General features: G+C 44.5%; 6 protein-coding genes across 27 annotated transcripts in view; 3 read left to right on the forward strand and 3 right to left on the reverse strand.

Annotated features, from left to right (window-relative positions):
- Positions 1–8,801: 8,801 nt before the first annotated feature.
- LOC110485531 (hatching enzyme 1.2) lies at positions 8,802–10,192 on the reverse strand. Its single transcript, XM_021556628.3, has one exon. The coding sequence runs from the start codon at positions 10,061–10,063 to the stop codon at positions 9,263–9,265; it is 801 nt and encodes a 266-aa protein (XP_021412303.2). The 5' UTR covers positions 10,064–10,192; the 3' UTR covers positions 8,802–9,262.
- Positions 10,193–24,162: 13,970 nt separating this feature from the next.
- LOC149978760 (uncharacterized) lies at positions 24,163–28,984 on the forward strand. Of its 2 annotated transcripts, none has more exons than XM_090195612.1 (3): positions 24,163–24,465; positions 24,705–24,801; positions 27,475–28,984. In XM_090195612.1, exons 1-3 carry the CDS (start codon positions 24,354–24,356, stop codon positions 27,797–27,799), a joined length of 534 nt encoding a protein of 177 aa, XP_090051738.1. In that variant the 5' UTR covers positions 24,163–24,353; the 3' UTR covers positions 27,800–28,984. The 2 variants fall into 2 exon arrangements, with proteins under 2 accessions (XP_090051738.1, XP_090051739.1); XM_090195613.1 differs by having other exon boundaries at positions 24,317–24,469.
- Positions 27,932–42,542, reverse strand: LOC110487235 (xaa-Pro aminopeptidase 1). 2 transcript variants are annotated; one of them, XM_090195611.1, is made up of 20 exons: positions 42,345–42,542; positions 40,510–40,634; positions 40,079–40,142; positions 38,551–38,655; positions 38,222–38,314; positions 37,933–38,076; positions 37,667–37,762; positions 36,580–36,661; positions 36,227–36,437; positions 34,434–34,523; positions 34,266–34,316; positions 34,066–34,124; positions 33,462–33,539; positions 33,279–33,350; positions 30,198–30,258; positions 30,012–30,081; positions 29,729–29,902; positions 29,439–29,515; positions 29,038–29,136; positions 27,932–28,296 (listed from the first exon to the last, which is right to left on the reverse strand). In XM_090195611.1, the coding sequence occupies exons 2-20, from the start codon at positions 40,624–40,626 to the stop codon at positions 28,177–28,179; spliced, it is 1,863 nt and encodes a 620-aa protein (XP_090051737.1). In that variant the 5' UTR covers positions 40,627–40,634; positions 42,345–42,542; the 3' UTR covers positions 27,932–28,176. The 2 variants fall into 2 exon arrangements, with proteins under 2 accessions (XP_090051737.1, XP_090051736.1); XM_090195610.1 differs by lacking the exon at positions 42,345–42,542 and adding an exon at positions 41,357–41,566.
- On the reverse strand, positions 42,484–65,955 carry LOC110485617 (uncharacterized). The gene is made up of 11 exons (XM_090195609.1): positions 65,678–65,955; positions 60,264–62,117; positions 59,768–60,014; positions 58,550–58,649; positions 56,744–56,821; positions 55,168–55,272; positions 54,495–54,627; positions 53,951–54,065; positions 51,750–51,874; positions 44,463–44,543; positions 42,484–44,036 (listed from the first exon to the last, which is right to left on the reverse strand). Exons 1-11 carry the CDS (start codon positions 65,754–65,756, stop codon positions 43,933–43,935), a joined length of 3,021 nt encoding a protein of 1,006 aa, XP_090051735.1. The 5' UTR covers positions 65,757–65,955; the 3' UTR covers positions 42,484–43,932.
- An 11,418-nt stretch (positions 65,956–77,373) lies between these two features.
- On the forward strand, positions 77,374–235,797 carry LOC118938206 (gamma-adducin). 19 transcript variants are annotated; one of them, XM_090195617.1, is made up of 17 exons: positions 77,399–77,524; positions 113,371–113,425; positions 200,327–200,576; positions 208,349–208,487; positions 210,372–210,523; positions 210,838–210,918; positions 216,426–216,575; positions 217,034–217,177; positions 217,537–217,635; positions 218,874–219,050; positions 222,887–223,129; positions 228,008–228,124; positions 228,341–228,427; positions 228,964–228,984; positions 229,843–229,966; positions 231,435–231,527; positions 232,594–235,797. In XM_090195617.1, the coding sequence occupies exons 3-17, from the start codon at positions 200,367–200,369 to the stop codon at positions 232,842–232,844; spliced, it is 2,088 nt and encodes a 695-aa protein (XP_090051743.1). In that variant the 5' UTR covers positions 77,399–77,524; positions 113,371–113,425; positions 200,327–200,366; the 3' UTR covers positions 232,845–235,797. The 19 variants fall into 19 exon arrangements, with proteins under 19 accessions (XP_090051750.1, XP_090051743.1, XP_090051757.1 ...); XM_090195615.1 differs by lacking the exon at positions 77,399–77,524 and adding an exon at positions 78,022–78,310; XM_090195616.1 differs by lacking the exon at positions 77,399–77,524 and adding an exon at positions 79,552–79,641.
- Positions 235,798–268,381: 32,584 nt separating this feature from the next.
- mxi1 (max interactor 1, dimerization protein) overlaps positions 268,382–288,358 on the forward strand; it is a 51,073-nt gene continuing 31,096 nt past the window's right edge. The window contains exons 1-3 of one of the 2 annotated variants that reach the window (XM_090195632.1): positions 268,382–268,799; positions 271,154–271,259; positions 275,786–275,815. In XM_090195632.1, the coding sequence (XP_090051758.1) occupies positions 268,565–268,799; positions 271,154–271,259; positions 275,786–275,815 (371 nt within the window). In that variant the 5' untranslated portion in view covers positions 268,382–268,564. Of the gene's footprint in view, positions 268,800–270,242; positions 270,784–271,153; positions 271,260–275,785; positions 275,816–288,358 lie in introns of those variants that run through there. The other variant, XM_090195633.1, reaches the window with a different exon arrangement.

Here is a 288,358-nt window from a genome sequence, read left to right on the forward strand (position 1 = left end):
TGTGTGAACACACAAGTCAACAGGGGGGCACATTTTTCCAACAGTCGCCATGCAAGGCTGCTGAGAGATATGGAGATGTCAGTCGGTTCTATCTTTGGGGCGGCTGTGTGCTCCTGTGTCCGTCCCCCACATACATGATTCCCCCTGAGTGTCTGAGACATTGTTTCCCAGCATCCCGCGTTGCATCCCTAATGGCACCCTTTTCCCTATAGTGCACTACCTTCGACCAGGGCCCTGGTCAAAAGTAGTGCACTAAAAATGGAATAGGGTGCATTCATGATGCAGTCCCGGATGCTCGTCTCGACTCCCCGACCGGTTTGCTTTTTACTTTTCATGGGCAAATCCCACATCAAACATATATGCGTTCCCAGAGACAAGCGTATCTATCCATCTAATTTCCAAACCCAGAAACAAATATGTCACGAGAGACTACTATCCATCTCGAACTGAGCAACAGAGGGAGAAAAAGCAAGCCAAGTCTCTGTACTGTACAACTGTACTGTTGTCATTGGAGGTGTCTTTGGGTCTTTGAGAGGATTTATGCAGTCCCGTTTTACAGCAACGATTCAAGATATGTCCAGGAGTTATTGCTGAGACTGTAGTTCAGTAGAGAACTGTAGTTTTATATGGAGGGTGATACCACGATTCAGCTCTTCTGAAAAAAATGAAGAGTTTATAAAGATGTCATAGATGGACTATATACAGTATTATAGTGTTGTCTTGCTTTCAGTTTCTTCTCCAGAAATGCTACATCAACATGTCAAATCTAATCAGGTTGAGTTGACACTTTGGTCACTGCGTGTCCTCTCAGGAGAACGAAGAGAAACGTCTTTGGAAAAACGAATTCTCCCAGACCACAACCGTTCTGGAGCTTCTCCAACGTTACAGCTGTCGGACATCTTGTTTGTATCCCAATACAATAGGGCTCCCAAGTGGAGCAGCGGTCTAAAGCACTGCATCTCAGTGCTAGAGGCTTCACTACAGACCCTGGTTCAATCCCAGGCTGTATCACAACCGGCCGTGATTGGAAGTCCCATAGGGCGGCGCAAAATTGGCCCAGTGTCATCCGGCTTAGGGGAGGGTTTGGCCGGGGTAGGCTGTCATTGTAAATAATATTTTTTTCTTAACTGGCTAGTTAAATAAAATGTTATAGTCATGTTGATTTAGGAGTGTTCCATAGTTCTATTATAGTCATGTTGATTTAGGAGTGGTTCAGAACTCCATTATAGTCATAATGATTTAGGAGTGTTCCAGAACTCCATTATAGTCATATTGATTTAGGAGTGCTCCATAGTTCTATTATAGTCATATTGATTTAGGAGTGTTTCAGAACTCCATTATAGTCATATTGATTTAGGAGTGTTCCAGAACTCCATTATAGTCATATTGATTTAGGAGTGTTCTACAGTTCCATTATAGTCATATTGATTTAGGAGTGTTCCAGAACTCCATTATAGTCATATTGATTTAGGAGTGTTCCAGAACCCCATTATAGTCATATTGATTTAGGAGTGTTCTATAGTTCCATTATAGTCATATTGATTTAGGAGTGTTCTATAGTTCCATTGTAGTCATATTGATTTAGGAGTGTTCTATAGTTCCATTATAGTCATATTGATTTAGGAGTGTTCCAGAACTCCATTATAGTCATATTGATTTAGGAGTGTTCCAGAACTCCATTATAGTCATATTGATTTAGGAGTGTTCCAGAACTCCATTATAGTCATATTGATTTAGGAGTGTTCCAGAACTCCATTATAGTCATATTGATTTAGGAGTGTTCCAGAACTCCATTATAGTCATATTGATTTAGGAGTGTTCCAGAACTCCATTATAGTCATATTGATTTAGGAGTGTTCTATAGTTCCATTGTAGTCATATTGATTTAGGAGTGTTCTATAGTTCCATTGTAATCATATTGATTTAGGAGTGTTCCAGAACTCCATTATAGTCATATTGACTTAGGAGTGTTGCCACGTTCTGACCTTCAGTCCTTTGTTTTGTCTTTATTTAATATGGTCAGGGCGTGAGTTGGGGTGGGCAATCTATGTTAGTTTTTCTATATTTTCTATTTCTGTGTTTGGCCTGATATGGTTCTCAATCAGAGGCAGCTGTCTATCGTTGTCCCTGATTGAGAACCATATTTAGGTAGCCTGTTTTCCTTTGTGTTTTGTGGGTGGTTATTTTCAGTCTTTGTGTGTCTGCACCAGATAGAACTGTTTCGGTTGTCATTTTGTATTTTTGAAGTGTTCAGTTTCTTATTAAAAAGATTAACACTAACCACGCTGCACTTTGGTCCTCCTCGCTTTCTCCCGAAGACGTCCGTTACAGTGCCACTTCCACGCACCAGCCCTCCGGTGGCAGTCCCCACACCAGGCTGTCTCTCCGTCGTCTGCCTACAGGTGCTCCCGCCTGTCCAGCGCTGCCAGAGCCTTCCTCCTGTCCTGAGCTGCTAGAGTCTCCCGTCTGTCCTGAGCCGCCAGAGTCGCCCGTCTGTCCTGAGCCGCCAGAGTCGCCCGTCTGTCCTGAGCCGCCAGAGTCGCCCATCTGTCCTGAGCCGCCAGAGTCGCCCGTCTGTCCTGAGCCGCCAGAGTCGCCCGTCTGTCCTGAGCCGCCAGAGTCGCCCGTCTGTCCTGAGCCGCCAGAGTCGCCCGTCTGTCCTGAGCCGCCAGAGTTGACTGTCACATTCTGACCTTTATTCCTTTGTTTTGTCTTTATTTAGTATGGTCAGGGCGTGAGTTGGGGTGGGCAGTCTATGTTAGTTTTTCTATATTTTCTATTTCTGTGTTTGGCCTGATATGGTTCTCAATCAGAGGCAGCTGTCTATCGTTGTCCCTGATTGAGAACCATATTTAGGTAGCCTGTTTTCCTTTGTGTTTTGTGGGTGGTTATTTTCAGTCTTTGTGTGTCTGCACCAGATAGAACTGTTTCGGTTGTCATTTTGTATTTTTGAAGTGTTCAGTTTCTTATTAAAAAGATGAACACTAACCACGCTGCACTTTGGTCCTCCTCGCTTTCTCCCGAAGACGTCCGTTACACAGTTCCATTGTAATAATATTGATTTAGGAGTGTTCTATAGTTCCATTGTAATCATATTGATTTAGGAGTGTTCTATAGTTCCATTGTAATCATATTGATTTAGGAGTGTTCTATAGTTCCATTATAGTCATATTGATTTAGGAGTGTTCCAGAACTCCATTATAGTCATATTGATTTAGGAGTGTTCTATAGTTCCATTGTAGTTATATTGATTTAGGAGTGTTCTATAGTTCCATTGTAATCATATTGATTTAGGAGTGTTCTATAGTTCCATTATAGTCATATTGATTTAGGAGTGTTCCAGAACTCCATTATAGTCATATTGATTTAGGAGTGTTCTATAGTTCCATTGTAGTCATATTGATTTAGGAGTGTTCTATAGTTCCATTGTAATCATATTGATTTAGGAGTGTTCTATAGTTCCATTATAGTCATATTGATTTAGGAGTGTTCCAGAACTCCATTATAGTCATATTGATTTAGGAGTGTTCTATAGTTCCATTGTAGTCATATTGATTTAGGAGTGTTCTATAGTTCCATTGTAATCATATTGATTTAGGAGTGTTCCAGAACTCCATTATAGTCATATTGACTTAGGAGTGTTGCCACGTTCTGACCTTCAGTCCTTTGTTTTGTCTTTATTTAGTATGGTCAGGGCGTGAGTTGGGGTGGGCAGTCTATGTTAGTTTTTCTATATTTTCTATTTCTGTGTTTGGCCTGATATGGTTCTCAATCAGAGGCAGCTGTCTATCGTTGTCCCTGATTGAGAACCATATTTAGGTAGCCTGTTTTCCTTTGTGTTTTGTGGGTGGTTATTTTCAGTCTTTGTGTGTCTGCACCAGATAGAACTGTTTCGGTTGTCATTTTGTATTTTTGAAGTGTTCAGTTTCTTATTAAAAAGATGAACACTAACCACGCTGCACTTTGGTCCTCCTCGCTTTCTCCCGAAGACGTCCGTTACACAGTTCCATTGTAATAATATTGATTTAGGAGTGTTCTATAGTTCCATTGTAATCATATTGATTTAGGAGTGTTCTATAGTTCCATTGTAATCATATTGATTTAGGAGTGTTCTATAGTTCCATTATAGTCATATTGATTTAGGAGTGTTCCAGAACTCCATTATAGTCATATTGATTTAGGAGTGTTCTATAGTTCCATTGTAGTCATATTGATTTAGGAGTGTTCTATAGTTCCATTGTAATCATATTGATTTAGGAGTGTTCTATAGTTCCATTATAGTCATATTGATTTAGGAGTGTTCCAGAACTCCATTATAGTCATATTGATTTAGGAGTGTTCTATAGTTCCATTGTAGTCATATTGATTTAGGAGTGTTCTATAGTTCCATTGTAATCATATTGATTTAGGAGTGTTCTATAGTTCCATTATAGTCATATTGATTTAGGAGTGTTCCAGAACTCCATTATAGTCATATTGATTTAGGAGTGTTCTATAGTTCCATTGTAGTCATATTGATTTAGGAGTGTTCTATAGTTCCATTGTAATCATATTGATTTAGGAGTGTTCCAGAACTCCATTATAGTCATATTGACTTAGGAGTGTTGCCACGTTCTGACCTTCAGTCCTTTGTTTTGTCTTTATTTAGTATGGTCAGGGCGTGAGTTGGGGTGGGCAGTCTATGTTAGTTTTTCTATATTTTCTATTTCTGTGTTTGGCCTGATATGGTTCTCAATCAGAGGCAGCTGTCTATCGTTGTCCCTGATTGAGAACCATATTTAGGTAGCCTGTTTTCCTTTGTGTTTTGTGGGTGGTTATTTTCAGTCTTTGTGTGTCTGCACCAGATAGAACTGTTTCGGTTGTCATTTTGTATTTTTGAAGTGTTCAGTTTCTTATTAAAAAGATGAACACTAACCACGCTGCACTTTGGTCCTCCTCGCTTTCTCCCGAAGACGTCCGTTACACAGTTCCATTGTAATAATATTGATTTAGGAGTGTTCTATAGTTCCATTGTAATCATATTGATTTAGGAGTGTTCTATAGTTCCATTATAGTCATATTGATTTAGGAGTGTTCTATAGTTCCATTATAGTCATATTGATTTAGGAGTGTTCCAGAACTCCATTATAGTCATATTGATTTAGGAGTGTTCTATAGTTCCATTGTAGTCATATTGATTTAGGAGTGTTCTATAGTTCCATTATAGTCATATTGATTTAGGAGTGTTCTATAGTTCCATTATAGTCATATTGATTTAGGAGTGTTCCATAGCTCCATTATAGTCATATTGATTTAGGAGTGTTCCATAGCTCCATTATAGCTCTACAGATGTAAAGGAAGATAGGAGCAAAATCAACCTCCTTGCTTCCATTTAACATTTTCTTTGGGCTTTGAGTCATTTCTATACTTTAAAATGCATGAGGTGAGTCTTCATAACAGAACCAGTGCTATTAGATGGAAGAGATAGACCTAATGGCAAAGGGAAAGAATCCATATGCTTTTTAAGAAATCTTCCACAATATGTCATCGACTGTATTCCTCTGCCTTTGTACTCTTGCCAAATGCACTCATTCCACTGGACTCAAGAAGTTGCCCAGTTCCATTTTAAGAGCACTTTCACATGGACATGCATTCCTCCTAGTACCAGAGATCCTAAGATCGCTCGCTCTTTCTACATGTAATTCAAAATGTGGCTCATCCTCATCCGCATTAACATATGACACTGAACAGATAGGACGTTGTCCATGGCCAGCGTCTCGAATGAAACCCTGTTCCCTATTTAGTGCACTACTTTTGACCAGGGACCATAGGGCATGGGCCCTGGTCAAAAGTAGGGCACTATGTATGGGAATAGAGAGTGATTTGAGACGCAGGGCATGCTTCCACTATGGCAAAAGATATGATTTCATACAGCATTCAGAGAGAGAATGTGTGTGTCTGTCTGTGGGACCAGGGTCCAGGAGATAAGTGTGTCTAGAACAAGAAGGATGGAGGGAGACTCTGCAAGTGCATGCATGGTCAGTGGGAGTGAACCAGTAGAATCCCCCTATCGGGACAGCCCCCTTCAGATGATTTATAGATGTTCAAACTAACTATCAACAACTGTTCAACTAACCCTAACTCTAGGTTCATGTTCATCCCCTGGCTCAACCCTAACCATAACCACAACCCTAACCATAACCATAACCCTAACCCTAACCCTAGGTTCATGTTCATCCCCTGGCTCAACCCTAACCCTAACCCTAACCCTAACCCTAACTCTAGGTTCATGTTCATCCCCTGGCTCAACCCTAACCATAACCACAACCCTAACCATAACCATAACCCTAACCCTAACCCTAGGTTCATGATCATCCCCTGGCTCAACCCTAACCATAACCAGAACCCTAACCCTAACTCTAGGTTCATGTTCATCCCCTGGCTCAACCCTAACCATAACCATAACCCTAACCCTAACCCTAACTATAGGTTCATGTTCATCCCCTGGCTCAACCCTAACCATAACCATAACCCTAACTCTAGGTTCATGTTCATCCCCTGGCTCAACCCTAACCATAACCCTAACTCTAGGTTCATGTTCATCCCCTGGCTCAACCCTAACCATAACCACAACCCTAACCATAACCCTAACCCTAACTCTAGGTTCATGTTCATCCCCTGGCTCAACCCTAACCATAACCACAACCATAACCCTAACCCTAACCCTAACCCTAACTCTAACCCTAACTCTAGGTTCATGTTCATCCCCTGGCTCAACCCTAACCATAACCACAACCCTAACCATAACCCTAACCCTAACTCTAGGTTCATGTTCATCTCTTGGCTCAACCACAACCATAACCATAACCCTAACCCTAACTCTAGGTGCATGTTCATCCCCTGGCTCAACCCTAACCATAACCACAACCCTAACCATAACCCTAACCCTAACTCTAGGTTCATGTTCATCTCTTGGCTCAACCCTAACCATAACCATAACCCTAACCCTAACTCTAGGTTCATGTTCATCTCTTGGCTCAACCCTAACCCTAACCATAACCCTAACCCTAACTCTAGGTTCATGTTCATCTCTTGGCTCAACCCTAACCATAACCATAACCCTAACCCTAACTCTAGGTTCATGTTCATCTCTTGGCTCAACCACAACCCTAACCATAACCCTAACCCTAACTCTGGGTTCATGTTCATCCCCTGGCTCAACCCTAACCATAACCCTAACCCTAACTCTGGGTTCATGTTCATCCCCTGGCTCAACCCTAACCCTAACCATAACCCTAACTCTAGGTTCATGTTCATCCCCTGGCTCAACCCTAACCATAACCACAACCCTAACCATAACCACAACCCTAACTCTAGGTTCATGTTCATCCCCTGGCTCAACCCTAACCATAACCACAACCCTAACCATAACCCTAACCCTAACTCTAGGTTCATGTTCATCCCCTGGCTCAACCCTAACCATAACCACAACCCTAACCATAACCCTAACCCTAACTCTAGGTTCATGTTCATCCCCTGGCTCAACCCTAACCATAACCATAACCCTAACCCTAACCCTAACTCTGGGTTCATGTTCATCCCCTGGCTCAACCCTAACCATAACCCTAACCCTAACCCTAACTCTAGGTTCATGTTCATCTCCTGGCTTAACCTATAGATTTTAAATCTTCAGTTTAATTCCTAACCCTAACCTTGTGTCCCTACACCCCCATATCTAATCCGAATCCCTCACTCTCTATATCTATTTTAATATTTAGATTCTCATACCGAACTTTTCCTCCTAGACCACCGCTCTGACCTTGGCACTTGGCCTCTATTCTTAGTTTAGAATTTCTGGCTCTTAACCTAAGCCCTATTTTAATGTCTGATTCTGGTCTTCTTTTTAGAGCTTTTTTTTTAGTAATTTAAAGTATCTTATACACAAGTCTTACCATTTATGCTAAAGGGGTTGCCTGTGCCAGTGCACATCAGATTCGTCAGTCATTTATTGAACCTAACCTTAGCTCTAACCCTACCCCTAACCATAACCTTAGCTCTAACCCTACCCCTAGCTCCAACCTTAGCTCTAACCCTACCTCTAGCTCTAACCATAACTATAGCTCTAACCCTAACGCTAGCTCTAACCCTAACGCTAGCTCTAACCATAACCATAGCTCTAACCCTAACGCTAGCTCTAACCCCAACCTAACCCTAGCTCTAACCCTACCCCTAGCTCTAACCCTAACACTAGCTCTAACCATAACCATAGCTCTAACCATAACCCCAGCTCTAACCCTAACGCTAGCTCTAACCATAACCATAGCTCTAACCCTAACGCTAGCTCTAACCCCAACCTAACCCTAGCTCTAACCCTACCCCTAGCCCATAACCCTAGCTCTAACCCTAGCTCTAACCATAACCCTAGCTCTAACCCTACCCCTAGCTCTAACCTTAACCCTAGCTCTAACCCTAACGCTAGCTCTAACCCCAACCTAACCCTAGCTCTAACCCTACCCCTAGCCCATAACCCTAGCTCTAACCCTAGCTCTAACCCTAACCCTAGCTCTAACCCTACCCCTAGCTCTAACCTTAACCCTAGCTCTAACCCTAACCCTAGCTCTAACCCTAACCTTAGCTCTAACCCTAACCTTAGCTCTAACCCCAACCTAACCCTAGCTCTAACCCTACACATAACCATAACCCTATCTCTACCCCTAACTCTAGCTCTACCCCTAACCCTAGCTCTAATCTAACCCTAAATGATGTAGTGTGGACAATTGACTGAAATGACTTGACAAAAGAAAGATAGAGGACTTATGTGCTTCCTCATGAGATGTATTTATTTCCATTACTATCAAGTAATGAACACGACAAAATGAGTTAACCCCACATTGCCTTCAAACAACACAATGCCAGATCATTTTAACATTGACAGTCCGACATCAAATTCAGACATCAGATCCAGACATCAGAATCAGACATCAAATTCAGACATCAGATTCAGACATCAAATTCAGACATCAGATTCAGACATCAGATTCAGACATCAGATTCAGACATCAAATTCAGACATCAGATTCAGACATCAGATTCAGACATCAAATTCAGACATCAGATTCAGACATCAAATTCAGACATCAGATTCAGACATCAGATTCAGACATCAGATTCAGACATCAGATCCAGACATCAGATCCAGACATCAGATTCAGACATCAGATTCAGACATCAAATTCAGACATCAGATTCAGACATCAGATTCAGCTCCAACTTTTCCCTCCCTTTAACACCTGTAGAGCTTGTTAACCCTCTGAACGTCGATCGCAGACATCTCCAAGCTCTGTCCGATGGGCACAGTGGCGTCAGGAATAGGAGTGATCGTCTCCTTCCTATACACAGTGCTGAACGACCATCTATTATAATGCATGACAGAGGAGTAGTCATAGGGAATGTCCAGGTTGTTGGTGTCCTCTTTGTCGAAGTTGGGCTCCTCCCCACGTTCAACATACTCCCAGTTGATCCGGATGTACTTGTCGCGGTCACTCCTGTTCTGTTCGTGGTAGAAACCCAGAGCGTGGAGCAGCTCGTGCTGGATGGTACCGTGGTAAACACACCCTCCTTTTTCGAGGGATACGAGCTGCTTACCTCCGGTTTTTCCAACCCATGAAGAACAGCCGGATCTGCTTTCGATGCTAAGGTAGTCCCTCTGGTTGCTACGTTGGACGAAGCGCACGCAGGTCTTGGTGTGGAAGGTGTTCATGGCGTACTTGATCTTCCCCTGGGAATAAGAGTCAAAATCTGAGCTGAGCGTGTAAGGAACCTTGACGAGGTTCTCTGACTTCTTCCTCTCCCAGAGACATTTGTTGGACCACAAGCACCTGATGGCAGTCCTGGTTCTGGGGACCATGACGTCTCCTTCCATCAGCATCTCTGTGGTGCCATTGTTGGTCTCCAGGATCCTGGTTGTGATGTCCACCAGATCATCTGGGTCTTCTGTGAAGACCATCTCATCAAGCTGGAGAGGGTGGGCCTGTGTGAGTCCTAGGAAGAGGAGGAAGAAGGAGAGAGAAAGAAGGTAGGCCATTTTTCTTAGCAGTCGGAGAGACTGTTTGGGTGTCCTCTTTCGCTGTGGCTGTGGGGGACAGCCCGGCCAGCCGGATGCCTGACGAAGACCCAGATGACACAGGACACAACATTCTCAGAAGCCTCAACTCGTGACCAATCCAGCCTTGAACTGGCTGAACCGGCTGGTCATCACTCTCTGTACCCAAAGTAGACAATGTTTCACTGTTCCCATTGTTCAGTTGAAAGTTGTATCAGTTTCATATCAACCAACGTCTGTACTGATGCATGTATGGGTCATTCAGAATGACTACGTAATCTTCAGACAGAGTAGTTAGCCGTGTCTATTCAAGTTGTTCAGGTAATGTAATGTATCTATACCAGAGCTGTAGGAGTTGTCCAGCTATGCTGCTACAGTCTTTATGATGCGCCACCACCAGACCAGACACACTCTCCCCACACATTCCTAAACCAGAAACTCTGATTGTAATTGCCCTACTCTGAGGCCACTGTAGCCTGGTTGAGGCATTAAGGTCTTAGTGACTAGAAACATGGTAAAGGACAGACAATACTGTTTAGTCCACAAGTGGTAACAATTTCATTTCATTCAATAATCCGGTTTACGTTAATATGGCGTTTTAAAGGCCTTATACCCAATCATTCCAATCCTAGCTGTGCTGAAGACATTGTGCTGGATACACATAGACTGTGTGTCTGGGGCTGGTGTTTGTAGGGTTATGGAAGAGTGGAGGGACAGGAATGCTGTTTTTGATTCTGTTAGACCCCATAGCAGCACTGCAGAGATCCTAAAATGGTTGAGGATTGTGAATGGTGTAAGTGGGTGGTGACGGAGTGGGTGAGTGCACAACAGATAGAGAACAGGCTGAGTATCTCTCTCTGTGTATATCTCCCTCGTTCCCTCTCCCTCCCTCGCTCCCTCGCTCTCTCTCTCTCTCTCCCTCTCCCTCTCCCTCGCTCCCTTGCTCTCTCTCTCCCTCTCCCTCTCTCTCTCTCGCCCTCTCGCCCTCGCCCTTTCTCTCCCTCTCTCCCTCCCCCTCTCCTTCTCCCTCTCTCCCCCTCCCCATATCCCTCTCTCTCTCTCCCTCTCTCCCTCCCCATATCTTTCTCTCTCCCTCTCTCTCTCTCTCTCTCTCCCTCCCCATATCTCTCTCTCCCTCCCCATATCTCTCTCTCTCTCTCTCTCTCTCTCTCTCTCTCTCTCTCTCTCTCTCACATACTGTAATTCATCCTCCAGTATTTATCTACATGTGTGTGCCACACACCGGTACGCTCCCTCCTCCTTCCTACACCACATCATCAGACATAACCACAGTTCCTAGTCTTCATTCATCCCGCCTGAGGTGAGAGGGCGAGGAGAACTGGGTCTGATGTATGTCCATGGGCCTGACATACAGACACTGTCTCCATACGTTCTGCTTCACACTGATTAGGCTACACAGTGTGAGGGACGACCTTGGATCAACTGCACTTCGAGGATAAAGATCTGTATATGGCTGAAAGCTACACACTCCTCTATGGTGAACCATCACTCTACTCTACTCACCCTCCCTAATGGTACGTTCACATATAGAAATGACTAGTAGTCTAAGGATTAAAAGCCACCCGTGTTAAGTTTGTTTAAATTATTCTACCTTATCAACAAGTGCAAAGCTTCTATTTATTTTTCCTTTGATTTTCGTACTCCTTAGTAACCTGATTAATATGTCTTCATTGCACCGCTGTCATGTTCAAGCTTAGTTAAACGACTGTGGGTTGACTCTACTCTTGTGTTACGGCAGATAGCACCCCTCTTATCACATACAGAGATTCATATAACATTCATGGGAGTTAGATGATCAAGACAGACTATGGTCTCTAATGCCACCATATTCCCTAGATACAGATGTAGGATCTTAATGTGAGCCCGTTTGCTACACCAGGAAGAGAATCGTGCGCAACAGGAAAAGTGAATTATTATGTGGATTATAATTCACGGACATGTTTGTAGGGGTTGATACATTTTCAGAAGGGAAAATTAAGTCTGAAATTTTAACGTGGAAATTACCATCCTTGAATACACTGCTAGTTTGCATTTCCTGCCGAGCAGGAAGATTCCTGCAACAACAGGAGGATCGAATTAAGATACAGCATCTGTAGAGCGATACTTTTGACTAGCCCTCCCCCTATGTAGTGCACTACTTTTGTCAAAAGTAATACACTTTGTAGGGAATAGGGTGCCATTTTGGGATGCACAGTATGTTAATATCTAGGGTGTGTAGATGAAACTAGAGATGCCACTGTAATGTAATGGATGAGATTTACACTACAGTGCAATGCTGAGAACACACAAATGGAATGAGGAGGAGAGAGAGGAGGAGAGGGGGAGAGGAGAGGGGAAGAGGAGAGGGGGAGAGGGGGAGAGGGGGAGAAGAGAGGAGGGGGAGAGGAGGAGAGGAGAAGAGTGGAAGAGGAGGGGGAAAGGAGAGGAGAAGAGGAGGAGAGGGGAGATAGGGGCATATTAACCAACTATCTTTCATTCGGGGTGAAAACTGACCTAAGATCAGTGTTTAGTGGCAGTTTTATTGCACTGCACTTCTGTCAGACGTTGACTAAAATACTTGCATGATACCATAACCAGTAAATAAGCACTAACCCTTGTATAGTACAACATGGACAGAAGAAGTCTATTTAGACCTGCTAATTACACCTGGATGTAAACTGAACGGGCAAGTTTTCAGTAGGCATGGTGTTGTGTACTCTGATCAACATGGATTATTACGGGATCATCACCTAGTTGGAACTGTGGGGTTAGACTGTGAGAAACTCCCATTGGGTGTTTGTACAGGACAGGTAGGATGGACACCAAGCCATAATCCTAATCCAGACACATCTATGAAGGTTCTGTATAAAATACATGGTCTCTCTGGACTCCAGCATCCAGACACAGCCAAGAAGTCTGTCAGATGTTGAATAAAATACTAAAACGTAAGTATTCCAGTCTAGGGAGTCTCCACTACTGCATCCAAAGACCCTTCCCTCCAAAGAGTCTCCTCTCCACTGCCAAGAAAGTCGAGCTACTTTAGTTCTCTCGCCTTAGTTCTTCCTAGGCCTCTCCATGGGGATGACGAGGATGGGATGATCCTTAGTTCTTCCTAGGCCTCTCTGTGGGGATGACGAGGATGGGATGATCCTTAGTTCTCCTAGGTCTCTCCGTGGGGATAACGAGGATGGGATGATCCTTAGTTCTTCCTAGGCCTCTCCGTGGGGATGACGAGGATGGGATGATCCTTAGTTCTTCCTAGGCCTCTCCGTGGGGATGACGAGGATGGGATGATCCTTAGTTCTTCCTAGGCCTCTCCGTGGGATGACGAGGATGGGATGATCCTTAGTTTTTCCTAGGCCTCTCTGTGGGGATGACGAGGATGGGATGATCTTCACAGAAGACACAATGATCAAATTAAGACCACAAATCTGTACAAGTGTTAAAGGAATGGGAGGCATGAGTGAAAGGACGTTGGATTTAGAGGTGGTCTTTATTTGAAACCATAAGGTTTTAGTTCCAGGTCCAAAGTGTCTAATTATTTTATCATAATGTCAATTCATTGTAATAGCATGGATGTAAAAACCTCTAGCACCCCAAAGTCAACTCTGAACCTGGAAGTCAGTTCCTCTGAGTTTTCTCATTCTTCCTGTCTGATCAGGGACTGATTCAGATCTGGGACACCAGGTGGGTGCAAGTCATTATCAGGTAGAACAGAGAAGTAGCAGGCTCCGGACCTCGTAGGGTAAGAGTTCAACACCCCTGCTGTAGAGTTTCCCAAGTCATTATCAGGTAGAACAGAGAAGTAGCAGGCTCCGGACCTCGTAGGGTAAGAGTTGAACACCCCTGCTGTAGAGTTTCCCAAATCATTATCAGGTAGAACAGAGAAGTAGCAGGCTCCGGACCTCGTAGGGTAAGAGCTGAACACCCCTGCTGTAGAGTTTCCCAAATCATTATCAGGTAGAACAGAGAAGTAGCAGGCTCCGGACCTCGTAGGGTAAGAGCTGAACACCCCTGCTGTAGAGTTTCCCAAATCATTATCAGGTAGAACAGAGAAGTAGCAGGCTCCGGACCTCGTAGGGGAACAGTTGAACACCCCTGCTGTAGAGTTTCCCAAATCATAATCAATATTGGATCTTGTAGGGACTGTGTATTAGCAAGCCTCCCTCAGCCTGTCAGAGATATGAGTATTAATGCACATCTGATGGGTTTTGTTCAAGTAACAGGGTTGACTAGGGGGTGGTAGTGTGTGTGTGTGTGTGTGTGTGTGGGAGAGTTCATCTTCATGACAGAGTGTGTGTTTGGTACAAAGCACAGACTGTGGTGCTCTGTCTGATGACTGCACACACAGACATAGATCAGGGTATTTGTGTGGGCTGTCCAGGCTCCCACATGCCAGCTCTACACTCTCTGTCTGTATCCCAAATCCCACTACTTTTGACCAGGGTCCATACTGTATGTCTCTGGTCAAACGTAGTGCACTACGTAGGGAATAGGTGGTCATTTGGGATGCAACCTGTCTCTTACACACACACACACTCTTGTCTGGAAGAGAAGATCACCTCAGAGGAGTGAAATCACAGGGAGAGATAAACTGACTTGACTGAGTTTGCCCTGAAATGTTCACCTTGAAAACAGGAGGCAGAGAGAGAGCTGTGTCAGAACAGTTTTTTTTTATAAGACTCCATGAGCAGAAAATGAACGTTTTGTTGAGATATATTATATTGACTTAAATTCAGTTAGATTTATATTTAGATTTTAGTCATTTAGCAACTTTTACCAGAGTAACTTACAATACATCTTAATGTAGTAAGGTTGTTTTAAAGGTGTAGTTGAACTAAAATTACCACATTTTCCCACTAGACTATAAAGTGATTGTTCCCTTGTGACAACCCCCTTAGAGAGTACTGGGTGGTCTATGTTCTCTTGTGGTAGTGAGGGAAGCTTTTTTTTATTGTTAAGTAGCACACTGTGACGAGGGGCAAACCGCTCGCACACACACACACTGTGACGAGGGGCAAACCGCTCACACACACACACTGTGACGAGGGGCAAACCGCTCACACACACACACACACACTGTGACGAGGGGCAAACCGCTCACAAACACACACTGTGACGAGGGGCAAACCGCTCTCACACACACACACTGTGACGAGGGGCAAACCGCTCACACACACACACACACACACACACTGGGACGAGGGGCAAACCGCTGACACACACACCCTGTGACGAGGGCCAAACTGCTCACGCTCACACACACACACACACACACACACACACACACACACACACACACACACACACTGTGACGAGGGACAAACCGCTCACACACACACTGTAACGAGGGGCAAACCGCTCACACACACACACACTGTGACGAGGGGCAAACCGCTGACACACACACACACACTGTGATGAGGGGCAAACCGCTGACACACACACCCTGTGACGAGGGCCAAACTACACACGCACACACACACACACACATACACACACACACACACACACACACACACACACACACACACACACACACACTCATGGATAACATTTGGGCTGTGTCATGGCACATAGGCTATGAAGTGTTTGCTGTCATTATGATGTCCACTAAGAGGACAACTTTGCATCACAACAGATGCCAAGACTGTTGACTTATGCTTTAATGTATCTAGCCTATCTAAATACGTTGATTCAAGAATTATAGAAATGTATTTCTTGTCATGGATCAAGATCCCTACAGTCCTCTGCCAGATAGCCAGCTTGCATCCACCTCAATCCCAAGCAAGCCTAGCAACAAGCAACAAGCCTAGCAACAAGCCCTAACAGCAAAAGGACCCAGTCACACAAGGAACAGTCCTAAACACAGCAACAAGTGTTTTCTTCTTTTAGTTCCCACCGTGTCTCCATGGTCCACTTCCAGACAAACTGTATTTGCTACCACCAGCCAGAATAGCAGGCCTGGCTATCCTCAGAGGGTCAAGGAGGGCTTGGTACCCAGCCAACAGTGCACTGAGCTGGGCCGGGAAGGAAGGAGCATTGGGGGTGCTTGGATGATCTATGATCCATACCCCCGTGGTTGTATTGAGTCATGGCAGACAGACAGGCAGACAGACAGACAAGTTATGGCATTTTAGTATATAGCTTTCTGGTGGGATAGATAGGTAGAGATTGATAGATAGGTAGAGATTGATAGATAGGTAGATATTGATAGAGGGGTAGAGATTGATAGATAGGTAGATATTGATAGATAGGTAGAGATTGATAGATGGGTAGAGATTGATAGATGAGTAGAGATTGATAGATTGGTAGAGATTGATAGATAGGTAGGGATTGATAGATAGGTAGAGATTGATAGAGGGGTAGAGATTGATAGATAGGTAGATATTGATAGAGGGGTAGAGATTGATAGATGGGTAGAGATTGATAGATGAGTAGAGATTGATAGATTGGTAGAGATTGATAGATAGGTAGAGATTGATAGATAGGTAGAGATTGATAGATAGGTAGATATTGATAGATAGGTAGAGATTGATAGATAGGTAGAGATTGATAGATAGGTAGAGATTGCTAGAATAATTTCATCTTTGTTGGGTTTCCTAAAGCGTTATCTATAGGACAAGTATTGGTCCAAATGTATGCTTCTCTCTAGACAGTATAGCTTTGGCAGAAAAGCAGTAATTGTTTTTGGAAGACCGACACACACGCACACTTGATAATTGTTTGGTAGAATGATTCACCACTAAATAAGAAGCATATATTTCTGATTCATGTACGATCTTTGCTCACACTGATTTCTCCTACACATCTGGCACAAATTCCAACCTCTCTGTGGGGTTACGAGGATCTTCACTTGTCCATCAGCGTCTGCTTTAGCTGTGTGGAGGATGAGGTCAGGGATATAGTGAAGCCATGGATTGCAACAGGTATTCTAGGAATCCATTAAATGATGTGTTTCTATACTATGGGATCACAGAGGGCTATATTGTTTATGAAAACAGGGATTTTCGTAAAGAGTAATTATGTTTAATATAACGTTAAAGCTTAGCTGGATATGCAATCCGGTGCATGGCTACAAAGCTCTTGTTGGCATCCGAACGGTATGTATAGGTCAGACAGGATCGTGGAGGCAGTGTATTAACAGAGTTTATGGGTCATGCACCATGTACAATCCCCCTCTGATATATGATACAGTCATACTGGGACGTGTGTGTGTGTGTGTGTGTGTGTGTGTGTGTGTGTGTATGTGTGTGTGTGTGTGTGTGTGTGTGTGTGTGTGTGTGCGTGCGTGTGTGTGTATGTGTGTGTGTGTGTGTGTGTGTGTGTGTGTGTGTGTGTGTGTGTGTGTGTGTGTGTGTGTGTGTGTGTGTGTGTGTGTGTGTGTGTGCGTGCGTGCGTGCGTGCGTGCGTGCGTGCGTGCGTGTGTGTGTGTGTGCGTGCGTGTTACACTGGGACCTGTTATACATGACATATGACCATGTGCCATGTGTATGGATTCAGTAGGATGGAACGGCGATGACAGCAGGCATCATTAAATCATTCACATAAAATGTGTCCTGACTGCCTGGGTTTTCAGTGGTCCTTGGTGGCTCCCGTTCTGCTATGGGTGAGATTAGTGTGATGGGAGGGGTTTAACAGGTCATGTCCGCTGGTCTCATTGGCTTCTATTTGTAAATGGTCATAGAAATAAAAGGAAATGTGTTGGCAACATACAGAAACAGTACAATATGTTTAGAAGATTTGATCTTTAAAATGTTCTGCTGTAGGTCCACTAAGGCTATGCTCACCAGACAGTCAGCGTGCCACATCATAATACATCATGTATATACAGTATAACAGAATATATTGGCACCTATTCATCCAAAGTAGGCAGATGCTGCATGAAGTGTGTGATGATGTGTACCAGGATGAAGAGGGATTCTAGAACCAACAGATGACTGGATAAACAACATTTATCAGTTCTGTACCGACACGAAAAAGAGTAGTGAGTACTCAGGCAGTGCCCTATGGTTAAGAAGTATCCTGGGTATTAGAACTCAGGCAGTGCCCTATGGTTAAGAAGTATCCTGGGTATTAGTACTCAGGCAGTGCCCTATGGTTAAGAAGTATCCTGGGTATTAGTACTCAGGCAGTGCCCTATGGTTAAGAAGTATCCTGGGTATTAGAACTCAGGCAGTGCCCTATGGTTAAGAAGTATCCTGGGTATTAGAACTCAGGCAGTGCCCTATTGTTAAGAAGTATCCTGGGTATTAGAACTCAGGCAGTGCCCTATGGTTAAGAAGTATCCTGGGTATTAGAACTCAGGCAGTGCCCTATGGTAGTATCCTGGGTATTAGTACTCAGGCAGTGCCCTATGGTTAAGAAGTATCCTGGGTATTAGAACTCAGGCAGTGCCCTATTGTTAAGAAGTATCCTGGGTATGAGTACTCAGGCAGTGCCCTATTGTTAAGACGTATCCTGGGTATGAGTACTCAGGCAGTGCCCTATTGTTAAGAAGTATCCTGGGTATTAGAACTCAGGCAGTGCCCTATGGTTAAGAAGTATCCTGGGTATGAGTACTCAGGCAGTGCCCTATTGTTAAGAAGTATCCTGGGTATTAGAATCAGGCAGTGCCCTATGGTAGTATCCTGGGTATTAGTACTCAGGCAGTGCCCTATGGTTAAGAAGTATCCTGGGTATTAGAACTCAGGCAGTGCCCTATGGTTAAGAAGTATCCTGGGTATTAGAACTCAGGCAGTGCCCTATGGTTAAGAAGTATCCTGGGTATTAGAAATGGCACGTGCAATAAATCAATAGTCAGGCCTTGCCATTGAACCGCATCAGAACAAATGTACCGCGTCAGAACACTAATTCCCTACCAGCTTTTCAGTAAACATAGACTGAAGGGTGAGAGGGGGAGGTGAGGTGAGGGCATGGGGTGCGGAGGGGGTAGGAGGAAGGGTGTGCTCAATGGGGAGGGGAGGGTGAGAGGGGGAGGTGGGGCGAGGGCATGGGGTGCGGAGGGGGTAGGAGGAAGGGTGTGCTCAATGGGGAGGGGAGGGTGAGGAGGAGTGAGGCAGACAGGTGAGGGGTAAGGGAGGGGAATTCATTCATTAATGACGACATTAAACAGTCTACCACGCCAACACTGGAACTATCTGGCACTGTCTCTGACAGAAACTCTGCTTATTTACTCTACAAAGTACATCAAGAGGAATAAGGTTTACACAAATAATTACCCCAGACACTTTCCCTCCTCATAAGATATAATTCCTGCACCACTTGCCCAAATAAACTGCATTAAGAGCAACCACATGTAGTCACTTCACTATGGTGTGAGGGGAAAGCTTGACGTAGACCAGGTCACAAAATGGCAGCTCATAGCATATGACTGAGCGATGGTGCATTAAGTGGCGTTCGTGCTTGTAAGACATGTTAGCACATTAAAATATGTTAATATTTGACCCCAATTGTAAATGGAGTTAGAAAAGACTCTCCTTCCCACGGTGGTTCTTGTAAGGAGCATGGTTTATGAATACCGACTGCTTCTCAAATAAACCTTTCCATCCAGTGCCACACACATACCCTCAGATCAAAACAGCTAGACTCCAGTATAGGCTACGCTAGAATACAATATCAAATGGAGAAAGTAGGTAAATAAACACATTTAAGAGGCCAGTGTCATGCTTCATTTCCTTATCAGTCAATCTGCCTCCATATTGCTGTTTTTGCTTATGATATACCCTTAAGAGCTGTAACATATACAGTGTAGTGTGTTGTGTTATTACTGTAATATATACAGTATAGTGCGTTGTGTTATTACTGTAACATATACAGTGTAGTGTGTTGTGTTATTACTGTAACATATACAGTATAGTGTGTTGTGTTATTACTGTAACATATACAGTATAGTGTGTTGTGTTATTACTGTAACATATACAGTATAGTGTGTTGTGTTATTACTGTAATATATACAGTACAATGTGTTGTGTTATTACTGTAACATATACAGTATAGTGTGTTATGTTATTACTGTAATATATACAGTATAGTGTGTTGTGTTATTACTGTAACATATACAGTATAGTGTGTTGTGTTATTACTGTAATATATACAGTACAATGTGTTGTGTTATTACTGTAACATATACAGTATAGTGTGTTATGTTATTACTGTAATATATACAGTATATTGTGTTGTGTTATTACTGTAACATATACAGTATAGTGTGTTATGTTATTACTGTAACATATACAGTATAGTGTGTTGTGTTATTACTGTAACATATACAGTATAGTGTGTTGTGTTATTATTGTAACATATACAGTATAGTGTGTTATGTTATTACTGTAATATATACAGGTTATAACTGTCACTCAACTCAGCAGCATGTCCTCCATGTAGACATAATGTGCTTTACAACTGGCTTGAGGAACAACTTTCCCCAAACAGCAGATCTAGGATAACATGACCTGTTCCTCAACCCTATCCATAACTAAGGTGGAAAAGAAACATCTAATCCTGGACCAGCATTTAGGGTACAACTTCTAACAACTTCTAACTCCTACAGTGGTTTCATGACAGAAACCCATGTCAATACTCACCTCTAGTGGATTATAAAGTCAAATCTATCCCTCTTTCAAATTCCAAATGGTCCTACAATAAGATATCACAGCCAAGGAGGATATAGGAAATTATTATTATTGTTTTGACATCCAGATAATTTAATTTCCGTTATTGAATATTTACCATGTCATTATTCTGTTTGTGTTTCAGGCAAATTCACCAATCACACTCAGCACTTATCTAGTGGGCTATGGTTTACAGTAGCCAGTTTGGTTGCTGTCCAACTGGTCTCGGTCAGGACAGTCAAATAAGCAGCAGTGAGAGTTCACAAGGAAACTATTTCTCCCACGTTCCATTGGCTCATTGCGGAGAGAGGAGCAAGGCACTGATTTCCCATGAGGTGAACAGATCCCCCCTATGTCTAGAGAACTGTCCCTCTACACACCCAAGTCCAGTGGGTTCTTTCTCTCTCTCCTCTTCCATCTCTCTCTCTGTGTATCTCTATCCTTCTCCTCTCTTCTCCCTCCTATTTCTGTCTGTATAACTCTTTCTCTCAACCTTTCTCCCTCTCTCTCCTTCCTTCTATCCAGTGGGGTAAAGTCCTTAAGTAAAACTAATTTAAAGTACTACTTAAGTAGTTTTTTGGGGAATCTGTACTTTACTTTACTATTTATATTTTTGCACACTTTTACATTCCTAAAGAACATAATATACTTTTTACTCCATACATTTTCCCTGACACCCAATTCACACACTTATCAAGAGAACATCCCTACTGTCTCTTCATCCCTACTGTCTCTTCATCCCTACTGTCTCTTACCTGGCGGACTCACTCAACACACACACTTATCAAGAGAACATCCCTGGTCATCCCTACTGTCTCTTATCTGGCGGACTCACTCAACACACACACTTATCAAGAGAACATCCCTGGTCATCCCTACTGTCTCTTACCTGGCGGACTCACTCAACACACACACTTATCAAGAGAACATCCCTGGTCATCCCTACTGTCTCTTATCTGGCGGACTCACTCAACACACACACTTATCAAGAGAACATCCCTGGTCATCCCTACTGTCTCTTATCTGGCGGACTCACTCAACACACACACTTATCAAGAGAACATCCCTGGTCATCCCTACTGTCTCTTACCTGGCGGACTCACTCAACACACACACTTATCAAGAGAACATCTCTGGTCATCCCTACTGTCTCTTACCTGGCGGACTCACTCAACACACACACTTATCAAGAGAACATCCCTGGTCATCCCTACTGTCTCTTATCTGGCGGACTCACTCAACACACACACTTATCAAGAGAACATCCCTGGTCATCCCTACTGTCTCTTACCTGGCGGACTCACTCAACACACACACTTATCAAGAGAACATCTCTGGTCATCCCTACTGTCTCTTACCTGGCGGACTCACTCAACACACACACTTATCAAGAGAACATCCCTGGTCATCCCTACTGTCTCTTATCTGGCGGACTCACTCAACACACACACTTATCAAGAGAACATCCCTGGTCATCCCTACTGTCTCTTACCTGGCTGGCTCACTCAACACAAATGCTTTAATTGTAAATTATGTCTGAGTGTTGGAGTGTGCCCCAGGCTATCCATCAATAAAAACATTACAAAATAAATTGTGCCGTCTGGTTTGCTTAATATAAGGAATTTGAAATGGTTTATACTTTTACTTTTGGTACTTAAGTACATTTTTAGCAATTCCATTCACCTGAGTATATTTAAAACCAAATACTTCTAGACTTTTACTCAAGTTGTATTTTACTGGGTGACTTTCACTTATACTTGAATCATTTTCTATTAAGGTACAGTATGTTTACTTTTTCTCAAGTATGACAATTTAGTACTTTTTCCACCATTGCTTCCACCCCCCCATGGCTTTAACTAGGATCGTAGCCAGATTCACCACAATAAACTTGTTGGTGGGATGATATGACCATGAAGACAGCCTCAGGAGAACAAGACGAAAAAGTGGAAAGATGTTTACTGAACTTCTACTGGGACAATCTATTAATACACGTCTGGCACGGCATTGAGTGGCCGGGGACTGTGACATTGTCAAGAATGTCCAAAACAGTACTGAAGATGAGCATGGAAAATATACGATATCAACAACTAGGATGGGATTATTCTAGAAGTATCAGGGGAGATTGAGATGTTTTCCTATTCACATATATGGATATTGGACAGTAGGCCTTATGTAGATTTGATACATCCACAAGGGCCCAATGATGACCTATGAACTATAGACACACATTTACTGGAAAGTGAGGAACCCCAAATAAAATGGTCCTAGATCGATGGGAGATGGCATGGTTGAAAGACTCGTTTTTTGTTATGAATACCGAGAATCCTAATAATGACCTCTATATCCAGGTTGTAGCCATGGTTTCCCAATATGGGCTACGCACAGAGAGCAGACAGAGACAAAGAGAGCATTGTATTCCTCTACCAACTCGTCATGCTTCATTTCACACTGGAACGCTACTGCAGATAGCCAGGCTATTACGCAATGTGTTCCAATACAATACAGTGTGTGCTCCCCAAATGGGACCCTATTCCCTATAAAGTGCATTACTTTTGACAAGGGCTCTGGTCAAAAGTAGTGCACTAGTTAGGGATAGGGGCCATTTGGGACACAGACAGTATGTTCCTTGTTTGACAGGATGTGATGAAAAGAAGCTGATACGTGATGTATTGAACACGATGGACTTTTTTCTTATAGAGGCCATATTACAACATATTGTTATTATTGGGGTCGTTAGCTGAAGCTCAACTAGCTGTGAAACCAATTATAGTGTCAGAACATGAACACAACATATCTTGTCTGTACTAAAGTGGGTGGCGGTGTTGAGGGAAAAGTTGGTGGTGTTCAACCCAAGAGGCCTAAAGTACTGTAGCTCCCTGTTAATGTAGTGGGGCACCACTCAGAACCTGCCATGAGTATTCAGACTGTTACCCATCCACCCTCCACCACTATCCCCCTCTCCCTCTCTCTCACTGTCCCTCAGAGATGGAGAGAATACTCCCTCTCACTGTCCCTCAGAGATGGAGAGAATACTCCCTCTCACTGTCCCTCAGAGATGGAGAGAATACTCCCTCTCCCTCTCTCTCATTATCCCTCAGAGATGGAGAGAATACTCCCTCTCCCTCTCTCTCACTGTCCCTCAGAGATGGAGAGAATACTCCCTCTCCCTCTCTCTCACTGTCCCTCAGAGATGGAGAGAATACTCCCTCTCCCTCTCTCTCACTGTCCCTCAGAGATGGAGAGAATACTCCCTCTCCCTCTCTCTCACTGTCCTTCAGAGATGGAGAGAATACTCCCTCTCCCTCTCTCTCACTGTCCTTCAGAGATGGAGAGAATACTCCCTCTCCCTCTCTCTCACTGTCCTTCAGAGATGGAGAGAATACTCCCTCTCTCACTGTCCCTCAGGGATGGAGAGAATACTAATAACATGCAAACGAGTGGTGTATGGAGAGATGGGAGGGGGGAAGAGGGGTACAACAACTAAAAAGGGTGCAGAACAAAGGCTGGGGGGCGCTAAAAGAGGGGCGCCAAGTTTCCACGACAACAGAACAGAGCCAAGAATAGTTGGGGGGAGTCACATGGTGTTGAGGGCTTTTAAATCAGCGAGTAGAGCTTGAAGCCTGGGATCAGTCCATGTGGTGGATGCCAATGGCAACAATATGAGTGGGATTGGGACCCACAACCACAGTAGTGTGACGGTGATGGCGTTTGATATGAACAGGACTGCGGCTCTCACCACGGTCGACCAGGATATGAACGCAGCAGTACATGGTAGGTAAGGTCAACTATAGGGCTGCTTTTTGGTACCTATAAACATATTGTAAGAAGGCTCACTGTTGAATCTAGCCTCCTCATTTGTAAGTTGAATTGGGAGTGTTGTTAGTTGAGTGGGTCTTGAATAAGTTTCAGTGTTTGACTTGAAATGAAGGTGAACCTTAGTCTTCACTTGTTTTCCCCTCTTCTTAGAATATGGTCACCGTAGTCACTTGTTCCTATCCTTCTTCTTCCAGAGCTCAACGTGTTCAACATCATCCTAATGTCTCTAGCCTTGTGTGTTCTCACCATCACTGGCCTGTTCTGCAGCATATCCTGTCACAACCGCAGACGGTAAGACTTGATGTACTACAATACCCATAATGCTTTGTACTACATATGAATCTTTGCAAAGATTGTATATTATATTGACAAGATATTGGATATGTCCTCAAATAAGGAAGGCAGGCCGGAGGAGGTGAGATCAGGTGGAACCATTCTAGCCAATGAGAGGGCAGATAATCGCGTAAACAGGCCATAGAGTTAGATAGAGCACTCATCTTTGTATCTGGGGCATAATAGCATCTGTTAGAGAGCATTGGCAGCGCCATTGAGGCTAACTCTATTTAAAAGTCTTCATCATTGATTGATTGTTCCTAACTCATAGGAATCCCCACTCAGTTGACTACTTTAAAATGGTGGAGGCCCTCAATGGCAAGGCCCATTCTAAAACAGGTTATATCCATGATGAGAGTTCTATCTCTATGACAAAAGGCACATCTCCGATATAAAGTCGTTTTTGCAGAAATTGGACAAGTTGCAGAAATTCCACGTGTCCACTTACAGTGGGGCAAAAAATTATTTAGTCAGCCACCAATTGTGCAAGTTCTCCCACTTAAAAAGATGAGAGGCCTGTAATTTTTTATCATAGGTACACTTCAACTATGACAGACAAAATGAGAAAAAAAATCCAGAAAATCACATTGTAGGATTTTTAATGAATTTATTTGCAAATTATGGTGGAAAATAAGTATTTGGTCACCTACAAACAAGCAAGATTTCTGGCTCTCACAGACCGGCTCCCCTGTCCTCCACTCGTTACCTGTATTAATGGCACCTGTTTGAACTTGTTATCAGTATAAAAGACACCTGTCCACAACCTCAAACAGTCACACTCCAAACTCCACTATGGGCAAGACCAAAGAGCTGTCAAAGGACACCAGAAACAAAATTGTAGACCTGCACCAGGCTGGGAAGACTGAATCTGCAATAGGTAAGCGGCTTGGTTTGAAGAAATCAACTGTGGGAGCAATTATTATGAAATGGAAGACATACAAGACCACTGATAATCTCCCTCGATCTGGGGCTCCACGCAAGATCTCACGCCGTGGGGTCAAAATGATCACAAAAACGGTGAGCAAAAATCCCAGAACCACACGGGGGGACCTAGTGAATGACCTGCAGAGAGCTGGGCCCAAAGTATCAAAGCCTACCATCAGCAAGGGCATTGAAGATTAAATGTGGCTGGGTCTTTCAGCATGACAATGATCCCAAACACACCGCCAGGGCAACGAAGGAGTGGCTTCGTAAGAAGCATTTCAAGGTCCTGGAGTGGCCTAGCCAGACTCCAGATCTCAACCCCATGGGAAATCATTGGAGGGAGTTGAAAGTCCGTGTTGCCCAGCAACAGCCCCAAAACATCACTGCTCTAGAGGAGATCTGCATGGAGGAATGGGCCACAATACCAGCAACAGTGTGTGAAAACCTTGTGAAGACTTACAGAAAACGTTTGCCAACAAAGGGTATATAACAAAGTATTGAGATAAACTTTTGTCATTGACCAAATACTTATTTTCCACCATAATTTGCAAATAAATTCATAAAAAATCCTACAATGTGATTTTCTGGATTTTTTTTCTCTCATTTTGTCAGTCATAGTTGAAGTGTACCTATGATGAAAATTACAGGCCTCTCGTCTTTTTAAGTGGGAGAACTTGCATAATTGGTGGCTTACTAAATACTTTTTTCCCCCACTGTATATCAGTGCATTCGTAACAAACATTACGAAACGTCAATTCGATCAAATAAGCCTCAAATAGCAAATTAGCAATTACATTTTTTTATTGACAAATTCAACACTCTCGTTGACCTCCATAAAAAAAATATTCTTGTAAATAAATTATTTTCGTGGACAGATTTTGGGTGGAGTAAAACCTCTCGCTTTGCATCTCCTGTCACAGTCACAGGAGGTAAGTCTTGTTGTACTACAGTACCCATAATTCCCTGTACTTCATATATATCTAAAGAGGCTCTACAGCATCTCCTGTCATGGTCGCAGGAGGTCATCTGTCTCTGGGTCATGTTTATATCTCTGGCTTACAATTACCTCTCTGAGTCATGTTGGCATCCTCAGCTAAAGTCATCTTAGTAATGACTCTCACTCATTAGCCTACATTGGAGCAAACAAAATATTTGGTAATGGAATATGATGTTTAAATTACATTGAACCTTTGTTGAAGGTGGTTTTGGTGACAAACCTAGACGTGTAGCCCAGAGGAGGCTGGTGGAAGGAGCTATAGGAGGCCAGCTCAATGTAGAGGCTGGAATGGAATTAATGGAACGGAGTCAAACATGTCATTTCCATGCTTGATGCGTTTAATACCTTTCCATTTATTCCATTCCAGCCATTACATTACAATGAGCCCGGCTTCCTCTGGCGTAGCCTTTTCCTCACTGTACGACTCCACATTTAACACAGTAGAACAGTGACACTCCATGGACATATGATGAAACTGAATGGTCTTTTTACCATGTTGGTTTACCATGTTGGTTTACCATGTTGGTTTACCATGTTGGTTTACCATGTTGGTTTACCATGTTGGTTTACCATGTTGGTTTACCATGTTGGTGTGCACACAAAATAATGATGGATAATGATTTTAATGCATTGGTTTAAAATGACAAGAAAGAACACATAGAATGTCCCACAGTTCCCTGAAAGCGCATTATATCTTTTCCCGCCTCCAGGCTGTTGAAGAGGGCCCAAATGTATGAGAGTGCTGTGCTCCGTGACGTACCAGTCAACCCGGTGGACATCAGAGCTATCAAGAGATCCGCCAGTTTCAGAAACCCTCTCTCATTCTTCAGAAAGCAGGAAGCATCTAAGGACAACTCCAGAATCTACTACATCTACAGTAACCCTCTACCCATAGGGCTGGAGGAAGAGGACAATATGCAGAATATCACCCCTGGTGGATCGAAGGAGCAAGAAGAGCTAACCTTTCAGGACTACGCCAATGATCCCAATAGTGGTATCATCCTGGACCCGCCCAACTTCTACATGCAGCTCTAGAGCAAGGTGGCATGTTCCACTTCATGGGAGGGGTGTTTGATTTTTTTGTCCTATTCAAGTTTGTATTTTGGGAAAAACATTGTCTAAAGTGGATGAACTTTGATGAAGTTATTTGGAAGTTGTGAACGATCCTTTTTTCCACACTTGGATATTTATTGAATCGCCATAAAACAGTTCAGACATGGATGGTGATGATGCTTTAGAAAAGAAGCATAGCGTGAAATACACAGAGACCAGAACCATAGATAGTAGCTTCTCAGAGAAAATATCAAAAGAAAAGGTTATCATCACTGCTGAGATGAGCAATCAATTGATCGATCAATTGTACTCCTGGGCAATACAATTGAATTAAATAAGAGTCAGTCACAGAATAGCCTTCAGGCGATTGGCTGGGTTTCCCTGATCAGCCAATCCATGGCCTCCTTGCGGCCCTGCCTCTCCAGCTCTGCTCCAATCGTCTCCCGGCACTGCCTGTGGTACTCGTTCACCCAATCACGCTGCAGGAAGAGAAGAGAGAGTGTCACACACAGAGTGATAACATACAAAATGGCAGAACTATTACTAATCGATTTCCCCGGTTTCAAAGGGCACCTGTGGATATTTCCTGAAGACCTTCTCATACATGATCTTTGTCTCCTATGGCAAAGCTGATTTGAAACTGTGGATATTTCCTGAAGACCTCCTCATACATGATCTTTGTCTCCTATGGCAAAGCTGATTTGAAACTGTGGATATTTCCTGAAGACCTCCTTATACATGATCTTTGTCTCCTATGGCAAAGCTGATTTGAAACTGTGGATATTTCCTGAAGACCTCCTTATACATGATCTTTGTCTCCTATGGCAAAGCTGATTTGAAACTGTGGATATTTCCTGAAGACCTCCTTATACATGATCTTTGTCTCCTATGGCAAAGCTGATTTGAAACTGAAAGATTCCACCAAACAATACAGTATTTCTACACAAGTTTCAAGGGCTGTTTAAATTTTAGAGCTGTATAATGATGACTTTTTTAAAATTAGAAATAAATGATTGCTTTATTTTAGTATAAATAAATGAGTGCTTTATTTTAGTATAAATAAATGAGTGCTTTATTTTAGTATAAATACATTTGTGCTTTATTTTAGTATAAATATATTTGTGCTTTATTTTAGTATAAATAAATGAATGACACCTCCTAAAGAAAGTGAAGTGTGTTTGGTAAAATATGAATTCCAAAGAATGGGGACCAAGACTGACCTCTTTCTGGGTGAGAAGATCTGTGTTTACCATCTTGGCTTGGATGGGGACCAGAGTGAGAGGCTCAAACGTCAAACTGCCCTTGTTCCTGTAGTTGTACTGAGGACACAGACACAAAGGTCACATGGTCTTCACTAGCCTTCACACTTCATTTTACATGTAGTCAGTCAATCTGTCTCCATAAACATCAATACTCATTCTTCACTCTATACACACTTTACTTCATTTTATACTTATTCAGTCAATCTGTCTCCATTAACATCAATACTCATTCTTCACTCTATACACACTTTACTTCATTTTATACTTATTCAGTCAATCTGTCTCCATAAACATCCATACTCATTCTTCACTCTACACACACTTTACTTCATTTTATACTTATTCAGTCAATCTCTTACCTTGGGTTTTGCTGGCACCACCAGAACAACGTTTTCAATTCGAATGCCAAACAAGCCGTCCTCATAGTACCCAGGTTCTGAGGAAAGGAAGGAGACAAGTTCAGGTGTGTGTGAGAGAGAAACAGAGACGGAAAGAAACAGAGAGAGAAATAGTTAAATTGTCTGTGTGTTTGTGTATGCATGCATGATAGTTAGTAAGTGCGTGTGTGTATGCGTGCCTGCATGTCTGTGTGTGTTTGCATGCATGTACGTGAGTCTGTGTATGTCCATATATGTGTGAGCGTACCCACCATCGCTGACAATCATGCCTGCCTCCAGGGGCTCGTCGGCGAAGGTCTTGTAGGAGATCCCACAGGGTCCCTCGTGGACATTGAGGAAACATCCCACCCCGTGGCCCGTACCATGAAGGTAGTCCAGCCCAGAGTCCCACAGCGCCTGGCGGGCAAACGAGTCCAGCAGGTGGCCTAAGGGTGGATGGGGAGGAGGGGGGAGTGGAGGTTTACATTTTACATATTAGTCATTTAAAAACAAACACTGGCAACATTGAGTACTCCACAAACAACAAGGTCTCACCTTTGGTTCCGTTGGGGAAAATGGCAGCGCTGACGGCTATATGTCCCTTCAGAACATAGGTGAAGGTTTCCTGAGATACAGAGAGAAAACCTATATGTCACTGAACATACCACTGGCCACTGGGACTTTCCTTCTGTCATATGCTGTAGCAGGTCATGAGAGGAGAGGCATATGGATAATTGTTACCTTCTCATAAGCAGAGGGGGATCCAAAGTGCATGGTGCGGGTGACGTCTGTTGTTCCATCACTAGAAAACACCAGAATTTATTAGAACAATATGTTTTATTTGTAACGTGCTTTTCTTATGTGTCACATTATTATGTATTACATGTAGCATTATCACACGTAGCATTATGTGTAGCATTATTACATGTAGGATTATGTGCAGCATTATTACATGTAGGATTATGTGTAGCATTATTACATGTAGGATTATATGCAGCATTATTACATGTAAGATTATGTGCAGCATTATTACATGTAGGATTATGTGCAGTATTATGTGCAGCATTATTACATGTAGGATTATGTGCAGTATTATGTGCAGCATTATTACATGTAGCATTATGTGCAGTATTATGTGCAGCATTATTACATGTAGCATTATGTGCAGGATTATGTGCAGCATTATTACATGTAGCATTATGTGCAGCATTATGTGCAGCATTATGTGTAGCATTATTACATGTAGGATTATGTGCAGCATTATTACATGAAGATTATGTGTAGCATTATTACATGTAGGATTATATGCAGCATTATTACATGTAAGATTATGTGCAGCATTATTACATGTAGGATTATGTGCAGTATTATGTGCAGCATTATTACATGTAGCATTATGTGCAGTATTATGTGCAGCATTATTACATGTAGCATTATGTGCAGCATTATGTGCAGCATTATGTGTAGCATTATTACATGTAGGATTATGTGTAGCATTATTACATGTAGGATTATGTGCAGCATTATTACATGTAGGATTATGTGTAGCATTATTATATGTTGGATTATGTGCAGCATTATTACATGTAGGATTATGTGCAGCATTATTACATGTAGGATTATGTGTAGCATTATTACATGTAGGATTATGTGCAGCATTATTACATGTAGCATTATGTGTAGCATTATGTGCAGCATTATTACATGTAGGATTATGTGCAGTATTATGTGCAGCATTATTACATGTAGCATTATGTGTAGCATTATGTGCAGCATTATTACATGTAGGATTATGTGCAGTATTATGTGCAGCATTATTACATGTAGCATTATGTGCAGCATTATGTGCAGCATTATGTGTAGCATTATTACATGTAGGATTATGTGTAGCATTATTACATGTAGGATTATGTGCAGCATTATTACATGTAGGATTATGTGTAGCATTATTACATGTAGGATTATGTGCAGCATTATTACATGTAGCATTATGTGCAGCATTATTACATGTAGGATTATGTGCAGTATTATTACATGTAGGATTATGTGCAGCATTATTACATGTAGGATTATGTGCAGCATTATTACATGTAGGATTATGTGTAGCATTATTACATGTAGGATTATGTGCAGCATTATTACATGTAGCATTATGTGTAGCATTATGTGCAGCATTATTACATGTAGGATTATGTGCAGTATTATGTGCAGCATTATTACATGTAGGATTATGTGCAGTATTATGTGCAGCATTATTACATGTAGCATTATGTGCAGCATTATTACATGTAGGATTATGTGCAGTATTATGTGCAGCATTATTACATGTAGCATTATGTGCAGCATTATGTGCAGTATTATGTGTAGCATTATTACATGTAGGATTATGTGCAGCATTATTACATGTAGGATTATGTGTAGCATTATTACATGTAGGATTATGTGCAGCATTATTACATGTAGGATTATGTGTAGCATTATTACATGTAGGATTATGTGCAGCATTATTACATGTAGCATTATGTGTAGCATTATGTGCAGCATTATTACATGTAGGATTATGTGCAGTATTATGTGCAGCATTATTACACGTAGCATTATGTGTAGCATTATGTGCAGCATTATTACATGTAGGATTATGTGAAGCATTATTACATGTAGGATTATGTGTAGCATTATTACATGTAGGATTATGTGCAGCATTATTACATGTAGCATTATGTGTAGCATTATGTGCAGCATTATTACATGTAGGATTATGTGCAGTATTATGTGTACCATTATTACATGTAGCATTATGTGTAGCATTATTACATGTAGCATTATGTGTAGCATTATTACATGTGGCATTATGTGTAGCATTATGTGCAGCATTATTACATGTAGGATTATGTGCAGTATTATGTGCAGCATTATTACATGTAGCATTATGTGCAGCATTATGTGCAGTATTATGTGTAGCATTATTACATGTAGGATTATGTGCAGCATTATTACATGTAGGATTATGTGTAGCATTATTACATGTAGGATTATGTGCAGCATTATTACATGTAGGATTATGTGTAGCATTATTACATGTAGGATTATGTGCAGCATTATTACATGTAGCATTATGTGTAGCATTATGTGCAGCATTATTACATGTAGGATTATGTGCAGTATTATGTGCAGCATTATTACGCGTAGCATTATGTGTAGCATTATGTGCAGCATTATTACATGTAGGATTATGTGCAGCATTATTACATGTAGGATTATGTGTAGCATTATTACATGTAGGATTATGTGCAGCATTATTACATGTAGCATTATGTGTAGCATTATGTGCAGCATTATTACATGTAGGATTATGTGCAGTATTATGTGTACCATTATTACATGTAGCATTATGTGTAGCATTATTACATGTAGCATTATGTGTAGCATTATTACATGTAGCATTATGTGTAGCATTATGTGCAGCATTATTACATGTAGGATTATGTGCAGTATTATGTGCAGCATTATTACATGTAGCATTATGTGTAGCATTATGTGCAGCATTATTACATGTAGGATTATGTGCAGCATTATTACATGTAGCATTATGTGTAGCATTATGTGCAGCACTATTACATGTAGGATTATGTGCAGCACTATTACATGTAGCATTATGTGCAGCATTATTACATGTAGCATTATGTGTAGCATTATGTGCAGCATTATTACATGTAGGATTTGTGCAGTATTATGTGTAGCATTATTACATGTAGGATTATGTGCAGCAGTATTACATGTAGGATTATGTGCAGCATTATCACATGTAGGATTATTGCTTACATATACTGGGCTCCAGAGTCGAGGAGGTAGATTTCGTTTAGAGAGAGAGTTCTGTTGGTTTCAGGGAGGGGTCTATAGGACAACAAAAATAAGTACATAAATAGAAAATAAGTTATCAAAAACATGATTATAGACAACTACATTAATTACAGTGTAATAAAGTTCTACAATAAACAAAGGTACCTGTAATGAATGATTGCTCCGTTTGGTCCAACACTGGAAATGGATGGGAAGCTGAGTCCAACAAAGTCTTTCTGTTGGCTGAAACCACATAAAATACATGAATATTTATGTGTGTATGTAAGCAATAAGGACTGAGGGGGTGTGGTATATGGCTAATATACCACGGCTGTGGGCTGTTCTTAGGCACGCATCGCAGAGTTGAAGGAGGTACATACAGTTCCTAATTGTTTCAATAGAGGGAGTTCAAATGCTAAATATCCCTCTCATGCAAAAGCTTCTGACTCACTAGGAATATCTCAATTACATACTCCTCGTGTCCGCTCTACTCTCTCCTCGTCTCCTTCTCAAAACCCACTGGATGAGAAAGCCAGAGATCCCTCCCCTCTGACCTTCTCCTCCAATGTGTTTTGAGAAAGAGAGCTGTATGCAATTGTCCTATTCTTTGTGCTTCAGAAATGATTTTTCACAGTGTAGTGACTGCACGGAAAATAACATCTCAATCTAAAGATCCAGGATCATCAGTGAAGTTGGAGAGCAAACATCAGAGATGTTGTTATTACATAGCTTTGTTATTTTAGGGTTGAAGTGAAAAGTAGAATCCCACCTGCGTAACTCCTCGGCCTTATCTGCTGCGGATATCTCAGTCACTGTGCCTTTTGGAATCTAGAAAACCACAACCACACAGTACATGACACGCAGGCATTGCAACACTCACAGCCAAAAAGTCTGCAATCATAAAAGTGTAATACTACTTTCAGCTACAAAACTACTGGAAATTACATTTTAAAAGTACATATAAAGTACCTCTTTTTCCAACCAAGCGAAGAGCTCACAAAGGGCGACAGCATCCTTGATCTGTGGTTGAGGAGAAAAAGTCAAACAGGATCAATGGCTGGTTGATGATACAATTATGGTGATTTGATGATGTCTAAAATCCAATTAAATAATTGTAAGGATCAAAAGGTAACTTACATGGGCCATTTTCATCCCTTGAATCTCGGTGGCGTTCTTGACAGCTTTGGCGAGGCAGAGAGGAGTGTAGGGGATAGGAGACCGGTGGGCCTGTGGACAAAACAGAAAAACAAAGCAATGAATTAGTAGGTACCTGATGCTACACATATCATTTTACTAAATAGGCCTACATATAAACTCAGCAAAAAAAGAAACGTCCCTTTTTCAGGACCCTGTCTTTCAAAGATAAATCGTAAAAATCCAAATAACCTCACAGATCTTCATTGTAAAGGGTTTAAACACTGTTTCCCATGCTTGTTCAATGAACCATAAACAATTAATGAACATGAACCTGTGGAATGGTCATTAAGACACTAAGGTCACAGTTTTGAAAACTTAGGACACTAAAAAGGCCTTTCTACTGACTCTGAAAAACACCAAAAGAAAGATCCCAGGGTCCCTGCTCATCTGCGTGCTGCAAGGAGGCATGAAGACTGCAGATGTGGTCAGGGCAATAAATTGCAATGTCCGTACTGTGAGACGCCTAAGACAGCACTACAGGGAGACAGGACGGACAGCTGATCGTGTAACAACAGCTGCACAGGATCGGTACATCCGAACATCACACCTGCGGGACAGGTACAGGATGGCAACAACAACTGCCCGAGTTACAGCAGGAAAACACAATCCCTTCATCAGTGCTCAGACTGTCTGCAATAGGCTAAGAGAGGCTGGACTGAGGGCTTTAGGCCTGTTGTAAGGCAGGTCCTCACCAGACACCACCGGCAACAACGTTGCCTATGGGCACAAACCCACCATCGCTGGACCAGACAGGACTGGCAAAAAGTGCTCTTCACTGACGAGCCGCGGTTTTGTCTCACCAGAGGTGATGGTCGGATTCGCGTTTATCGTCGAAGGAATGAGCGTTACACCGAGGCCTGTACTCTGGAGCAGGATCAATTTGGAGGTGGAGGGTCCCTCATGGTCTGGGGCGGTGTGTCACAGCATCATCAGACTGAGCTTGTTGTCATTGCAGGCAATCTCAACGCTGTGCGTTACAGGGAAGACATCCTCCTCCCTCATGTGTTACCCTTCCTGCAGGCTCATCCTGACATGACCGTCCAGCATGACAAAGCCACCAGCCATAATGCTCGTTCTGTGCATGATTTACTGCAAGACAGGAATGTCAGTGTTCTGCCATGGCCAGCGAAGAGCCCGGATCTCAATCCCATTGAGTACGTCTGGAACCTGTTGGATCGGAGGGCGAGGGCTAGGGCAGTTCCACCCAGAAATGTCCGGGAACTTGCAGGTGCCTTGGTGGAAGAGTAGGGTAACATCTCACAGCAAGAACTGCCAAATCTGGTGCAGTCCATGAGGAGACACTGCAGTACTTAATGCAGCTGGTGGCCACACCAGATACTGACTGTTACTTTTGATTTTGACCCCCCCCCCTTTGTTCATGGACACATTATTCCATTTCTGTTAGTCACATGTCTGTGGAACTTGTTCAGTTTATGTCTCAGTTGTTGAATCTTATGTTCACACAAATATATACACGTTAAGTTTGCTGAAAATAAACGCAGTTGACAGTGAGAGGACGTTTCTATTTTTGCTGAGTTTATTAACAAAAGTACTTTACATTGTTTGGGGGTAACTCATCCCCATCCCACTCATTCTACCAATGTGATACAGCCATGCACAGTGGTCATTTTGTGCCTGACTACACAGTTGTACTCTCTCACCTTGGGAATAACCTGCATGAGCACCCACTACAGCCATTTTGTGTCAGGAATTACACAGTCGCACTCTCTCACCTTGGGGATGACCTGCATGAGGGCGCAGCTGGCTTTGTCGCTGATCCACACCTTCTCCTTGGGCCCCAGGGAGGCACACACAGCCTGCAGCTCTGTGAACACAGACTCATAGGGGGCAGTCTGGATGCTAAGCTCCACCTTGGAGGGCGTGTCCAGCTGAAGGTGCTCCCTCACCGTCGGCACGGCCAGACGCTTGATGTCCACGAAGAGCCTAGGTGGGGTCAGAGGTCAGATTCATGACGTACTTCTCATGGGAGATCAAAGTATGCTGTGCATTCTATACTGTGTCAGAGAAAGGACAGTTGGGAAAGAAAGTAAAGTGTTTTATTTTATATTCATTTAGGTGCTTTTACCTGATTGTGTTCATTCCAACGATGGCGTACGCAAAGAAAACAGGGTTGTACTCGATGTCAGAGCCACGGAGGTTGAACAGCCCTGGGAAGAGTAACACAGTTAAAACACACTGCCACTTTACACCTGTTTGGTGGATACAATTTTTTTTCCTGTTCTCCTTCAACAAATTCAGTAATGTATGTAAGCATTTGATTGTGACAAATCAAATGTGATTTGGATTTTTATGTACAGTGGTTTGAATCTTGTAAACAGCTATTTAAAAATGTGTCTTCTGCTAAAAATAAATTAGCTAGCACTGTGTTTTTATTAATATTATTAATATGATCCTAATCATCATTATTATTATTATTATTAATAATATGATCCTAATCATTATTATTATTATTATTATTAATAATTGTATTGTTATTATGATGATGAGGTTACCCTCCTCACCCTCTAAGGAAGAAGCCCAGACAAACCCCCTCATTTAGACACATTAGTCTAAAAGTGACTGGACGACTGCAATCAACATCAACATTGTCCTCCCTAATTAACACAAACACTCTGGCCAGCCAATCAGCTCTGAGAGCTCTATAGGCCCGTTAGGGCCAGCTAACGAGGTGCTCAGACAGGCATCTACAGGGACACCCGTACAGCCTCAGGGTTCTTGGATCGTGATCAGAGGGTGTCGTGTCTACCTCACAGGGTTATGCAACCTAACTGTTTGGTGAGGTCATTCAATAAAGTGCATCAACCCTGGTCCTGTAGGTCTACTGGTTGGGCAGACGTTTGTTCCAGCCCTGCACTAACACACCTGATTCAACCCATCAACTACTCTTCAATCAAGACATTTGATTAGGCTGTCATTGTAAATAATAATTTGCTCTTAACTGACTTGCCTAGTTAAATAAAAATGTGTTGAATCAGGTGTGCTAGTGCTGGGTTGGAACGAAAGCCTGTGCACCCTGTAACTCGACATGACCAGGGTTAGTGAGTTGGTGATATTTTATATGGTAATTCCAACGACTGTTTAGGGTGAATTATATAGGAAACATTTCTCTGTGCTGTGTTATAGTAACTATATCAGTATAAAGGGAATCATACATGCAATCTCATCCAGCGCCGTGGCAACGAACCAAGAGATCTTCCTCTCGGCCATCTTGGATCTCAGAGCGGTCATCTTGTCCTGCCAGGTCAGACCTGGAACAGAGGAGGACCTGGATTAACTGTGAACCATTGATGAGGAAAATGTATCAAAAACATTGTACACACATGTACAGCTACTACCTTTAAACCAATCACAAGATGGGATACATAACACCTCTAGAATGTTGAATAGGTCAATAATGGCTCCAAGCGGTACTACCGACCCGTGAACCCCAGGCCCAGGGTGAGGAGCTGAGTGGAGGGTCTGGTTGGACGGTCCATCCAGATGGCATCTATCAGGTTGTCCTGAACAGCCACCAGGGAGTGGCCTGCACTGGCCAGGGCCTTAGACATGCTCTTCCACTGGTCTGGATGGAACAACAGACAGGTCATGTAACCATAGTCAGCACCACAATGGTAGATACTTAGCACTGGAAGTATAGTAACAACATGTGCTACACCATTATCACTGTGTTATTGTGTACGACGTAAGAGATGTGGAACTCCACGGACCAGCAGCAATGATCCAGGGGTCCACTCCTACTGTCGAGTTCTCAGGCAGCACACTGATCAGCCAGTCCTCCTGGCTAAGTGTCTCCTTCAGACCTGGTGACAGGAAACACCCGCAATGAGCCAGAAAATACTGACACATCTCACAACAGAGTCGACGGTCCCATGTGTAGGATGTCTTATCAAGAGAAGCATCGGACAATCTATACTAAACTGGTTAAGTTTTAACTTTAGATGCAGAAGAAACCAACTTCCACTTATACTAGCTTCAACTAGGTGTCTTCAGATGCCATATCCATTCAAGAACTAAGAGTGTTGTTGTTGTTGTTTACCCATCTTCATGAGGGTCCAGTTGTTGTCCATCTGCTGGCTGGCCTGGAGGAAGTACCGTCCGTCTGTCCACATGGCCGCATGCTTCTCTGTTACTATGGCCGTGCCTGGAGACATGTCATCAATCAATCAAGGCTACATATCTGTTCTCTGTTACTATGGCCGTGCCTGGAGACACGTCATCAATCAATCAAGGCTAGATATCTGTTCTCTGTTACTATGACCTGGAGACATGTCATCAATTAATCAAGGCTAGATATCTGTTCTCTGTTACTATGGCCGTGCCTGGAGACACGTCATCAATCAATCAAGGCTACATATCTGTTCTCTGTTACTATGACCTGGAGACATGTCATCAATCAATCAAGGCTACATATCTGTTCTCTGTTACTATGACCTGGAGACATGTCATCAATCAAGGCTACATATCTGTTCTCTGTTACTATGACCTGGAGACATGTCATCAATCAAGGCTACATATCTGTTCTCTGTTACTATGGCCGTGCCTGGAGACATGTCATCAATCAATCAAGGCTAGATATCTGTTCTCTGTTACTATGACCTGGAGACATGTCATCAATCAATCAATCAAGGCTACATATCTGTTCTCTGTTACTATGGCCGTGCCTGGAGACATGTCATCAATCAATCAAGGCTAGATATCTGTTCTCTGTTACTATGGCCGTGCCTGGAGACATGTCATCAATCAATCAAGGCTACATATCTGTTCTCTGTTACTATGGCCGTGCCTGGAGACATGTCATCAATCAAGGCTACATATCTGTTCTCTGTTACTATGACCTGGAGACATGTCATCAATCAATCAAGGCTACATATCTGTTCTCTGTTACTATGGCCGTGCCTGGAGACACGTCATCAATCAATCAAGGCTACATATCTGTTCTCTGTTACTATGGCCGTGCCTGGAGACACGTCATCAATCAATCAAGGCTACATATCTGTTCTCTGTTACTATGGCCGTGCCTGGAGACACGTCATCAATCAATCTAGGCTACATATCTGTTCTCTGTTACTATGGCCGTGCCTGGAGACACGTCATCAATCAATCAAGGCTACATATCTGTTCTCTGTTACTATGGCCGTGCCTGGAGACACGTCGTCTTAATAGCTGATTCTTAGTCATGTCTTTAGTTGTCACTATGCTACTGTTCAAAGGTTGTCAAGCGAGGCTACAGAACAGTCCTGTTTCTATGGCCTGATTTCATTTTATTATCAACGTGTCCAATCTCTGACCCTAATTCAATACAAGCAGATGTCTGTCTATATTGTTTACAGATGCCCTGTTCTTTCTTAGGGCGTATAAGTTCACTGTTATAATCAAGGTGTGCATTTATGGGAAATGACAATACAACTTTCCTGGTATTGTATGAAGTGTTGATTTCATCTGTTCTGACATGACCAAAGGCTGAGATAAGTTTGTCTTTGTGTATTCACTGGTGTTCTCGCCATATCAGCCTCCTTTATAACAAGGGAACTAGATCCTGACACAAGTACACACACACACAATACCTGCGGAGCCATTGAAGCCACAGATGAATTCACGTCTGCAGTCACATGGTGCGATGTATTCACTCTGTAACGAGAGAGAGAGAGAGAGAGAGAGAGAGGAGAGAGAGAGATCAGATCCAGCAGTAATCAGGTATAAGTGGTCCCCTAGCAGTTATTATAACATCTTAATTATTCCCCTCTTCACATCACGACTCAAGACCAGAGAGAGAGGGTGTAAGGGAGGGATGAGGTTTAGAGAGAGAGAGAGAGAGAGAAAGAAAGAGTGAAAGATGTGGAGATGGAGAGGACCCTGCTAGAAAGTCACATTGTCCATTACTAGAGGTCAGGCAGACTTATACTCACTATTGTTCATTATTTCTAATTAGTAATTCTGTGTGTGTGTGTGTGTGTGCATATGTGTGTTCTTGCGTACGTGCGACTGTGTTCAGTACCTGGTGTGCGTCTCCAGAGGGGACAATGTAGGCCTGGATGGGCTCAGCGATGTGCTTGGTGTTCCTCATGGCTTGCCGTAGCTGCCGCAGCAGCTCCACTGTGATCTTGGGAGACATGGCAGCGTCTAGGGAGAGATACACAGGCGGTAAAGCCATAACAGACGAACTGAACAGGCAGCCCAAGAATGGGACTCCGGAGGGATCCACAGTTACAGTATGCTCCTGCCTCCCCTCTCGAGTAGGTTAGTTAGTTTCAGTCACAGTATGCTCCTGCCTCCCCTCTCGAGTAGGTTAGTTAGTTTCAGTCACAGTTACAGTATGCTCCTGCCTCCCCTCTCGAGTAGGTTAGTTAGTTTCAGTCACAGTTACAGTATGCTCCTGCCTCCCCTCTCGAGTAGGTTAGTTAGTTTCAGTCACAGTTACAGTATGCTCCTGCCTCCCCTCTCGGGTAGGTTAGTTCATCTGTCTCAGTCACAGTTTTACCTCCACAGATACAGGGGTTTAAACCACGATAGAGTAACTGAACAGGTACACCATGGCTAAAGATGCTCCCTCAGAACTAGGCTACACACAGCAGTGTAATACAACTGGAACGACCCTGGTTTATATCGACTCTACCATTGGAGCATGCTTTTGTGACACAGTTGAATTCCGTGGGGCTACGGGCCAGAAGGTGCCTGTTTCGTTACCTTGGTGTCAGAAGTGGACCATGTATAGCCTAAACTAGAATCGACCTCCTACAAAATGATAAGGAATAATAACATAAACGCTTCGTTTAACATACCGGACAAACTAAACATATATGTTAGTCATTATTGTGAACTCAAACTATTAATAATGCAATTACCTGAGCCCATGTCGTCTTCAGCCGTCTATGAGATATCTGACAAATAGCCTGTTAACGTGGGGCTCAAAGTCTTAGTCTGCACCTGGATCTTTAACCTTGCTGACTCAGACAAACTCAGGGTTAAATATTAACAGATTATGGTTATTATCTTTGCTGCAATTGCAAACTATTCAATTACCCTTAGGCCTGAATGCTGCCTTTAGACAGTATACTTTGATCATGCATCAAGGTCTAAGAAACCCATTTACAAAAAGGCATTTCGTGAGATCGTGATTTTGAAAGATTTGACATACTGTAAGGTGTATAATGGATAATATCAGTGGTTTCATTTCAGGCCGTTAAAGGAATAAAATCATCCCATATTGTCGATGGGGTAGTTTTATTCATCGATGCCAGAATGGGCGTCATCCAATCGCCTCAACAAAGCCACCGCCGAACTCACGGATTGGCTGAAACCTACATGCGATGTTGTTTACCATTTGAGAACAATTATTATGGGAAGTTCGCTGGCAACAAGTGGTTGGAAACTGGTGAACTAATTAAATTGCTAATTGAATGATTCCAACTGGCATAATTGTGTTAATTCAATGCAGTTATTTTGTCGCAGTTGGGATAGGTGTGGCATTTCATCAGTTTGCTGTGGGGGATATTCAATGGAAAAGTTACTTTGAGCAAAATAATACGAATTTCTTAGCCAATATTGTATATATTTCATTAGAGTATGAGTCACACGTTGTTCATAGCTGTAGTAGTTAACACATTAGACATATATTTTCTACAAAAAATATTCGTGGGCTTTGCCTATCTTGCTAGCTAGACAACATTAATGGGGCTACGCGAGTAGCATGTAGCACGCGAGCGTCTTCCACATTACAACCACACGATATTCTCTATTCATTGCTTTCTTGCATCGGGCAACTGAACCCCCGATAGAAAGTTTGTTAACACCATGTCAGTTTAATAAGATAACGTTAAATTGTACATTTACCTTAGAAATGCAATTCTGTCGTTTAAAACACTATTTTATGCAGCTGTCCCTTGTGTTAATTTACAAAACAGTAGGCTGCCATTGAATCCTTGACGTTTCTGGTCACGTGACACGAGCTTCTTCCAATAACCACACGGAGTTGAGACTCGCCTCCCTTTAATTCAAAATACAGCGGCTCAAGTAAACAGCAACATGAATGAAACGGTATGTAGCCTACGTCCCTGCATAGGAGAAAAAGGCCTATAGAAATGTCACGATTTCAATAATTCGTATTTATCCAAATATATGTTTTCATCATCACATATTATTTGTATGGTTACTCAATAAAAACATATATGCAAGACTTCGAAATTCACCTTAAATGGGAATGTGGCAGTTTAATACATTAATGCATGAGAAAACAATGCATACATACAATGGGACACATTTGCAAACATTTACAGCATCTCTTTCCTTCAAATTGCATTTTTGATACAGTAATTGGACAGGGAAGGACAATGAACAATTGTTGCTCTATTACGTTTGCTTTGATGTTCTGGATATTGGATATTACTCAGTCATATTTACCCAAATGTGGAATATTTACAATATAGTACAGGAAGTTGGCATTTAGTTGGCATCTAAAGTATATATATTTTTTATATCTAGGATAAAAAACGAATAAACAAAAAAATGCTTGATCAAGAGCAAATTCAAACCCACACCATTCAGACCAATGACAAAAAGATCATCAAAATATAGACTTCATTGCAGTTTAGAAAATAGGAATATTTGACAGTTCCAGTGTTGATTCAAAGTGAGGGTTAGGGCTATGCCCAAATGGCACCCTATTCCCTATATAGTGCACTACTTTTGACCAAAGCCCAAGTCTTTGCTAGGTAAAGCCCCGTCTTATCTTAGCTCACAGGTCACCATAGCCGCACCCACCTGTAGCATGCGCTCCAGCAGGTACATTTCACTGGTCACCAACAAAGTCAATTCCACCTTTGGCCGTCTTTCCTTCCAGTTCTCTGCTGCCAATGACTGGAATGAATTTAAAAAATCACTGAAGCTGGAGACTCATATCTCCCTTACTAACTTTAAGCATCCATTGTCAGAGCAGCTCACAGATCATTGCACCTGTACATAGCTCATCTGTAAATAGCCCATCCAACTACCTCATCCCCATATTGTTATTTTTTATTTTTTTTGCTCCTTTGCACCCCAGTATCTCTACTTGCACATTCATTTTCTGCACATCTATCACTCCAGTTTACCTGCTAAATTGTAATTACTTCGCCACTACAGCCTATTTATTGCCTTACCTCCCTAATCTTACCTCATTTGCACACAATGTATATCGATTTGTTCTATTGTGTTATTGACTGTACGTTTGTTTATTCCATGTGTAACTCTGTTTAGTTGCTTGTGTCGCACTGCCTTGCTTTAACTTGGCCAGGTCGCAGTTGTAAATGAGAGCTTGTTCTCAACTGGCTTACCTGGTTAAATAAAGGTGAAATATATATATATATTTTTTTTTTAAAGTCCTCTGGTCAGAAGTAGTGCACTATATGGGGAATAGGGTGCCATTTGGGATGCAAACCTAGATCTACAGTATAAACCTCTGCTGGATCAGAGAGTGTAGGAAGTAGGCTGCAGCTATCGTCAACATCACCAGATATCTCCCAGGCTCCAGCAGTTGTCCAGAACTTCCTGTTTAAATGAACATTGAGATGATTGAAGATTGTATTACATTAATACGTCTACACAGTAAGGTTTATTTGTATGTTTCTGTTCAGTTATACACTATCACACCTACTGTATTGGGTGTGTGTGGGTGGGTGGGTGTGTGTGGGTGGGTGGGTGTGTGTGGGTGTGTGTGGGTGGGTGTGTGTGTGTGGGTGGGTGAGTCAGTGGTGTACTTACTTGAGCTGTATTGGGTGTGTGTGTGTGGGTGGGTGTGTGAGTCAGTGGTGTACTTACTTGAGCTGTATTGGGTGTGTGTGGGTGGGTGGATGTGTGTGGGTGGGTGAGTCAGTGGTGTACTTACTTGAGCTGTATTGGGTGTGTGTGGGTGGGTGTGTGTGGGTGGGTAGGTGTGTGTGGGTGGGTGGGTGTGTGAGTCAGTGGTGTACTTACTTGAGCAACCTTCTGTCTGCTTGAAGATGCCCATCTTCTCACTGTCTTTGATAGAGTTCATCTTGTCCGTACTCACCTCCCCTGGAAGTCAACAGGGTTATTGTTTATTAAAAGTCACAGTAGTATGTAGCATTGTGAGTTACCACAGTATTATTACAATGTTATTGCCACTTTATTCTGCCCTGTAATTCTCTTCATCAGGCTTCCCTAAACTAAGAATATTGTGTAAAGATTGTTTTGGAGTATGTGAAAGCTTGGATGGTATATCATGCATTCTTTACCAGAAAGTTGGTTGGCCCTCTTTGATGTCACGTAGGTTGATACATTGCTATGTTTTCATTTATGAAGCCCTTTTACAAAAAGTTCCACTGTTCCTAACATCATTACTAAACTTTAGTCATACTAGCTACCACACCCGGGCTCAGGGATGACTAACTCTGTAAATTCCTGTGGTCTCTCAGAGTTAGGTAAATCAGCTTTAGTTTTCTTGCACATTATTTGTGGAACAATCTTCAAAATGTTAAATGTGATGTTCTGGTGCCTCTAGGTCCATTCAGAAAGATGATTGAGGACCTTATTACTGATGAATGTGATGTTCTGGTGCCTCTAGGTCCATTCAGAAAGATGATTGAGGACCTTATTACTGATGAATGTGATGTTCTGGTGCCTCTAGGTCCATTCAGAAAGATGATTGAGGACCTTATTACTGATGAATGTGATGTTCTGGTGCCTCTAGGTCCATTCAGAAAGATGATTGAGGACCGTATTACTGATGAATGTGATGTTCTGGTGCCTCTAGGTCCATTCAGAAAGCTGATTGAGGACCTTATTACTGATGAATGTGATGTTCTGGTGCCTCTAGGTCCATTCTGAAAGATGATTGAGGACCTTATTACTGATGAATGTGATGTTCTGGTGCCTCTAGGTCCATTCAGAAAGATGATTGAGGACCTTATTATTGATGAATGTGATGTTCTGGTGCCTCTAGGTCCATTCAGAAAGCTGATTGAGGACCTTATTACTGATGAATGTGATGTTCTGGTGCCTCTAGGTCCATTCAGAAAGATGATTGAGGACCTTATTATTGATGAATGTCTTTGTTTTTTATGACCGTGTTTTTCTTTATGCTTGCATTTTGTATTTATATTTTCATGTGTGTATTTTCTGTAATTTATTGTCTCAGTATGACTCAATAAATACATCTACAGCCTAGTCTGAGTACCCAGATCAAGGTAAAACTATGTTTTTTTCACTAAGATAGTTATCATTCACAACTCTGTATGTCTTCATCGGGCAGCCCTAGACTGAGAACGTTCCACTGTGTTCTTCTGATGTCATAAAGGCCATCCTGTCTGTGCTATACTGTGGTACCACTTCTCCATACACTGCTCTCCTCTGTCCTACTGGGACAGACAACTTGGAGGGGGACACAGGCTGCATCCCAAAGGGCACCCTATTCCCTACTTAGTGCACTACTTTTGACCAGGGTGCATAGGACTTTGGTCAAAAGTAGTAGACTATAGAGAATAGCCAGACACTTAACTCCTGCATCAGGTTACCCAGCAGTTTTTCTAGGTTTTGTAAGGCTTTTGAATGGGCAGAATTATTCATTGTCTGGACAGACACAGAGGCCTGAGCAGCTAGCTACTTAGTGCACTACTTTTGATCAGGGACATTAGGGTTCTGTTAAAAGTGGTGCACTATGTAGGGAATAGGGTGCTTTTGGAACGCAACTATATCTGAGTAGCTCTCAGAGTGTGACACAAGGGCTGAGAAAACAACAAAGCTTAATGGGGGGAAGAATCAACACCTAGCATAGCATCTACACAGACTCCCACGATTTGACAGTTCGTTGAAAACGACACACAAAAACCCTGGTAATTGCTCCGCAGCATGAGGAGGAGTTGTTTTTCTCCATTATACTAGGCTTAATCTGTGTCCTTCAAACCATCTGTGAGCAGCCTACTAGAGGTTGACCGATTAATCGGAATGGCCGATTAATTAGGGCCGATTTCAAGTTTTCATAACAATCGGAAATCTGTATTTTTGGACACCGATTTGGCCAATTTTTATTTTTATTTATTTAATTTGATTTAATCTTTATTTAACTAGGCAAGTCAGTTAAGAACACATTCGTATTTTCAATGACGGCCTAGGAACGGTGGGTTAACTGCCTCGTTCAGGGGCAGAACGACAGATTTTCACCTTGTCAGCTCAGGGAATTCAATCTTGCAACCTTACAGTTAACTAGTCCAACTGTAACGATTCTCCTCTTCGTCTGAGGAAGAGTAGTCAAGATCGGACCAAAATACAGCGTGGCACGTGTCCATGTTAATATTTATTTTAACTCTAAGACAAAATAACAAAAATAGACCAACACGAAAGAGTTCTGTCTGGTGCAGACACAGAGACAGAAAACAACTACCCACAAACACAGGTGGGAACAGGCTACCTAAGTATGGTTCTCAATCAGAGACAACGATAGACAGCTGCCTCTGACTGGGAACCATACCAGGCCAAACCCAGAAATACAAAACATAGAATGCCCACCCAAACCTACGCCCTGACCAAACCAAAATAGAAATATAAAAAAGGAACTAAGGTCAGGACGTGACACCAACGCTCTAGCCACCTGCCTCTCATTGCACTCCACGAGGAGACTGCCTGTTACGCGAATGCAGTAAGCCAAGGTAAGTTGCTAGCTAGCATTAAACTTCTCTTATAAAAAACAATCAAACAATCATAATCACTAGTTAACTACACATGGTTGATGATATTACTAGTTTATCTAGCGTGTCCTGTGTTGCATATAATCGATGCAGTGTGTATCGTTGCTCCAATGTGTACCTAACCATGAACATCAATGCCTTTCTTAAAATCAATACACAGAAGTATATATTTTTAAACCTGCATATTTAGCTAAAATAAATCCAGGTTAGCAGGCAATATTAACCAGGTGAAATTGTGTCACTTCTCTTGCGTTCATTGCACGCATAGTCAGTGTATATGCAACAGTTTGGGCCGCCTAATTTGCCAGAATTTTACGTAATTATGACATAACATTGAAAGTTGTGCAATGTAACAGGAATATTTAGACTAATGGTTCCGTATTTCACTGAAATAAATAAACGTCTTGTTTTCGAGATGATAGTTTCCGGATTCGACCATATTAATGACCTAAGGCTCGTATTTCTGTGTAGTATTATGTTATAACTAAGTCTATGATTTGATAGAGCAGTCTGACTGAGCGGTGGTAGGCAGCAGCAGGCTCGTAAGCATTCATTCAAACAGCACTTTTGTGTGTTTTGCCAGCAGCTCTTCGTTGTGCGTCAAGCATTGCGCTGTTTATGACTTCAAGCCTATCAACTCCCGAGATTAGGCTGGTGTAACCGATATGAAATGGCTAGCTAGTTAGCGGGGTGCGCGCTAATAGCGTTTCAAACGTCACTCGCTCTGTGACCTGGAGCAGTTGAGGGTGGCTGTTGTTGTTGTGTTGCTGGTTCGAGCCCAGGGAGGAGCGAGGAGAGGGACGGAAGCTATACTGTTACATTGACAACACTAAAGTGCCTATAAGAACAACCAATAGTCAAAGGTGTATGAAATACAAATGGTATAGAGGGAAATAGTCCTATAATTCCTATAATAACTACAACCTAAAACTTCTTACCTGGGAATATTGAAGACTCATGTTAAGAGGAACCACCGGCTTTCATATGTTCTCATGTTCTGAGCAAGGAACTTAAACGTTAGCTTTTTTTCATGGCACATATTGCACTTTTACTTTCTTGTGTTTTTGCATTATTTAAACCAAATTGAACATGTTTCATTATTTATTTGAGGCTAAATACATTTTATTGATGTGTTATATTAAGTTAAAATAAGTGTTCATTCAGTATTGTTGTAATTGTCATTATTACAAATACATTTAAAAAATCGTCCGATTAATCGGTATTGGCTTTTTTTGGTCCTCCAATAGTCGGTATCTGCGTTGAAAAATCATAATCGGTCGACATCTACAGCCTACCTCCTCATTCTTCAAAAAGGCATTCCTCCACTCACCAACACCCACAGCTCGTGTTTCAGCACCTCCATTCCCTCTCTACCTGACTGTCAGTTGTGACACTTTAATGACAAAGACAACTATATAAGTGGTGTGATGTTCAATTACTCAGACAACATAATTATAACGTTTTGGATGTAAACAATGGGTTTACATTCCAGGTGAATGCTTTTGACTAATGTAGTGTGTCATGGCCTCCAAGAAACTAGATTCCAACATAGATTTCCAAATATGTAAATACACACCCACACACACACACACACACACACACCTAAACACCTTCTTTGCCCGCTTTGAGGATAATACAGTGCCACAGACACGGCACGCTACCAAGGACTGTGGGCTCTCCTTCTCTGTGGCTGACGTGAGTAAGACATTTAAACGTGTTAACCCTCGCAAGGCTGCTGGCCCAGACGGCATCCATAGCAGCGTCCTCAGAGCATGCGCAGACCAGCTGGCTGATGTGTTTACGGACATATTCAATCTCTCCCTATCCCAGTATGCTGTCTCCACATGCTTAAAGAGGGCCACCATTATACTTGTACCCAAGAAGGCAAAGGTAACTGAACTAAATGACTATCGCCCCGTAGTACTCACTTCTGTCATCATGAAGTGCTTTGAGAGACTAGTCAAGGATCATATCACCTCCACCTTACCTGTCACCCTAGACCCACTTCAATTTGTGTATGGCCTCAATAGGTCCACAGACGATGCAATCACCATCACACTGCACACTGCCCTATCCCATCTGGACAAGAGGAATACCTATGTAAGAATGCTGTTCATTGACTACAGCTCAGCATTCAACATCATAGTACCCTCCAAGCTCATCATTAACCCTGGGTCTCAACCCCGCTCTGTGCAATTGGGTCCTGGACTTCCTGACGGGCCGCTCCCAGGTGGTGAAGGCAGAAAACAACATCTCCACTTCGCTGATCCTCAACATTGGGGCCCCACAAGGGTCCGTGCTCAGCCCCCTCCTGTACTCCCTGTTCACCCATGACTGTGTGGCCATGCATGCCTCCAACTCAATCATCAAGTTTGCAGACGGCACAACAGTAGTAGGCTTGATTACCAACAATGACGAGACATCCTATAGGGAGGAGGTGCCGGCACTCGGAGTGTGGTGTCAGGAAAACAACCTCTCACCCAACGTCAACAAAACAAAGGAGATGATCTTGCACTTCAGGAGGCTGAAGAAATTTGGCTTGTCACCAAAAACCCTCACAAACTTTTACAGATGCACAATTGAGAGCATCCTGTCGGGCTGTATCACTGCCTGGTACGGCAACTGCTCCGCCCACAACCACCGCAGGGCTCTCAAGAGGGTGGTGCGGTTTGCACAACGCATCACCAGGGGAAAACTACATGCCCTCCAGGACACCTACAGCACCCTATGTAACAGGAAGGCCAAAAAGATCATCCAAGGACAACAACCACCCGAGCCACTGCCCATTCACCCTGCTACCATCCAGAAGGCGAGGTCAGTACAGGTGCATCAAAGTTGGGACCGAGAGACTGAAAAATAGCTTCTATCTCAAGGCCATCAGACTGTTAAACAGCCATCACTAACCTCAGAAAGGCTGCGAACTACATACAGACATTAAATCATTTGCCACTTAAATAAATGGATCACTAGTCACTTTAATAATGCCACTTTAATAATGTTTACATATCTTGCATTACTCATCTCATATGTATATACTGTATTTTATACCATCAATTGCATCTTGCCTATGCTGCTCGGTCATTGCTCATCCATATGTACATATTCTATTCCATTCCTTTACTTATATTTGTGTGTATTAGGTAGTTGTTGTGGAATGTTAAGATTACTTGTTAGATATTGCCGCACTGTCGGAACTAGAAGCACAAGCATTTCGCTACACTCGCAATAACATCTGCTAACATCTGTATGTGACCAATAACAATTGATTTGATTTGACCTTTCCAATATAACGTTAGACTGGTGATAGACCTACGCTGTATTGTCACTGTTAGTATTTGACTTGAACTGACCTTAAAATGAGGGACAACAATGTGCAGTAGCTGTCATTCTTACTGGAATTGCTGTCATCGCTTCAACACCTCTGCAGTGAACCTGTCCTGAAACCACTTCTGAATATGGGTGACTAGCTTCTCACTACTTTCAATGACTCACTGAGGAAGATACTTTATTGTTTTTCTGAAGACGCTGTAGGCTCTTAGACTATAAGCTCTAGGGGATCTCCCTCACAAGTGCTTAAAGCTCCAATGCAGCCATTTTATCTCAATATCAAATCATTTCTTGGTAACAATTAAGTACTGTGATTTAAAATGGTCAAAAATAGCAAAGAGCAATTTCTAAAACTAGAATTTTGCTAGGACTGTCTGGGAGTGATCTGAATGGGGAACGGAAATCTGAAAATTAGCTGTTTGGCAGAAAGATTTGGAACTCTTTCTTATTGGTCTATTAACTAATTTACCACCTGGTGGTATCACCAGGCAGGCTAAAGCACCATCCCACTAAAACAGGCAAGAATTTCAGGCTGTCTTTTTAAACAGCTCTTACATTAAAAGAGCATTATCATAATTATATTTTAACCTCATGGTGAGGAAAAATGTATTTTGTAGAACACAGGTATATCACTTTTCGACTGCACTGGGACTTTACACTTTATTGTTAAAACAATTCCCCCACATGCACTGTCAGATGTTATAGGCTGATCTGATTCATCAGCACAACCCACCCACTTCCTATTTACACCTTACATGACACCACTCCCTGTTCAGTTTTAGGGTCAGGAGAGGGGACTTGGTATATTATCATGGGCACAGACAATAATTCATTCTGTAATGTTTTGACTTTGCCATAATTATCAGTGTTTGTGCTGGAACATTTGTCTGTGTCTTATTTGGAAAGAATGTAACTTTTGAACAATATAGAAATTCAAAGAGAACACGCTTTCAGTCAGATTTTGATAAAGGAATATTGGGCATCATTGCGCTGAACCATAGACAAACAATATACTTCTGTATGTCATCAGCTATACCAGAGATAAGGAAGCTGATAATTGCATGGGCACAGACAAGAATTACCAATGTCATGTTTTAAATGTGTCTTAAGTGCCACTGCCTCCGTAATTCCGAGACATAATAAGTTTCTTATTGTTTCTTCTTTGATCAGAGAATATTGTGAATCACTGTGCTGTACCCATTCACATACAGCACTCTATTACTGGCTGTACCTGAGACAAGGAAGCTGACTTTCTGGCACGGTCCGTCTACTGTGGCCAGAGGAGACCCTGGCAGGATGGTGATCCTGGACATGTTCACCTCTAGGACCTCTGCCACCCTATTGCGGAAGTCATATCTGGAGAGAAAAATGAACAATATACAATTGATTTCATTGTTTTTAAAATTTGTTGGGAAGATATACAATTTGACAATATACATACACACATACATACATACATACATACATACATACATATACAGACACATACATACATACATACACACACACATACATACATACAAACATACATACATACACACACACATACATACATACATACATACATACATACATACATATACAGAGGCTGCATAATAATGGAACGGAGCAAATGGAATGGCATCAAACACCTGGAAACCATGGAAACCATGTGTGGTACCATTCCACTGATTCCGCTCCAGTCATTATCACGATCCCGTTCTCCCCAATTAAGGTGCAACCAACATCCTGTCATATATACAGAGCATTCAGAAAGTATTCAGACCCTGTACTTTTTTCACATTTTGTTACGTTAGTCTCACTCTAAAATTTATAAAAAAAAAAATTTTTCCTCATCAATCTACACACAATACCCCATAATGACAAAGCGAAAACATGTTTTTAGAAATGTTTGCTAATTTATAAAAAATTAAAAACTGAAATACCTTATTTACATAAGTATTCAGACCATTTGCTAATAGACTCGAAATTGAGCTCAGGTGCATCCTGTTTCCATTGATCATCTTTGAGATGTTTCTACAACTTGATTGGAGTCCACCTGTGGTAAATTCAATTGATTGGACATGATTTGGAAAGGCACACACCTGTCTATATAAGGTCCCACGGTTGACAGTGCATGTCAGAGCAAAAACCAAGCCATGAGGTCGAAGGAATTGTCCATAGAGCTCTGAGACAGGATTGTGTTGAGGCACAAATCTGGGGAAGGGTACCAAAACATTTTCTGTAGCATTAAAGGTCCCCAAGAACACAGTCACCTCCATCATTCTTAAATGGAAGAAGTTTGGAACCACCAAGACTCTTCCTACAGCTGGCCGCCTGACCAAACTGAGCAATCGGGGGAGAATGGCCTTGGTCAGGGAGGTAACCAAGAATCCGATGGTCACTCTGACAGAGCTCCAGAGTTCCTCTGTGGATGGAGATGGGAGAACCTTCCAGAAGGACAACCATCTCTGCAGCACTCTACCAATCAGGCCTTTACTGTAGAGTTGCCAGACGGAAGCCACTCCTCAGTAAAAGGCACATGACAACCCATCTGTGTGATATTGAGTATACAAAACATTAAGAACAGTATGCTGGCCAATGTTGATTCCATTGTTTTCCACAGCTGTGTCAAGTTGGCTGGATGTCCTTTGGGTGGTGGGCCATTCTTGATACACACGAGAAACTGTTGAGTGTGAAAAATCCAGCAGCGTTGCAGTTCTTGACTCAAACCAATATGCCTGGCACCTACAATCATACCCTGTTCAAAGGCACCTGAATATGTTGTCTTGCCCATCCATCCTCTGAATGAAACACACGATCCATGTGTCAAATGTCTCAAGGCATAAAAATCCTTCTTTAACCTGTCTCCTCCCCTTCATCTACACTGATTTGAAGTGGATTTAACAAGTGGCATCATTAAGGGATTCAGCTGCAGCTTTCACCTGGATTCACCTGGTCAGTTTGTCATGGAAAGAGAAGGTGGTCCTAATGTTTTGTACACTCAGCATATATATATATTCATGATGATGTACTGTCATCCCATAATTCAGGATTAGTGATTATTCAGGTGTGGCACATGTGGTGGCTGGCTGAGGAGGTGGTGAGAATACACTCTTTGAAAAAAAGGGTTCTTCGGCTGTCCCCATAGGATAACCCTTTGTAGAACCCTTTTGGGTTCTATGTAGAACCCTTTCCACAGAGCAAGATAATACTGGTGTTTCCTTGATGGTTGAAATATTCCCCATAAATGTAAGTGCCAGGTACTCAAGTATTAAAAACAAGTAGTCTAATTACATGTAACATTCACTTCCTCATTCCCTCTCCAGTTCCATGGTTTAATACCCGCTCAGTCTCACATATTGGCTCCCAACACGAACCCCTGTAGGTCTTAGCTTGATGGGCTAACACAGTCTGGAGTTCACAGGCGGTTTAATACCCAATCACACCCACCTGCTGAAAGACATGACGTTGGGGAAGGTCTGCTCTGCCCAGGGGGATTCTGGAAGAATGACGGCACACGCCAAGACATCGCTGCCTCTCCTCAGGACCAGGGACCTGTGGACCACTACAACAACAACATCAACAACAGCACCAAAGTCAGAAATATACTTTTTATATTATCACCTAAATGACTTTGTTGTTTCACACATGACATATCCCCTAATAGTGAAGGTGGTTGACATTTTTCTCACGAAACTTGATTCTCTTGGGAAACAATGTGATGCAACAATTTTGGATTGCAGTTCGGTGAGCGTGCAATGACAACACATCAATATTATGTTTCATGTGCATCCTAAAGGAGTCTAGATTTCTGAACAGACAATGTGTGTCTGTTACCTGTGTACTCCCCTGACATGTGTATGCTGGTGTCTGAGTACAGCTATCTGTATTCTGTCTCGTCCAGCTTACAGTGCTGAGTGTGTGTGTGTGTGTGTGTGTGTGTGTGTGTGTGTGTGTGTGTGTGTGTGTGTGTGTGTACATGCTTGTGTGTTACCTGTGTAGTCCCCAGCCAGTTGTATGCTGGTGTCGGTGTAAAGCTGTCTGTGTGTCAGGCTGACTGTCCCCTGTCTGGTCGTCAGGTCTCCCACCTCACAACTCAGAGCGTTGTCACGGGAACAACTGGAGTTCTGAGAGAGAACAGAACAGAGCAGAGTAATTATAGTAATTATAGAAATATAATTACTAGAAGGGAAGTCCCCATTCATGTCAATAGGGCTGGGTCAGAGGTTCCATGACTTTTCTACTCATTCTAATGTTATTGAAACCAATTCTAACAAACACTTCCACTTCTGGTTATGAGAACAATGTGAAGTATATGGTTGTGGTTGTGGTGTAGTTTCAAGTTTTAATGTCACACGCATAAGTACAGTGAAATGCCTATCTTGCAAACTCAAAACCCAACAACTGTGACATTGTCAAAGACAAAGATTTGATGGAATATCAAACACAGTTCCGTTGGATTCCATAAGACTTGCTGATCAAGTGGAACTTTAAAGTTGGAATAAAGCAGAGATCAGCGCTCCATAGTGGGGGACATTCTCCTATGATGGCGATGTGCTGGGCCCTAATTCATAAAGTGTCTCAGAGTAGGAATGCTGATCTATCCTAGACACTTCATGAAGAAGGGCCATGATGTATTGTGAGTGAACATGAGAGAATAAACTCACCCCAGCTTCCATGTTGAAGGGGTTAAACGTGTCCCCAACACCGGGACACTGGTTGTCGTTCACCTCAGAGCCTTTACCAGTGATGGTCCAGGAAACCTCTGTTACCTGGTTACAGTGGGGAAAACAGGATTTCTCTGATGTTTTATCATTCTTCTTATACAGCTTCCCTTTTCTAATATAACCTGTGATAGGATTCTACGGTAGATAGACTCTAGTGACAGACATTAAAATGTTACAGGGCAGCTGATTTGTTTCTACGTCTGTATTGTGGTTCTACATCTGTATTGTGTTTCTACATCTGTATTGTGTTTCTACATCTGTATTGTGTTTCTACATCTGTATTGTGTTTCTACATCTGTATTGTGTTTCTACATCTGTATTGTGGTTCTACATCTGTATTGTGTTTCTACATCTGTATTGTGTTTCTACATCTGTATTGTGGTTCTACATCTGTATTGTGTTTCTACATCTGTATTGTGGTTCTACGTCTGTATTGTGGTTCTACATCTGTATTGTGGTTCTACATCTGTATTGTGTTTCTACATCTGTATTGTGGTTCTACATCTGTATTGTGTTTCTACATCTGCATTGTGTTTCTACATCTGTATTGTGTTTCTACGTCTGCATTGTGTTTCTACATCTGTATTGTGGTTCTACATCTGTATTGTGGTTCTACATCTGTATTGTGGTTCTACATCTGTATTGTGGTTCTACATCTGTATTGTGGTTCTACATCTGTATTGTGTTTCTACATCTGTATTGTGGTTCTACATCTGTATTGTGTTTCTACATCTGCATTGTGGTTCTACATCTGTATTGTGGTTCTACGTCTGTATTGTGTTTCTACATCTGTATTGTGTTTCTACATCTGTATTGTGGTTCTACATCTGTATTGTGGTTCTACATCTGTATTGTGTTTCTACGTCTGCATTGTGTTTCTACATCTGTATTGTGGTTCTACATCTGTATTGTGGTTCTACATCTGTATTGTGGTTCTACATCTGTATTGTGGTTCTACATCTGTATTGTGTTTCTACATCTGCATTGTGTTTCTACATCTGTATTGTGGTTCTACATCTGTATTGTGTTTCTACATCTGTATTGTGTTTCTACATCTGCATTGTGGTTCTACATCTGTATTGTGGTTCTACGTCTGTATTGTGTTTCTACATCTGTATTGTGGTTCTACATCTGTATTGTGGTTCTACATCTGTATTGTGGTTCTACATCTGTATTGTGTTTCTACATCTGCATTGCTTGCTCTTTGGGGTTTTAGGCAGGGTTTCTGTAAAAGCACTTTGTGTCAACTGCTGATGTAAAACCGGCTTTATAAATACATTTGATTGATTGACTTTGATTTCTCGATGCCGAGATTGCACAGTAGGCTAGAAAACAGCCACTATGTGACATAAGTTATTTGTTGCCACAAAAATAGGATATTTTTCCAGGTTCCTGTTTTTAATTGAATCTACCTGTGATAAGGTTAGGAATTAGATAACAATGACAATGTGACCATTTTTGTTGTTGTATCTATTAAAAGAGATTGAACAGATGCAAGAGGTCCATGCATGCTTACATCTAGCACCTGTGACGCCCGCACGTCCACCTCCAGAGTGATGTCACTGGAGCTGCCATCCAGAAAAGTCTGCTGGGACTGAAGACAGTAGAGGATACTGTTAGACTAGCTACTGAGTCAATGGGACTGAAGACAGTAGAGGATACTGTTAGACTAGCTACTGAGTCAATGGGACTGAAGACAGCAGAGGATACTGTTCGACTAGCTACTGAGTCAATGGGACTGAAGACAGTAGAGGATACTGTTAGACTAGCTACTGAGTCAATGGGACTGAAGACAGTAGAGGATACAGTTCGACTAGCTACTGAGTCAATGGGACTGAAGACAGTAGAGGATACTGTTAGACTAGCTACTGAGTCAATGGGACTGAAGACAGTAAAGGATACTGTTAGACTAGCTACTGAGTCAATGGGACTGAAGACAGTAGAGGATACAGTTCGACTAGCTACTGAGTCAATCGGACTGTAGACAGTAGAGGATACAGTTTGACTAGCTACTGAGTCAATGGGACTGAAGACAGTAGAGGATACTGTTAGACTAGCTACTGAGTCAATGGGACTGAAGACAGTAGAGGATACTGTTAGACTAGCTACTGAGTCAATGGGACTGAAGACAGCAGAGGATACTGTTCGACTAGCTACTGAGTCAATGGGACTGAAGACAGTAGAGGATACTGTTAGACTAGCTACTGAGTCAATGGGACAGAAGACAGTAGAGGATACTGTTCGACTAGCTACTGAGTCAATGGGACTGAAGACAGTAGAGGATACTGTTAGACTAGCTACTGAGTCAATGGGACAGAAGACAGTAGAGGATACTGTTAGACTAGCTACTGAGTCAATGGCACTGAAGACAGCAGAGGATACTGTTAGACTAGCTACTGAGTCAATGTAATTTAACCAGGTGTTTTAAGGTTATGCAATCTTACGTCACTGGGAACATGAACACCTGCTGTCCTGTCAGCAAAGCTATATTAGCACTTGTTTTATGAGATGCTCATACCAGGTGTTCTGAACTGTCTGTAAAGAGCACGCAAATCCTGCATCTGATAGACCATAATATTTGAAAGGATATTTGATGGGTTCTCTAAGCATCCTAAACAGTGATAGAGATACACTGTGGAGGACACGAGTCTGTATAGGAGCCTGACAAATACAGCTGTTCTCCTGAGTGCTTTAGACTGGGGACTGCCTGGGGTTGCCGGGGGCTGCCGGGAGGCTGGGGGCTGACTCTACAGGCCAATACTACATGGCTGTGTTTACACAGGGAGCCCAATTCTGATATTTTTCCACAAATTTGTCTTTTTACCAATTTGATTGTTCAATTAATGAGAAGAAAAAAAACATCAGAAATGCGCTGCCTGTGTAAACACAGCCATAGACACACATAGACAAACACAAACACTCACAGATATACACACACAGATCCAGACACACACCCTACCGTCACACACAGGACTCTGCCACAGCCCTAATGAATTCAATGTCTGGCGCAGCAGAAAATACAGTGTCATGTTTTTGTGGCAGCTTTGTAATGATTGGCCAGCTCACTCTCCTGGGACGTATCATAACCGGGATAACATCCACCCCTGCAGATGTGTGTTCTTGTATTCCTCATGGTCTGAATTAGTCTAAATCGGTTTCCCCTGTAGGCAATAATGACGTCTTTTTTGTTGTTGTATATATTTGGCAATTATTGCTTTATTGGATTTTTTTTCTGAAATAGCATTAGACCGGATTCAAACCAATGAAGTACTTTTGTGCCATCTGAATATTGTAGAGAGCAAAGGTGAGGTCCAGGTCTTACCAGTGTGACTGTCCCCGTCACCGTGCTTTTGAAGACGGCCTTGGCAAACACCCAGTGTCCATCTGTTGCATTCTCAGCTAAGACGTCAGCACACCGCATCCTGGAGTTCACAAACACAAACAGACCAACTATGAACTCATTAAAGAAAGCAATTGTTGTGAACGACTCAAAAATGAAACATTTAGGGGACGCAAACCTGATTCAGATGTGTTATAAACTGACCACATACCCCCTTTACAAGTCAACACCACAACAAGAGATGAGGATGCAGTATTCCTGACATCCTACCCTATAAAGGCCCTACTTTACCTGTTTGGCTTTTTGTTGTGCCAAAGAAGCTTCGTTCAAGGTAATAATGTGAGCTGTCCCGTGTCCTGTATAGCCAAGTGTAGCTCATTTGGTAGAGCATGGTTCTTACAGCGCCAGGGTTATGGGTTCAATTCCCGTGGGTGACCAGTATGAAAATGAATGCACACACAAATACAGTAAGCTGCTCTGAATAAGAGCATCTGCTAAATGACTCAAATGTCTGTGTGTCCTAGAGTGTTGGGCCAGTAACTGAAAGGTTTTTCTGGTTTCTGGATCGAATCCCTGAGCTGACAAGGTACAAATCTGTTGTTCTACCCCTGAACAAGGCTGTTAACCCACTGTTCCCCGGTAGGCTGTCATTGTAAGTAAGAATTTCTTCTTAACTGACTTGCCTAGTGAAATAAAGGTTACATTTAAAAAAATAAAAGTGAATATAGCGATCTCCCTTTTACATGAGTCCAGTGTTTGATTTGAGTCAGAAATGATTCTGCGTGAACTGACTGAGCTAAAGAGGAATGGTACGATAATGTAAAACATTCTAATTTTGTCAGAAGTTCCGTTCATGAATGTCAAGGTATCACAAATGTGACCCAAAGAGGAACCAAGTCTACAGCCGTCTTAAATGAATCACACACCACCTGTTACAATCTTTCCCCTTGTGTATTTTTGGTTCGGCTGTTTATAGCACTCCTGGAGGGAACTGTGGCTATACAGACCCATGACAAAGGACACATTCTCTCTGTCTCTGTCTCTGTCTCTCTCTCTCTCTCCCTCAATCTCTCTCTCTCTCACACACACACACACACACACACACACACACACACACACACACACACACACACACACACACACACACACACACACACACACACACACACACACACACACACACAAAATCCCCACACTCACCTGGATCCGTTAGTGTAGTGAACCACCAATGACCTCCCCACTATACTGTTCGGCCCTGTCATCGGCATATTCCCGTCCAAATACTGAGTCTGTGTCTGGTTCTGATCCGTCAGCATCCCGAACTTCCCGCTGATGTCCCCGGCCTCATACTCATCCACAGTCCCTGACCCCGGAGCAGGAGAAGCAGACACATTCCAGGAGAAGGGGTTGAAGTGGTCCATGACGTTGCTGTCCGAGCAGGGCTCTCCTGTAATATTAATAATAATATGCTTTGTTTGATAAAAGCCTTTCACAAAATGAGGGGAAAGGATTGATACTTTGCGTTTCAAAAAATTAAGATTTTATCAAGTCATCCGTTCATATTACAAAAGAGTTACAACTTTGAAATGAATTAACAGATATACACACCAAGGCTGAACAAACAGTCAGAACACTAGAGGACTTTCACAACACTCAAGGACATCTGGCTCCCATTATAAAGTACATGAAATAGTACCTGTGGTACTGATAGGCAGCATGTGGACGTGGTAGCCCCCAGCCCTGGAGCGGAGTCCAGCCAGGGAGACGTCCATCATAGTTGGGCCCTGAGGGAAAGCCTGGGAGAACCGGATTTGGCCCCTAGAGACCCCTGGTCCATGCCAGGGGCCCAAGACCGCCGCGGGCATCCGGACCTCTGTGAGGTTAGCACAGGCTATCCTGGGGGCGGCGCCCTCCGCACTGTGGATCACCACCGATCGACCAATCATGGAGCCCGACCTGGCGGGAAGTGACAACCAGGAAGTGGTATCCGTATAGAAGTGTTTGGCCGACGCCCCACTCACTCGGGTCCCCAGGTCGATGGTGCTGTGCTTTTTGGAGAGGTCCCCCACCTCACAGGAAAAGGGGCTGGAGGGGCCACAGTGGAGGGCGTAGCTCAAATCCTTTGTGTCCACGTTGAAGGGGTTCCAGTGGTCCCCCGTGGTCCCACACCTCCCCTTGTCCGCGTCTGTCTCCGAGCTGATAGGATACATGTGGATGTGCCAGTGGTGGTTACGTGTAGCGGTCTCGGAGGGTCTCCCATAGGACAGATCCATGAAGACTGTGACATCAGACAACGGGTTGCTCTTGAGTTGGACGAACTGGACCATACCCACCACAGGGTGACGGAATGTAGCCCTGGCTACATGCACCTCTCCTGGGTAGCTTATGTAGGCGCACAGGAACCTAGTTCCATCCGGACGGTGGATTACCACAGACCGACCCACTATGCTGTTCTGTCCGAACAGAGGGAGGTTGAAGTCTGTGAAAACTGCTTCCATCACAGCTTTACCCTCTAGTGACCCATGCCTGGCGCTGAGGTCCCCTACTTCATACCGGTCATGGGTCGACCCAGGTCCAGAGGGGTAGGTGGGATCTTTAGTGTCCATCCCAAACGGGTTCCAATGGCCTCCAACGTTGTCGTTGGAGCAGGTCGTCTGTGGCGGTGACCTCATAGGAGGTGTGGGGAAGTGGTGGATGTGATAGGGTCCGACCCGGCTCCCCAGATTGGTCAGATTCACTCTCAGTTTTGTGACTTCGAACGGCGAGTCCTGCCTAAAGAGGAAGTAACCCTTGACCCCTCTCATGTTCACCAGGGCGCTCACCTCCTTCCTGTCCATTTGTCTGATCTCAGCGCACATATAACTCAAAGACCCCAGTTTGAGGAGAGCGAAGCGGGTTTTGGAGCTGAAGCTAGCAAGGTCCAAACGAGACTTGACGGGTGTAAGAGGGCTGCCTACTTTCAGTTCCCCAAGCTGGGTGAGAGATGAAGGTTCCAGACTATCCAGAAGAGCCTTACAGTCTCTAGCAGAACTCTGCGACGTCAAGATGGTGATGTTGGTTGCCGTAGCACCGACCTGACCAATCGTTGCCAAGTTTGCGAGGACCCTGGCGTGGGTCTGTCCGACGTTCTGCCTGATGTAAATGTCGCCGGCGACCGAGCTGAAGAACCTGGCCTGCCAAGTCTGAACTGTGGTTTGACCGCTTATGACTGTACAAGCTTTGGTGCCGTTGCACGTCTCCAAGGTCAACGAAAGGTCTTCCAGATTTGACCTCTGCTTAAATAGACTGGACATATTAACAGTGGTGTTGGATGAGAATGGATCAATGGTGAATGTGAAGATGCTCGCTCCTACGTTGGCTTCAAGGCAAGGCTGAGCAAAATGGCCGAACATCACAGGGAACACACTCAGGGAAAAGTTGAGCGTCGAATCACAAGTTCCGGTACCGGTGACGTTTACGGTCGCCGTCTGATTAGTGGAGTCAAACCGCACCCATCCCGTGACTCCCCCCATGTTTAGGTTGGCCTGAAACTGGATGCAGGAACTGAAATCTGAAAAACCCAGCCAAACAGACAGAGAGACATACAGACAGACAAACGTGGAAGTAAATAAGTGCACAAGGAGGGACGTCCCTATTGTGTTACATATGAATTGTTTTGGAGTGTTCACATGCTTTGCCATTATGGACGTAATAACTGACTGGTTTAGTAATTGATATTGATCTTTCTCATTTCTCAAGGAAGTTCTTAAAGGTCCAATGCAGCCGTTTTTATCTAAATATCATTTCTGGGTCACAAATAAGTACCTTACTGTGATCGTTCTCAATTAAAATGGTCGAAAAGAAACCAAAATATCTTCTTGGTAAAGGGCCATTTCTCAAGGAAGAATTTCACTAGGACTGTCTTGGAGTGGTCTGAGTTGGGAGGGGGAAACTGAAAACTAGCTGTTATTGGCAGAGACGTTTGGAACTCTCCTTTTTATTGGTCTATTAACTAATTACCAGGCAAGCCAAAGCTCCATCCCACCAAAACAGGCTGAAATTTATGACGGTCTTTTCAAACAGCACTTACACTAAAAGGTCATTATTATAATCTTCACAATTTCACAGTATTATTTCAACCACTATTGGGGCCACTGTGTGGAAATATATACAGTGCCTTGCGAAAGTATTCGGCCCCCTTGAACTTTGCGACCTTTTGCCACATTTCAGGCTTCAAACATAAAGATATAAAACTGTATTTTTTTGTGAAGAATCAACAACAAGTGGGACACAATCATGAAGTGGAACAACATTTATTGGATATTTCAAACTTTTTAAACAAATCAAAAACTGAAAAATTGGGCGTGCAAAATTATTGGGGCCACTGTATAATTTTGCACGCCCAATTTTTCAGTTTTTGATTTGTTAAAAAAGTTTGAAATAACTAATAAATGTCGTTCCACTTCATGATTGTGTCCCACTTGTTGTTGATTCTTCACAAAAAAATACAGTTTTATATCTTTATGTTTGAAGCCTGAAATGTGGCAAAAGGTTGCAAAGTTCAATGGGGCCGAATACTTTCGCAAGGCACTGTATAAAACACAGGAATTCATGTTTTCGACTGCACTAGGCCTTTTAGGATAATCTTAGTGGTTTATGATATTTCTTCAAGCTTAAGTATTGACGACTATACAGTAGCAGTGATTAAACTGACATATTGTCCAAGGCATGTAGAAAGGGTTTCCCCCACTATTACAGTCACTTCTTCATCACTGTAATGTCAATAGCTAGTATATTTTTTATCATCTCTGTAATGTCAATAGCTAGTATATTTTCATCATTACTGTAATGTCAATAGCTAGTATATTTTCATCATTACTGTAATGTCTATAGCTAGTATATTTTCATCATTACTGTAATGTCAATAGTGGTGGAACAAGTACCCAATTGTCATACTTGAGTAAAAGTAAAGATACCCTAATAGAATTTGACTCAAATAAAAGTCACCCAGTAAAATCCTACTTGAGTAAACGTCTAAAGGTATTTAGTTTTAAATATACTTAAGTATCAAAAGTAAGTGTAATTGCTAAAATATACTTAGGTATCAAAAGTATAAATAATTTCAAATTCCTTATAAACCAGACGGCACCATTTTCTTGTTTTTTTATTTACGGATAGGGGCACAATTCAACGCTCAGAAACAATTTACAAACAAAGCATGTGTCACGACTTCCTCCAAAGTCGGTCCCTATCCTTGTTCGGGCGGCGTTCGGCGGTCGACGTCGCCGGCTTTCTAGCCATCGCCGATCTATTTTTCATTTTCCATTTGTTTTGTCTTTGTTTTACACACCTGGTTCCAATTCCCAAATTACATGTTCATTATTTAACCCTCTGTTTTCCCCATGGTTTTTGTGCGTGACTGTTTTATTGTATGTTCGGTCCGTTGTTTTGTGGGCTTGGTATGTACGACTTGTTATTTGATATTTTGAGTAAAGTTACGAGTGTTACTCATCTCTGCTGTCCTGCGCCTGACTCCTATGCACCAGCTACACACAGAACATTACAGCATGTGTGTTTAGTGAGTCCACCAGATCAGAAGCAGTAGGTATGAGTGTGTGAATTAGACCATTTTTTTGTCCTGCTAAGCATTCAAAATGTAATAGTCTTTAAGAATGTAGTGAAGTAAAAGTAAAGGTTGTCAAAAATATAAATTGTAAAGTGCAGATACCCAAAACAACTACTTAAGTAGTACTTTAAAGTAGTTTTACTTAAGTACTTTACACCACTGAATGTCAATAATTAGTACATTTCATCATCACTGTAATTTCAAAAGCTAGTATATTTAACGTGAGACGATGACAGATAGCTGCAGCGAATTAGTAATATTAAGTAATCAACATGCGTGTAGTAGCCTATAAAACAGATACGCATACCAGTTAATATACCTTCATATTCTAGCCGAATGATAGCCTATGTCTCAGGACTGTTATGAATGTAAGGTATGCAGTAAACATCAATATTAGGATATCTGGAGGAAGTAAACAAAGCACCTATGAATGTGGGCTATTGGACCTCTCACTTAACCGATATGCCCCCTTACCAGGAGTATACTGCTCACCTGATCTAAGCTGAAATTACACTGGTCTCATGTAACACATGAATGGATTTCGTACAAGAGCTCAACTCAGCCATCGAGAATAGGCTACTGGCGCCAAAGACTGCTGCGTGAGACAAGCAATGTATTAAGGATGAATGAAATGGCTATCACCCTTGCTACCGAATGGGCCGATAACATTGTCTGAAACTATAGGGCTTTAGTCAAAAGTAGTGCACTATGTAGGGAATAGGGTGCTATTTGGAAAGCAGACATTGTCTCTCAGCGCATGTAATTCTACCAATTAGCCTGGGTAGCCCTGAGAAATGCTACAGTATCAAATGACATTCATAGCTGCTACGGGTGGAGGGTGAAGGGTGAAAAGGTAATAACAGAGTAATATGTAAATATACACCACAGGTGTGTTCTGAACCTGTGACCATGCAGAAGACAACTCCATTGGGACATCACTGTGATTTTCAACATCAAGTTTGATAGATTAGTTTGATACTTGATAGATTAGTTTGATACTTGAAAGATTAGTTTGATACTTGATAGATTAGTTTGATACTTGATAGATTCGTTTGATACTTGAAAGATTCGTTTGATACTTGATAGATTAGTTTGATACTTGATAGATTAGTTTGATACTTGATAGATTAGTTTGATACTTGATAGATTAGTTTGATACTTGATAGATTAGTTTGATACTTGATAGATTAGTTTGATACTTGAAAGATTAGTTTGATACTTGATAGATTAGTTTGATACTTGATAGATTAGTTTGATGGATTAGTTTGATTGATTGAATAAAACAAAGTATTCAGAAATAAACTGTATTGATCACAATCTCTTTTTAGGGACAGTTAACAATCAATTATTAACTAAGCAAGTGGATTTCAAGGTGTAAATGTTATGTGACCTTTTCCCACACCCTCTACAGTAACCAAGTAAACAGCACTTTGTATACAAAAGAACTGCAAACTAACCAGGCTTAAGTATTGCAAAAGTATTTCAAAACCATTTGACGTACTTACCCAGAAAAGCCAACAGCACGACAACTGGAACAAGGCACATATTGGCAAATGTGTGTATTGTACTAATGTATGAAAACATGCAAAAAATAAAACCAATTCAAAATTTACATGCAAAATCCAAATCAAAAGTGTATAATAAAACATTGAGTGTGTGAAAGAGAGATCATCGTGTGTGTCTGTGTGCGAGCGAGTGTGTGTGTGTGTTTGGTCTCAGAAGGAACGACCGTGTGTGTGTGTGAGAGATGTGTGTGCAGCCTCCCTCTCTGTGCCTCTCTCTCTCTCCCAGCATCAACCCCTGCTGTTTAAGCAGCTGATTGGTCCAGCCAACACCACTGTATCTATTCTATGGAGCATAGGAAAGGAGGGGCTGTTTAGCTGACTGGTTGGCTTAATGACTGATTGGCTGGCTGAATGACTGACTGGCTGGTTAGCTGAATGACTGACTGACTGGATGGTTGGCTGAATGACTGACTGGTTGGTTGGCTGAATGACTGACTGACTGGATGGTTGGCTGAATGACTGGCTGACTGGCTGGTTAGCTGAATGACTGGCTGACTGGCTGGTTAGCTGAATGACTGACTGGCCGGCTGGCTGGTTGGCTGAATGACTGACTGACTGGCTGGCTAAATGACTGACTGCGTGACTTGACAGTTTGTCTGTCGGACTGGATGACTGGTTGGTTGACCGACTGGCTGGGGAGGGACTCCCCCTGATCTAATCTCTATGGTCACACTAGGAGGCTATAGCTTTGTGAACACACACTGTTGCCTGTAAATATGATGAACAATAACGCATGTGGATACATGCACACTCACAAAGTACATAGACACACACAGAATTACCCGTACACATACACACAAACTCAAAGTCACAGCTGACACAACGCCTACACAGGCTGATGACCACACAGCCACACAGTACATAGACACACACATAGAATTACACATTAACATTTACACGCATGTACAAATACACACAATGGTTATGTGGAAAGGAAACCCATATTATGTGGACAGGAAACCCACACACACACACACACTCACACATACACACTCAGACACACACAGAAAAAATACATGAACAAGTTAATGAACAAGTGATTGAGAGATTAAATACATGAATGACCAGAAGAGATATGGAATGAGTAGAAAAGGAGGAGAGAATTTTAGTTGGGGGCTGTTCTTTATTCAGTTTGAAAGATTGTGTTGTTATTTATATATTATTTTTAGTTTATGATAAAAGTGTGATTAGATTTTTTAACCCATAGGATAACCCTTTTTGCTTCTAAGTTAGAACCCTGTTGGGTTCCGTGTAGAACCGTCTGTAGAAAGGGTTCTACATGGAACCCAAAAGGGTTCTACCTGCAACCAAAAATAGTTCTTCAAAAGGGTTCTCCTAAGGTTTTAGAAAGCACCCTGTTTCTAAGAGTGTAGGATCTCTTCATTGATGGTATTTTAAAGTACTTTAAGTTGAAGTTTTACTCTATGAACCATTTCACCTTGAGGGGGAAAGAAATATCCTGTACTGTAGTAAGCCAGACCTGTACTAGACAAAAACTGTGTATTGGTAGTCCTATAGGGATGTGAGTTAAGGGCGCAAAAATATCTTACATATCTACATTTATGGTGCTTGAGTATTTTATGCCGGTCTGGAATCTTGAATGAAACTCAGTTTTGTTGTTCCGGACTCTATGTCATCAGTGCATGTTATTTGACTTAAGGTTCTTAATTGGTTTAATTGATTGGGGATTTTAGCATCTGGTCAGAAAACCAGTGTGTGGATCAGAAAACCAGTCAAGTATCTGGTGAGACTCATGCAGCGTGACACATCTCCTTCGCATAGAGTTGATCGGCAGTTGATTGTGGCCTGTGGAATGTTGTCCCACTCCTCTTCAATCGCTTTTCGAAGTTGTTGGATATTGGCGGGAACTGGAACACGCTTTCGTGCACGTTGATCCAGAGCATTCCAAACATGCTTAATGGGTGACATGTCTGGTGAGTATGCAGACCACGGAAGAACTGGGACATTTTCAGGTTCCAGGAATTGTATACAGATGCTTGCGACATGGGGCTGTGCATTATCATGCTGAAACATGAGGTGAATGGCACGACAATTGATCAAATTGATCAAATGCAATTGTGTTCATTGCCTGTAGCTTATGCCTGCCTATACCATGACCCCACTGCCCACATGGGGCACTCTGTTCACAACATTAGCATCAGCCAACCGTTCACACACACGATGCCATTCATGCTGTCTGCCATCTGCCCGGTACAATTGAAACCGAGATTAATTCGCAAAGAGCACATTATTCCAGCGTGCCAGTGGCCATCGAAGGTGAGCATTTGCCCACTAAAGTCGGTTACAATGCTGAATTGCAGTTAAGTTAAGACCCTGGTGAGGACAACGAGCACATAGATGAGCTTTCCTGAGACGGTTTCTGACAGCTTGTGCAGAAATTCTTTTGGTTGTGCAAACCCACAGTTTCATCAGCTGTGTAGGTGGCTGGTCTCAGATGATTCCGCAGGTGAAAAAGCCAGATGCAGAGGTCCTGGGATGGTGTGGTTAAGGTGGTCTGCGGTTGTGAGGCAGGTTGGACGTACTGCCAAGATCTCTAAAATGGTAGAGAAATGAACATTAAATTCTCTGGCAACAGCTCTGGTGGACGTTCCTGCAGTCAGCACGCCAAACATCTGTGGAATTGTGTTGTGTGACAAAACTGCACATTTTAAAGTGGCCTTTTATTGTTCCTGGCACAATGTGCACCTGTGTAATGATCATGCTGTTTAAACAGGTTCCTGATACGCCACACCTGTCAGGTGGATGGATTATCTTGGCGAAGGAGAAATGCTGACTAACAGGAATGTAAACAAATGTGTACACAACATTTTAGAGAAATAAGCTTTGTGTGCATTTGGAAAATGTCTGGGATTTTTCTTTTTTTCAGCTCATGAAACATGGGACCAACACTTTACATGTTGCGTTTATACTTTTGTTCAGTGTGTGACATTAGTAGGAGTCGGAAAATGATTTAATCTGAGGTTTAGCCAGCCAAGAGAGATTATCTTTATAGCACTCACTGTGGAAGCTCTTGCCTAACATGGACAGTTGGAAAAAGAGTCAGGTGCTAGGCTCTAAGGATGCCCCCTAAAGTGTACATCCTTATCACTTGGGCTTAGATAACATCCCCAAGCTGAGTCCAGCCTACCTTATGAGGTTCATCAACCTTTTTCAGTCCCGCTTGAACTGAGACAAGGAATCATCCACTGTTCTTGGAATAGGCAGATTTGATTGAGTATTAGTTTAAGGGCGGAGTGGGATTGTAGTTTAAACAATCATCACAGTCACTACACTCCAGAATGTTACTATGTTACTGTTGTTCTATAGTTCTATGTCCCCACACACTACACTCCGGAATGTTACTATGTTACTGTAGATCTATAGTTCTATGTCCCCACACACTACACTCCGGAATGTTACTACGTTACTGTAGTTCTATAGTTCTATGTCCCCACACACTACACCCTGGAATGTTACTATGTTACTGTTGTAGTTCTATGTCCCCACACACTACACTCCGGAATGTTACTATGTTACTGTAGATCTATAGTTCTATGTCCCCACACACTACACTCCGGAATGTTACTACGTTACTGTAGTTCTATAGTTCTATGTCCCCACACACTACACCCTGGAATGTTACTATGTTACTGTTGTAGTTCTATGTCCCCACACACTACACTCCGGAATGTTACTATGTTACTGTAGATCTATAGTTCTGTCCCCACACACTACACTCCGGAATGTTACTATGTTACTGTAGTTCTATAGTTCTATGTCCCTACACACTACACTCCGGAATGTTACTATGTTACTGTAGATCTATAGTTCTATGTCCCCACACACTACACTCCGGAATGTTACTATGTTACTGTAGTTCTATAGTTCTATGTCCCCACACACTACACTCCAGAATGTTACTATGTTACTGTTGTTCTATAGTTCTATGTCCCCACACACTACACTCCGGAATGTTACTATGTTACTGTAGTTCTATAGTTCTATGTCCCCACACACTACACTCCGGAATGTTACTATGTTACTGTTGTTCTATAGTTCTATGTCCCCACACACTATGTGGTTGTGGTGATAGCAGAATCAGAGTATACTGTAGATGCATAAATATAGATACTGCATAGATGACAGCAGATACAAGGAGCATTGATGACAATGTTAATAGCTCTACACCCCAGACACAATATGGCTGTTCTGATGATATCATAAAGAGTGTGGATTAATTGCTGCGTAGATATAGATACTGTACATAGAATAGATGACAGCATGGATCTACATCTCTTTTTCTATCCAGAGAGAACCGTAACTTCCACTGATGCCATTAGGAGAAGTGGATTTAGGTGGAAACATTTGACTTAGGTGGAAGCTATGTGGGCCAGCCGCATTGATATTTGGTGTTGATACCAGGCTGCTCGTTAGGGCACACACCTGTCACCAGCGTAACGTGCATAATGACACTTTGCGTTTAATGACGCACAATGACGCACATTTAACCCATGTGTCTCTGTGTGGCCATACCCTTAATCTGACCGGCAAATCATAGATGCATAAAGAATAGATTCATTAGAAATAGATAGCCTAGATGAGAACAATTTTCTATTCGTGAGTGAACGTCTATGGGTGTGGACTGGTATTGGACGGAAGGAGTACCCTTGTGTATCCATTGGGTTGGGTTGGATTCTCAGGAACATGAATCTGACTACCAGGGTAATCTGACTGTAGTTTAATTAAGGTGATGTATCACTACATCATGTGATGTGTCCCAAATTGAGACACAACCATGAGGTCAAGGTTGAGGCGTGCAAGTTCACAAGAAAAAAGGAATAGCACCAGAAACGAAGACGCAAATGAAAGATATTTAAACACATGTTTGATCTGATACACCAACACATTTTTCATTGCTCACTGACACAAACAGTTAACATGGACATATTTAGACTCATCTCTTTGTCCATATACTTCATTCCCCTGTTCACCATCATGGTCAGCTCCCCTCGTGACGGGGTTGAGCAGAATAGGCTATTCCCTCCGAGCTAGAAATAGCTGTCGTAAAGGACCATCAGATCAGAGTGTTGTTTTTGGTAGGTAACTCGCACACACACACACACACACACACACACACACACACTCCAGTGTGAGTTATTTATAGGTCATTTACACATTTCAGAGGGCCCTCAAGGTGGTGAAGGTACTTCACTGGTCCTATTTTGGCCCTTGATTGTAGTGGGAGGTCAACTTGTGATGGGGATGCACACTGTTCCATGGTAAGGGGAGAAACGTATAGGCAGGGTGTGTCCTAATACTATCTCCTTTCTCCTGATGTGTGAGCCTCACCACTTATTTACAGTAGGTCTACTTTGTGTCTGTTTTCAACGCTTTTTGCGTCAACATTTTTATTGAACCAAATCAGGCGCTGACCCACCTAATTGGAAAATGCTGAGGAAAATTATGTGGAAAATGCTGTGGAAAATGCCTGCTCGCCACACATTTGTCGCTGTTATGACGTTGATGATTTGTCACTATGTACGGTTTGTTAACGTTCCTCCCGTTGTAATGAGAGTAGGCATTCAGCGCCATCTAACGGCCGTGTTGGGGATAACAGTTGTTGACAACTGTAGCATTGTAACCCTAACCCTTTTCCTAACCTTTAACCTCATTCTCCTAACCTGCTACGTTAATTCACCTAACCTGCTGCGTTAATTCACCTAACCTGCTGCGTTAATTCACCTAACCTGCTGCGTTAATTCACCTAACCTGCTGCGTTAATTCTCCTAACCTGCTGCGTTAATTCACCTAACCTGCTGCGTTAATTCACCTAACCTGCTGCGTTAATTCACCTAACCTGCTGCGTTAATTCACCTAACCTGCTGCGTTAATTCACCTAACCTGCTGCGTTAATTCACCTAACCTGCTGCGTTAATTCACCTAACCTGCTGCGTTAATTCACCTAACCTGCTGCGTTAATTCACCTAACCTGCTGCGTTAATTCACCTAACCTGCTGCGTTAATTCACCTAACCTGACACATTATTTATCCTGAGCTGCTATGTAAAACAAACCATCTGCGGCAACAAATCAACAGTATCAAACTAATGATGAGGTTTGTGAGAAAGCTCCCACCACACACTGCCTCACCAGAACATGTGTAAACACACTGCATCACCAGAACATGTGTAAACACACTGCCTCACCAGAACATGTGTAAACACACTGCCTCACCAGAACATTTGTAAACACACTGCCTCACCAGAACATGTGTAAACACACTGCCTCACCAGAACATGTGTAAACACACTGCCTCACCAGAACATTTGTAAACACACTGCCTCACCAGAACATGTGTAAACACACTGCCTCACCAGAACATTTGTAAACACACTGACTCACCAGAACATTTGTAAACACACTGCCTCACCAGAACATTTGTAAACACACTGCCTCACCAGAACATTTGTAAACACTCTGCCTCACCAGAACATTTGTAAACACACTGCCTCACCAGAACATTTGTAAACACACTGCCTCACCAGAACATTTGTAAACACACTGCCTCACCAGAACATTTATAAACACACTGCCTCACCAGAACATTTGTAAACACACTGCCTCACCAGAACATTTGTAAACACACTGCCTCACCAGAACATTTGTAAACACACTGCCTCACCAGAACATTTGTAAACACACTGACTCACCAGAACATTTGTAAACACACTGCCTCACCAGAACATTTGTAAACACACTGCCTCACCAGAACATTTGTAAACACACTGCCTCACCAGAACATTTGTAAACACACTGCCTCACCAGAACATTTGTAAACACACTGCCTCACCAGAACATTTGTAAACACACTGCCTCACCAGAACATTTGTAAACACACTGCCTCACCAGAACATTTGTAAACACACTGCCTCACCAGAACATTTGTAAACACACTGCCTCACCAGAACATTTGTAAACACACTGCCTCACCAGAACATTTGTAAACACACTGCCTCACCAGAACATTTGTAAACACACTGCCTCACCAGAACATTTGTAAACACACTGCCTCACCAGAACATTTGTAAACACACTGCCTCACCAGAACATTTGTAAACACACTGCCTCACCAGAACATTTGTAAACACACTGCCTCACCAGAACATTTGTAAACACACTGCCTCACCAGAACATTTGTAAACACACTGCCTCACCAGAACATTTGTAAACACACTGCCTCACCAGAACATTTGTAAACACACTGCCTCACCAGAACATTTGTAAACACACTGCCTCACCAGAACATTTGTAAACACACTGCCTCACCAGAACATTTATAAACACACTGCCTCACCAGAACATTTATAAACACACTGCCTCACCAGAACATTTGTAAACACACTGCCTCACCAGAACATTTGTAAACACACTGCCTCACCAGAACATTTGTAAACACACTGCCTCACCAGAACATTTGTAAACACACTGCCTCACCAGAACATTTGTAAACACACTGCCTCACCAGAACATTTGTAAACACACTGCCTCACCAGAACATTTATAAACACACTGCCTCACCAGAACATTTGTAAACACACTGCCTCACCAGAACATTTGTAAACACACTGCCTCACCAGAACATGTGTAAACACACTGCCTCACCAGAACATTTGTAAACACACTGCCTCACCAGAACATTTGTAAACACACTGCCTCACCAGAACATTTATAAACACACTGCCTCACCAGAACATTTGTAAACACACTGCCTCACCAGAACATTTGTAAACACACTGCCTCACCAGAACATTTATAAACACACTGCCTCACCAGAACATTTGTAAACACACTGCCTCACCAGAACATTTGTAAACACACTGCCTCACCAGAACATTTATAAACACACTGCCTCACCAGAACATTTGTAAACACACTGCCTCACCAGAACATTTATAAACACACTGCCTCACCAGAACATTTATAAACACACTGCCTCACCAGAACATTTGTAAACACACTGCCTCACCAGAACATTTATAAACACACTGCCTCACCAGAACATTTGTAAACACACTGCCTCACCAGAACATTTGTAAACACACTGCCTCACCAGAACATTTGTAAACACACTGCCTCACCAGAACATTTGTAAACACACTGCCTCACCAGAACATTTGTAAACACACTGCCTCACCAGAACATTTGTAAACACACTGCCTCACCAGAACATTTATAAACACACTGCCTCACCAGAACATTTGTAAACACACTGCCTCACCAGAACATTTGTAAACACACTGCCTCACCAGAACATTTGTAAACACACTGCCTCACCAGAACATTTGTAAACACACTGCCTCACCAGAACATTTGTAAACACACTGCCTCACCAGAACATTTGTAAACACACTGCCTCACCAGAACATTTATAAACACACTGCCTCACCAGAACATTTGTAAACACACTGCCTCACCAGAACATTTGTAAACACACTGCCTCACCAGAACATTTGTAAACACACTGCCTCACCAGAACATTTGTAAACACACTGCCTCACCAGAACATTTGTAAACACACTGCCTCACCAGAACATTTGTAAACACACTGCCTCACCAGAACATTTGTAAACACACTGCCTCACCAGAACATTTGTAAACACACTGCCTCACCAGAACATTTATAAACACACTGCCTCACCAGAACATTTGTAAACACACTGCCTCACCAGAACATTTGTAAACACACTGCCTCACCAGAACATTTGTAAACACACTGCCTCACCAGAACATTTGTAAACACACTGCCTCACCAGAACATTTGTAAACACACTGCCTCACCAGAACATTTGTAAACACACTGCCTCACCAGAACATTTGTAAACACACTGCCTCACCAGAACATTTGTAAACACACTGCCTCACCAGAACATTTGTAAACACACTGCCTCACCAGAACATTTGTAAACACACTGCCTCACCAGAACATTTGTAAACACACTGCCTCACCAGAACATTTGTAAACACACTGCCTCACCAGAACATTTGTAAACACACTGCCTCACCAGAACATTTGTAAACACACTGCCTCACCAGAACATTTATAAACACACTGCCTCACCAGAACATTTATAAACACACTGCCTCACCAGAACATTTGTAAACACACTGCCTCACCAGAACATTTGTAAACACACTGCCTCACCAGAACATTTATAAACACACTGCCTCACCAGAACATTTGTAAACACACTGCCTCACCAGAACATTTATAAACACACTGCCTCACCAGAACATTTATAAACACACTGCCTCACCAGAACATTTGTAAACACACTGCCTCACCAGAACATTTATAAACACACTGCCTCACCAGAACATTTATAAACACACTGCCTCACCAGAACATTTGTAAACACACTGCCTCACCAGAACATTTGTAAACACACTGCCTCACCAGAACATTTATAAACACACTGCCTCACCAGAACATTTGTAAACACACTGCCTCACCAGAACATTTATAAACACACTGCCTCACCAGAACATTTATAAACACACTGCCTCACCAGAACATTTGTAAACACACTGCCTCACCAGAACATTTGTAAACACACTTCTCACGCTCCTTTTCTTTTATTGAGTTTTATTATAATAATTTGGGGGGGGGGGGTGGGGGTGCTTATATTTGTCCTTTAACAAGTGTATAATGGAAACGTGTTTCTTGCGTATTCCAACTCCACCTGCGATACCTGCTGCAAGAAGTGGGGTCACGACGAGGGTCACCATTGTCCGTCACCCCTTGAGCAATTGGTTTATTTAATTTATGAGTTATACAAATTAATTTGCTTCTTAATGTAAAAACAAATGTTTATTTTCTCTAACTTTGTTTTTCCACTTCCTGGTTATTAACAGCGTGCTGTGCAAGTGAATGGATTAGTTTCATCTTTGATTAAAGGGGCAATCCACAAATCAAACAATAACAAAGCGGTTACCCCGCCCCTGATTTGGTAAATAGCTGAGGGATGGGGCTGGAGAAATGGAACCACTTTCAAATTCAAAGACAGAGCTCTGGACGCAAGTATTAGATCAAAATCACAATTTTAACTGTGTTTTGAATGTTTAAAAGTCTACAAGCATATGCAGCAATCGCAGATTGCCTCTTTGATTAAGGGTACAAAGGGGGGGGGGGGGGGGGGGGCGAGTTCTGCTCCTTACAATTGTATCTTTAGCTCTGAGTTTAACAGTATTAGCACACCTTCTAGAGATGTTTTCCAGTAACAAAAACATATTTAGTCAAGGCTTCTATTATATTGTGCTGTGTATCTCTCCAGGAGCGCTCGTGGCGGTTGTACAAAAATCAGGTTATGAAAAAGAACAATTCAATTCTTGAAAAATTAATAAGCTGGATAACTTGCATAACTTGGTTTTAAGACAAATGGCCTACGTTCTTGTTTTTGTAATTTGTGAAGAAATCTGGCATATACAAAATCAGGCCTACCATTTTTTGCTACCATTTTATGCTACCATTTTATGCTACCGTTTTATTCTAGTAAACCTACAGTTAAACTCAAAGCTATACATAGCCTACACCAGGGTATCCACAACGTGGTACTGGAGCCCCCCCCCCCCTGGGTGCACGGTTTGGTTCCTGCCCTAGCACTACACAGCTGATTCAAATCACCAACTCATCATAAAACGTTGACGATTTGAATCAGCTGTGTAGCGTTAGGGACCGATGTTTGAGAAACCCTGGCCCACACCACCAGTGGTAAGCGGGCCTACCATACCTGGTCAGTATGTCGTCTACCATAGAAACCCTACCATCATAAACACATCTTGTATGAATTGAGCTGCATACAGAATTGCAATCTTTCTGAGCAGCTGTAGGCGGTGTTATTCCACCAGACATCCTTTTTATCAATTATATAAAAGAGTAAAAACACTGGCACATCTGAGTTTTCTTGTTGCAGGTGCGTGGGAATAACGATCTGATATCTAATATCTTAGAAGAAAAAAAAAGACCCGCACACTGAGCGAGCAGGCCGTCAAGCCCTGACGAAGCCTTTAGGCATACAGGTTGAAAAGTAAACTAAAGTGATATCATTCGAGCAAGAGCAGTGTGCGGGGCTTTCTTTTCTCCTCATTCTATACGCACAAGTACACTCACCTTGGTCATGTTTAGACATCTAGTTTGTATGTACTACCTGCTACAAATCTGATTTATATTCAGACGGTCTGCTTCACTTCTGAGTAGCCTCAGCACTTCTACGGCACAGTGAGAATGGCCACCAGGTGGCCTTAGCGTAACATGGAAACAGCTGGAGAGGCTCCATCACCAGCAGCATCTTCTGGGCAGGTGATACGTCTGTTCAGGACAATTCGTGTAAGGAAATTGTGGGTTTTCTGACTTTTTTGAGGAACATACAGTTGAGAGTGTTACTAAAGATGGAATATGAGAATTTGTCAACTGACCCCACTCGGACAGACTGGACCCGCACTACATTTTGTATAAAGTTGTAATTCATAATATTTTAAAGTAACTGGTGGTGTTGACATTTAGTGTAAAAAAATAATAAAATCTAACAGATGCATCATTTTCTATGGCTGTAGGATGCAAGCTTTGACGTCTATAATGATACATTTTCGGAATGGTCTCGTTTGCAGGAATGCGCTACACTGTAGCAGACAGAGGAGGTGTCAGTTAAATGCCATGTAGGTTGCACGGAGCCGGTAGAGCACAATAGGTAGTAGGGAATTCTGCTGCAGGATCATTCAAAGTGCGGCTGTGGTGAGTAGCCTACATATATCTATGGCATGTCTAGTCGTACGTATAGGACATAGAGTGGAGTTTTGCATGGGATAAACTGGTGAAATAATATAGTCCTATGCAGAACGCATGTGGGCGTTGTTTCTTCGCGTCCACTTGACTAGACTACTTACTGAACGCCATAGCAGGCTCCGATTACAGTCAGGTCAATGGGAAGCAGAGTCCTAGTCCCCTAGTCAGAACAACTGACCTATGTCATAATACTCTGCCATGGTAATTTTTATACATGTTTTATTCACGAAAAAGTGCCTATGTTGTTTTTGTGAATTATATATAGGCCTAGTCGTATGATTCATGGTCCATCTATTCAGATTGTAATAAAGACTGGACAGTTTGCCATTTTGTTTTGCCGTGAGTAAATGTATAGCGTCATTATTTACAGTAGGCCTATAACTTATAATAACACAAGTTATTGGTTTACTAGAGGTGAGGTTTGCCAAATTTATGCACATTCACGTAAAGCAGAGGAGAGTCAGAAACGACTTCCTGCCAAATTGTGACTCTGTGGTTCCGCATTGATATATTTTAAATCTCTACACCATCTGGCTTGGTTTTGAATAAGTGTTAGGATCAGTTTAGGCATATCACTTTAGTTTGTCGTCAGTGAAGGAGGCGTTCTCTTCGTGTGGTCAATTGCTTTAATTCAAAACGCTTGAATCAAAGATCAGAGCACTTTGCGGAGTGGCGTGCCGTGGTCCTGAATGAAATTAATTTATTCTCAATTTATCCAGCTTCCACGAGTTTCAGGTAAATGCACTTTAAAATGTTAACTCGGTTATGTATTTTAATAGTCGTAGCATATTCGTTTACATCTAGTAAGTTAACCTGTGTGTGTGATTTTGATGGACGTTCACCGCGCGTCAGACAGTAACAGCCTATTATCTGGCAAACCGTGGTGGCATGCGGTGGCACGCATTCGAAGTTGCCTCTGCAACGTGGTACAGCAATGTAAATTGTATCCTCCGTCAATGAGTGTGTATGATACTGTAATGTGTTTTGTAAACGTCTTCACGTGGTGGTGGGTACAATATGTAATCATGGCAACCAGACAATCAATGTAGGTTTGCCTACAGTAGTTCGACTAGGGAAAGTAAAATAAGTGCTACTCTTTTAAAAAATGCTAAATATGTTGGCGTGTTATTGCATTAAACTACCCTTTGTTTGCGGAAAGCGTGAAAGTTGTATGGTATGCATGCAAAAACACTCGTGGTGAAGAAAATATTGGTGCTTTCAAGACAACTGGGAAATCGCAAAATAACCAGGTCAGATCATGACGTTAGTGATCTTCGGTTCGGAAAGGCTCTAGAAACATGCCCGAGTTTCCGACTTGGAATTCTGAGTTGGGCGACTGTTAAAAATGTTTTTTTTGAGCTCGTTTGTTTTCCGAGTTCCCAGTTGTCTTGAACGCACTGAAGTCGGAAGTCCAGAATTTCCGAGTTCCCAGTTTTCAACGCGGCATGTGGTGCGAGACAGTGTGATGATCAGCGCTTTGCTCCTTCATTGATTTTGTAGTATTGAAAAGGCTCAATTTAATTATATCATATAGCATTCATTCTTCCATGTCACAGTTGTCTGAGTTCCCTTGATTATCTTCCAGACAGAAAACAATGGTCTAAGGTTTCCCCTCTGTCTTCATATGTCTCTCTATCTCCAACTGAGAGTCTGTCTGGGAGATAAAACCCTTTGATTTCAGCTGACACTATACAGTCCCAGTACTTTATCAAAGTGGTGCAATCACTGTCACTCTCTACGTGGAATGTAAATGTCTTGGTGTAATGGTATGTAATTACACTCTAACTACACTGGTAACTAATTTGAAACATAATCCAGACAGTGAGCTACTACAGTATCAAAAAGGAACCCATATGCAGACCACACACACGGTGGTATGACTAGACAAGATAAATATGTGTTTAATCATAGATTGTTGCAGAGTTGGTTTTAACCTATAGTATGGTGTTCAGTGCTGAATCACTCATATCTTCCAGACCCCTTGAACGCCTTGGGGTTTCACACCGCTCTCCCCTGTAGTCTACCATGTCTGGACTCTGGATAGATCAAAGACACAAGGGATACAGGTACACACACACACACCTCCCCGACTATCCAGATCACCTCAGCACTGATATTTCTCAACTTATAATCACCCTCTAAGGATCTCCATTTCAACACCAGGACCAGAGAGCAGACTGCCTGGAGTTAAAAGGTCCAGCCAAGATAAATACGATAATTGCTTCTGAAAGGGTGTAACTCTGAATCTGAGATGCTTGATTTTTCCCCAGTCGTTTTGGTGTGTGTGTTCTGTTCAGTAGATGGACCTGAAATCCAAATCCAGACTAGGCCTTCACCCTGTCCAAAGGAACAGTATACTGCTAGTGCGTTCTTGCTTTTGGCACGGTGGCGTCACTTCCTCTATCACTCCAACCTAGTGATCTCTCTGCTCTCTCACTCTTTCTCTCGTTCTTTCTCTCCCTCCTCGCTTTCTCTCTCTTTCTCTCTCTCTCCTTGCCTCTGTTTATTTTCTCTTTCCAAATGAATGGCTTTACAGTCACCCCAAGGCGCTAGCTGCCCAGCCAGTACTAAGGTCTGAGTAGGCAGGAAGTACAGTGTCCACCATGGTCCATTTGACCTAGTGAGTACACGTACAGGAATAAGGCCTATTAACTATTTGGACTTTTAAAGGCGGTTCCAACAACACACAACTTCAGTGACGGCTAAGTGGCTACAATCACTGCAGGACACTGTATTTGTTGTGACAGATGTCGGTCCCACGAGTACACTAAGCCTTGTTCAACTGTTAGCAGCGTTGTGTTGTATGAAATCAAACCTGAAATACGTCTGTGTACTGAGGAAGGCTTGAAAGAGTTAGTGTTTGTTTTGGTGAATACGTAGCTTCTCGATAGGCTCAACTCTATATAAAAGAGCAGCTAGGGCTTGTTGTAACATGCACAATCAACTTGGTGTGTGTGTTCCAGCGCGTTAGTGCATGCATGTGTGTGGAACTATGCCTGTAAATGTATGTGTGTTTGGTGGATGGGTGTGTGGGCGTGACACTTTTACTTGTTGTTGGTGTGTTCGTTCATGCTTGCCTCTGTATGTGTGTGTATCTGGTTTGGGAGAGAGAGCGGGAGCATTAAACCATTTAGAAGCATCAACTCCTTTTATTTGAACCTGTCCAAAAGACAAACATGACATCACCGTTACCTCACTTCTTCTCTCAGAGGCTGATCAAAAACATGTGGCTTTCTCTCTCTATATATCTCTATCTCTCTCTATATATCTCTTTCTCTCTCTATATATATACCTCTTTCTCTCTCTATATATACCTCTTTCTCTCTAAATATATCTTTCTCTCTATATAATATCTCTTTCTATATATCTCTTTCTCTCTCCATCTGTAATACATTTGACTGTTTTCTATATATCCGTGTAGTAGTTGGTTCTGGGTCGGGTCTGAATGAAGCTGCTCTTTTGGGCATGTTCAGAACCCTGTCTCAGTGTCTCTAAACTTGTTTGTAATGCCCAGGGAAACCAGATGAACGCCACTTAGAAATGACTTATGTCAAAGTAATGTGAGAACAATTACACATTGTTTACATTTTAATCTCTGTATACGATATTCTCAGCATAGATAAATGGATCTTACTGTCTGTCTGTGTGGGATGAATGTTTGTAGCTTTGTTGGGTAACCAAACTCTGTGTTCCCAGTAATCCTGGTGGGCTGGGTTATAATAACCTCATTATACATATGTGGGTGATGTGATGTGCTGAATGGAGTCGTGGTTCCGGCCCTTGGACTTCAGCTGAGTTTTGTTCTGCCAGGGGAAGTGTGTGTCTGCGTTCCAGACTAGAGTTGAGATTCCTGAGCGGTGAAAAGGCGTTTGCATAGATATTGGAGTTCCTTCGCCATAGTTACGGGGTCAAGCAAGCCACGACCATGGGAAGAGAGAGGAGTGCCAAGTTTGGGCAAAATTAACGGGCTGTGATCTCCATGCCAGACTTCTCTCGTTAAAATGATTCAAGATCTGGTCTTTGAGCTTCACAAATCCTTAGTTGCTTCCCAAATGGCACCCAATTCCCTGTTGGCCCTGGTCAAAAGTAGTGCACTAGTATCTACCCCCTACACTGTCTGCACCCTCGTGCATCTACCCCCTACACTGTCTGTACTAGAGTTCGACCGATTAATCGGAATGACCGATTTAATTAGGGCCGATTTCAAGTTTTCATAACAACCGGTAATTGTTTATTTTTTATTTTTACACCTGTATTTAACTAGGCAAGTCAGTTAAGAACATATTCTTATTTTCAATGACAACCCACCGTTCCTAGGCTAACTGCCTTGTTCAGGGGCAGAACGACAGATTTTTACCTTGTCAGCTCAGGGATTAGTTTTTGCAACCTTCCGGTTACTAGTCCAACGCTCTAACCACCTGCCTTACATTGCACTCCACGAGGAGACCTGTTACGTGTGGGCAGCAAGAAGCCATGGTACGTTGCTAGCTAGCTTTAAACTTGTCTTATAAAAAAACAATCAATCTTAACATAATCACTAGTTAACTACACATGGTTGATGATTATATTACTAGTTTAGCGTGTCCTGCGTTGCATATAATCGATGCGGTGCCTGTTAATTTCTCATTGAATCACAGCCTACTTCAACAAATGGGTGACAAGCGCATTTGCGGAAAAAAAAGCACCGTCATTGCACCAATATACCTAAACATCAATGCCTTTCTTTAAATCAATACACAAGTATATATTTTTAAACCTGCATATTTAGTTAATATTGCCTGCTAACATGAATTTCTTTTCACTAGGGAAATTGTCACTTCACTTGCGTTCTGTAAATTGCAGTCCGGGTATATGCAGCAGTTTGGGCCGCCTGGCTCATTGCTAACTGTGTGAAGTCCATTTATTCCTAACAAAGGCCATAATTAATTTGCCAGAATATTACATAATTATGACATAACATTGAAGGTTGTACAATGTAACAGCAATATTTAGACTTAGGGATGCCACCCGTTAGATAAAATACATAACGGTTCCGTATTTCACTGAAAGAATAAACATTTTGTTTTCGAAATGAAAGTTTCCGGATTCGACCATATTAATGACCCAAGGCTCGTATTTCTGTGTATTATTATGTTATAACTAAGTCTATGATTTGATAGAGCAGTCTGACTGAGCGATGATGGTAGGCACCAGCAGGCTCGTAAGCATTCAATCAAACAGCACTTTTGTGCGTTTGCCAGCAGCTCTTCGCAATGCTTGAAGCATTGAAGCTTGACGCGTTTCAAACGTCACTCGCTCTGAGACTTGGAGTGGTTGTTCTCCTTGCTCTGCATGGGTAACGCTGCTTTGAGGGTGGCTGTTGTCGATGTGTTCCTGGTTCGAGCCCAGGTAGGAGCGAGGAGAGGGACAGAAGCTATACTGTTACACTGGCAATACTAAAGTGCCTATAAGAACATCCAATAGTCAAATGTATATGAAATACAAATGGTATAGAGAAAAATAGTCCTATAATTCCTATAATAACTACAACCTTAAACTTCTTACCTGGGAATATTGAAGACTCATGTTAAAACCACCAGCTTTCATATGTTCTCATGTTCTGAGCAAGGAACTGAAACGTTAGCTTTCTTACATGGCACATATTGCACTTTTACTCTCTTCTCCAACACTTTGTTTTTGCATTATTTAAACCAAATTGAACATGTTTCATTATTTATTTGAGGCTAAATTGATTTTATTGATGTATTATATTAACTTATTTTAACTTTTCATTCAGTATCAAATAAATAAATAAAAATCGGCAGATTAATCGGTATCTGCTTTATTTTGGTCCTCCAATCTGTATCGGCGTTGAAAATCAGAATCGGTCGGCCTTTAGTCTGTACCCTCATGCATCTACCCCCTACACTGTCTGTACCCTCGTGCATCTACCCCCTACGCTGTCTGTACCCTCATGCATCTACCCCCTACACTGTCTGTACCCTCGTGCATCTACCCCCTACGCTGTCTGTACCCTCGTGCATCTACCCCCTACGCTGTCTGTACCCTCTTGCATCTACCCCCTACGCTGTCTGTACCCTCGTGCATCTACCCCCTACGCTGTCTGTACCCTCGTGCATCTACCCCCTACGCTGTCTGTACCCTCGTGCATCTACCCCCTACGCTGTCTGTACCCTCTTGCATCTACCCCCTACGCTGTCTGTACCCTCGTGCATCTACCCCCTACGCTGTCTGTACCCTCGTGCATCTACCCCCTACGCTGTCTGTACCCTCGTGCATCTACCCCCTACGCTGTCTGTACCCTCGTGCGTCTACCCCCTACGCTGTCTGTACCCTCGTGCGTCTACCCCCTACGCTGTCTGTACCCTCGTGCGTCTACCCCCTACGCTGTCTGTACCCTCGTGCGTCTACCCCCTACGCTGTCTGTACCCTCGTGCATCTACCCCCTACGCTGTCTGTACCCTCGTGCATCTACCCCCTACGCTGTCTGTACCCTCGTGCATCTACCCCCTACGCTGTCTGTACCCACAGGGCCTCTATACTTTATATGCCTGTGTTCCAGGTCACCAGACTCATTAAGCCAATCACTGCCAATTAAGCCAATCACTGTCAGCAGTGTCATCCCTGTTTGGGTGTGTTATGTAGCTGTGTCCTCCCTGTTAGGGTGTGGTATGTAGCTATGTCATCCCTAATAGGCCTTAGTTGAACATGCAGGCCTGAACAACATTGATAGCAGTCATAAGAGAACAGCTGTGATAATACAGTATAAAGAGATAGGCATATTAAAGGAGGAGGGATATGTGTTTTGACATGTGGGGAGCTAGGAGATGTGATCTGTCCCCAGCAGAGGCACGATTTATAGGAGTTGATCCTTTTACTATGGAGGGAATCTGCACTGCGCCAACTCTATTTATGCGTGTCTATAACTGTATGTGACCTGCGAGAGAGAGTGGGTGTGTGTGCGCGTGTGGCTTGGCATATAAACTCAGCAAAAAAAGAAACGTCCCTTTTTCAGGACCCTGTCTTTCAAAGATAAATCGTAAAAATCCAAATAACCTCACAGATCTTCATTGTAACAGGTTTAAACACTGTTTCCCATGCTTGTTCAATGAACCATAAACAATTCATGAACATGCACCTGTGGAACGGTCGTTAAGACACTAACAGTTTACAGACGGTAGGCAATTAAGGTCACAGTTATGAAAACGTAGGACACTAAAGAGGCCTTTCTACTGACTGAAAAACACCAGAAGAAAGATGCCCAGGGTCCCTGCTCATCTGCGTGAACGTGCCTTAGGCATGCTGCAAGGAGGCATGAGGATTGCAGATGTGGCCAGGGCAATAAATGGCAATGTCCGTACTGTGAGACGCCTAAGACAGCGCTACAGGGAGACAGGACGGATAGCTGATTGTCCTCGCAGTGGCAGACCACGTGTAACAACACCTGCACAGGATCGGTACATCCAAACATCACACCTGCGGGACAGGTACAGGATGGCAACAACAACTGCCCGAGTTACACCAGGACAACACAATCCCTCCATCAGTGCTCAGACTGTCCGCAAAAGGCTGAGAGAGGCTAGACTGAGGGCTTGTAGGCCCGTTGTAAGGCAGGTCCTCACCAGACATCACCGGCAACAACGTCGCCTATGGGCACAAACCCACCATCGCTGGACCAGACAGGACTGGCAAAAAGTGCTCTTCACTTACGTGTCGTGGTTTTGTCTCACCAGGGATGATGGTCGGATTCGCGTTTATCGTCAAAGGAATGAGCATAACACCGAGGCCTATACTCTGGACCAGGATCGATTTGTAGGTGGAGGGTCCGTCTTGGTCTGGGGTGGTGTGTCACAGCCTCATCGGACTGAGCTTGTTGTCATTGCAGGCAATCTCAACGCTCTGCGTTACAGAGAAGACATCCTCCTCCCCCATGTGGTATCCTTCCTGCAGGCTCATCCTGACCCTCCAGCATGACAATGCCACCAGCCATACTGCTCGTTCTGTGCATGATTTCCTGCAAGACAGGAATGTCAGTGTTCTGCCATGGCAAGCGAAGAGCCCATATCTCAATCCCATTGAGCATGTCTCGGACCTGTTGGATCAGAGGGTGAGGGCTAGGGCCATTCCACCCAGGAATGTCCGGGGAACTTGCAGGTGCCTTGGTGGAAGAGTGGTGTAACATCTCACAGCAAGAACTGGCAAATCTGGTGCATTCCATGAGGAGGAGATGCACTGCAGTACTTAGTATCTGGTGTGGCCACCAGCTGCATTGACTGTTACTTTTGATTTTGACCCCTCCCTTGTTCAGGGACACATTATAAAATGTATGTTAGTCACATGTCTGTGGAACTTGTTCAGTTTGTCTCAGTTGTTGAATCTTATGTTCATACAAATATTTACACATGTTAAGTTTGCTGAAAATTAATGCAGTTGACAATGAGAGGACGTTTCATTTTTTTCTGAGTTTAGTAGCTGTGTGATTGTGTGTGTTCACACACACACACACACACACACACACACACGTATGCATATCCAGTAGCACTCCCAAGGTCAGAGCCCCAGCTCTATGGTGCTGCCTACTGAACTCAATGGTATGTGCTCCTTGCTGTCCCATTCCCTTGTATTAAATACACTAGTCCATTCACTAGGCCTACATAGTGCTCTATGGACCCTGATCCAATGTGCACAGAGCCTTATGGGATGGAATGGTATTCAGATAGGCCCCGGCTTCATTGACCCACATCCCTCTGACGTGTAGGACAGCATGTACCAGTTCCTGCAAAAATCCAGAAACTTCACACAGCCATTGAAGAGGAGTGGGACAACAACCACAGGCCGCAATCAACAGCCTGATCAACTCTATGGAGATGTGTCGCGCTGCATGAGGCAAATGGTGGTCACACCAGATACTGACTGGTTTTCTGATTCCACGTCCCTACCATTTTTTAAAAAGGTATCTGTGATCAACAAATCCATAGATTATGGGTTAATGAATTCCTTTTAATTGACTGATTTTCTTATATGAACTGTAACTCGGAGAGAATGGCTGTCGTTTTAGTCTCCTAACTAGAGGTCGACCGATTCTGATTTTTCAATGCCGATACTGAACGCAAGAGAAGTGAAGTTATATGCAACGAAGGACAAGCTAGATAAACTAGTAATATCATCAACCATTTGATTGTTTTTTAGAAGATAAGTTCAATGCTAGCTAGCAACTTACCATGGCTCCTTGCTGCTTGCACTCGCGTAACAGGTGGTCAGCCTGCCACGCAGCCTCCTCGTGGATTGCAATATAATCGGCGTCCAAAAATTCTGATTACCAATTGTTATGAAAACTTGAAATCGGCCCTAATTAATCGGCCATTCCGATTAATTGGTCAACCTCTACTCCTAACCAATTGTGCTATTGTGTGTTTTTTTTTGCGTTATTTGTAACTTATTTTGTAAATAATGTTTCTGCCGCCGTCTCTTATGACCGAAAAGAGCTTCTAGAAATCAGGACAGCGATTACTCACCTCCTATTTTTCTTTAACGAGTCAGAGGAGAGGGATTTACTCCAGACACCCGACAAGGCCCTCATCCCCGCCATTCACAGGAGAAAGAGACTGAGATATCGAGGACGAAGGTCGGGGTGCCTCATAAGGATCCGGCGGCGAGTGGTAATTTGCCTTTACCATCGATCCTATTAGCCAATGTACAATCATTGGATAATAAAATAGACTAACTACAAGCACGTATATCTGTCCAACGGGACATTAATAACTGTAATATTTATGTTTCACCGAGTTGTGGCTGAACGACGACATGAATAACATACAGCTGGTGGGTTATACACTGTATCGGCAGGATAGAACAGCAGCCTCTGATAAGACAAGGGGTGACTGTCTGTGTATATTTGTAAACAACAGCTGGTGCACAATATCTAAGGAAGTCTTAAGGTTTTACTCTACATCAGCTGAGCATCTCATAAGCTGTAGACCACACTATTTACCAAGATAGTTTTCATCTATATTCTAATAGCTGTATATTTACCACCACAAACAGCCATAAGCAAAAAGGAAACCGCTCATCCAGAGGCCACGCTCCTAGTGGCCGGGGACTTTAATACAGGGAAAAATAAATCTGTTTCACCTCATTTCTACCAGCATGTTAAATAAACCAGAGGGGAAAAAACTGTAGGCCACCTTTACTCCACACAAAGAGACCCATACAACGCTCTCCCTCACCCTCCATTTGGCAAATCTGACAATAATTCTATCCTCCTGATTCCTGCTTACAAGAAAAAACGAAAGCATCCTGCCTGGTTGCATCACTGCCTGGTATGGCAACTGTTTGGCCTCGACCCAAAAGGAAAGGGTAGTGAGTACAGCCCAGTACATCGCCGGGGCCAAGCTTCCTGCCATCCAGGACCTCTACACCAGGCGGTGTCAGAGGAAGGCCTTAAAATTGTCAAAGACCCCAGCCACCCTAGTCATTGACTGTTCTCTCTGCTACCGCATGGCAAGCCATACCTGAGCACCAAGTCTAGGTCCAAAAGGCTTCTCAACAGCTTCTACCCCCAATCCATAAGACTCCTGAACAGCTAATCAAATGGCTACCCAGACTATTTGCATTGCCCCCCCCCCCCCCCTTTACACTGCTGCTATTCTCTGTTTGTCTATGCATAGTCACTTTAACTCTACCTACATGTACATATTACCTCGACTAACCGGTGCCCCCGCACATTGACTCTGTACCGGTACCCCCCTATGTATAGCCCCCACATTGACTCTGTACCGGTACCCCCCTGTATATAGCCTCCACATTGACTCTGTACCGGTACCCCCCTGTATATAGCCTCCACATTGACTCTGTACCGGTACCCCCTGTATATAGCCTCCACATTGACTCTGTACCGGTACCCCCTGTATATAGCCTCCACATAGACTCTGTACCGGTACCCCCTGTATATAGCCTCCACATTGACTCTGTACCGGTACCCCCTGTATATAGCCTCCACATTGACTCTGTACCGGTACCCCCCTGTATTTAGCCTCCACATTGACTCTGTACCGGTACCCCCTGTATATAGCCTCCACATTGACTCTGTACTGGTACCCCCCTGTATATAGCCTCCACATTGACTCTGTACCGGTACCCCCTGTATATAGCCTCCACATTGACTCTGTACCGGTACCCCCTGTATATAGCCTCCACATTGACTCTGTACCGGTACCCCCTGTATATAGCCTCCATATTGACTCTGTACCGGTACCCCCTGTATATAGCCTCCACATTGACTCTGTACCGGTACCCCCTGTATATAGCCTCCACATTGACTCTGTACTGGTACCCCCCTGTATATAGCCTCCACATTGACTCTGTACCGGTACCCCCTGTATATAGCCTCCACATTGACTCTGTACCGGTACCCCCTGTATATAGCCTCCACATTGACTCTGTACCGGTACCCCCTGTATATAGCCTCCACATTGACTCTGTACCGGTACCCCCCTGTATACAGCCTCCACATTGACTCTGTACCGGTACCCCCCTGTATACAGCCTCCACATTGACTCTGTACTGGTACCCCCTGTATATAGCCTCCACATTGACTCTGTACCGGTACCCCCTGTATATAGCCTCCACATTGACTCTGTACCGGTACCCCCTGTATATAACCTCCACATTGACTCTGTACCGGTACCCCCTGTATATAGCCTCCATATTGACTCTGTACCGGTACCCCCTGTATATAGCCTCCACATTGACTCTGTACCGGTACCCCCTGTATATAGCCCCCACATTGACTCTGTACCGGTACCCCCTGTATATAGCCCCCACACATGTACTGGTACCCCCTGTATATAGCCTCCACATTGGCTCTGTACCCCCCTGTATATAGCCTCCACATTGACTCTGTACTGGTACCCCCTGTATATAACCTCCACATTGACTCTGTACCGGTACCCCCTGTATATAGCCTCCACATTGACTCTGTACCGGTACCCCCTGTATATAGCCTCCACATTGACTCTGTACCGGTACCCCCTGTATATAGCCTCCACATTGACTCTGTACCGGTACCCCCTGTATATAGCCTCCACATTGACTCTGTACCGGTACCCCCTGTATATAGCCTCCACATTGACTCTGTACCGGTACCCCCTGTATATAGCCTCCACATTGACTCTGTACCGGTACCCCCTGTATATAGCCTCCACATTGACTCTGTACTGGTACCCCCTGTTTATAGCCCCCACATTGACTCTGTACCGGTACCCCCCTGTATATAGCCCCCACATTGACTCTGTACCGGTACCCCCTGTATATAGCCTCCACATTGACTCTGTACCGGTACCCCCTGTATATAGCCTCCACATTGACTCTGTACCGGTACCCCCTGTATATAGCCTCCACATTGACTCTGTACTGGTACCCCCTGTTTATAGCCCCCACATTGACTCTGTACCGGTACCCCCCTGTATATAGCCTCCACATTGACTCTGTACTGGTACCCCCTGTATATAGCCTCCACATTGACTCTGTACTGGTACCCCCTGTATATAGCCTCCACATTGACTCTGTACTGGTACCCCCTGTATATAGCCCCCACATTGACTCTGTACCGGTACCCCCTGTATATAGCCTCCACATTGACTCTGTACCGGTACCCCCTGTATATAGCCTCCACATTGACTCTGTACCGGTACCCCCTGTATATAGCCTCCACATTGACTCTGTACTGGTACTCCCTGTATATAGCCTCCACATAGACTCTGTACTGGTACCCCCTGTATATAGCCTCCACATAGACTCTGTACTGGTACTCCCTGTATATAGCCTCCACATAGACTCTGTACTGGTACCCCCTGTATATAGCCTCGCTATTATTATTTTCTGCTGCTCTTTAAATATTTGTTACTTTTATTTCTTTTTTTTTTTACTTAACCAACAATGCAGTTAAGAAAAATGTGTTAAGGACTTATAAGTGAGCATTTTACATGTTGTATTCGGTGCATGTGACAAATTTAATTTGAAATTGTTACATGTTGTGTTTTTATATTGTTGTTCATTATTAGATGACTGGAAAGTCAGAACATGTAGTAGTAGGTATGTAAATCAGTGGGATTTGTGGACGTTTTCTTTGTGGTGGGGGTTTGGTTAGGTTGTCTTGGGGTTAGGTAATTGGTATCTGGCTGGCTTTAGGATAGTAGAGAGGGAGTGGGGTTTGGGGTCAGAGAGAGTCGACTTCTTCTGCTGATGGAAAGAGAGTCAGAGATCCACGTTCTATTATCATTAGGCCTTGTTTTCCTTGGCTCGTTGCTGACATCACATTGTCCAACATAATCTAGCAGCTTATTGCTATCGCTTCAATCATAGCTGTCCTGTAGAGATGGATGGCTTCCTTCTGGGGGGGGGGGGGGTGTATATCGTGTCGACAAAATCACAATATTATTTTTGCGCTTGTTCTCCTTCTTTTTGAATAGTGAGACAATTTGTTTTCAGCCCTTATATTTCCACGACTGATCAAAACTAGTTTTCTCAAGTTGTAAACATATAGTGAGCATCCCAACGCAATAAAATCACAGTATCGAATCGCAATACACAGAATCACAATATATTTATTTTCGGCACTTAAGTATCATGACAATATCGTATCGTGAGGTCCCTGGCAAACCCCAGCCCTAGTGTACATATGTACTTGCAATCGGTTGTGTGTGTTCGTACGTGAGTTTGTGTTCATATGTGAGTTTGTGTGTGTCCCTCCACAGGCACAGGAAACATGCATTATCATCTCTGTTACCAAACGTTTATATTTACCACATCAGCTGCTGTTCTACCAGACACACCCAGACTAGTTCCTGTTTGTGGGGTAAACCATCAGCAACATCCTCTGGTCACATCACACACCCAGTGACAAATCACTACTGGCAGGATTCACCGCAAAATCTTGCATTGTGTGTGTGTGTGTGTGTGTGTGTTCTGCTGTCACTTTTCTTCTAGCGTCCAAATTATGCCCGGGATGATTTATTCCATGGCAAAAAGGAAACCACGAAGCAGACGAAACACTTTGTTCCTTCAAAAATAAATACATGTGACTCTGGATGACAACATGGTGATGTTTGTTTTCAACAGTAGGACTGTTTTGTTTCCTTGCTACGATACCGGTATCATCCCGGCCCTAATACGAATGGATGATACCGGTATCGTCCCGGACCTAATACGAATGGATGATACCGGTATCGTCCCGGCCCTAATACGAATGGATGATACCGGTATCGTCCCGGCCCTAATACGAATGGATGATACCGGTATCGTCCCGGCCCTAATACGAATGGATGATACCGGTATCGTCCCGGCCCTAATACGAATGGATGATACCGGTATCGTCCCGGCCCTAATACGAATGGATGATACCGGTATCGTCCCGGCCCTAATACGAATGGATGATACCGGTATCGTCCCGGCCCTAATACGAATGGATGATACCGGTATCGTCCCGGCCCTAATACGAATGGACGATACCGGTATCGTCCCGGCCCTAATACGAATGGACGATACCGGTATCGTCCCGGCCCTAATACGAATGGACGATACCGGTATCGTCCCGGCCCTAATACGAATGGACGATACCGGTATCGTCCCGGCCCTAATACGAATGGACGATACCGGTATCGTCCCGGCCCTAATACGAATGGACGATACCGGTATCGTCCCGGCCCTAATACGAATGGACGATACCGGTATCGTCCCGGCCCTAATACGAGTGGACGATACCGGTATCGTCCCGGCCCTAATACGAATGGACGATACCAGTATCGTCCCGGCCCTAATACGAATGGACGATACGCTTACCAACTGTACTGTTGTTATAGCTAGACATCATGTCATGATTTCAGAAGTCAGGCTCATGAAGTCAGGCTCTGTTCTGGTCAGGTCCATTGTGTGGGTTGCGGGTTCAGAAGGAAGAAGACTGTCGACCCTAGTGATAGATCATATTTAAAGCAACGTGATCATAGGTCAGATGTCTGTATAGAGGGGAGGGTAACAGTGTGGCGTTGACTACGTAAGTACCATACTGTACTCACAGTTCTGTATGGCGACATGAGATCCCTGAACAACATGGGCCCATCAGTGTTAATCCAAGGATTGTCTATTGCTTCCACAGCCTGAATTCTAATAGAATGTGTCTGTGTGTGCGTGTGTCTATGACATGTGTTTGTGTGTGTGCGACATGAGTGAGTGTGCGTCTTTGTGTGTGTGTGTGTGTGTGTGTGTGTGTTTTCACCTCATTGTGTTCTAATAGTAGACCTAGACCCCCACAGTTCAGGTTCTCTCTCTTTCCTGCTAACATGAGGCAGCCTAACTGTTCACTGCTATATTCTAAACACACCTAGACTCACTTCCATTGTCCTTAGACTGTTTATATACATCACCATTGTGTTCTATGGCAGTTTAATGCATGTAGGTCAGTGTTACTGTATTTAAAGCGAGGCTATATTTGGCCTAATATGGAGTCTGCAGGCCCCTAGGGCCTATATCCAGGGCAGATTAGTGAACCCACTAAGTACTGTAGAATCTCCATTGAAGTCCCTAGAGGTCTAGGTGTAGAGGTATCTGCTCTCTGGTACTGTAGAATCTCCATTGAAGTCCCTAGAGGTCTAGGTGTAGAGGTATCTGGTACTGTAGTTCTAGATGGATATCTTTTGACTTTGTTGTTGTTTTGTGGTGTGCTTGTTTTGAACCAAGCCAATGATGCGTTTCATTGGTGACACATCTTGCATTCTGCTCTGTACCCCTGAGGGCATGGCAGCCCTGTGTGTGTCACTGAGTCGTCTCTGTGTGTGTGCCGGCTAGGATGAGTGCATGTCATCTCTTCTGATGTAAAATGGGGACACCGATTGTGACAATCCATCTGTCTCTATCCCTCCATGTCCTGTTCAGTGTCCATGTCCAATCACTGTAATCACCCCTGAACCCTGCCGAGACAAAACATGGGACAGGCCGTTCTAATTAGATAGCAGGAGCACCCTGAGTTGTGGTGTGTTTGTGTCAGTTGATGGTTGCTATGGAGGGTTCTTGCGTAATATCCTGTTGGTAACACATTTGTTGTGTTCCTTTCTTTCCTGTTGGTGATGGACTGATGGGGACACTCCTCCCTTTTTAACTATTTATTTAGTGGTTTGTTTGTCGTCGTGACGGAGCAGTAAACAGGCTCCTGTCTAACAGGAAGTCGGGTGCCAACTTGTCTCCTTTATCTTATCACCATGGGGTCTGGATTGTAATGGACGACCTTTCTCTTTCTCACAGAGAAACAGAGCTTTGACGTGTACGTTCCTAGTGGGGTTGTAACAACACTGTTGGAAGAGGATAGTTCAGTCAATGGTGTGTATGCACAGCATCTCGTCCAGTAGAACCAGGGTATTCACATCTTACCACAGGAGGTTGGGGGCACCTTAATTGAGGAGGACGGGCTCATGGTAACGACTGGAGAGCAATGGGTGGAATGGCATCAAACGCACGTCATTCCATTCGCTCCATTCCAGCCATTATTATGAGCCGTCCTCCCCTCAGCAGCCTCCACTGGATCTTACCCTACGAGGTGCGGAGCCTGCCGGGTTTCTGTTCTACCTGATCATTCATTGACCCACCTGGTGTCCCAGGTCTAAATCAGTCCCTGATTTGGAGGGGAAGAAAGAATACAAGTAGTGGAACTGGCTTCGAGGTCCAGATTTAAATTTGAGGGCTGTAGTGCATGAGGACATTATGGTGTTGGCCCAAGAGTAGTGTTGCGGTTTGTACATCATTCTCAAAATTGAATAAAATACACACAGAGATCAACTGTTGTGTTTTAATCTTCCTTATTAACAATGTCTCAGAAGACTGCAAGGCTAGTGACCATCTATTGTTAACCAATCACAGAATTCATAATTGATACCGTCATAGGGTAGGCATGGAGTTCAGAATACAAACCAAACTTTACCCACAACAGGATGTATTTAAGGATCACATCAAAGGATATGACATGACATCATTTCACCACTCAAAAGTATGGCCAAAGGGAAAATGGAATGGGTCCATTTTGTAAACATCGGCATGATATCACTGTCCATCCTGAATAAAAAGATGAAAAGAACAGAACAAAGAAAGATGAGGGTACTTATTGTGTTATTTCCTTCAGACACATCCTCAGTGGAAGCTCAGAGAGAGAGTGTGTGTGTTACTTCACTGATAAGGGGGGTAAAGTGTTACTGACAGGAGTATCTGTCTCCTAGTCCATACAGAAGGAGCTCTATGGGCCTCGCAGTGCTAGCAGTGCCACTAGAGACTCTGGGTTTGAGCCCAGGCTCTGTCGCAGCCGGCCGCGACCAGGAGGTCCGTGGGGCGACGCACAATTGGCCTAGCGTCGTCCGGGTTAGGGAGGGTTTGGCCGGTAGGGATATCCTTGTCTCATCGCGCACTAGCGACTCCTGTGGCGGGCCGGGCACAGTGCACGCTGACCAGGTCGCCAGGTGTACAGTGTTTCTTCCGACACATTGCCCTTAACAATTAGATACCATGAAATTGGGGAGGAAAAAGGAGCTCTATTGTCCAGCTGGCCCTTAGGACGTGTGTGACACCACACACATACACTCCATCACGTCAAACCGGCTCCATCACGTCAAACCGGCTCCATCACGATAAAAGGTTGATGGTAAAGTACCATACTGCCATGCAGATGATGCCTCATGACTCCTTAGCATGCAATGATGCAATATGATCTTTAACAGAATCTTCCTATCCAGCATCCTTACACACCCCAGTGGTATGACTAGACAGACTAAATACACACATATACACACACCTGTGCCAACAGTTGATTCATAGCCAGAGTTAATCTCATGGATCCAGCCCAGAAACCAGACACCCTAAAGTCATATTGTGCAATGATGCCAATAGGATGTGTTGAGGGGTTTGAGCTTCTTCACCTTTATTTACACATAACACATGATTTTTGCTGCTTCCAAAGCTACAGAGATCCACTGTCTCCTTCTCCTCAGTATACAGCTAAACATATCTACGGTCTCCTTCTCCTCAGTATACAGCTAAACATATCTACTGTCTCCTCCTCAGTATACAGCTAAACATATCTACTGTCTCCTCCTCCTCAGTATACAGCTAAACATATCTACGGTCTCCTCCTCAGTATACAGCTAAACATATCTACTGTCTCCTCCTCAGTATACAGCTAAACATATCTACTGTCTCCTCCTCCTCAGTATACAGCTAAACATATCTACGGTCTCCTCCTCCTCAGTATACAGCTAAACATATCTACGGTCTCCTCCTCCTCAGTATACAGCTAAACATATCTACGGTCTCCTCCTCCTCAGTATGCAGCTAAACATATCTACGGTCTCCTCCTCCTCAGTATACAGCTAAACATATCTACTGTCTCCTCCTCCTCAGTATGCAGTTAAACATATCTACGGTCTCCTCAGTATACAGCTAAACATATCTACAGTCTCCTCCTCAGTATGCAGTTAAACATATCTACGGTCTCCTCCTCAGTATACAACTAAACATATCTACGGTCTCCTCCTCAGTATACAGCTAAACATATCTACTGTCTCCTCCTCCTCAGTATACAGCTAAACATATCTACTGTCTCCTCCTCAGTATACGGCTAAACATATCTACTGTCTCCTCCTCCTCAGTATACAGCTAAACATTTATACTGTCTCCTCCTCAGTATACAGCTAAACATATCTACGGTCTCCTCCTCCTCAGTATACAGTTAAACATATCTACGGTCTCCTCCTCAGTATACAGCTAAACATATCTACTGTCTCCTCCTCAGTATACAGCTAAACATATCTACGGTCTCCTCCTCAGTATACAGCTAAACATTTATACTGTCTCCTCCTCAGTATACAGTTAAACATATCTACGGTCTCCTCCTCAGTATACAGTTAAACATATCTACGGTCTCCTCCTCAGTATACGGCTAAACATATCTACTGACTCCTCTTCAGTATACAGCTAAACATATCTACTGTCTCCTCCTCAGTATACAGCTAAACATATCTACAGTCTCCTCCTCAGTATACAGCTAAACATATCTACAGTCTCCTCCTCAGTATACAGCTAAACATATCTACAGTCTCCTCCTCAGTATACAGCTAAACATATCTACGGTCTCCTCAGTATACAGCTAAACATATCTACTGTCTCCTCCTCCTCAGTATACAGCTACACATATCTACGGTCTCCTCCTCCTCAGTATACAGCTAAACATATCTACTGTCTCCTCCTCAGTATACAGCTAAACATATCTACAGTCTCCTCCTCAGTATACAGCTAAACATATCTACGGTCTCCTCCTCAGTATACAGCTAAACATATCTACTGTCTCCTCCTCCTCAGTATACAGCTAAACATATCTACTGTCTCCTCCTCCTCAGTATACAGTTAAACATATCTACGGTCTCCTCCTCCTCAGTATACAGCTACACATATCTACGGTCTCCTCCTCAGTATACAGCTAAACATATCTACTGTCTCCTCCTCAGTATACAGCTAAACATATCTACTGTCTCCTCCTCAGTATACAGCTAAACATATCTACTGTCTCCTCCTCAGTATACAGCTAAACATATCTACTGTCTCCTCCTCAGTATACAGCTAAACATATCTACTGTCTCCTCCTCAGTATACAGCTAAACATATCTGTCTCCTCCTCAGTATACAGCTAAACATATCTACTGTCTCCTCCTCCTCAGTATACAGCTAAACATATCTACGGTCTCCTCAGTATACAGCTAAACATATCTACTGTCTCCTCCTCCTCAGTATACAGCTAAACATATCTACTGTCTCCTCCTCAGTATACAGCTAAACATATCTACTGTCTCCTCAGTATACAGCTAAACATATCTACGGTCTCCTCCTCAGTATACGGCTAAACATATCTACTGTCTCCTCCTCAGTATACAGCTAAACATATCTACTGTCTCCTCCTCCTCAGTATGCAGCTAAACATATCTACGGTCTCCTCCTCCTCAGTATACAGCTAAACATATCTACTGTCTCCTCCTCCTCAGTATGCAGTTAAACATATCTACGGTCTCCTCAGTATACAGCTAAACATATCTACAGTCTCCTCCTCAGTATGCAGTTAAACATATCTACGGTCTCCTCCTCAGTATACAGCTAAACATATCTACGGTCTCCTCCTCAGTATACAGCTAAACATATCTACTGTCTCCTCCTCCTCAGTATACAGCTAAACATATCTACTGTCTCCTCCTCAGTATACGGCTAAACATATCTACTGTCTCCTCCTCCTCAGTATACAGCTAAACATTTATACTGTCTCCTCCTCAGTATACAGCTAAACATATCTACGGTCTCCTCCTCCTCAGTATACAGTTAAACATATCTACGGTCTCCTCCTCAGTATACAGCTAAACATATCTACTGTCTCCTCCTCAGTATACAGCTAAACATATCTACGGTCTCCTCCTCCTCAGTATACAGCTACACATATCTACGGTCTCCTCCTCAGTATACAGTTAAACATATCTACGGTCTCCTCCTCAGTATACAGCTAAACATATCTACGGTCTCCTCCTCCTCAGTATACAGCTAAACATATCTACTGTCTCCTCCTCCTCAGTATACAGTTAAACATATCTACTGTCTCCTCCTCCTCAGTATACAGCTACACGTATCTACTGTCTCCTCCTCCTCAGTATACAGCTAAACATATCTACGGTCTCCTCCTCAGTATACAGTTAAACATATCTACTGTCTCCTCCTCCTCAGTATACAGCTACACATATCTACTGTCTCCTCCTCCTCAGTATACAGCTAAACATATCTACGGTCTCCTCCTCAGTGTACAGTTAAACATATCTACGGTCTCCTCCTCCTCAGTATACAGCTAAACATATCTACTGTCTCCTCCTCAGTATACAGTTAAACATATCTACGGTCTCCTCCTCAGTATACAGTTAAACATATCTACGGTCTCCTCCTCAGTATACAGCTAAACATATCTACGGTCTCCTCCTCCTCAGTATACAGCTAAACATATCTACTGTCTCCTCCTCCTCAGTATACAGTTAAACATATCTACTGTCTCCTCCTCCTCAGTATACAGCTACACGTATCTACTGTCTCCTCCTCCTCAGTATACAGTTAAACATATCTACTGTCTCCTCCTCAGTATACAGCTAAACATATCTACGGTCTCCTCAGTATACAGCTAAACATATCTACAGTCTCCTCCTCAGTATACAGTTAAACATATCTACGGTCTCCTCAGTATACAGCTAAACATATCTACAGTCTCCTCCTCAGTATACGGCTAAACATATCTACTGTCTCCTCCTCAGTATACAGCTAAACATATCTACGGTCTCCTCAGTATACAGCTAAACATATCTACTGTCTCCTCCTCAGTATACAGCTAAACATATCTACTGTCTCCTCCTCAGTATACGGCTAAACATATCTACGGTCTCCTCCTCAGTTTACAACTAAACATATCTACGGTCTCCTCCTCAGTATACAGCTAAACATATCTACGGTCTCCTCCTCAGTATACGGCTAAACATATCTACGGTCTCCTCCTCAGTATACGGCTAAACATATCTACTGTCTCCTCCTCAGTATACAGCTAAACATATCTACTACTGTCTCCTCCTCAGTATACAGCTAAACATATCTACGGTCTCCTCCTCAGTATACAGCTAAACATATCTACGGTCTCTTCCTCAGTATACGGCTAAACATATCTACGGTCTCCTCCTCAGTATACGGCTAAACATATCTACGGTCTCTTCCTCAGTATACGGCTAAACATATCTACGGTCTCCTCCTCAGTATACGGCTAAACATATCTACGGTCTCCTCCTCAGTATACGGCTAAACATATCTACTGACTCCTCCTCAGTATACGGCTAAACATATCTGTCTCCTCAGTATACAGCTAAACATATCTACTGTCTCCTCCTCAGTATACAGTTAAACATATCTACTGTCTCCTCCTCCTCAGTATACAGCTAAACATATCTACGGTCTCCTCCTCAGTATACAGCTAAACATATCTACTGTCTCCTCCTCAGTATACGGCTAAACATATCTACGGTCTCCTCCTCAGTATACGGCTAAACATATCTACTGTCTCCTCCTCAGTATACAGCTAAACATATCTACTACTGTCTCCTCCTCAGTATACAGCTAAACCAATCTACTGCCTCCTCCTCAGTATACAGCTAAACATATCTGTCACCTCAGTATACAGCTAAACATATCTACGGTCTCCTCCTCAGTATACCGCTAAACATATCTACGGTCTCTTCCTCAGTATACGGCTAAACATATCTACGGTCTCCTCCTCAGTATACGGCTAAACATATCTACGGTCTACTCCTCAGTATACGGCTAAACATATCTACGGTCTCTTCCTCAGTATACGGCTAAACATATCTACGGTCTCCTCCTCAGTATACGGCTAAACATATCTACGGTCTCTTCCTCAGTATACGGCTAAACATATCTACGGTCTCCTCCTCAGTATACGGCTAAACATATCTACGGTCTCCTCCTCAGTATACTGCTAAACATATCTACTGACTCCTCCTCAGTATACGGCTAAACATATCTGTCTCCTCAGTATACAGCTAAACATATCTACTGTCTCCTCCTCAGTATACAGTTAAACATATCTACGGTCTCCTCCTCCTCAGTATACAGTTAAACATATCTACTGTCTCCTCCTCAGTATACAGCTAAACATATCTACTGTCTCCTCCTCCTCAGTATACAGTTAAACATATCTACGGTCTCCTCCTCAGTATACGGCTAAACATATCTGTCTCCTCAGTATACAGCTAAACATATCTACTGTCTCCTCAGTATACAGCTACACAGATCCACATGATGGTTCTATCTCATGGCTTCGCACCAGATAACAAGTCAACAGAGATGATAACAGTTTAACAGGGATGCTGTTTGAGCATCAGAGTTTTGCTTCAAACAAAGTGTCTTGTGCAGTAAGCAGCGTTATTGGATTATCATGTACTTTCTGGATTGAGGAGTGCTTGTTGGGAGGGGTGTGTGTGTTTTAGACTGTCTGGAGGGAAGGGGTTAGGTGAGGAAGCTATGGCTGGGGTGGGACTGCACCCGTATGGTTGCCGTGCATGTGAAGCTCTGTAAAGTGACAGTTTGGCTCAATGAAGTGAACTGTGCTCTGGAATAGATTTAGAGATGAGGGACATCACTTGAGGGTTATGTGATTCATATTTACAGTAAGAGAGGAGAGGGAGGAAGAGAGGAGGAAGGAGCGGTTAGGAGTTAGGGAGGAAGTGTAGGACAGAAGAGTTTAAGGACAAGTGAAGGGTGGAGAGTATTTGCATGTGTGTTTGTGCAGTGGTGTGTCCATATGCAGCTGTGTTTATCCTCCCTCAGTAATGTTGACCTATGTTTGACCCCCACCACTTCCCACTGCTGTTATCTATAGGGGGGGTTCAGCACCATCAACACTATTCTCTATAGAGCCTAATGTACAGGGGGGGGTTCAACACTATTCTCTATAGAGCCTAATGTACAGGAGGGGGGGTTCAACACCATCAACACTATTCTCTATAGAGCCTAATGTACAGGGGGGGGGGTTCAACACCATCAACACTATTCTATATAGAGCCTAATGTACAGGAGGGGGGGTTCAACACCATCAACACTATTCTCTATAGAGCCTAATGTACAGGAGGGGGGGTTCAACACCATCAACACTATTCTCTATAGAGCCTAATGTACAGGGGGGGGGGGGGGGGGTTCAACACTATTCTCTATAGAGCCTAATGTACAGGAGGGGGGGGGGGGGGGTTCAATACCATCAACACTATTCTCTATAGAGCCTAATGTACGGGGGGGGGGGGGGGTTCAACACTATTCTCTATAGAGCCTAATGTACGGGGGGGGGGGGGTTCAACACTATTCTCTATAGAGCCTAATGTACAGGAGGGGGGGTTCAACACCATCAACACTATTCTCTATAGAGCCTAATGTACAGGGGGGGGTTCAACACTATTCTCTATAGAGCCTAATGTACAGGGGGGGGGTTCAACACCATCAACACTATTCTCTATAGAGCCTAATGTACAGGAGGGGGGGTTCAACACCATCAACACTATTCTCTATAGAGCCTAATGTACAGGGGGGGGGGGGGGGGTTCAACACTATTCTCTAGAGCCTAATGTACAGGAGGGGGGGGGGGGGGGGTTCAACACTATTCTCTATAGAGCCTAATGTACAGGAGGGGGGGTTCAACACCATCAACACTATTCTCTATAGAGCCTAATGTACAGGGGGGGGGGGTTCAACACCATCAACACTATTCTCTATAGAGCCTAATGTACAGGGGGGGGGGGTTCAACACCATCAACACTATTCTATATAGAGCCTAATGTACAGGGGGGGGGGGGTTCAACACCATCAACACTATTCTCTATAGAGCCTAATGTACAGGGGGGGGGGGGTTCAACACCATCAACACTATTCTATATAGAGCCTAATGTACAGGGGGGGGGGGGTTTCAACACTATTCTCTATAGAGCCTAATGTACAGGGGGGGGGGGGTTCAACACTATTCTCTAGAGCCTAATGTACAGGGGGGGGGGGTTCAACACTATTCTCTATAGAGCCTAATGTACAGGAGGGGGGGTTCAACACCATCAACACTATTCTCTATAGAGCCTAATGTACAGGAGGAGGGGGGGTTCAACACTATTCTCTATAGAGCCTAATGTACAGGGGGGGGGGGGTTCAACACTATTCTCTAGAGCCTAATGTACAGGGGGGGGGGGGGTTCAACACTATTCTCTATAGAGCCTAATGTACAGGAGGGGGGGTTCAACACCATCAACACTATTCTCTATAGAGCCTAATGTACAGGGGGGGGGGGGGGGTTCAACACTATTCTCTATAGAGCCTAATGTACAGGAGGGGGGGGGGGGGGGGGTTCAATACCATCAACACTATTCTCTATAGAGCCTACTGTACAGGGCGGGGGGGGTTCAACACTATTCTCTAGAGCCTAATGTACAGGGGGGGGGGGGGGGGGTTCAACACCATCAACACTATTCTCTATAGAGCCTAATGTACAGGGGGGTGGGGGGGTTCAGCACCATCAACAGTATAGAGGTTGTGAACTTCCAAGATTACCTGCATGGGTGTCAATTAGACAAATACTGCATTGTCAGTTGTCCTGAAAGAACTACAGCACTGTTCTCAGTGTCAGTCCTGGTCCTCTTACCATCACAGGAAGCTCTAGGAGCTCTTACTGTAAACATGTCGCTACAGGAGAGCTTACTGTAAACATGGAGCTATAGGGGAGCTTACTGTAAACATGGAGCTATAGGGGAGCTTACTGTAAACATGGAGCTATAGGAGCTCTTACTGTAAACATGGCACTATAGGAGATCTTACTGTAAACATGGCGCTATAGGAGAGCTTACTGTAAACATGGCGCTATAGGAGTGCTTACTGTAAACATGGAGCTATAAGAGAGCTTACTGTAAACATGGAGCTATAGGAGAGCTTACTGTAAACATGGAGCTATAGGAGAGCTTACTGTAAGCATGCAGCTATACGAGCTCTTACTGTAAACATGGCGCTATAGGAGAGCTTACTGTAAACATGGAGCTCTAGGAGCTCTTACTGTAAACATGGAGCTCTAGGAGCTCTTACTGTAAACAGAGCTCATATAGGAGCCCTATAGACACTATCATATAATTATCCAAAGCGACTTAGTCATGCATGCATACATTTTACGTAGGGGTAGTCCTGGGAATCTAACCCACTGTCCTGGCATTGCAAGCACCAACTGAGCTTACAGAGGACCTCACACTACCCGTGGAGTCTCTCACCTGTTATCGTGGCTAGATGGAGAGAGGGTCAGTCAGATTGTCTATTTGGGTATAATGGTGATGTGTGATGATGCTGGGAGTCTGACACGCAGGAAAACACACACGTTGTTTCCCCCATAAAGCTGTGTCAACAGTAAGCAGATTAAAGGGCTTTTAGTGAGGACTGCAGCACAGACACAAAGAATCGCACCTCCGCCCAAAACTGCTGCTATCAGGAAAAAACTTTTATTGGCTAGTTGTGGCTCTCGGGCCATGATGCCAAGCCTCTGCAGTCAAGCGAGCTTCCTGCTCTCTCTCGACCTCTGCCATGCATTTGAATTGTGCCAAATACAAGTCAATATCAGCTATTGGTTTGAAATTGAATTTTAGACATTTGAGGCACAGCACAATTTTAGTCATCAATTTTACTTTCAGGGTTGTCTAGGGTTGTTTCCAAATGGCATACGATATAGTGCACTACTTTTGACCACAGCCATGGGAATAGGGTACAATTTGAGACACTCCAGTATAGCATTGTCTTGGGGTGTTCTATAATGAAAGGGCTTGCATGTGATTATTTACTTTGATAAATGGCCTGATTTTACTAGCTGTCAATCATCTTAGTGCCGTCTGTTGCTGTTCCAGTGATGTCTCCTCCCACCATCTGCTCCTGAGACGAGGCATCTCGTGTGATCTTGGACATGCTGTGTTGTAGCACACATCTTCTTGGAAAATATTGTTGATTCCGCTAGTTTGGTTCATTTGCTTTCAGACTAGACCACCTGTTTTAGTTTTTGATTGGGGTCAGGTGTCTACAGATACTGAGCACAGCCTTGGTCGTTGGTTTCTGCTGGTCAAAGGGATTAGACTTGGAGTGCAAAATACATCTAATTCACCTCTACTTTGAAGTTGCATTTGACCTCAAAATAGAGGTAATGACCTTATATCTCTACAGGGCTGGATGGAAGTGAAGGGTTTAGTATCCTACCAGCCATGGGAGGTCAACCTCCTCCTCCCTAGTCTGTCTTTTTCTCTCTGTCTCTCTCTGTCTCGCTCTCTTTCTCTCTCTCTCTCTCTCTCTCTCTCTCTTTCTCTTTTTCTCTTTCTCTTTCTCTTTCTCTTTCTCTTTCTCTTTCTCTCTTTCTCTCTTTCTCTCTTTCTCTCTTTCTCTCTTTCTCTCTTTCTCTCTTTCTCTCTCTCTCTCTCTCTCTCTCTCTCTCTCTCTCTCTCTTTCTCTCTTTCTCTCTTTCTCTCTTTCTCTCTTTCTCTCTTTCTCTCTTTCTCTCTTTCTCTCTTTCTCTCTTTCTCTCTTTCTCTCTTTCTCTCTCTCTTTCTCTCTCTTTCTCTCTCCCGGTGAATGGTCTTCTTTGACAATCTGATCTGATCCATGAATTGTCATCTAATATATTGGATGATGGTGATAATGACATTATGTAATGACAAAGAGAACTGTATTCATTCACAAAGGCAAGTCTCTTCCCTGAACCAATGCTGGTCTTTTACCAGCACCAACGGTGTCATTAGAGAATCCACCACCGACAGGGAGAAAAGCTTGGTGCCAGCACCTCTGAGCCCGGCTGACAAAATCACACTAATGATCGCATGTTATTGCGTAACTGTGACGATGCAAAAAAATGAAGCAGGTCATGTCCTCATTGGGTTTTTTAATTAAAAAGTGTGTGTGTGTTTGAGTGAGTGAGTGCTTGTGTCACAACCTGATGTTCTGTCCTGTGATCTCGAAGCTGCTCATCGGGAAGACCTTTGTTTTGGGTTGTGAAACTGGGCCGTAGGATCATTAAACATTTAGACTGCTCAACACAACTTGATGGGCTTATGTAAGTGTGCTGGTTCCTCATGTTCACTCCCTGGGCAAGGCTGGCACCTAGCACCAAGGAAAGACAGCTAAGCCTACTTCCCAGGACTTTCCAAAGAGTTGTGACCAATTCTCTTATGTTTAGCCATTGTGCAATATTACAATGTGTTTTGATTAGGGGTGAAACGGTTCACAAAACTCACGGTTTGGTACGATACGGTACAGTGGTGTCACGGTTCGGTACGATACGGTACAGTGGTGTCACGGTTCGGTACGATACGGTACAGTGGTGTCACGGCTCGGTACGATACGGTGGTGTCACGGCTCGGTACGATACGGTGGTGTCACGGCTCGGTACGATACGGTGGTGTCACGGCTCGGTACGATACGGTGGTGTCACGGCTCGGTACGATACGGTACGGTGGTGTCACGGCTCGGCTCGATACGGTGCAGTGGTGTCACGGTGCGGTTTCGATACATCAGCAAAATAAATGCCTGAGAAATATGTGATTTGTATTTAGATTTACCATGTATTATAATAGTAACATGGGTAGCTTGAATTCTCAGGAGCAGATGGAAACAAAGGGACAACAAACAGCAGTGCCTGCTTTGTAACATTTAAAACAGAACTTCAAGTGTGTAGTCCAGCAGCATATATCAACATTAAGTCACATGGCAGTGTCTTAAACAAAATAGGACCACTTGAGACTGGTTACTTGACCCAAAATATTAGAAAAATTCAGATTTTCACGTTTTCTTTAAGATTAGTCTATCCACATTATCTGCAGTGAGCACAGATCGGCTTGCTGTGACAATGCCAGCCGCTGTGGAGAATACCCTCTCGCTAGGGACGGAGGTCCCAGGCACAGCCAGCCGCTGTGGAGAATACCCTCTCGCTAGGGACAGAGGTCCCAGGCACAGCCAGCCGCTGTGGAGAATACCCTCTCGCTAGGGACGGAGGTCCCAAGGAAAAGCCAGGTAGCTGTGGAGAATACCCTCTTGCTAGGGACGGAGGTCCCAGGCACAGCCAGGTAGCTGTGGAGAATACCCTCTCGCTAGGGACGGAGGTCCCAGGCACAGCCAGGTAGCTGTGGAGAATACCCTCTCGCTAGGGACGGAGGTCCCAGGCACAGCCAGGTAGCTGTGGAGAATACCCTCTCGCTAGGGACGGAGGTCCCAGGCACAGCCAGGTAGCTGTGGAGAATACCCTCTCGCTAGGGACGGAGATCCCAGGCACAGCCATGTCATGGCTTGAATTCCATCTAGTAGGGACATCTTGGATTAGTTTGTGGTTTGGCAGCTCCAGCATCTCCTGTTTTGTCTTGAAAACATGTGCAGCAGTTGTGCTTTTATGAAAGAAGGATACCACCTTCCTGATCTTTGCTAGGAGGCGAGAGGCTGGATTCACTGACATTGCTCTTTGAAACGCTAGATTAACAACGCGAGCAAAGCATCCTATCTGTGGCCCCAATCCAGCTAGTGCAACTGCATTTACAATATTTCCAGCGTTGTCAGTGGTCCCAGGAATCGTTAAGTTATCCCTCTCCAACTTCCACACTGCAACTACTTCCCTTAGCTCCTTAGAGCCTACATGTAGATGTTATATCCACCACTCTAACAGGCTATCAGTAATGAACAGAGCCTACATGTAGATGTTATATCCACCACTCTAACAGGCTATCAGTAATGAACAGAGCCTACATGTAGAGGTTATATCCACCACTCTAATAGGCTATCAGTAATGAACAGAGCCTACATGTAGATGTTATATCCACCACTCTAACAGGCTATCAGTAATGAACAGAGCCTACATGTAGATGTTATATCCACCACTCTAACAGGCTATCAGTAATGAACAGAGCCTACATGTAGATGTTATATCCACCACTCTAACAGGCTATCAGTAATGAACAGAGCCTACATGTAGATGTTATATCCACCACTCTAACAGGCTATCAGTAATGAACAGAGCCTACATGTAGATGTTTTATCCACCACTCTAACAGGCTATCAGTAATGAACAGAGCCTACATGTAGATGTTTTATCCACCACTCTAACAGGCTATCAGCAATGAACAGAGCCTACATGTAGATGTTATATCCACCACTCTAACAGGCTATCAGTAATGAACAGAGCCTACATGTAGATGTTATATCCACCACTCTAACAGGCTATCAGTAATGAACAGAGCCTACATGTAGATGTTATATCCACCACTCTAACAGGCTATCAGTAATGAACAGAGCCTACATGTAGATGTTATATCCACCACTCTAACAGGCTATCAGCAATGAACAGAGCCTACATGTAGATGTTATATCCACCACTCTAACAGGCTATCAGTAATGAACAGAGCCTACATGTTGTAGAGGTTATATCCACCACTCTAACAGGCTATCAGTAATGAACAGAGCCTACATGTAGATGTTATATCCACCACTCTAACAGGCTATCAGTAATGAACAGAGCCTACATGTTGATGTTATATCCACCACTCTAACAGGCTATCAGCAATGAACAGAGCCTACATGTAGATGTTATATCCACCACTCTAACAGGCTATCAGTAATGAACAGAGCCTACATGTTGTAGAGGTTATATCCACCACTCTAACAGGCTATCAGCAATGAACAGAGCCTACATGTTGATGTTATATCCACCACTCTAATAGGCTATCAGCAATGAACATAACCTACATGTAGATGTTATATCCACCACTCTAATAGGCTATCAGTAATGAACAGAGCCTACATGTAGATGTTATATCCACCACTCTAACAGGCTATCAGTAATGAACAGAGCCTACATGTAGATGTTTTATCCACCACTCTAACAGGCTATCAGTAATGAACAGAGCCTACATGTAGATGTTATATCCACCACTCTAACAGGCTATCAGCAATGAACAGAGCCTACATGTTGAAGTTATATCCACCACTCTAACAGGCTATCAGCAATGAACAGAGCCTACATGTTGAAGTTATATCCACCACTCTAACAGGCTATCAGCAATGAACAGAGCCTACATGTTGTAGAGGTTATATCCACCACTCTAACAGGCTATCAGCAATGAACAGAGCCTACATGTTGATGTTATATCCACCACTCTAACAGGCTATCAGCAATGAACAGAGCCTACATGTTGTAGATGTTATATCCTCCACTCTAACAGGCTATCAGCAATGAACAGAGCCTACATGTTGTAGATGTTATATCCACCACTCTAACAGGCTATCAGTAATGAACAGAGCCTACATGTTGTAGATGTTATATCCACCACTCTAACAGGCTATCAGCAATGAACAGAGCCTACATGTAGATGTTATATCCACCACTCTAACAGGCTATCAGTAATGAACAGAGCCTACATGTTCTAGATGTTATATCCACCACTCTAATAGGCTATCAGTAATGAACAGAGCCTACATGTTGATGTTATATCCACCACTCTAATAGGCTATCAGCAATGAACAGAGCCTACATGTTGTAGATGTTATATCCACCACTCTAACAGGCTATCAGCAATGAACAGAGCCTACATGTTGTAGATGTTATATCCACCACTCTAACAGGCTATCAGTAATGAACAGAGCCTACATGTAGAGGTTATATCCACCACTCTAATAGGCTATCAGTAATGAACAGAGCCTACATGTAGATGTTATATCCACCACTCTAACAGGCTATCAGTAATGAACAGAGCCTACATGTAGATGTTTTATCCACCACTCTAACAGGCTATCAGTAATGAACAGAGCCTACATGTAGAGGTTATATCCACCACTCTAACAGGCTATCAGTAATGAACAGAGCCTACATGTAGATGTTATATCCACCACTCTAACAGGCTATCAGTAATGAACAGAGCCTACATGTAGATGTTATATCCACCACTCTAACAGGCTATCAGTAATGAACATAACCTACATGTAGATGTTATATCCACCACTCTAATAGGCTATCAGTAATGAACAGAGCCTACATGTAGATGTTATATCCACCACTCTAATAGGCTATCAGTAATGAACAGAGCCTACATGTAGAGGTTATATCCACCACTCTAACAGGCTATCAGTAATGAACAGAGCCTACATGTTGTAGATGTTATATCCACCACTCTAACAGGCTATCAGTAATGAACAGAGCCTACATGTAGAGGTTATATCCACCACTCTAATAGGCTATCAGTAATGAACAGAGCCTACATGTAGATGTTATATCCACCACTCTAACAGGCTATCAGTAATGAACAGAGCCTACATGTAGAGGTTATATCCACCACTCTAACAGGCTATCAGCAATGAACAGAGCCTACATGTAGATGTTATATCCACCACTCTAACAGGCTATCAGTAATGAACAGAGCCTACATGTTGTAGATGTTATATCCACCACTCTGACAGGCTATCAGTAATGAACAGAGCCTACATGTAGATGTTATATCCACCACTCTAATAGGCTATCAGCAATGAACAGAGCCTACATGTTGTAGATGTTATATCCACCACTCTGACAGGCTATCAGTAATGAACAGAGCCTACATGTAGATGTTATATCCACCACTCTAATAGGCTATCAGCAATGAACAGAGCCTACATGTTGTAGATGTTATATCCACCACTCTAATAGGCTATCAGTAATGAACAGAGCCTACATGTAGATGTTATATCCACCACTCTAACAGGCTATCAGTAATGAACAGAGCCTACATGTAGATGTTATATCCACCACTCTAATAGGCTATCAGTAATGAACAGAGCCTACATGTAGATGTTATATCCACCACTCTAATAGGCTATCAGTAATGAACAGAGCCTACATGTTGTAGATGTTATATCCACCACTCTAATAGGCTATCAGTAATGAACAGAACCTACATGTTGAAGTTATATCCACCACTCTAACAGGCTATCAGTAATGAACAGAACCTACATGTAGATGTTATATCCACCACTCTAACAGGCTATCAGTAATGAACAGAGCCTACATGTTGAAGTTATATCCACCACTCTAACAGGCTATCAGTAATGAACAGAGCCTACATGTAGATGTTATATCCACCACTCTAACAGGCTATCAGTAATGAACAGAGCCTACATGTAGATGTTATATCCACCACTCTAACAGGCTATCAGTAATGAACAGAGCCTACATGTAGATGTTATATCCACCACTCTAACAGGCTATCAGTAATGAACATAACCTACATGTTGTAGATGTTATATCCACCACTCTAACAGGCTATCAGTAATGAACAGAACCTACATGTTGTAGATGTTATATCCACCACTCTAACAGGCTATCAGTAATGAACATAACCTACATGTAGATGTTATATCCACCACTCTAACAGGCTATCAGTAATGAACAGAGCCTACATGTTGAAGTTATATCCACCACTCGTTGGTAATCCCCGTTATAGTTTCCAGGGAAACCGAAATGTTCCCAGACGTCAGACCTGAATGGTACTGGGGCGTCTTCTAGTTCTGGCTCGCCATGTTGCGCCTTTGCATGTAGCCAACTGCTAATTCCTTCATAAGCGAATTGCCGCTACGACGGTCTCAGCTCTGTTCTCCCTAGAATGAAATAACTAATGAGTGGAGCTGCATACGAGACTAAACGTTTTAAAACATTTTTAAAGACAACTTTATTACTATGTAGATTTTTTTCCACGTTAATTTATACGCCATTGGTTTATGCAATAATATTTTTTTTTTTACAATTACATATCTTCCTAGCTATAATATATGATTAATGTATTGTTCGGTTCGCAGTGCGTACCGAACCGTGCACCGTGGACCGAACGGTTAACGTACCGTTTCACCCCTAGTTTTGATGCTTTCACCATCGAATCTGTAGTTAGAATCGGTAGATGCTCATTGCTCAAGTAGAGCTACGACAACACTCTACGACTAGGCTCTACGACTACTAACGACAACCCTTATGCTAGTATGTGTATGAGTCTCTATTTCCCTTAGCAACAATCCTCTAACCATGACATTGATTCTGTACTAATGATAGGTTGTACTCTACTCTGGTGTTGACACAGCTGGTGTTTGTTCAGAGGACAGAGATGGCTATCACGGGCAGGTCAAGCTACCCCTGCCACCGCCCTGTGTGTGTGTGTGTAGGGGCCACACCTGGGTGTGTTATTTAAATACTTTTTGTTTTCTGTATATTTGAGTATATCCAAATACACAGCCCAAAACATGTAGTTTTACTTCAGTATTTTAATGGTTGTTTGTAAAAACAGAAAATAAATAGTCGGCCAAATTGTATTTGAAAGTATTTCCATATACCTATGATAAATGCATGGGAGTGTATTTGAGTCAGTATATTTGAGTATTTTCAAATACTTTCCAAGTGTATACAAACACATTCCAATATTCAACTATTTTGTTTTTTCCAAAGAAAGTTATCTGTATAGTTATTTTTAAAATGTATTGAAAAATACCTGAAATCCCTGAAATAATATATGAATTGGTCTGGTAGGGGCACCTGGTTCCACACCCTGTACACTGGGCCATTGGCCACCAGCTATAGTGGAAATCACTACCTGCTGAGTGCTATGATGAAGAACATGTTAAAACACAGACACACACATGCGCACACACTCCCCATAGCTTTGAGGCTCTGACATCGTTGACCCAGGGGTGTCCATGGGGTCTAGCTGCACTTGGTTCCCCATCAGAGTTCATAACGTGCAGACAGAGCGCATGAGAAGAGAGGGGACACTCCTGACCCTAAGAACTTGGGAAGTGAAAAGATATTTACACTTTGACAGCATTCCTCTACAACTCCCCTCCCAATCACTGCTGTTTGAGAGGTTACACACCCTGTACACTGGGCCCCTGACCCCCAGCTAAATGAGAGGTTACACACCCTGTACACTGGGCCCCTGACCCCCAGCTAAATGAGAGGTTACACACCCTGTACACTGGGCCCCTGACCACCAGCTAAATGAGAGGTTACACACCCTGTAAACTGGGCCCCTGACCACCAGCTAAATGCGAGGTTACACACCCTGTACACTGGGCCCCTGACCACCAGCTAAATGAGAGGTTACACACCCTGTAAACTGGGCCCCTGACCACCAGCTAAATGCGAGGTTACACACCCTGTACACTGGGCCCCTGACCCCCAGCTAAATGAGAGGTTACACACCCTGTACACTGGGCCCCTGACCCCCAGCTAAATGAGAGGTTACACACCCTGTACACTGGGCCCCTGACCCCCAGCTAAATGAGAGGTTACACACCCTGTACACTGGGCCCCTGACCCCCAGCTAAATGAGAGGTTACACACCCTGTACACTGGGCCCCTGACCACCAGCTAAATGAGAGGTTACACACCCTGTACACTGGGCCCCTGACCACCAGCTAAATGAGAGGTTACACACCCTGTACACTGGGCCCCTGACCACCAGCTAAATGAGAGGTTACACACCCTGTACACTGGGCCCCTGACCCCCAGCTAAATGAGAGGTTACACACCCTGTACACTGGGCCCCTGACCCCCAGCTAAATGAGGTTGTGCTGTGAAATAGAATGGGATTATTTTGTCTGTTTGCTTTATACCCGTCCTTTATGATGATGTAGGACGTTGGTGTTTGAGTCAACGATGTGTATGTGAAGGATGTCGTTACGATGACTTTGATGTGTAATGACTGCATTCCAAGCCTCTTTTAAAAGATCAGAAGTCTGGGTGCTGTATTACAAGAGGCCCACCTTTTCATTTAATCTTTTCATATCTAAACTGGGTTTTTACCTGAGGCATCTGTGTGAGTCCCAAATGCACCCTATGCACTTCTTTTGACCAGGACCTATAGGGGTCTGGTAAGAAATAGTGCACTATAACAGAGAATAGGGTGTCACTTGGGACTCATTCTGTCTATCTATGCAGACCAGGCCTCAGAAGCATGTATTGTAATAGCAGAGTTGTGTTTTAAACCAAATAAATACGTCTCTCTGTGTCTAATTATTAAGAAGTCTGCTGTTTTTAAAGTGCTTTGCTCCAGACACGTTAAAAAGCTTTCTGGTTGATGAGATCGTTAAGTCGGTAAGACAGGAGATGAATAACTCTGTCTGTTTTGTGTTTTCTCCAGGTGAGGAAACGGTGTTAGCGATTTGACCGGACGAGGAAGTCATCTCTCCAGAGAGGTGAGAGATATATTTATTTACATGCATAAACATCACTCTTCCGCTGACTTATTGTGTAGCAGCACCAGTGGGTTGTATCAACAACCCCAGTTCATGTATCACATTCAGTGTAGACTTGTTACGTGTTTTAATGAAAAGATATTGCTATTGTCTCAAGTGCGGCAGGGTAGCCTAGTGGTTAGCGAGTTGGACTAGTAACCGGAAGGTTGCAAGTTCAATTCCCCGAGCTGACAAGGTACAAATCTGTCGTTCTGCCCCTGAACAGGCAGTTAACCCACTGTTCCTAGGCCGTCATTGAAAATAAGAATTTGTTCTTAACTGACTTGCCTAGTTAAATAAAGGTTAAATAAAAAATAAAATAAAAAGTGCGTCATGTGCAGTAGGCTAAGCATTATTCTGCATGGAAATCTTTCTCCACCGTGCCACAGACGTTTTCAAAAATAAACGGACACTCTGGGTTGCCACTTGCTTATTTTGGAAATGCTGAACTAACAAATGATATGGCTTTGATTTGTCTGTTGGTGGTCACTCTGTGCCTGTCTGGCGAGACGTTTTACTGTGGTTGCACACACACACACACACACACACACAATACACACACACACACACACACACACACACACACACACACCACAAGATGTTTTACTGCTTTTGGAAGTTATTCTACATGGGAAATAGTGACTGGTTTTGTCTCCCTAAAATGTTCAGTTTACAGTCTGTCTCTCTCTCCTCTTCCTCCCTTGTTCCTCTCCTCCCCGTCTGTGGTTGAAGAGGGCCTGACCATGCCTCTCCTATGTCATCTGATTTGTTTAACATTTCTTCATCTCCTCATCATTTTTCGCCGGCTCAGTCTGGTCTAGACGTTTTCCTTGACGTACCAACCTGTCGTGTTGTTTACGGTCCTAACAGCACCATCCCTCTTCAGAGGACAACTTCACTACTATTTATGCTACATGGCATGAGCCTCCTCATCAGTTTCTGAACTGTGTATCGAGGTCATGACAATAAGCTTTAGTCATGACGATAATGCCTAGGTTGGCCTGTCAACATTATCCAGGGAACGTGTTTGACACATAATGAGACACGTAAGCAAGCAGTCAGCATTGTTTTCCCCCTGGCCTGGGCTTATAGTGTCGCCCTGGGTCTGGCCTGGGTCTGGTCTGGGCATATAGTGTCTGGCCTGGGTCTGACTTGGGCATATAGTGTCTGCATGGGACTTGGCAACCTGCCAGAGTAGGAACTGAATGAACAAAGATGCTCTAAACTGGGGGGGGGGAGGAGGGGTGTTTTATGAGCTTTGTCAAGGTTGCTATCTGAGCTATCTCCGTTTTCACTGTAGTTTTATCTTTGAATCAACCAGTCTTTAACCTTTCTTTAACTAGGCAAGTCAATTGCTTTCTTATGGAATGTGACGGCTTGCATGTAGAGCTTTCTCCATTTTAATTGTCCGTGGACATAGTCTGTCTGCTTGGTGCGTCGTCTGTCTGCTTGGTGCGTCGTCTGTCTGCTTGGTGCGTCGTCTGTCTGCTTGGTGCGTCGTCTGTCTGCTTGGTGCGTCGTCTGTCTGCTTGGTGCGTCGTCTGTCTGCTTGGTGCGTCGTCTGTCTGCTTGGTGCGTCGTCTGTCTGCTTGGTGCGTCGTCTGTTTGCTTGGTGCGTCGTCTGTCTGCTTGGTGCGTCGTCTGTCTGCTTGGTGCGTCGTCTGTCTGCTTGGTGCGTCGTCTGTCTGCTTGGTGCGTCGTCTGTCTGCTTGGTGCGTCGTCTGTCTGCTTGGTGCGTCGTCTGTCTGCTTGGTGCGTCGTCTGTCTGCTTGGTGCGTCGTCTGTCTGCTTGGTGCGTCGTCCATATTTAGGATTTGCAGTTAAGTGAGGCTGCTAATCTCTCTGGCTAAGCTCCTTATACTGCATTTCTACATTACACCACAATGGAAAGTGGATTTGAGTTTGTCACTTTAAGCTAGTTAATCATTTCATAGTGCTTTTTCTGTCTGTTATCTTGCCTCGATAGCAATATCTGAAGAGACAAAAGTCTGAAAATGACGAATTCTTATTTATCGGCTGGTCCTGTTTTCGTGTTAAAATACTTGTGTGATGATGCAAGTTAACAATGGTGTTGGAGTGAAATAGAGAATTGAGGCCAAATGTCTTTCTCTCCCCCCTTTGTGCGTTTCCATGTGGTTAATTTATTCCATTCCTCCAAGGCAGTCTGATGTGACTAATGTCTAGGCCAGGGGTACACACACACACACACACACACACACACACACACACACACACACACACACACACACACACAGCACAGAGAGACAGAGGACCAGGCATTCCAAGGGGTTGTGAGGGCGTCAGCCCAGAGAGGTACACCCACTACCCCTGAAAGGAGGACCGGAGGAGGGAAAATAGGAGAGACAGAATAGAGAGAAAAAGCTGCATGACTCGTAAACCTTTTACAGGACCGGATGGATGGATGGGTGGATGTGAAGGGTTCAGTACCAACCATGCAAGGTCCAGTTGTTCCTCTCTTTCTCTCCCTCTGTCATTCACCCTGGTAAGACGAGCTATGCTAGCTGTACTAGACCAGTGTGTAGGACAGTAAAGAGACCTTGCTAGCTCCCTGGGCCACCATTTAAACCTACACACACATCACATGTTTGTTTTACTATCCTTGTGGGGACCAAAACATTTATTCCCATTCAAAATCATATTCTCCAGAACCCTAAACTTAGCCTAAAATGGCCTTTTTTCTTGTGGGGACCAACACATTTCCACACTTGTCTGAACTTTCCTTGTTTTATTATCCTTGTGAGAACTTATTGTCCCCACAAAGATAGTAATACCAAAAAAACACACGCACAGAGCTCCCTGGGCTGCCATTTAAACCTCTTCTCCCCCCCAGACCCACGTGAAACACTCAGCTGTAAGTCTAACACGCTCCACACTGACTCCACACTCCACTTCCTGATCGGCAGGACTTCTCGCAGTAATGATGTCATGCACCTTGTTATTATGATATAATCGTTACTACCGCTCCATCTGGTCATGTTTAAAGACCGCTCAGTGGTTACCCATGTGATTCCCCGGAATTTAAAGCAAATCCCAAGTATATCAGTCTCTCACAATGCACAGTAAGATGTACAGTGCCTTCAGAAAGTATTCAACATTTGCCCATTTATTATTTTCAAAATTCTTCAAACTCTGTCACATTGATCATTGCTAGACAACTATTTTCAGGTCTTGCCATAGATTTTCAAGTAGATTTAAGTCAAAACCGTAACATTCACTGTCTTCTTGGTGGACAGCAGAGTGAACCAGATTTTCCTCTAGGTTTTTGCCTGTGCTTAGCTCCATTCGGTTTCTTTTTTATCCTGAAAAACTCCCCAGTCCTTAACGATTACAAGCATACCCATAACATGATACAACCACCACTATGCTTGAAAATATGGTGAGTGGTACTCAGTAATGCATTGGATTTTCCTCCAACGTAACACTTTCGATTCAAGACAAAAAGTGAATTGCTTTGCCACATTTTTTGCAGTATTACTTTAGCGCCTTGTTGCAAACATGATGCATGTTTAGTAATATTCTGTACAGGCTTCCTTCTTTTCACTCTGTCAATTAGGTTAGTATTGTAGAGTAAGTACAATGTGGTTGATCCATCCCCAGTTTTCTCCTATCACAGACATTAAAGTCACCATTGCCCTCATGGTGAAATCCCTGAGCAGTTTTCTTCCTCTCCGGCAACTGAGTTAGAAAGAACGTCTGTATCTATGTAGTGACTCTGCTCTTTTTAAAAAACAAACATTTATTGTCTACCAATAGGTGCCTTTCTTTGGTCTTTGTGGTCAAATCTTTGTTTGAAGTTCATTGCTCCCGACTGAGGGACCTTACAGATAATTGTATGTGTGGGGTACAGGGATGAGGTAGTCATTAAAAATCATGTTCAACACTATTATTGCACACAGAGTGAGTCCATGCAACTTATTCTGCGATTTGTTTTAAAACATTGTACTCCTGAACTTATTTAGGCTTGTCATAACAAAGGGGTTGAATCGAGACATTTCAGCTTTTTCATTTTGTAATTCACTTATAAAAGTTTTGATCAACACAATTCCACTTTGACATTAAGGTTTTTTTTAGGCCAGAGACAAATACATCTTAATTAATTCATTTTAAATGAAGTCAAAGGATGTGAATACTTTGTGAAGGCATGTGGTGTTGGTAGTTGGTAGTGCTGCTGTGGTGTTGGTAGTTGGTAGTGCTGCTGTGGTGTTGGTAGTTGGTAGTGCTGCTGTGGTGTTGGTAGTTGGTAGTGCTGCTGTGGTGTTGGTAGTTGGTAGTGCTGCTGTGGTGTTGGTAGTGCTGCTGTGGTGTTGGTAGTGCTGCTGTAGCTTGGCATCCTCTCCTCTGTTCTCTGGTCTAATCATCTGGCTTTACCCAGTGTCTTATCTCTCTCTGTGGAGTAGAGCAAACAGTCTCTCTCTGGAGCAAACTAATGGACAGATGCAAGCAGCCTGGATCCTCTCTACCGGTGTCGATTCCTCTAAAGGACAGATATGCAGTCTGGCTCTCTGCCCACACAACCTCTCTCCACTGATAGAACGTCTCTCTCACATGTGTCTTGGTTGGAGTTGAATTTAAGAGCCTGGTAAAAATCTGTACGTCCAGGAGGTTTTCATTTGTAGAAAATGTAAAAAGCATGTGGAGGGAGATTCTAGATGTGGCTTGGCCAAAGTGACTGTGTGTCTGTGTGTGAGTGAGACAGAGAGTTGTAGAAACCCAGTGGACGGGTGGTAGTCCATATGGATCTTGAGGCTTGGCCAAAGTGACTGTGTGACTGTGTGTGAGTGAGACAGAGAGTTGTAGAAACCCAGTGGACGGGTGGTAGTCCATATGGATCTTGAGGCTTGGCCAAAGTGACTGTGTGTCTGTGTGTGAGTGAGACAGAGAGCTGTAGAAACCCAGTGGACGGGTGGTAGTCCATATGGATCTTGAGGCTTGGCCAAAGTGACTGTGTGTCTGTGTGTGAGTGAGACAGAGAGCTGTAGAAACCCAGTGGACGGGTGGTAGTCCATATGGATCTTGAGGCTTGGCCAAAGTGACTGTGTGTCTGTGTGTGAGTGAGACAGAGAGCTGTAGAAACCCAGTGGACGGGTGGTAGTCCATATGGATCTTGAGGCTTGGCCAAAGTGACTGTGTGTGAGTGAGACAGAGAGTTGTAGAAACCCAGTGGACGGGTGGTAGTCCATATGGATCTTGAGGCTTGGCCAAAGTGACTGTGTGTCTCTGTGTGAGTGAGACAGAGAGCTGTAGAAACCCAGTGGACGGGTGGTAGTCCATATGGATCTTGAGGCTTGGCCAAAGTGACTGTGTGTCTGTGTGTGAGTGAGACAGAGAGTTGTAGAAACCCAGTGGACGGGTGGTAGTCCATATGGATCTTGAGGCTTGGCCAAAGTGACTGTGTGACTGTGTGAGTGAGACAGAGAGCTGTAGAAACCCAGTGGACGGGTGGTAGTCCATATGGATCTTGAGGCTTGGCCAAAGTGACTGTGTGTGAATGAGACAGAGAGCTGTAGAAACCCAGTGGACGGGTGGTAGTCCATATGGATCTTGAGGCTTGGCCAAAGTGACTGTGTGTCTGTGTGTGAGTGATACAGAGAGTTGTAGAAACCCAGTGGACGGGTGGTAGTCCATATGGATCTTGAGGCTTAGCAGAAGTGACGGGTTGAAATTGTGGTGATTTGAAAGGTATGTAAGTGATATCAGGTTTTTGAAAGTGAGTGTTGGGGGGGGGGGGTTGTTGTATGTTAGGGTGTCTGCAGATGGCCATTCCCTCACTCTCTCTATCTCTATCTCTAGTAGTGACCACAGAGCCATAGAATGCTGAAAACACAGTAGAGTCAGTTTATCTGCTAAACACTGGCCTGAGAGCTGACAGGCTGGGCTTCACACACACACACACACACGGGGCCGGGGGGAAACGGCACTGGGCCGCTCCAGATTAATCAGTAGGGGTGTTTCCCTGACACATACCAGCTGTGCTGGTCTCCATGGGGACACACAGTGACTCATCGCTATTGGACCAGACTCACCGGACCGTGGCTGTGGATTGGCTGTGTGTGGCTGTATTGATTGGCAGTGTGTTTACAGCAGGGTATGATTTGTTTGTAGTGGTTTCAATTAAGGAAAGTTTAAGGACGTTTTTTGTTGCAGTGTATTGATGATGTTGAAGTGGCCATGACGTGGCTGTCAGTGACTTTTCAAGGTTATTTAGTACATCGTGTGTGTGTGTGTGTGTGTGTGTGTGTGTGTGTGCATCATTTTGGGAGGGAGATGGGTGCGGTCAGTGTGTTGTGTTTTCAGTTTTGGCCCGCCAGCTCTGTTCTGTCTCCTATCATGCTTCTATCACACTGTATCTCCTGGGGCCTCTCTACAGCTGGCTGATGTGAGATCTCAGTCAACCAGACTAGTGTTAGCAGTCAACCCTGAGTCTCACACACACGGACGCACACACACATGCAACAATGTATGCATACTCTGTCTCTCTCTTCACACACACATCCCCTCCAGCTCTGGCTGGTAGTCTGTGTGGTCTTTGTAGCGCTGAGCCGAGTGGCCACAAACGACAGCATTGTCCTCAGGGAGGCTGGGAAACTTGGAGCGCAAACTCTCTCCTCAAGCAGTGTCAGGCCAGTCCACTGCTCCATTCAACTCAATGGGCTGTTTCAGCAAGAACTCCTCAAGGAGAGAGAGAAGAGAAATGATTGGAGAAGAGGAGGAAGAGAGTCGAAGAGGAGATCATGTAGGAGGGAGTTGAATAAGAGGAGAGGAGGAAGATGGGAGGAGAGAGAGTTGAAGAAGGGAGAAAGAGTTGAAATATAATGAAAGGTAGAGGAGGTGAGGGAGTCAGGAAAGGTCAACTGCCACAGGCAGAATAGAATGAGAAGGAATGCTAGACTAGGTGATATAAGGTTGTTGTATGGTAGAATATTACTACAGGAATGTTATAGTCAGTGTACAGGACATTGACTAAAGATGGGTATTAACTTTCTATTACACTGTAATGTGTAATATACACTGTAGTAAATTCATGTGTAGGATAGGAGAGGGAGTTTTGGGTGCATTCATGTTTAGTAAGTACATCATCCGTTAGCTGATCATCCCAGGCTAAGATATGATCTACTGTCACTTACTGACGGAGAGGAGTGGAAAAGCTCCTCTGGGTTTTACAACTGGGAGGAGTGGAGAAGCTCCTCTGGGTTTTATATAACTGGGAGGAGTGGAGAAGCTCCTCTGGGTTTTACAACTGGGAGGAGTGGAGAAGCTCCTCTGGGTTTTACAACTGGGAGGAGTGGAGAAGATTTGAGGGGTAAAGATTTTAAAGGGCCACAAGTGACAGGTAAGTAGCGGTTAAGAGCGTTGGGTCAAAAACCGAAAGGTCGCTCGTTTGAATCTCTGAGCCGACTAGGTGAAAAATCTGCCCACGAGCCCTTGAGCAAGGCACTTAACCCTAATTGCTCCTGTAAGTTGTGATAGAAAATTCCGTATTTACCTGGTTTATTTGATATTAATGGTTAACAAGTCTGTATTTTCATGGGCTCCACTCCAGTTCCCTGCAGCTAATCTGGGCGTATGGTCACCAGAGATGGCTTGAGCTGACAAATGAGTTAGACTGCATTACATAGACAAGAATGTGCTTTACTAGAGATAGTTTAGGAGTAGAACAATCCCTCATTGTCTCTAAATCCTCCTTGCATATGAGAAACTAAGCCAGGGTGGGGTTAAGACGACAACCCACGTGCAGATTTTTGTGCTTATTTTTTAACCATTATTTAACTAGGCAAGCCAGTTAAGAACAAATTCTTATTTACAATGACGGCATACCGGGGAACAGTATGGTAACTGCCTTATTCAGGGGCAGAAAGACAAATTTTTACCTTGTCAGCTCAGGGATTCGATCCAGCAACCTTTCGGTTACTGGCCCAACGCTCTAACCACGAGGCTCAGTAGTGTAGATGCGCCGCTATAGCCTTGGGTTCGATCCTGTGCCACAACCGGCCATGACCAGGAGCCCCATAGGACAGTGCACAATTGGCCCAGCGCCGGGGTAGGGGAGGGTTTGGCCAGTGTGGTTTCCTTGGCTCATCGTGCTCTAGCGACTCCCATTGACTGGGCTGGGCGCCTGCAAGCTGACTCCGGTCGTCAGTCGAACTGTGTTTTTTCCGACATATTGGTGCGGCTGACATCCGGGTTAAGAGAGCAGTGTGACAAGAACTATACAGCCAGGCGGGTCATGTTTCAGAGGACGCAGGACTCGACCTTCGCCGCTCAAAAGCCCATTGAGTAGTAGAAGAGATGAGCCAACGGACCAAATTCAGGGAGAAAAGGGTTTAAAAAATAAGGTTGTGGCCATACCACCCTTAACGTGCCTGTTCAGGGTCGGGCCTGGTTAGTACTGGGATGGGAGACCGTCTGGGAATACCAACTGCAGTAAGCAAAAAAGACAAGACTGAAAGTTACGGGATAGTTTCATGTAAAGGCCTTAGTAATTGTATATATTTTTTTTTAAACACAGTAATATATTGAACAATATACTGTGCCAAATACTCAGGTATGTCCCATCTGCAAACTGTACAATGGTTGGTTTAGAGGAAACGTGTTGTTATTAACTGACTAATTCCATTTGCTAACAGGTATCATAGCAATCTATGTACCAGTCACCGATAGGACCACAGCAAACAATCACACATAATTATTATTTTTATTAATAGCAAATCGTAACAAGATAAAAAAAAAATATTCCATCATTGTGTTTTTACATTTAATGTACTCAGATGTGCAAACTAAATAATTCCAAATGTCATGGAAAAAATGAAAAAACACTATCTAATATCCTCAGAAAATCTGGCAGTCTGTGTGGAAATATGTTGCAACAGCGTGTTGTTGAAGTCAGAGAATGTGAGTATATAACTAATGGAGTTTGGGAGTCTGGTGGTCCGTGTGCCTGGATCCCTCAGTGTTTGCATCCTAAACAGCACCCTATTCAATACATAATGCCTATGTGCCCTGGTCAAAAGTGGTGCACTATATAGGGGATATGGTGCCATTTAGGATGCTGTGTCTCCAATGGCGGCTTTGCCGTTAATCCACATGGGCCGTCTCAACGCGATCTCTCACTGCTGGATCATAACTGAGATGTTATTAGCTAGATGCTTTCAATGTGTCAGTGTGAAAATGAAGACGGTATTTTCTATGTCAGCAGCTTGATGTGGTAGTCTATGTTTTCTCTATGATGATGATGGCTAGTGACCTATGTGTTTTTAATAATATAATAATACACTGCTCAAAAAAATCAAGGGTACACTTAAACAACACAATGTAACTCCAAGTCAATCACACTTCTGTGAAATCAGAAGTGGGGGTTGTGCTTACAGCCCAACACCGTGCAGGACGTTTTTCATTTGCCAGAGAACACAAAGATTGGCAAATTCGCCACTGGCGTCCTGTGCTCTTCAGATGAAAGCAGGTTCACACTGAGCACATGTGACAGACGTGACAGTCTGGAGACGCCGTGGAGAACGTTCTGCTGCCTGCAACATCCTCCAGCATGACCGGTTTGGCGGTGGGTCAGTCATGGTGTGGGGTGGCATTTCTTTGGGGGGCCGCACAGCCCTCCATGTGCTCGCCAGAGGTAGCCTGACTGCCATTAGGTACCGAGATGAGATCCCTTGTGAGACCATATGCTGGTGCGGTTGGCCCTGGGTTCCTCCTAATGCAAGACAATGCTAGACCTCATGTGGCTGGAGTGTGTCAGCAGTTCCTGCAAGAGGAAGGCATTGATGCTATGGACTGGCCCGCCCGTTCCCCAGACCTGAATCCAATTGAGCACATCTGGGACATCATGTCTCGCTCCATCCACCAACGCCACGTTGCACCACAGACTGTCCAGGAGTTGGCGGATGCTTTAGTCCAGGTCTGGGAGGAGATCCCTCAGGAGACCATCCGCCACCTCATCAGGAGCATGCCTAGGCGTTGTAGGGAGGTCATACAGGCACGTGGAGGCCACACACACTATTGAGCCTCATTTTGACTTGTTTTAAGGTCATTACATCAAAGTTGGATCAGCCTGTAGTGTGGCTTTCCACTTTAATTTTGAGTGTGACTCCAAATCCAGACCTCCATGGGTTGATAAATTTGATTTCCATTGATACATTTTGTGTGATTTTGTTGTCAGCACATTCAACTATGTAAAGAAAAAAGTATTTAATAAGAATATTTCATTCATTCAGATCTAGGATGTGTTATTTTAGTGTTCCCTTTATTTTTTTTGAGCAGTGTATATAATATATTGTAGTTTGCCTGTGGAGTGGCCGATCGTGTCAATGTTTTTTTATTGTATGTTGTTTAGGTGTATGGAACCAAATATCGACCATAACGAATTTAATTGAATGATCTATTCTGGTATTAATAAATTGAATGATCTCTATCGGATACATCCACATATTATGACCTCCCACACACACCACAGTTGATTTGACTTGATTTGAAGGCAGAGTCCTGTCACTATAGTCACTGAGGATGCTGTATAGGGTTGCTTCTTGACTCGCCACAGACACATTCTCATTAGCAGTAGGATCCCATCCACCTCTGTCACACAGTATTACAGTCAAGGAACGTGCCAACGGTCACAGAAGCCCCCAACATCCATAACTAGGTTCAGGGATAGCCCCTGGACATCCATAACTAGGGTCAGGGATAGCCCCCAACATCCATAACTAGGGTCAGGGATAGCCCCTGGACACCCATAACTAGGGTCAGGGATATCCCCTGGACACCTATAACTAGGGTCAGGGATATCCCCTGGACACCCATAACTAGGGTCAGGGATAGCCCCTGGACATCCATAACTAGGGTCAGGGATAGCCCCTGGACATCCATAACTAGGGTCAGGGATGGCCCCTGGACATCCATAACTGGGGTCAGGGATGGCCCCTGGACATCCATAACTGGGGTCAGGGATGGCCCCTGGACACCCATAACTAGGGTCAGGGATGGCCCCTGGACATCCATAACTGGGGTCAGGGATGGCCCCTGGACATCCATAACTGGGGTCAGGGATAGCCCCTGGACATCCATAACTAGGGTCAGGGATAGCCCCTGGACATCCATAACTAGAGTCAGGGATGGCCCCTGGACACCCATAACTAGGGTCAGGGATAGCCCCTGGACATCCATAACTAGGGTCAGGGATAGCTCCTGGACACCCATAACTGGGGTCAGGGATAGCCCCTGGACACCCATAACTAGGGTCAGGGATGGCCCCTGGACATCCATAACTGGGGTCAGGGATGGCCCCTGGACATCCATAACTGGGGTCAGGGATAGCCCCTGGACATCCATAACTAGGGTCAGGGATAGCCCCTGGACATCCATAACTAGGGTCAGGGATAGCCCCTGGACATCCATAACTAGAGTCAGGGATGGCCCCTGGACACCCATAACTAGGGTCAGGGATAGCCCCTGGACATCCATAACTAGGGTCAGGGATAGCTCCTGGACACCCATAACTAGGGTCAGGGATAGCCCCTGGACACCCATAACTAGGGTCAGGGATAGCCCCTGGACACCCATAACTAGGGTCAGGGATAGCCCCTGGACACCCATAACTAGGGTCAGGGATAGCTCCTGGACACCCATAACTAGGGTCAGGGATAGCCCCTGGACACCCATAACTAGGGTCAGGGATAGCCCCTGGACATGACTGGACCTCTAATGTTACACCAGACGGAAACAAAGAGAAGCATGAATGACTAATCTAGTCTAATGCCGGAAGTCCTTTTTTTTGATCATATTAAGTTCACAGACCCTTTTCACATGACTGAGCCGAGCTGTACTCTGCTAGCCTGGTTACACATCCACCATCGTTTCTTTAGCTGTGCTGGAAAGGATCATATGAAAATAAATGATCAGAGCCAGCAGAGGACAGGTCAGGTCAGCACAGCACAATAGTGTTTAAAGCAGGGCTCTGTTCCTGGAGAGATACCCTCCTGTAGGTTTTCACTCCAACCCTGTTCCTGGAGAGATACCCTCCTGTAGGTTTTCACTCCAACCCTGTTCCTGGAGAGATACCCTCCTGTAGGTTTTCACTCCAACCCTGTTCCTGGAGAGATACCCTCCTGTAGGTTTTCACTCCAACCCTGTTCCTGGAGAGATACCCTCCTGTAGGTTTTCACTCCAACCCTGTTCCTGGAGAGATACCCTCCTGTAGGTTTCCACTCCAACCCTGTTCCTGGAGAGATACCCTCCTGTAGGTTTCCACTCCAACCCTGTTCCTGGAGAGATACCCTCCTGTAGGTTTTCACTCCAACCCTGTTCCTGGAGAGAGACCCTCCTGTAGGTTTTCACAGAAATGACTGTAACCAAACAAACATTGTAGATGACAAATGATGGGAATGAACAGCAAAATATACTACTGGTGATACTGATGTCATCCCCCCCAGCCTCCACAATGGATTAGTCTCCTTACACAGGCGTGAATCAGACAGGTGTCGCGTGTGCCATAGAACATATATATATATATTTGCGACTGCTTGACCCAAAAAATCTTGTTCGACCAACAGCCTGTCGACTAAATGTGGTCAGCCCTAAGATGCTTCAACAATACTCTGTGGTTGTTGGCTTGGAGTCACTTGTTCATCGTTTATAAGCTATGCGAGTACGCTTCCTCACTGAAACGGCTTGGAGTCACTTGTTCATCGTTTATAAGCTATGTGAGTACGCTTCCTCACTGAAACGGCTTGGAGTCACTTGTTCATCGTTTATAAGCTATGTGAGTACGCTTCCTCACTGAAACGGCTTGGAGACACTTGTTCATCGTTTATAAGCTATGTGAGTACGCTTCCTCACTGAAACGGCTTGGAGACACTTGTTCATCGTTTATAAGCTATGTGAGTACGCTTCCTCACTGAAACGGCTTGGAGTCACTTGTTCATCGTTTATAAGCTATGTGAGTACGCTTCCTCACTGAAACGGCTTGGAGTCACTTGTTCATCGTTTATAAGCTATGCGAGTACGCTTCCTCACTGAAACGGCTTGGAGTCACTTGTTCATCGTTTATAAGCTATGCGAGTACGCTTCCTCACTGAAACGGCTTGGAGTCACTTGTTCATCGTTTATAAGCTATGTGAGTACGCTTCCTCACTGTAACGGCTTGGAGTCACTTGTTCATCGTTTATAAGCTATGTGAGTACGCTTCCTCACTGAAACGGCTTGGAGACACTTGTTCATCGTTTATAAGCTATGTGAGTACGCTTCCTCACTGAAACGGCTTGGAGACACTTGTTCATCGTTTATAAGCTATGCGAGTACGCTTCCTCACTGAAACGGCTTGGAGACACTTGTTCATCGTTTATAAGCTATGCGAGTACGCTTCCTCACTGAAACGGCTTGGAGTCACTTGTTCATCGTTTATAAGCTATGCGAGTACGCTTCCTCACTGAAACGGCTTGGAGTCACTTGTTCATCGTTTATAAGCTATGCGAGTACGCTTCCTCACTGAAACGGCTTGGAGTCACTTGTTCATCGTTTATAAGCTATGTGAGTACGCTTCCTCACTGAAACGGCTTGGAGTCACTTGTTCATCGTTTATAAGCTATGCGAGTACGCTTCCTCACTGAAACGGCTTGGAGACACTTGTTCATCGTTTATAAGCTATGCGAGTATGCTTCCTCACTGAAACGGCTTGGAGTCACTTGTTCATCGTTTATAAGCTATGTGAGTACGCTTCCTCACTGAAACGGCTTGGAGTCACTTGTTCATCGTTTATAAGCTATGCGAGTACGCTTCCTCACTGAAACGGCTTGGAGTCACTTGTTCATCGTTTATAAGCTATGCGAGTACGCTTCCTCACTGAAACGGCTTGGAGTCACTTGTTCATCGTTTATAAGCTATGCGAGTACGCTTCCTCACTGAAACGGCTTGGAGTCACTTGTTCATCGTTTATAAGCTATGCGAGTACGCTTCCTCACTGAAACGGCTTGGAGTCACTTGTTCATCGTTTATAAGCTATGCGAGTACGCTTCCTCACTGAAACGGCTTGGAGACACTTGTTCATCGTTTATAAGCTATGCGAGTACGCTTCCTCACTGAAACGGCTTGGAGTCACTTGTTCATCGTTTATAAGCTATGTGAGTACGCTTCCTCACTGTAACGGCTTGGGGTCACTTGTTCATCGTTTATAAGCTATGTGAGTACGCTTCCTCACTGAAACGGCTTGGAGACACTTGTTCATCGTTTATAAGCTATGTGAGTACGCTTCCTCACTGTAACGGCTTGGAGTCACTTGTTCATCGTTTATAAGCTATGTGAGTACGCTTCCTCACTGAAACGGCTTGGAGTCACTTGTTCATCGTTTATAAGCTATGTGAGTACGCTTCCTCACTGTAACGGCTTGGAGACACTTGTTCATCGTTTATAAGCTATGTGAGTACGCTTCCTCACTGTAACGGGAAGCATCCAGAGAGTCAAATGCCGCTCCACATCCCCCTCTTAATCTATGTCTCTTCTATATGGTTGGATCTACACTCTTAGAGAAAAGGATTCCAAAAGGGTTCTTCAGCTGTCCCCATAGGAGAACCCTTTTTGGTTCAATGTAGAACCATTTTGGGTTCCATTTAGTACACTTTGTGGAAAGGGTTCTACATGGAACCCAAAACGGATCTACTTTTTTTTGTTTTGTTTACTGATTGGACATAGGCGGCCCAAAAAAAACACTTAGGCGACCCGCCCAACACTTTTTTATATGCAGAAAAAACCCTGGACCTAGGGGTGAAGCGATACAGCACTGGACAGGGATTGGAAATCTATAATGTTGTTCTGTATAATGATGAAGAAATCATCATGTTGAACCGGGGATCTGATGGAGGGAGTTCTGAACACAGTACTAGATATCCATGGGAACTGTGTACAGTTGTGTGTTGAAGGAAATGGATATGATGCTAGATTTACTGTATGAATGGGTGGCGACTGACAATGTTGTTGCTATTAAAAGCAGTGCATTGTGTACATGTTTGCACTGCTCAAACATTGAGGTTGAAACCCTTTTGTGTGTGTGTGTGTGTGTGTGTGTGTGTGTTAACATAACATCTTTATGTTCCTGACACACTATAATTCCTCAGATGCTTATTACGTACAGTACAACCAGCGGGACAGTCTATACTAGAGAAGAACTGGTTCTCTGTCCTCCTTGATGGTCATACATGAATCACTCCCTCAACATCCTTGTATACAGTCAGAAGGTAGTCACACCCCTTGACTATTTCCACATTTAGTTGTGTTACAACCTGAATTTAAAATGTGATTAAATTGAGATTGTTTTGTCATTGGCCTACACACAGTACCCCATCATGTCAAAGTGGAATTGTGTTTTTTGACATTAAAAAAAAAAAAAAAAAAAAGAGAATCTGAAATGTCTTGAGTCAATAAGTATTCAACCCTTTTGTTATGGCATACCTAAATAAGTTCAAGAGTAAAAATTTGCTTAACAAGTCACATAATAAGTTGCATGGACTCACTGTCTGTGCAATAAAAGTGTTTAACATCTTTTTTTTTTATGACTACCTCATCTCTGTACCCCACAGATAAAATCATATGTATGGTCCCTCAGTCGAGCAGTCAATTTCAAACACCAATTCAAAAACAAAGTCCAGGGAGGATTTCCAATGCCTCGCGAGAAGGGCACCTAATGGTAGATGAGTGAAAATGAAAAAAGGAGACATTGAATGTCATGGAGCATGGTGAAGTTATTAATTCCACTTTGGATGGTGTATCAAAACACCCAGTCACTACAAAGATACAGGCATTCTTTCTAACTCAGTAGCCGGAGAGGAAGGAAACCGTTCAGGGATTTCACCATGAGGCCAATGGTGACTTTAAAACAGTTAGTTTTTTCCTATCAGATTCAACTCTGAGGATGGATCAACAACATTGTTGTTACTCCACAATACTAACCTACTTGACAGAGTGAAAATAAGGAAGCCTGTACAGAAACAAATATTTCAAAACATGCATCCTGTTAACAACAAGGCACTAAAGTAATAGTGCAAAATATTAGGCAAAGCAATTCCCTTTTTGTCCTCAATAAAGTGTTAAGTTTGGGACAAATCCAATGCAACACATTACTGAGTACCACTCCTCATATTTTCAAGCATAGTGGTGGCTGCATCATGTTATGGGTATGCTTGTAAATGTTAAGGACTGGGGAGTTTATCAGGATAAAAATAAATGTAATGGAGCTAAGAACAGGCAAATTCCTAGAGGAAAACCTGGTTCAGTCTGCTTTCCACCAGGCACTGGGAGATAAATTCAGCAGGACAATAACCTAAAACACAAGACCAACTCTAGACTGGAGTTGCTTACCAAAAAGATTGAATGTTCCTGAGTGTCGAAGTTACAGTTTTGACTTAAATCTACATGAAAAACCTGAAAATGGTTGTCTAGCAATGATCAGCAACCAATATGACAGAGCTTTTAGAATTTTGAAAAAAATAATTGGCAAATGTTGCACAATCCAGGTGTGGAAAGCTGTATTCACTGCTAAAGATGCTTCTACAAATGATTGACTCATGGGTGTAAATACTTATGTAAATGAGATTTCTGTATTTCATTTTCAATAAATTCTTCCATTTTGTCATTCTGGGGTATTGTGTGTAGATGGGTGAGAAAATGAAGCTATTGTAATCGTTTTTGATTCAGGCTGTAACATGACATGTGGAACCAGTCCAGCGGTATGAAGACTCTGGGAGGGTCTGTAACCCAGAGAATGGAGGGAGGCCTGACCATCTCCTCCACTCAAATGTACTAATGTTAGACCAAAACACCAAGCAAAGGGGTGTAGTGGGCGAGAAGCGACGCTAAGTTATTTTGGGCAGGTATGCGGTGTCTGGTTAAGGGGATGGCTGAGGCGAGGCCAACCGTTGGAATGTGGCTGAGTCTCGTTTTAACGGAGAGCTTCGGGATAGACTGCACTAAGGAGACCTCAATACCGCTCCAGAGTGGAAGATTTACTCTCATGTTTGTGGTCAAATACACAAATAGATCCGGTATCAGGCTAACGGTTTCATATAGATAGATCTGGTATCAGGCTAACATTTTCATTGCATTAGGTCTCCCTTTTCTAAAGCAACTTTCAGTAGTTCCCAGCACAAAGTTTTCATGAAAATGACCAGTGTGTTTTGGCCTATGGAAGATTGATTCTCTAGTCCTGGCATTGTTTGACAAACACTAAGCAACTCAGACCACAAGTTACAGGATGGAGGGAATCCCTATACCACTGATTGACAGTTGGCTTGGCGGGGTGTGTGTGTGTTTTCCTTTCCTCCCTTAGCTTGAATAATTGATATGGAATTGATTTAAACTCATCCGATAAGTACTGCTTAGCTTGTTCATCAGGACACTTGGCATTGGACGGTTAGTGGAAAAGTGGACACTAGGAAAAGTGGACACAACGTTTATGTTTTACTTCCTATAATTATTGTCTGCTGTTTTTTCTCTACCTCAGTCAGCACTGTACTAAAGCTTTCATCTCCCAAAGCGACGGACGGAAGGATGGATGCTGGAAGCGATTGAAAACATTTGAGACCACAGAAGAGGAAGATTGTTTATTCACTGTGATTTACTGTGGATCATCTTAAAGCCACAGTCCTGAGACTGTGTTTCACCCCAACGTAAAACAACCACCTTATATTTTGGGTCAGGATGGGCTAAGACAGTTGTTGGTCTACTAAGCTCACGAGGCATGTATAAGTCATTCTTTCAGGATATTCTATTTAAGAAAGAATCAATGAGTATATCATTAATTGAAATGACCATTGAACAGGCAGAGACATCGCAGAGTGTCCCTTTTAACACACAAGCAGTATACACTACAATCGTCGTCTCTCACAGTGCACTAATAGGCTACAGACGTACGTAACTATCTGTCTCAATGCTATGTGGACATTGTATGAAGGTTTAAATGTCAAGCTGTTTCCTTTTCAATTCCCTTTGAATGGCCTTCTGGGAAATCTACAGGAGGCTTCTGGGAACTGCAGCGTGTGCGACCGGGCCTCATAAATACAAGTTAGTGTGGAGACAGTAAGGAGGCTGTCACTCTGATGTGTGTTGTTTAATGTAGGCCTTACAGGGCCATTAAGCAGTTGCTACATCCATTTTTTGGGGACTTAAAGATGTATGATAGTGAGCTCCAGAAGTATTGGGAAAATTATTGTAATGGCGAGAGGTTGACATGTCTTTGGGGACTATACGTAAACATGGTAGCATCCACATCAACGTAGAAGTGTTTAGAAACATACCATCAGAACCCAGAATATAAGCTTGCTTTACTCAAAAGCTCGTAAACAAAGAAAATGTAAACAAACACTATATAGCCTCAAAACATGGTCACAACTATGATGTTGATATCATGGATGGTCAGTCCTTGCATCCATAGCTCTGCCTATGAATTTGAGAAGGGTTACATTTCTCCAGCATCATCCCTCAGCTTTTTACAGAAATGGGGGCTGGGAATTTGCTTTGTTACTGTTTCTACAGCTGATTGCCGCTTTAAGGGCTTATCAGAGTCCAAAAGGTGCACGCATCCACACAGCACTGTTCTAGAAGATTCAGTCGTTGGCTTTCATACTTATTGAATTCTCAGCGCTGCTCAAGCAATTTCTCCAGCTGTCAACACATTCAAATGAATGTGTGGGAGTTTTGGGGGGGTGGTGCGTGTTTGAGCTGTGCGTCCCCCGCGGACTGTTGTCTCGTAGCCGCATAGGACAGTGGCTCTGCGTCTGTGGACTCTGAATTACACTTTAGTGCATGTGTTGTAGTAGTCCTCTGATCAGTCGGCCTAGATAATGACAGTTTAATGGGCTCGTCATGGTAGGAATACGTTTTGAAAGTAGTATGATCGTCTATCAGCTCGTCCGCCATTCTCATGACGATGTCATGTCGTTCCCGTCGCCTCCCTTTGTCCCGCAGCGGTTAACAAATGGACCAGACTACAGCTGTTTGACAACACTAACCACATATCAACTAACCACAACTCACTCATCATTTCACTCTGCGTCAATCCACTTGTGATTTTTGGACAAAGTGTCTTGTAATTGTGTAGACAAGCTCAATTTGTCTGGACTCTTCTCTCCCCTTTTGTCTCTGTTCTATTCACTGACATACTGTCCCTCAACTATTGTACAGTCAATTAACATGGCTAATAGCATTTCTTCTGTTAAATGACGAAGCGTTGACTATATGTAAACACCTTCGTCCTCGAGGGAGACGTGTTTGCAAGCTAATTCCTGAGGGTCCATGGCTTACTCATGCTCGGCCTGCCAGTGTCCCAAATGGCACCCTGTTCCCTACAGAGTGCACTACTTTTGACCAGAGCCCATAGCACTTTACAGGGAATTGGGTGCCGTTTCAGATGCAGAACACTACTTCAACTGCTTTAGTGTTATGGGTCCTTCACTGGAACGTTCTTTTGTCAGGGGAAGATTCCTTCGCTCATGAGAATGCTACTCGAGCTACTTGAACCTCAGTCAAGGAGAGTAGTGAATGTTAATAAGGGGAGGGACGGGGGTTTCGGGGAGGGTTAGAGGGATGGGGTAAGGGAGGGGTCCTCGATTGTCCGCGCTGTTGAAAGCAGCTGTGTGTCTTTTGTGCTCGGCCACTGCTTCATTGTTCAAACCTGCCAACCCAGAGGGAGAGATGAATACGGGAGAGAGGGAGAGAGGGAGGGAGGGAGGGAGGGAGGGAGAGTCCAACAAGTGAAAGGGGAGCAAACTTTTTTAAAGTGAAAAAATAATGCCCTCTCCCTTTCTACCACAATAATAAGACTATAAGAAGACATTTGAAAAAGGAGAGAGAGAAAACCCTGTGTGCTCTTGCCTTGAGAGAATTCAAATCCCCCTCTCCCCCCTCCATTCAAAAGCCTTCCTTCTCCCTGCAAACTGCATTCCCTCGTAGCCCTGAACAGAGAGCCTAAGTTGTGTTCTATTGTTTTCCCCTCTGGAATAAGATAAGGGAAGGGCCTGGTTAGAAAGAAAAGGAGAGGAAACGGGAGAATCAACGAGTGCAGCCAATCAATGCAGCAACAGTTCCTCTCTTCTGCACACTCACTGTCACAATGGGAGAGGCGTGAGTTGGGGAGAGAGGGAGAGGCGTGAGTTGGGGAGAGAGGGAGAGGAAGGAGTAGAGTAATAGTGGACTGCAGGGGGATCCTGACTCATTCACTCTGAAGGGAAGGAAGGAAAGGATTTGTTGCTAATCTTTCCATCTGTCTGTCTCAGGTCAGTAGTACTGTACTATACTTATACATTGTGTGTCTCAGGTCAGTAGTACTGTACTATACTTATACATTCTGTGTGTGTGTGTGTGTCTCCGGTCAGTAGTACTGTACTATACTTATACATTGTGTGTGTCTCAGGTCAGTAGTACTGTACTATACTTATACATTGTGTGTCTCAGGTCAGTAGTACTGTACTATACTTATACATTGTGTGTGTGTGTGTGTGTCTCCGGTCAGTAGTACTGTACTATACTTATACATTGTGTGTGTGTGTGTGTGTCTCCGGTCAGTAGTACTGTACTATACTTATACATTGTGTGTGTCTCAGGTCAGTAGTACTGTACTATACTTATACATTGTGTGTGTGTGTCTCAGGTCAGTAGTACTGTACTATACTTATACATTGTGTGTCTCAGGTCAGTAGTACTGTACTATACTTATACATTGTGTGTGTGTGTGTCTCCGGTCAGTAGTACTGTACTATACTTATACATTGTGTGTGTCTCCGGTCAGTAGTACTGTACTATACTTATACATTGTGTGTGTCTCAGGTCAGTAGTACTGTACTATACTTATACATTGTGTGTCTCAGGTCAGTAGTACTGTACTATACTTATACATTGTGTGTGTGTGTGTGTGTGTCTCAGGTCAGCAGTACTGTACTATACTTATACATTGTGTGTGTGTGTGTCTCAGGTCAGTAGTACTGTACTATACTTATACATTGTGTGTCTCGGGTCAGTAGTACTGTACTATACTTATACATTGTGTGTGTGTGTGTGTGTGTCTCCGGTCAGTAGTACTGTACTATACTTATACATTGTGTGTGTCTCCGGTCAGTAGTACTGTACTATACTTATACATTGTGTGTGTCTCAGGTCAGTAGTACTGTACTATACTTATACATTGTGTGTCTCAGGTCAGTAGTACTGTACTATACTTATACATTGTGTGTGTGTGTGTGTGTCTCCGGTCAGTAGTACTGTACTATACTTATACATTGTGTGTGTCTCAGGTCAGTAGTACTGTACTATACTTATACATTGTGTGTCTCAGGTCAGTAGTACTGTACTATACTTATACATTGTGTGTGTGTGTGTGTGTCTCAGGTCAGTAGTACTGTACTATACTTATACATTGTGTGTCTCAGGTCAGTAGTACTGTACTATACTTATACATTGTGTGTGTGTGTGTGTGTGTGTCTCAGGTCAGTAGTACAGTACTATACTTATACATTGTGTGTGTCTCAGGTCAGTAGTACTGTACTATACTTATACATTGTGTGTCTCAGGTCAGTAGTACTGTACTATACTTATACATTCTGTGTGTGTGTGTGTGTCTCAGGTCAGTAGTACTGTACTATACTTATTCATTGTGTGTGTCTCAGGTCAGTAGTACTGTACTATACTTATACATTCTGTGTGTGTGTGTGTGTGTCTCAGGTCAGTAGTACAGTACTATACTTATACATTGTGTGTGTCTCAGGTCAGTAGTACTGTACTATACTTATACATTGTGTGTCTCAGGTCAGTAGTACTGTACTATACTTATTCATTGTGTGTGTCTCAGGTCAGTAGTACTGTACTATACTTATACATTGTGTGTGTCTCAGGTCAGTAGTACTGTACTATACTTATACATTCTGTGTGTGTGTGTGTGTGTGTCTCAGGTCAGTAGTACTGTACTATACTTATACATTGTGTGTGTGTGTGTCTCAGGTCAGTAGTACTGTACTATACTTATACATTGTGTGTGTCTCAGGTCAGTAGTACTGTACTATACTTATACATTGTGTGTGTCTCAGGTCAGTAGTACTGTACTATACTTATACATTGTGTGTGTGTGTCTCAGGTCAGTAGTACTGTACTATACTTATACATTGTGTGTGTGTGTCTCAGGTCAGTAGTACTGTACTATACTTATACATTGTGTGTGTCTCAGGTCAGTAGTACTGTACTATACTTATACATTGTGTGTGTCTCAGGTCAGTAGTACTGTACTATACTTATACATTGTGTGTGTCTCAGGTCAGTAGTACTGTACTATACTTATACATTGTGTGTGTCTCAGGTCAGTAGTACTGTACTATACTTATACATTGTGTGTGTGTGTGTGTGTCTCAGGTCAGCAGTACTGTACTATACTTATACATTGTGTGTGTGTGTCTGTCACAGGTCAGCAGTACTGTACTATACTTATACATTGTGTGTGTCTGTGTGTCTCAGGTCAGTAGTACTGTACTATACTTATACATTGTGTGTGTGTGTGTGTGTGTGTGTGTGTGTCTCAGGTCAGCAGTACTGTACTATACTTATACTTTGTGTGTGTGTCTCAGGTCAGCAGTACTGTACTATACTTATACATTGTGTGTGTGTGTGTCTCAGGTCAGTAGTACTGTACTATACTTATACATTGTGTGTGTGTGTGTCTCAGGTCAGTAGTACTGTACTATACTTATACATTGTGTGTGTGTATTCCTCTCTGGTTTCTGTGTGTGTATTCTCAGTCAGACAGGCGATAACAGCAGCTATACCACTAGTGTGTGGCAACAGGAGTGTTCACAGCTCACTGCAGATAGTTTAGGGCCGTCACTAGTTACCACAGCCACAGTCATAATGATATCTAAACCCTGCCTATTTCTACAATTGATTTTCTTAAAATATTATTTTAAATCTAACATTAAACCTAACCTTAACCACACTGCTAACATTATGCCTAACCTTAACCTTAAATTAAGACCAAAAATCTCATTTTTGTTTTCATGAATTTTTCCAATAATACAGTTGCTAAGCCAGATAGTGTAGGGATGGTTGCTAAGCCAGATAGTGTAGGGATGGTTGGAAAGCTTTGATCTGTGCAGTTCAATGAATCAGATGAAAGAGAGTTTCCTAGTAACAGTTTTGAGATGTGAAATCAGTCAGTGGTGTGTATGTGCCTGTAAGATTACTTTCTTCTGAGGTATTGAGGATGACTGACTTGTGTCTGTTGTTGTTGGGATGTTGTCCAAAGTATAAGAAGCTCATATAGAGGAATGCTTTGTATTCCCCCCCAAAGAGCAATTACCTTCACAAACACAGTGAAGAATAGACCTGGGAATGAGGTTGATGGGTCTGTTTTACAACAGAGGTGCCGCCCATCCTCAAGTGTCAACGTGCTTAATGTGTGTGGGTGTGGCCTTGCGGGTAGCTTTGGAGTGTGTGTAAACATTTATACCAGATTGTTAACACCACACATCTATCTGACCTGCATGGCAGAGTTATGCACTAAAGTTAAATCGGTTTAAAAGGTCAAAGTACCAACAGTCTATCCCAATACACTCACTTCAATCCCTTCCTAAGACACACACACAGAGTCCAATGGCGGCGAGCTTTACACCACTCCAGCCGACGCTTGTGATTGTGCATGGTGATCTTAGGCTTGTGTGTGGCTGCTCGGGCCATGGAAACCCAAAGAAACAGTTATTGTGCTGACGTTGCTTCCAGAGGCTGTTTGGGACTCGGTAGTGAGTGTTGCAACTGAGGACAGACAATTCTTACGTGCTTCAGCACTCTGTGGTCCCGTTTTGTGAGCTTGTGTGGCCCACTACTTTGCGGCTGAGCCGTTGTCGCTCCTAGACGTTTCCAAATGACAATAATAGCACTTACAGTTGACCCGGGCAGCTCTAGCAGGTCAGAAATTTGATGAAGTGACTTGTTGGAAAGGTGGCATCCTATGACGGTGCTACGTTGAAAGTCACTGAGCTCTTCAGTAAGGCCATTCCACTCCCAGTGTTTGTCTATGGAGATTGCATGGCCGTGTGCTCAATTTTATACACCTGTCAGCGACGGGTGTGGCTGAAATAGCCGAATGCACTACTTTGAAGTGTCAAAATGTATTATTTGGGGTTATTATGATGGGAAATTATTTCAACTGATTCTAGAGGCATGGTCACTTGTTTTGGTGGTAGTAATGAGGTAGATAACTGGAGAGTTGCTATGTTGAATGATTTATTAATGTAATTATATCCTTATTAAGAGGTTAGGTAGCACTCCGTATCCGAGACGAGACAACATTGTGAGGCATATATAGATTTTGTTCATGGTCCAAGAGGACAGAAATCATTTGATTGTCAGTGCGACTATGATCTTTTGACAAGCCTATCAAGTCTGAGACCCCATAACAGACAGGCTGTCAAGAAGAATCAGGTGTTCTTGTCAAGTACCTTTATGTCTCGTCTGAAATGGCTGAGTTTGATTGGTTTGTTTCTCTGAGACACCTGCACTTCATGACAGTCCTCAGGGTTGAGCACACACACACACACACACACACACACACACACACACACACACACGTGTACACAGACATACACCGATCGATGCCCACCCTTTCCCTCAACCCTGCACTCACCACTTGAGTGAAAGTGAAGGAGTATACCAGAATAGAATAAACAGTGGCTTGCGAAAGTATTCACCCCCTTTGGCATTTTTCCTAATTTGTTGCCTTACAACCTGGAATTAAAAATGATTTGGGGGGGGTTGTATCATTTGATTTACACAACATGCCTACCACTTTGAAGATTCAAAATATTTGTTCTAATGAAACAAGCAAGAAAAAAAAGAAAAAACAGAACTTGAGCGTCGTGCATAACTATTCACCCCCCCCAAGTCAATACTTTGTAGAGCCACCTTTTGCAGCAATTACAGCTGCAAGTCTCTTGCGGTATGTATCTATAAGCTTGGCACATCTAGCCACTGGAATTTTTGACCCATTCTTCAAGGCAAATCTGCTCCAGCTCCATCAAGTTGGATGGGTTCCGCTGGTGTACAGCAATCTTTAAGTCATACCACAGATTCTCAACTGGATTGAGGTCTGGGTTTTCACTAGGCCATTCCAAGACATTTAAATGTTTCCCCATAAACCACTTGAGTGTAGCTGTATGCTTAGGATCATTGTCCTGCTGGAAGGTGAACCTCCGTCCCAGTCTCAAATCTCTGGAAGACTGAAACAGGTTTCCCTCAAGAATTTTCCTATATTTAGCGCCATCCATCATTCCTTCAATTCTGACCAGTTTCCCAGTCCCTGCCAATGAAAAACATTGGATGGTGTTATCAGGGTGATGAGAGGTGTTGGGTTTGCGCCAGACATAGCGTTTATCTTGATGGCCAAGAAGCTCAATTTTAGCCTCATCTGACCCGAGTACCTTCTTCCATATGTTTGCGGAGTCTCCCACATGCCTTTTGGTGAACACTTTAAGAGAAACTCCAATCTCCACAGCTCCTTCAGGGTTATCTTTGGTCTCTTTGTTGTCTCTCTGATTAATACCCTCCTTGCCTGGTCTGTGAGTTTTGGTGGGCTGCCCTCTCTTGGCAGGTTTGTTGTGGTGACATATATTTTTTCCATTTTTTTAATAATGGATTTAATGGCGCTCCGTGGGATGTTCAAAGATTCGGATAATTGTTTATAACCCAACCCTGATCTGTACTTCTCCACTATACTTTGTCCCTGACCTGTTTGGAGAGCTCTTCATGGTGCCGCTTGCTTGGTGGTGCCCCTTTCTTAGTGGTGTTGCAGACTCTGGGGCCTTTCAGAACAGGTGTGTGTATATATACTGAGATCATTTGACAGATCATGTGACACTTAGATTACACACAGGTGGACTTTATTTAACAAATTCTGTGACTTCTGAAGGTAATTGGTTGCACCAGATCTTATTTAGGGGCTTCATAGCAAAGGGGGTGAATACATATGCACGCACCACTTTTCCCTTGTTTAAAAAAAAAAATATATATATATATATATATATATATATATATATATATATATATATATATATATAAATAAAAGAACAAGTAATTTTTTTCATTTCACTTCACCAATTCTGACTATTTTGTGTATGTCCATTACATGAAATCCAAATAAAAATCTATTTAAATGACAGGTTGTAATGCAACAAAATAGGAAAAACGCCAACGGGGATGAATACTTGTGCGAGGCACTGTAACTAAGCCTAATTTATCCCCTAGCAGAGGTAAGCAGTCACCAAACACCATCTCTCGACACATTGCTTCCATCTATGCCAGTACAGAACAGGCAGTCTGTCCTTGACAAAGGCAGGTCTGAACAGATACTTCACATTTTAGTTACAGTTCAGGCTACATAGTACATCTCTTATCAATAGCTAGTAATGGGCAGTTTGGGGATTTGAGATCACAGTGGTGTTGTCAAGCAGGGTTTTGTCGACCCGGTGAAAGATATGTGTTTGGGGTCATGAGAGGTAAAGTGAGTCGAGGACACCCCAGACTCTGTTTATAGTTGAGATCAACATGTCCCTCGGTCATCAGCTCAATGCCAATGCTGCTATGTATGAGAAGAGTCCCCTTAATAGCCCAACCAGGTTGGTGGTGAGAAGTTACTGTGTAATGATTCTGATGTACAGCTAGTGGATATGAAGCGTGTGTTGGATCTGAACCAAAGCTGTGAGGAAAAGCAATGCTGACCTTGGCCTGACCAGAACGGTCTTCAAAAGGGTTGGACAGAGTTCATTCTGGGACTTCCACCTGTGAGGCGGGGAGCGGTCGGTTGACTTGCGGTGGGTGCGGTCGGTTGACTTGCGGTTAAGGTCACTCAGGAGTAGCCGGGGGTCAGAGGGAAAATTAACCTTGGTTTCCGCCCCTGCCAGGAGACTGTAACAAAAACAGCCAGTCCAGACCAGCACGGCACACCCACTCCTGTGTGTAAATCTAACTGACATCTCACTGAGAGGAGAGAGAGCAAAACCCCTGTTGACTGCATCAGAACCAGACCTGGGTCCAACCAGTATGTACGCTATACTTTCAAATACTATGAGAATTTGCTTTAGTCTGACCTGGAGTGTCAAATGGGTGGGTTTTCAAATCAAAGTGTATTTGTCACATGCGCCGAATACAACAGGTGTAGTAGACCTTACCGTGAAATGCTTACTGACAAGCCCTTAACCAACAATGCAGTTCAAGAAAGAGTTAATAAAATATTTACGGGCCTCCCGGGTGGCGCAGTGGTTAAGGGCGCTGTACTGCAGCGGCAGCTGTGCCATCAGAGACTCTGGGTTCGCGCCCAGGCTCTGTCGTAACCGGCCGCGACCGGGAGGTCCGTGGGGCGACGCACAATTGGCCTAGCGTCGTCCGGGTTAGGGAGGGTTTGGCCGCTAGGGATGTCCTTGTCTCATCGCGCACCAGCGACTCCTGTATCGGCCCGGGCGCAGTGCGCGTTAGCCAAGGTTGCCAAGTGCACGGTGTTTCCTCCGACACATTGGTGCGGCTGGCTTCCGGGTTGGATGCGCGCTGTGTTAAGAAGCAGTGCGGCTTGGTTGGGTTGTATATCGGAGGACGCATGACTCTCAACCTTCGTCTCTCCTGAGCCCGTATGGGAGTTGTAGCAATGAGACAAGATAGTAGCTACTACAACAATTGGATACCACGAAATTGGGGAGAAAAAGGGGTAAAAAAAATAAAATAAATAAATAATAATATTTACTAAATAAACTAAAGTTAAAAAAAAAGAAAGAAAAGTAACCCAATAAAATAACGTGGGGCTCTTCCATTGGTTCAAGTGCTCCAGGCAACCTCTATCAAAACCCTGACAAAGTACTGGAAAGCGAACAAATACCATTTAAACCCAGATCAGTGAAGGGCTTTCTGCCAAAGAGAAGCCGTTCCTCCTCCCATCTCAAGTTTCTGACATGGGAACAGTCCGAGATTCCCAGAAACATCTGTAAAAAGGGAACTACCTGTGAGTGAATCAGTCTACGACGTCAACAGAGGAGTATGTCTGACATCAATGGAGGGGGAAATAGAGGATTAGTTTACCAGTCTCAATGGGGACATCGGCTAGTTAATGTACGCGCGCGCACACACCAGGGATATCAGACTTGAAACTAACTCCATTTACTGGCATCAAAACAAACATCACCATAGACACTCACAGCTTTATCATCAAGAATCCAATGTATTCATATGTTCCTATACCCACATAACCTTCCACTGTATTCATAACATGTTCCTATACCCACATAACCTTCCACTGTATTCATAACATGTTCCTAGACCCACATAACCTTCCACTGTATTCATAACATGTTCCTAGACCCACATAACCTTCCACTGTATTCATAACATGTTCCTATACCCACATAACCTTCCACTGTATTCATAACATGTTCCTATACCCACATAACCTTCCACTGTATTCATAACATGTTCCTATACCCACATAACCTTCCACTGTATTCATAACATGTTCCTAGACCCACATAACCTTCCACTGTATTCATAACATGTTCCTATACCCACATAACCTTCCACTGTATTCATAACATGTTCCTATACCCACATAACCTTCCACTGTATTCATAACATGTTCCTATACCCACATAACCTTCCACTGTATTCATAACATGTTCCTATACCCACATAACCTTCCACTGTATTCATAACATGTTCCTAGACCCACATAACCTTCCACTGTATTCATATGTTCCTATACCCACATAACCTTCCACTGTATTCATAACATGTTCCTATACCCACATAACCTTCCACTGTATTCATAACATGTTCCTAGACCTACATAACCTTCCACTGTATTCATAACATGTTCCTATACCCACATAACCTTCCACTGTATTCATAACATGTTCCTATACCCACATAACCTTCCACTGTATTCATAACATGTTCCTATACCCACATAACCTTCCACTGTATTCATAACATGTTCCTATACCCACATAACCTTCCACTGTATTCATAACATGTTCCTAGACCTACATAACCTTCCACTGTATTCATAACATGTTCCTATACCCACATAACTTTCCAGTGAACAAATATGAGCTATAAGTTGGAATGTGATCCATATCAGGTGTTCTTTTATCCTGGCCCAAAAACATGTCACCTGTCCAGTTGTCTCAGCCTCTTTAGCCTCTCTGGGCGGATGGAGGGCCCTGGCTGCCCAAATACATGTGGGTTAGTTTAGTGTAGAACTGCTAAAAACTCTATTGAAAATGTGCAGAAGAAAGTTGGGGCTTTGGCCGTCCGGATCTTGACGTAACTTCACCTCCCTTTCTCTCCAAATGCTACCCCAAAACAAACCGTTTACACTGTGGAGTTGATAGCTTTACATACAAAGAAACACACACACACACACACACTGTATATTGTGGTGTGTGATTAGTTTTTTCTCGCCTGCAAAATTAAGTACAGCTGACATGGACAGCTGGTAGCTGTGCTGTTGAGTGACATAATCACAGACCAGCCAGCCAGCTGATATATCACACACACACACACACACACACACACACACACACACACACACACACACACATACGGCGGTACTGTTACATATACCTGGGTGATTCAACATTAGGGTGGTAGATTATACCGTTCTCTGGACCCCTTTCCCTCACTCAATCCCTGTCTCACACACACACACACACACACACACACACACACACACACACACACACACACACACACACACACACACACACACACACACACACACACACACACACACACACACACACACACACACACACACACACGCCCACTCCCCTACTCCCTAAAGTAGAAACATAGGGACAGGAAGTTGAAGGGACATTCAGAGCCACCAGGGAGAGATACTAGCAGCACAATACTTCACTATCAAGGAACACAATGTTCCCTTCTCTCTGACTCCCTGAGTCTATACATGGGGGTTGATGGGGTCAGTAGGTCTCTCCCTGAGTCTTTAGATGGGGGTTGATGGCGTCAGTGAGTCTCTCCCTGAGTCTATACATGTGGGTTGATGGGGATCAGTGAGTCTTTTTTGTAATGATTTACATTTTAAAACATTATTAAACTACTAAACTTCACGCCCCCACAGTGGGTTGCAAGAAGTCACACATTCTATAAGTTTGCAGATGACACAACAGTGGTAGGCCTGATTACCGACAACGACGAGACAACCTATAGGGAGGAGGTCAAAGACCTGGCCGTGTGGTGCCAGGACAACAACCTCTCCCTCAACGTGATCAAGACAAAGGAGATGATTGTGGACTACAGGAAAAAGAGGACCGAGCACACCCCCATTTTCATCGATGGGGCTGCAGTGGAGAAGGTTGAGAGCTTCAAGTTCCTTGGTGTCCACATCACCAACAAACTAACATGGTCCAAGCACACCAATACAGTCGTGAAGAGGGCACGACAAAACCTATTCCCCCTCAGGAGACTGAAATGATTTGGCATGGGTCCTCAGATCCTCAAAGGCTTCTACAGCTGCACCATCGAGAGCTTCCTGACTGGTTGCTTCACTGCCTGGTATGGCAACTGCTCGCTCTCCGACCACAAGGCACTACAGAGTATAGTGCGAACGGCCCAATATGCTGGGGCCAAGCTTCCTGCCATCCAGGACCTCTATACCAGGCAGTGTCAGAGGAAGGTCCTAAAAATTGTCAAAGACTCCAGCCAACCTATTCATGAACTGTTCTCTCTGCTACCGCACGGCAAGCAGTACCGGAGTGCCAAGTCTAGATCCAAGAGGCTCCTTAACAGCTTCTACCCCCAAGCCATAAGACTCCTGAACATCTAGTCAAATGGCTACCCAGACTATTTGTAGTGCCTCACCCCCTCTTTACACCACTGCTACTCTCTGTTATCATCTATCCATAGTCACTTTAATAACTCTACCTACATGTACATACTACCTCAACTAACCGGGCTCCTCCGCACGTTGACAATGTACCGGCACCCCCCTGTATATAGTCTCCACGTTGACTCTGTACCGGCACCCCCCTGTATATAGTCTCCACGTTGACAATGCACCGGCACCCCCCTGTATATAGTCTCCACGTTGACTCTGTACCGGCACCCCCCTGTATATAGTCTCGCTATTGTTTATTTTACTGCTGCTCTTTAATTACTTGTTACTTTTATCTCTTATTCTTATCTGTATTTTGAAACTGCACTATTGGTTCGGGGCTGATAAGTAAGCATTTCACTGTAAGGTTGTGTTCGGCGCATGTAACTAATAGAATTTGATTTGATGCATCCTATGACCCATGGTAGTTGGCCATCCTGACAAAGAGTATCTTATAACAGTATCACATCCCTGACTCGTGGGCACACTTTGTGGGGAATTTCAGTTGGATACAACTGAAGAAGCAGGGAGAGGACACAGAGATTGACGGCAACTGCAAATCTCTCAGCTTGAGGCAATAATGTAACTATTCTCTTCAAGCACAATATTCAAAACGTATTCCCCAAAACCATGAGAGAACTGCCAAGAATAGAAGAGCAAAAAGGAGGCCCAAACAACCTGCTGCAAGGTCCTTTTTATTGCTTTTCAAGGGACCAGTTTAACAAATATTTGAGAACATCTGAGTCAATTTCAGGGTTTGAAAGGATTGCATTAGAGATGCCGTCACTGTGGCAGCGAACGCCATGGAAACCGGATACGTATGACTGATTTACGATTGGCCTAGAGACCGAGCAGGCGGCCAATCCGCATTTTTCTGAGTCCAAATAACACCACGTAATCTAGCCAAACAAGACATTGAGCTAAAACTATAAATTCTACGACAAGCTTCTCAACAGTGGCCACTTTTCAACACTTTATCAGACGAATCATGTCTGAGCTGATCTTGTATTAGAGTTGGGCCATATGGACAACAATCCATATTGCGGTAAATTGCCTGAATTGATGCGATAACAGTAAAGTTCATAACGTGAATGTGCACCAGTTTTCTGTTGTATTGTTCTTTAAACTACTAATTCTAGTTTGTAACCATCAATTGTCCCATTAACCATCACCTATATATTAGCAAATGTATTATATTTCAAACTTCACATTCTAGTGTAGGCTACTTATCCTTAATGAAGGTTATTAGCAAAATGCCTGCGGTAAGTGATGAGAATAAAAATAAATCTTTTACATTTATTTTACTAGGCAAGTCAGTTAAGAACAAATTCTTATTTTCAATGACGGCCTAGGAACAGTGGGTTAACTGCCTGTTCAGGGGCAGAACGACAGATTTGTACCTTGTCAGCTCGGGGATTTGAACTTGCAACCTTCCAGTTACTAGTCCAATGCTCTAACCACTAGGCTAGAGCTAATGAGCGATGTCTGAAGCCTGTAGACATGGCCACGTCTGGATGGGTGTGTTGTTCTGCTGTGACGGAGACACGGTGGTTGTGGGAAGGAGACTAGGTGGCCTCGTTGTTGATGAGCACCTACCCACTTTTTTCATCTACAAGTCCATGCTAGGTAAAGCTCCGCCTTATCTCAGTTCACTGGTTACGATGGCAACACCCATCCGTAGCACGCGCTCCAGCAGGTGTATCTCACTGATCATCCCTAAAGCCAACACCTCATTTGGCCGCCTTTCGTTCCAGTTCTCTGCTGCCTGTGATTGGAACGAATTGCAAAAATCGCTGAAGTTGGAGACTTTTATCTCCCTCACCAACTTCAAACATCTGCTATCTGAGCAGCTAACCGATCGCTGCAGCTGTACATAGTCTATTGGTAAATAGCCCACCCATTTTCACCTACCTCATCCCCATACTGTTTTTATTTATTTATTTTTCTGCTCTTTTGCACACCAATATCTCTACCTGTACATAACCTTCTGATCATTTATCACTCCAGTGTTAATCTGCATAATTGTAATTATTTGCCTACCTTCTCATGCCTTTTGCACACAATGTATATATAGACTTTCCTTTTTTCTACTGTGTTATTGACTTGTTAATTGTTTACTCCATGTGTAACTCTGTGTTGTCTGTTCACACTGCTATGCCTTATCTTGGCCAGGTCGCAGTTGCAAATGAGAACTTGTTCTCAACTAGCCTACCTGGTTAAATAAAGGTGAAATAAAAAAATAAAAATAAACTTTAGTTGCAGTACATCGACAAGCCTGGAAGAACACGGGAGGTGGTGTGTGTGTGTGTGTGTGAGAGAGAGAGCGGTTGTGGAGTGGGTGGGCAGTGATGGGAGAGGATACAGGAAGAAGGATATTACTTTACTCTGGTCCTGGCCTTGTGAGTTCCTGGATAACAATGGATATTCCATTTCCACATCTGTACACACACACACACACACACACACACTGGGGACCTCTGGGAATCCAGAACCTAGACCCTTAATTTTTTTTGGAGTCAGAAAATGATGACCTCACCAGGGCTTGGAGTGATGTCATGGTTTATATTGACTCTACCTCTCAGAGCTGGTGAACATATGCTGGGGATTACAAGGCCTGCTAATTTCCTCCTCTCTTTCTCTCTCTCTCTGCCTCTTTCTGCATCTCACTACCTTTCTTTCTCTGTATCGCTTCTCGCCTCTCTCTTTCTCCCCCTGTTGCTACCTCTCTGATGCTTCCCTCGTTCTGTCTCTCTCTGTCTGTCTCTCTCTCTCTCTCTGTCTCTCTCTCTCTCTCTCGCTCTCTCTCTCTGTCTCTGTCTCTCTCTGTCTCTCTCTGTCTCTCTCTGTCTCTCTCCGAGACTATTAACTAAAACGTGGAACTCATGTATGATGTGTGAAGTCATACTGGGTTCCTTCCCTTTATAAGTCAAGGGTCACACGCCTCATATCATGGGAATCACATCAGGGCGGAACAACACAGATCTCAATGCTGGAACGTAAATATTTTAATGTGGTTAAAATGGTTGAGAGTTCAGTCGTATGGATCAAGGGATAGGTAGGGAATTCAAAGAGGGGTCAAGGGATGGGTAGGGAATTCAGAGGGGTCAAGGGATGGGTAGGGAATTCAAAGAGGGATCAAGAATTTGATATCAACTACTAGGGAATCTTCTGTTGCTGTCGCCAATTCAACTTAAAATCCTCAACCCATAACTTATGCTGGGGCTGCACATCTGTTGAGACTGCTGGAGTGATTGTCTCCCTGGGCTTGAGATGGTCCTGTTTTACTGTTTTTTGGAGTGTTTGGAGTGCTCCTGTTTTCATATCAGATCTCTGAGGAAATGAAGATGAGGTATGTGGAAGAAAGAATGCAAGTGGCGTGAGAGATTGAATGGATACAAGATGGAGAGATGGAAAAAGATGGAGGGGGAACTGAGGTGATATAAAACAAAAGTCCTGACCGAGGGATACAGACTGATGTAGAACATATATTACATTGAGACAAAGATGGAGAGATGGAAGGATTGGGAAGAGAAAGAGAGAGGATTCTAGAGTGATATTAAACACTGATGTCACTCAGAAAGCTATTGTGCAGATGAAGAAGGAGACATTGAAGACAGGAAGAGAGCCATATTGGATTGTAGGGCTGGGAATTGCCAGGGACTTCACGGTACAATATTACCACGATACTTAGGTGCCGATACGATATTTATTGCGAATCTCACGATTCTTCTATATGTCTTGCAATTGGATACTGTGATTTTATAGCGATTTGATGTTCCAAGCACATTGCTCACTATATGTCTGCTGCATGAGAAAACGCACAAATAATATTGCGATATTGTCGAAATGATATGATATACTATCAGAAATAATGTCCCGACTTGTACCCTACCGTTCAAAAGTTTGGGGGCACTTAGAAATGTCCTTGTTTTTGAAAGAAAAGCGCTTTTTTTTTGTCCATTTAAAATAACATCAAATTGATCAGAAATACAGTGTAGACATTGTTAATGTTGTAAATGACTATTGTAGCTGGAAACAGATTTTTTTTTTTTACGGAATATCTTCATAGGCGTACAGAGGCCCACTATCAGAAACCATCACTCCTGTGTTCCAATGGCACAGTGTGTTAGCTAATCCATGTTTATCATTTTAAAAGGCTAATTGGGACTCTCCTTCCCAACAGCCATAGAGAGGGAGGAGAGAAAGTCATTTTTCATTCAGAGATTTGGATTAAGGCTGTTGTGGATTATAAACACTTTAAGCCTTTCCAAAACACACACACACGCGCGCACATACACACACCGATAAATTAGCGACCGAGCAACCGTCTGTTCTCGTTCACAAGTTGAACTAAAAAATAAACTCCCGACTAGAAGTAGTCGATGGGTGGCAGGAAGCCCAACCACATCCAGAGTCTCAGTTGGGTTGTTGGCTTTAGCCCATCCATCCATCTTCTGCTGGGGACTTCAGGGGGAGTTGTGTAAGGTCCACACCCTAAAGTCTGGCTCTTGTTCTGGGCCACAGCTTCCCAAGAAACCTGCCTCCTGGGTTCCAGGAGCGTGACAGCAGATGGGGTTTTGGAGAGGGAGTGTGTGGATGGGTCTGGGTGGGTGGGTGCACGTGCGTGCCTGATGTATCAGTTTCCATTGTCAAAAGCTGGAGACGAGTCCCATAGTGCTAGTGAGGGACCGAAAGGAAAAGAGGATAGAGGGAGCGGGGCTTGGAGGGAGAGAGAGAGAGGAAGAGAGAGAGGGGCTTGGAGGGAGGGAGTGGGAGAGAGGAAGAGAGAGAGAGGGGCTTGGAGGGAGAGAGAGGAAGAGAGAGAGGGGCTTGGAGGGAGGGAGAGGGAGGAAGAGAGAGAGAGGGGCTTGGAGGGAGTGAGGGAGAGGGAGGAAGAGAGAGAGGGGCTTGGAGGGAGGGAGAGAGTGAGGGAGAGGGAGGAAGAGAGAGAGAGAGGGGCTTGGAGGGAGGGAGGGAGTGAGGGAGAGGGAGGAAGAGAGAGAGAGGCTTGGAGGGAGGGAGGGAGTGAGGGAGAGGGAGGAAGAGAGAGAGAGGGGCTTGGAGGGAGGGAGGGAGTGAGGGAGAGGGAGGAAGAGAGAGAGAGGGGCTTGGAGGGAGGGAGAGGGAGGAAGAGAGAGAGAGGGGCTTGGAGAGAGGGAGAGTGAGGGAGAGGGAGGAAGAGAGAGAGAGGGGCTTGGAGGGAGGGAGTGAGGGAGAGGGAGGAAGAGAGAGAGAGGGGCTTGGAGGGAGGGAGAGGGAGGAAGAGAGAGAGAGGGGCTTGGAGGGAGGGAGGGAGTGAGGGAGAGGGAGGAAGAGAGAGAGAGGGGCTTGGAGGGAGGGAGTGAGTGAGGGAGAGGGAGGAAGAGAGAGAGGGGCTTGGAGGGAGGGAGGGAGTGAGGGAGAGGGAGGAAGAGAGAGAGAGGGGCTTGGAGGGAGGGAGGGAGTGAGGGAGAGGGAGGAAGAGAGAGAGAGGGGCTTGGAGGGAGGGAGAGGGAGGAAGAGAGAGAGAGGGGCTTGGAAGGAGGGTGCCTTGGTATGTGTCGTTGGCCCGTGGTTGTTTTTCCTCCGTATTGTCATTTCCTCTGCAGCTTGACTTGGAGCGCTCCGAACAGTCCGAAGGCTGCGAACGGGAACAAACAACACCACAGAGGAGCTGGGAAACCTAAACATTTATCCAGCGAGCCTGATGGGTGTTCCCTCTTTTGTTGTGCCCTCTCTTCTGTAGCATGTGAGAGGGTTGTAATCTAAACATTTATCAGGGGAACCTGATGGTTCCTCTCTCTCCTCTCTGCACTGCAGGCATCTCTAAAGAGTAGCCTATATACTGTTGACGTTGTTATGAGTCAGTGCATCCTCTATTAAAGAGCATAATAGAATGTTTCAGTGGGTCAACAGGTCTCAGATCAGAGGGTTCTGGTTTTTCGTTGGGGCCATCCACTGTACAGGTGTTTGTCTTTTGGATTGACCTTTTCTGTTCAATTTCAAGTGTGGGCCGTGTGTAAATAAATACATGGGAAATCTTATTCACCAGAACTCTTGAAGTTCATACCGTTATATTGGGTTATCACAGTAAGGTCTATTGGTTATGACATCTCTATGTCCCCATCTTGTCTGGCGCTAATGACTTCTAGTGGTGTGTGTGTGACAGCAGTCACTCAAGTGATTCATTGACCCCCATCAACCTTCAACAGAGCCCGTAAAAAAGACTATCTTCTCTCAGGTCATGCATATATCATGATGTATTTGTGTGTCTCACTTAGTTATGAGTCATCCCCTGGGCTTTGACCTGCTGTCTGGCCTGTCAGCAAAGCTCTCAAACCCTTATAGTCCCTAATCTCCACTGCCTATCATCTCCTTAGACTAGAGCACTAACCCCTCTAAAGACTGGAGCACTAACCCCTCTAAAGACTGGAGCACTAACCCATACCTCTAAAGACTAGAGCACTAACCTATAGCCCTCTAAAGACTAGAGCACAAACCCATACCTCTAAAGACTGGAGCACTAACCCTTCTAAAGACTAGAGCACAAACCCATACCTCTAAAGACTAGAGCACTAACCCATAGCCCTCTAAAGACCACCCAGCATTAGAGAGAGAGATCTTCTTTCCTCCTCCTTCTGGTCATTACTGATGTTAAGTCATTTAGTGGGCCACTGTGTTGACCTGGCAGTACGGTGATTGTGTGTGTTGACTTAGAACAATGAATCTCCTTACTAAGCACTTCTGATACCAGTTATTCATCAAACCTGTATGAAAAGACCATCTGTTCACTGTTTGTCAGTGAAATAACAAGCCTGTTGTCTGTCTGTCCCTCTGAACTCCTCAGCCTGTTGTCTGTCTGTCCCTCTGAACTCCTCAGCCTGTTGTCTGGCTGTCCCTCTGAACTCCTCAGCCTGTTGTCTGTCTGTCCCTTTGAACTCCTCAGCCTGTTGTCTGTCTGTCTGTCTGAACTCCTCAGCCTGTTGTCTGTCTGTCCCTCTGTACTCCTCAGCCTGTTGTCTGTCTGTCTGTCTGAACTCCTCAGCCTGTTGTCTGTCTGTCCCTTTGAACTCCTCAGCCTGTTGTCTGTCTGTCCCTCTGAACTCCTCAGCCTGTTGTCTGTCTGTCCCTCTGAACTCCTCAGCCTGTTGTCTGTCTGTCCCTCTGAACTCCTCAGCCTGTTGTCTGTCTGTCCCTCTGAACTCCTCAGCCTGTTGTCTGTCTGTCTGTCTGAACTCCTCAGCCTGTTGTCTGTCTGTCCCTCTGAACTCCTCAGCCTGTTGTCTGTCTGTCTGTCTGAACTCCTCAGCCTGTTGTCTGTCTGTCTGTCTGAACTCCTCAGCCTGTTGTCTGTCTGTCTGTCTGAACTCCTCAGCCTGTTGTCTGTCTGTCCCTCTGAACTCCTCAGCCTGTTGTCTGTCTGTCCCTCTGAACTCCTCAGTCTGTCTGTCTGTCTGTCCCTCTGAACTCCTCAGCCTGTTGTCTGTCTGTCTGTCCCTCTGAACTCCTCAGCCTGTTGTCTGTCTGTCTGTCTGAACTCCTCAGCCTGTTGTCTGTCTGTCCCTCTGAACTCCTCAGCCTGTTGTCTGTCTGTCCCTCTGAACTCCTCAGCCTGTTGTCTGTCTGTCCCTCTGAACTCCTCAGCCTGTTGTCTGTCTGTCTGTCTGAACTCCTCAGCCTGTTGTCTGTCTGTCCCTCTGAACTCCTCAGTCTGTTGTCTGTCTGTCCCTCTGAACTCCTCAGTCTGTTGTCTGTCTGTCCCTCTGAACTCCTCAGCCTGTTGTCTGTCTGTCTGTCCCTCTGAACTCCTCAGCCTGTTGTCTGTCTGTCTGTCTGAACTCCTCAGCCTGTTGTCTGTCTGTCCCTCTGAACTCCTCAGCCTGTTGTCTGTCTGTCTGTCTGAACTCCTCAGCCTGTTGTCTGTCTGTCCCTCTGAACTCCTCAGCCTGTTGTCTGTCTGTCCCTCTGAACTCCTCAGCCTGTTGTCTGTCTGTCTGTCTGAACTCCTCAGCCTGTTGTCTGTCTGTCCCTCTGAACTCCTCAGCCTGTTGTCTGTCTGTCTGTCCCTCTGAACTCCTCAGCCTGTTGTCTGTCTGTCTGTCTGAACTCCTCAGCCTGTTGTCTGTCTGTCCCTCTGAACTCCTCAGCCTGTTGTCTGTCTGTCTGTCCCTCTGAACTCCTCAGCCTGTTGTCTGTCTGTCTGAACTCCTCAGCCTGTTGTCTGTCTGTCCCTCTGAACTCCTCAGCCTGTTGTCTGTCTGTCCCTCTGAACTCCTCAGCCTGTTGTCTGTCTGAACTCCTCAGCCTGTTGTCTGTCTGTCTGAACTCCTCAGCCTGTTGTCTGTCTGTCCCTCTGAACTCCTCAGCCTGTTGTCTGTCTGTCCCTCTGAACTCCTCAGCCTGTTGTCTGTCTGTCCCTCTGAACTCCTCAGCCTGTTGTCTGTCTGTCTGTCTGTCTGAACTCCTCAGCCTGTTGTCTGTCTGTCTGTCTGAACTCCTCAGCCTGTTGTCTGTCTGTCCCTCTGAACTCCTCAGCCTGTTGTCTGTCTGTCCCTCTGAACTCCTCAGCCTGTTGTCTGTCTGTCTGAACTCCTCAGCCTGTTGTCTGTCTGTCCCTCTGAACTCCTCAGTCTGTTGTCTGTCTGTCCCTCTGAACTCCTCAGCCTGTTGTCTGTCTGTCTGTCTGTCTGAACTCCTCAGCCTGTTGTCTGTCTGTCTGTCTGAACTCCTCAGCCTGTTGTCTGTCTGTCCCTCTGAACTCCTCAGCCTGTTGTCTGTCTGTCCCTCTGAACTCCTCAGCCTGTTGTCTGTCTGTCTGAACTCCTCAGCCTGTTGTCTGTCTGTCCCTCTGAACTCCTCAGTCTGTTGTCTGTCTGTCCCTCTGAACTCCTCAGCCTGTTGTCTGTCTGTCCCTCTGAACTCCTCAGCCTGTTGTCTGTCTGTCTGTCTGTCTGAACTCCTCAGCCTGTTGTCTGTCTGTCTGTCTGAACTCCTCAGCCTGTTGTCTGTCTGTCCCTCTGAACTCCTCAGCCTGTTGTCTGTCTGTCCCTCTGAACTCCTCAGCCTGTTGTCTGTCTGTCTGAACTCCTCAGCCTGTTGTCTGTCTGTCCCTCTGAACTCCTCAGTCTGTTGTCTGTCTGTCCCTCTGAACTCCTCAGCCTGTTGTCTGTCTGTCCCTCTGAACTCCTCAGCCTGTTGTCTGTCTGTCCCTCTGAACTCCTCAGTCTGTTGTCTGTCTGTCCCTCTGAACTCCTCAGCCTGTTGTCTGTCTGTCCCTCTGAACTCCTCAGCCTGTTGTCTGTCTGTCCCTCTGAACTCCTCAGCCTGTTGTCTGTCTGTCCCTCTGAACTCCTCAGCCTGTTGTCTGTCTGTCCCTCTGAACTCCTCAGCCTGTTGTCTGTCTGTCCCTCTGAACTCCTCAGCCTGTTGTCTGTCTGTCCCTCTGAACTCCTCAGTCTGTTGTCTGTCTGTCCCTCTGAACTCCTCAGTCTGTTGTCTGTCTGTCCCTCTGAACTCCTCAGCCTGTTGTCTGTCTGTCTGTCTGTCTGAACTCCTCAGCCTGTTGTCTGTCTGTCTGTCTGAACTCCTCAGCCTGTTGTCTGTCTGTCCCTCTGAACTCCTCAGCCTGTTGTCTGTCTGTCCCTCTGAACTCCTCAGTCTGTTGTCTGTCTGTCCCTCTGAACTCCTCAGCCTGTTGTCTGTCTGTCTGTCTGTCTGTCTGAACTCCTCAGCCTGTTGTCTGTCTGTCTGTCTGAACTCCTCAGCCTGTTGTCTGTCTGTCCCTCTGAACTCCTCAGCCTGTTGTCTGTCTGTCCCTCTGAACTCCTCAGCCTGTTGTCTGTCTGTCCCTCTGAACTCCTCAGCCTGTTGTCTGTCTGTCCCTCTGAACTCCTCAGTCTGTTGTCTGTCTGTCCCTCTGAACTCCTCAGCCTGTTGTCTGTCTGTCTGTCTGTCTGAACTCCTCAGCCTGTTGTCTGTCTGTCTGTCTGAACTCCTCAGCCTGTTGTCTGTCTGTCCCTCTGAACTCCTCAGCCTGTTGTCTGTCTGTCCCTCTGAACTCCTCAGCCTGTTGTCTGTCTGTCTGTCTGAACTCCTCAGCCTGTTGTCTGTCTGTCCCTCTGAACTCCTCAGCCTGTTGTCTGTCTGTCCCTCTGAACTCCTCAGCCTGTTGTCTGTCTGTCCCTCTGAACTCCTCAGCCTGTTGTCTGTCTGTCCCTCTGAACTCCTCAGCCTGTTGTCTGTCTGTCCCTCTGAACTCCTCAGCCTGTTGTCTGTCTGTCCCTCTGAACTCCTCAGCCTGTTGTCTGTCTGTCCCTCTGAACTCCTCAGCCTGTTGTCTGTCTGTCTGTCTGTCTGTCTGAACTCCTCAGCCTGTTGTCTGTCTGTCTGTCTGAACTCCTCAGCCTGTTGTCTGTCTGTCCCTCTGAACTCCTCAGCCTGTTGTCTGTCTGTCCCTCTGAACTCCTCAGCCTGTTGTCTGTCTGTCTGTCTGAACTCCTCAGCCTGTTGTCTGTCTGTCTGTCTGAACTCCTCAGCCTGTTGTCTGTCTGTCTGTCTGAACTCCTCAGCCTGTTGTCTGTCTGTCTGTCTGAACTCCTCAGCCTGTTGTCTGTCTGTCCCTCTGAACTCCTCAGCCTGTTGTCTGTCTGTCCCTCTGAACTCCTCAGCCTGTTGTCTGTCTGTCTGTCTGAACTCCTCAGCCTGTTGTCTGTCTGTCCCTCTGAACTCCTCAGCCTGTTGTCTGTCTGTCCCTCTGAACTCCTCAGCCTGTTGTCTGTCTGTCCCTCTGAACTCCTCAGCCTGTTGTCTGTCTGTCCCTCTGAACTCCTCAGCCTGTTGTCTGTCTGTCCCTCTGAACTCCTCAGCCTGTTGTCTGTCTGTCCCTCTGAACTCCTCAGCCTGTTGTCTGTCTGTCCCTCTGAACTCCTCAGCCTGTTGTCTGTCTGTCTGTCTGTCTGTCTGAACTCCTCAGCCTGTTGTCTGTCTGTCTGTCTGAACTCCTCAGCCTGTTGTCTGTCTGTCCCTCTGAACTCCTCAGCCTGTTGTCTGTCTGTCCCTCTGAACTCCTCAGCCTGTTGTCTGTCTGTCTGTCTGAACTCCTCAGCCTGTTGTCTGTCTGTCTGTCTGAACTCCTCAGCCTGTTGTCTGTCTGTCTGTCTGAACTCCTCAGCCTGTTGTCTGTCTGTCCCTCTGAACTCCTCAGCCTGTTGTCTGTCTGTCCCTCTGAACTCCTCAGTCTGTTGTCTGTCTGTCCCTCTGAACTCCTCAGCCTGTTGTCTGTCTGTCTGTCCCTCTGAACTCCTCAGCCTGTTGTCTGTCTGTCTGTCTGAACTCCTCAGCCTGTTGTCTGTCTGTCCCTCTGAACTCCTCAGCCTGTTGTCTGTCTGTCCCTCTGAACTCCTCAGCCTGTTGTCTGTCTGTCCCTCTGAACTCCTCAGCCTGTTGTCTGTCTGTCTGTCTGAACTCCTCAGCCTGTTGTCTGTCTGTCCCTCTGAACTCCTCAGTCTGTTGTCTGTCTGTCCCTCTGAACTCCTCAGTCTGTTGTCTGTCTGTCCCTCTGAACTCCTCAGCCTGTTGTCTGTCTGTCTGTCCCTCTGAACTCCTCAGCCTGTTGTCTGTCTGTCTGTCTGAACTCCTCAGCCTGTTGTCTGTCTGTCCCTCTGAACTCCTCAGCCTGTTGTCTGTCTGTCTGTCTGTCTGTCTGAACTCCTCAGCCTGTTGTCTGTCTGTCCCTCTGAACTCCTCAGCCTGTTGTCTGTCTGTCCCTCTGAACTCCTCAGCCTGTTGTCTGTCTGTCTGTCTGAACTCCTCAGCCTGTTGTCTGTCTGTCCCTCTGAACTCCTCAGCCTGTTGTCTGTCTGTCTGTCCCTCTGAACTCCTCAGCCTGTTGTCTGTCTGTCTGTCTGAACTCCTCAGCCTGTTGTCTGTCTGTCTGTCTGAACTCCTCAGCCTGTTGTCTGTCTGTCCCTCTGAACTCCTCAGCCTGTTGTCTGTCTGTCCCTCTGAACTCCTCAGCCTGTTGTCTGTCTGTCTGTCTGAACTCCTCAGCCTGTTGTCTGTCTGTCCCTCTGAACTCCTCAGCCTGTTGTCTGTCTGTCCCTCTGAACTCCTCAGCCTGTTGTCTGTCTGTCCCTCTGAACTCCTCAGCCTGTTGTCTGTCTGTCCCTCTGAACTCCTCAGCCTGTTGTCTGTCTGTCCCTCTGAACTCCTCAGCCTGTTGTCTGTCTGTCCCTCTGAACTCCTCAGCCTGTTGTCTGTCTGTCCCTCTGAACTCCTCAGCCTGTTGTCTGTCTGTCTGTCTGTCTGTCTGAACTCCTCAGCCTGTTGTCTGTCTGTCTGTCTGAACTCCTCAGCCTGTTGTCTGTCTGTCCCTCTGAACTCCTCAGCCTGTTGTCTGTCTGTCCCTCTGAACTCCTCAGCCTGTTGTCTGTCTGTCTGTCTGAACTCCTCAGCCTGTTGTCTGTCTGTCTGTCTGAACTCCTCAGCCTGTTGTCTGTCTGTCTGTCTGAACTCCTCAGCCTGTTGTCTGTCTGTCCCTCTGAACTCCTCAGCCTGTTGTCTGTCTGTCCCTCTGAACTCCTCAGTCTGTTGTCTGTCTGTCCCTCTGAACTCCTCAGCCTGTTGTCTGTCTGTCTGTCCCTCTGAACTCCTCAGCCTGTTGTCTGTCTGTCTGTCTGAACTCCTCAGCCTGTTGTCTGTCTGTCCCTCTGAACTCCTCAGCCTGTTGTCTGTCTGTCCCTCTGAACTCCTCAGCCTGTTGTCTGTCTGTCCCTCTGAACTCCTCAGCCTGTTGTCTGTCTGTCTGTCTGAACTCCTCAGCCTGTTGTCTGTCTGTCCCTCTGAACTCCTCAGTCTGTTGTCTGTCTGTCCCTCTGAACTCCTCAGTCTGTTGTCTGTCTGTCCCTCTGAACTCCTCAGCCTGTTGTCTGTCTGTCTGTCCCTCTGAACTCCTCAGCCTGTTGTCTGTCTGTCTGTCTGAACTCCTCAGCCTGTTGTCTGTCTGTCCCTCTGAACTCCTCAGCCTGTTGTCTGTCTGTCTGTCTGTCTGTCTGAACTCCTCAGCCTGTTGTCTGTCTGTCCCTCTGAACTCCTCAGCCTGTTGTCTGTCTGTCCCTCTGAACTCCTCAGCCTGTTGTCTGTCTGTCTGTCTGAACTCCTCAGCCTGTTGTCTGTCTGTCCCTCTGAACTCCTCAGCCTGTTGTCTGTCTGTCTGTCCCTCTGAACTCCTCAGCCTGTTGTCTGTCTGTCTGTCTGAACTCCTCAGCCTGTTGTCTGTCTGTCCCTCTGAACTCCTCAGCCTGTTGTCTGTCTGTCTGTCCCTCTGAACTCCTCAGCCTGTTGTCTGTCTGTCTGAACTCCTCAGCCTGTTGTCTGTCTGTCCCTCTGAACTCCTCAGCCTGTTGTCTGTCTGTCCCTCTGAACTCCTCAGCCTGTTGTCTGTCTGTCTGTCTGAACTCCTCAGCCTGTTGTCTGTCTGTCTGAACTCCTCAGCCTGTTGTCTGTCTGTCCCTCTGAACTCCTCAGCCTGTTGTCTGTCTGTCCCTCTGAACTCCTCAGCCTGTTGTCTGTCTGTCCCTCTGAACTCCTCAGCCTGTTGTCTGTCTGTCTGTCTGTCTGAACTCCTCAGCCTGTTGTCTGTCTGTCTGTCTGAACTCCTCAGCCTGTTGTCTGTCTGTCCCTCTGAACTCCTCAGCCTGTTGTCTGTCTGTCCCTCTGAACTCCTCAGCCTGTTGTCTGTCTGTCTGAACTCCTCAGCCTGTTGTCTGTCTGTCCCTCTGAACTCCTCAGTCTGTTGTCTGTCTGTCCCTCTGAACTCCTCAGCCTGTTGTCTGTCTGTCCCTCTGAACTCCTCAGCCTGTTGTCTGTCTGTCTGTCTGTCTGAACTCCTCAGCCTGTTGTCTGTCTGTCTGTCTGAACTCCTCAGCCTGTTGTCTGTCTGTCCCTCTGAACTCCTCAGCCTGTTGTCTGTCTGTCCCTCTGAACTCCTCAGCCTGTTGTCTGTCTGTCTGAACTCCTCAGCCTGTTGTCTGTCTGTCCCTCTGAACTCCTCAGTCTGTTGTCTGTCTGTCCCTCTGAACTCCTCAGCCTGTTGTCTGTCTGTCCCTCTGAACTCCTCAGCCTGTTGTCTGTCTGTCTGTCTGTCTGAACTCCTCAGCCTGTTGTCTGTCTGTCTGTCTGAACTCCTCAGCCTGTTGTCTGTCTGTCCCTCTGAACTCCTCAGCCTGTTGTCTGTCTGTCCCTCTGAACTCCTCAGCCTGTTGTCTGTCTGTCTGTCTGAACTCCTCAGCCTGTTGTCTGTCTGTCCCTCTGAACTCCTCAGCCTGTTGTCTGTCTGTCCCTCTGAACTCCTCAGCCTGTTGTCTGTCTGTCCCTCTGAACTCCTCAGCCTGTTGTCTGTCTGTCCCTCTGAACTCCTCAGCCTGTTGTCTGTCTGTCCCTCTGAACTCCTCAGCCTGTTGTCTGTCTGTCCCTCTGAACTCCTCAGCCTGTTGTCTGTCTGTCCCTCTGAACTCCTCAGCCTGTTGTCTGTCTGTCTGTCTGTCTGTCTGAACTCCTCAGCCTGTTGTCTGTCTGTCTGTCTGAACTCCTCAGCCTGTTGTCTGTCTGTCCCTCTGAACTCCTCAGCCTGTTGTCTGTCTGTCCCTCTGAACTCCTCAGCCTGTTGTCTGTCTGTCTGTCTGAACTCCTCAGCCTGTTGTCTGTCTGTCTGTCTGAACTCCTCAGCCTGTTGTCTGTCTGTCTGTCTGAACTCCTCAGCCTGTTGTCTGTCTGTCCCTCTGAACTCCTCAGCCTGTTGTCTGTCTGTCCCTCTGAACTCCTCAGTCTGTTGTCTGTCTGTCCCTCTGAACTCCTCAGCCTGTTGTCTGTCTGTCTGTCCCTCTGAACTCCTCAGCCTGTTGTCTGTCTGTCTGTCTGAACTCCTCAGCCTGTTGTCTGTCTGTCCCTCTGAACTCCTCAGCCTGTTGTCTGTCTGTCCCTCTGAACTCCTCAGCCTGTTGTCTGTCTGTCCCTCTGAACTCCTCAGCCTGTTGTCTGTCTGTCTGTCTGAACTCCTCAGCCTGTTGTCTGTCTGTCCCTCTGAACTCCTCAGTCTGTTGTCTGTCTGTCCCTCTGAACTCCTCAGTCTGTTGTCTGTCTGTCCCTCTGAACTCCTCAGCCTGTTGTCTGTCTGTCTGTCCCTCTGAACTCCTCAGCCTGTTGTCTGTCTGTCTGTCTGAACTCCTCAGCCTGTTGTCTGTCTGTCCCTCTGAACTCCTCAGCCTGTTGTCTGTCTGTCTGTCTGAACTCCTCAGCCTGTTGTCTGTCTGTCCCTCTGAACTCCTCAGCCTGTTGTCTGTCTGTCCCTCTGAACTCCTCAGCCTGTTGTCTGTCTGTCTGTCTGAACTCCTCAGCCTGTTGTCTGTCTGTCCCTCTGAACTCCTCAGCCTGTTGTCTGTCTGTCTGTCCCTCTGAACTCCTCAGCCTGTTGTCTGTCTGTCTGTCTGAACTCCTCAGCCTGTTGTCTGTCTGTCCCTCTGAACTCCTCAGCCTGTTGTCTGTCTGTCTGTCCCTCTGAACTCCTCAGCCTGTTGTCTGTCTGTCTGAACTCCTCAGCCTGTTGTCTGTCTGTCCCTCTGAACTCCTCAGCCTGTTGTCTGTCTGTCCCTCTGAACTCCTCAGCCTGTTGTCTGTCTGTCTGTCTGAACTCCTCAGCCTGTTGTCTGTCTGTCTGAACTCCTCAGCCTGTTGTCTGTCTGTCCCTCTGAACTCCTCAGCCTGTTGTCTGTCTGTCCCTCTGAACTCCTCAGCCTGTTGTCTGTCTGTCCCTCTGAACTCCTCAGCCTGTTGTCTGTCTGTCTGTCTGTCTGAACTCCTCAGCCTGTTGTCTGTCTGTCTGTCTGAACTCCTCAGCCTGTTGTCTGTCTGTCCCTCTGAACTCCTCAGCCTGTTGTCTGTCTGTCCCTCTGAACTCCTCAGCCTGTTGTCTGTCTGTCTGAACTCCTCAGCCTGTTGTCTGTCTGTCCCTCTGAACTCCTCAGTCTGTTGTCTGTCTGTCCCTCTGAACTCCTCAGCCTGTTGTCTGTCTGTCTGTCTGTCTGAACTCCTCAGCCTGTTGTCTGTCTGTCTGTCTGAACTCCTCAGCCTGTTGTCTGTCTGTCCCTCTGAACTCCTCAGCCTGTTGTCTGTCTGTCCCTCTGAACTCCTCAGCCTGTTGTCTGTCTGTCCCTCTGAACTCCTCAGCCTGTTGTCTGTCTGTCTGTCTGTCTGAACTCCTCAGCCTGTTGTCTGTCTGTCTGTCTGAACTCCTCAGCCTGTTGTCTGTCTGTCCCTCTGAACTCCTCAGCCTGTTGTCTGTCTGTCCCTCTGAACTCCTCAGCCTGTTGTCTGTCTGTCTGAACTCCTCAGCCTGTTGTCTGTCTGTCCCTCTGAACTCCTCAGTCTGTTGTCTGTCTGTCCCTCTGAACTCCTCAGCCTGTTGTCTGTCTGTCTGTCTGTCTGAACTCCTCAGCCTGTTGTCTGTCTGTCTGTCTGAACTCCTCAGCCTGTTGTCTGTCTGTCCCTCTGAACTCCTCAGCCTGTTGTCTGTCTGTCCCTCTGAACTCCTCAGCCTGTTGTCTGTCTGTCTGAACTCCTCAGCCTGTTGTCTGTCTGTCCCTCTGAACTCCTCAGTCTGTTGTCTGTCTGTCCCTCTGAACTCCTCAGCCTGTTGTCTGTCTGTCCCTCTGAACTCCTCAGCCTGTTGTCTGTCTGTCTGTCTGTCTGAACTCCTCAGCCTGTTGTCTGTCTGTCTGTCTGAACTCCTCAGCCTGTTGTCTGTCTGTCCCTCTGAACTCCTCAGCCTGTTGTCTGTCTGTCCCTCTGAACTCCTCAGCCTGTTGTCTGTCTGTCTGAACTCCTCAGCCTGTTGTCTGTCTGTCCCTCTGAACTCCTCAGTCTGTTGTCTGTCTGTCCCTCTGAACTCCTCAGCCTGTTGTCTGTCTGTCCCTCTGAACTCCTCAGCCTGTTGTCTGTCTGTCCCTCTGAACTCCTCAGTCTGTTGTCTGTCTGTCCCTCTGAACTCCTCAGCCTGTTGTCTGTCTGTCCCTCTGAACTCCTCAGCCTGTTGTCTGTCTGTCCCTCTGAACTCCTCAGCCTGTTGTCTGTCTGTCCCTCTGAACTCCTCAGCCTGTTGTCTGTCTGTCCCTCTGAACTCCTCAGCCTGTTGTCTGTCTGTCCCTCTGAACTCCTCAGTCTGTTGTCTGTCTGTCCCTCTGAACTCCTCAGTCTGTTGTCTGTCTGTCCCTCTGAACTCCTCAGCCTGTTGTCTGTCTGTCTGTCTGTCTGAACTCCTCAGCCTGTTGTCTGTCTGTCTGTCTGAACTCCTCAGCCTGTTGTCTGTCTGTCCCTCTGAACTCCTCAGCCTGTTGTCTGTCTGTCCCTCTGAACTCCTCAGCCTGTTGTCTGTCTGTCTGTCTGTCTGAACTCCTCAGCCTGTTGTCTGTCTGTCTGTCTGAACTCCTCAGCCTGTTGTCTGTCTGTCCCTCTGAACTCCTCAGCCTGTTGTCTGTCTGTCTGTCTGTCTGTCTGAACTCCTCAGCCTGTTGTCTGTCTGTCTGTCTGAACTCCTCAGCCTGTTGTCTGTCTGTCCCTCTGAACTCCTCAGCCTGTTGTCTGTCTGTCCCTCTGAACTCCTCAGCCTGTTGTCTGTCTGTCCCTCTGAACTCCTCAGCCTGTTGTCTGTCTGTCCCTCTGAACTCCTCAGTCTGTTGTCTGTCTGTCCCTCTGAACTCCTCAGCCTGTTGTCTGTCTGTCTGTCTGTCTGAACTCCTCAGCCTGTTGTCTGTCTGAACTCCTCAGCCTGTTGTCTGTCTGTCCCTCTGAACTCCTCAGCCTGTTGTCTGTCTGTCCCTCTGAACTCCTCAGCCTGTTGTCTGTCTGTCTGTCTGAACTCCTCAGCCTGTTGTCTGTCTGTCCCTCTGAACTCCTTAGTCTGTTGTCTGTCTGTCCCTCTGAACTCCTCAGCCTGTTGTCTGTCTGTCCCTCTGAACTCCTCAGCCTGTTGTCTGTCTGTCCCTCTGAACTCCTCAGCCTGTTGTCTGTCTGTCCCTCTGAACTCCTCAGCCTGTTGTCTGTCTGTCCCTCTGAACTCCTCAGCCTGTTGTCTGTCTGTCCCTCTGAACTCCTCAGTCTGTTGTCTGTCTGTCCCTCTGAACTCCTCAGCCTGTTGTCTGTCTGTCTGTCTGTCTGAACTCCTCAGCCTGTTGTCTGTCTGTCTGTCTGAACTCCTCAGCCTGTTGTCTGTCTGTCCCTCTGAACTCCTCAGCCTGTTGTCTGTCTGTCCCTCTGAACTCCTCAGCCTGTTGTCTGTCTGTCTGTCTGAACTCCTCAGCCTGTTGTCTGTCTGTCCCTCTGAACTCCTCAGTCTGTTGTCTGTCTGTCCCTCTGAACTCCTCAGCCTGTTGTCTGTCTGTCCCTCTGAACTCCTCAGCCTGTTGTCTGTCTGTCCCTCTGAACTCCTCAGCCTGTTGTCTGTCTGTCCCTCTGAACTCCTCAGCCTGTTGTCTGTCTGTCCCTCTGAACTCCTCAGCCTGTTGTCTGTCTGTCCCTCTGAACTCCTCAGCCTGTTGTCTGTCTGTCCCTCTGAACTCCTCAGCCTGTTGTCTGTCTGTCCCTCTGAACTCCTCAGCCTGTTGTCTGTCTGTCCCTCTGAACTCCTCAGCCTGTTGTCTGTCTGTCCCTCTGAACTCCTCAGCCTGTTGTCTGTCTGTCCCTCTGAACTCCTCAGCCTGTTGTCTGTCTGTCCCTCTGAACTCCTCAGCCTGTTGTCTGTCTGTCCCTCTGAACTCCTCAGCCTGTTGTCTGTCTGTCCCTCTGAACTCCTCAGCCTGTTGTCTGTCTGTCCCTCTGAACTCCTCAGCCTGTTGTCTGTCTGTCCCTCTGAACTCCTCAGCCTGTTGTCTGTCTGTCCCTCTGAACTCCTCAGCCTGTTGTATGTCTGTCCCTCTGAACTCCTCAGTCTGTTGTCTGTCTGTCCCTCTGAACTCCTCAGCTAGCTCCAGCTCTTGGAACACAAGGGAATCATCCAGTAGGTGCTGTTGCTGAGCTTGAAGAGCACCTTTCATTCAGGCCCTTTGACTGTCTTTTCATGCTTTTGAAACTTTCCATTCAGGCTTCATTATCACCTAGAATGAGTTGGCGGCGGCGTCAATGGAAGTCCTGCTTCCGAGCTTTTTCCAAGTTTTGGCAGGAAAAAGACGAGACAGATGGTTATGGAAGTCATTAACATTCCAGAGGGCGAACACATCGACACACACTCTCACACACACACACCACGAAGATGTGGACTCTTGTTTATTTTTCCACGTGCTGAGGCGGGACCATGCCCGAATGCTGCACTGTCTGTCCTTCACTGAGAGAGGAGAAGGTGGAGGGGAGGGGAGGGGGTGCAGACACCCCTGTCCTGAAAACAATACAAAGGGGCAGACAAATGAACGCTGTGGGCTCATAGAGGGACAGGGGGAGTGGATTAGAGATGGATGGATGGACACAGAGGACTGGAGGCCAGAGAGGGAGAGATGAAGAGGGGGAGAGATGAAGAGGGAGGTGTGGAAAGAGACATGGGTGAGGGGGGTGGTGTGTAAGTGACATGGGTGAGGGGGGGGGGGGGGGGGTGAGATGGTGTGTAAGTGACATGGCATATGGACCAGAAGATCAACTTTCAGTCCTCAGTAGTTCCAGATTGTTGAATGCATGTGTTTCACTGCCCTAGATGTAATAGTATCTTCTTGAAGGGAGAAATCTTCTCCAAAGCTGATCCCCTTTCTCTGCAAAACAGTATCTGACCAGCCATAAAGAGACCTCAACTTCAGTATCTGATTTTCACCTCCTGGAAATGTGTTGTATCCAATACATCGTCATGGTCTACCACACACACACACACACACACACACACACACACACACACACACACACACGAGCCATATATCCACGTTCAGGTCCCCAAAATGTGGAAATATCCCATTCCTCCTCCAGCTCTGTGTCCCAATAATCCCTCCTGTGGAGTTGGTGGGCGTATTGATCTGTAAACCAGAGAGGGTCATGGCTCGGACATGAAAGAAACGTCTCGAATCCCCACGGAGACCTGTACAGTGAACTACAGTAGTACTGAGTGGCTGCTACTCTCTAGAATGATAGGCCTTGGGAGGGAGGAACTGCTACTCTCTAGAATGATAGGCCTTGGTAGGGAGGAACTGCTACTCTCTAGAATGATATACCTTGGTAGGGAGGAACTGCTACTCTCTAGAATGATATACCTTGGTAGGGAGGAACTGCTACTCTCTAGAATGATAGGCCTTGGGAGGGAGGAACTGCTACTCTCTAGAATGATAGGTCTTGGTAGGGAGGAACTGCTACTCTCTAGAATGATAGGCCTTGGAATAAGGAACTGCTGCTCTCTAGAATGATAGGCATTGGAATAAGGAACTGCTGCTCTCTAGAATGATAGGCCTTGGGAGGGAGGAACTGCTACTCTCTAGAATGATAGGCCTTGGTAGGGAGGAACTGCTACTCTCTAGAATGATAGGCCTTGGTAGGTAGGAAATGCTACTCTCTAGAATGATAGGCCTTGGGAGGGAGAAACTGCTACTCTCTAGAATGATATGCCTACTCTCTAGAATGATAGGCCTTGGTAGGGAGGAATTGCTGCTCTCTAGAATGATAGGCCTTGGGAGGGAGGAACTGCTGCTCTCTGGAATGATAGGCCTTGGTAGGGAGGAACTGCCACTCTCTAGAATGATAGGCCTTGGTAGGGAGGAACTGCTGCTCTCTAGAATGATAGGCCTTGGTAGGGAGGAACTGCTACTCTCTAGAATGATAGGCCTTGGTAGGGAGGAACTGCTGCTCTCTAGAATGATAGGCCTTGGTATGGAGGAACTGCCACTCTCTAGAATGATAGGCCTTGGTAGGGAGGAACTGCCACTCTCTAATGGGGCATTTACGTATGTCCCCATTACCAGTAAAACATAATCAAAACCCATTTCTTTCACTTTCTTGCTGTGCTGTTTCGTTGTTCATTTGTTCAGGCATTTCATTCTCAACCAGGATTGCTATGGAACGCCGTTTGGGTCTTTGCGTGTCAAAAAAGATACACATCAAATAACACTGTTTGGCTAGCTTCCCAACACACAACCCGGTCCAGTCGAGCCTCACTAGCCAGATGAAGCTAGCTGGCTGCTTATAACGTTAGCTTTGGGCAACAGGGTTAAGTAGCTGGCTAGCTATTTATTTTCATGAACTGAAGTTCAATTTCAATAAGCGAACAACAAGTGGCAACCTAGCTAATACTTACTCACAAGGATTCCTAAATTATTGCTAAGAATAATGAAAATGACTGCAGTTTCTACTGGCCATTGTTTTCAGGCTGGTTGTATTGGTGCTAGCTAGGTACCAAGTTAAAGCTAGCCACCCCAGAAGTTGAGGTCGAACAAACTCTGCTTTATTACCAACGCTGTATTGTAAACACATCGTTCGTGGGCCGTGTTTACTTGTTTGCAGACTTTTTTGTACAGCTTTGACAGTGCTACTGTATCTTATTTTAACACGCAAAGACCCAAACGGCATTCCATAGTATGTATGTCGTGAAGCTAATAGCAGTGACGCTATTACTGTGTAACTCCGGTAGGGCAACATCTGAAAAATAGCGCACTTGGTAGTGTGTACCGATGCTCGACCAGTCTGCGAAAGCCAACATCACCCACGACAAAGAACGGTTGATGAAATGAAGGGCAATGAATTCCATTGTCTTGGCTTTAATGGATTTCGCCTTTGAGTTGTCTCGCTGAAATTGTCTTACTCTTTCAAATGACTGCTGGACTTGTTGACTGCTCGATCCACACAGCAGACATTGTGGGCTAGGTTAGGAATGCTGTGTTGCATGTGTAGCGCAAAATTTTACATGGCGTCATTAAGTCATGTTATATAGGTATGAACGGTAGCTTTGTCATCGGTTTTAACATTGGCGTTTAACTAGACATCAGGCCGATACCAATGTTGGCATTTTTTAGCTAATATCGTCTGATTCCTATATGTTCACCGATATATATTGTGCATCCCTAGTATTTACAATGGTGTTTGTTCTTCACTGGTTGCCCTTTTCTTGTGGTAACAGGTCACAAATCTTGCTGCTGTGATGGCACACTGGTATTTACCCAATAGATATGGGAGTTTATCGAAATTTGATTTGTTTCGAATTCTTTGTGGGTGTGTAATCTGAGGGAAATATGTATCTCTAATATGGTCATACATTTGGCAGGAGGTTAGGAAGTGCAGCTCAGTTTCCACCTCATTTTGTGAGCAGTGAGCACATAGCCTGTCTTCTCTTGAGAGCCAGGTCTGCCTTCAACGGCCTTTCTCAATAGCAAGGCTATGCTCACTGAGTCTGTACATAGTCAAAGCCTTCCTTCATTTTGGGTCAGTCACAGTGGTCAGGTATTCTGCCACTGTGTACTCTCTGTGTAGGGCCAAATAGCATTCTAGTTTGTTCTGTTTTTGTGTCAAGTAATTATCTTTTTGTTTTCTAATGATTTGGTTGGGTCTGATTGTGTTGTTGTCCTGGGGTGTGTTTGTGAACAGAGCTCCGAGACCAGCTTGCTTAGGCGACTCTTCTCCAGGTTAATCTTTCTGTAGGTGATGGCTTTGTTATGGAAGGTTTGGGAATCGCTTCCTTTTAGGTGGTTGTAGAATTTAACGTCTCTTTTCTGGATTCTTTTAGAGGGTATCGGCCTAATTCTGCTCTGCAGGCATTATTTGGTGTTCTACGTTGTACACTGAGGATATTTTTGCAGAATTCTGCATGCAGAGCCTCAATTTGGTGTTTTTCCCATTTTGTGAATTCTTGGTTGGTGAGCGGACCCCAGACCTCACAACCATAAAGGGCAATGGGTTCTAGAACTGATTCAAGTATTTTTATTTCTCTCTCTCACTCACTCACTCACTCACTCACTCACTCACTCACTCACCTGTAAACTGAGTTGCTGGTACTGCGTTGAGTTGCTGGCGCTGCCTCGCCTTCAAAGCATCTCTACACCCTCAGAGAGTGATGACTGCCACATACACACACTGTTTGAGGTGGCGCTGGTGTGAAGGGTTCTGCTGAAACCATATGGCCCAGGGCTCTGTTTCTTCTCTCCACTGGACTCCTGTGGCTCTTTTTACATGTGTTTCCCTCTCTGTTTTATCAGATATCCACTAATAATGATAACTAGATCCTATGGACAGAGGGAGAGATGGATGGAGGGTGTTGTCAGTTGGAGAGAGGGAGGGAGAGAGAGATGGGTGTTCTGGAATGTCTGTGCATAACTGAAGTATCGATTTACACAGCTGAAAAACGGAGCAGATGATTCCTTAGTCTCTGGCTATTCACAGTGGTTCCTCCTGAGTCCTCACTAAGGTGCTGATCAAGGATCAGTTTAGCGTTTTAGAGCATAATGGATAGGACAATATAGACAGAGGGGACGTGATCCTAGACTCTGCTGTGTTCTGTTCTCTCTCTCTTTCTCTCTCCTTTCCCTCCTCTCTCTCCCTTCTCTCTTTCACACTCTCTTGTTCCCCCTCTGTCTCTCTTTCTTTCTCTCCTTTCTTTCGGTCCTCTTTCTCTCTACCTCTCTCTCTCTCTACCTCTCTCTCTCTCTACCTCTCTCTCTCTACCTCTCTCTCTCTTTACCTCTCTCCTCTCAATTCAAATCAAAGGGCTTTATTTGTGTGGGAAACATATGTTTACACTGCCAAAGCAAATGTAATAGACAATAAACAAAAGGGAAATAAACACTGGAAACATTAGTAAACATTACACACAAAAGTTTGAAAAGAATATAGACATTTCAAATGTTATATTATTGCCTATGTACAGTGTTGTAACAGCGTGCAAGTAGTTGAAGTATAAAAGGGAAAATAAATAAACAGGTTGTGTTTATAATGTTGTTTGTTCTCCACTGGTTGTCCGTTTCTCATGACAACGGGCCACACATCATGCTGCTGTGACTGCACACTGCAGTATTTCACCTTACACATATAGGACTTTATCAATGTTTGATTTGTTTTCTAATTCTTTGTGGGTCTGTGTGATCTATGGGAAATATGTGTCTGTAAAATGGTCACACATTTGGCAGGAGGTTAAGAGGTGTAGCTCAGTTTCCACCTCATTTTGTGAGCAGTGGACACAAAGTCTGTCTTCTCTTGAGAGCCAGGTCTGTCTACGGCGGCCTCTATCGATAAGAAGGCTATGCTCACGGAGTCTGTACATAGTCATGGATTTTTTACATTTAGGGTCAGTCACCGTGGTCAGGTATTCTGCTACTATGTGCTTTTTCTCTCTCTTTCTATTCTCTTCCTCTCTTTTTTCCTCTCTTTCTCTCCTCTGCTCTCTGTCTCTCTCTGTTTCTCTCCTCCGCTCTCTGTCTCTCTGCTCTTTCTCTCAGTTCTCGGCTATGCTGTTTGAGCACACTGATTGAAGCTGACACTGGAATAGAGAGCTGGGGGGTAGGTTGTTGGTTCACCTGGCGCTACAAATCGCGGGCTAATTGAGATGTAACTCGAACCGACAGTTCCTTTTCCCTCTTCTCCTTTCTTCCCCCCTCTGTCTTCCTCCCCCTCTCCCTATTCTCCTTTCTTCCCCCCTCTGTCTTCCTCCCCCTCTCCCTATTCTCCTTTCTTCCTCCCCCTCTCCCTCTTCTCCTTTCTTCCCCCCTCTGTCTTCCTCCCCCCTCTGTCTTCCTCCACCTCTCCCTCTTCTCCTTTCTTCCTCCCCCTCTCCCTCTTCTACCGTTTCCTTTCTGCTCTGAGTAGATGTGAACAGACGTTGCCCTCAGGATCAACTTACTCCTCCACCCAAACCTTAACCATTACGGGAAAGAGAACCCCAAACTGACCTTAGATCAATGTGGAGGGACTTCATTCTCCTCTGCACCTCAGACCCAACTAGTTGATCCCCGAACCAGGGGCGTACAAGTTGAGTTGACTGGACTAGTCTTGGCTATCATTCGTTGTGATATTTAAGTAGTGCTCCGTAACTATACGCCTGCAGGAGATGAGGTGTGTGTGTGTGTGTGTGTGTGTGTGTGTGTGTGTGTGTGTGTGTGCGCGCGCGCGCATCAAGAAATCTAATCGTTGACATTGAAAAGATAATTCCCACTGGGATGGAGATTTTTCCAGTAGACCTTAGGCACCTGTCATTGGATAGTCATTATATTCTCTGGTATGTGCTCTGTCGTTTTCTGTGACAATGGCGCGTGTCACACTGCCTGCAAGGCAAGGATACCATCACTGGCTGGGACCTTCTGACACACACCTGCACACATATACACATCATTATAAACACATGCTCACAAACACATATATACACACACACACACACGCTCACAAACACACATATATATACACACACACACACACACACACACATATATACAAACACACGTGTTGGATGACTTAGCATTACACACACATTATTCAGAGTACATGACAACTCTGAGCCTTACAGCAATCTGGCACCGTGTCCAATAAGCAGATACTGAGCTCTACTGGCTAGGTTTCTGAAGAACAGTCCTGTCTCTATGGGAAGTGATGCCCGTTGAGCCCAGCTCCAGGCTAGTACATAGACCTAAACCACAGCCCTCCTGTTGGTTATTAAAACATTCCTCTGCTGCCACAGCGCCTGGTCTTCTTGTCTCATTCTGTCTTCCATCGCCAGGGGTTCATTCACTAGGAACCAAACAGTGAGGGGACCTGTCCTCGTTTTCCTTTCAAAATGTTTTCAGTTACAAAACGTTTTGCTACAGTTTGTTACGGTGTGCGACTAATGAATACACCATAGGCTCTGCTCTTTAAAGTGACTGAGTGACATGACACAGTGAACATAGACTTAGATGGACATTGTGTCGTTGCTTTCAGGCACTAGAGTCCTCTATCTATCTCTATGGGTACTAAATAAAAGATCTAAGGAACAATGAGTTAATTAACAGAACACTCCACTGGCCTCTGGATGTCCTTCACGCTCTTGCTGAATAAGGTGTGTGAGGGAACAGCGTCTTGTAAGGGGGCACTTTGACCCAGTGGATTATATGGGCGTACTCACAAGCCAGGGGACCGTGGGACGCCAGGAGTGTGCGTGGTCGTTCACAGCCTTGAAACGCCACGAAGAGACAAGGAATGTGTTTCATTGAAGGTAAGATGTCTTTGCTCCACTCCTTCTCTCAGTGGGGGAGTGAGAGAGGGGGGGGGGGGGGGGATGAAGCTCTGGGCTGGGCCCTCGCTCAGCCACGGTGGTCCAATTAAAAACAACTCTCGTAGAGCGAGATCCCTCTTCTATTAGCTTGGTATGAGAGGGAGATGGACTGATAATTAGATGCTGTTATTAGGCTAATTGGTATTCCTACGTTAATCCACCAAGGCTTTACTAACGGAAACTGCAGCAATATTTAGTCTGGTCTGTGTTGTAATACACCATTAGGATCATTGGTTACGTTCCCAGATTAAGTGTTTATTGTGAGAACAAACATTAGGCATGTTTAGAATAATACTGGGCATAATTGTTAACTTGGTTGAGGATGGACACACACACACACACACACACCCACACACACACACACACACACACTGCGTCTCAGTATAAAAGTGACTCCTGGCTCAGGGCCCTGTGTCCCCCAGCGGGGCCTCACATCCTGACAGGAAGCTGTGTCCTTTCTCCTCCGTTCCTCCTCAATCAGTTTCTTCTCCTTTATTTCTCCTCTCATTCAGGCTGCTGCTCAACAATGTTCATTTAACCCTCAGAGAGAGAGAGAGAGAGAGCGAGGTCATCCAATCTATCGCACCTCAGGACTTATCAACCAGCAGTGTCACTCACATAAAGCTCTTACAGAGACTCTTGACCCAAACTATTAAGGCCAAATCAAACGAAACGTGAACGAGCATTGCTTCACATAGACGCCAGAGAAATAGACTTGTTTTCTGTTTTGATGCCATAATGCTTTTGACAGCATTGACACTCTGTCTGTCATTCACCACCGTGCTTTCTAATTCCAGTGTGTTCACGTTTCGTTTGATTTGGCCTTTAGGATTTGAAACGCTCCGAACAGGAGCGACTCTCATGATGGGCTGGCTGTGTCACACCAACATGGTCCCAGTCATCAGTAGTGTGTAGTGGCAGTAGGAGCTGTCTAGTGTCCACTTCACAGCACCACTCTCCCTGGGGGTCATACAGACCAGGCGTTCACTACAAACTGTCAGAGCCCTGGCACCCAAACTGACCCTTAATACGGTCTCCTCAATGCCAGGATTCATCACTAACAACCATTTCCTTTGAATGATTCACTACATACACATACACACACGCTGCCAAGTAACAGTCCATGGCTGTTGACGGGGCATCGCCATCGAAGTCCCTCAGCGGGCTGTTCAGCTAGATGCCTGACCTTGTGGGCGACCGTGTCCGTTTCCGGGTGTTTCCGTGGTGATGGATGCTTTGTATTGATAAGTGTCTCACTCTCCCCCCGGCCCCCCAGGGGCCCCTTTCTCTTCTCTCTTCTGGCAGTGTGTCAGAGAGATGGAGAGAGAGAGAGGTCAGCTGGCTGTATTTGAAAGATGAGTTGGTTTCCCTGGTCAGTTTCCTGTGCTGACTCTGTCATTCTGCGATGCTCTCTACATCAAAGGGAGGTTGACTTGACACCTAACCTTTGACCTCACATCAGTGACACAGCTTACTTTGTCATTTCTTTCCACTAGTGGCAGGAAAACATGGTAGATGAACGTCAGGGTAAGGAAGGACTTTCATATTGGATGTTATATGAGGAAGTTCACATGGAACGTGTCCTGTATGTATTTTCATTTCCCATGTTCTACTAGTGTCAGTCCAAGCAGGTCTGGGGGATGGAGGTTATGTAAGGAAAGGGCATTCACATGGGCCTGTTTCCAAACACTTTGGTGCCACCGGGGATGGTTTTATGTGCCCCCACAAATATACTTTGGAATGTCTTTTGTAAGTTTGGGTTTGATGTTCTTTCCCAGAACCACCAACCAACACAAAAGATAGAGCTACAGTCAGCGCCAGTGTCCTTGGCCAAATGGCCTTCCTACACCCACTATAACGAGCCCAGTTCTTTTCTCTGACCTTGATACCGCCACAGGTTTATTTGAGTGTCCCCACTCAGTCTTCAAAGTGGAGAGGGGTTGATTCCAAACACAATGAAGAGTCTTGGGTTTTGTATATCTGCTGTGTCAGGACTTTGGCCGGGTTGCTGGTCTGAACTCTAAAGGCACTAAAGGCTTATGGGATAGCGGGAGAAGAAGTGGTGGGGAGGACCTTATTCCCAGAGTTCACCTCTTCTTTAGATGTGCGTCACGTGACGCATAACTCCAATGGGACCAGATCAGGCTCATGAACGTGGGTCAGAGAAGGAGTCTTAAAAAAATCATTTTACTTTGATAAACAAAAGTATAATTGTCCAGAGCTTTCTCATTTGAGACTTTTTGAAGCATTTCAACGTGAGTAGAAGGCTTTCTCTCTCATGGTTTTCTTCTAGCCTCTGATGAAAAACAAGAGTCATTAGCTTCTTCTTAAGCTCTTCCAACTTGGACACTACATTACAAAGGTTATAGTAGTTCAGTATCAGTGTGTTTGTTCAGTATCAGTGTGTTTGGCCCTTTTAAAGCGGATCGTAAGTGTTTGCATATGGTTTCTTGACGAGGGTTATCTTTCCAAACGTCTCTTCAGCTTTATGAATGGATTTGATCTGTAGCGTAGCTAAACTATACCATATGTTGCTTAGAGGAATCCCTTGTGATGTCTCCATCGATCCCCGTCTCTCTCGCTCTTTCTCCCCCTCCCTCGTTCTCTTACTCTCTGTCTCTCGCTCTTTCTCCCCCTCCCTCGTTCTCTTACTCTCTGTTTGTCTCTTGCTCCTTACATTTTTCTCTATATTCCTCTTGTCACTTGACTTTCCCCTCTCTCTTTCGCTCTCTGACTGACTCTCTCTGGTCCTGGGGTGTGGTGGCCACATCATGCGTACAGTGTTTGTTTTGGGGTTGCTATGGAGATCCTCATGTGGGGGTGACTTTGGGGTGAGGTGGGAGGGTTGTCATGTGGACTGCCGTGTGAGAAAGACCACTGCCTCCTGTAGGGTTACATTACATCATGGACACACACACACCAACACATTCAAAAAGTCTGTTTCCTTGGCTTGTGGAATGGAGACTACACAAACACACTCCCCTTTCAAATTGACCTCATTCTCTCTGTTAGTCCAGCTAACTTGTCCGTAGTTAAGTCAGTCACAAGGTATGTGGTTAGCAAAACAGGACACAAGTGCATTGGTTTGACAATGTGACAGTGAATTTACTTCTGAATGCTTTCACTCATATACTCGTACAAAACAATAAAATCATCTGATTTGATTTGTCTGAATGGGGCTCTTGGCATCGATGTGTCTCAATAGTGTCTCAGTCTGTTGTCTTCATGTCTGTTTTTCAGAGAATAGCGGAGGATGAGAGTTTGGCCTTTCCATGAACCTAGGGTCATGTGAAGGTCAATCATAGATTGTGTTTATTTAAATATTTAAGTGTTGCATGATTAAGAGGGTTGCTAGATGTTTTTGTGGTGTTGCTGTGGAGCTAAATCTGGAAAGCAGCCGTAGAGTAGGATTAGGGGTAGGCTGGGTTAGAGTAGAGAAGGGTAGAGTAGAATAGGGTTAGGTTAGGGTGGGATTAGGGGTAGGTTAGAGTAGGGTAGGGTATAGTAGGATTAGGTGTAGGGTAGGATTAGGGGTAGGGTTAGAGTAAAGTAGGATGAGGGGTAGGGTATAGTAGGATTAGGTGTAGGGTAGGATTAGGGGTAGGTTTAGAGTAAAGTAGGATTAGGAGGATTAGGGGTGGGGTAGAGGAGGATTAGGGGAGGGGTAAAGGAGGATTAGGGGAAGGGTAGAGGAGGATTAGGGGAAGGGTAGAGGAGGATTAGGGGAAGGGTAGAGGAGGATTAGGGGTAGGGTAGATGAGGATTAGGGGTAGGGTAGAGGAGGATTAGGGGTAGAGGAGGATTTGGGGTAGGTTAGAGGAGGATTTGGGGAAGGGTAGAGGAGGATTAGGGGTAGGGTAGAGGAGGATTAGGGGTAGAGTAGGGGTAGGGTAGAGGAGCATTAGGGGTAGGGTAGAGGAGCATTAGGGGTAGGGTAGAGGAGGATTAGGGGTAGGGTAGAGGAGGATTAGGGGTAGAGGAGGATTAGGGGAAGGGTAGAGGAGGATTAGGGGTAGGGTAGAGGAGGATTAGGGGTAGGGTAGAGGAGGATTAGGGGTAGGGTAGAGGAGGATTAGGGGTAGGGTAGAGGAGGATTAGGGGTAGAATAGAGGAGGATTAGGGGTAGAGGAGGATTAGGGGTAGGGTAGAGGAGGATTAGGGGTAGAGGATTAGGGGAAGGGTAGAGGAGGATTAGGGGTAGAGGAGGATTAGGGGTAGAGGAGGATTAGGGGTAGGGTAGAGGAGGATTAGGGGTAGGGGAGGGGAGGATTAGGGGTAGGGGAGGGGAGGATTAGGGGTAGGGTAGAGGAGGATTAGGGGTAGGGTAGAGGAGGATTAGGGGAAGGGTAGAGGAGGATTAGGGGAAGGGTAGAGGAGGATTAGGGGTAGGGTAGGGGAGGATTAGGGGTAGGGTAGGGGAGGATTAGGGGTAGGGTAGAGGAGGATTAGGGGTAGGGTAGGGGAGGATTAGGGGTAGGGTAGAGGAGGATTAGGGGAAGGGTAGAGGAGGATTAGGGGAAGGGTAGAGGAGGATTAGGGGAAGGGTAGAGGAGGATTAGGGGTAGGATAACAAAAAAGGATAGTACTTAGATACAACATTCTAAAGTTCTCCTTGACTCCATTGTTTGTTTTATTTATTGAACCTTTATTTTGACAGGGAGTCATTCTGAGACCAAGGCCTCTTTTGGAGAAAAGCCCTGTAATTACAAAACATACACACATCAATACACTAGGGAAGCACAACAGATACAGAACACAATCATAGAAAACAAACACATTCTTCAGTAAAAGGTTCCATGCAACCAAGGGTTCTGAAATTCTGTCCATTCCCAGAATACCTTGTGGGTTTGTTATGTCCTCGACAGTGAAATGCTTCATTTGACAAGCAGGATTTGGGGGAATGGATTATGTCTCCGAGCATTAAATTGACATCCTTATTATAGACAGTCATTTTTCTTCTACCATGTGATTTGGGTGCCGGTCGGTTGTCGGTTTTCCACAAAAAAAAAAAAAAAAATCCTCTTTGTAATTGAGACTTTAGCGTCAATTTCCTGCCCCAGATGCTTCCTCCAATGGGTGTGTGTGTGTGATCGAGAGGATGGTTGTTGGTTTGTGCTAAGAGGAATTGTATTTCCTAACTGTGCCTAGAAATAGAGGGTATGTAACCTAGATGACTAGCTGGTCATCACTCCAGATTTAGGAGACATGGTGGATTTGCATTGAAAACTGAACATCCGGAAGGGCTGTGCCCTAGATTAGAAAGTCTGCTCTGCAATTCATTCAACATCACATATGATTTTGTTTTGCTTCTAAACCAACCTCTGTCCATATCACAGTCCTGTACTGCACAGTCCATCTGCCGGTGTAAACCTAAAGCCAGCCTTCTCCCTTTAGTCTAGACGAGGTCTCTGCTCTGCTCCTCTCTATGGCAGACCAGGGACACCTGCACAATGGCCCATGGTTTGGTCGAATGAATGAATGCTTACGAGCCTGCTGCTGCCTACCATCGCTCAGTCAGACTGCTCTATCAAATCATACACTTAGGTCATTAATGTGGTCAAATCTGGAAACTATCAATTTGAAAACAAAACGTTTATTCTCTCAGTGAAATACAGAACCGTTCCGTATTTTATCTAACGGGTAGCATCCATAAGCCTAAATATTGCTGTTACATTGTACAACCTTCAATGTTATGTCATAATTATGTAAAATTCTGACAAATTAGTTTGCAACGAGCCAGGCGGCCCAAACTGTTGCATATACCCTGACTCTGCGTGCAATGAACGCAAGAGAAGTGACACAATTTCCCTAGATAATATTGCCTGCTGACATGAATTTCTTTTAACTAAATATGCAGGTTTAAAAATATATACTTGTGTATTGATTTTAAGAAAGGCATTGATGTTTATGGTTAGGTATATTGATGTTTATGGTTAGGTACATTGATGTTTATGGTTAGGTATATTGATGTTTATGGTTAGGTATATTGATGTTTATGGTTAGGTATATTGATGTTTATGGTTAGGTATATTGATGTTTATGGTTAGGTACATTGATGTTTATGGTTAGGTATATTGATGTTTATGGTTAGGTATATTGATGTTTATGGTTAGGTATATTGATGTTTATGGTTAGGTATATTGATGTTTATGGTTAGGTATATTGATGTTTATGGTTAGGTATATTGATGTTTATGGTTAGGTATATTGATGTTTATGGTTAGGTACATTGATGTTTATGGTTAGGTACATTGATGTTTATGGTTAGGTATATTGATGTTTATGGTTAGGTACATTGATGTTTATAGTTAGGTATATTGATGTTTATGGTTAGGTACATTGATGTTTATGGTTAGGTACATTGATGTTTATGGTTAGGTATATTGATGTTTATGGTTAGGTATATTGATGTTTATGGTTAGGTACATTGATGTTTATGGTTAGGTATATTGATGTTTATGGTTAGGTACATTGATGTTTATGGTTAGGTACATTGATGTTTATGGTTAGGTACATTGATGTTTATGGTTAGGTATATTGATGTTTATGGTTAGGTACATTCGTGCAACGATTGTGCTTTTTTTGCAAATACGCTTTTGTTAAATCATCCCCCGTTTGGCGAAGTTGGTTGTCTTTTGTTAGGAAGAAATGGTCTTCACACAGTTCGCAACGAGCCAGACGGCCCAAACTGCTGCATATATCCTGACTCTGTTGCATAAGATGCAAGTGAAGTGACAATTTCCCTAGTTAAAAGAAGTTCATGTTAGCAGGCAATATTAGCTAAATATGCAGGTTTAAAATATATACTTGTGTATTGATTTTAAGAAAGGTGTTGATGTTTATGTTTAGGTACATTGGTGCAACGACAGTGCTTTTTTCACAAATGCGCTTGTTAAATCATCACTCGTTTGGCGAAGTAGGCTGTGATTCGATGATAAATTAACAGGCACCGCATCGATTATATGCAAAGCAGGACAAGCTAGATAAACTAGTAATATCATCAACCATGTGTAGTTAACTAGTGATTTATGTGAAGATTGATTGTTTTTTATAAGATAAGTTTAATACTAGCTAGCACCTTACCTTGGCTCCTTACTGCACTCGCATAACAGGTAGTCAGCCTGCCACGCAGTCTCCTCGTGGAGTGCAATCAGCCATAAACCGTGTCCAAAAATGCAGATTACCGATTGTTATGAAAACTTGAAATCGGCCCTAATTAATCGGCCATTCCGATTAATCGGTCGACCTCTATTCCCTACATAGTGCACTACTTTTTACCAGGGCCCACTATGTAGGGTATAGGGTGCCATTTGGGATGCAGACTGACAGACTAGAGACACTAGAGGCATGGAGCTGCATACTACACTACAGGCACCCCTCCAGATTCTTTTAGCCCAGATCGCTGCATCTCAACCAGGGTTCTGGTTTCCCGTCTTGGGCCCCTCTCACGGCCCAGGGAGTGTTGGACTAGCACCATCGCTGGCTGAGTCGCTAGATGTCGTGGGCTGTTATGTGTCCTATACTGCAGTGCAAAGGTGTATTAGGTTCATATACATATGAAGATTTCAAAAACTGCTGAACAAATCAAGTCTTTCAGGACTGTTTCTGGGAGTAGTTTCCTACTGGGCACAGACGTCATTTCAACGTGTAGTTTAGATTTACATTTGGTTGAGTTGTCAACTAATGTGAATTAAACTTGAAATCAACAAAAAAAGTCACCTTGTCATTGGATTTAGATTACAAGTTTTAGTGAAGAAAATACAGAAATTCCTTAGTTTGATGACTTTTTGCAAATCAACTCCAATCAGTCATCACATTGATTATACTTCTTTATGACGTGGAACAGTTTTGATTCAACCAGTTTTTGCACGGTTGGTTGTGTTCCATGGCTGAATGTTGCTTTGTAGCAGGACTCCTCTGGCATGACAACCACACACTGGTCAGCTAAAGTAGAGAGACTGGCAGCCAGGCCTGTTTCTACCCAGGAGCCAAGGTCACTGTTTAGAATAACCCACTTTGTGTAAAGCTAGAGACTCAGGGAGGTATATAAAGGGTAGCACTTAGCCAGCGTGGGTCTGCACTTAGCCAGCGTGGGTCTGTGTGGGTCTGCACTTAGCCAGCGTGGGTCTGCACTTAGCCAGCGTGGGTCTGTGTGGGTCTGCACTTAGCCAGCGTGGGTCTGTGTGGGTCTGCACTTAGCCAGCGTGGGTCTGTGTGGGTCTGCACTTAGCCAGCGTGGGTCTGTGTGGGTCTGCACTTAGCCAGCGTGGGTCTGTGTGGGTCTGCACTTAGCCAGCGTGGGTCTGTGTGGGTCTGCACTTAGCCAGCGTGGGTCTGCGGAGAGGTTGTTTTTGTTTACGTGGTTAAAGCAACAGGAGTTCGTTAAAAAATAGTGTATGTGTCTGTCATTACCGAGCGTGATTATAGGGGTCATTAGCTGTGTGTGTGTGTGTGGTTTCTGAGTGGGCTTCCACTTCCACTCTCGTTATCCTTAATTACACTGATTGACATCATGGCACCTCTCACTTCCCTTCGTGATGTTTCAGTAGCACCATCATTATCAACAGATAATAGCTGATTCACTGTTCTATCGGTTACAACACACACACACACACACACACACACACACACACACACACACCATGTTGATTACGTATCTCTTAGCACCAGTAACAGACTGTTATTATCCATCATATTGATGAGAGAGAAGCACCATAAACACCATATTGATGAGAGAGAAGCACCATAAACACCATATTGATGAGAGAGAAGCACCATAAACACCATATTGATGAGAGAGAAGCACCATAAACACCATATTGATGAGAGAGAAGCACCATAAACACCATATTGATGAGAGAGAAGCACCATAAACACCATATTGATGAGAGAGAAGCACCATAAACACCATATTGATAAGAGAGAAGCACCATAAACACCATATTGATGAGAGAGAAGCACCATAAACACCATATTGATGAGAGAGAAGCACCATAAACACCATATTGATGAGAGAGAAGCACCATAAACACCATATTGATAAGAGAGAAGCACCATAAACACCATATTGATGAGAGAGAAGCACCATAAACACCATATTGATGAGAGAGAAGCACCATAAACACCATATTGATGAGAGAGAAGCACCATAAACACCATATTGATGAGAGAGAAGCTCCATAAACACCATATTGATGAGAGAGAAGCACCATAAACACCATATTGATGAGAGAGAAGCACCATAAACACCATATTGATGAGAGAGAAGCACCATAAACACCATATTGATGAGAGAGAAGCACCATAAACACCATATTGATGAGAGAGAAGCACCATAAACACCATATTGATGAGAGAGAAGCACCATAAACACCATATTGATGAGAGAGAAGCACCATAAACATCATATTGATGAGAGAGAAGCACCATAAACACCATATTGATGAGAGAGAAGCACCATAAACACCATATTGATGAGAGAGAAGCACCATAAACACCATATTGATGAGAGAGAAGCACCATAAACACCATATTGATGAGAGAGAAGCATCATAAACACCATATTGATGAGAGAGAAGCACCATAAACACCATATTGATGAGAGAGAAGCACCATAAACACCATATTGATGAGAGAGAAGCACCATAAACACCATATTGATGAGAGAGAAGCATCATAAACACCATATTGATGAGAGAGAAGCACCATAAACACCATATTGATGAGAGAGAAGCACCATAAACACCACATTGATGAGAGAGAAGCACCATAAACACCACATTGATGAGAGAGAAGCACCATAAACACCATATTGATGAGAGAGAAGCACCATAAACACCATATTGATGAGAGAGAAGCACCATAAACACCATATTGATGAGAGAGAAGCATCATAAACACCATATTGATGAGAGAGAAGCACCATAAACACCATATTGATGAGAGAGAAGCACCATAAACACCATATTGATGAGAGAGAAGCACCATAAACACCATATTGATGGGAGAGAAGCACCATAAACACCATATTGATGAGAGAGAAGCACCATAAACACCATATTGATAAGAGAGAAGCACCATAAACACCATATTGATGAGAGAGAAGCACCATAAACACCATATTGATGAGAGAGAAGCACCATAAACACCATATTGATGAGAGAGAAGCACCATAAACACCATATTGATGAGAGAGAAGCACCATAAACACCACATTGATGAGAGAGAAGCACCATAAACACCATATTGATGAGAGAGAAGCACCATAAACACCATATTGATGAGAGAGAAGCACCATAAACATCATATTGATGAGAGAGAAGCACCATAAACACCACATTGATGAGAGAGAAGCACCATAAACACCATATTGATGAGAGAGAAGCACCATAAACATCATATTGATGAGAGAGAAGCACCATAAACACCATATTAATTGTTTGTTTCTGATTCAGCTTCATGTTGTGATTCAACGTGTCTGTTGTAGTTGTTGGCGCACGGACGCACACACACACACACACACACACACACAATGTTTTAGAGTCTCTGCCTGGCGCAGCCTAGTTCTACTGCTTTCATATTGAACGTTGACCTTCCGTGTGTCAGATGTGAGAATACAATGCCCTTCCTTTGTCTTTGATGGCTGGTGGGAATCTGTCCTACAAAGAACATGTCATTCATAGTTTATGTGCTACTGTACCTTCATTGAGTCTCAACTTTGGGACTTTGATATGTTGATTGAAGTGTTCTTCCTGTGATGTCAAAAAATGTAGCTTAGTATTTTGTTTGTTCTTAACTTCTAAGAGCCAGTCTTCTGAGACAATGACAAGATGTTGTATTCCAAAGCCCTTTATCTCGTGTTCCCTCAGTGCCAATCCAAGGTATCCAGTCTTCTTGTCTCTCTCTCTCTTTCTTTCTCTCTTTCTTTCTCTCTTTCTTTCTCTCTTTCTCTCTTTCTCTTTCTTTCTTTCTCTCTTTCTCTCTTTCTTTCTCTCTTTCTTTCTTTATTTCTTTCTCAGAGTCATGTGTTCAGTCATGATGGGTACAGGCCCAGAGTCATGTGTTCAGTCATGATGGGTACAGGCCCAGAGTCATGTGTTCAGTCATGATGGGTACAGGCCCAGAGACTTTCCTGGTCAGGTAGCAGAAAAAACTTGTCTCTAGTCAGAATACATAGCCTGTATATTTGACTACGCCTGAATGCAGTAATTGAAAGATGACAAAGTAAAGTCTATATTTCCACTGTTACCTGTTCCACCTTTTCATAGTTCATACAGTCGACTCTACAGTATTGTAGAGGTGGTCTCCCATGGCCTGTCCCCTGCCCACCCCCTGCACTCAGTTCATGTCACATTCAAGATCAACCTAGTCAACTTGACCCAGAGTAGCACCTCTCATCTCTTGGCCCAGTTAACTACGACAGAACGACTACAACTCTGGTTGTTTTGGAGTGGTTGAACTCCTTCCAAAACCTTGTTTCGTCCTCATACACACACACACACACACACACACACACACACACACACACACACACACACACACACACACACACAACCATCTCCATCCACATCAATACAGGAAGAAGATGGAGTAGCCAATCGCTGAGTAAACACAGCAGGACCCCTCTGTCTCCCCCTTCTCTCCATTAACTCTCCCTCCTTCTCTCCATTATCTTTCCACTCTGCCTTTCCCTTCTCTCCATTATCTCTCCCTCCTTCTCTACATTATCTCCACTCCGTCTGAGTGTGTGTGTGTTTACTAGTGTCATAATACACACAGCTGCACAGACACTGAATGCATTGTTCAGTGTCCCAGGAAATGAACCAAACGTAGTTACCCTGTGTTAAACATTACCCCGACATTACTGTAACACACACATATATATACAGTATATTCATGCTACACACACACCACAGCTGCTGCTTCCAGACTCTTATTTATAACTGCTAATACTGAACAATTTAAACACTTGCCCCCCAACCCCCCCTGCCCTGATACATGTGTAAATATTGGACTATAAATTGTGCCTTCCTGTATTATACTTATGCTAGAATGTTTATTCTGTTCTACTGAGACATTTACTTTATGTTCCTATCCTTTATTGTTTGTTATTGTTGTTGCATTGTCAAAAAGGAACCTGCCAGTAAGCATCGAGTTGGACAGTGTATACCATGTGTATCCTGTACAACTGGAAACACACCCCCTCTGACAGCATTACCCTCTACCCTGAAACACATACCTCTGGAACATGGATTAGGGGGTTACTTAGGATCGCTGTCCTAGAAACATAAACCTAGACAGGTTGTAGTGTGTTAATACAGGCGTGGCAGCTCTGGGGGTGTGTTCTCTATGTCATGATGACATACTGCTCTGTTGTGTTCAGGCCTGTAGAGGTACAGATTGCTAGCCTGAAACCCAAACTAAATACTGCTATCTTTCACTATGGTTTCACTTCATGGAGGTACAGAAGGGATAGTAAAGCCATATTCAGTTCAGAGTCCAGGTTAATAGATGACAGGTGGAGGGAGAAGGTTTTTAGCCTGGGGGACAGATATGTTTGCTCTGTTAGCTTTAGGTGATTCATGTGATGTCTCCCTGTAATGCTCTTAACCTGTCAACCCTAACCTGCTGTCTCTGTTAGTCCTCCTACTGACCACCATCACACTACACTATCTCTGTTAGTGTAGTTTCATAGTGGTCAGTAGGAGGACTAACAGAGGTAGTGTCATAGTGGTCAGTAGGAGGACTAACAGAGATAGTGTAGTGTCATAGTGGTCAGTAGGAGGACTAACTGAGGTAGTGTCATAGTGGTCAGTAGGAGGACTAACTATCTCTGTTAATTAGTCCTCTTACTGACCACTATGACACTACAGTATCTCTGTTAGTTAGTCCTCCTACTAACCCCTATAACGCTGTACAGATGATCACACACCATAACACAACACAGAGACACAGGAAGCCAGCCAAGCCTGCAGTACATACTGGTGTCCGTTTACCATAAACCGTTTTTATCAGCATTCTGTCAGCGTTCCCATCTCAACACTTCTGGGAAACAGGAGAAGGGGGTACGTCGTTGTTCACTCACTGATGCAGGGGGAGAGGAATGCAAACACTTGACCTCATGTTGGGACCGTGTTGGAAAAATAAAATGGCCGCCGATCTAAACCACACATCAAAGGAGTTGGGTGGTTTGGTCATGTTTGGGAAAGACAACTCATTCAGTTCTAATGGCTTTAGTTTAGAGAGGAGACCCATCCAGGATCCGATAGAATTGGTTATTTAGACTATTCCTGACTTCAAACGATGGAACACACAGCAAAAGAGGATGTCAGAAGGGGAGTATCAGAGTATGATTGCAAAACTTACAAAATGTATCAACTTTTGGCCAGGCACCACAGGCGAAATGAAATTTTTGCATCTACCTATCCCATTTAGAGATTTATTGGTGTCCATAATGTCTATACACACCATCATATACACCTTAGCCAAATACATTTAAACTCAGTTTTTAACCATTCCTGGCATTTAATCCAAGTAAAAATTCCCTGTCTTAGGTCAGTTAGGATCACCACTTTATTTTAATAATGTGAAATGTCAGAATAATAGTAGAGAAAATTATTTATTTCAGCTTTTATTTCTTTCATCACATTCCCAGTGGGTCAGAAGTTTACATACACTCAATTAGTATTTGGTAGCATTGCCTTTAAATTGTTTAACTTGGGTCAAACGTTTCGGGTAGCCTTCCACAAGCTTCCCACAATAAGTTGGGTGAATTTTGGCCCATTCCTCCTGACAGAGCTGGTGTAACTGAGTCAGGTTTGTAGGCCTCCTTGCTCGCACATGCATTTTCCGTTCTGCCCACAAATATTCTACGGGATTGAGGTCAGGGCTTTGTGATGGCCACTCCAATACCTTGACTTTGTTTTCCTTAAGCCATTTTGCCACAACTTTGGAAGTATGCTTGGGGTCATTGTCCATTTGGAAGACCCATTTGCGACCAAGCATTAACTTCCTGACTGATGTCTTGAGATGTTGCTATAATATATCCACATCATTTTCCTCCTCATGATGCCATATATTTTGTGAAGTGCACCAGTCCCTCCTGCAGCAAAGCACCCCCACAACATGATGCTGCCACCCCGTGCTTCACGGTTGGGAGGGTGTTCTTCAGCTTGCAAGCCTCCCCCTTTTTCCTCCAAACATAACGATGGTCATTATGGCCAAACAGTTCTATTTTTGTTTCATCAGATCGGAGGACATTTCTCCAAATTGTACTATCTCTGTCGCCATGTGCAGTTACAAACCGTAGTCTGGCTTTTTAATGGCGGTTTTGGAGCAGTGGCTTCTTCCTTGCAGAGCGGCCTTTCAGGTTATGTCGATATAGGACTCGTTTTACTGTGGATCTAGATACTTTTGTTACGGTTTCCTCCAGCGTCTTCACTAAAATGATGTAAATTAGCCTATCAGAAGCTTCTAAAGGCATGACATCATTTTCTGGAATTTTCCAAGCTGTTTAAAGGCACAGTCAACTTAGTGTATGTAAACTTCTGACCCACTGAAATTGTGATACAGTGAATTATAAGTGAAATAATCTGTCTGAAAAATTACTTGTGTCATGCACAAAGTAGATGTCCTAACCGACTTGCCAAAACTATAGTTTGTTAACAAGACATATGTGGAGTGGTTGAAAAACTAGTTTTAATGACTCCAACATAAGTGTATGTAAACTTCCGACTTCAACTGTACATATATATATTTATATTCCGGACTGGTATTTCTTAATTTGTTTATTTTATTTTTCGGGGTTTGGGTGTATTGTTAGGTATTACTGCACTGCTGAAGCTAGCAACATAAGCATTTCGCAACACCTGTGATAACATCTGCAAAATATGTGTACGCAACAAATAAAATTGGATTTGATTTTGGTCCATTAACATTAATATTTTCAAAAAAATAAACATCAAAATGTAAAAAACTTTCAAATGTAATGAAGATGTATATTTTCTTTAGTTTATCATACCAACATCACCAACATAGATACAAAAAGTTGATTGTGATAGGATTAAGAGAAAATGAACCCCTATTAAGGTGTGATGCCTGGCCTTAAGACAATATGTGACTTTTGTTTTACATCAGTTTCAGTCAGCTGGTTTCTCCTTTCTCCCTGGTATATTATTTCATGAATACAATGAGCAAAGTCATGGCTGCTTGGCCTCTTCCATGTCTTAAACTCTTAGTAAGCAGCCCGTATCCATGGTAATGTGACATATGAACAGAGCCAATGCCCAACACTAGCTGTCCTTTCTAAACGCTGTGTTTTATCGAGCCCATTGATTGTCGTTGGGTAGTCAGTGTGTGTTGTTGAGTGGTAGGGGATGAGAGATCCGGACTCAGGGCTGGTGGTGCCAGCTGGGGATGGCATTAGACTGTTGAGTTATACAGTAAACGCTCAGTCAGTTGGTATGAAGGGTGACAGAGCCCATCCAATGCTCTGAATTGATTGAGTTGGTCTTGAGGCTATATGTAGTCTTTTGCAGAATAGTGTAAAGGCTAAGCTGCTGGATGGTTTGGTTATCTGTGGGATCAATGGCCCGGCTGCGTTCCCCTCCTGTAAAGTGATGATAAGCTTGCAAGTGTGTGTGTGTGTGTGCAGAGTATTACATCACGAGGAAGATGTGTCCATCAATATTTAATCACAACCACTCTAATCTTAACCACATTCACTGACATTTAATCACTCACACAAACACACACACACACACACTAACACACACACATGTATAAAAAAAATTGGGGGTGTATTTTATTAGGATCCCCATTAGCTTTTGCGAAAGCAGCAGCTCCTCTTCCTGGGGTCCAACACAGAACATGAAACATACTACAGAACATTAATAGACCAGAACAGCTCAAGGACAGAACTCCATTTAAAAACAGCACACAGCCTACATCAATGCATACACACAATATCTAGGTCAAATAGGGGAAAGGAGTTGTAATACCCTTTTTCTGACACACACACACACCACTAACACCCCTCTAATCTTTCACACAGCCCTGTCAAATCTAACACACTATCCACCCACCACAACACAGTCACCACTGTCTCCATGATCAAAGCGAGGGATGTCTCCTCTACCACAGTCAAGTATAACTCTTTCAGACTGTCTTCTGTTTATGGTTATATTCTCTATGTAGCCTAATGCACTACTGTTGACCAGAGCAAAGGCTCGTCTTCTGTTTCCAAAGCATTTACTTCATGCTAAAACACAGTCTTACTCAAAGACTGATCTAGGATCAGCTTACTCTCGCTGGGCCGGTTTCCTGGGCACAGATTTAAGCCTGTAGACTAAAAAACATGTTCAATGGAGATTCTTCATTGGAAGTGTTTCTGTCAAGACTTGGGTTAATGTCTGTCTGGGAAAGTATGATTCCATGTATAACCTCTTGGTCGTGTTGTAATAGAGTATTGCACAATAGGAAGACCATCCCTTTTGATTTCCTCTCTCAGCTGAAGACACAAGACTCAATAACACCCAAGAGAGTTAGTCCCCAAGAACCAGGCTGAAACCTCATTGATAAGGAGCCACGTTTGATTTACAGCCTTGACCTGATAAACTAGATGATAAAGGTCTATTGTTTAGGCTGCGGCCTGCAGAAAGGTGGTCACGCTGTGCTTCTGTAGACACACACACACACACAATGTTCTCTAGCTAGGTACACTCAATGCTCTAGCTAGCTACCTCCCCAGATATGCACAATGCCTTCTTCTCCAGTACAGTGGGTATGTAGAACATGGCACATAGAAACGGTGGGGGTGTGTTACCTTAGAGCGACAGTGTGTTAGCGATGTGCCATGGTGATTTGTAACCTGACAGTATACTTCCAAAACACTGCCCTATAATACTGCTGCGAGAGGGAAGGAGAGCGAGAGAGAGGGAACAAGTAAAAAGAGAAGAGTTAGAATGAGAGCAGGAGAGAGGGAAAGAGAAGAGTTAGAATAAGAGCAGGAGAGAGGGAAAGAGAAGAGTTAGAATAAGAGCAGGAGAGAGGGAAAGCGAGAAGGGAGGGGGCCCGTGTGTGACAGCCGGCCCCTGATTGGTCAGACTGCAGTGTGTGTTCCCTCAGTGGGCAGAGGATTAAGCGTATCACGTGGTTCCTTTAGCTCCTTTTCACACAAACACACCCACAGCTGTTGAAATCTCTTTCTCCTCCGCTGCGGTCGCAGCAGCCAAAGCAGCGAGAGAGTGGAGTGTGTGTGGCAGTCGAATCTGGGACTAGCAGCGACTCTGTTGTCTTCAGGCAGTTCATTTTTTGGTTTGGTCCAGGACCAACATATAGGATCAACTGGAGAAGGGAGACGAAGAAGCAGTGAACGGACTGTTTTTTCTCTCTCCTTCTCGCTCTCCCTCTTTTCATCAGCGTCCCCGTGGATCTACTCTGGGATTTCTAAACGAGGCCAGGAAGTAGACATGCGTTTTGACTGGCGTTTCTATTCCAGGTTCTATCAGATTCACTGACTGAGTACAGGGGACACAATAAGGTCAGTTAGCTAAGCGTGTTTCTTTGTGTGTGTACTACTGACTTGACTATTCCTACCGAATCAAGTTTTTAAATTGGACTGAATTGAATGTGAAACCTATTTGAGCACTAAACTACGAGGTCAGTTAGCTGAAGCCCGTTTCTTTGTGTATGTTGTTGACTGTCACTATCCCTACTTCAACTACATGAGTTGACTGAACTCATTTCAATCTGTGAGCTGTGATTGTGATTTCAAGCTGTTTGTTCAACTGCCAATTTAAGGGTGAATTCCAGGCTTCCATGATGAACACCCGTTGGTTGTGTTGCCTCTCTCTCTCTCTCAACATGCTTAGCACTGAGTCAATGGAGACTAGGTAGATTAGTTGTACTCATCAGCTAAACAGTAGGAATGCATACTGCTCAGTACACTAATATATTACCTAGAGGTCTGAAGAGTACAGCTTGTTCTCTGCTTACAGTGCATCGTCAAAGTTCAAGTTGAAACGCTTAACTGTCCAGTAAGGGTGGAACGGACGTTTCTGATTGGCTTGCATGGCTCGGTTACAGCCACAATCCAACCTGGCCAGGCCTACGTAACTTAACTTCACAGCAGCCACGTCATAGATGATGTACATTACGTGGTTACACCACCATGCTTTCACTGGTAGATTATTCAGTGGGGTTTTGTGTCCTCACTTTGTTTATTTTGAAAGCGCACACACACCCCGCCCACCTACAATGTGTACGGCCACGCAGCACTGTAGATAGCCATCTATAATTAGTGTGTGGGATTGTTTCCTGGTATTGTTCCCGTACAGTCGGCAACGCGACCCAAAAGCCTCACCCTATTAATAGGGGTAATGGCTAAAAGAGAGGCCGTAGAATCCAGCAGGCATGATAACAAATAGTAGAGAGGGAATGAGGTGTGCGAGAGAAAGAGAGGGAAACTGTATATAGACATAATATAACATTTGAAATGTCTCTATTCCTTTGTAATGTTTACTTTGTTTATATTTTTTATTTCACTGTTGTTTATCTGTTTCACTTGCTTTGGCAATGTTAACGTATGTTTCCCAAGCCAATAAAGCCCTTTGAATTGAGTGGGAGTGGGGGGGAAGAGGTGAGGACACTAGCAGGATAGCTGTCAACAGAAGAGAGGGGTAAGGTGTGTAGGACTGTATGGAAAGCGTTCTAATCTGTCCTCCCTGCTGGAGTTAGTTCAAGGCTAAATGTCATGCTGACATGAGGTGAGGTAACTGGAGTAATGAAGAGAGAATTCCACTATGCACATTTGTGATTTATTCATGCTTCCTGGATAAGCTTTAGTTTCAGTCAAAGCGTTGACCTTTCCTCAGACCACACTCTCCTCCACATAGTGACACATTATGTCTGAAGCCGTGGAAGGGGTGTGTGGCCGGCGGCGGAGCAGTAGGCCAAAGGTTGAAAGGTCGATAGGTCAGAGATTGCTGTTACTTTGCTTCAGGCAACCAGTCGAGACCAACCGGATAACAGTCACAGTCTGGTGCTCCTTAAGCAGTCTCTTGAGTCAAAACGGTATTTTGCGGTCAGCATGGTAGGCTTCCCCTGAGTAGTTTATATTTATAAATGTATTTATTTTGTTGATCTTTTTTGATCTGACAAAGCTTTGTCGTCTGTCAACAGAGACACAAGACTGAAAGAAACTGCTTTAGGTGGTGCCTCATTGACAGTCCAATCGTGTCAGTGTTTTTTCATTTATTTTATTCTAGTTCGTGTGAGCTCACCTTTTTGACCTTTCACCCCTTAACTCTGGTTCCGAAACTAAATGTCATGCTGTGTGAAACTCCCGCCGGGTGACCCGAGTGACGGGAACATTGGGAAGGAGACAAAGGGAACATTGAGGGCTCAGGAGGGAGCGCTCTGGGAACTGGGCATCTTGTGACTGGGTACTGAGCAGGGATACTGCTGTCCTGTGTTTATCTGGGTCTGTGGTTGTGTTGTGGTTTTACGGGGAGCCTTGTGTTATAAGCACTGATGGAAGTGTGTGTCTGTGTGTGTGAGCCTGTCTGCTGCTTCTATTGTGGTTGTGTAGATATTCAATACACATTGTGATACTTTGTGAAAGAGGTATGTGTGCTTAAGTAGTTCTTCTGTGGTTGTGCGGTTATTCCATTCATACTGGGGGACTTGTGTTCGTAGCAGAGGGGGAGTCTGGTGTTGTCAACACTGGGGGGTAAAGGGGGGTGAGGGGCTGTGCAACTTTATTTTGGCAACTCCACAGCTGTTAGGGATTGACCCCAGAGGATTGCAGTCATCCAGCAGGTCCTCTGTCGTTCTCACGTTCACCATGCTCTCTCTTTCTCTCCCTCCCTCCCTCTTACTCTCTCACTCTCGGGATCTCATACTGTCTCTCTTCTCTGTCTCTACCTCTCTTTTGTTTACATCTGTTTCTCCCAACCAACAGGTCCCTATCAATTCACTGCTAGTGGTTTCCTACAGTATAAGGCCTGTTTATTTTATTCTGGTCTGGTCCCTCTCTTCCTCGTATCCCTACTCTGCATAGAATCTCTCTCTTTCTCTTTCTCTCTCCCTCTCTCTCTCGTATCCCTACTCCCCACAGAATGACATATTGGCTGTATTACTGTCAGCAGGGTAGCTGTAGTCAGCAGGGTAGTTGTAGTCAGCAGGGTAGTTGTAGTCAGCAGGGTAGTTGTAGTCAGCAGGGTAGTTGTAGTCAGCAGGGTAGCTGTAGTCAGCAGGGTAGCTGTAGTCAGCAGGGTAGTTGTAGTCAGCAGGGTAGTTGTAGTCAGCAGGGTAGCTATAGTCAGCGGGGTAGTTGTAGTCAGCAGGGTAGCTGTAGTCCTGAGGCCTGTGTCTTTATAGTTGGATGTATAGTAGCCTGTCTGCCCTCTGCAGTTTCATTCAATAAACCAGGGCATGGCTTTGGGAAAGGATGCATTGAATACACACACTCAATCACATACAGACACAATGATAACACACACACACACACACACACACACACACACACACACACACACACACACACACACACAGAGGAGGGGGGTGTATTGAATGTGATGTTATGTAACCTTCAGGGAGAATTGTCCAGCTGCTTTGACTTGAACAGATTCTTCTAGCTGGGATTTTATTAATGTCCATGTAAATTACAGAGTTGAGGATCAGAGGGGGAGAGGAGGGAGGGAGAGGAGGAGGGGGGAGGGAGGGAGAAGGTTGGTTTGGAGTTCTGCCATAGAAGAAACACAAGTGTTCCAATGTGTGATGATTCAGCTGATAAAGAGAGTCATGTCAGCTCCAGCCAAGCCTAAGTGGAGCAGTGGCTTGATATCAAGAAGCTGACGCAATGTTGACCTTCCTAAATGTCATACAGGTTCACATAAAAGTCTCATATACTGTAGTCCTACATTACAGTCCATGTTAGACAGGATAGTAAGTCTCATATACTGTAGTCCTACATTACAGTCCATATTAGACAGGATAGTAAGTCTCATATACCGTAGTCCTACATTACAGTCCATATTATATTAGACAGGATAGTAAGTCTCATATACTGTAGTCCTACATTACAGTCCATGTTAGACAGGATAGTAAGTCTCATATACTGTAGTCCTACATTACAGTCCATATTATATTAGACAGGATATTAAGTCTCATATACCGTAGTCCTACATTACAGTCCATATTATATTAGACAGGATATTAAGTCTCATATACTGTAGTCCTACATTACAGTCCATGTTAGACAGGATAGTAAGTCTCATATACTGTAGTCCTACATTACAGTCCATATTAGACAGGATAGTAAGTCTCATATACTGTAGTCCTACATTACAGTCCATGTTAGACAGGATAGTAAGTCTCATATACTGTAGTCCTACATTACAGTCCATATTATATTAGACAGGATAGTAAGTCTCATATACTGTAGTCCTACATTACAGTCCATGTTAGACAGGATAGTAAGTCTCATATACTGTAGTCCTACATTACAGTCCATATTAGACAGGATATTAAGTCTCATATACTGTAGTCCTACATTACAGTCCATATTATATTAGACAGGATAGTAAGTCTCATATACTGTAGTCCTACATTACAGTCCATATTATATTAGACAGGATATTAAGTCTCATATACTGTAGTCCTACATTACAGTCCATATTATATTAGACAGGATAGTAAGTCTCATATTCTGTAGTCCTACATTAGTCCATATTAGACAGGATAGTAAGTCTCATATACTGTAGTCCTACATTACAGTCCATATTAGACAGGATAGTAAGTCTCATATACTGTAGTCCTACATTACAGTCCATGTTAGACAGGATAGTAAGTCTCATATACTGTAGTCCTACATTACAGTCCATATTATATTAGACAGGATAGTAAGTCTCATATACTGTAGTCCTACATTACAGTCCATGTTAGACAGGATAGTAAGTCTCATATACTGTAGTCCTACATTACAGTCCATATTATATTAGACAGGATAGTAAGTCTCATATACTGTAGTCCTACATTACAGTCCATATTATACAGGATAGTAAGTCTCATATACTGTAGTCCTACATTACAGTCCATATTATATTAGACAGGATAGTAAGTCTCATATACTGTAGTCCTACATTACAGTCCATATTATATTAGACAGGATAGTAAGTCTCATATACTGTAGTCCTACATTACAGTCAATATTATATTAGACAGGATATTAAGTCTCATATACTGTAGTCCTACATTACAGTCCATATTATATTAGACAGGATAGTAAGTCTCATATACTGTAGTCCTACATTACAGTCCATATTATATTAGACAGGATAGTAAGTCTCATATACTGTAGTCCTACATTACAGTCCATATTAGACAGGATAATAAGTCTCATATACTGTAGTCCTACATTACAGTCCATATTATATTAGACAGGATAGTAAGTCTCATATACTGTAGTCCTACATTACAGTCCATATTATATTAGACAGGATAGTAAGTCTCATATACTGTAGTCCTACATTACAGTCCATATTAGACAGGATAGTAAGTCTCATATACTGTCTATTTAAATTGCATCGTGGGAAACCCTGCTGTAAGATGCACTATTGGCCTTATTTGGCTCTCCTGTTGTCATGACAATGTTGTAAACTCGTTAACTCATGTCATCCCCCTAAGCCATTCCCCTCTCAGGGTCACAAGTGTCAGCTCATTGGTCAGCTGGGCATGGCATCGGAATGTCCAGCATGCACTTGTCTCCGGTGTCATGGCGATGGCCTATTTGGTCAGACTATCAAACAACCTGTCACTACATTGGCTTTGAATCTATGTCATCTTTCACTTGTAATAGTCTTTTTTATATACTAACTGACTGGTACTATGTACACACATGATATACCTACTGGAGTTTGGCTCAAACATGTAATGTACCTACAGACAGACTGGTACTATGTACACACATGATATACCTACCGGAGTTTGGCTCAAACATGTAATGTACCTACAGACAGACTGGTACTATGTACACACATGATATACCTACTGGAGTTTGGCTCAAACATGTAATGTACCTACAGACAGACTGGTACTATGTACATTAGCTCTTTGAGGGAAATGTATTAATAGTGTCTTACAATAAAGTCATTAAGCGATCATTCATCTTGCTTTGTGTCCATACAAGGTCCCCTACTGTAAGTTAAAACTATTATAGCAACACAGAGAGGAACTTGCAGGGGGCTGAAGTAACCACTGTCGTGTCTTTGGCATTATTAAAGTGAAGACTTATTTCATCAAATCAATTCTCTGTAGTTATTATTACATGATTAAACTAACTTACTCATGTAAATATAATTAACCAGTGTGACACACTTAGGCGTAGTGGGTGCGGAGTCAGGGGCAGGAGGCTGAAGGTACGAAATAGTGCTTTTATTGGCACAGGGAAAATCGTAAACGCCAAAACACTGGGCGCACATACACGATAACCCAAAACCAGGACCTAACAAGTCTGAAGAAAACCCCAAAACTAAACACACTACCACACATAAACACAGTGAAGAAAATAAGCCCGCACAAAGAACAGGCGGGCCGTACCGACTTAAATAGCCCAACTAAAAACCTAAACAAGAAACGGGCGTAACTAATAAGACAAAACCAACAGAAAAGGGAAAAGGGATCGTGGCAGCTAGTAGACCGGTGACGACGACCGCCGAGCGCCACCCGAACAGGAAGAGGAGCTACCTTCGGTAGGAGTCGTGACAACCAGGAAGTCGGGGCACCAAGGAAAATCTTCAAATTACAAAATTATTATTTTCCTAATATAACTTTTCAGATATTTTAATATCTGACCAATTAGTCTTCTAATTAATGAATCATTCTTTACCTGACGTTAGTCTCATTCCAAACGTCGAAAGTTGTTGGTTATCTGCACCCTGTCTTTGCTATGAATCATCCATCCATCAATTGTCTTAATAATTGATTTACTAACTAACTAAATAATCACAGAAATGCATAAACAAACAACAATATATATGGTTACAAGGAAATGATAAGGGAAGTGAGTGTGGACTGAGAAGGCCGGGAAAGACGAGTCACTACACAGCTGATAATAATTGAAAATCTAATCCTTTGCACATGAACGCTCACTCATTCGGGAATAATTGCAATCAATATATATATACGCTCAGTGTGTCGTCGTGATCTCTGTTGGAATCGTCCGTCTTTCTGTTGGGAAGTTCATCCGCCCGTCTCTCTCTTCCACGAAGTCTTTGGTTAGAATGGATACTTCAGAGTAATATTCAGAAATGTTCTTATAGATGTTTCGGCGGTTGTCGGTCTTCACATTCAGTCTACATAAATTCTAGCTGCAGACTAGTAATTGGTGTTGAAGATTTGCTCTTATTCTGTCGGTATCGATAGTCTCAGAGTTGAACCATTTCCACCAGTGTAGCCAAATCTCCACGTGGTTTGGTTAGGAATTCAACTACCGAGGAATGCAGGTCTCTACTCAAACCTTAGCCCTCTCGGTAATCGAGGTACGCATAGTCTGAAGTGGGCTTCTCCTGGTGGGGTTTATATTCGGAACAGCAGAAAAGGGCTGTCCCATGATGCCAGATCAATGTCTATGCTCATGGGGCAGGCCAATGACTTTAAAGGGAATTGGATTCTCTTTCATTAAACAGTTTTTAAAATCACATTACATAATTTCACAAATAGTTTCATCTTTACGCGTTCATTTTATACAATAATTAGATGCGATACACATAACGGAGACTCTTGTATAAACAGAGTTATGGTAATGTGGCTGTATTGTCTCTCAATGAGGTCACAAACATTACACAAAATGGACCGGTCGTAGCTGGCTTCTCCACCGACCGTTTACACATTCTCCAAAACATGGACATTGTTCAGTTCTCAAGTTCTATGATGTAGAAGAAGTTCCTTTGTTCTACTGTGAAACTCTCTCTCTCTATACTGCATGAGGGAGAGAGTCTCCTTCAGGAATTTACGACCTAAAATAACAGAACCTGGGTGTAAGAGGGAGAGAGGGGGAAGGAACTTGCTATACCCAAAGAGGGCCACGTCATGACACCACAAGTCTATGCAGTCCCATTGAAAAACACACACTGGGTCGGGTCCAGACTACAGAGTAGCCCAGAGCTGTGCGTTGTGGCTCTTAATCTGCAACATCTTGTTAAGTTCCATTAGACCTGAAGGAGCAGCTTAGCAACGCAGAGCAGCAAAGAAAATAATCTACCTTCTCTCCCTCCATCCCTCTATTCCTCCATCCCTAACTCCCTCCCTTGTTCAAATCCAAGGGATAGAGGACTTGGGCAAAAAGAGAAAGGAAGGGAAAGAGACAGGGAGAAAATAAAGAAAGGGAGAGAGAGTGAGACTGCAGGTACAGTAGATCTTTCTCTGCTGCTAGGGTAACCCTCTTAATTAAGTGGCCTGCGGTCATGTGACTGGAGTGATTGGTAAACAATCCCAGCTGTAGAGGTCTCTCGCTTTCTCGCTCAATTCAATTCAATGTTTTTTATTGTCATGGGAAACATATGTTTACATTCTCTCTTTCTGTCTCTGTCTGTCTGTGTGTGAAAACAGTTCCAGCTGTAGTGGTCGCTCTCTGTTGGGTGGAAACCTCAAGCCATCTGGTTGAGGCCAGCCTGCTCTCTACCCCTCCCATCTCCAATACTGCCCCTCCCATCTCCAATACTGCCCCTCCCATCTCCAATACCGCCCTTCCCATCTCCAATACCGCCCTTCCCATCTCCAATACTGCCCTTCCCATCTCCAATACTGCCCCTCCCATCTCTAATACTGCCCCTCCCATCTCTAATTGGGCTTCCCCTCCCATCTCTAATACTGCCCCTCCCATCTCTAATACTGCCCCTCCCATCTCTAATACTGCCCCTCCCATCTCTAATACTGCCCCTCCCATCTCTAATACTGCCCCTCCCATCTCTAATACTGCCCCTCCCATCTCCAATACTGCCCCTCCCATCTCTAATACAAGGCTTAACCTAAAGGCGATCCGCATGCTTCCCATCTGGACCGGTTCATGCATATATTCTGACTACATTTTGTGACGTTTTGGTCTTCGGCAACAGTTGTTTTTTCCCGGCTGTTTGTACACACAACTATTTTTCTCGAGGCAGGCCGAAGAGAAATACTGCACGGAACATTTTAGTCACATGTAGAATTGGGTGACTAAGATCTCCTCGGCAGAACCATCAAAATTAATGACAGTTCTTGAGTTACCTTAGATGAATTCAGACTATTTTGAGGAAGTGTATACTGGCTACGGCATTTCAAGATGGACAAACGGTATTGCCGCTTTTTGCTTTTTCAAGCGTAGGTCTTTGAAGAGAGTATGTGAGCACACTCTCCTCGGCGCCAGCTGAACTGAAGCATTCGGAAGCCTTTAACCTCCACAGCCACGCCGCAAAGCAACCTGGGAGATGGTTTCTTACACTCTCTGTCAATTCATAGCGTCATTAAATCCATGGCCCTTTTGCAGACGTTGTTGTGCTCTCTCCTTCATTTGGCATGGCAACAAGTGGTTCAGGAGAGTCAATAACACATGACGTACTATAGTTGTTTCCAACTGTTGTGTGTTGTCATGCCAACTGGAACAGGGTGAGGCAACAGTCAGGGGAATGTATTCACTAACCCAGTCATGACCCTGATGGGCTAACAAAATATGAGTCTTTCTCTCTCTCGTTCGCTTTGTTTGTCTTTCTTTCCCGCTCTGGAGCACGTTCCGTATAGATAACTGTGTGTGTGTGTGTGTGTGTGTGTGTGTGTGTGTGTGTGTGTGTGTGTGCGTACGATGGAAACAAAAATCTGTCCAGAGTCAGAGCGGGTCCTGACTCCTGTTGCTGGCGTCAGATCGTTGACCAATCAGAGCGCAACGTTTCCCACAGCAGACGACCTGATAAGATGAGCATCCTCTTCCTGCTTGGCAGACACGTTGCTGTTGTTTCCTCTCTGTCCGTCTGTCCCCTGTGGGACATGTCACTGTCACCTGTTATCCTGTACGTCTGTCTGTTTATCTCTCTGTTTGAAGAGTAATGTCATAGGAATGGCTTCTTCAGAAAAGGTCATGGTCAAGTGAATTGACTTTGTATTGACACTTGACCTGGGGCTCTGCATACTCATGTCTCACTGTCTGTTTAGCATGCAGTTTGGTTAAAGTGACTGTTGCTGTTCAGAGGATTTCACTTATTTTGCAGTGATAGTCCTCTTTGACTTGTCTGTTTGCCACTAGTTTGGATGTTTTTAAAGTCAGTGGTTCATGCTAGTTTGGATTCCTTTTAGTTGGAACAGTTGTTGCCCACAGGAATAGACTGAGTTTGTGTGCATTCATAACTTGGGGCTCTGCATCTGTGCTCAATAGTAGTTTGCAACAGGACTTAAAACTATTGTTTTCCCACAGTCTGGTAAATGAGTCTTCTGCAGAATAAATGTTCCCTTTGGGGTGATAAACCTTTCCACCACTACATGGGAAGTTGGGAACTACATGTTCTGGACTTGTTTTTCAACATATCTGTCCTATTTCCATTGTTTTTCAACATATCTGTCCTATTTCCATTGTTTTTCAACATATCTGTCCTATTTCCATTGTTTTTCAACATATCTGTCCTATTTCCATTGTTTTTCAACATATCTGTCCTATTTCCAATGTTTTTCAACATATCTGTCCCATTTCCATTGTTTTTCAACATACAGTGCCTTGCGAAATTATTCGGCCCCCTTGAACTTTGCGAACTTTTGCCACATTTCAGGCTTCAAACATAAAGATATAAAACTGTATTTTTTTTGTGAAGAATCAACAACAAGTGGGACACAATCATGAAGTGGAACGACATTTATTGGATATTTCAAACTTTTTTAACAAATCAAAAACTGAAAAATTGGGCGTGCAAAATTATTCAGCCCCCTTAAGTTAATACTTTGTAGCGCCACCTTTTGCTGCGATTACTGCTGTAAGTCGCTTGGGGTATGTCTCTATCAGTTTTGCACATTGAGAGACTGAAATGTTTTCCCATTCCTCCTTGCAAAACAGCTCGAGCTCAGTGAGGTTGGATGGAGAGCATTTGTGAACAGCAGTTTTCAGTTCTTTCCACAGATTCTCGATTGGATTCAGGTCTGGACTTTGACTTGGCCATTCTAACACCTGGATATGTTTATTTTTGAACCATTCCATTGTAGATTTTGCTTTATGTTTTGGATCATTGTCTTGTTGGAAGACAAATCTCCGTCCCAGTCTCAGGTCTTTTGCAGACTCCATCAGGTTCTTCCAGAATGGTCCTGTATTTGGCTCCATCCATCTTCCCATCAATTTTAACCATCTTCCCTGTCCCTGCTGAAGAAAAGCAGGCCCAAACCATGATGCTGCCACCACCATGTTTGACAGTGGGGATGGTGTGTTCAGGGTGATGAGCTGTGTTGCTTTTACGCCAAACATAACGTTTTGCATTGTTGCCAAAAAGTTCAATTTTGGTTTCATCTGACCAGAGCACCTTCTTCCACATGTTTGGTGTGTCTCACAGGTGGCTTGTGGCAAACTTTGAACGACACTTTTTATGGATATCTTTAAGAAATGGCTTTCTTCTTGCCACTCTTCCATAAAGGCCAGATTTGTGCAATATACGACTGATTGTTGTCCTATGGACAGAGTCTCCCACCTCAGCTGTAGATCTCTGCAGTTCATCCAGAGTGATCATGGGCCTCTTGGCTGCATCTCTGATCAGTCTTCTCCTTGTATGAGCTGAAAGTTTAGAGGGACGGCCAGGTCTTGGTAGATTTGCAGTGGTCTGATACTCCTTCCATTTCAATATTATCGCTTGCACAGTGCTCCTTGGGATGTTTAAAGCTTGGGAAATCTTTTTGTATCCAAATCCGGCTTTAAACTTCTTCACAACAGTATCTCGGACCTGCCTGGTGTGTTCCTTGTTCTTCATGATGCTCTCTGCACTTTTGACGGACCTCTGAGACTATCACAGTGCAGGTGCATTTATACGGAGACTTGATTACACACAGGTGGATTGTATTTATCATCATTAGTCATTTAGCTCAACATTGGATCATTCAGAGATCCTCACTGAACTTCTGGAGAGAGTTTGCTGCACTGAAAGTAAAGGGGCTGAATAATTTTGCACGCCCAATTTCTCAGTTTTTGATTTGTTAAAAAAGTTTGAAATATCCAATAAATGTCGTTCCACTTCATGATTGTGTCCCACTTGTTGTTGATTCTTCACAAAAAAATACAGTTTTATATCTTTATGTTTGAAGCCTGAAATGTGGCAAAAGGTCGCAAAGTTCAAGGGGGCCGAATACTTTCGCAAGGCACTGTATCTGTCCTATTTCCATTGTTTTTCAACATATCTGTCCTATTTCCAATGTTTTTCAACATATCTGTCCTATTTCCAATGTTTTTCAACATATCTGTCCTATTTCCATTGTTTTTCAACATATCTGTCCTATTTCCATTGTTTTTCAACATATCTGTCCTATTTCCAATGTTTTTCAACATATCTGTCCTATTTCCATTGCATCTTTTAGTTTAGTTCAGTGTAAAACCGCTGTCACACAAAGCAATTTGGACACAATTACTGTTGCAGTTACAGGATGCAAGTGACATTTTCTCAAGCAACTTGAATGATGCATGATGCAACTCAAACTGTCAGATCTCTATTCTAAATCTCTCCCTCTCTCCCTCGTTCCAGTGAGAAGCTGAGCTCGATCAGAGGAGCGTAGGAAGCAGGCATGAGCGCAGGAGGCCATCACGCCGTGGTGACCACCCCTCCCACGCCCAGCGGCGGTGGAGGAACCGGTGGTCCTAAGGAACGATACTTTGACCGCATCGACCCCAACGATCCCGAGTACCTGAGAGAGAGGAACATGTCACCTGACCTCAGACAGGACTTCAATATGATGGAACAGAAGAAGAGAGTCACACAGATACTACAGAGTCCTGTAAGTAGGAGAGAGAGAGGGGGTGGTAGAGAGGAGAGTCACACAGATACTACAGAGTCCTGTATGTGGGGGAGGGGGGGGGGGGTAGAGGGGAGAGTCACACAGATACTACAGAGTCCTGTATAAGTAGGAGAGGGGGGGTAGAGAGGAGAGTCACACAGATACTACAAAGTCCTATAAGTGAGGAGTAGGACTGTGTGTGTGTGTGTGGGGGGGGAGAAACAGAGGTGCATCTGGCCTGAAGCTCATTTTGACATCAAGAGGACAATTGACATTGTTCACCAGTTGTTGGGAATTGGACATTCTGTCTGTGAATGAGAGTTCCCCGGCTTTTCTGCCGGCGGCTGCCATGTCAAACCCCTTGGGGGATAACACACTGACGTTGTAACGGAGACCACAGCAACACTCCAGCAGGCAGCAGACTGTTTCAGCCCAGCAGACCCAACATTACTGCCACAGATTCTATCTAGCCCTGCAACATACAGAATTCCCTCTGCTGTTATCTGTCAACTCTGTAGTCTGTTCTCCAAGCCCCTAAATCACTCAGATACACCTGCTTGTTTACCTGCAGGTATTGACTCAAGGCAGGACATGTCTGTAGCTCAGGTTCATAGCTTTTGGCTGAGTGTGTGTGCGTCCGAGTGTGCGTCTGTGTGTGTGTGTCTGTGTGTGTGTGTGTGTGTCCGAGTGTGTGTGTGTGTGTGTGTCCGAGTGTGTGTGTGTGCGTGCGTCCGAGTGTGTGTGTGTGCGTGCGTCCGAGTGTGTGTGTGTGTGCGTGCGTCCGAGTGTGTGTGTGCGTGCGTCCGAGTGTGTGTGTGTGCGTGCGTCCGAGTGTGTGTGTGTGTGTGCGTGCGTCCGAGTGTTTGTGCGTGCGTCCGAGTGTGTGTGTGTGTGTGTGTGTGTGTGCGTGCGTCCGAGTGTGTGTGCGTGCGTGTGTGTGTGTGTGTGTGTGCGTGCGTCCGAGTGTGTGTGTGTGTGTGTGCGTGCGTGTGTGTGTGTGTGTGCGTGCGTCCGAGTGTGTGTGTGTGTGTGTGTGCGTGCGTCCGAGTGTGTGTGTGTGTGCGTGCGTCCGAGTGTGTGCATCCGTGCGTCCGTGTGTGTGTGTGTGTGTGTGTGTGTGTGTGCGCTGGTGTAGCCGTGTTCTATTTAAAGCGTTAAATGGGATCCACATTCAACACATGCCACCGCGGGGTCTTTGGCGCGCTTTTATACCAGCTGTCGAGAGATCAGGAGACGAGCACAGAGTCTCTCTGCTTTAAACTTCACCTGTGTGTTTAGTGTGTGTGTGTCTTTTGTCTGAAAATGTCTATGTTGAAGGGTTGTAAATGTGTGTGTGTGTGTGTGTGTGTGTGTGTGTGTGCGCCTGCCTACGTGAGTATGTGCGTACATGTAACTGGGTGTGTGGTTTTGTTTTGATTGTGTGTGAGCCACAGCCTAAACCTATGAACTAATGACAGGTGATGTCCCGGAGGGCATATTGTTGTCATCTCTCAGTGGGTTAGCTGGTTCCAACACTAGTGTAACACTACTCTATCACAACAACAATAAACATCTCCCTCCAGCACTCTGCCTTTCCATCTCTTTCTCTCTCTCTCTCTCTCCTTTCTCTCTCTTTCTCTCACCCTCTCTCTTTCTCTCCCTCTTCTTTTTCTCTCACCCTCTTTCTCTCTCTCTCTCCCTCATTCTCTCTCCCCCTCTATTCTCTTTCTCTCCCTCTCCCTGCATTCTCTCTCTCTATTTCTTGTCCTCTCTCTCCCTCCCTCGCTCTCTCTCTGAACATGGGGTTAGTTTATTGTGTTACCAGTGTGTTTCAGGGGAGAGCGATGTCAGCTCATGTTTTCTCGAGACAGCCCATGAGAGAGACTATATTTAAAGACTGATCTAGACCAGAAGGAACTAACCAGTTTGCTGAGCACAGCTGACTGGCTGTCTAGTGCTGCAGGCATAGTGCAATGTACACAATACCATATGGATAGAAGCTGGTGTTTTCTGTAAGATGGAGGCTTGTTGTTGTTGTTGTTGTTGTAATCAGATCACAATTGTAAGCAGTGTGTGTGCTGTTGGGTTGTGTATATTTACTGCTACTGCGGTTTGGGAGAAGGAAGCAGTGTGTGTGCTGTTGGGTTGTGTATATTTACTGCTACTGCGGTTTGGGAGAAGGAAGCAGTGTGTGTGCTGTTGGGTTGTGTATATTTACTGCTACTGAGGTTTGGGAGAAGGAAGCAGTGTGTGTGCTGTTGGGTTGTGTATATTTACTGCTACTGCGGTTTGGGAGAAGGAAGCAGTGTGTGTGCTGTTGGGTTGTGTATATTTACTGCTACTGCGGTTTGGGAGAAGGAAGCAGACTTTTATTTCTTCTTCTCAGACTTAAAATGACTGGATAATTTATAGAGCCTCCCTGACTCCAAACCCCTGTGAGAGGAGAGGAAGTGTTTCATCCATGCTTTCTTTCTGTTGATGTTCTCTTTAACTTTTAACATCTCGTTCTAAAGAACATTAGAAAAGCAACGTTTTTATGTTTTGGTTTATTTACTTTATCTCAACGTTGCCTAGCTAGCTTTTGGTTTGGCATTTACGTTATCTCAACTTTGCCTAGCTAGCTTTTGGTTTGGCATTTACGTTATCTCAACTTTGCCTAGATAGCTTTTGGTTTGGGATTTAGGTTATAGAGCAATATTGCTTAGGTGACTTGTGTGCTGACATTTACATTATCTTTCAATGAGAGACCGAGAAGAAGAGAGAGACTGAGAGACAGAGATAAAAAGAGAAAAATAGAGAGAGATACAGAGAGTGAGAGACAGATTTCAGCTGCACATTCAAGATGATGCTGTACTGAAGTATTGATGTTAGGTGTTGTCTTTGCCATCATTAAACTGAAGACTTATTTATCAAATAACTCTAATTATTATTACGCGATTAAACTGATGAATCATGTAACTAATTATTATTACACGATTAAACTGATAAATCATGTAACTAATTATTATTATTACGCGATTAAACTGATTAATCATGTAACTGTAATTATTATTATGCGATTAAACTGATTAATCATGTAACTGTAATTATTATTACGCGATTAAACTGATTAATCATGTAACTGTAATTATTATTATGCGATTAAACTGATTAATCATGTAACTGTAATTATTATTATGCGATTAAACTGATTAATCATGTAACTGTAATTATTATTATGCGATTAAACTGATTAATCATGTAACTGTAATTATTATTACGCGATTAAACTGAATCATGTAACTGTAATTATTATTACGCGATTAAACTGATTAATCATATAACTGTAATTATTATTATTACGCGATTAAACTGATTAATCATGTAACTGTAATTAACTAGGAAGTCGGAGCACCAAGGAAAATATTCAGATTATAAAGATATAAATATATGAAAGTTATTAGGAAAATTATATCTGATCACTTAGTCTTCTGACTAATGAATTATTCTTTACCTCACGTTAGTCTCATTCCAAACGTTGTAAATTGTTAGTTATCTGCACGAAGGGAAGTGGGGGTCGACTGAGATGAGACACGACAAAGTTGATCTTTATAACAATTGAAATGCTAATCCTTTGCACATGAACGCTCACTCATTCGGGAATAATTGCAATCAATATATATATTTACGCTCAGTGTGTCATCGGGATCTCTGTTGAAAAGTTTGTTTCTGTTGGAGAGTCTGTCCGTCCTCTCGCTCTCTCTCTCTGTCGTGGTTAGAATGGATAGTTCAGAGTAACATTCATTCATGTCGTTATAGAATAGATGTTACAGCGGTTGTCAGTCTTCGCGTTCAATGATACTGAATTCCTAGCTGGAAACTAGTAATTATTATCAAAGACTTGTTCTTATTCTGTCGGTATCGATAGTCTAATAGTTTAACCACGTGGTATGGTTAAAAGATTCAGCCATCTACTCAAACCTTAGCTTATACTCAGGTTTATGGTCTCCTCTCAAACCTTGGCCCTATCGTTATCGAGGTAAGCTGGTCTCAACCTTAGTCCTCTCGTAATTGAGAGAAACATGGTCTGGTGATAGAAAACCCGGGTGGGGCTTTCATTCGGAAGAGCAGAAAATGGCCTGTCCCAGGATGCCCAACCATAACTGTGCTCATGGGCGGTCCTCTGATTTAGTTAAACTCCAAAGGGAATTGGAGTTTCCTTCATTAAACAGACCAAAATCACATTACACAATTTCACAAACAGTATCATCCTCACTCATTTATCTTATACAACAATTAGATGTAAGCCTCATAACTGAGGCTATTATATAAACAGTGTTATGGTAATGTGGCCATATTTTGTCTCCCATGAGTTTCACAAAATTGTACCAAACGGACCAGTTCGTAGCTGGATTCTTCAACCAATCTTTTATACCTTCTCCAGAACATAAATGTTGTTCGAACCTCAAGTTCTGTGAGGTGGAAGAAATTCCTTTTGTTCTCTCTATGAAAACTCAATCTCTCTCTATACTGTGGCCATGAGGAGACAATCTCCTCCAGGAATGTACGACCTGAGGTCGCAGCATCCTGAGTGTAGGAGACAGAGAGAGGGGGATAGTGATCGCTGTACCCAAAGAGGGCAAAGTCATGACATAGGCTAGGCAGTACAAACCCCCAGGGAGGAAAGCGCTGGTCTAAAGTAGTGCACTATATAGGGAGTTGGGGGCTGGCTGGGATGTACAGTATTTCTATTGGTCTGCCAGACAGTTCCTCCCTGCAGGCAGTGTTGCAGCTGGAATGGGGGACCGATTTTTACTGACGCACACGTCAATATAATTAATTGGCTGGCACTTGCTCTCTCGGTCGCTCTCTCTCTCGGTCGCTCTCTCTCTCGCTCGCTCTCTCTCTCGCTCTCTCTCTCAATTCAATTTAAGGGCTTTATTGGCATGGGAAACTAATGTTAACATTGCCAAAGCAAGTTAACATATGTCTTTCTCTCTCGGTCTCTCGCTCTCTCTCTCTCCCACCTTGCAACACAGTCCACATGAAAGAGTATCATTGTGCTCACTAAACTAGCAAGGCTGTTGGGAGTGTGTCTAGTTGTAATTACAGGCTATTCTATGATTCACTTGGACCATGGTGTGTGTGTGTGTCTATAACTGTGAGTACTTATTTGACCAGATTGTGTGTCTGGATGGGGTAGTGGTGTCATTAAAACTGTCAGTGGTGACGTAAAACCCTTTCATCACCTCCCTCACACACAATACGCGCGATAGCAAACCCAGCTACAGTCTAGTCATAAGTGTCTGTTGTCCTTTCCCACGCTACAGGGTTCATCCCAGCGCTCTTACCTGTCTGTCAGCAGCCCTACAGTCAGCAGAAAGAGGATCATCCCAACAAATAGATAGTTGAATGCGAGGCTGATTTATTTTAACAACACGTTAGGTAATACAGAAATATTACATACTGTAGATGTGTAACATTTATACATGGAAGGCTTTAATATAGTGCTGTTTATGGCTTTGTCACACAAAATATAAGTCTTTATTCTGATACGATTAAAAGGGAGAGTCTTTGGAGTGTATCCTGAAAGAGATTTCTTTCTCACAGTGACAGCTATTGGAACAGCTCCAATCTGCATGTCTTAATAATGAGAGAGAAGCTCAAAGACTATATTAAAGACACCATTTTGAAAGATGAATATCTCTTTGTTGTGAATGCACACGGAATCCTCTCTTCCTAAGCCTGACCGTCCAACCAATCACACACGTCCTCCCATACGCTCCAACCAATAACTGGAGAGACGTGGCTCGTGAAAGTGGGAAAGCTCTCTGTGACCGTGGCTTGACTTTTCAGTTTAGTGTTGTTTTTTCTCAGGCAGGATGGTGGACAGCTATTCATGTCAAGAGAAGGACCTCAGGCCAGCTTGATTTAGATTTGGGCTCTGGCTGTTTGTTTTAACTCAATGTTAGGACAGTGTTATGGCACAGGGTTGCCTTGTGGGTTTAAACACACACACACCACAGCAGCTAGCTAACATGCTCTTCCGTGAGCTGTATCTGTGTTTTATTTTAGTCTCTCTGCAGAGGATTAGAGGGTCGGAAAACGTATGATCACATCCACTTTAATCTGTTAGATGAAGGTGATGGGGATGAAATCCCTGCCGCTCAGCGTTATAATCTGTCTTTGAACAAGCTCGCACACTGCAAATGCCTGCCACAGTGTGTGTGTGTGTGTGTGTGTGTGTGTGTGTCATACACACGTGCTGGCCTTTCCAGTAAAATACTATTAAGACTGATGCAGATTCAGAAGTAATGAAGGCAGTTGTAATCAAGTTCCGCACACAGGATCCCCCCCAGGCCTGATAAATAGAACCATGGGAACAGTATGGAGTTTATGACAAGTCTTTTCACTCTAGCCTGTAACAGCACAGTCGACAGTATAATAGAAACGTCCAGAACAAACCTCAAGCCCAGCAGACACCCTATCCACATCCGCACCACTGCAGTGCAGCAACCAGACCTAGCCAAAACCGTCACTATGGCAACAGGGCCCGAACGACAACGGAATGTTTGGCCTCGACTCAGAACCCCTCAGAACCCCTAGAGTTATACTGGCTCTGTGTTCTGTTCTGTGTTCCCGGGAGATGCTGTAGAGATTTTACAATACCACCCCCACAAGGGGGGAAATGAATCGACCCGATCCCATCCGCAAACAATAATGGACTATCCCATGGGGCCAGCCGGCTGGGGGGGGGTTAGAGAAGAGTAGACTGTCAGAAATGTTTTGTGTTTAGGGCGAGACTCTGGTTCTATACCCAGGCTGTTGTGGAGCTGACTACTCTTATGCAAGTGTGTGTGTGTGTCTGAGAGACATGGAATAAAAACATTAATATTGGATGTGTTCCTATTTAGGAAGTCATTGTACTGAAATGGTGTCACGTCCTATTTCTTCCCCCTCTCTGAATCTTGTTTTTAAGAGATGCGCTGTAAGACGTTTATAAGAGTTGACCCAGGTCACTAAGTAACGGAACAACGGTTCCTCTCTTGCAAAAGCAACAATTGCAACATGGTGGCCGATCCCGTTGTCAGTTAGTCATTCTATACAGTCTTTCAAGCTATTACTTGTTTATTACAATTCCGTTTATTGGCTTTTGATCTCTTTTTATAGTATATATAGCTAACATTTTATATGTAAATAGGGATTTTTCTGATTGATGTGTTTCAGTACATCAAGACTAACCGTGCTATTATAAACAGTTTCTCTCTCAAATTATAGTGTTTTTTTTATAAAGAGATAATGAGATGTAATGGGATATCAAAGTTATTGCCTTAGTAACTCTTGTACTGAGGTTAAATCTAGCCAACACTGTGGTAAATCTAAGCCCTGCTGTTGAAGAGTGTGTGGGCGGTGTGTTTGTGTGTGACTCGCCCCAGTTCCCTTGATCCTCAGCTCTACCTGTCCTAGTTCCAGTTGTGGCAGTGCTTTGGAAGCAGCACTGGGTCAGTCAGGAAGGGAGGTGAACAGAGAAAGAGATGGAGAGGAAGAAAAAGAAGACAGAATGGGGTAAAGAAGGGTGTGCAGCAGTGTGTGCCTGTATCAGTACTGCTGTAAGTAGTGCAGGGGGGACTTGAGGATGTGGAGATTACAGAAGGATAGACCTCTCTGTCCCTGGTCAGCCAGCCAGTTTAGACCAGTCAGTCAGTCTGGGTTTACTGAGAGAGGGACACCCACGGACCTCCAGTCTAATCTGTGATTAATGTTTCTCTCTTCTTCTTCATTTTCTCTCTCCCCCTCCCTCTCCTCGTCTCCAGGCCTTTAAGGATGAGTTGGAGGGGCTGATTGAGGAGCAGAAGAAGAAAGGCAACAACCCCACTGGTCTCCTGGCCCTCCGACAGATCGCTGACTTCTTCATGTCTTCATCCGTGGCTGGCTTCAGCACCTCACCCCTAAGTAAGTAGTAGTGTTGGTACGGCCCCTAACCCCCATCTGTAAGAAGTAGTGTTGGTACGGCCAGTAACCCCTCTCAGTAAGTAGTAGTGTTGGTATGGCCAGTAACCCCCCCCTCAGTAAGTAGTAGTGTTGGTACGGCCCCTAACCCCCCTCAGTAAGTAGTAGTGTTGGTACGGCCCCTAACCCCCCTCAGTAAGTAGTAGTGTTGGTACGGCCAGTAACCCCCCTCAGTAAGTAGTAGTGTTGGTACGGCCAGTAACCCCCCTCAGTAAGTAGTAATGTTGGTACGGCCAGTAACCCCCCTCAGTAAGTAGTAGTGTTGGTACGGCCAGTAACCCCCCTCAGTAAGTAGTAATGTTGGTACGGCCAGTAACCCCCCTCAGTAAGTAGTAATGTTGGTACGGCAAGTAACCCCCCTCAGTAAGTAGTTATGTTGGTACGGTCAGTAACCCCCCTCAGTAAGTAGTAGTGTTGGTACGGTCAGTAACCCCCCTCAGTAAGTAGTAGTGTTGGTACGGCCAGTAACCCCCCTCAGTAAGTAGTAGTGTTGGTACGGTCAGTAACCCCCCTCAGTAAGTAGTAGTGTTGGTACGGCCAGTAACCCCCCTCAGTAAGTAGTAGTGTTGGTACGGTCAGTAACCCCCCTCAGTTAGTAGTGTTGGTAGGGCCAGTAACCCCTCCTCCCCTTTGTGAGTAGTAGTGGTAGGTCCATTAGGGCACGCTGTAGCAAAGTAAAATGAAAATGAGCATTTCTTATTGAATGTTCAGGTAATCCCTCCCTGTTTCGGGTCCGTTTTTCAGTTTTCTTCCGTTTGGTGCCTAATGAAAACAATCCTGGTGGTACGGCCCGTAACCCCCCTCAGGAGGCAGTGCTGTTGGTACAGCCCGTCACCCAGGCAATGCCCAACTGCCACTCACTGAAGCTGCATACCATACGATTGACTTTCAACTAGGCCAATATTTTTAACTCTATTGTTTTTGAAAAATGGAGACTTCCAAATCTGTATAGACACACACACTTGGTAGAACGCACGCTCATACACAGAAACACACACTATCTATCTAGTGACCTGTCCCTCCTAGCTGACTCTGGAAAAGCCTGGCATATATTGCTCTGTTCAGTCCAGGTTTCCACATGTGAAATCTGTTTCCAATCATGCAATTACAGACCTCGGAATGTGGAACTAATGATCAATTACCACGACAACCACTGAAATATAGAGTCCTCAGTTATACCTCATATATCCCATAATATGTCCACATAATAACACCACTAATCTCAGCAACCAGCGGAAAGTTACGGAATTTGCTGTAATTTGTTGAAAAGGAATGAAAAGGATAAGATTGTCAAGTATTATTTATTACTTAGGAAATATGTGAAGTAAGATGATTGAATTATTTAAAATGTACTGTAACTACATAGAATTGTCTTTGATATGAACATTGCCAGTGTCAAAGGATGGCTTGTTGCTATTTGTGTCCACTGTCCAGTGTAGAGCACTCTATAGTAAATCAGTTGGTTAGATGAGACGGATCCAGATGCATTCTACCGCTGTCTCGGATGGTTATTATCGGTTATTAACTGATCTGAAATCTGTTTAGTATCTTGTCTCTCTAATAAAATATGTATTGAATGATTGAATTGGTTTCCTCTTAGAACAGTTGATGTACTTGGTAGAATGGAGAGAACATGGTCTGTCTCCATTCCCAGGCTGCAGGTAATCTAATATGCAGGCTGTGTGTATTGATTGTTAATGATTCATGTCATTATTCATATTGATAACTATACAGAGAACAAGAGAGCTATCAATCCCCATACTCAACAATAAAAAAAATCATTTTTAACCGTCTCTGCTTTGCTTTCTCTGCTCACCCCCTCTCCAGGCCTTGGAATGGTCACTCCCATCAACGACATGTATGGAGTGGAGTCTACCACTCTGGTGAAGGGGGAGAAGCAGACACGCTGCAAGCTGGCCAGCCTCTACAGACTGGTGGACCTGTTCAGCTGGGCACACTTCGCCAGCTCCTACATCACAGTAAGAAATAAACCTTGCACTAACCTCATTCAGAACTGTCATAACCGTGTCATAACTCATCATAAACCTATTCTGTAGAACTGTGTTTTGAGACATACTGCAAGCAGGTATGTGTCATCTGAGTTCTGTCTATCCCCTGCCTACAGGACTACCCTCAGGATGTGTTTTCAGGACACATACAACTGTGTGCCCGTCCTTTTGTTTGGGAGCAGTGTGTTTGAGCATCAGGTTCCTAAAGTTTTGTTTGTGTCAGCAGCAGCAGCACTGTGCAGTTTCAAGGTCATAACAAGGTGTTTTAACGTTGTTGTGTCCAGGTCCGAGTCAGCAAAGAGCAGGACCACATCCTCATCATCCCCAGAGGACTGTCATTCGCTGAGGCGTCCGCATCCAACCTGGTGAGTCCAATCACAACGCACCAGGAAGCACATGCACCCAATAACAAACAACCAACCAAGCCTGTACCCAGTCAGGAGTGAGCTCTCTTTTTAGACGTGTGCTGGACTGTGTTCAGTAGTACCAAACAGGATAAAAGGTTTTGAAATGGAAGAGCAACTATCTCTGATATTGTCCAATAAGAATACTCATTGTCCTTCTCCAATTCAAACCGTTTTATCCCATTTGGTCCTACTGAACACAGCCCAGGTTGGAGGTGTAGTCTGTGTGTTTGTGCCAGTAAGCCAATGTACTGCGCCATGTGGAGTAAAAGGTTTCTGGCAGCCCTTCTCATAAACCCAGCACAACAGCGCCAACACTTAATCAGCCGTCTATTTCCTTGAATTATTTGAGAGAGAACTATTGGATTAGCAGAAATCTAACATTCTGGCACAGAGGCTGACACTGGTCTGTGTTTAGTCAAGCCATGGAGGTCAGGGGAGTAGAGTAATGTGCTTGATATGGCGAATACAATGTTATCCTGCAGTTACATTACTGTATCTCTTCATTGGTGAGATTGGGATATTGCTGACTGTGGGAATTCCTACAGTATGTTACTTTTTGAAGAGTATTTTATCACTGACTCTTTGTTGCGTCTGTGATTGTCCATGTTATTGTCTGACTGGCTGCCATGTTATTGTCTGACTGGCTGCCATGTTATTGTCTGACTGGCTGCCATGTTATTGTCTAACTGGCTGCCATGTTATTGTCTGACTGGCTGCCATGTTATTGTCTGACTGGCTGCCATGTTATTGTCTGACTTGCTGCCATGTTATTGTCTGACTGGCTGCCATGTTATTGTCTGACTGGCTGCCATGTTATTGTCTGACTGGCTGCCATGTTATTGTCTAACTGGCTGCCATGTTATTGTCTGACTGGCTGCCATGTTATTGTCTGACTGGCTGCCATGTTATTGTCTGACTGGCTGCCATGTTATTGTCTGACTGGCTGCCATGTTATTGTCTGACTGGCTGCCATGTTATTGTCTGACTGGCTGCCATGTTATTACCAAAACCACCCTGTCTATTTGTCATTGTCTCTGGTCCAGTGTCAGTGGTGGTAGTGAATGCTGGGTAATGTTGATGTCCTTGTCTAGTTTTGCTGCAGAACCGCTGGTGTTAGTTTCTCTTTCTACTTTCTCTTTCTTAGTTTCTATTTCTACTTTCTCTTTCTACTTTCTCTTTCTTAGTTTCTATTTGCTGCTCTAAGAAGAAAAATAATGGCCTCACTCACTCTCTCACTCACTCTCTCACTCTCTCATTCACTCTCTCATTCACTCACTCTCTCACTCTCTCTCTCACTCTCTCTCTCACTCTCTCATTCACTCTCTCATTCACTCACTCACTCACTCCAAGCACCAGTTTCTGTGACACGTCAAGTGCATTGCAGGTGAACAATCAGAGTGAGTTGTTGACAGGTGGGAGTAACAAGCATCACTCAGCTCAGCTGTCTGACAGGGTGGGGCTCAGACTGGATCAGTAACTCAGTAGAGAGAGAGAGAGCGCAGAGAGACCGAGACAGACAGCGGGAAGATCTCAATTGCATTCTCATCTCCTTCTCAAAACCTAATGGAGGAGAAAGCCAGAGGTCCCTCCCTCCACTCCGACCTTCTCCTCCAATTGGTTTTGAGAAAGAGACGAGGCAAGAGGACACGAGGAGAATGCAATTGAGATCTTCCCAGAGAGAAGAGTAACTAGGCCAAATGTCATTGTGAATAGATGCAGAACTCTTCACTCCGATGTTAACTTAGTGATGACTGAATTGAATGAAGAATGTTGGTACAGTGCCTTGCGAAAGTATTCGGCCCCCTTGAACTTTGCGACCTTTTGCCACATTTCAGGCTTCAAACATAAAGATATAAAACTGTATTTTTTTGTGAAGAATCAACAACAAGTGGGACACAATCATGAAGTGGAACGACATTTATTTGATATTTCAAACTTTTTTAACAAATCAAAAACTGAAGAATTGGGCGTGCAAAATTATCTTTACTGTAGTACTGTAGTCACACACACATAAGCTTTGTCTCTGTGAGATGACTGAGACTACTATACTCCAGCTGACTACTATACAGCTGGCTACTATACTCCAGCTGACTACTATACAGCTGGCTACTATACTCCAGCTGGCTACTATACTCCAGCTGGCTACTATACTCCAGCTGACTACTATACTCCAGCTGGCTACTATACTCCAGCTGGCTACTATACTCCAGCTGACTACTATACTCCAGCTGGCTACTATACTCCAGCTGGCTACTATACTCCAGCTGGCTACTATACTACAGCGGGCTACTATACTACAGCGGGCTACTATACTCCAGCGGGCTACTATACTCCAGCTGGCTACTATACTCCAGCTGGCTACTATACTCCAGCTGACTACTATACTCCAGCTGGCTACTATACTCCAGCTGGCTACTATACTCCAGCTGGCTACTATACTACAGCTGGCTACTATACTACAGCTGGATACTATACTCCAGCTGGCTACTATACTACAGCCGGATACTATACTCCAGCCGGCTACTATACTAGAGCCGGCTACTATACTCCAGCTGGCTACTATACTAGAGCCGACTACTATACTCCAGCTGGCTACTATACTCCTGCGACTACTATACTCCAGCTGGCTACTATACTCCAGCTGGCTACTATACTACAGCTGGCTACTATACTCCAGCCGGCTACTATACTAGAGCCGGCTACTATACTAGAGCCGACTACTATACTCTAGCCGACTACTATACTCTAGCCGACTACTATACTATAGCTGGCTACTATACTATAGCTGGCTACTATACTCCAGCTGGCTACTATACTCCAGCTGACTACTATACTACAGCTGGCTACTATACTACAGCTGGCTACTATACTCCAGCGGACCACTAGCTGACTACTATACAGCTGGCTACTATACTCCAGCTGACTACTATACTCCAGCCGGCTACTATACTCCAGCTGACTACTATACTCCAGCTGGCTACTATACTCCAGCTGGCTACTATACTCCAGCTGGCTACTATACTCCAGCTGACTACTATACTACAGCTGACTACTATACTCCAGCTGACTACTATACTTCAGCTGACTACTATACTCCAGTGGACCACTAGCTGACTACTAAAGGCCTCTTTTCTCTTTTTTCCTTTCCCTCTCTTTCTCCACGGGTCTGTTATGGGTTTGAACTCATTAGGGGGAAGGTTTTAGAGGTCAAACACCATTGACTTCCTGAGAGAAAGGAAGTCATCCAGAGCTCAGTGTGTGAGAGGTCGCTGTGTAGTGAAAGGTCACAGGGGGGTCAGGGTTGATATTCTGGGCTCTTGCGTGGCTCAGCTGTCTGAGCTAGAAGGTGAAGGAGAGGATGCCTGTAGGAAGACAGCTGGCCCTATGATTATGTTTGATTATGTTTCATTAGTAGTTAGTATGGGAACTGAGAAGGTAAGAGACATTCCACTCCGTTAGCGCTCATGATCTTTGATACGAGGATTAGTTGTTTGATTGAGAGTTTGTTGGATCATCGTTGTCGTTGTTGTCATCATTGTTGTTGTTGTTTTGAAAGGATTACCTGTTTGACGCCATGCTCCAAGCCAAACACCCAGCAGGCACTCCTTCTGATCAGCCGGGCATTCACATCCAAACACAGTCCCTCTCTCTGACGTACCATACTCCCATTACAGGGTTTATTCAATTTAGCCACATCGAAAAGCAATATGAAGCAAGGATCTATTCGCTAGCTAGTGGATGATCTATGTGGATTCTATGTGCATCCCAAAAGGCACCCTATTCCCTACATAGGGCACTACTTTAGACCAGAACCCTATGGGCACCCTGGTCATAAGTGGTGCACTATGTAGGGTGTCATTTGGGACTGAGACTGTTACATCCTCGAGCTAGCCTTCCTCTAACCCTTGAATTGTCCCTAGGGTATGATGCACTTATAAAACACTTACATGACATTTAATACAGTAGATGTATACTCAGAAATCAGATTTCCAAATTAGATTTGGGGATCATTTTAGTCTCACAAGAGTTGGGTCACAATAAGTAAAGAATTCTGGCCAGCTGCTGCTATTGAAGTTGGATGGTCTCCATTGAAAACAGTACAGCAGAGAGAGGGGGGGGGACACACACCCCCTTCTGGCTGAACTGTCCACTGAGATTCACGTCATATCTGGGGTGGGGTCAGGAGATCAAAATGTATCTCTGTGATTGGTTCAACTCAAAGGACCCCAAGGAATTCAAGGATATGTGAACTCCATAGACATGTGGGTCACCTCTTCTCTATGTCTAACAAGCTGATAGCTACCAAGGGGTCTGCTGCCTTTGTACGTCGTTGTCGCAGAATGCAAACGTGTCATCAGCCTGCGTCACATTTCATATTCAACTCAACAACACTTCCCTCCATTATTTTTAGGACTGCTGTGCACACGCATACAGTAGAACTTGAGCTGTTCTGACGTCTGATTGGCAGACTTGTAGAGGGGGCCGGACACTGAAGGATGTGATTGGTCTCTTACAATCCAAACATGTGATGTAACTCATTAGTGTTCGATCGGCTGGTCTGGTCTGTTCGTCTGACAGCTGCCACGTTAGACATGGTTTACTGGTTATTTCATCTAACTGGACAAACGAATCCATTCGACTGGTGTTTGTCATCCTCCCACTGTCCCATATGGCTGTCAGGCTGGAAAACAGAGTCGGACATTTCATATTCAGCGTCTGTAACAGTATACAGTACATATTTAGCCTGGTCATCTGGTGATTCTGTAAGTACAAATAGATGTTAGATTTATACTGAACAAAAAAGATAAACGCAACATGCAACAATTTCAGTTTTTACTGAGTTACAGTTCGTATAAGTCAATTAGGCCCTAATCTATGGATCTCACATGACCGGGCAGGGGTACAGCCATGGGGGGGCCTTGGAGGGCATAGGCCCACCCACTTGGCAGCCAGGCCCACTCACTGGGGAGCCGGGCCCGTCCAATCAGAATTTGTTTTTCCCCACAAAAGGGCTTTATTACAGACAGAAATACTGCTCAGCACACCACTTTGGCTGTGTTGTCTCATCATAATTTGTTGTGTATGGAGAACTGGCTGTACTCTGTCCTTTCCTCCTCTCTCTCGCTCTCTCTCTTTCTGCTCTCCAACCCTCTTCGGTAGCCGGTAATCTAATGACACATGGTCATGAAGTTCTCATTGAGGACATACAGTATCAAGACCAGACACGGTTACCATTCCTTCTGTACATTTCCTGATGATGAGTGTATGAACCATTTTAAATTGTTATTACCTCTTTATATAGCTAGCAGATGTCTCCCTCACAATATATATGTATTCTTCTCAAGGGAAGTGATTCACATGTTTGTGTATGTAAAACCATACATGTGTATTTTGTGTGACTGTACAATGGCTAATGCTCTTTTCTCTCCTTCTGCCTCTCCTCTCTCCCCCCCTCTCTCTCCCAGGTAAAGCTGAACATCATCGGGGATGTGATTGACCAGGGCTCCACCAACCTCAGGGTTGACCCGTCAGGCTTCAGCCCTCACGCTGCCATCTACTCCATCAGGCCAGACGCTCGCTGCTGCGTCCACGTGCACACTCCTGCCACCGCCGCCGTGAGTCACTTTTCAGTCTGTTTAATCATTCAGGATCTTACAGGAAGAAATGTTGTTTAAATAGGCCTGACTTTTAGACACATATTGTCCACATTGTGATGTTTTCAAGCACACGGTGATTTATAATGCACTGTGTGATGCTGTAAATGTTCATTGCCAGTTTCTCTCTCTCTTCTGGCTCTGTCTCTGGCTCTGTCTCTGTCTCTGGCTCTGTCTCTGGCTCTGTCTCTGGCTCTGTCTCTGGCTCTGTCTCTGGCTCTGTCTCTGGCTCTGTCTCTGGCTCTGGCTCTGGCTCTGGCTCTGGCTCTGGCTCTGGCTCTCTCTCTGGCTCTCTCTCTGGCTCTCTCTCTGGCTCTCTCTCTGGCTCTCTCTCTGTCTGTCTGTCTCTGTCTCTCTCTCTCTCCATCCTCCAGTGTCTGAATAGTTCTCACATCTCCTCTCCCTCCTTGTCTCTCCAGGTGTCGTCTATGAAGTGTGGCATCCTGCCCATCTCTCAGGAGGCCTTGATCCTGGGTGATATCGCATACTACAACTACCAGGGTAGCCTTGACGACCAGGAGGAACGCCTGGCGCTGCAGAAGGCCCTCGGACCCTCAGCCAAGGTAAAGATCTAGGATCAGATTACCCCACCCCAAAACGTGATGTTAATTGCTAGTTCATGGGATGCAAAGCTGACCTTAGATCAGTGGGTAAATCAGTGGGACTGCTTTGACAGGACTGTTTTCTAGCTAGTGTACTGTAAAAACAGTCCTGGTGATCAAATGTACGAGCTAGTCAGCCAGCCTTAATGGCATTGAGGTTACTGTGGTTGTGTGTCTCCTCTCTAGAGTCATCGACTGGTAAACTATGGAGGCTAATTACCATACTGGGGAATATGGTCTCGTTAGATGTAACTGTCCTCGTCTATGGTTGTGTTGTGACCGTTGTATTTGACCGTGTGTTGTGACCGTTTGGTGATCAGGTGCTGGTGCTGAGGAACCATGGAGTGGTGGCTCTGGGGGAAACCATCGAAGAGGCCTTTCATTACATCTACAACGCTCAGTATGCCTGTGAGATCCAGGTATACACACACACACACACACACACACACACACACACACACACACACACACACACACACACACACACACACACACACACACACACACACACACCCTGAACCCTGGACCTCACTCTCATCAAACAATAGGTCAATGAACTCAGTAACTCGTTTAGATCTAGATTCTACAGACATTTACTGTTCTGTTCTAACAGAGATTTCAGTAACCTCTCACGCCTTCGATTCTGCAACAACACGACGTCACAATGGCTGTTATCTTCCTCTAACGCTTATTAGTGATGCTGTTCCTGTTTTGGTAGTTTCTGTATTTTCAAAGGAAAGCCGGAATGTCATTTATGGGGTTGTTAAACATCTAGAGGGAGAGTAAACGTGAAGACGGCTGGAGAGAAAGACTGGCAGGGAAACAGAGAGGTTGTGGTTCAAGCCCTATAACATCCTACACCGTCTGAATTAGAAGAGGGAAAAATAGCATTTTAAATGGACTGTATGTTACCCCACAACAACACCAGCAGGGCCGCTTGAATGGAAAGTCAATGATTTCCAGAGTTTTGTTTGGCAAAGTGTGTTTGTGTTGTGCGCGTGTGTTTGTGTGCGCGCGTGTGTGTGTGTGCATGTGCGTATGATATGTGTGCGTCACTGTTTGTGTGCCTGCTTGCCTGTGTGCTGTGCGTGTGTGTATGCAGTTTGTAAATATGGTAGACATTACGGTGTGGGGGTGTGTGTGTGGGTGTTAACGCTGACTGCTGTAATAGGTGCACCAAATCCCTATTTGAATCTCGGCCTCAGAGCCAAACAAAACATTAATCCAACCTAACAAAGCCTGCTTAATACCTAGAGATTAACCTCAGGCTACGGTGTGTGTGTGTGTGGCTATTGCAAAAAAAGTGACCTTGTATAAAAACTGTAAACTGTAATACCTCCCTGGGTTGCATTTCTCAATTGTCTAGATTCCTCTCGATAGAACTCGAAATGGCTCATTTCTCTTTCTCCCTCTTTCTCTTTCTCCCTCTTTCTCTCTTTCCCTCTCTCTCTCTCTCTCTCTCTCTCTCTCTCCCATCTCTCTCCGTCCTTCCCTCTCCCATCTCTCCCATCTCTCTCTCCCCCATCTGTTCTCTCTCTCTCCCCCATCTCTCTCCCTCCTTCCCTCTCCCTCCTTCCCTCTCCCATCTCTCCCTCTCCCATCTCTCTCTCCCCCATCTGTCTCTCTCTCTCCCCCATCTGTCTCTCTCTCCCTCTAGGTGAATGCGGTCTCGTGTGCTGGCAGCGTAGACAACCTGATTGTGTTAGATGCTGAGAAGTATAAGTCTCGGACCCATGCAGTGGCCGATGCAGCGTCTGTCAACATGGGAAGCCCACACAAGTGGAAGGTGGGAGAGCTGGAGTTTGAATCTCTCATGAGGATGCTGGATAACCTGGTGAGTGGTTTACACTGACACACACACACACACACTCTCCTTTCCCTGCTACACACACACACCATCCCCCCTCCACACACACACACACACTGTAATCTACATTACTATATAATATCATTGCTGTGACAGTGACTCCTAGCTATGCCATATGTGCAGTTGGCACTAGCCACCAAGGTCATGGGAGGAAGCGGGGCTACCACCCACGCTACCCAGGCTATGAGTTGACCTGCTGGGCTGGCCCTGTCCCAGGTGCCCCCCTCCTGCCTCTGACCTCCAGGTTGTGTAACTAACAGGGAAATGGAATTCATGGACAGTGAGTTGGCATCCAACAGATAGTGTACAGTCCTGCCCTCATTTCCTCTGTCATTACTGTTTCTGGGTCATCAACTGGATCTATCACTCCATAAAGTACAGTACATCACTGGTCCAGTGCAGCTGTGCTGGGCCCTGTAGGCTTGGGACTGGGTCAGTGATCTATGGTCTGGGCCCTGTAGACTTGGGACTGGGTCAGTGATCTATGGTCTGGGCCCTGTAGACTTGGGACTGGGTCAGTGATCTATGGTCTGGGCCCTGTAGACTTGGGACTGGGTCAGTGATCTATGGTCTGGGCCCTGTAGACTTGGGACTGGGTCAGTGATCTATGGTCTGGGCCCTGTAGACTTGGGACTGGGTCAGTGATCTATGGTCTGGGCCCTGTAGACTTGGGACTGGGTCAGTGATCTATGGTCTGGGCCCTGTAGACTTGGGACTGGGTCAGTGATCTATGGTCTGGGCCCTGTAGACTTGGGACTGGGTCAGTGATCTATGGTCTGGTCCCTGTAGACTTGGGACTGGGTCAGTGATCTATGGTCTGGGCCCTGTAGACTTGGGACTGGGTCAGTGATCTATGGTCTGGGCCCTGTAGACTTGGGACTGGGTCAGTGATCTATGGTCTGGGCCCTGTAGACTTGGGACTGGGTCAGTGATATATGGTCTGGGCCCTGTAGACTTGGGACTGGGTCAGTGATCTATGGTCTGGGCCCTGTAGACTTGGGACTGGGTCAGTGATCTATGGTCTGGGCCCTGTAGACTTGGGACTGGGTCAGTGATCTATGGTCTGGGCCCTGTAGACTTGGGACTGGGTCAGTGATCTATGGTCTGGGCCCTGTAGACTTGGGACTGGGTCAGTGATCTATGGTCTGGTCCCTGTAGACTTGGGACTGGGTCAGTGATCTATGGTCTGGGCCCTGTAGACTTGGGACTGGGTCAGTGATCTATGGTCTGGGCCCTGTAGACTTGGGACTGGGTCAGTGATCTATGGTCTGGGCCCTGTAGACTTGGGACTGGGTCAGTGATCTATGGTCTGGGCCCTGTAGACTTGGGACTGGGTCAGTGATCTATGGTCTGGGCCCTGTAGACTTGGGGCTGGGTCAGTGATCTATGGTCTGGGCCCTGTAGACTTGGGACTGGGTCAGTGATCTATGGTCTGGACCCTGTAGACTTGGGACTGGGTCAGTGATCTATGGTCTGGACCCTGTAGACTTGGGACTGGGTCAGTGATCTATGGTCTGGGCCCTGTAGACTTGGGACTGGGTCAGTGATCTATGGTCTGGGCCCTGTAGACTTGGGACTGGGTCAGTGATCTATGGTCTGGGCCCTGTAGACTTGGGACTGGGTCAGTGATCTATGGTCTGGGCCCTGCTGGAACTCTGACTGGGAGGCTTCATAACAACACCAGATCCCTCAAGGATCAGACACTGCTGAGCTTACAGCAGAGACTCCTTCCCTTCTCTCTGTCTCTCTCCGTCTCCCTTTTCTCTCCCTTTTCTCTCTCTCTCTCTCCCTTCTCTCCCTTGTGTCCTCTTTCTTGCCTGTCTTTTTCACCTCTTTCCTCTCCTCCCTCTCTCTTGTGTCCCCAAGTCTCTCTTCTCTAACTGTTACTTGTCTACTCTCTTCTCACCTCTGTCCTCTGTATTCTCACCTCTGTATTCTGTCCTCTGTATTCTCACCTCTGTCCTGTCTTATTTCCTCTCCTCCCTCTCTCTTGTCTCCCCAAGTCTCTCTTCTCTAACTGTTTGTCTACTCTCTTCTCACCTCTGTCCTCTGTATTCTGTCCTCTGTCTTCTCACCTCTGTCCTCTGTCTTCTGTCCTCTGTCTTCTGTCCTCTGTCCTCTGTCTTCTCACCTCTGTCCTCTGTCTTCTCACCTCTGTCCTCTCACCTCTGTCCTCTGTATTCTGTCCTCTGTCTTCTCACCTCTGTCCTCTGTCTTCTCACCTCTGTCCTCTGTCCTCTCACCTCTGTCCTCTGTATTCTGTCCTCTGTCTTCTCACCTCTGTCCTCTCACCTCTGTCCTCTGTATTCTGTCCTCTGTATTCTCACCTCTGTCCTGTCTTATTTCCTCTCCTCCCTCTCTCTTGTCTCCCCAAGTCTCTCTTCTCTAACTGTTTGTCTACTCTCTTCTCACCTCTGTCCTCTGTATTCTGTCCTCTGTCTTCTCACCTCTGTCCTCTGTCTTCTCACCTCTGTCCTCTCACCTCTGTCCTCTGTATTCTGTCCTCTGTATTCTCACCTCTGTCCTCTGTCCTCTGTATTCTGTCCTCTGTATTCTCACCTCTGTCCTCTGTATTCTGTCCTCTGTATTCTCACCTCTGTCCTCTGTCTTCTCACCTCTGTATTCTGTCCTCTGTATTCTCACCTCTGTCCTCTGCCTTCTCACCTCTGTATTCTGTCCTCTGTATTCTCACCTCTGTCCTGTCTTCTTTCCTCTCCTCCCTCTCTCTTGTCTCCCCAAGTCTCTCTTCTCTGTTTGTCTACTCTCTTCTCACCTCTGTCCTCTCTTCTCACCTCTGTCCTCAATGTATCTGGAGAGTCATTACTCAACGGTCTGTGTAGCTGTCCAAAGGGGACCGCTCCTATTACACAGTCTTGTCTCACACCTCGTAAAAATACTATTTATTACAGTACAGAATATACCAGAATAACACGTTTCACAACACCACAGTAGATACCTCTGATATGGAGAGGAAGCTGCATGCCAAGAACCTCATCTGATTCTGATTCTGTGTTTCCCGAGTCAAGTTGAAAGGTTGAGTCTGGTCTCTGAACACCTGGTTAAAGTCTATATGTGATTGACACTGACAGGATAGTCTGGTATCGATGAAAAGGAGGGAGGACGAGAGATATAGAAAGAGAGAGGGATGAGAAAGAGAAGTCAGATAGAGAAGAGGAGCGCTATACAGGGTGAGAGAGAGAGCGAGGGACAGAGAGGAGAAAGACGGATAAGAGAGAGGGGGAGAAAGAGACAGGAAGTATCTGAACACACTCCATTGTCCATGGATGCCAGGAACCCCTCCGGCTGCACATCATCCTTTTTCCATTCTCCCACAGCTAGGAATCATGGGATAGTGGCCGGAGACTGTCCCCCCTCCCCCCCTCTCTCTCTCTCGCGCTCTCTCTCTTTCCGTTTTCCTTAGTGACAGAGGCGGTAGTTTTGAGTCCAGAGCTCTGTCCAAATAATAAGGGTGGGACAGAGACACAAACTACATTCCTATGTAGTGAGGATTCTACAGAGAGGACTTGCACTATTGAAATGAACTCTAGATGAATGGGGAGATCAAAAGCTTGACAACATTTTGTTCCACTACCAAAGAGTCTTCTTTCCTACCACTTTTCCCTCGTCTTCCTCTCTAGGGACTTAGAAACTTTGTGGAAAATAATAACTATACAAATGGAATCTGATTTGTAGATGGACATTTCTGTCGTTGGTTTGTTTGGCCATACAGGGCTGCCGAACTAAACACACTATGTACATGAGATCTAGTCGATTGATTGATTTCTGTATCCTTTTCCCCACAGGGCTACCGGACTGGCTATGCTTACCGCCACCCCATCGTTCGGGAGAAGCCTCGGCACAAGTCCGACGTGGAGATCCCGGCCACGGTGACGGCGTTCATGTTCGAGGAGGAGGAGGGCGCCGCGCGGCTGCCGTTTAAGTTCCTCCAGCAGAGACAGGCCAGGGAGAAGACACGCTGGCTCAACAGCCCCAACAGTTATATGAAGGTTAACGTGGCGGCCGTGGACGAACGCACCAGGACCATGGTCAGTACTCATCTATAGGGAGGGTTAACACTCTATATAAACACACCAGGACCATGGTCAGTACTCATACTGTAGGGAGGGTTAACACTCTATATAAACATACCAGGACCATGGTCAGTACTCATACTGTAGGGAGGGTTAACACTCTATATAAACACACCAGAACCATGGTCAGTACTCATACTATAGGGAGGGTTAACACTCTATATAAACATACCAGGACCATGGTCAGTACTCATACTGTAGGGAGGGTTAACACTCTATATAAACACACCAGGACCATGGTCAGTACTCATACTGTAGGGAGGGTTAACACTCTATATAAACACACCAGGACCATGGTCAGTACTCATCTATAGGGAGGGTTAACACTCTATATAAACACACCAGGACCATGGTAAGTACTCATACTGTAGGGAGGGTTAACACTCTATATAAACATACCAGAACCATGGTCAGTACTCATACTGTAGGGAGGGTTAACACTCTATATAAACACACCAGGACCATGGTCAGTACTCATACTGTAGGGAGGGTTAACACTCTATATAAACACACCAGGACCATGGTCAGTACTCATACTGTAGGGAGGGTTAACACACTATATAAACACACCAGGACCATGGTCAGTACTCATACTGTAGGGAGGGTTAACACACTATATAAACACACCAGGACCATGGTCAGTACTCATACTGTAGGGAGGGTTAACACTCTATATAAACACACCAGGACCATGGTCAGTACTCATACTGTAGGGAGGGTTAACACACTATATAAACACACCAGGACCATGGTCAGTACTCATACTGTAGGGAGGGTTAACACTCTATATAAACACACCAGGACCATGGTCAGTACTCATACTGTAGGGAGGGTTAACACACTATATAAACACACCAGGACCATGGTCAGTACTCATACTGTAGGGAGGGTTAACACACTATATAAACACACCAGGACCATGGTCAGTACTCATACTGTAGGGAGGGTTAACACACTATATAAACACACCAGGACCATGGTCAGTATCATACTGTAGGGAGGGTTAACACTCTATATAAACACACCAGGACCATGGTCAGTACTCATCTATAGGGAGGGTTAACACTCTATATAAACACACCAGGATCATGGTCAGTACTCATACTGTAGGGAGGGTTAACACTCTATATAAACACACCAGGACCATGGTCAGTACTCATACTGTAGGGAGGGTTAACACTCGATATAAACACACCAGGACCATGGTCAGTACTCATACTGTAGGGAGGGTTAACACTCTATATAAACATACCAGGACCATGGTCAGTACTCATACTGTAGGGAGGGTTAACACTCGATATAAACACACCAGGACCATGGTCAGTACTCATACTGTAGGGAGGGTTAACACTCTATATAAACATACCAGGACCATGGTCAGTACTCATACTGTAGGGAGGGTTAACACTCTATATAAACATACCAGGACCATGGTCAGTACTCATACTGTAGGGAGGGTTAACACTCTATATAAACATACCAGGACCATGGTCAGTACTCATACTGTAGAGAGGGTTAACACTTGATATAAACACACCAGGACCATGGTCAGTACTCATACTGTAGGGAGGGTTAACACTATATAAACATACCAGGACCATGGTCAGTACTCATACTGTAGGGAGGGTTAACACACTATATAAACATACCAGGACCATGGTCAGTACTCATACTGTAGGGAGGGTTAACACTATATAAACATACCAGGACCATGGTCAGTACTCATACTGTAGGGAGGGTTAACACACTATATAAACATACCAGGACCATGGTCAGTACTCATACTGTAGGGAGGGTTAACACTATATAAACATACCAGGACCATGGTCAGTACTCATACTGTAGGGAGGGTTAACACTATATAAACATACCAGGACCATGGTCAGTACTCATACTGTAGGGAGGGTTAACACTCTATATAAACACACCAGGACCATGGTCAGTACTCATCTATAGGGAGGGTTAACACTCTATATAAACACACCAGGACCATGGTCAGTACTCATACTGTAGGGAGGGTTAACACTCTATAAACATACCAGGACCATGGTCAGTACTCATACTGTAGGGAGGGTTAACACTATATAAACATACCAGGACCATGGTCAGTACTCATACTGTACACAGACACACATATGGTCAGTGTTGATGAAACAGAGCTCCCTGTTCATGTCTACACATTGTGTTGTGCAGGTCTTAGTCCTGACTAGCTCAGTTGCTAGTCTAGAGCCAATCTGACATTCTCTGAGACACATTCTGGTGAAACCTTATATTAGACTTCCCTCTCCTGGTATGTTAGAGAATTACATCTTTGTGATATTACCACATATAATGAATGACTCAAAGGAATACCAGCAAGTTCACCTTGGCTACGTTTACACAGGCAGACCAATTTTTCCACTAATCAGTCTTTTGATGAATCACTTTCGATCTTTTCACATCACATCTTTTTCAGAGCTGCTCTGATTGGTCAAAAGCAATTTATGAAAAAAATATCAGAATTGGGCAGCTTTTCCCTCCAGCTGGACTAGACAGATTGCTCTATGTCTGATCGGTCTATGTCTGATCGGTCTGTGTCTGCTATGTCTGATCAGTCTGTGTCTGATCGGTCTGTGTCTGATTGGTCTGTGTCTGATTGGTCTGTGTCTGATTGGTCTGCGTCTGATTGGTCTGCGTCTGATTGGTCTGCGTCTGATTGGTCTGCGTCTGATTGGTCTGCGTCTGATTGGTCTGCGTCTGATTGGTCTGTGTATTTGTATTTTCTGTTCTCTACAGTGGATGAAGTCTGATTGGTCTGTGTCTGATTGGTCTGTGTATTTGTATTTTCTGTTCTCTACAGTGGATGAAGTCTGATTGGTCTGTGTCTGATTGGTCTGTGTATTTGTATTTTCTGTTCTCTACAGTGGATGAAGTCTGATTGGTCTATGTATTTGTATTTTCTGTTCTCTACAGTGGATGAAGTCTGATCGGTCTATGTCTTTGTATTTTCTGTTTTCTACAGTGGATGAAGTCTGATTGGTCTGTGTCTGATTGGTCTATGTCTTTGTATTTTCTGTTCTCTACAGTGGATGAAGTCTGATTGGTCTGTGTCTGATTGGTCTATGTCTTTGTATTTTCTGTTCTCTACAGTGGATGAAGTCTGATTGGTCTGTGTCTGATTGGTCTGTTTTTGTATTTTCTGTTCTCTACAGTGGATGAAGTCTGATTGGTCTGTGTCTGATTGGTCTATGTTTTTGTATTTTCTGTTCTCTACAGTGGATGAAGTCTGATTGGTCTATGTTTTTGTATTTTCTGTTCTCTACAGTGGATGAAGTCTGATCGGTCTATGTTTTTGTATTTTCTGTTCTCTACAGTGGATGAAGTCTGATCGGTCTATGTTTTTGTATTTTCTGTTCTCTACAGTGGATGAAGTCTGATTGGTCTATGTTTTTATATTTTCTGTTCTCTACAGTGGATGAAGTCTGATTGGTCTATGTTTTTGTATTTTCTGTTCTCTACAGTGGATGAAGTCTGATTGGTCTGTGTCTGATTGGTCTGTGTCTGATTGGTCTATGTATTTGTATTTTCTGTTCTCTACAGTGGATGAAGTCTGATTGGTCTATGTTTTTGTATTTTCTGTTCTCTACAGTGGATGAAGTCTGATTGGTCTATGTCTTTGTATTTTCTGTTCTCTACAGTGGATGAAGTCTGATTGGTCTGTGTCTGATTGGTCTATGTTTTTGTATTTTCTGTTCTCTACAGTGGATGAAGTCTGATTGGTCTGTGTCTGATTGGTCTATGTATTTGTATTTTCTGTTCTCTACAGTGGATGAAGTCTGATTGGTCTATGTATTTGTATTTTCTGTTCTCTACAGTGGATGAAGTCTGATTGGTCTATGTTTTTGTATTTTCTGTTTTCTACAGTGGATGAAGTCTGATTGGTCTGTGTCTGATTGGTCTGTGTATTTGTATTTTCTGTTCTCTACAGTGGATGAAGTCTGATTGGTCTATGTATTTGTATTTTCTGTTCTCTACAGTGGATGAAGTCTGATTGGTCTATGTCTTTGTATTTTGTGTTCTCTACAGTGGATGAAGTCTGATTGGTCTGTGTCTGATTGGTCTGTTTTTGTATTTTCTGTTCTCTACAGTGGATGAAGTCTGATTGGACTGTGTCTGATTGGTCTGTTTTTGTATTTTCTGTTCTCTACAGTGGATGAAGTCTGATTGGTCTGTGTCTGATTGGTCTGTGTCTGATTGGTCTGTTTTTGTATTTTCTGTTCTCTACAGTGGATGAAGTCTGATTGGACTGTGTCTGATCGGTCTGTGTCTGATATGGACTGTGTCTGATATGGACTGTGTCTGATATGGACTGTGTCTGATATGGACTGTGTCTGATATGGACTGTGTCTGATATGGACTGTGTCTGATTGGTCTATGTCTGATATGGACTGTGTCTGATTGGTCTATGTCTTTGTATTTTCTGTTCTCTACAGTGGATGAAGTCTGATTGGACTGTGTCTGATTGGTCTGTTTTTGTATTTTCTGTTCTCTACAGTGGATGAAGTCTGATTGGTCTGTGTCTGATTGGTCTGTGTCTGATTGGTCTGTTTTTGTATTTTCTGTTCTCTACAGTGGATGAAGTCTGATTGGACTGTGTCTGATCGGTCTGTGTCTGATATGGACTGTGTCTGATATGGACTGTGTCTGATATGGACTGTGTCTGATATGGACTGTGTCTGATATGGACTGTGTCTGATATGGACTGTGTCTGATATGGACTGTGTCTGATTGGTCTATGTCTGATATGGACTGTGTCTGATTGGTCTATGTCTTTGTATTTTCTGTTCTCTACAGTGGATGAAGTCAGAGGAAGGTGGCAACAGCAGCGGCACTCCAATCCGGATCGAGGACCCCAATCAGTTTGTCCCTATGAACACCAACCCTAGCGAGGTGCTGGAGAGGAGAAACCGAGTAAGTCACAGATCTAGGATCAGCTACCCTCCATGCATCTTAACCATAAACATCAGTAGGAGAAAGGCAAAACTGACCCTGGAGCACTAAGGCCAACTTCAACTTAACTCCTCTCTGTCAGCTCCTTCTCTGCCTTCCACCGCCCTATCAGAACCACAATCCTTACCATGCACTTCCTGGTTGTGTAAGGGATGTCACTGTTATGTCCTATCACAGATCAGAGAGCAGAACAGATTCGACATGATGACGTCCGGACCTCGCTCTCACCACCTGGCAGGCATCCCATTGGACGAACCTCGAATGGTGAGCGGCAACTCTGTGTGACAAACCAATATATCTGTTGCCACTTGGCCTGAAGTCCTGTTGGTGAAACATCCATAACAGTGTCATAAACAACAACTAGAGTATTTCAATATTTATTTCAATATATAACAGTCTTGAATTATAGGCTATATAAGGCAGTCTGTAAACTGTGAGCATCCTTCAGGATTTTGCTAAGTAAACCATATCATCCAGGCTAGACAGACTTAGCTATTTGTTATTGCGTTTGCCAACCTTGACCAGTAGGTGGGGCTAATTACATGTATTGTTTAGAAGCAGAAATACACATCTCCATGGCTCTGGGATTCTGTAATGACATCCTCCTTCAAAGTGCCAACTTTGGTGAATAACTTCATCCTTTTGGATCTTCTTGGCAGCATTTTGGTGATTGGTATCATCTTATAGCAAGGGAATAACACAATCCAGGTCTCTCTGCCTGTTATCAGAGTTGAGATGAAACGAGATTTGATCACTTGTGAAATATTGTTTCCCTACATGGTGTATGTCATGTGTTGAAGGATCAGCCGGTCCGTGTGAAGGTAATGTCTCTACAGGCTGAATACTACAGTGTGCAGTGTCAGTGCATTTCTGTTTCACCTGTTTGTCCTTTCAGTTGTTGTCCTGTTAGGTCACATCATCACTGTCTGTGTGTTTCTGGAGGTGGGAGTGAAGTGGAGTGTTTACGCATGATAGTGCACTCCACCAATGAATGACCTACTTCCTTATGTCACCAAATGTGTGTTGTGCATGTTCTGATGTGGTTGTGCCAGAACAGCATTCATATTTGACAGTGTCCCTTAATCATTGTTTTTCCCTGTTGTTGGTAAGTCATTTGAAAGTATTGGAGTGTGTTTGTGTGATATGCCCATTTCTATTGAATGGTGTGTTAGTGTGTGTTGTGTTTTACGATGAACTGGCATTAGTGTACTCACTCTTGTCCTCATCTGGGAATGGATCTGTCCATGGGGAGTCTTATGTTAACTCCTGTCTCTCTCTCTCTCCTCTCTCCCTCGTCTCTCTCTCTCTCTCTCTCTCTCTCTCTGTCTCTGTCTCTCTCCTCTATCTGTCTCTCTCTCTCTCTGTCTCTGTCTCTCTCTCCTCTCTCTTTCTTCTCTCCCTCTCTCTCCCTCCTCTCTCTTCTCTCTCTTCTCTCTCTCCACTCTCTCTTCTCTCTCTCCACTCTCTCTTCTCTCTCTCCACTCTCTCTTCTCTCTCTCTCCACTCTCTCTTCTCTCTCTCTCCACTCTCTCTCTTCTCTCTCTCTCCACTCTCTCTCTCCACTCTCTCCCTCCATTCTCTCTCTTCTCTCCCTCTATTCTCTCTCTTCTCTCCCTCCATACTCTCTCTCCTCTCCCTGCATAATCTCTCTCTTCTCTCCCTCCATTCTCTCTCTCCAGCCCTATGTGGCATCAGAGGATGACCAGATGGTTCCTCTACCTCCTAACCCCTTCAGTCAGCTGTCTGAGAAAGAGATGGACGAATACACGATGAACGTAGAGAAGAGACAGCTGGGGCTGAGTGGTAAGAGAGAGTCACACAGAGAAGTCACACCCATACAGAACCACAGAGAAACACACACACACCCATACAGAACCACAGAGAAACACACACACACACCCCTACAGAACCACAGAAAAACACACACCCATACAGAACCACAGAGAAACACACACCCATACAGAACCACAGAAAAACACACACCCATACAGAACCACAGAGAAACACACACACACATACAGAACCACAGAGAAATACACACCCATACAGAACCACAGAAAAACACACACCCATACAGAACCACAGAGAAACACACACACACATACAGAACCACAGAGAAATACACACCAGCCATCTATCCTACCATGTTATACACAAGTCAAATGAGTAGTATTCCACTCCAGTAAAAACTGCTACTACTTTCATAGACAGTCCGATGACAAGGAATTGTCAATGGCTTGGAGCCCCATTTCAGCCAATCAGATTGCAGATGTCTCCGAACCCGTTTTATAAGCCACAACACCATTTGTAGTGAGAGTTGTTCCTGATCTTGCAGTCAAGATGGTAAAACCCCTGCCTGTAGTAACGTGTGTGTGCAACAGGGAACCATCCCTACATCCTATGACTAAGGCGGCCAACAGAACAGACAGACTGGCCCACAGCAGGTTTTCACACCCACTGTATGAGTGGGCCCGGTTGCCATGACACCATCCACCCCCCTATCCCCACCTACTCTACACCAGTCCAATCTGGATTCCATATTATGCTCCTTATAGAATGTTCTTATGCTCCTTCTAGAATGTTCCTCTGCATGTCTGTGCTCACAGTAATACTGTGTGCTGTTATGTATACTATGATGTTGTGTATAGAATGACTGTCTGTCTGTAATGTTACTGCTAGAACTCCACTGTGATAATGAATGGGGTTTTTGGAATGTCACTGTATCGATGTGTACTTATAAACTAATAGTATCAGATGAATGACCTGGTGGTTAGATGAACCACGTTAACCCCTTAGATTCCTCACTGTATGTACTGGAAGTACTGTACGAACACTACGTTCCATGTACCCTAACGTAGCCTGGTCCCAGATCTGTTTGTGCTGTCTTGCCTCTAACATGTGTGTCAACACTAATCTCTCACCCCCCAAACCCTCACTTCCCTCTCTCACCCCCTCCCCCCCCAAACCCTACTCCTACCAACCCACTCCCTCACCCTTACCCCTCAACCCAAACTCTCTCCCCCTCCTTACCCCCTGACCCCTTACTCCCACCCCTTCAACCCTCATCCCAAACCCTCTCCCCCTCCTCACCCCCTGACCCCTTACTCCCACCCCTTCAACCCTCATCCCAAACCCTCTCCCCCTCCTCACCCCCTGACCCCTTACTCCCACCCCTTCAACCCTCATCCCAAATCCTCTCCCCCTCCTCACCCCCTGACCCCTTACTCCCACCCCTTCAACCCTCATCCCAAACCCTCACCCACTCCTGCAGATGACGAGCACGACCTAACCTCCAACGACGCTTCCACTCTCTCTCAGTCTCTGTCCCAAACTCAGTCCCCGCAAATAACTCCAGCTAAAGAAGGTATCACACAGAGAGAGAGAACATTGTGAAATGTGTTTGTTTGTGTGCGTTTCAACAGAACAGGCTTTACTAAGGTTGTGCTGTGTTTTATTATGTCAAAAACACATTCTACATTCCTTTGGTTCCACTTTTACCTCAAATGTTATAATAGATAATAGATATAATAACAAAGTCATATGGAAACCTACTACATTGCTATTGGGAAATCAACTTTACGATGTTTAATCAGTACCAATTCTATAGTGTCTTACTTCCTCTTAATCATTAACAATGACTCAGTTTTACTTCCTGTAGTAACTACTTCCTGTCCCTTTGAACAACAAACACCAACACCACGTAACTACAGAACACTAGAGTTGCCATCAACACAGCTCCCCACAGTAAACTGCTCCGTGTGTGTGTGTGTGTGTGCGTGCGACACAATTCGTGACACCGTTTTTGACTTAAGTCAACCAGTTCTTCTCCTGTGGGGGCCAAGTCGGGTCGATTGTTGCTCAACAGCCTCTTATGATGTCACACGTTGGTTCATTGTAGTACATTGAAATGCTCTTGTAATAGAACAGTGGCACAGTGCTTGTAAAGAACCCTCTTCGTGTGGTAACTGGGTCCCCGTACAGTACATAGTCACGGTCACATTAACATTGGCTGTGAAATGCACTTTATTGAAAAAGGTGATGTGTTGATTAGTTAATAGATACCAGCTGTAACAGATTTCAGATAGGGTAGGTGACATCAGGTGACACCCTCTCCTAGGTTGCTCTTGGTTCATGGTAAATGTAGCACCTAGGGTTGCAATTTCCCCATAATTCCCAGGTTTTCCAGAAATCCCGGTTGGAGGATTCCCAGATTCCCTGGTTATTTCTTCCTGATTCCAGTGTCTTCCAACCAGGATTTCTGGAAAACCTGGGAATTTGGAAAAGTTATCCATAGTAGCACCTGAACATATTTTGTGGTCAAACAACATAGGATACAGGTCTGTAGCAGACACAGAATCAGGTTTATTGTTGTGGGGTTGGTGGTGGTCTACCCTGTCTGACCTCTGACCCCTCTCCCCTGCTCTTTCCAGAGAACCACACGATGCAGAACGGCAAGGATGGCGGCGACCATGAGGTGAACGACGAGCTGAGCAAAAGGGTCAGTCAGCTGACCACCAGCGTGGAGAGCATTGAGGTCAAGGTCCGCACCGGCGAGAAGATCGAAGACTCCGCCCTCTCCCCCGAGAGCTCGCCCTCCAAGTCCCCCAACAAGAAGAAGAAGAAGTTCCGCACTCCCTCCTTCCTCAAGAAGAACAAAAAAAAAGAGAAAATGGAGGCCTAGAGAAAGAGAGATGGAGGGAGTGATATTAAAGCCTATATACAGTTTAAGAAGAAAGAGGGGACCCCTCTTATTTTATTTTTTTGTCTGTTTTTATTTTAGTTTTGTTTTTGTCAGTGTCCTCTTTTGTCATTTTTTTTAAAAGATTTTATTTTGATTTTATTTTCTAACAAACTGTTCTTTTAAGTTAACATTTTTTAGACTTGTGCGAAAAGTGATGAATTGAGTTGAGGATTCTCTTCCTAGAAGTGAAGGCTCATTGATTTGGGAAGGCGAGGACTAAAATGATAAAGCTGCAACGACTGACTCCTCCCCCATGTTCAATATTTACTGCCATTGGCTGATTATGTTATTTCTTCTCTGCCATTGGCTAATTGTTGATTATGGAATTAGAATCAGCCAATCGTATTCCTTGCTTCATAATCTCCAGCCGACACTGGCGGATCTAGATATGCATCAGTGGTATTATTAAACTGCACAATATGGCGACTAGCTAGCGTACGGAAACGCTTTCCGCCCTTATGGTAACCATAACAACCACCATGTTCTTTTCACTTAGATTTTCTCCTCATATGAGGTCTGCTTCTTCAATCCATAGAGGACTGAAATCAGAGAGGCCACAGAGAAATAGTCAGACTGGAAAAATGGTTTTGAGATGGTTTTAAATTTACAGCTTTTCTTTCTTTCACTCTTGCTTCTTGTTTTCGCTTTCTCTCTCTGCCTCTCGCTTCGTTTTTCTCTTTCATCCCTCTTTTTATTGCTCCTCTTCCTCCTCCTCTCTCACCTTCTGTTAAAAGTGAATCTGTCTTTACATTACCGAGCTCTCTTCTAGTCGACCTCCGACCTTCATCTGTTGTTCACCACTGATTCACTATAAACTTACCATTTTTTTTATTGTCCTCTCCTCTTAATAATTTCATTTTTATTTTGCCAAACTAAAAGGAATAAAAAAACAATCACGTTTTAGTGAAGAATCATCATTTATATACTTTTTAATCTCATTTAGATCATAAAAACATGTCATCTCATTGAATAATATTACATTGTAGTGTTTTTATCGAACACAGTTTGGTAGTAGTCATCTCACTCAGTTTTGTGCTCATTTCTATACTTTTACAGAGAAATACAAGATGTTACGCATGTTTTTGCAAGAATCTGAATTTATATGGCTGACTACGTTGCTCTAGTGTTGCCTGCAGGTTTCTCTCAAATGATATTCTTGTTCAGATTACAAAAAGTACTCTATAACTGAGATATATGGAAACTGGATATGTTGGGTATAGATTCTTAACTATATATTTAGTATTTTATTGTGCTGCACTTTTACTGTGGACGGACTATAACACAATGTAGTTGCAGGTGGTTTCTACTATGAAGGAGATTCTAGAAGCAGAAGAACCAATAGAATCTATAGAAGCAAGAAAGTAGATGGCAGGAGCAGAGTACGGAGGATCCACTTTAGGTTGTGGAAAGTGAGTTGTTTCCGAAGAAAAAGATCTAGATTTGTGTCACGCTTGAAAAAAATAATATTTCTCAGTTAAAAAACAACAAAATAAATAAAACAGGTCCCAAAATACAAAAAGTATCTTCAGTTATAAAATGTAAAACATCATGGGCCTTGAGCGTGGAACTGGCGCCGTTGTTGCTATGGGGTGTATTTTGTGTGTGACTTTTTTTTTTTAAGCCTTATACTATATTTTTCTCCTATATTTTAAATCATGAGACAAGGGTTGAGAATCTTATCCTGCCCGCACCCGGGCGTCAAATTTAGCAGGAGTGCTCCCCGGATTGTCATTAGGCCTCTTATAAGTCACCCCTATGTCATGCCTATGACTGCTCATAAGACCACTTTGACAGCTCGTAGTTGTTTGCGTAGCCTCTTTAGCCTTTCTCTTTAGTTTCTCTTTTTATTTGCATCTCAACAGCGCCTTTCACGACGTTGTCGGTTGTGGAAACTGGAACTCGTGTTATTTCTCTAGAAGATATAAGTCATGGACGGGTGATGACTAAGTGGCATATAGACACAGAGGAACACAGTTAATATAGAGATGTACCAATATCCCAGCTAGCAATGTGAACTATTGGATTTGGAACATTGAGAGAGGGAGGGAAGGAGAGTGGGATGGGGTGAGAGAAGGAGAGAGGGATGAAAGGAGGGAAGGAGAGTGGGATGGGGCGAGAGAAGGAGAGAGGGGTGAAAGGAGGGAAGGAGAGTGGGATGGGGCGAGAGAAGGAGGGAGGGAGGGAAGGAGAGGGATAGGGCGAGAGAAGGAGGGAGGAAGGGAAGGAGAGTGGGATGGGGCGAGAGAAGGACAGGGATGAAATGAGGGAAGGAGAGAGGCACATCTTTAGCTGTGTAAATAGCCCTATCATCTGTCTCACAGCAGAGTTGAGCTTTTTGGTCTCACAGTTACATGAACAGCTGGAAAAAGGGGTTGAGGTGCGTGAGTTTTAGAAAATGTAAAAGTGTATGTGTGGGGTGGGGTTTTAGGGAGAACTATGACATCAACACACCACATTTTTAGAATTACTCACAATTGTACCCATTTTTTCATACCATTTCTCCTTTTTGACACAGTTCTTATTTTTCATCTTTCCATTTGTATCAGACAGGTTCAGTCTTTTTCGTTTCCCAAGTACTAGGTTTCTCCTTCCTTATTAACCATTTACAGTACGAGCGCCGCTCTCAGATGGATTGAATTTGCATTTGTTTACTTTTCTCTCCCATCTACCGACCGTTTGCACCTTTGTTTTACTAACTAATGCCTCTGTCCACCATTTTGTTTCTGTTGATAAAAAAAAGAAAGGATCGCTTTAGCATGCAAGTAATGAGCCAAGCCCGACCTGTGACCTGTGAACAAAGATCCTATTAGAAATGGTTCTTCTATAATGGAGTTGCTTTCAGATGTGTTGCTAATCAGTGTGAATTCACAAAATAAAACTGTATTTTAAGAAACGGAAGCTTTATTTTTCATTTCCATGTCTTGTTAAACTGATTGAAGTGGCGGACTCCTTTTATGGAGTCATTTTAGTGGCAGAAGAAATTTAATTCTGATTCAATTTATTTTAGCGCAATCATCACCCCGTCATCACCTACAATCCTCGTTCATGAACACTCGTATCATTCTTCCAACTGTCTGTCTTTATGTTGAACATAATCCATCCACAATCATTTTAAGTTGAACTCGTAAACGAAAAGATCCAGTGTGCACATGGGGGGACGCAATCAAATATATTGTACGGTTTCTGAACGTTGTTTCTCGGTGTACTGATATTATCCTGTAAATAGAAAACCAGTATACACACGTATTATGCAGGTTTCAATGATATATAGAGAACATTGTCCATATGAAAGATGAACTGTCAAATTATGCAAAATCACCTTTGGTGTAAAACCTGGAGGCCAGAAGCAGATGTCCAGACATTATACTGAGACGGAGTGGAGAAGCTACTGAACAAATATTAAGTTTCAATCAATCAACCAACCATTATATAGCACAGAGCGGGTGACATATATTTTGTAATATATATATATATATGTATGTATTGATAATGCACAGGATAACTTCCATATGGCTGCATGTATGTTTGTTGTTGCTTGGCTGTGTGTGAAAGAGAGGGGGAGTGTGGGACGATGGCAAAGGCACAAATAGGACATCTTGAAAAGAAGGACCTAAACTACTGACTGCGATCCACCATGATATTCCTTCTCTGACACGCCTAGTTGTATGTGTATCTGTCACATGTAATGTGTACGCATCACCCCCAAAGAGACTCTGTCAAACCTTCTAGAACTGGAACTGAACAGAATCAATCCACGAGCTCGTTTCATGCTGACGTTAACCAATTACAGTGCACAGCGTTGACGCAAAATGCCGACTTTATTGCACGGTAAACATGGGAGTGTTAGTGGAGTTGTTGGGGGGGCGGGGGCTGCGGGGGTGTGTGTGCCGTTGTGCCTTGACTGCATTTTTCCTCTGCAAATAAATAAAATCTAAAATATACATGCAACTCACCATGACTTTATGTGCTTCCTAAATCCCACCGGGAGTGTGTGTGGGGGAGGGGAGAGTGGCTAAGACTTAGTGGAGTACAGCAACATTACCCGTTCTCTTCTCTTCTCACCCTCTTCCCTTAAGTGTTCCCTTCTGTGATTTGTCGACAGAAATCATTGCATTGAACTCTGACCCTGACGTTAATGAGTGTGATTTGATAATGCCACTGTGTTGAGTAAATGTAGGCTTTGCTACACTGAACATTAAAGGCAGAGTTCTGATGCTGGGATGTCCGTACTTCATCCAACCCCTCAGGTAACACTTGTGTAGTGTACAATTCTCAGACCAATTCTTGCTCGTCAACGTCAACTCGTTGCCTAATGCTTGCTTGTATATTTAAATGATCTTTGTGGAGAGATAAACATGGCTTAGTCTTGTTATGAGCCGCATGTGAGGTATATATGCCACAGGAGGTTGGTGGCACCTTAATTAGGGAGGCGGGCTCGTGGTAATGGCTGGAGTGGAATGGTATCAAATACATCAAACACTTGGGTTGATGCCGTTCCATTCACTCCGTTCCAGACATTGTTATTCGCCGTCCTCCCCTCAGCAGCCTCCACTGATATATACTGTATATACACATATCAAATATTACTGGACACACTGACACTCGATGAGGGAACCGGGGGGGGGGGGTCACGGTGCTGTGGTGTCTGTTGAGGGTAGCACCCAAACAATGGCCTCTGTTGACCAGTTCCACACAGTCATACAGTAGCATATGGGGAGGGGGGCTAGCCTACTGTCCTACTAGTCCATGTCATGAGGGAAGCTGTTAAGTGTCTACTGGAGTCCATACTATAGATGTTATGAATGGGGATACTTTGCTAGCACGTGTCAACATGTCATGGGGGAGGGGTCTATTCAGTAGAATCATGTTGTTAGCGGTCCCGTGTTCCTCCATATTCATCTGAGTGGTGCCTGGCCTTCTGTAGATGATACTATGTTAATGCTAACCCGTGTCATGGGGGGTCTGTTTCATGGGGGGAAGGGGTGGCAGTCCAAAAATTCAGCCACACAAATGTATGTAGAACTGTGTGTGTGTGTATCATGTCGACTCCCCCTGGCTGTGCAACCATCTGGATGAGCCCAGGCTCATGGTTGTGACACTCACAGCACGACTCTGTCTGGAGAACAGAAGCACAGGGGCAGTGCCTCTCACCCCCCTGTACCCCCGCCCCCAGTTCTCTATCCCCTCACTACAGGAAACCCCCCTGTACACCCTCTATCCCTCTCTAGTATCCGGTCCCCTCTCTCTACCCCCTCTATCCCTCTCTAGTATCCGGTCCCCTCGCTCTACCCCCTCTATCCCTCTCTAGAATCCGGTCCCCTCTCTCTACCCACTCAATAACCCCTCTCACTATATCCCCTCACCTCTCTCTGTCTTCTCTTTCCCCAACCTCTACCCTCTCCTGTATGTCTCTACCCCCTCTTTCCCCAACCTCTACCCTCTCCCCTATGTCTCTACCCATCAGCCCTTCTCTCTACCCATCGCTCAACACCCACCACCAACCCCGTGCCCTGTCTGCGTTGCCCCTGCTTAATGCAGTGTAACTGTACATGTTCAGAAATAAAAAAGCCACCTCCTAGATGAGACTGTACAGACAGATGCTTTCTCTCTCTCTGTCAGCCTGGGTCCTGTGTTTATAGATGGTTGAGTGGTTCCTCTGATGATTCTGATGTGTCCCAAATGGCACCCTATTCTCTTTGTAGTGCACTGGGCCCTGGTCGAACGTAGTGCACTATATAGGGAATAGGGTGCCATTTGGGATGCAAATTCTGTTTCCTTCGCAGCTCTGAACAAGATAACTGTGGCTCGGTTTAATGCTTCTGCATTTGACTACTAGCTAGTCTAGATATAGATTTAAAAGAAGCTCCACTACCATTGTGATGAAAGATATAAATGAAGTAGAGAGTGAGAGGAGTCAGTGGCATGGATTCCCCCTAACCACAATGACATGATGTTGTTTAAGCAATAAGGCCCGAGGGGGTGTGGTATATGGCCAATATACCACGGCTAAAGGCTGTTCTTACGCACAACGCAAAGCGGAGTGCCTGGACACAGCCCTTAGCCGTGGTATATTGGCCATATACCACAAACCTGAGGTGCCTTATTGCTATTATAAACTGGTTACCAACGTAATTAGAGCAGGAAAAACACATGTTTTGTCATACGGTATACAGTGTGATATACCACAGCTGTCAGCCAATCAGCATTCACAGTTCAAACCACCCAGTTTATAATCTCTTATAGACTCAGATGGCTCAGTAAGATGTTGTAACGGCTTTCCTCTTCCGAGGAGGAGTAGCAAGGATCGGACCAATACGCAGCGTGGTAAGTGTCCATGATACTTTAATAATAACTGAACACGACTCAATACAAAAATAACAAAGTGAATGGAAACGAAAACCGAAACAGTCCTGAATGGTGACACAAACAACAAAACAGGAAACAATCTCCCACCCCAACCAGGTGGGAAAAGGCTACCTAAGTATGATTCTCAATCAGAGACAACTAACGACACCTGCCTCTGATTGAGAACCATACCAGGCCAAACACAAAACACAACATAGAAAAACGAACATAGACAACCCACCTAACTCACGCCCCGACCATACTAAAAGAACTAAGGTCAGAACGTGTCAGATGTCATGCGATATTGTGCTTAACCAGACTGGGTTAGTTAGGTTGAGCTGGGTTGGGCCAGAAGACCAGATGGCACTCAATTGCATATTCCTCGCATCCTCTTTCCTCGTCTCCTTCTCAAAACCAATTGGATGAGAAAGCCAAAGGTCCCTCCCCTCCGGCCTTCTCGTCCAATGGGTTTTGAGAAGGAAACGAGGAGAGATGACGCAAGGAGAATGCAATTGTGAAAAGGCCATGGACTGCAGGACCCAATGCCTGCCCTGTTCTGTCCTGCCATGTCCTGTCCTGCTCTGTCATGTCCTGTCCTGCTCTGTCCTACCCTGTCCTGCTCTGTCCTGTTCTGCTCTGTCCTGTCCTGCTCTGTCCTGTTCTGCTCTGTCCTGTCCTGCTCTGTCCTGTCCTGTCCTGTTCTGCCCTGTCCTGCTCTGTTCTGCTCTTTCCTACCCTGTTCTGCTCTGTCCTGTTCTGCTCTGTCCTGTCCTGCTCTGCCCTGCTCTGTCCTGTTCTGCTCTGTCCTGTTCTGTCCTGTTCTGCCCTGCTCTGTCCTGTTCTGCTCTGTCCTGTTCTGTCCTGTTCTGTCCTGCTCTGTCCTGTTCTGTTCTGCTCTGTCCTGTTCTGTTCTGTTCTGTCCTGTTCTGTCCTGTTCTGCTCTGTCCTGTTCTGTCCTGCTCTGTCCTGCCCTGTCCTGTTCTGCCCTGTCCTGCTCTGTCCTGTCCTGCTCTGCTCTCCTCGCAGCCCTGGTCACACACACTCCCTCCTCTGCCCTGATCTCCAGTGTCTTCAGCAACATTTCTTCACAATGGACACATTTGACAGTGTATGTTTGGCAGCGAGTGCGGGGATATGTGGGGATGTGTGAGTAGGAGAGGTGGGAATGCGTGCGTGTGTGTGTGTGTGTGTGTGTGTTTGTGTGTGTGTGTGTGTGTATGTCAGGTCAGGGAGGGTCTCAGTACAGTCAGTACAGATGTATCCCTCATCAGTAAAGGTTCTGAATAGGAGAGGAAGACAACGGATACAGGAAGAATCCTCTCCCCCCTCCTATCCTCTCCTTTCTCACCCTGACAGAAGGAGAGTCTCTGGGGAGTCACACTTACATTTCCTCCCTCCCCATCCCACCCCTCCATCGTCTCCTTCCAAATCTCTACAGGCCCGGCTGTCTGGGCGGAGAGAGAGAAAGAGAGAGCGAAAGGAGGAAGTGAAAGAGCGAGGAGAGAGAGTTTAGTTGAGTTCTCTCCAACAGGAAATTACCCATGTTGTTTTCTCAGTGCTCTAATCCCTTTTTAATATCAGGTTGTGGGGCAACCAGGGGGAGGAGGAGGGGAGGAGCAGATAGGTGGGAAAAGAGAGGAAAATAGAGAGAGAAAGAAAGAAAGGAGAGAGAGAAACAGAGAGAGACAAGTGTGCAGTAAAAATGGGCAAAAAACACATTTCTTTCCACGGGGCCGGAGGCTGAGACAGAGATCCAGCTTAAGCCCCACCCTCTTCAACATATATATCAACGAATTGGAGGGCACTAGAACAGTCTGCAGTACTGTTCCGTCAGTAACTTCCACAAAGCTGTGAACGATCTGGGAGACAAGGCAAGAAGGGTCTTCTATGCCATCAAAAGGAACATCAAATTTGACATACCAATGAGGATCTGGCTAAAAATACTTGAATCAGTTCTAGAACCCATTGCCCTTTATGGTTGTAAGGTCTGGGGTCCGCTCACCAACCAAGAATTAACAAAATGGGACAAACACCAAATTGAGACTCTGCATGCAGAATTCTGCAAAAATATCCTCAGTAAAACACCAGAAAATGCATGCAGAGCAGAATTAGGCTGATACCCGCTAATTATCAAAATCCAGAAAAGAGACGTTAAATTCTACAACAACCTAAAAGGAAGCGATTCCCAAACCTTCCATAACAAAGCCATCACCTACAGAGAGATGGACTTGGAAAAGAGTCCCCTAAGCAAGCCGGTCCTGGGGCTCTGTTCACAAACACACCCCACAGAGCCCCAGGACAACAGCACAATTAGACCCAACCAAATCATGAGAAAACAAAAAAGATAATTACTTGACACATTGGAAAGAATTAACAAAAAAACAGAGCAAACTAGAATGGTATTTGGCCCTAAACAGAGAGTACACAGTGGCAGAATACCTGACCACTGTGACTGACCCAAAATTAAGGAAAGCTTTGACTATGTACAGACTCAGTGAGCATAGCCTTGCTATTGAGAAAGGCCATTGAAGGCAGACATGGCTCTCAAGAGAAGACAGGCTATGTGCTCAGTGCCCACAAAATGAGGTGGAAACTGAGCTGCACTTCCTAACCTCCTGCCCAATGTATGACCATATTAGAGAGACATATTTCCCCCAGATTACACAGATCCACAAAGAATTCGAAAACAAAACCAATTTTGATAAACTCCCATATCTACTGGGTGAAATTCCACAGTGTGCCATCACAGCAGCAAGATTTGTGACCTGTTGTCACAAGAAAAGTTCAACCAGTGAAGAACAAACACCATTGTAAATACAACCAATGTTTATTTATTTTCCCTTTTGTACTTTAACTATTTGGAACTTCTGCGAGTGTAATGTTTACTGTTATTTTTGATTGTTTATTTCACTTTTGTTTATTATCTACCTCACTGGCTTTGGCGATGTTAACATATGTTTCCCATGACAATAAAGCTCTTAAATTGAATTGAATTGAAATTGAATTGAGAGAGAGGTACATGGTGTTGGGCGGGGGTAGTAGAGGTAAAGGAGATGGAGGCAAAAGACAAACCAGGACAGCCTAAAAGATTCCATATTCTGTCTGTCTGTACATAACTACTTATACTGTACTATGTGCTATTAGATGTGAATATAATTGTGGCGAAGGAAAATAAACAAAATAGCATTCTTCATTGGTAAAAGCTCCTAATATATTTTGGGGACATACATGTGGTGCGTGTGGCCTGCTCAGCTAGTGGACAGACAGACACTATGACAGCAAGACAGAGACGAGAAGGATACCAAGCCATTAATCAGTGTCACTTAGAAGAAATCGATCCTCCCATTAGCCTGCCACTGTGGAGATAGGCAGTACAATGAGACGGAACACCCTGGAGACAGCACTCACAGTACAGGGGTCATACCTTATTGACCTCTACGGATGATGCAGCATCACTGTCAGGAGGGTGAGGTCTGTATCCCCCCCCCCCCAGAGCATGCCAGTAGTCACCCACAGGTTGAGGGGGTGAGAGGCTGAGGGGGTACAGAGAAAAGAGAGAAAGAGAAAGAGAGTGGAACAGAGAAAGGAGAGAGAGAGAAAGAGAGTGGAACAGAGAAAGGAGAGAGAGAGAAAAAGAGTGGAACAGAGAAAGGAGAGAGAGAGAAAGAGAAAGAGAGGGGAGCAGAGAAAGGAGAGAGAGAAAGGGAGGGGAACAGAGAAAGGAGAGAGAGAGAAAGAGAAAGGGAGGGGAACAGAGAAAGGAGAGAGAGAGAAAGAGAGTGGAACAGAGAAAGGAGAGAGAGAGAAAGAGAAAGAGGGGGGAACAGAGAAAGGAGAGAGAGAGAAAGAGAAAGAGAGGGGAACAGAGAAAGGAGAGAAAGAGAAAGAGAAAGGGAGGGGAACAGAGAAAGGAGAGAAAGAGAAAGAGAGTGGAACAGAGAAAGGAGAGAGAGAGAAAAAGAAAGAGGGGAACAGAAAGGAGAGAGAGAGAAAGAGAAAGAGAGGGGAACAGAGAAAGGAGAGAGAGAAAGAGAAAGGGAGGGGAACAGAGAAAGGAGAGAGAGAGAAAGAGAAAGAGAGGGGAACAGAGAAAGGAGAGAGAGAGAAATAGAAAGGGAGGGGAACAGAGAAAGGAGAGAGAGAGAGAAAGGGAGGGGAACAGAGAAAGGAGAGAGAGAGAGAAAGAAAGGGAGGGGAACAGAGAAAGGAGAGAAAGAGAAAGAGAAGGGGAGGGGAACAGAGAAAGGAGAGAGAGAAAGAGAAAGGGAGGGGAACAGAGAAAGGAGAGAGAGAGAGAGAGAGAGAGAGAGGGGAACAGAGAAAGGAGAGAGAGAGAGAGAGAGAGAGAGGGGAACAGAGAAAGGAGAGAGAGAGAAAGAGAAAGAGAGGGGAACAGAGAAAGGAGAGAGAGGGAGAAAGGGAGGGGAACAGAGAAAGGAGAGAGAGAGAGAGAAAGAGAGGGGAACAGAGAAAGGAGAGAGAGAGAGAGAAAGGGAGGGGAACAGAGAAAGGAGAGAAAGAGAAAGAGAAGGGGAGGGGAACAGAGAAAGGAGAGAGAGAGAGAAAGAAAGGGAGGGGAACAGAGAAAGGAGAGAGAGAGAGAGAAAGGGAGGGGAACAGAGAAAGGAGAGAAAGAGAAAGAGAAGGGGAGGGGAACAGAGAAAGGAGAGAGAGAAAGAGAAAGGGAGGGGAACAGAGAAAGGAGAGAGAGAGAGAGAGAGAGAGAGAGGGGAACAGAGAAAGGAGAGAGAGAGAGAGAGAGAGAGAGGGGAACAGAGAAAGGAGAGAGAGAGAAAGAGAAAGAGAGGGGAACAGAGAAAGGAGAGAGAAAGAGAAAGAGAGGGGAACAGAGAAAGGAGAGAGAGAAAGAGAAAGGGAGGGGAACAGAGAAAGGAGAGAGAGAGAAAGAGAAAGGGAGGGGAACAGAGAAAGGAGAGAGAAAGAGAAAGAGAAAGGGAGGGGAACAGAGAAAGGAGAGAGAGAAAGAGAAAGAGAGGGGAACAGAGAAAGGAGAGAGAGAAAGAGAAAGAGAGGGGAACAGAGAAAGGAGAGAGAGAAAGAGAAAGGGAGGGGAACAGAGAAAGGAGAGAGAGAGAAAGAGAAAGGGAGGGGAACAGAGAAAGGAGAGAGAGAAAGAGAGGGGAACAGAGAACGAGAGGGGAACAGAGAAAGGAGAGAGAGAGAGAGAGAGAGAGAGAGGGGAACAGAGAAAGGAGAGAGAGAGAGAGAGAGAGAGAGGGGAACAGAGAAAGGAGAGAGAGAGAAAGAGAAAGAGAGGGGAACAGAGAAAGGAGAGAGAGGGAGAAAGGGAGGGGAACAGAGAAAGGAGAGAGAGAGAGAGAAAGAGAGGGGAACAGAGAAAGGAGAGAGAGAGAGAGAAAGGGAGGGGAACAGAGAAAGGAGAGAAAGAGAAAGAGAAGGGGAGGGGAACAGAGAAAGGAGAGAGAGAGAGAAAGAAAGGGAGGGGAACAGAGAAAGGAGAGAGAGAGAGAGAAAGGGAGGGGAACAGAGAAAGGAGAGAAAGAGAAAGAGAAGGGGAGGGGAACAGAGAAAGGAGAGAGAGAAAGAGAAAGGGAGGGGAACAGAGAAAGGAGAGAGAGAGAGAGAGAGAGAGAGAGGGGAACAGAGAAAGGAGAGAGAGAGAGAGAGAGAGAGAGGGGAACAGAGAAAGGAGAGAGAGAGAAAGAGAAAGAGAGGGGAACAGAGAAAGGAGAGAGAAAGAGAAAGAGAGGGGAACAGAGAAAGGAGAGAGAGAAAGAGAAAGGGAGGGGAACAGAGAAAGGAGAGAGAGAGAAAGAGAAAGGGAGGGGAACAGAGAAAGGAGAGAGAAAGAGAAAGAGAAAGGGAGGGGAACAGAGAAAGGAGAGAGAGAAAGAGAAAGAGAGGGGAACAGAGAAAGGAGAGAGAGAAAGAGAAAGAGAGGGGAACAGAGAAAGGAGAGAGAGAAAGAGAAAGGGAGGGGAACAGAGAAAGGAGAGAGAGAGAAAGAGAAAGGGAGGGGAACAGAGAAAGGAGAGAGAGAAAGAGAGGGGAACAGAGAACGAGAGGGGAACAGAGAAAGGAGAGAGAGAGAAAGAGAAAGGGAGGGGAACAGAGAAAGGAGAGAGAGAAAGAGAGGGGAACAGAGAACGAGAGGGGAACAGAGAAAGGAGAGAGAGAGAAAGAGAAAGGGAGGGGAACAGAGAAAGGAGAGAGAGAGAAAGAGAAAGGGAGGGGAACAGAGAAAGGAGAGAGAGAAAGAGAGGGGAACAGAGAACGAGAGGGGAACAGAGAAAGGAGAGAGAGAGAAAGAGAAGGGGAGGGGAACAGAGAAAGGAGAGAGAGAAAGAGAAAGAGAGGGGAACAGAGAAAGGAGAGAGAGAAAGAGAAAGAGAGGGGAACAGAGAAAGGAGAGAAAGAGAAAGGGAGGGGAACAGAGAAAGGAGAGAGAGAGAAAGAGAAAGGGAGGGGAACAGAGAAAGGAGAGAGAGAAAGAGAGGGGAACAGAGAACGAGAGGGGAACAGAGAAAGGAGAGAGAGAGAAAGAGAAAGGGAGGGGAACAGAGAAAGGAGAGAGAGAGAAAGAGAAAGAGAGGGGAACAGAGAAAGGAGAGAGAGAGAAAGAGAAAGGGAGGGGAACAGAGAAAGGAGAGAGAGAGAAAGAGAAAGAGAGGGGAACAGAGAAAGGAGAGAGAGAGAAAGAGAAAGAGAGGGGAACAGAGAAAGGAGAGAGAGAAAGAGAAAGGGAGGGGAAACAGAGAAAGGAGAGAGAGAGAAAGAGAAAGGGAGGGGAACAGAGAAAGGAGAGAAAGAGAAAGAGAGGGGAACAGAGAAAGGAGAGAAAGAGAAAGGGAGGGGAACAGAGAAAGGAGAGAGAGAGAAAGAGAGAGAAAGGGAGGGGAACAGAGAAAGGAGAGAGAGAGAAAGAGAGAGAAAGAGAGGGGAACAGAGAAAGGAGAGAGAGAGAAAGAGAAAGGGAGGGGAACAGAGAAAGGAGAGAGAGAGAAAGAGAGAGAAAGAGAGGGGAACAGAGAAAGGAGAGAGAGAGAAAGAGAAAGGGAGGGGAACAGAGAAAGGAGAGAGAGAGAAAGAGAAAGAGAGGGGAACAGAGAAAGGAGAGAGAGAGAAATAGAAAGAGAGGGGAACAGAGAAAGGAGAGAGAGAGAGAAAGAGAGGGGAACAGAGAACGAGAGGGGAACAGAGAAAGGAGAGAGAGAGAAAGAGAAAGGGAGGGGAACAGAGAAAGGAGAGAGAGAGAAAGAGAAGGGGAGGGGAACAGAGAAAGGAGAGAGAGAGAAAGAGAAGGGGAGGGGAACAGAGAAAGGAGAGAGAGAAAGAGAAAGAGAGGGGAACAGAGAAAGGAGAGAGAGAAAGAGAAAGGGAGGGGAACAGAGAAAGGAGAGAGAGAAAGAGAGGGGAACAGAGAACGAGAGGGGAACAGAGAAAGGAGAGAGAGAGAAAGAGAAAGGGAGGGGAACAGAGAAAGGAGAGAGAGAAAGAGAAAGAGAGGGGAACAGAGAAAGGAGAGAGAGAAAGAGAAAGGGAGGGGAAACAGAGAAAGGAGAGAGAGAGAAAGAGAAAGGGAGGGGAACAGAGAAAGGAGAGAAAGAGAAAGAGAGGGGAACAGAGAAAGGAGAGAAAGAGAAAGGGAGGGGAACAGAGAAAGGAGAGAGAGAGAAAGAGAGAGAAAGGGAGGGGAACAGAGAAAGGAGAGAGAGAGAAAGAGAGGGGAACAGAGAAAGGAGAGAGAGAAATAGAAAGGGAGGGGAACAGAGAAAGGAGAGAGAGAGAGAAAGGGAGGGGAACAGAGAAAGGAGAGAAAGAGAAAGAGAGGGGAACAGAGAAAGGAGAGAAAGAGAAAGGGAGGGGAACAGAGAAAGGAGAGAGAGAGAAAGAGAGAGAAAGGGAGGGGAACAGAGAAAGGAGAGAGAGAAAGAGAAAGAGAGGGGAACAGAGAAAGGAGAGAGAGAGAAATAGAAAGGGAGGGGAACAGAGAAAGGAGAGAGAGAGAGAAAGGGAGGGGAACAGAGAAAGGAGAGAAAGAGAAAGGGAGGGGAACAGAGAAAGGAGAGAGAGAGAAAGAGAAAGGGAGGGGAACAGAGAAAGGAGAGAGAGAGAGAAAGGGAGGGGAACAGAGAAAGGAGAGAGAGAGAGAGAGAGAGAGAGAGAAAGGGAGGGGAACAGAGAAAGGAGAGAGAGAGAGAGAGAAAGAGAGGGGAACAGAGAAAGGAGAGAGAGAGAGAAAGATAAAGGGAGGGGAACAGAGAAAGGAGAGAGAGAGAGAGATAGAGAAAGGGAGGGGAACAGAGAAAGGAGAGATAGAGAGAGAGATAAAGGGAGGGGAACAGAGAAAGGAGAGAGAGAGAGAGAGAAAGGGAGGGGAACAGTTAAAGGAGAGAGAGAAAGAGAAAGGGAGGGGAACAGAGAAAGGAGAGAGAGAGAGAGAGAGAGAGAGAGGGGAACAGAGAAAGGAGAGAGAGAGAGAGAGAGAGAGAGGGGAACAGAGAAAGGAGAGAGAGAGAAAGAGAAAGAGAGGGGAACAGAGAAAGGAGAGAGAAAGAGAAAGAGAGGGGAACAGAGAAAGGAGAGAGAGAAAGAGAAAGGGAGGGGAACAGAGAAAGGAGAGAGAGAGAAAGAGAAAGGGAGGGGAACAGAGAAAGGAGAGAGAAAGAGAAAGAGAAAGGGAGGGGAACAGAGAAAGGAGAGAGAGAAAGAGAAAGAGAGGGGAACAGAGAAAGGAGAGAGAGAAAGAGAAAGAGAGGGGAACAGAGAAAGGAGAGAGAGAAAGAGAAAGGGAGGGGAACAGAGAAAGGAGAGAGAGAGAAAGAGAAAGGGAGGGGAACAGAGAAAGGAGAGAGAGAAAGAGAGGGGAACAGAGAACGAGAGGGGAACAGAGAAAGGAGAGAGAGAGAAAGAGAAAGGGAGGGGAACAGAGAAAGGAGAGAGAGAAAGAGAGGGGAACAGAGAACGAGAGGGGAACAGAGAAAGGAGAGAGAGAGAAAGAGAAAGGGAGGGGAACAGAGAAAGGAGAGAGAGAGAAAGAGAAAGGGAGGGGAACAGAGAAAGGAGAGAGAGAAAGAGAGGGGAACAGAGAACGAGAGGGGAACAGAGAAAGGAGAGAGAGAGAAAGAGAAGGGGAGGGGAACAGAGAAAGGAGAGAGAGAAAGAGAAAGAGAGGGGAACAGAGAAAGGAGAGAGAGAAAGAGAAAGAGAGGGGAACAGAGAAAGGAGAGAAAGAGAAAGGGAGGGGAACAGAGAAAGGAGAGAGAGAGAAAGAGAAAGGGAGGGGAACAGAGAAAGGAGAGAGAGAAAGAGAGGGGAACAGAGAACGAGAGGGGAACAGAGAAAGGAGAGAGAGAGAAAGAGAAAGGGAGGGGAACAGAGAAAGGAGAGAGAGAGAAAGAGAAAGAGAGGGGAACAGAGAAAGGAGAGAGAGAGAAAGAGAAAGGGAGGGGAACAGAGAAAGGAGAGAGAGAGAAAGAGAAAGAGAGGGGAACAGAGAAAGGAGAGAGAGAGAAAGAGAAAGAGAGGGGAACAGAGAAAGGAGAGAGAGAAAGAGAAAGGGAGGGGAAACAGAGAAAGGAGAGAGAGAGAAAGAGAAAGGGAGGGGAACAGAGAAAGGAGAGAAAGAGAAAGAGAGGGGAACAGAGAAAGGAGAGAAAGAGAAAGGGAGGGGAACAGAGAAAGGAGAGAGAGAGAAAGAGAGAGAAAGGGAGGGGAACAGAGAAAGGAGAGAGAGAGAAAGAGAGAGAAAGAGAGGGGAACAGAGAAAGGAGAGAGAGAGAAAGAGAAAGGGAGGGGAACAGAGAAAGGAGAGAGAGAGAAAGAGAGAGAAAGAGAGGGGAACAGAGAAAGGAGAGAGAGAGAAAGAGAAAGGGAGGGGAACAGAGAAAGGAGAGAGAGAGAAAGAGAAAGAGAGGGGAACAGAGAAAGGAGAGAGAGAGAAATAGAAAGAGAGGGGAACAGAGAAAGGAGAGAGAGAGAGAAAGAGAGGGGAACAGAGAACGAGAGGGGAACAGAGAAAGGAGAGAGAGAGAAAGAGAAAGGGAGGGGAACAGAGAAAGGAGAGAGAGAGAAAGAGAAGGGGAGGGGAACAGAGAAAGGAGAGAGAGAGAAAGAGAAGGGGAGGGGAACAGAGAAAGGAGAGAGAGAAAGAGAAAGAGAGGGGAACAGAGAAAGGAGAGAGAGAAAGAGAAAGGGAGGGGAACAGAGAAAGGAGAGAGAGAAAGAGAGGGGAACAGAGAACGAGAGGGGAACAGAGAAAGGAGAGAGAGAGAAAGAGAAAGGGAGGGGAACAGAGAAAGGAGAGAGAGAAAGAGAAAGAGAGGGGAACAGAGAAAGGAGAGAGAGAAAGAGAAAGGGAGGGGAAACAGAGAAAGGAGAGAGAGGGAAAGAGAAAGGGAGGGGAACAGAGAAAGGAGAGAAAGAGAAAGAGAGGGGAACAGAGAAAGGAGAGAAAGAGAAAGGGAGGGGAACAGAGAAAGGAGAGAGAGAGAAAGAGAGAGAAAGGGAGGGGAACAGAGAAAGGAGAGAGAGAGAAAGAGAGGGGAACAGAGAAAGGAGAGAGAGAAATAGAAAGGGAGGGGAACAGAGAAAGGAGAGAGAGAGAGAAAGGGAGGGGAACAGAGAAAGGAGAGAAAGAGAAAGAGAGGGGAACAGAGAAAGGAGAGAAAGAGAAAGGGAGGGGAACAGAGAAAGGAGAGAGAGAGAAAGAGAGAGAAAGGGAGGGGAACAGAGAAAGGAGAGAGAGAAAGAGAAAGAGAGGGGAACAGAGAAAGGAGAGAGAGAGAAATAGAAAGGGAGGGGAACAGAGAAAGGAGAGAGAGAGAGAAAGGGAGGGGAACAGAGAAAGGAGAGAAAGAGAAAGGGAGGGGAACAGAGAAAGGAGAGAGAGAGAAAGAGAAAGGGAGGGGAACAGAGAAAGGAGAGAGAGAGAGAAAGGGAGGGGAACAGAGAAAGGAGAGAGAGAGAGAGAGAGAGAGAGAGAAAGGGAGGGGAACAGAGAAAGGAGAGAGAGAGAGAGAGAAAGAGAGGGGAACAGAGAAAGGAGAGAGAGAGAGAAAGATAAAGGGAGGGGAACAGAGAAAGGAGAGAGAGAGAGAGATAGAGAAAGGGAGGGGAACAGAGAAAGGAGAGATAGAGAGAAAGATAAAGGGAGGGGAACAGAGAAAGGAGAGAGAGAGAGAGAGAAAGGGAGGGGAACAGTTAAAGGAGAGAGAGAAAGAGAAAGGGAAGGGAACAGAGAAAGGAGAGAGAGAGAGAGAGAAAGGGAGGGGAACAGAGAAAGGAGAGAGAGAGAAAGAGAAAGGGAGGGGAACAGAGAAAGGAGAGAGAGAGAGAAAGGGAGGGGAACAGAGAAAGGAGAGAGAGAGAGAGAAAGAGAGGGGAACAGAGAAAGGAGAGAGAGAGAGAGAAAGGGAGGGGAACAGAGAAAGGAGAGAGAGAGAGAAAGAGAGGGGAACAGAGAAAGGAGAGAGAGAGAAAGAGAGGGTAACAGAGAAAGGAGAGAGAGAGAAAGAGAGGGGAACAGAGAGAGAGAGAGAAAGAGAAAGAGAGGGGAACAGAGAAAGGAGAGAGAGAGAAAGGGAGGGGAACAGAGAAAGGAGAGAGAGAGAGAGAGAGAGAGAGAGAGAGAGGGGAACAGAGAAAGGAGAGAGAGAGAGAGAGAGAGAGAGGGGAACAGAGAAAGGAGAGAGAGAGAGAGAGAGGGGAACAGAGAACGGAGAGAGAGAGAGAGAGAGAGAGAGAGAGAGAGGGGAACAGAGAAAGGAGAGAGAGAGAGGGAGGGGAACAGAGAAAGGAGAGAGAGAGAGAGAGAGAGAGAGAGAGAGAGGGGAACAGAGAAAGGAGAGAGAGAGAGGGAGGGGAACAGAGAAAGGAGAGAGAGAGAGAGGGGAACAGAGAAAGGAGAGAGAGAGAGGGAGGGGAACAGAGAAAGGAGAGAGAGAGAGAAGACATGGTGCCGTCTCCATGAACGCCTTTATCGTGATCACGTACCTCCTTCCTAGCCCCCTCCACTCAGTCCCCTGTGGCTGCAATGACCTCTTTTCACAGGCCGGTTGGTGACACACACACACAGTACGTATAGATAGGATTTGGATCACAGTTAGTGCTATTTGGGTTGTTAATTGGATTCGTTACGACATTTCTTGATTTATTTGTCTTTATTTTTTTGTGGACATTTTACTGCATTGTTAGGTGCAACATAAGCATTTCGCTGCACCAGCTATAACATTTGTTAAGCTGTGTACGTGACCAATAAACTTTGATTGGATTGGACACTCACTCATACATTCACATGACTACATGCTTTCTCTCTCTCTCTCTCTCTCTCTCTCTCTCTCTCTCTCTCTCTCTCTCTCTCTCTCTCTCTCACCCAACATACATACCCAAACACACATGCTTTCTCTCTCTCTCTCTCTCTCTCTCCCAACATACATACCCAAACACACATGCTTTCTCTCTCTCTCTCTCGCTCTCTCTCTCTCTCTCTCTCTCTCTCTCTCTCTCTCTCTCTCTCTCTCTCTCTCTCTCTCACCCAACATACATACCCAAACACACATGCTTTCTCTCTCAATTCAATTCATTCAAGGGCTTTATTGGCATGGGAAACATGTTAACATTGCCAAAGCAAGTGAGGTAGATAATATATAAAGTGAATATATAAAGTGAAATAAACAATAAAAATTAACAGTAAACATTACACATACAGAAGTTTCAAAACAATAAAGACATTACAAATGTCATATATATACAGTGTTTTAACAATGTACAAATGGGGAAAAAAGGGGGAAATAAATTAGCATAAATATGGGTTGTATTTACAATGGTGTTTGTTCTTCACTGGTTGCCCTTTTCTCGTGGCAACAGGTCACAAATCTTGCTGCTGTGATGGCACACTGTGGAATTTCACCCAGTAGATATGGGAGTTTATCAAAATTGGATTTGTTTTCGAATTCTTTGTGGATCTGTGTGGTCATACATTGGGCAGGAGGTTAGGAAGTGCAGCTCAGTTCAGTCTCTCTCTCGCTCTCTCTCTCTCTCTCTCTCTCTCTCTCACCCAACAAATCCCAGGTTGTCAAGCCCCTCACTACACGGAGGATCCCTTGAGTTAAGTCAGTGTCGGCCTCCAGTGGGTCATGATATAGGATCCTGCTCTGTAAGACTGGATATAGGGCAGACTGGATGTAGGGCAGACTGGATATAGGGCAGACTGGATATAGGGCAGACTGGATATAGGGCAGTCGGCCATGGGGTGGTGTACTCCAGAGGCAGTATGTTAGAAAAAGCCATGGCATATAGTTTACATCCTTTTCATGCTTTCACTCGTGCCCTGTGGATGGGGGCATTGTCATCCCATGGGGGCATAGCCATGGTAGCCAAAATAATGGCCTGCTCATTACATGACCCTAAGCATGATGGGATATTAATTGCTTAATTAACTCAGGAACCACACCTGTGTGGAAGCACCTGCTTTCAATATACTTTGTATCCCTCGTTTAATCAAGTGTTTCCTTTATTTTGGCTTTATATTTATTTTATTGAACCATTATTGAACTCTGCAAGTCAGTTAAGACCAAACTCTTATTTACAATGACGGCCCACCCCGGCCAAACCCGGACGACGCTGGGCCAATTGTGTGCTGCCCTATGGGGCTCCCAATCATGGCCGGTTGTGATACAGCCCGGATTCGAACCAGGGTGTTTGTAGTGTCACCTCAAGCACTGAGAGGCTGTATCTTCCTTGTGTATGATCTGTAATCATCTACAGACGATCCCTTATTGAATCCTGTTGTTCAGGTACATGCTGTGTTACCAAACTAAAAGATGTATGTTGGAGGGTTTATCGTAAACATTATCACAACATCCACAATCATTCATTACCCAGCACGGCTTCGAACGCTGCTCGTACAATCAGCATCCAGGATCCAACTACCCATTTTACAAACATTATTGCAACATTCATAACAGTCAGTTAGGTATTTGTTTAGTAGGCTAAATGGTGGGACTCTTATCCAGGCCTGACCGACAAGCACAAATATTACCAGAACACATTCCTCTGAAAGTACACTGGGGGAAGGTGCCATAACGGTACAGTGACTTCTGTGGCTCAGGTTGAACCTTTAACAGTTAAGGCAACAGCAAAGTCCTTGAATCATCCTAATGACATTACTAAGTAATATAAACAATACATGTTTTCAAGACAGGCACGTAAGTCCACTTTCTTTCTCTCTCTTTCTCTCCATCCAACACCTTCCCTTGTTCATGTCTGTACATGTAACCTCATAGAGGTCGTAGGTGGTGGGCCAGTGAGTGGGGGGGTTGGTCGGGTCGGGGGGTCAGGTGACCGCAGTAAGGGAGGGGAGGGGAGGGGGGGGGGGGGGGGGCTCAGCTCTCTAAGCACCCGTCTCCGTCAAGCCTTTCAACGGGGGACTGAAATAAACTCAATAGGAGGGCATGCTCCCTTCACAGGCGTCTGTTACGTCCCTGACTACAAAAACTGTGGAGGAGTAGCCATCTGCACCCTTTGTCTGGGGTCTGGCGCCCCCCTTCTCCCTGCTTCACACACACCCCCTCTAGTCGACTCCCCGAGCCAGCCAGCATGCCTGGCTGCCCAGTGAGGGAGAAGAGAGGGAGAAGGAGGGATTATTTGGAGAAGAGAGGGGGAGGTGAGGCAGAGGGAGTTTAGGTCTTGGCTCTATATTCCTGTCTCCTTCTCTCTCTCTCTTTCTACTTCTCTATCTCCGTCTGTCTCTCTGTCTTTGTCTGTATGTTTCTCTCTCTCTTCCCCTCTCTCTTCTCCTCTCTCTCTACCCCTCTCTCTTCCCCTCTCTCTTCTCCTCTCTCTCTTCCCATCTCTCTCTTTTCCTCTCTCTTCTCCTCTCTCGTCCTCTCTCTCTTCCCCTCTCTCTTCTCCCCTCTCTCTTCCCCTCTCCCTCTTCCCCTCTCTTTCTTCTCCTCTCTCTCTTCTCCTCTCTCTTCTCTCTCTCTTCCCCTCTCTCTTCTCCTCTCTCTCTTCTCCTCTCTCTTCTCCTCTCTTGTCCTCTCTCTCTTCCCCTCTCTCTCTTACCCTCTCTTCTCCTCTCTCTCTTCTCCTCTCTCTCTTCCCCTCTTTCTCTTCCCCTCTCTCTCTTCTCCTCCCTCTCTTCTCCTCTCTCTTCTCCTCTCTCTCTTCTCCTCTCTCTTCCCCTCTCTCTTCTCCTCTCTCTCTTCTCCTCTCTCTCTTCCCCTCTCTCTATTCCCCTCTCTCTCTCCTCCTCTCTCTCTTCTCCTCTCTCTTCCCCTCTCTCTCTTCCCCTCTCCCTTCTCCTCTCTCTCTTCCCATCTGGGTGAAAATACTGGAACTTATTGAGCAGTCAATGCAAATAGTCACTTCACCATCTGAAGGGAACTAGAATGTGTTTCAGTTTGAGGCTGTGGCCTCTACTCTCCTGCAGCTGTTGCCCAGTATGAAATATCAACTTTTCACTCTTTTCTTTCTCTCTTTCTTTCGCTCTGTCTCTCTCTCCCACTCCCTCTCTCGCAATCACACAACGAGGCCCTGTGTGTCTTTGCCCTCGTTGATTGATTCTGTAGAATAGTTCACATAGCTTATTGTCCCGTCTCAAGACTTGGGACAAAAATGACTGACTGACTGACTGATTGTCCTTGAAGGAGGGATAATGTTTGAATTGTTCAGGCAGGGCAATAATTCTCCGTAAAGTTGTTTTCAGCAAAGTCCGCTAACTGACAACTGACAACAATGGGTTTTCATTGGTTTTCATTCTGAATATCAACTATTCTGTGTAGACAAAATAACAACTCAACTGCCAACGGTCATAACTCATTTTAATGTCCAAGCGGAGGCACAGAACGGATGAAAAAAGAAGGAATGAAAAAAGGAGAAATCCTCCCAGTGTCAGAGTGTAATCCCCCATAGAAATGAGGCACTAAACAATATTAGGCTTTGTCCTTAATGACACCCTATTCTGTATGTAGTGTACTGCTTTTGACCAGGGCCTTTCAAATCCCCAGGAGGAAAATATCAGCAGGCAGAGATGATGACCGGGAGGTTAGGATGATCACCATAATACACATGAACTCACCATTCTGAGACGAGGACACTAAAAGGGATGAATGGGGGGCTTCTTTTAATTAAGCACAGATGCTCAATGGAGGACAGGGAGAGAGAGGGAACCCTCCCTTCTGTCTGTATCTACAGGCCTTGGCTGAATCTGCTTTGGCCCTGTCACTCACTGCAATAGAGAAGTAGAGCAAACAGCCCCCTTCATCTCTCCACTGGCCCTGTCACTCACTGCAATAGAGCCCCCTTCATCTCTCCACTGGCCCTGTCACTCACTGCAATAGAGCCCCCTTCATCTCTCCACTGGCCCCGTCACTCACTGCAATAGAGCCCCCTTCCTCTCTCCACTGGCCCTGTCACTCACTGCAATAGAGAAGTAGAGCAAACAGCCCCCTTCATCTCTCCACTGGCCCTGTCACTCACTGCAATAGAGAAGTAGAGCAAACAGCCCCCTTCATCTCTCCACTGGCCCTGTCACTCACTGCAATAGAGAAGTAGAGCAAACAGCCCCCTTCATCTCTCCACTGGCCCTGTCACTCACTGCAATAGAGAAGTAGAGCAAACAGCCCCCTTCATCTCTCCACTGGCCCTGTCACTCACTGCAATAGAGAAGTAGAGCAAACAGCCCCCTTCATCTCTCCACTGGCCCTGTCACTCACTGCAATAGAGAAGTAGAGCAAACAGCCCCCTTCATCTCTCCACTGGCCCCGTCACTCACTGCAATAGAGCCCCCTTCCTCTCTCCACTGGCCCTGTCACTCACTGCAATAGAGAAGTAGAGCAAACAGCCCCCTTCATCTCTCCACTGGCCCTGTCACTCACTGCAATAGAGAAGTAGAGCAAACAGCCCCCTTCATCTCTCCACTGGCCCTGTCACTCACTGCAATAGAGAAGTAGAGCAAACAGCCCCCTTCATCTCTCCACTGGCCCTGTCACTCACTGCAATAGAGAAGTAGAGCAAACAGCCCCCTTCATCTCTCCACTGGCCCTGTCACTCACTGCAATAGAGAAGTAGAGCAAACAGCCCCCTTCATCTCTCCACTGGCCCTGTCACTCACTGCAATAGAGAAGTAGAGAAAACAGCCCCCTTCATCTCTCCACTGGCCCTGTCACTCACTGCAATAGAGAAGTAGAGCAAACAGCCCCCTTCATCTCTCCACTGGCCCTGTCACTCACTGCAATAGAGAAGTAGAGCAAACAGCCCCCTTCATCTCTCCACTGGCCCTGTCACTCACTGCAATAGAGAAGTAGAGCAAACAGCCCCCTTCATCTCTCCACTGGCCCTGTCACTCACTGCAATAGAGAAGTAGAGAAAACAGCCCCCTTCATCTCTCTACTGGCCCTGTCACTCACTGCAATAGAGCCCCCTTCATTCCTTCATTGTCTGAGGCTAACAGGCTAACTGGCTTCCAGTGAATGGGAAACCTAGTTTTGGCTATGGGGGCTATGGGGAAGATCCCTGGTCTGCACTCTCCCTGCCTGAGCTGAGCTCCTATTGTTCAGCCCTCTGGGTACCAGGGTTACATCCATCCTGGTTCTTAGGGAGGAAAGAGCTCCCATAGTTCCTGACCAAGAGATTGATTTGGTAGATTAGGCAATGAGGATACTGGACTGGGCCATGGGTGGTTGATGGAATTAGAGAGATAGATTGGGCTACTCAGACTGGGGTGGGGGTAGTGTGTGTGTGTGGGGGGGGGCTTCCTATGTGTGTGTGAGTGTCTCTCCAGTTTAAACGGTCCCCCCTAACTGCACCACCAAAAAGCTTTCTCGCTAAATGGGGCGGTTAAAATGTCAGAGTGATGTGAAGTGGGCGGATCATGAGGCCTAGATGATGATGTCGCTGTTGTCTGGGGCAACACTCCGGCTTTAGAATCCTCAGAATGATTAATAGCTACCCAGACCGCTTCACTCCCACCACTGACTGGGTCAAAGTAACTGCAAGATTTTGGAGGGGGACTCGTTCTGATCTCTTGTTTAGATTATTCAATTATTTCTGTATTTGTATTGTGTTTGCCAGACATTCTACTGTTCCATTGGAGCTGGTAACATAAGCACTTCACTGCAACCGCTACAACAACAGCAAATCTGTTTACGAGACCAATAAACTTAGATCTGATAACGGACTAAGAGATCCGTCAGCGTACTATAACTAACTCATTCTAAACGTTAGTGCTGTAGTTCCAGAGGTGTTACAGTCGGATGACAGTCGTATTACAGCCTGATCCAGCTGAAAGCTTCCTCCAGACAGAGGAAGTCCTTGGAACTGACGACCCATTGGTTGGTAAATATGGGATCATTTGCATGTCAATCTCTTTCTCCAGACAGCAGCGCTTAACTTTGGGCCTCTTCTTCTCCCTACCCTTACACACCTCGACACACACACACACACACACACACACACACACACACACACACACACACACCCACACCCTAAACACACACACACACACCCACACCCTAAACACACAGCCAGGCTGGCTGCTTGCATGCTCGTCCTCCCTCTCCTCTCCTCTCCCGCTGGGCTGAGTCTTAACCTAATGGGATAGCCATGGTGGAAGTCTCTCCCATAATGGAATAATGAAATCAGAGAGGAGCCAGGGAAAGGTTACCACTCTACAGCGTCCTCAATCTCCAGACTGCAGAGTCTGTCCTTCACCGGGGACAGGAGGGGAGAGAGATATTGGAGAGAGACATATTGGGAAGGAGGAAGAGGGTATTTAGGTGTGACTTTTTGTCCTGTGTTTCAGAGAGAGGGAGAGAGTAGAGAGAGAGAAAAGGTGGAATGGGGGAGGAGGAGCTACACGCTCTCACAGTCTCACGTCAAGATTAGACGTTCATCCCATGTTTCTCAAACATAACATTTCTAAGTTGTTCATTACATTACATTTCTTAGTGTTGAAGGTTACGTTCAGGCATTAACTTTGAATTTTTAAGGTTAGGGTTAAGTATAGGCAGTAGCTCGGAATTCTTAAAGTTAGGCATTAAGTCCGAATGGTTAAGGTAAGGGTTAAGGGTTAAGGGTTAAGGATTGGCTTAAAACAAAAATATATAAAAACAACTTTCTATTGCTGGATTTGAACATACAACCTTTGGAATCCACCATCCCCATCCACAACACCCTAGAAAAACTGAAACCTACTTGAAGGTAACAGTGCTCACTGTTGCCCCTAGTGGCCGGTTCCCACCTCATCTCCCGACGTCCCCAGACATGGATGGACGTGGAATACTGACTTGTATCACGGGGGACCTGGCTGGGAGGAGTATGTTGAGAGAAGGACAGAGGGATAGTGGGAGAAGGAGTGAGAGAATGGGAAAGGATAAGTGTGGGTTGAATGTGTTGGTTTAATCAAATCACCACCAGCCAGCCATCTTCCATGCATTGACTCATCACCATTAGACTGGTGAACAGGAATTGAATGTACCCATGGAAAGGCCAAACTTAACATCATTGAAGAGCATAGCTTTCCTAGATAGACTCACACTGCAGCAGTTGTTGTTTTTCGTCTGTACTCTAGTGAGCTGTTTGTCATGAAACCTGAACATTGACTGTGTTTACACTAAAGGAATAAAACGAGACAATGGAAACATTGAGGGAGAGAAACACATAAAGGTACTTGGCCCAACTGGGAAATAAGAAGAAAACGCCACCAATGGCACGATGGAGGATCACGCTCGATCCGTGCTTGCGTGTGTGGGTGTGCCGATGTGTGTCTGTGTTCATGCGTGTGTGTGCGCAATCGTCAGGATTTCATAAGGGACAGGAAGTGGGAGTGGTGACGAGTGGAAGGGCTGTGAAAACGACAGAGGGAGGATTCCCACAGCACTCCTCCTCTCCTCTCCTCCTCTCTTCCTCCTGTTCTCATGTGGGTCCACTCAGCACTTTAAGAATCACACCATATATGTCTCAAGGGCCACCGACTCTAACTCAGGAATTACAGAGAAATGAGAGAAGGAGAGAGAGGAGGAGGGGAAGAAAGAGATATAGAGACAGACTGAGACAGAGACAGACAAAAAGGAGTCTGAGCAAGGGAGACTGAGAGATGACAGTCTCCCTTTCCTCCCTCCCTGCCTTCGCTCTTCCATCCCTTCCTCCCTCCTTTCCTCCATCCCTCCCCCAATCCATTCCAGGTCATTAGCCGCTCTTTCAACCTGTTCTTTCTCTCTTTAATCTTCTCCTCTTCCCCTCTAATTTGCACAGAGAGACACACCGCCAATGACTTCCTGGTTAATTCTGCTGGACAGGACAGGAGGAACATTTTAAGGAAGCGCACGGTCAGTAGGGAGAGAGGGGGGGGGGTGAGAGGATCAGAGAGAGAGGACAGAGAGAGAGAGCGAGAGAGAGAGGGGGGGGTGAGAGGATCAGAGAGAGAGAACAGAGACAGAGAGAGAGAGAGAGAGAGAGAGAGGAAGGAGACAGAGAAGGAGAGAGAGAGCAGTCTGAGGGCAATGTAAACATACGTTTCCCATGCCAGTAAAGCCCTTAAATTGAATTGAATTGAGAAGGAAACAGAGAAGGAGAGAGATATAGAGAAAAAGAGAGAGAGGGGGGGGAGATAGAGACAGCAGTCTGAGGGCCTGTGGCTGTTGGTTGATGACAGGTTAGCTGAAAGACCAAAGCAAACCGTTTCATTATGAGAGGAGAGGTGACATGCTGAGTGTGTGTCTGTTCTTTATGTCTCTCTCAGTGTGTGTCTGTGTCTCTTCTGTATTGCACTCACTTTATCTAGGTCTCTGTCTGTCTGTCTCTCACTCTCCCTTGAAAGTGCTTGTATGTGCGTGTTTGTGTGTGCTCTTGGACATGCATGCGTGACTTTGCCTTTGTGTTTCTCTCTCTTTGTGTGTGTGTGTGTGTGTGTGTGTGTGTGTGTGTGCGTGCGTGCGTGCGTGCATAAGGGTGTGTGTGTAAGGGTGTGTGAGGGGCAGGGTGTCTTTCTTTCCTCTTTCCCATTGTCACCAGATGTCACTTCATGGGAACATACTGAAACAATGGTCACCACAAGCAAAAGGCCAATTGCCTGGGGACAGAGAGAAGTCACTCTCTTCCAACAGGTTTCCATTTTCTACAGGTTGGGTGTTTGTGTGTGTGTGTGTGTGTGTGTGTGTGTGTGTGTGTGTGTGTGTGTGTGTGTGTGTGTGTGTGTGTGTGTGTGTGTGTGTGTGTGTGTGTGTGAGTGTGTGAGTGAGTGAGTGAGTGAGTGAGTGAGTGAGTGAGTGAGTGAGTGAGTGAGTGAGTGAGTGAGTGCAGCGTGTGTGACTGTGTCTGTGAGAATGAACATCGAGTCACAATGAAAATGCGAGTTGTAGCCTAGCAGCAGAGTATTGGGGACTGGAGTTGTAGCCTAGCAGCAGAGTATTGGGGACTGGAGCTGTAGCCTAGCAGCAGAGTATTGGGGACTGGAGTTGTAGCCTAGCAGCAGAATATTGGGGACTGGAGTTGTAGCCTAGCAGCAGAGTATTGGGGACTGGAGTTGTAGCCTAGCAGCAGAGTATTGGGGACTGGGGCTGTAGCCTAGCAGCAGAGTATTGGGGACTGGAGTTGTAGCCTAGCAGCAGAGTATTGGGGACTGGAGTTGTAGCCTAGCAGCAGAGTATTGGGGACTGTAGTTGTAGCCTAGCATCAGAGTATTGGGGACTGGAGTTGTAGCCTAGCAGCAGAGTATTGGGGACTGGAGTTGTAGCCTAGCAGCAGAGTATTGGGGACTGGAGTTGTAGCCTAGCAGCAGAGTATTGGGGACTGGAGTTGTAGCCTAGCAGCAGAGTATTGGGGACTGGAGTTGTAGCCTAGCAGCAGAGTATTGGGGACTGGAGCTGTAGCCTAGCAGCAGAGTATTGGGGACTGGAGTTGTAGCCTAGCAGCAGAGTATTGGGGACTGTAGTTGTAGCCTAGCAGCAGAGTATTGGGGACTGGAGCTGTAGCCTAGCAGCAGAGTATTGGGGACTGGAGTTGTAGCCTAGCAGCAGAGTATTGGGGACTGGAGTTGTAGCCTAGCAGCAGAGTATTGGGGACTGTAGTTGTAGCCTAGCAGCAGAGTATTGGGGACTGTAGCTGTAGCCTAGCATCAGAGTATTGGGGACTGGAGCTGTAGCCTAGCAGCAGAGTATTGGGGACTGGGGCTGTAGCCTAGCAGAAGAGTATTGGGGACTGGGGCTGTAGCCTAGCAGCAGAGTATTGGGGACTGGAGCTGTAGCCTAGCAGCAGAGTATTGGGGACTTGAGCTGTAGCCTAGCAGCAGAGTATTGGGGACTTGAGCTGTAGCCTAGCAGCAGAGTATTGGGGACTTGAGCTGTAGCCTAGCATCAGAATATTGGGGACTGGAGTTGTTTTAATACTGTATCACAAGGAAGAGAGTGAGAATATCCTTTAAGCCCAAGATAATATACAGGAAGTCTTTCAGGAAGACCTATTAGCCAAACAAAAGAAAATGGGCCTGACTGACTGATATCTGATAGCTAGCAGTCACATAATTGGAGAGATTAACATCTAGGGTACAATCCCTGACAAATCAGAGAGACCCGTAGGTCTATAGCTTGTTGGGCCCATGGGAAAACAAGCTAAATTGATTAGCTGACGTAACTGTTAGCTAGCTAGCTGGTGTCAACTGGAGGTCATGTGAAGTGAAAAACTCCCACCAACAAAACACTTTGTCACTCCCACTGTTGTGTTGCTTTTATGAGAAAGCGCCGTCATGACGGACGATGTCTCTGAATGCCCGTGGGATAGAGTACACACAGACACCTGTACAAGCTAGCTTGTATTGGCTTTACTTAGTGTGGGTGTCAGTCAATGAAACAAACAGAGACAAATCATGTAACTTATTTGTTTTCAGGAATGGGCAAACAGGATTTGTGTGTGTGTTTGTGTGTGTGTGTGCTTCTTTACGCGTGTGTGTGCTTCTTTGAGTGTGTGTGTGTGTGTGTGTGTGTGGAGTAGACCTCCATCGTCCATCGCTCACACATAAGCCGGGTATTAAAGTCAATAATCATTACAATCATGTAATTAAGCATATGGACAAAACAACAACACAACGACTAAGAGGAAACCTTGTGCTTTTTACAGCACGAGATAGTTATTTTTACCCGGTACATAGTCTACATGTTGAGACATGTTCTTTTAAATCTACTTCAAACACACCTTACAAAACACACACACACACACACACACACACACACACACACACACACATACACACACACACACACACACACACTGAGGGGTTAAACAGGGTCCCTGTTAACAACACTAGTGGACAAGAGGACAGACCAAAGAGGAAGAACAGAGTTGATTTACACACCTGTTTTAAATGGGCTTTGGGGTCAAAGGGTGTTGGGAGTGTGACACTAAAACAGAAGAGTACTTTTGAGGGCTTGTGTGGGGTCAAAGATAGGACTTTAGGGATGTAAAAAGGCCTGTTGAGTGACAGCTCTTACGTGTCGTAACTGAGGTCAATCTGAAGGGTCATGTTTTCCATCAGAAGACATCAAATCAAATCCAATGCTATTCGTCACATGCTTCATAAACAACAGGTGTAGACTAACAGTGAAATGCTTACTTACGGCCCTTCCCAACAATGCAGAGAGAAAGAAAATGGACAAAGAAAAGTAAAACGTAATAATAAAAGTAATAATAGTGTAGATACACAGTAGTGATAATGTGTCTATATACACAGGTACTAGTGCTGAGTTCATGTGCAGGGGGTACGAGGTAACTGAGGTAGATATGTACATATAACTCGGAACAAAGCGACAGATCGTAAACAGCAGCAGCGTCATGTGACATGTCATGTGATGAGTTCTCTCTCTCCCTCTCAGTGAGTTAAAATGTCGGTAGCTAGATAACTGACGGATGTTAGCTAATTACCCATAAACAGCCAGTGCTGTAGGTGTCCTCGGAGGAGAATGATGTGAATCGCTGACATTTACCAAAATGTCACTGAGGTTTTGCAGGGAAGAAATAATAAAGTTTGTTTTATATTGTGTCAGTGTATCTCTCTTTCTTTCTTTCTTTCTTTCTTTCTTTCTATCTATATGTCTCTCTGTCTCTCTGTCACTCTCTCTATCTCTCTCTCTGTGTCTTACCCTCTGTAGAGGTTTCCTCTTAGTCGTTGTGTTGTTGTTTTGTCCATATCCTCAATTACATGAATATAATGATTATTGACTTAAATTCCCTGCTATGTATGAGCGACGGACGATGGAGGTCTAAACATAGACACATACACACACTCTTTCTTTCTCTCTCTCCCCCCTCTCCCCCTCTCTCTCTCTCCCCCTCCCCTCTCTCTCTCTGTCTCTCCCTCCCCACTCTCTCTCTCCCTCTGTCTCTCTCTCTCGCTCTCTCCCCTTCTCTCTCTGTCTCACCCTCCCCACTCTCTCTCTCTCTCTCTCCCTCCCCACTCTCTCTCTCTGTCTCCCCCCTATCGTTCTCTCTCTCTGTCTCTCCCTCCCCACTCTCTCTCTCCCTCCCTCCCCACTCTCTCTCTCTCCCTCTCTCTCTCTCTCTCTCTCCCTCCCCTCTCTCTCTCTCTGTCTCTCCCTCCCCTCTCTCTCTCTCTCTCTCTCTCTCTCTCTCTCTCTGTCTCTCTCTCTCCCTCTCTCTCTCTCTCTCTCTCTCTCTCTGTCTCTCTCTCCCTCTCTCTCTCTCTCTGTCTCTCCCTCCCCACTCTCTCTCTCTCTCTCTCTCTCTCTCTCTCTCTCTCTCTCTCTCTCTCTCTCTCTGTCTCTCCCTCCCCCCTCTCTCTTTCTCTCTCTCTCTCTCTCTCCCTCTCTCTGTCTCTCCCTCCCCTCTCTCTCTCTCTCTCTCTCTCTCTCTATCTCTCTCCCTCTCTCTCTCTCTCTCTCTCTCTCCCTCTCTCTCTCTCTCTGTCTCTCCCTCCCCACTCTCTCTCTCCCTCTGTCTCGCTCTCTCTCTCTGTCTAACCCTCTCTTCATTCCCAAACCCATAACTGTGTGTTATTGTGAGCCATATGGATATTATATGTTCAATGTTGTTTTTTATGCTCCTTTCCTGCAAAACCAATTGCCCTCTGGGACAAATAAAGTTGAAACCTGATTATTACTGTGTTTTATATTGTGCCAATGCATCTCCCCTCTCTCTCCCCTCTCTTTCTCCCTGCCTCTATCCCTCCTGCCCCTCTCTCTCTCTCTCTCTTTCTCTCTCCCCCACCTCTCTCTTTCTCTCTGTATCTCTCTCTTTCATCAATGCTTCTAATATGTCCCTTCCACAGAGACACTGAAGTGTGAGGATGACAAAAAAATGATGCAAAAACGGGTCAGGAAATAAGAGGCTTCCGGTAAATTCACCAGCAGTGGACAAAATGATGGGATCCTGAAACTAAATGCTAACCACCTACTCAGACATTAACAGAGATTGTTTCCCCAACATTACTGAAGGTGTATCATGCCCCCAGTTTCCATTACAGCCCACTGTTTTTAATCAAAACAAGTTAACTGATATGACGTGACTCATTTAATGTGTTTTGACAAGAATTCCGGGCTGCAATTTTCATTACAAAAACAGCCCTAATATCCCCAATTGAGACATTAGTCTTGGCATAGCATTTCAACATGTTTAGGGACAATCTGAAATGGCCCCCTATTTCCTAGTGTACTAGTATAACCCCTATAGTGCACTACTAGGATGCCATTTCAACAGTCTGAGTCTGTCCTTAGGGCTCGCTGTAAGGGATGAGCTGGTTGTTATGGTCGCCAGTTAAGCCTAGAAGAATGAGCTGTAGTTATTGGAATAGTTGACCTGGGTTATCCACTGGTGCCCTGGTGTTGGGGGACCCACCCTGCATGGTTTGTTAGTCATCATCTATGGCTTAAAGCAAGGGTGTGTGTGTGTGTGTGTGTGTGTGTGTGTGTGTGTGTGTGTGTGTGTGTGTGTGTGTGTGTGTGTGTGTGTGTGTGTGTGTGTGTGTGTGTGCGTGCGTGCGTGCGTGCGTGCGTGCGTGCGTGCGTGCGTGCGTGCGTGCGTGCGTGAGTGCGTGCGTGCGTGCATGCGTGCGTGCGAGTGTGTGTGTGTGTGTGTGTGGGAGTGTGTGTAAGCTAGGCTCCCTTGTTTTGTCACGGGAATTACCCTTTAATTAAAGAACATAGAGCTTGTTTTAATTTAAATGATAACTTGGAGGGGAAGGGTTGACCCGTGTCATAAGAGGAGGGTTGGAGGGTTGTAAACAGCATGACTCCACCCCTTGGTGGTGGGTCAGGGGTGTGTGTGTGTGTGTGTGTGTGTGTGTGTGTGTGTGTGTGTGTGTGTGTGTGTGTGTGTGTGTGTGTGTGTGTGTGTGTGTGTGTGTGTGTGTGTGTGTGTGTTTTGTAAGGGGCATGGTTCCACCCCTTAGTGGGTCAGTAGTGTGTCTTTGGCTTTTTCAGACACCACTCAATCATCCCCAAGCTATGGCCTTCTCATAAGCCTTTTTCCCACACTGGAGACCAGCGCTGTCTGTCTGTCTGTCTGTCTGTCCACTTTAGCAATTGAAAGTCTGACTCCTATGATTTGGGATATTCCATTGTTCCATCTTGGATATCTGATTGGTCAAATATTAGACTTCATATTACAATGAACAAACTGCACCCATTTACCTCGAAACACAGGGAAGTTATTTTGATTTATTTATTTTTAATTTAACCTTTATTTAGCTAGGCAAGTCAGTTAAGAACAAATTCTTATTTACAATGACGGCCTACCCAAAGACAAAAGGCCTCCTGCGGTGACGTGGGTCTGGGATTAAAAAAAATAAAAAATAATGCAATATAAATATAGGACAAAACAGACATCACAACAAGAGGGACACAACACTACATAAAGAGAGACCTAAGACAACAACATAACAGCAAAACATGACAACACAGCATGGTAGCAACACAACATGACAACACAGCATGGTAGCAACACAACATGGTACAAACATTATTGGGCAAAGCCAACAGCACAAAGGTCAAGAGGGTAGAGACAACAATGCATCACACAAAGCAGCCACAACTGTCAGTAAGAGTGTCCATGATTGAGTCTTAGAATGAAGAGATTGAGATAAAACTGTCCAGTTTGAGAGTCTGTTGCAGCCTGTTCCAGTCGCTAGCTGCAGCGAACTGAAAAGACGAGCGACCCAGTGCTTTGCTCTGAGGACCTTTAACAGAATGTGACTGGCAGAACGGATGTTGTATGTGGAGGATGAGGGCTGCAGTAGATATCTCAGATAGGGGAGGAGCGAGGCCTAAGAGGGTTTTATAAATAAGCATCAACCAGTGGGTCTTGCAACGGGTATATAGAGATGACCAGTTTACAGAGGAGTATAGAGTGCAGTGATGTGTCCTATAAGGAGCATTAGTAGAAAATCTTATGGCTGAATGGTAAAGAATTCATAGAATTATGAATTTGAAACTCCTACATAAGCTACTCGTATATAGGCCTACTAATATTCTGGAGCGTTTTATTTATAGATCTATTCATTTCATAAATGCAACACCTTCAAACAAGGCCACTGAGCCAGAGCAGACCAGACCAGGGCAGCTAGCTCTGTCCCTCAAATGGCTTACGTCCTTTCCTTCCTCTTTTCCCTCTACGCAGCAGGGCATGACAGAGAGGGGATGGACTCTGTCGTGGTTCCCTTGTGCGTTGGACTTAAAACCTTTCTCTGTGAACCTTACATCAAACACCCATGGCCCACTGCTGCTGCTTTGAAGTGGTGTGTGTGTGTGTGTGTGTGTGTGTGTGTGTGTGTGTGTGTGTGTGTGTGTGTGTGTGTGTGTGTGTGTTTGAAGTAGATTTCAAAGAGGAGAGAGCTCTGTCTCAACATGTAGGCTATGTACCGGGTAAAAAGAACTATCTCGTGCTGTAAAAAGCTAAAAGGCTCCTGGGAAATGGGCAAAGAATCAAGGGTAATCAGTTCCTTCCATTCCAGGCAGTCACACAAAAAATGGAGTACTTTTCCCTCTTTTTCAAAGGAATGCTCCTTCCTGGTTGAAGTTCGAGAAGACTGGAGTTTTTTCTAGCCTATTCAGGCAGGCCATACATCAAAACTAATTTTATTTGTCACATGCGCCGAATACAACAGCTGTAGTAGACCTTACAGTGAAATGCTTACTTACAAGCCCTTAACCAACAATGCAGTTTTAAGAAAAATACCTAAAAGATATATAAATAAAAGTAACAAATAACTAAAGAGCAGCAGTAAATAACAATAGTGAGGCTATAAACAGGGGGTACTGGTACAGAGTCAATGTGCGGGGGTTAGTCGAGGTAATATGCACATGTAGGTAGAGTTATTAAAGTGGCTATGCATAGGTAATAACAGAGAGTAGCAGCAGAGTAAAAGAGGGGAGGGGGACAATGTAAATAGTCTGGGTAGCCATTTGATTAGATGTTCAGGAGTCTTATGGCTTGGGGGTAGAAGCTGTTTAGAAGCCTCTTGGACCTAGACTTGGTGCTCCGGTACCGCTTGCCGTGCGGTAGCAGAGAGAACAGTCTATGACTAGGGTGTCTGGAGTCTTTGACAATTTTTAGGGCCTTCCTCTGACACTTCCTGGTATAGAGGTCCTAGATGGCAGGAAGCTTGGCCCCAGTGATGTACTGGGCAGTACGCAGTACTCTCTGTAGTGCCTTGTGGTCGGAGGCCGAGCAGTTGCCATACCAGACAGTGATGCAACCAGTCAGGATGTTCTCGATGGTGCAGCTGTAGCACATTTTGAGGATCTGAGGACCCATGCCAAACCTTTTCAGTCACATGTTGCACACACCTGGACCTGGTCCAGAAAGACAACAATAGTCTGAATATAGACTAAATGAATGTGACCTATCCTCCCAATTGCTGATAATATTAAAGTAATCCTTCATTCACATTACCTTAGTGATGTGAACAAAACAGCCTACATGAGTCAAAAGGAACACCAAAATATAATCGTATTACATACAGTGCTTACAGCCACCTTATCCACCAACTCTAATAGTTTTCATTATGTTGCTATCATAAAGAAATATTGGAGTAATATTGTCTGTAGTCTACAAAATCTGGGGGCCAAAGAGACGTAGAGACAACCGTCGGCAGGAACATACCTTGAAAAGCAGGCGCCAGGACCATGCGGCGTTCATCAGGCAGATGCAGGCTCTCCGTGTGCCCCATGCGCCACAATCCTCCAAGCACCGTTTCGTGCATTGTAACCTGCATTCATAAAAGCCCTTATCACCACCAAGAAGCAAAGGAGCCTCTACTGCTAGCTGCCTTTCAGTTTATTTTCCTACTGGAAAAGTAGCCGGCAAAGCAGTCCAAGTGAACGAAAATGGCCAGAAGTGATAGGCAGAAAAGAGAGTTGAAGAGCGAATATGTGTTTTTGGACTCCGAAACGTCTATGGATCGGCAAGATTTTGATATGTCTAGATGCTCTATCAATGACGTATTCAACTCCAGAGACTGCGCTTCTTCTCCATTGAGTCAGATTGATACTTTTCTGAAAAACGTTCAAGTTTTGCTGGAAGCAGCAAGTTTTATCGAGAACGCCGAGAGGAAGGATGGAAGTAAGTTTATTTTGTGTAACGGTTTCCCCCCAGTAATATTCAGGGAAACAAGAGTTTCATTGTCAACAGACGCGAGACAACAAAGGGCTGAGTTCATTCAACTGATCTACTTATTATTCTCATGCATTATTATGCACTCGCGCTGATATTGCACTGCACTAATAGCATAATATTCTGAATGTAATACATTATCTATTACTTTCCCTGTAGCCTACATTTCTGATATGATTAAGATATATTTATTTTTGTTGGTTGTACGTTTTTCTACCCCTACAAAGCATAATTTGCTTTGCACCTGCTCACTGTAACAATTTCATAATTTATCCTAAATTCCTATTTCACCACATAGGCCTATTTCACCACATAGGCCAGGCCACTGACAAAGCCTAGATTGATTAAACCCCACAATGGTTTTGGGTGTGGGTGCACAGAACATTGTATTGGCCACTACTTTGAGATTAGATATATCTGACCACAGCATCGCAGCGCCCTCCAACTCATTTTTGGGTGACGTCATAGTGCCCCGCATCTTTCTCTGTAGCCTAAACAGCTCGATTGTTAGGGGGGAGAGATAGGCCTATTGTTAGATGCTTGCACATATTTTAAATAGGATGCTTTTTCTCACTATTTTGACGCTAGCCTAGAGCACCTGGTTTCAGTTGTATTGCTTTATATTTAGGTTCATTGTGCAATAGTTTCACAATCTGTAAATCTCAATCTCAAAATGATTTTGTTGATTAGATGCTTGCCTACATTATTCGATTTTTAAAATAAAAAAAATACTTTCTTTTGTACACTATTTATGTATCAGGTTGTTGCAAAAAGTGTAATATAATAATTACGTTTCAAAGTTACACAAAATGGATTACTGTTCTCTTATTATCTAACAAATATTGAGATCTTTCGTGCAACACTTTCATCTCTTTTTCCTACCCGATTGTTGTTGCTTCCTGATACTTGCGGGTTTTCCACATGGCGCGAAATCCCTTTGTGATTGGTCAAGTGCAAGTTCGCATGAGATGCCTGTCACAAGGTATCACCAATCGAGCGTCTCCTTTGCGGTGATGTAATTTGTTGCTGGGCCTGGCTTCAGTCGGCTGGTACACCCCCACTCTGGTGTTGATTCATGGGACTTGCAGTCTTTTTTTGCCAGAAATGAAAGCGAGAAGAGATATGATCATCGAGAATAGCATACAGACCTGCAGTCCAGTGGACAATATTCATGTTTGATGTATTTATATATATAATATGACATTTGTAATGTCTTTATTGTTTTGAAACTTCTGTATGTGTAATGTTTACTGTTAATTTGTATTGTTTATTTCACTTTTGTATATTATCTACCTCACTTGCTTTGGCAATGTTAACACGTTTCCCATGCCAATAAAGCCCCTTGAATTGAATTGATAAGTAGAATAAAGACTACATATCCCATAAAGCTTTGCGTCGAGACCAGCCCCCAGCTTGTGATAGGTCTCCGCCCCTCAGCTGTGGAGCTGGGTAAACAAACTGGGAGGACTGAACACAGGCAGCAGCAGGGAGTTTTCAGGCTTTGGGTGGACATTTGATGTAGTTTCTATTCATTTTATACCATTTGTAACTGTTTTTCTGAATACTTTGCCACACTCGTTTTTCGATTTTTTAAACGGCTGAAAACCTGAATCACTAGGCTGCTAGCTACCTGTGTTGCATATTAAAACTGGGCAGATATTTTTCGACAGGGCTTTTAATTACAGAGCCAGCAAACTAAACAGCTAACGAGACGAAGACATTCATGAAGTAACGTTTTGTGTTATACTCAACGAGGAACAATTATTCCGATTTTGGATCTTGAACCGCAATAGTACCTGTCTTTGAAATAGTATCACAAGTTGTATAAAGGTTTCGCTAACGTTCGCTAGCTCCAGCAGAATGACGGCAGTGCAGTTGATGAACATCCAGAGGTTATTGGAAGCGGCAGAATATCTTGATAGAAGGGAGAAAGGTATGCAAAATAAAAACACGTTACACATTTGTGGTTAGATGACTTTCATTTGATTATGTAGGTTAATTTGTGTCGTTTCAGAGTTGTAAATAATTTGCTTGTCATGTTTGACAACTTTAAAATACACCACAGACAAATGTAGCTAGGCTATGTGAGTGTTCTGTGTGTGTGTGTTGATGCTGTTTTCAAGCGTCATCGCCGAAAAACAAACGATTCATTCCGTAAACGGTAGATGTGTGGGTGGAATGAGTTGCCCCATATATTCAGATGACCTAGCACCGACATTGTATATATGTTTACGTTGTTTACAAAATGTTGCATGTGGTGGGGGACGGTCCAACTCGCCCTAACCACAATTGTATTTCAACAGAGTGTGAACACGGATATGCATCGACGTTTCCGTCGTCAATTCAGAACACGAACTACCAGAGGCAAAATAAGTGTCGAAACAAGAAGTTCCACAATAACCATAACAGGTAAGAAAAACGGCACTTTTGTTGATCAATAGCTTCAAGCATGCATGCGATGCCAATGTGTTATTTACCTGGTTATGTATGTTGATCTAAACAAATAAATTAACTGTCATTCATTTGACTTTCTCAATAATAAGCTGAATGACCGATAACAATGCTGTCAGAATGTGATATCACTCGACTGTCAGTGCAACGTTGTAGCCTAACCGCTGGTAAAACAAGCCTAGATGTGGTTGCCACAACACCACTTGAGTGTCTTAACCTACTTCTGCCCTCTGTCGCAGCATGTAAGCTCACTTATAGAACATCGTGGCACGTTATAAGCGGGAGTTAACATATATTCAGAGAAATTGTCCAAGCACAAAATATACACGTGGAATACAGACCGTGTAGCCTACAGAGAGTGAATGTTAGGGCACTCTTTGCTTGGGGCATGGGGTAGCACTAGCAGATCGAGCTGCTATCATCAGCTGATTGTCAAACTGATGGAGGTTAGGGACTGGGAGAAAATTACAGATGGAGATGGAAAAACAGATGAACACCACAGGGTTTTAAATTATTTGATGTACAAAACAAATCATACTTGGTTATAATATAGTCGTTATTACAGTCTTACAACTGTTTGCCATTTTACAGTGTTGAAACATTCGTTAATTCTATATGTTGCTATACTCTCCCCAAGCTATAATATTTGGTACTTTAATCCCCAACCCTGAAGGGAAAAAGCTCCTATTTGCTGCTGGTGTTATATGTAGGCAGGCTGGTGTTGTATGTAGGCAGGTTGGTGTTATATGTAGGCAGGTTGGTGTTATATGTAGGCCGGTTGGTGTTGTATGTAGGCAGGTTGGTGTTATATGTAGGCAGGTTGGTGTTGTATGTAGGCAGGTTGGTGTTATATGTAGGCAGGTTGGTGTTGTATGTAGGCAGGTTGGTGTTATATGTAGGCAGGTTGGTGTTATATGTAGGCAGGTTGGTGTTATATGTAGGCAGGTTGGTGTTATATGTAGGCAGGTTGGTGTTATATGTAGGCAGGTTGGTGTTGTATGTAGGCAGGTTGGTGTTATATGTAGGCAGGTTGGTGTTATATGTAGGCAGGCTGGTGTTGTATGTAGGCAGGTTGGTGTTATATGTAGGCAGGCTGGTGTTATATGTAGGCAGGCTGGTGTTGTATGTAGGCAGGTTGGTGTTATATGTAGGCAGGTTGGTGTTATATGTAGGCAGGTTGGTGTTGTATGTAGGCAGGTTGGTGTTATATGTAGGCAGGTTGGTGTTGTATGTAGGCAGGCTGGTGTTATATGTAGGCAGGCTGGTGTTATATGTAGGCAGGCTGGTGTTGTATGCAGGCAGGTTGGTGTTGTATGTAGGCAGGCTGGTGTTGTATGTAGGCAGGCTGGTGTTGTATGTAGGCAGGCTGGTGTTGTATGTAGGCAGGCTGGTGTTATATGTAGGCAGGTTGGTGTTGTATGTAGGCATGCTGGTGTTGTATGTAGGCAGGTTGGTGTTGTATGTAGGCAGGCTGGTGTTGTATGTAGGCAGGCTGGTGTTGTATGTAGGCAGGCTGGTGTTATATTTAGGCAGGTTGGTGTTATATGTAGGCATGCTGGTGTTGTATGTAGGCAGGCTGGTGTTGTATGTAGGCAGGCTGGTGTTATATGTAGGCAGGTTGGTGTTATATGTAGGCAGGTTGGTGTTGTATGCAGGCAGGCTGGTATTATATGTAGGCAGGCTGGTGTTGTATGCAGGCACGAGCAAGGTGAATACATATAACCTTTTAAAAGACTGTCGATGTGGCTTTATGACACCCCCCCCCATTTATATGTGTAATCTGATTATAACTTAAATGTCTATGCAGTTTATTCTAATGTATAAACATTAGCCATTAGAATGACATTCTACAAAGAGCCTTAGATGAGATTGATACTACTGCACGTAATGCTCTTTCAGAGGAAAATGCATTGAAGACTAGAGGCTGTATAGACTCTAATAGCGTAAGGTGGTGTTTTCGGGTTAAGAACATGGACCGACTATTGTCCTCTACTTATACATCCATCATGGACAGCCAGCCATGATTCAATCCTACTGAGAGACTGAGGGTCTTTTTCATCTTAAACGTGAGAGGAATGAAAAACAGGAACCAACATTTGACTCACAGCTATAGTGTCGCCTAGTTATGCATGGCAACGATAGTGATCAGATTGGCTCCGGTGTGTGTGTGGCCAGGTAAGGCCTCCTCATTTGTAGCATGTTGAGGCTTATAGGTGACGGGCTTATCTCACTCTCTCTGTCCCTCTTTCGCCCTATACAGCAGGAACATGTTTATCTCATCTTGCAGGGATCCTCCATTCCTCCATTCAAGTCATCCGTATCTGTTGAGCTATAGCTACAGACATTCTGATCGCTCTCTGATAGCTGATTTGATGTGTCCTGTAAACCTACTGTAGAGGGTGATTATACACTATTGTCTACTGTGTAGGCTAGTGCAACCTTTCCCGAACTCGGTCCTCGGGACCCCAAAGGGTGCACGTTTTGGTTTTTGCCCAAACACTACAAAGCCTGAACCAGGGTTCAAATACTATTTGAAATGTTTCAAGTAGTTTTAGAATTAGCTCAAAATGATTTCACTATTCAAATAAATATCACAAATGTATTTTGGGGAGAGGGATATCCAGATAGTCAACATTCTAAATAATCTTGACCAGTGATGCAAAATGCCACATCAGCACACCGTGCACAGTTGTTTTCATGGTGCTGTTATGTTTTTTGTTGGCCAACAGTAGCCTGGGCTAACAACAACAGTGGAAGAGGAGTCTGACGCTCGCCATCATGGAAATGATACTGTGTTGTGTATTGATCTAGGTCATGTCTGATGGACCCTCCGTTGGTGCGTGGCGGGCTGGGGATGTCACTGATTCAGACTGTTGGTCGTCAGCCGCCATTAGAACAACTCAATAGCAGCAGACACAGTTTGTCTGCACCTCTTTAATAGCTCTCCATCGTTTTTTTACAGGGGAGAAATAAACTGTCAGGGGCATAAAGTTTTAACGTTGTATACCAGACGGCTTTGTACAGTTTATGAGCCGAGCTGTAAATGTTGTGGTATTTACACAAATACATGGAGTCTGGCTCCTGGCTGGCTGGTGGACTATAGGCTCTATAGATAAAAACGTTTTGGATTCATCAAGATACGCTTGTGTGTGTGGTGGGTGTAGGTTGTGTGTCCATGAGTGTGTGTGTAGCCTAACACGCAGAGCCCAGCACTGCTGTTTATTTATACCACAGAGTTGCAAAAATATTTTGGGTTGAGGATGACGTTTTTCTACATAATTATTTAAAGTTAGCACAGGAAATTGGTTGCAATCTTTGGTCTTGCTCGGCAATGATGGCAGGCTTAGCAGAGACCGGCTTCCCTGGTCCTGAGACCCTGTTAATGAGAAATGACTGTCGCGGTTCAGTTGTTAACCCAGTCTTGCATACACAATAAACACACGAGCAGCAGCGGTGGTAATGTATTCTAATGGAGACATATGGTCTTTTTTATTTACATCAATAATTAAACATAAAAAAAGGATTTGGAGTCGCTCTGAAGAGGCGCCAACTTCCCAGAATCCCTTGTAACCTGGCAGCGTCTTTTTTCCTCCAACTCTGTCTTTCTCCTTCCTCTCTTCCGCGCTCGTCCCTTGTTCCCTGTAGCAGGACAGTCAGCTATCCAATCAGGTCAGCCACTGCAGGCAGAGGCCATTTTTTTGTGTGTGAAAATGTTGCGACTGTAATAGTCCCCCTCCAATAAAGAGAAGTGCCCATATGACCTGGGAACCAATAAACGGTTCCTCCCTGCGGCGAGTGGGTTGAGGAGCTGAGGAGGAGTTTGTTTAAAAAGACACACACACTCTCATACACACACACACACTGGGCGGGCAGGCAGGCCATTTAGGCCAAGGCAGGAGGGCCTGATTATCTTCAATGTGTTGCCATACAAAGAGGCTCTTAGGGGACCACTGAATCACTTTGCATTATTAACACAGCACTGAGTCTGAGGCCTGGACTGACACACACACACGCCACACTCAGGCAGCCATATACATGGGGCTACATGGGCTATGCACTGTTGGAGGAAGAGGAGGTTGAAGTGTGTGACGATACAGGCCCTTTGTATGGGACTGAAGCCTGGCCGGGCGTATCGACCAATCGCACAGTTCATAGTGCACACTGACTCTCAGGCACGGTCTTGGTATGGTACATCACAGTCCAGCTGGCCCGTGTGTGTGTGTTGTTGGTTTGTACAGTACTTCTCAATTGGGATTAATTGATCAGTCCAATTCATTCTAATCAGACCAAGTCAAAGTAAGTGCAGTATGCCACCAATACACTGTCGCCCTCATCTGAATCCGTGGCTGTTTGTTAGAATAGATAGGCCTATTGACTTTTGCATTGAAGCTTGTTTAATTATTGGATGTGTTGAAATGTCACAGGTCTTTGCGATGTGTTGGTTCCTTGGTTAACAAGTTCCTTTCTTGTTTTTCTGTTTGCAGGTCTACACATAATGAGTTGGAGAAGAACAGGTGAGTTGGTCTTTCATTTTCATACTTATTAGACTTAAAACAAAAAGTAAACTTGTCCAAATCTATACTGAAAAGTCCAACTAGCCCCTCAAATTGCACTGAAAAAGCACTTGCTCTTAGCTTGCCAGTTTGGAGCTTTCCACCAGGCAACTTTACCCAGCAACAGGTTATTAAAACCAAAAGTAAGATTTGACCTAGTTCCTCTTAATCTAAGGACATTCCCTTCCTCTCTCCTATACTCCGCCTCTCTCTCTCTCTCTCTGCCCCCTCTTTCTCCCTTTCTCTGTCTCTGTGTTGTCTCTATCTCTGCCCTTTCTCTCTCTCAATCTCTATGCCCTCCCCCTCTCTCTGCCCTCCCCCTCTCTCTATCTCTGCCCTCTCTCTCTCTGTCCTCTCTCTCTCTCTGCCCTCCCTTCCCCTCTCTCTCTCTCTGCCCCCGCTCTCTCTCTCTCTTCTCTCCCTCCTCTCTCTCTCTCTCTGCCCTCCCTCCTCTCTCTATGTTGAGTCTCCACTGTACAGTACATTGGGTTCACTACTCTACAGTACATTGGGTTATGCAATGGGGCCATTGCTAAGGGCTTTGAGTTACACAGTTACAGCTAGGCAGGGTAGGGTAGGGTGCAAGCACAGCAGACTGGGCCTGAAACCAGAGGCATTTGCAGCATCTCAAATGGCACCCTATTCCCTATAAAGTGTAATACTTTTCATCCGGCCCCATAGGGCACTATATAGGGAATATGGTACAATTTAGTCCCCTGTCAAAAATAGTGCACTGCTTAGTAAATAGGGTGCCATTTCAGACACACCCAGGGTTTCATGGTTGCTTTGTACAGACAGAACCCAGTGGATCCTTAGAAGCCCTTATCAGATTTGGAGTTCAGCCGCCCACTTTGGAGTGTTTAGGCTTCATCAATCGCCTGACAGGAGAGGAAGGTCTGGAAGGGTTCACCTGGAAACCATCAATAATACGAGGCTGCGGAGGATGTCTAGTAAAAACAAGCCCACTCATCTCATAATGTAGCCACAAGCAATCCGTTTAATTACATACCACCTCCTTATTTATTTTGTGACTTTTCTAAATGACAGGGACATTGGGAGAGGAGATGTGTTGGATGACCAACTAACTAGTTAAACAGACATGGTTATGATGTCATATCATCTCATGACTGTCCTGTGTTCTTGTGATACCATGCCATCCTACCATCCTGCCACAGAGACTGGTTCTGGCAGATAGTGCCCACATGGCTTTGCATCGTCAGTGCTGATGCAGCGTGTGGCTCTGTGTGGGTTGTGGCCAAGATAAGTGATGAGGAGACGTACAGATGTAGGATCTTCATTTGAGCCAGTTTGCTACAGCAGGAAAATAATCCTGCAGCAACTGAAAATGTGAATGAATATGTGGATTATAATTAATGGATGTTTTTGTAAGGGAAATCAAGTCTGAAATGTCAAAGTGGAAATTACAAACTTCAGAAGCCTTTTTAAACCTCAAATACACTACAAGTAAAAAAAAAAGGGAAGATCTCCTACGACAGGGTGATCAAATTAAGCTCCTACGTCTGTAGGCTTTTACCGGTGTAACTAAGTGATGTGCTTGCCTAGCTGGTTTGGAACATCCCCTGCTCAGTGCAGTATGCTAAAACAGCACTGTAGCAGCCAAGTGCACCTGCTAGTTGCTGTTGACAAGGTCTTCAACCCACCACATGACATTCAGACCTAGGCCACAGCGAGTGGTGTTGTTGCAGGGTATAAATCAATATTAAATGAGAGAAATTAGTTTCATTCATGGAGCAATCGTAAACCGGCCCTTTAAGAAAAAACACGAAAAACTCTGAATATAACTTCTAATCCCTATATTTGCATGCCGTAAGCAAATAACGTACTTTATATGTCACGGGCCTAATAAGCCCGTTTGGCAGTGAATTGTCCAAGCCAGCCGCGCTGCACTCTGGATTCTGGCATGGAACACTCACCAGTTCCATTTTGTCAAGTTTATCAAACAGACTAGTTCCATTCCATTCTTCTTGCTCCCGCAGCAGGTCCGTGAGGTGATAACCCTGTAGTGACAGAGTGACTAGTTCCATTCCATTCTTCTTGCTCCCGCAGCAGGTCCGTGAGGTGATAACCCTGTAGTGACAGAGCGACTAGTTCCATTCCATTCTTCTTGCTCCCGCAGCAGGTCCGTGAGGTGATAACCCTGTAGTGACAGAGCGACTAGTTCCATTCCATTCTTCTTGCTCCCGCAGCAGGTCCGTGAGGTGATAACCCTGTAGTGACAGAGCGACTAGTTCCATTCCATTCTTCTTGCTCCCGCAGCAGGTCCGTGAGGTGATAACCCTGTAGTGACAGAGCGACTAGTTCCATTCCATTCTTCTTGCTCCCGCAGCAGGTCCGTGAGGTGATAACCCTGTAGTGACAGAGCGACTAGTTCCATTCCATTCTTCTTGCTCCCGCAGCAGGTCCGTGAGGTGATAACCCTGTAGTGACAGAGCGACTAGTTCCATTCCATTCTTCTTGCTCCCGCAGCAGGTCCGTGAGGTGATAACCCTGTAGTGACAGAGCGACTAGTTCCATTCCATTCTTCTTGCTCCCGCAGCAGGTCCGTGAGGTGATAACCCTGTAGTGACAGAGCGACTAGTTCCATTCCATTCTTCTTGCTCCCGCAGCAGGTCCGTGAGGTGATAACCCTGTAGTGACAGAGCGACTAGTTCCATTCCATTCTTCTTGCTCCCGCAGCAGGTCCGTGAGGTGATAACCCTGTAGTGACAGAGCGACTAGTTCCATTCCATTCTTCTTGCTCCCGCAGCAGGTCCGTGAGGTGATAACCCTGTAGTGACAGAGCGACTAGTTCCATTCCATTCTTCTTGCTCCCGCAGCAGGTCCGTGAGGTGATAACCCTGTAGTGACAGAGCGACTAGTTCCATTCCATTCTTCTTGCTCCCGCAGCAGGTCCGTGAGGTGATAACCCTGTAGTGACAGAGCGACTAGTTCCATTCCATTCTTCTTGCTCCCGCAGCAGGTCCGTGAGGTGATAACCCTGTAGTGACAGAGCGACTAGTTCCATTCCATTCTTCTTGCTCCCGCAGCAGGTCCGTGAGGTGATAACCCTGTAGTGACAGAGCGACTAGTTCCATTCCATTCTTCTTGCTCCCGCAGCAGGTCCGTGAGGTGATAACCCTGTAGTGACAGAGCGACTAGTTCCATTCCATTCTTCTTGCTCCCGCAGCAGGTCCGTGAGGTGATAACCCTGTAGTGACAGAGCCGTGCAGCAGACAGAGATGAAAGGGACCTGAAACCCAGAAACCACATTCCAGATGCTCACATACTGTAGCAACAGCCTCCACCGCCACCAGACTAGATAACGCCTCGGTTTCACCTTCTTTGATTATTTAGCTGCCTCTTATAAACCAGTTTCAGCAGCCGGCATACCGCTCAGGAAGGTGACGCGTTCTGTCTCCTAGAGATGAATGTACTTTGGTGTGAAAAGTGCATATCAATCCCAGAACAACATCAAAGGACCTTGTGAAGATGCTGGAGGAAACATGTACAAAAGTATCTATATCCACAGTAAAACAAGTCCTATATTGATATAACCTGAAAGGCCGCTCAGCAAGGAAGAAGCCACTACTCCAAAACCTCCATAAAAAAAGCCAGACTACGGGTTGCAACTGCACATGGGGACAAAGATTGTACTTTTTGGAGAAATGTCCTCTGGTCTGATGAAACAAAAATAGAACTGTTTGGCCATAATGACCATTGTTATGTTTGGAGGAAAAAGGGTGAAGCTTGCAAGCCGAAGAACACCATCCCAACCGTGAAGCACGGGGGTGGCAGTATCATGTTGTGGGGGTGCTTTGCTGCAGGAGGGACTGGAGCACTTCACAAAATAGATAACATCATGAGGGAGGAAAATTATGTGGATATATTGAAGCAACATCTCAAGACATCAGTCAGGAAGTTAAAGCTTGGTCGCAAATGGGTCTTCCAAATGGACAATGACCCCAAGCATACTTCCAAAAAAAATGTGGCAAATGGCTTAAGGACAGCAAAGTCAAGGTATTGGAGTGGCCATCACAAAGCCCTGAGCTCAATCCTATAGAACATTTGTGGGCAGAACTGAAAAAGCGTGTGCGAGCAAGGAGGCCTACAAACCTGACTCAGTTACACCAGCTCTGTCAGGAGGAATGGGCCAAAATTCACCCAACTTATTGTGGGAAGCTTATGGAAGGCTACCCAAAACATTTGACCTAAGTTAAACAATTTAAAGGCAATGCTACCAAATACTAATTGAGTGTATGTAAACTTCTGACCCCCTGGGAATGTGATGAAAGAAATAAAAGCTGAAATAAATCATTCTCTCTACTATTCTGACATTTCACATTCTTAAAATGAAGTGGTGGTCCTAACTGACCTAAGACAGGGAATTTTTACTAGGATTAAATGTCAGGAATTGTGAAAAACTGAGTTTAAATGTATTTGGCTAATATGTATGTAAACTTCCGACTTCAACTGTATATCAGACCGTATGACAAACCTTCATTTTTACTGTTCTAATTACATTGGTAACCAGTTTATAATAGCAATAAGGCACCTCAGGGGTGCCACGGCTAAGGGCTGTATTGTCCATATACCACACCGCCTCAGGCCTAATTGCTTAATTATACCATTCGATTGTTTGTTTGTGGGGTGCTTCCTTGCTAGAGTAATATGTCAGTTAGCATTTTGCTTACCAAATAGCCTAGCCCCTAATGCACCACTTAGTATTCTACTAACTAAACCCTACCATTAGCTTGTTTGCTATGCGTGATGCTAAGCTAAGTATTGTATGTACGGTATACATGCTGCTAGTGAGGGATTCAATGACAGTAGTCCCTATTGAACCAGCTGTGTGTTCAACAGGCCATGTTGTTTTATGATGTCTCTGTTTATGGGTAATCAAGAGGGCCAGGCTTTTACTCTGGAACATAAATCTAGAGATGCCGTCTCTCTCACCCCTCCCTATTCATTTCAGATTGTGTATTAGGCCAATAATACACCAGACAATAATAAAAACTCCCTAAATTGGGAGGTGGTGGTGGTTGGGTGCCGCTGAAATGATGTTTAGTTTTTACCCTCTACGCTTTATGACAACGGGTTGTGCAAACACACTCTCTCTCACACGCCTTTCAGCAAACAGATGTCTGTGGTATATTAAGGGTACAATCTGCAATATTTACTGCAGTTCAATTGCCATTTCAATTACCCACTACCCAATTACCCACTACCCATTGATTCTTGAAGTGGTCAGGGCTGCCATAGGAGTTCGGGGTTGTCCCTTTGCACTCATCTTTTCCCCATTGCGTCTGTTTGTCTGTCTGCCAACCCCTTTGGTGGCATCCTGTCTGGTAAGGATGTGCATCGTTCCCTTTCAAAGTGAATCGATACATATCTAGATGCATCGGCTCTGATACAGGAATTATATGTTTTGGTTTGAAACAATTTGTTGGGATTGGGATTGATGAGAGAACGATACGATACACCAACATTTTCCATTCTAAATTCAAATCTGCTGCTGATGGAGCCCATGAGCTGAGCCTCTCTGAGCTGGATCTGTGTGTGTGTGTGTGTGTGTGTGTGTGTGTGTGTGTGTGTGTGTGTGTGTGTGTGTGTGTGTAAATGATGTATGTCTATGGTGTATACTATGTAGGCCTCTGATCTGAACCATAAGGGAGACTAGGCATCTACCACCCCACTATCAGATTAGGGGGGTAATGTGTTTTTTGTGTGTGTAAATTATGTATGTCTATGGTGTATACTATGTAGGCCTCTGATCTGAACCATAAGGGAGACTAGGCATCTACCACCCCACTATCAGATTAGAGGGGTAATGTGTTTTTTGTACCGTCACTGTGTTTGAGCCAGTAATGTCAAATCTCCAAATCCAATGGTTTTCACCGCTTGGACGTTTTTCGTAGCAATCCCGGATCCGGGAGCGTAATCATAGCCTCAAACGAATTAGCATAACGCAGCGGACATGAATACCCCTAGAAAATTTTCCTATTCATGAAAATCACAAATGAAATATATTGAGACACAGCTTAGCCTTTTGTTAATCACACTGTCATCTCAGATTTTCAAAATATGCGTTACAGCCAACGCTAGACAAGCATTTGTGTAAGTTTATCATGGCATAATGCTATGCTAGGCTCTGCTGGCAGCAGGCAACATTTTCACGAAAATAAGAAGCAATCAATAAGCAATCAAATTAAATAATTTACCTTTGAAGAACTTTGGATGTTTTCACTCAGGAGACTCCCAGTTAGATAGCAAATGTTCCTTTTTTCCAAAAATATTATTTTTGTAGGCGAAATAGCTCCCGTTTGTTCATCATGCTTGGCTGAGAAATCGACCGGAAAATGCTATGACTACAACGGCAAACTTTTTTCAAAATTAGCTCCATAATATCGACAGAAACATGGCAAACGTTGTTTAGAATCAATCCTCAAGGTGTTTTTAACATATATATTCGATAATATATCCGTCGAGGCAATTGGTTTCTCATAAGAAGCGATTGGAAAAATGGCTACCTCAGTATTTTACGCAAGATTTTCTGTGGGAGACATCATGTGACCATTTGCTAAATGTGGTCCCTTACGGCTATTCTTCAACAGAAATGCGTAAAAAGACGTCACAATGCTGTAGACACCTTGGGGAATACGTAGAAAACGTAAGCTCATTCGTAGCTCATTCACAGCCATATAAGGAGTCATTGGCATGAGGCAGTTTCAAAAAATGCAGAACAGAACTTTAAAACAGTGCATAGATAACAATAACCTAGCAAATTCCACAGGTTGTCACGCAACTAATAAAGCCTAATGTTTGCGCAAGATCAGCTGCCTACCTGGCGCTGGTCAGCACGCCAAGCTGGGCACAGTGAGCAGTTTGACTAGGCTTGGTTGTTCCGCATGAAAAATAACTTGTAGGTCAATGACTGTCAACACAGTAACAGGCTCAGTTTGACACAGAAGGAGAGGACGCATCAGTTGTCACAAAATATGAGAGGTATTTTCAGAAGGTAAAAACTAATATGAGCAGAACATTGTAGAGAACCGGCGATTCGTTATGTTTGAATCCATTTTCTGACCGATGAATGCTACATTTGAATCGGTTCTGAATCGGCTACAGTCTTATCTTAATCATTTGAATCAGTCTTATCTTAATCATTTGAATCAGTCTTATCTTAATCATTTGAATGGGGAACGATGCGTATCGGTGACTTGTTACATCCTTACTGCCTGGTGTTTGTTTTGGCTGGCCCACAGTCTGATGAGAATGTCCATGGCTCATTACCAGGGGACATTGGAATGGTGTGGGACAGAACGACGGCTGCTTCTGTTGTCACTCAAAACATTTCTATGTGTCTGCATTTCTTTGTGTCTGCTCGTGTTATATATCGGATAGCATGCATGTGATGTTCTGAACAATGCTGATGAAGCTTCTAATATAAAACTGTATGCCATGGCATTGTTGAATACTCGTTTCTGATTGGCTTGAAGGGCTTTATAGAGTGTGCATTATTCCCCTATAACACACAGTATATCAGCATGGTGGTATGTAATGGCTTTAGTTCATTCTTACATGTTCTATGTTTGAGCTGCTTTTAAAAGCAAGCTAGGACTGATGGTTTGGTTAGCGTAATTACCAAGTCTTATTTGTTTGGTTTCCAAGGCAACTACTGTAGCTATCTAGTTAACTAAGCTACTTCAGTGGAGGCTAAACACATTTCTACATACAAATACAAATGAACACATTTGTAGCTGCACGTGTTAAATTATAGCCATGGTATAAAAGAGGTAGTCAACTCTGGGTTCTGTGCGTCCTCTGGAAAAGAATGCAACTCCGTGGACGGTCAGTTTCACTCCGCGGACGGTCAGTTTCACTCCGCGGACGGTCAGTTTCACTCCGCGGACGGTCAGTCTCTCCCCCCTCCCTTTTCCATTGGACGCATTGCCCCTCATTGATTATCCCTTATGTGTTGCATTCAATTGAACATAAGTTCAGAAGAACCTCTCGTCTTCTCTCAGCGGAGTATTCAGAATGACTTTAGGGGAGCACAATAAGACAATGAGACACAATACCAAAGTCGTGACTTCACATTGACAGCTGTTTTTGTCTTTTGGCCCAGGCTTTAGTACTCTCACGTGCTTGGGCCTACATCCTTCATGGCGTGTGAGAGCATAGTTTGCCCCAATTCTCCTCCGACCATAGCAACAACAATACCCACCCTCCCTGTTGTCAGGCCTTGCAGCCAGGCCCAAACTGACCCTAGTTGGGCTTCATCCCAAATTGCAACATATTCCCTATATAGGGCACTACCCTATCAGCTCTGGTCAAAAGCAGTGCACTAAATAGGGAATAGCATGTGATTTGGGACCTATTTGTTCCTAGTCAACCAACTTGATGCCTTGTAAGCTTTTCTTGGCTCAGAAAAGCAGCTTAAGGGACTTGATCTTTGGTCTGGCGAGCACAGCAGAGTCAGAGTGGAGCACAGCAGAGTCAGGGTGGAGCACAGCAGAGTCAGGGTGGAGCACAGCAGAGTCAGGGTGGAGCACAGCAGAGTCAGGGTGGAGCACAGCAGAGTCAGGGTAGAGCACAGCAGAGTCAGGGTGGAGCACAGCAGAGTCAGGGTGGAGCACAGCAGAGTCAGGGTGGAGCACAGCAGAGTCAGGGTGGAGCACAGCCGAGTCAGAGTGGAGCACAGCAGAGTCAGGGTGGAGCACAGCAGAGTCAGGGTGGAGCACAGCAGAGTCAGGGTGGAGCACAGCAGAGTCAGGGTGGAGCACAGCAGAGTCAGGGTGGAGCACAGCAGAGTCAGGGTGGAGCACAGCAGAGTCAGGGTGGAGCACAGCAGAGTCAGGGTGGAGCACAGCAGAGTCAGGGTGGAGCACAGCAGAGTCAGGGTGGAGCACAGCAGAGTCAGGGTGGAGCACAGCCGAGTCAGGGTGGAGCACAGCCGAGTCAGGGTGGAGCACAGCAGAGTCAGGGTGGAGCACAGCAGAGTCAGGGTGGAGCACAGCAGAGTCAGGGTGGAGCACAGCAGAGTTCAATAGGCATTTCTAGCCGTTAGCATTAGCAAAGCTAGCAAAGTTATATTCTGTTATAGGAGTTAGTTAGCGGTTAGCATAGTGTAGCATTAGCTGCTCTGGCTGTGAGAGTGTGCAGGGTGAATAGAGACAGAGAACACCTGTCTCACGAAGGGCCTGACTCTGAATGACACATCGCGTGCACTTATCCACTCACATACACAAACCTAGATGTACTGTGTACACACAGTCCTACATCAGCTCATTACACACACACACACACACACACACACTCCGTGGAGGAGACACAGGAGAATCTCTAGGTCATCCTCGTTACGCATGTCTTTCTGACTGCCCTACATTCTCCCTCTGCTGAGTCGCTCTGTAAGAGCACGCTGGTTTAGTGAACACACACACACACACCCTCCAGCTGGATTAGGTGCCGGACACTCGTCCTTTCTTACCTGACCTTTGACTCCGGATATATTTTCACCTCCTTGTTGTGCCCTTACACAGGGGATGTTTGTGTTTATGCAGGATATTTGCATTAGCTCGTACAGCATTCCAAGATGTGCAGGATACGGGAGGGCCAGTTTGTTGCGGGATTACACACTGATGTTTGTTTAGAAGGATAGAAATAGAAACGTGTGTTGATTTGTTTTTGGAATATCTCCCTGATAAGTCTGTAAAAAGCTTTCAAATGACACAAATTGACACCGACAGTGCTTTCAATCAAATCAACATCTCTCCCTCTTTCGCCTTTTACCACAACTGATACCTTATGTGGTGGCATTTTAACAAGCACCCCGTAACGATCGTGGGTCACGCTTCTTGACAATCCAAACCCACATCCCAAGGGGCTGTTTAGTTGGAGTGTTCCAGGACGGAATGCACTAATGTTCCGTCCTCTCCGCTACTGCTGCTGATGCTAGTCTAGATTTGTGTCCCAACTGGCACCCTATTCCCTATGGGCATTGGTCAAAAGTAGTGCACTGCATAGGGAATCGGGTGCTATTTGGGACGCACACTAGAGAAGCGTGTCAGTCGGTTAGCATTCCAGCTAACCAAATCATCCAACGTTAAAGGAAGAACTAGAAGCCTGTTGGAAATGAACCACCTCAATAAATCTGTCTGTGGTCTATATTTAGACAGCTAGAGGGGAAACTGCTCCGTTTCCACCAATCATGGATTTTTAAGGATTGTTGCCCTCCAATCAAAATGCGGTATCTTCTGACGCCATCATATCCTTCCTGGTTGGTTTGCGTGGGCGGTGGAGTGTCATTGTTTACAGTTAGTGGTCCGGAACAAGGACAGAGCTTATAGGGTCCTGGGTTGGTGAACTACTGTATCTAGACTCTGTTACAAGGCAGGGTTAAGTGGATATGCTTTTAGGCTTTGAGGCGGGGGTGGAGAGACAGCTGTGTGTGTGTGTGTGTGTACAGTATTAGCATAAACCAGAGCAGCGTGAGATGAGAGAGGATAGCAGGGATAGCAGAAGGACAGTTGTGCCCCAGAAGCCAACATCTGGTTGGTTGGATGTCGGCGGGATCTCCCTTGGTTTTATCTGTTTCAGCCCAAAGCGGTGTTTTAGGACAGTAAAGCCTTCTGGGTATTGGAGTTTAATCTAAAGCTCCTCTGATCTCAGGTCACTATAGAAGGGGGGGGGGGGGGTGGAGGCATGGGAAGATAGGGAGGCATGGGACGAGAGGGAGGGGTGGATGGGGGGTGATAGAGAAAGAGATGAATGGATGGAAGAAGGGGAAGCAGGGAACGATAAAGGAAGGGATACGGGTCACCGTGGAGATAGAGATTGAGGAGGGAATGCCACACTTCTTGTTTTGAGTAGTAGAGGGTTTGTGGACGCCAGAATCACATGGGTCTGCTCTCTCTCTCTCTCTCTCCCGTCCCTCCCCATCTCTCCACCCCTCCATCCCTCTCTCCAGTGGACCAGATTAACAGCTACAGAGCAGAGTGATATTAGGCACGTGTGAACTAATCCATGTGTGTTAGTGATGGGCTTCAGCTCCAGCCCCTTAGTCCCAGTCTCACTGGGGCCCTGCCTGCTATAACCTCCTGGACACTGCACAGCTGGCATAGCCTGCAGAACCCCCTCCTCTACCTCTAGTCACCCCCCACTCTGACTATTAACTCTCTCTCTCAATGCAAAAGGCCAAAGCAAGTGACATAGACAATAAACAAGTATCTCTCTCTTTCACATGCCTACCTCTCTCTCTTTCTTCAAGCTCTCTCTTTCACTCACTTGGTTTTTAGTTTTTACTGTACACCAGCTCTCTATCCCTTACATTCCACCCTCTCTCTTCTCTCGTAATGTTTCCTTCTCATCCCTCCCTCTCCGTGTTGCTCTGTTGCCATGCGTCATTGCAGATTCCTCTCTGTGGTTTGGCATGGGTTCAGTGAGCAGGCGTGACGTGAGGTGGAACAGACTACGGTGTATATCTGCCAGCCAATTATCCTACAATTGGATTTATTTACCAACCAACCCTCTTCTGTGCGAGTGAGTGATGTGGTGCGGGGTTCCCGGATATTCCAGGTGTCCCGTGTTGATTCATCCCAGTGGTTTTGAACGCAGTTCCACTGTGGCTCCAGACTAAACAACCCAGTGGTTGTCGGGACGGATCCACAGGATGTGCTGCTCTCGACCAGCCAATCAAATCTCAAAGGAATGAAGAAGTCTAAAAAGGGAATGATTAATAGCCAAAAGAGAGACACACACACACACACACACACACTGAATACCACCATACCCACACACTCAGTGATATATCCCACCTCCACAGAATAGTTATATTCCCAATGTTTCTCTGTCATTCCGACATGGAATTTGGGTCACCATACGACTTAATTCCGAGAGGGAATTCCGACTCCCGAGACTTACTAACCAGCCTCTCAGATCCCCAGTGAGTGCAGTAGGCTGTTACACACTTCTACACTGAACACATTCCACATTCCTTTCATTCTTCAGTGCTGTTTGTTACATATATAACAATTGCCTGTCAGTGAAGAACTCAAAAGGACGATTGTCCTCACAGGACGTCCCCGACTCAGAAGACAGCGAAGGAGGGATCTCTCTCTTTCTCTCATTTACTATGTACCAGTCTAAGAGTCCCAGATCGTTTCTTTCTGTCGCTAGTCAGCTAGACAGGCTTCATGTCCTTGTGTTTGTTGTCTTTTGTCCTATTGGCTTAATGAGGGTTTTCACTATACAAGGATGTTGTCTATGTTATCTTGACCGCGAAGAGCTGGAGCACTCTGTCTTTAGTAACCCAGCTAATGACGCAACATTCCATACATTTCTGTAGGCTTCAGATGCTAGTTTCTGGGCAGATTACACAGAGACGGACGAGTTAGATCTTTAATGACTGTCTCTCCCCCCTCCCTCTCTCTCTCTTTCTCCATCTCTTTTCCCCCCCCTCTCTGTTTCTCCCCACCTCTCCCTCCCCCACTACTTATTGTATGCCCC

The sequence above is a fragment of the Oncorhynchus mykiss genome, chromosome 13 (assembly GCF_057628025.1).
Source record: "Oncorhynchus mykiss isolate SJ-2025 chromosome 13, ASM5762802v1, whole genome shotgun sequence".
In the NCBI taxonomy this organism is placed as follows: domain Eukaryota; kingdom Metazoa; phylum Chordata; class Actinopteri; order Salmoniformes; family Salmonidae; genus Oncorhynchus; species Oncorhynchus mykiss.

Coding starts and splice junctions, on each gene's coding strand:
- LOC110485531 (XM_021556628.3), bottom strand. CDS start 10,063: ATGGCCTACCTTCTTTCTCTCTCCTTCTTCCTCCTCTTCCTAGGACTC.
- LOC149978760 (XM_090195612.1), top strand. CDS start 24,354: ATGAGTGGGATTGGGACCCACAACCACAGTAGTGTGACGGTGATGGCG. Junction 24,466..24,704: donor TATGAACGCAGCAGTACATG/GTAGGTAAGGTC, acceptor TTCTTCTTCCAG/AGCTCAACGTGTTCAACATC. Junction 24,802..27,474: donor TCCTGTCACAACCGCAGACG/GTAAGACTTGAT, acceptor TCCCGCCTCCAG/GCTGTTGAAGAGGGCCCAAA.
- LOC110487235 (XM_090195610.1), bottom strand. Junction 40,143..40,509: donor CCTCTGGAGACGCACACCAG/GTACTGAACACA, acceptor CTCTCGTTACAG/AGTGAATACATCGCACCATG. Junction 28,297..29,037: donor ATCTTCTCACCCAGAAAGAG/GTCAGTCTTGGT, acceptor CTCTTCCTGCAG/CGTGATTGGGTGAACGAGTA.
- LOC110485617 (XM_090195609.1), bottom strand. CDS start 65,756: ATGTTTTCATACATTAGTACAATACACACATTTGCCAATATGTGCCTT. Junction 60,015..60,263: donor GCTGCCTATCAGTACCACAG/GTACTATTTCAT, acceptor TTAATATTACAG/GAGAGCCCTGCTCGGACAGC. Junction 51,875..53,950: donor AACGTCATGTCTTTCAGCAG/GTGGGTGTGATT, acceptor TTTTCTCTCCAG/ATATGACTTCCGCAATAGGG.
- LOC118938206 (XM_090195617.1), top strand. CDS start 200,367: ATGAGCGCAGGAGGCCATCACGCCGTGGTGACCACCCCTCCCACGCCC. Junction 216,576..217,033: donor ACACTCCTGCCACCGCCGCC/GTGAGTCACTTT, acceptor TTGTCTCTCCAG/GTGTCGTCTATGAAGTGTGG. Junction 219,051..222,886: donor TGAGGATGCTGGATAACCTG/GTGAGTGGTTTA, acceptor TTTTCCCCACAG/GGCTACCGGACTGGCTATGC.